Source organism: Rhinatrema bivittatum, chromosome 5 (assembly GCF_901001135.1).
Source record: "Rhinatrema bivittatum chromosome 5, aRhiBiv1.1, whole genome shotgun sequence".
In the NCBI taxonomy this organism is placed as follows: domain Eukaryota; kingdom Metazoa; phylum Chordata; class Amphibia; order Gymnophiona; family Rhinatrematidae; genus Rhinatrema; species Rhinatrema bivittatum.
Window position 1 is genome coordinate 54,903,605 of NC_042619.1, and position 236,059 is coordinate 55,139,663.

The window sequence follows — 236,059 nt, forward strand, 5'->3', positions numbered from 1 at the left end:
CAAAAAAACAGTTGCTTACCTGTAACTGGTATTTTCTATGGGCAGCAGAATTAACAGTCATATCTATGAGCAATGTCACCGTACAGCAACCAATATGGAGAATGATTAACTATTGGCTGGAATAGCCTAGAATGTTTAAGAACATAAGAAATTGCCAAACTGGGTCAGACCCAGTATCCTGTTTCCAACAGTGGCCAATCCAGGTTACAAGTACCTGGCAAGTCCCCAAACACTAAATAGATCCCATGCTACTGATGCCAGTAATAGCAGTGGTTATTCTCTAAGACAACTTGATTAATAGCAGTTAATGAGTTCTCCTCCATGAACTTATTCAAACCTTTTTTTTTTTTAAACCCAGCTACACTAACCACATCCTCTGGCAACAAATTCCAGAGAAGGGCTACCAAAATGATAAGGGGAATGGAACAGCTCCCCTATGAGGAAAGACTAAAGAGGTTAGGCCTTTTCAGCTTGGAGAAGAGACGGCTGAGGGGGGATATGATAGAGATGTTTAAAATCATGAGAGGTCTAGAACGGGTAGATGTGAATCGGTTATTTATTCTTTCGGATAGTAGAAAGACTAGGGGGCACTCCATGAAGTTAGCATGGGGCACATTTAAAACTAATCGGAGAAAGTTCTTTTTTACTAAACGCACAATTAAACTCTGGAATTTGTTGCCAGAGGATGTGGTTAGTGCAGTTAGTATAGCTGTGTTTAAAAAAGGATTGGATAAGTTCTTGGAGGAGAAGTCCATTACCTGCTATTAAGTTCACTTAGAGAATAGCCACTGCCATTAGCAATGGTAACATGGACTAGACTTAGTTTTTGGGTATTTCCAGGTTCTTATGGCCTGGATTGGCCACTGTTGGAAACAGGATGCTTGGCTTGATGGACCCTTGGTCTGACCCAGTATGGCTTTTCTTATGTTCTTATGTGTTGTCCTGTGCGTATGTGTAGCAACCATTCATGCAGTTGTAATTGATTTAAGCTGTATACTATCTGAAAATTGTTTCCTAGAAGACAGACAACTAGAATAAAAATTCCTTTAGAAATTGCCCATTTCCAAATTTTGGAAACTTCAATGCAAAACTTATAAGAACCTGTTTCTCCTTGTTTACTGATATAAAACATTGTCACTTGTCTGGATCAACACTACCTTATTCTTCAATCATGGAACAAATACTTCCATAGCATTGAAGATTGCTGTCATTTCTAGGTGGTTGCTATGAATGAACTATTAGTACCCATGTTCTTTGAGAGAAGGAATTCCTCAGATAAAGCTCCCCAATCTTGATTGGAAGCATCTATCACCAGCATTCCTTGAAAGAGGTTGGTGAAAGATTTGACCTTTTAAAAGATTTGCATGATAACCACTAGGTTAGAGCACTGGATGATCACCACCACTGGATATTCTCATTTGTCCAACAATGGTTGATGTTGGTTCAAATGAAGCTTTAGTTCCCACTAAGCCTGTCATGTGAAAACAAGCTAAAGGGGTGACATGGACTGTTGCCACAATGTGACATCTTCATAAAAAGGAGAGCAAAAAACATGCCCTTGATCCCTGATCCATTTTGATAATTTGTCTACCCTCTGTTGAGGCACAACTGCTTTTCCTTGGCCTATATTCAGATCCTTGGGTATTAATATTGCTTTCTATAGAATTTGAGGCTGAGCCTTTCTGAAGGTGGAGGGCTGCTCCACTGTAGCTGATGAAAGGTTAATGTGGGTAGCACAGTGATCCTTAATTACACTGACTTTCCTTAACTCTCTCTCCAAAAAGATTATCTTAAACTATCTACAAACTTTTTGGCTCCAGTGATTACTGCTTAAGTTCTAGAAGAGGTATTCTAGACATCATAGGCTGATCTTATGTTTGCCACAATTTTCTGCCTCCTGAATGGCAGGAATAAAGCAGTTCTTTCTATCTGAAGTTCTTCTGCAAAAAAAAAGAATGGAATCTTTGCAGACAAGAGTGCATATTCTAAGCTTATGCAGTTGATGAGCTGCTATTCTGGAGCTTAGGATGGCTCCTTGAAAGACCTTCTTTGCTTTGTTGTCCAACATCCTGAAGACTGAATACATTTTGGAGCATGTTACTTTTCTTAAGGCTGATTCTACTACTACAGACTGACAGGGAATTTGAACTTTATCATGTCCCGGAGATGGCTTGAGATCTAATGTCCTTGATACAGGTAGGAGAAACTGGTTCTTATCTGATCATTTCCTTTCATTGAGTCCAGCCAGACCAGTCCTGACATATGGGTTATGCCTCCCAACGAGCAGATGGAGACAGCAACTAATAGGTTTACTGACATCACCCCTTGTAGGCTCCCATGTTGACCTCAGTCTGCCAGTATTCTAGGTAACAAGCTAATATAAACATTTTTAATAGACTAAACTTTTCCTCACCCCTCAAGCAAAAATCTAAGGGATTCCAAGGAAGAAACAAGAAATGAAACAGATAAGGTAATAAACCTTATCAAGGAATGCAAGTTAACAGACTACTGCATATAAGCAGTATTCTGCATATAATACTGCAGAATACTGTATTCTGCATATATACTGTATTCTGCATTTCAGTATTCTGAAAATGAATCAGGAGAATAATACATTTGGCAGAACAAGAAGGATCCTGTATAGGTCTGGCTGGGTTCAAAGAAAGGAAATAATCAGATAACTAATTTCTCCTTCCTCTTCATTCAGCCAGACGTGAAATGTAACCAAGCTATACCTCTCCTAGGAGGAACATTGCTACCTGCACCTTAGGAAGTTAGGAGTCAAACCATATCCAATCCCCATGCAGGAATTGTAAGATAACCAGCTCCAAAGCTCCTCTAGCTGAGATCTTCCTAATCAAGCACCAAGCCTCAAACTTCCAAACTCTCACATATGCCAAGGATGTGAAAACTTTCTTGGATTACAAAATGGTATTTACAACCTTCTGAGAGTATCCCTCTCTAACAGATAATCCCTCTCAAATGCCAAGCTGAAAGACAAATCAAGATGGGTCTGAGGCAACAATAGCTGATCCTGTTCAGCACTCATTAGAATCACATATTAAAGGATGCTTTGGCGAATTGTGAGCTATCAATATTGTAAGTTAGTATAGCTAAAGGCCAGCATCTTCTGCAAGACACTACCCACTAGAGGCCAAAGAGGGAACCTTGAACCAGAATGTATTGAATCAGGGCATCCAAACTGGATGAACTTCTTACTGTTCTGCTGAAAAATCTTCACACCTATGCGTTTGATGATCACCAGCAAGTCCATCAACACATGTTCCCCTCCTAAGAGAATCATATATGCTACTACCGTAGGATTGGCTGACAAGATCCTGACCACCTGACCCTGAAGAATGGAAGCAAACTAAAAGGAGTACTTTCCTTATCGTCTGGTTTCCAATTGGCTGATGGACCACTTGGCTTCTCCTGGAATCCAAATGCCTTGAGCCACTATACAGTGAGCACCCCTGCCCCAGAGACTGATATAGGTCACCATTATCCAAATGAGAGATTCAAGATTCACTCCCACTGACAGGTTCTTATGTACTAGCTACAAAAAAAAATCTGACATACATCAGAGGGAATATCTTGAAATACCCTAGGACTTAGGACACCACTTTGAGAACATGTCCCTCTGCAAAGGTTTCATGGGCGCTCTTGCCCAAAATGCTAAATCCAAGGTAGTCGCCATGGAACCCAATATCTGAAGATAAATCCACATCGTAGATCCCTGAATCCTCAAATCATGCAGTTGATTCTGTAACTTCTGTAACTTTGTGTCTGTCAACAGGACCCTGGCCTTCCCTGGTGTTGAAATGAATCCCCAAATACCTCAAGAATCAAGAGGGAAGCAATATACTCTGGTTGAAAATGTAAACCCAGCACAGATGCTGGAATTATCACTCTGGCCATTGCCAATTTGCTTTCCTGGGCTAACTTTGGTCAGTTCCACAAATCTTCCAGACACTGATGCGCCAAAATATCTTCTGTGTAGGACTGCAACCACAACCATCACCTTGGAAAAATATCTTGCAGCACAGCTAACCCAAAAGGAAGAGCCCGAAAGCAGAGGTGCCCCCACCCCCATCACTGCAAGGTAAAGATATTTCTGATTTCTCTCTCTTATCAGGATATGCAGATACACTCCTCAAATCTAGTGACATTAAGAATTCTCATCACATTGCTACTATAACCAACTTCAGAATCTCCATTTTGAAGTGGAACATCTTCATTGCCTTGTTGAACTGCTTCAGGTCCAGAATAAGGCAAAAAGTACTCCCCCCTCCCTCTTTTTTTTTTTTTAGTAAACTGGGCATCAACCCTGACTCCACAGAGTATGGGATTGGAACCATATCCCAATATGCAGCAGCCACAAAAATGTCATCCGTACGGCTTCTTATGAACAGATTGACAAGGGGAGACCATAGGCTGATAAAAGGATGGGGAAAACTCTAGAGCGTAGCCATCCTGGAAGTGGGTCCACATTACTTCAGACCCACTGATCTGAAGTAATGTGGACTCAATTCCAGTAAAAGGCCAACAACTGCCCACCTAGCCTCTGTATTGGAGTGGCCTCCTACACCTTTCACTGGAAGGTCTAAGAACTTCTGAACCTTCCTGAAACTCCATCCTTACCTCTCATCTTGGAGGTTCAAAAGGACTGGAATCTACTAAAGGGACTAGACTGCTGGCAACGCGCCAACCTCCCCAGCCTTGTGCACTTGGAATCCCTAAAGTAGCTCCAAGCAAGTGTTGGTCACAATGTCCTTCTAGGCTTGTCTTTTGGCAGGACTTGATTATCCCATGCTTTCACCATCTTTTCTAAATCTTCTCCAAAAAGATATATGTAGAAGAAACATTAATTGAAACTGACTAGTTACATAGCCAAAGCAAACGACAGACAATCATACTCTTAGCCAAAGCCCGGATCCATTCATATGGGGCATCTGCCAAAAAGATTGCCCCCAGTGCCATCTGAGCTGCATTTTCCAGGATCATCACTCCACATTCTAAGGAGCATTCCTGTATGTGCTGAGACAAACGCAATCCTGCCTTAGCAACAATACCACTGCACACAGTAGCCTACAGCACCAAGCTCACAACCTCAAAAGCCCACTTAAGTACAGCCTCTTATCTTCCTACCCGAGCATCCTTCATGGCATAGCCCCCCCCCCCCCCCCCTTCCTCAAAACACACACAGGAATAGTAATCCTCCTGGTGAAAGCATAAATGAGTGCATCCACCTGAGGAAATTCCAGCTTTTCCCTTTCCTGAGGCAAGAGGGGATACAGACAGTCTTATGCCTTTTAAAATTTCCCTGGGCATCTTTATCTATGTCACAAACACACATTGGTTTCCTTAAAACTCAACATTATATAGAGTCTTCTGAATTAACAGACTTTTTTTTTAATTTTCACTTTGCCAAGAATTCTTAGGGACTGTGAAACTATAAGAACATAAGATATGCCATACTGGATGAGACCAAGGGTCCATCAAGCCCAGCATCCGGTTTCCAACAGTGGTCAATCTAGGTTACAAGTACCTGGCAAGCACCCAAACATTAGATAGATCACAAGCTTCTATTGATTATTAATTACAGTCATAGCAGTTTATAGATATTTCATCTAGGAACTTATCCAAACCTTTTTTTAAACCAGTTACACTAACTGCTGTACCCACATCCTCTGGCAATGAATTCCCTATGTGCTGAGTGAAAAATATTTTCTTCAGTTTGTTTTAAATGAGCTACGTGATATCTTCATGGAGTACCCCCTAGTCCTCCTCTTATCTGAGAGTAAATAACTGATTTACATTGTTCAAGTCCTTTCATGATTTTGTAGACTTTATCATATCCCCCCCTCAGTCGTCTTCTCCAAACTAAACAGCCCTAACCTTCTTTAGCCTTTCTTCATAGGGTGGCCGTTCCAGGCCCCTTATTTTAGTCACATTTCTCTGCACTTTCTCCGGTGCAGCTATATCCTTCTTGAGATGCAGTGACCAGAACTGCACACAGTATTCAAGGTGCGGTCTCACCATGAAGCGATACAGAGGCATTATGACATCCTCCGTTTTATTTTTCATTCCCTTAATTCTTAATCTGTTTGCTTTTTTGATCACCACAGCACATTGGGTCAACTATTTCAATGTATTATCCACTATGACGCCTAGATCTCTTTTCCTGGGTGGTAACGCCTAAGATAGAATTTGATCACATCACTCGTTGTACCCCTTTCCAGATCATTTATAAATATATTAAAAAGCTCCGTTCCAAGTACAGATCCATGAGGCACTCCACTGTTTACCTTTTTCCACTATGAAAACTGACCATTTAATCTTACTCTGTTTCTTGTCTTTTAACCAACTTGCAATCTACAAAAGGACATCACCTCCTATCCCATGATTTTTTAGTTTTCTTAGAAGCCTTTGTGGAACAGAATTATAGCTGAATAGTCCTCTTCCCAGGGGAACTCCTTCTCTCCCTCACTGCTTCTTTTCCTTAAAACCTTAAGATCCACAAGTGACAGATTCAAAACTGCAGGATTTTCTCCCCTCCTCTAATTTTTTCATTCTTTTGCTTTGGATTTCCTGGAGGCATTCTGGGAGAAGGGGGTCCTGCAGGAGAGAAACCCAAAGCTGTAGTCTGCTGTATAAAAAAAGGGCCTGATGCAAGCATGTAACAAACTTCATGGGAACAGAGGCCCAGGAAAAGGAAAGAATCACATCTCCACTTGAAGAAATAAGAGCTGTTACAATTTCAAAAAGAGAAGCTGTGGATCAGACTGTTGGAATCAGCATAGGATGTCCTGTTTTGAGCTATTCCCTTCTCGTAGTTCCAATATGGCCACTGTTCACTATGACAAGCAAGCAAGAACGCTGGCAGGAATGCTTGCAGATGACCCCACTGATTTTTCCTTCCTGGGGCAAATGATTTTGTGTGCTTCCCTTTCTCCCTCTCCTCCCCACAAAAAATTCAGAGGCTTCCTTCTTCCAGTGCCTAACAGCACACTCCACATGCACTACAAACTATTAAGCACTTCCTGCGCTCCTGAAGACATGTCACTGCTCCCAGCCTCAGCCTGCAATCCCTCGGATGGCAAACTGTTCTGCTTTTGCTTTTTTTTTTTTAAGACACCTTTAACAAAATTAGTCTAGTTCTCAACCAGGCCACTCTATTTCCCCTTTTTCATTCCTCAGCCTCTGCCACCCTTTCCTCCTCTTTTGAAAACATGACTGAAAATGCCCATCTTCTCTCCTCCTATAAACTCACTACTTGTTTCTCAATTCCCACCCAGTTCCTTGGCATTTTTCTTGCAGTCATTCCTTCCATCTGTCATACTCAGTCTATCAATCACTTTCTACTACAACTGTTCCCACTGCTTACAAAGCATACTGTGAATACACCACTCTCCACAAAAAAATCTCATTGGATCCTACCTGCCCTGCTATCAACCCATTCCCACCTTTGCATCCAAACTACTTGAACATGCTATTCATCTTTGCAATTCTCAGTCCACTTGTATCTGGTTGTCAACCCCTACATTCCACAGAAACAGCCCTTGACGACAAAGTCACAAATGACCTGTTTATGGCTAAAACCAAAGGCCTTTGCTCACTCTTTATCCCCCTTGACCTATATATTGCTTTTGACACTGTTGATCACTGCCTACAAACTGATACTTGGATTTCAGGAATCCATCCTGTCTTGGTTCTCTTACCTCTCCCATCACACTGAATGTGTCCTCTGGTGGATCCTTCTCTATCACCATTCCATTTTCTAGTGGCATGTCTCAGGATCTGTTCTGGGTTTTCTTTTCTTTCTCTATACTATTTCCTTTGGTACTCTGATCTCCTCCCATAGCTTTCAATACCATCTTTATGCTGATTCCCAGATTTACCTCTATATACCAGAAGTTTCATCAAGGATACAATTCCAAATCAGTCGGCTTGTCTGATAGTGCGACCTGGATGTCCCACCACCATCCTAAACTCAACATGGTGAAGACAGAACTCATTCCCCCACCCCCAACTCACTTCAGCTCTTCCCCCTTTCTCTATTTCTATGAATGTCTTATCCTACCAGTCCTCTCAGCCTGTAACCTTGGGTCATCTTTAACTTCTCCTCCTCTACACATATCCAAAACACTGCAAAAATCTTGTTCTTTCTTCATCACTACCAAAATCTATTTTTTAAACTACCAGAGGAACCCTTATCCACTCTCTTATCTCCTGCTTAGACTACTGCAAGCTGTTCCTTACGGATCACCCAACCATCTCTCCTTTACAATCTATGCGAAATTCAGCTGTGAAACATCTGTGCTAAAGTTGCTACACCCCCATAAAACCCCACTTCAAGTCACTATATTGGTTCTCCATCCATTTCCAAATACAGTTCAAGCTTCTCTCACCTATAAAAGATTTCATCCTGCAGCTCCTCACCACCTTTCCTTTCTTACTTTGCCTACATCTCACCTTGTGAACTCTGCTCATTAGGTAAGTTACTTCTATATAGCACATCTCTACTGCCAACTCTTGACACTTTTCCACCTTGTTGCATTGCATGCTTGAATAGTCTTCCTGAGTTGGTGCAACATGCTCCCTCTTTTGCCTTATTGAAACCCAATATAAAAACCCACCTTTTTGAGGTTTTTAAATCTTAAACCCTGATCATCTCATTTATAAGCTTTTTTTTTTTTAATCATCTTGTAAATAAATGAAATCCCCAAAGTCTTTTGCCTTATATATTTCTCTTGATTGGATTATAAACTGAGAAGAGAGCCTCTTATATGTTTTTGAACAGTGCTACATATGTGGAATAGCACTATAGATGGGCTGCGTCCCAGAGCCGGAGGTAAGTAGGCCTGGTTGCGGGCCATTTGTGGCTCTCTTTGAGAGCCACAAATGGGCCAGAGTTTTCAGGATATCCACAATGAATATACAAGAGATATTTGCATACAATGGGAGGCAGTGCCTGAAAACCTCTCATATGCATATTCATTGTAGATATGCTGAAAACCAGACTTGTTTGTGGCACTTGAGGTCCAGCGTTGACTACCCCCAATCTAGGACATCTTTTAATGCCCTATTTCGATTTAGACATCTTAAAAATCACTGATGTGATATTGAACTCAGTTTGAGGAAAGAAATGTTGGTAATAGCTAAAGAAAGAAAAATGGTTTTTTGTTTTTTTTTTTAGGAGACTCACTAGAATAAAAAAGAAAAGGAAAAAAACCAACAAGTGACTGGAAAACCCATGAATTCATGCATTTGAAAAAGTGGAAAGAAAGACTGAGGAGACTTCCATGATGGGAGGTTGCAAGGAAGCTCTGTGCATGCTCAAAGACCTAGGTTTTTCTAAGCTTTGAAAATGCTTTCCTTCTTGGTGCCGTCTGATGACATCATCACACTTGTGTGGCCTATGATATCCTGCTTGTCCACGAGGAAAGTTAAGTGTGCAAACAAAAGCATGATGAGCATTTTCGTTGATTTAGCTACAACATGTATTAATTAGTGGGTCAGAAAAAGGACTAGGATATGAAAAAATATAATTACCACTTGAATATGACAAAATATATTGGTAAAGATGAAGCCAATATTAGAACTGCACAATGGAAAAGCAAACATCTACGTTTGGCATAAAATACCCAAGTTACTTTTGGAAAATACTCTGCTGAAATCATGGATGTTACTGGAGAACATATGGGGAAAAGGACTTTGAGACTATTTGGATTAAGAATGTAAATATCACTTAAAAAGTAAACTATTCAAATAATAAAATAAACTCTTTAAACTAGTGTTTCCCCACTGTTTTAAAGACCAAGGCTCATCTACATTTACAAAAATATTGTGTAGCCAACAGCCTTCACGGTCCATGCTACACAGACAAGGAGATAATTATATGGTCAAAGGAAGAGCTAGGGAAGCACTCAGTTCCACCACTCTTCCAAATTTTAGAAAAAAGGGAAACCAAGAAAAACTTGTTCCAATCTGTCGCAGACCTGACAATGGGGTGAAACTTCATTTTTCAGCAGGACCATCTTAAACACAAAAAAGCAGCAACAATGGCTTGGCTCAGCAAGAAGAAAGTGAATGTCCTCGAGTGGCCCAGTCAGATTAAAGTCTGAAATTTAATAGAAAATCTGTGGCAAAACTTGATATCTGAAGTCTACAGATGATCTCCAGCCAACTTTAAAGAGCTTAAGCTTTTCTAACAAGAAGAATGGGAAAGCACTGCACCATCATGCAGTGCAAAGTTGGTACACACTTATCCTATGTTGCGTGTCCCATCTGCAGCAGGCCTGCAACCAGGCCTACTTACCTCCGGCTCCGGGACGCAGCCCATCCTCACTGGCTGCAGTAGACAGCTGTCTGCGCTCCCGCACCCCCGTTACCTCCTCAGGTCGTTCCTGGCTCCTCTGCGGACCTCCCCGGCTCATCTCCCCACGTGTGCCACGGGGAGACGCTGCCGTCCAGCATCCTGCCTCTCTCCTAGGCACGTGCGTGCCTTGCCAGCATTTAAAGGGGCTTCTTCGGGAAAGTAACCCGCGGCCCCGGATGATGACATCGGGCCCTGCTTCTTAAGGCAGGGCCCGCCACTCATTCCTTGCCTTAGCAACAGGTTTCCACGCTTGTCGTGTGCTCATTGCTCGTCCTAGTTCCTGACTTTGTTCCTGGTTCCTGATTACTCCCTAGCCTTGCTTGGACTGATTACTGGCTTTGACCCTCGCTTCATTGAAACTGCGCTCTGGACTGATCCCTGTCCTTGGCTAGCTCTGCTGCCTGCCCCGACTCTAGCCTGTTCCAGACTATGCTTTCGGTATCTCCCTGGGACTTGGCTCTCTCAGGCTCCAGCCTTCTACTACCCGGGTGTCACCCGTTCTTGTTCCTGGCCCGTCCTTAGCGCCCGGGTCTCTGGATCCCTGCTTCAGTCCCTCCAATACCTCTGCTGGTCCCTGGCTAACTACTACAACATCCACTGGGAGTCTGACGTAGGCCCAACACACACCATCCGGCCCCAGCACCAAAGGGCTCAACCTGTGGGGAATATGGGCTGGTATTGGCAAAGCTCCAGTCGGCCTCTGTCTCCTAGTCAGCTCCGCCTTCCGATGGTTGGGACCCGTGGGACGTGCCCTACGGGTAGCGTCAACCCCACCTTGGGCCAAGGGTCCACACCAGCGCAACATCCTAAACAACTCATAGCTATTATTTCTGCAAAAGGAATCAAAACAAATCAATTTTTTAATCAATTACTTTTGAAAGATTTCTATAATTGTTTTCATATGTAAGTGTAGACTACATTATATAGATCAGTGAAAAACTCCTACTTGAATGCATTTTGATTCATATTTTTTAGAGCAGAAATGTGAAAAATATACAAGGGTGTGAAGACTTTTACAAAACAGAAAATACATTTTTTGCTTGGTATTTATAGATGGGTTAGGCAGTGGATCTAAGATGGGACAGCATTGATAAATGTGTTAGTTATAAACCAAATTACAGTGGAGTTGGTACTTAAAGTACTTCTGAAAATGAGTAGATAAAGGCCTTTGGATACAATGGTAAGTATCCAAGATACTAAATGAGCTCAGGAAGGTGCTGACAGAGACCCTTGCACTCTATTCTATTTGCCCTTGAAGATGGGGAATTTCTAAAGGATGAGAAGAGGGCAGATGTGGTCTTGTTACAGAAAAGTAAGGGATGGGGAGGTGGACAATACAGACCCATTAGTCTAACATCAGTAGTGGGCAAAACAATAGAAACTACTAAAGAAAAAGATATTTATTTATTATTTTATTTATTTATTTATTTAATAGTTTTTATATACCGACCTTCATAGTAAATAACCATATCGGATCGGTTTACAATTAACAAGAAAATAACTGGGGTAACAATTCAAGTACAGCAAAAAACAGTAGGTAGGAATGAGTCAAAAAGTTACAATCAACAGGGTAAGAGAACTTGGAAGCTTGCAACAAGCTGGAAAGAAGATAAGGCAGGAAATAAATATGAGGTGATACCATAGGGCGTACGGGTTAAAGCATAATGGTGCTTTAACCTGGAGGTGTCAGAGTCCATTAGTGAGTGTAATCACCATAATGGGTAAGAGTGAAGGACAACTAGTGATTGTCTGGTGGGTCGGCGAAGGCTTGGTGAAATAGCCAGGTTTTAAGTCTTTTTCTAAAAGTTAACAGGCAAGGTTCCACTCTAAGACTTGAAGGGATGCTATTCCAGATGGATGGGCCAGCTATCGAAAACGCTCTGTCTTTGGTCGTCGAGAGGCGTGAGGCTTTAGTAGGGGGAAATTTCAGGGTGCCTTTGAGAATATCTCTAGTTGGTCTGTTAGAGGAGTGGAGTTTGAATGGGATTTCCAGGTCGAGTTGAAGATGATGATAGATAGTTTTATGTATTACGGTGATTGATTTATATAGAATTCTGAAGTTAACTGGTAACCAGTGTAGGTTTCTGAGGATGGGAGAGATGTGTTCGCCGCGACTGGTACTTGTCAGCAATCTCGCAGCCGCATTTTGTAACATCTGCAGTGGTTTGACAGTGGATTTGGGGAGGCCTAGGTAGAGGGCACTGCAGTAGTCTATTTTGGCGAACAGTAGCGCTTGGAGGATTGTCCAACATCAGTAGTGGGCAAAACAATAGAAACTACTAAAGAAAAAGATATTGCAGCATCTTGAAACTAGTAAGTTATAAGATCCCAAACACAACTGATTTGACAGAAAAACCTGTGTCCCCAGAGCCATTTATGGACATTAGAATACTGTCGGCATAACAGTGCATGGCAGCAAACAGGCAGCTGGGAATTCAGAAGCAGTATACTCTTCTTCCCAGCTCCCTCCCAATCCCTTCTTTACCTGACAAGTTATCCCGTCTCCCTACCTCTAATGCTACAAAACTCTTGCCCTCCCTACCAAGAACTGACTTCCAGCCACAATCCTTCATCTTTACTAGTCCTGCTCTTTCATTCCTTTCCGTGCCACCTATCCCCCTCTCCCATTCCTAAGAAATCTCTCACAACCCCCCACTGACACCAATGGCCTCTCCCTCTATCCTTTCAGCCCTGCCACGATCCCTTTTATTTATCCCATGGCACTTCCCAGCCCTGCTTCTCCTCCCTTGACATAACTCTTCACCCCTCTCCTCTCCCTCCTCCATGCTTCCAATTTTTCACCCTACCCCCCCCCCCCCCTCCTTTCCCTGCGATACTCCCACCCTCCTGCTGGTTTTCTCCCTCCTCCACTGTGCTGACAACTCACTTCAGATCAAGTACGTGCATTCTCACTTTCACAAAAGATTAGACTGCAACACCAGCTGCGAACCTCAACTGCAGTACTGCTACACAGCTCAATTCCAAAATATTAGGATGAAGTAATTCATAGTATACCAAAAAAGAGATCTTGCTACATTCCCTGTTACTGAAATCCTGGATCCTAACATGGGGATGAGTTGAAGCGCAGATTTCAACCCTGACATACTAATAGCTATATATTGGTAGTATATTGGAAAGGAGTAGTCTTTATGTTTGATATCAGACTAAGCAGGTCAAGAGAACAGATTTGTTGGATTGGTCTCAGACTGAAAGAGAAAGGATATAACTCAGCTATGGGGGGCAGGAGGGTACATATAATCTTTCAGTATCAATGCACTTCTATGCATTTCATTTGCAAGCTTTATCTTGCAGTTTACTCTATCAAAACATTATGCAGTACAGGTCAAAATATAATTAATAAAAAAAGTAAAATTACTCTGGCTCAATCCCTCTACTTTCACCCTACAAAGTTTGCCAATATGGCACACTAATATTTCTAGGATATGAATATATGGTCCTAGTAAAACACTACCAATATACCAACTCTTACTTTGTATTTTTTTAAATCCATTTTACCCAAATACACCATATGCAAGGGAATATAAAAGGTTATTGTATCCAACAATAAGGGACTTGATACATTCTGCACAGCCCTAAACTATGCCATAAAAATCATTAACAAATCAATTTAAGTTATCATAAATGTGTCAACTGGTAGCCTCTGTACAAGATGATTGGCAATAACTAACTTTTACAATCATATTGGGTCATAAGGACTGTTTTTCAGTGCAATTAAAAATGGTCACCATTGGGTCCTGCCTGGTGGTTCAGTGGTAAGGGCTGTGTACTGCCATACAGAAGACATGTATGCAAAGGCAGCATTCAGAGGCCCTGGGGGCAAGAGGAATGTCCACCACTGCACAACAGCTACACCTAATGGCCTGAGTCAGGGTGACTGTATACCAGCTTCCAAAAGGAGCCATGATCTGGGCCCTAGCAGAGGATGGTCATTGCAATAGCTGGATGGAAGGGAAATATAAAACTGGGGAAAAATCTGCAGTTGCGAATGAAGGCTAATGATGCTGTAGCCCAGTTAAGATGAATTCCAATTGTATTGTAAAGCTGAAAGGATTGGGGTAAACTTCCAGCAATATAAAGGAAGGTCAACATTATTTTAAAAGAATGATGTATTGGGCTGGGAGAGAGAGAGGGGGGGGCGCATGGAGGTCTGAACTCCCAACCAGGAGTGAACTGAAACTGGCTCTGACGGAGCCCCAGCCGTGGACAGCCTGAAACCTGCCCTTGATGTCATCAGTTGGGACCACAGAGGGGCCTTAAGTGGCCCTGTAGCAGCACGCAGCCGCCACTGGCGCGCGGCTTTGTTCAAACTGGAATAGGATTAACATCTGGTACCTGACATCTAATTGCTATGGAAGTGGACTCAGTACCGCCTTAAATAAGTCCTCTCGATCTCGTTGGGGGAAGAAGTTGTAATGGCGCGTGTCTGCTCTGCTCCAGGTAAGTCTTTAATCTAACTTGTGATTTTAGATATGCCCCTGAAAAGGAAAGGGAAAGTTAGAGTGTATCCCTCAACACTTAATATCACAGCGGGGCAGCGTACTATACCGCAATACACAGCATCCTACCCAGTTATGGAAGTGGCGAATATCCCCGCTGGTGAGATAGGAGAAGGAGCCTCAGTCTCATCTGGGGAGGTCTCTCTTAGCACCCCCCCCCCCCCCCCCGTCCTGTGGAAATTGTCGACTCTCTCACAGTTTCCCAGAGACGGTGTTTGCACCTAGTGAGCCGGTGAGCTCAGTCATAGTTGCAGAGGGAACACCCGTGGAACCTGTGAGCCAAACAGCAGCAACGATTTGTTCTCCTAAAGTCCCCACAGTTCAAGTAGGTTTGCCCCAATTGTTGAGAATTTCTATCCCAAACAGACTGTTGTGACTTTAGACTCCATATGGGAACTTGTGGCACAGCTAGGGTCTGCAAATCAAAATTGCTGCAAGCACACTAAAAGTGGATACCTTCTCACAAGAATGCAATTCCCAACTAGAGGTTCACAAAAATCGGATCCAAGGGCTGGAATATGGTGCTAAAAAAAGGGCTGGAAGTTCAATCCAATATAATACAAGAACAATTATCTTTGAACATGAAAATTAAAGTTCATGGAAAGTCATCAGACGATTAAATCTCAGACTACTGAACTTCCCCAAAGTTATTGGTGAGCAGCCTAGGATTCACTTATGAAATATGACTGAGGTCTTGAAAATTTCATCAGATAACCATCCATCTTTTACTAGGGTATATTTTTTGCCCTACCGACGCTCTGGAGGAAGAATGGAACATCATTAACTGGACTTAACAGAATTCCTAGAGGCCTCTGCAACTGAGATAGTGGAAAAAGCTACCCTATTAATTTCCTTTGTCTATGAGCAGGACCTCAGCATAGTCATGCGCAGCTATTTCCAGAACTTAAGGGTTAATTTTTAAGGTCATTTTGTACAAATATTCCCAAACCTAGCTAAGGCCACCCAGGAGAGGAGGAAAAGCTTCTTGGCTTTACATCAAGAAACCCAGTCATTAGGAGCTACTTTTTGATTAAAGTTTCCTTGCAAATTTATATTGAAATTAAATAAAGTTTGTGTATTTTTTTTCCTGAATAAAATATGTTCATAGATTTCCGTAAAAGGGTGTTCCTAGCCTCCTCTCCACTAGTAAGCCCTATAACCCACGAATAAAGAAAATGGGTAGATATCATTTTAGAGAAAAAGCATAACATGCTATGTTTTTCTTCTTTATTTGGCTCCTTTTTTGCTCTTTTCCTCCCCCCTTGACTCTCAGCATTTGTGGTCTAGGATAATGAATGATTTTTGAAATGGAATTTATTTTATTTAAAATGTTAAGATGTATTATGGCTTTGTAAGTATTGAGAAAAGTTATAAATAATAAATAAAAAAAAATAAAAAAGGATGTACTGTGTTATTTAGAGTAGCTACCTAGTAGTTAGAGCAGCAGGCTGAGAATCAGGGAAGCCAGGGTTCAAAGCCTGATTCGCCCACAGATATTCCTTGTAACTTTGGGCAAAATCACTTCTCTCTCCATTGCCTCAGGTACAATTTATATCATAAGTCTTCTTGGGCAGTACTTGAATTGAATACAGTACCTAATATAATACCAATATAGGTGCCCAGTGTGATTTTCCAAACATATGAACACACCAAAAATTGAACATTATTGTACATATATAAACTGTGAAAGATGTTTAATGATAGTGTTTTGAATTGATAACAATTAGTGTTTGGCTTTGTTGCTGATCTGGGATCAGATCCCTACTGCACAATGTACATAATATCCATAAAGAGACATTAATGCACAATGTAAATAATCTACCTCTGTAAAGATTATATAATTCTTGTCTATTCCTGTCTCCTTCCTCCCCCAGTTTCAACAACCTTGTTATATTGTAACTTTTTTACTTCTTCGGCACTGGTTAAAAGAACAGTTATTGCACCCCCTGTTATTTGTAAACATGAATGATATGATTGTATCATGAATGCCGGTATAGAAAAGCTTTAAATAAATAAATAAGTTCCATTTCATATATAACATAGTAGGGGTCAGCAGAGAAGGACTGTTTGACCCACCCAGTTGCCCCTACCTATGCTGTCTGGTCAACGGAATATGGCCAAGCTGTCCTATTGCACGTGCTGCGTAACCTGCCACCTCCCTCCTCCCAGTTATACCTAAGAGTATACATAAGCCTACCACTTCTCTGTGCTGATAGACTTGCTACCTCTCCCAAAGTTTAAGTTGTAAAAAGTCAGCTTTACTATCCTCCTTCCCCACAATTGGCCCTTTGCAATTCTTGGTAAATCGGCATGTGTGTTTATATACCTAAACCCAACCTTGCCACCTTCCCTTTGTTACTATGTTTTAGCATTACCATTTTGGTTGGTACCTTCTCTACTCATAGGTGGTTCTACCCATCCACTGTCTGCTTATTTCCTCAAGCTCCCTTCTTGAATACTGTGTACAATTCTGGGTGTCGCATCTCAAAAAGGATGTAGTTGCGATGGAGAGGGTGCAGAGAGGGGCAACCAAAGTGATGGGGGGGATGGAACAGCTCCCCTATGAGGAAAGGCTGAAGAGGTTAGGGCTGTTCAGCTTGGAGAGGAGACGGCTGAGGGGGGATATGATGGAGGTCTTTAAGATCATGAGAGCTCTTGAACGAGTAGATGTGACACTTATTTACACTTTCGAATAATGGAAGGACTAGGGGGCATTCCATAAGGTTAGCAAGTGGCACATTTGGAACTAATCTGAGAAAGCTCTTTTTCACTCAGCACACAGTGAAGCTCTGGAATTTGTTGCCAGAGGATGTGGTTAGTGCAGTTGGTGTAGCTGGGTTCAAAAGGGGTTTGGATGGGTTCTTGGAGGCGAAGTCCATTAACTGCTATTAATCAAGTTTACTTAGGGAATAGCCACTGCTATTAATTGCATCAGTAGCATGGGATCTTCTTAGTGTTTGGGTAATTGCCAGGTTCTTGTGGCCTGGTTTGGCCTCTGTTGGAAACAGGATGCTGGGCTTGATGGACCCTTGGTCTGACCCAGCATGGCAATTTCTTATGTTCTTAATACATATTACAATCCTTACGTTTAAGTGACTCCAGCAGTTACAGTTTAAAGTTAATGAAAGATATCATCTGGATGTGACCAACATGGCTCTCAGCTCCAACAGTACACTCCTTCTAGGGAGCATTTCACACTCACTCCTGGAGTGACAAGAATTCTGGCCTCCAAGGACTGCAAGTTAGGGAGAAGAGAGCCCGCTACCATATTAACTCCTTTCATGTTGTATTCGTTCCGCACTAAGATCTTCCTCTACTCGTAGAGTGCCAGTCTATGAACAGACGAGAGGGTTAGGACCTTTTCATTTACAGCACTAGTACTGTGGAAAATACTGCCAAACGAAATTAGAGAACAGGATTTAAATGTTTTGAGGAAGAATATTAAGACTATTTTTTTTTTTTAGAAAGGTCAATGAGTAATTACTTTTGTGTGTATTTTGTCAATTTTAATGTTGTGATTTGTTTTAATGTGGCATGTACTGATTTTATGCTGTTAAATTGTAATCCGCACTGAATGAATTTTGGAAGATTGCGGAATATAAGATTTTGAATAAAGAAATCCATCTCTGAACTTCCAACAAGCCCTAGCAGAGGGGCATAACTGGATCTGGAGTTTGATTAATTTGGTATTTCTAAAAAGTATTTTCAAAAAGCACAATACTAAACATATTATGGCTATATGTTAAACATTATCAGGCAAATTAAAAAAAATATAAAAAATTCCCATATGCTCAAAGTTCTGAATAACAGTCTTCATTTTTATATAGCACTACAAACCAGACATAGATCAGTCTCTCAAAACCTGTACTAGTGATCCCTTAGCCCTGGGGTGGGCAATTCCAGTCCTCGAGGGCTGCAAACCAGTTGGGTTTTCAGGATATCCTTAATGAATATGCATGAGAGAGACCTGCATACACACTGCCTCAGTTGTATGCAAATCTATTTCATGCATATTCATTAGGGGTATCCTGAAAACCCGACTGGTTTGCAGCCCTCAAGGACCGGACTTGCCCACCCCTGCCTTAGCCAATCAAGTTTTCAGAGAATCCACAATAAATATGTAGGAGATAAATTTGTATAAACTGCATCTCCAATTAATGCAAATTTATTGTGGATATCCTGAAAACCTAGCTGGTCAGCATTCAAATGAAAAGATGCTCATTTGAATTCTGACCTGAAGAGTATTAGCTCTCAAAAGCTAGTCAAGAAATGTATTTAGTCTACACCAATGAAAAGATTATCACCTTATACTTTGTTTGTTTTTGTTGACTTTGCCCAGAAATAAAGGTTATGTTGTAATGATTAATACAAGTCATAAGGAGTAATAGCTTATCAAGGAAAACTCCAGTATCTTACATTTCATTGCAAACTGATGCAAAGGGAATTATGTACTGTAGTATATTGCTATGATTGCCATGATCTGTTTTAAAAGTTTGTAAATAAGAAAAATTGCAACTAAAACTGCATCTATGTTCCTTTTTTTTTTTTTTTTTTTTTACTCAATGCTCCAGTGAGATAAGATGAACTCTGTCCAGGGCATTAACATCAGTCTATCACGTCTCCTCCCTAACCTATGTGTGTTATTTTCATTCATGAAAACTTTCTGGTTTAAGCAAATTGGAATTTTTTTAAATAAATACTGGTTGTAATGGAAACCCACAGCATAGGAAAAACAATACAGGAAATTGGACACTAGGTTATCAAGTTTGCTACACAGAGAAAATTCAATTCAGAGTGTAAGTAAGAAGTGAAACAGAGTAAGGGCCCCTTTAGTATGTAATTGTTTCCTTACAGACATTAAGTGAAACAAAGCCCTTAGGGGTCAATTCAACATAAATAACTTTATTTAAAAGCTTTTACTATACCGACATTCGTAGGACATCACCCCGGTTTACAAATAACTGAAGCAGGCAGAAATTACAATAAACACGGTAGGGGTAAGGGGAGCAGGCGAGAAAAGGGGAGGGGGCAAGAACAGCTGGAAGGATAAAAGGGCAGGCAAGCGAGAAGTGACAGGAATAAACAATAAATGAACAGTAAGAGAAATATATCTGTAACTGTTTTCTTAAATGACAAAGTAAGAGGCGAAATACTTATTTACATTATTTGCTTGGGACGTCTCCATGGCGGACGGAGTGAATTGGGTGGGAAGCGGTGCGAGAAATTGGAAGGAAGGGTAACATCTCAAAGGCAGACGGGGTGAGAAGAGAGTGGGTGAGATAGGAGCGAGTAGGAAGGAGGACGGCCGCAGATGTAGAGGGGGATGAGGGCTATGTTTGATTAATATCTGGATAGGCTTGCCTGAAGAGCCATGTCTTAATGCCTTTTTTGAAGGTATGTAAGGAGGGCTCAAATCGTAGATAGGGAGGCAGTGAATTCCAGAAGGTGGGGCCGGCTATGGTGAAAGCGTGCGGTTTGAGGGGTGGGGTGTGCAGGGTGCCTGCGAGGAAAAGTTCTAGTGGGGCGATTAGAGGTACGTAAGCATGGCATTTCCTTGAGCCATGCAGAGTTATTTTTATGCAGGGCATTGTGCAGGATGGTGAGGGTTTTGTATTGAATACAGAAAGGGATTGGTAGCCAGTGCAGGTCCTTTAGTATAGGGGTTATGTGTTCAGTCTTACTGGTATTAGTTGTAATTCTTGCCATAGCATTCTGTAAGATTTGTAGGGGGTTTGATGGTGGAATAAGGGAGGCCTAACAGAAGGGAGTTGCAATAGCCCAGTTTGGAAAGGATGGTCGTCTGCAGGACTAATCGGAAATCTTGGGCATGGAGGAGTGGCTTCAGTTTTGTTTTTTTTTTTAAGTATGTGGAGTTTGTAGAAGCCTCCTTTTAGTAGGGACTTAATGTGTGGTTTAAAGTTGAGGTGTTGGTCTAGTAGGACTCCAAGGTCTTTTACAGAGGGTAAAGGTGAGTGGGTTAGAGTGGGGACGGAATCAGTGGGGAGAGTTGTGTACTCAGGTTGATTGGAGATGAGGATTTCAGTTTTTGCTGCATTAAGTGCAAGGTGGAGGTTGGCTAATAGAGAGTTAATGGTGGAAAAGCAGGATTCCCAATATTGCAGGGAAGCCTTGAGTGTTGTTTGAATGGGGATGAGGATTTGCACGTCATCAGCATACAGGAAAAAATTCAGGCCTAGCTCAGATAGGAGATGGCAGAGGGGGAGAAGATAGATATTGAAAAGCGTGGAGGATAGGTAAGATCCTTGGGGGACACCTTGTGTCAGTGAGATGTGTGAGGATTTACACTTATCAATTTGTACAAAGTATTCTCTGTGGGTGAGATAAGAGGAGAACCAGGATAGTGCAGTGTCAGAGATGCCTATTTCTGCCAGCCGGGAAAGAACAATTTGGTGGTTGATGGTGTCAAAGGCTTCAGAGATATGGCAAGGAGGTATGATTTACCTTGGTCCATGCCTATGAGGATTGTGTCAGAGATTGCTAGGAGGAGATTTTCGGTATTACGACCTTTACGGAAGCCAAATTGCGAGGGGTGGAGGATATTGTGGTCCTCGAGAAAGTCAGTGAGTTGGATGTTGACTACCTTCTCAAGGAACTTGGAGATGAAAGGCAGGTTGGAGATGGGCCTGTAGTTTGCTGGGTTGGTGGGGTCGACAAAAACAAGTCCTACCATACAACATGTATATCAGTACATAAGTTGCTATATTAGGTTAGCCCTGTGATTTAAAATTAAAGGATTGCCATGGTTTGGTTTTGATTTGAATAATGAATTTTGTTATACATTTTGAATCTGATATTTTGTCGTACATGGATATTTTATTCTGCTTATACTATGCTAAGATTTTTTTAAATTTTTTTTTTTTTTATAGTCTATGCATTATAAATAACTACCCATAAAGTAAACAAAGTATTTACTATGTATTCTCCCTACATGCCTTTCCTATTGCAAGTACTTGGGGAAAAAAGGATTTTCTCACCAGAGCAAACACCAGCTATTCCTTATCAATGTCAGATTTGTAAGTTCTCATACTTTCTCCAAAGAACACAGGCTAAAGTCTTCATTTGGACTGCTGTCACCCAAACATAAGAAAATAAAAGTTGCACAGCAGCTGTTATGGTTGCTTGCTTTAAAAGTTCAAGGTTAAGATTGTAAGTATTCAAGGGCTGGGCTGAGATCACTCTGCAATATTTGCTAGCCTGTAGAAATGTCAAACTCCCATCAGGAAGTCATGAGTTATGGGCAAGGACAACACGCCATTCCTCTTCCAAACTAGCAAGGACAACACTCCATTCCTCTTCCAAACTTCTGAAATTTAATGATTGAAATAAAGGACAGTTGATGGGGAGGCTATTGCTCCAGAATATGAACTTTATTTCTAGAATCAACTACAGGGAAAGTATATCCCATCTATTACTAAAAATATCCAAGTAGATATAAATCTGTGCAGCTCCAAAAGTTGACCTGAACACCAAAGACCTAACCCACTAGTGACATGCAACTAACTTTCAAAACATGAATGGTAAACATTTTCCAGAAATCAACCATATTTGTATTCTACATATGAATCATGATTAAAGTATCAGCCAACTGCTTTCCTTCCTTTGTTCATTTGATACTTTAATTAGATTCCATTGTCAACTTTTAATGCTTATATAATATACAAGCATCTTTAACACTTTTATAAAACACAGCACATTTAACACACACGCAAACTCCTATCCAAGGATGACCAACAGCAATCAGTTTCAGATTTTGATAAGATTTTATTGTGAAATATTGGTTTTAGAAAAAAATGTACAAAAATGTCAGATGTGCAAGTACAGTATTTCAATAGTCTATACATGTGAAAAGCTGAATAGCTTTCATTGCAGAATGCATATTTAGACAAATACACACTATTGAGGAAAAGGACGGCAATATTCACAAGCTTAAAATACACAAGCAAGCTGAAATGGCTCTCACTGGTCAATGCTAATTAACAGTTGAAAACGGTCTACAAAGCACAATACAGTACAACTGTCCTTGCAGATCCACATTAAGGAATATCTGTTCATTATGTCATTACACTACAGCTCCAGCACACCATATCAGCAATTCAGTTTACAACCGTAAAAATGTATGTTAAAAAATGGGTTATGGAATAAAGAGAAATTTAATCAAGACTTAATACTGTGAAGCCCCTAAAAGATTTTTACTTTTGGGATTAATCAGCCAAAATATTTAAATATTAAATTTCTTAAAACTACTTACGCAGCTCAAGGAAAAACAGGTAATTAAATGGGGCACTCTGTTCAAAGCCATGAATACCAAACTCAACAGTAAAATTGAATGACAGGTGATCAGTGAATTAAAAAAAATGCTAATCCAACTATAAAATTCTCATTTTAAACCTCAAATAAAAAGGATTTCCCTCCAGAAGATTTTATGACTAAATAAAATCTATAAATTCAGCTGCAATAGCAAATTATAGGAGATTCAAATAGATAATTTATAAAATTCAGGATGGATAAATTTGTTACTTTTGGCTGCATCAAAACTTCAATTAAACCAAACAAACCCCCCCACTATTCTCCCCTCTAAAATCCTCTGCTTCAAAGAAATAGTTTCTACTCAGTATGGTATGATCACTAAATTCAGGCATAGCTACAAGTAAATTCTTAATGGCTTCACACTTTACTTCACCTTCAAGTTTTTTATGCACACACAAATCAATTTTTTTTTTTTTTTAAAGAATTTGTGAGTGCAAGATGCCCTTGCTGTTATAATCAACATTTACAACTCTAGCCTGGAAGATCTTTAAGAAATTATTTGCCAGGCATAGAAGTCTGCTTCCACTATAGAATCTAGTAATTAAAGGTATTTTTCTTCACTGTGCTGCTCAATCTTTCTAGTATGCTATAGCTGTACTGTTATCTGATTCCTGATTTTTAAGAAATGTGTACACAATGCTTCCTTCCATCCTGAGAAATTTGTCTATATTATTTTGGATACCCTGGCATGTTACAGCATTATTAAAAATAGCTATATAAATTCAAATCAATCTTGTCCTGATCTAATAAGGTATATGAACTACTCACTAGCAAAAATTCCCTTTTTGAGCTATATTTAAACAGTTAAAATTACCGATGCTTGGAGAAAAATGTTGGAGCACAATATGACATGCTTCTCTCTCCCTCCCACATTACTGATTACGTACAAGAAAACAAGTGGGCATGTGTGTGATTTCATCTGCTTCTGACCTGGCATAACTTCCTTCTTGTACTATATATTAATTCTAGCTATCATGAAGACTGCACAATTTTGCTCAAATCTGTAAACTCCAAGATTGAAGAGATTGCTCTATATTTGTGAACACACAAAGAAGATGTGACATTCCATCGGTCCAAACCTCCAAACACACAATAGCATTAAGTAGTACATATACTTGATTTAGTCTTTAGGACTAAAACATGACAGGATACTTATACAAACAAGAGGAATGCTACTGAGCAATTTAGACAATGAAAGACCTACAATAGATTGCCATTTCCCTTCAGACATGTCCCAAAATGGGTTGCATGTTTTGCAGTGTCTTGCTGTCATGTGCATACGCTGCAAGTGTAAGAATGATCTTAAACACAAGAGGTTTGGTCTTCCATTGCACAAATGCACACAGCAGATCTGCAGAACATGTGAGCTGATTGATCTTCCATAATACAGTAATGGTTATAAAAAAGGCAAGGAGCAGCAGAAACGGTTCATGTAGGTCATGGACTAATTTGCATGCAAACGTTATCTGCTCGTAAGGACAAGATGAATGCAGATAAGTACAGTTTACTATTATCTAATATAATTCCTAAGTATAGCTGAAGTGCCAGTAAATCCTTCAAGGATAAAACTAAAGGACTGAAATATGACCAACATTACACGACAGCCATTTTTAGAAGGTAATTATCCACAGGTTAACACTCAGAGGACAAAACTGGTAAATCACACCCTAAGACTTGGTCCTCTGAACGTTAATAGCATGCTTTCAACTACTAAACCAGTGCAGAATATACCCATTTGGAAAATAAAAAGTACTATGTATCTGCCAAATTGAAATAGTTCAAACTGGTAAAATTTAATATAGACAAGAATCTCATTTACTCAAAGTGTTTGGCATAATAAGCAGTAGACAGGGCAGAGTCATCTACACAGACCACGGAGACTGTCTAAACCTTATAGTCTGGACACAAATATAGATCAGTGTAAGGTACTAGGCGCATGAAAACCCATCTGATTTTGGATTATACTGTTACACTCCACCCTGGGGCATATGTGCTTCCAGATCAGAAGTTAATATCCATTCAGCACAGCTAATTTTAAATCTAGCCTGGACCATTAGCAGCTTAAATCTGTTTTGACGTCTGTACATATATGTTAATATATACATAACCAGGTAATCAATTGTTTTAAAAACATGTAAAAAAAGTTTATATACAAAAGACCAAAATTTCCATAAATAAATGTTACATGGATATAAAGGCACTTGCAAGTAAAAAATGTACAGTCACTTTTACAAAAACAAAAACTCCTTAACCTTTGGGCACTGTACAATATATATTCCTACAGAAAAATCTCAGTAAATATGAGAACATATACCAATAGTCACTATCACTGAATGATGCAATGGGTCAAAATGTAACATTTATTCTGCACTTTTCTGAATTGATGAGTAAAAAGCACCATGATTTTCCTCCTGACTTTACCATATACCAAGAAAACCAGTTTCCAAAAACTTTGCTCATCTAAAAAAAAAAAAAAAAAAGGTCCTAAAATTCTTACAAAAACAGCCTCTGAAAACTAACTTAAGTGTGTAAGACTGGAGTTATTGGCTGCTTAGAGCTCCATAAAAAGTATACCTACTTTATTGCATCTTGTGTGAAACAAAAACACTGTTGTAGTGTTTCTTCTTTGCAATAGTTTAACTATTATTGAGGCCAAAAAAAAAAAACCAAACACAAAAATATATACAAACCTAAACATCTTCAATCCAGTTGAAGTTTTGTATTCTGTGACTCTTTAGACAATAATTGAAAGCTGCATATTATAAAAAAGGTATATGAAATATGCTTACCAAATCTGGTGTGGAATGGGAGATTTCCCCCACTGCACAGAGTTTAAGGGCTTCACAGAATTACCCACATTTAAACGAAGTACAAACACTAAAGCCAGCAAACATTTCTTCAAGGAGATGTTAGTATACTGCCACTTCTATCAAACTTTTTACCCTTTGACAGTGCTGCAACCTGTTTAAGTAGCTCTCTGTTTTTAGCCTGTGATGGGAAAAGAAAGAAAGGTTTCAGAAAACACACATACAACTTTCTAGTGCTTTACGTCATATTGCATTGCTTAATTGTTCCACCACCACATATCAAAATGCTTCCATGAATTTTAAAAGTCAGCAATCCCTAAGGGCTCTCCATACATTGTAATGAAGCAATGTATAGTAAGCTACCCTATGCATATGTAAATCCTAAATAGACCAGTCCAATTTGTCGCTCTAAAAAAATAGTTTACTTCTAGATGAGTAGGGATCTCCATTTTTAGTTATTTTATTTTTCCCAGGAATGTATCAGTATTTAGAACAAAATTTATATTAATCTGGAAAATGAGTTATTTTTGTCCATTGATTTCTCCCATTTTTTCTTCTTGTTGTACTAAACACTGAAATATCCTGGAAAAATATAAAAAACCTGAAAATAAAGGTCCCTCTAGATGTGTTAGCACAGATTCTATGTTACAAAGTTGAGAGAAGAAAGTCAAGTTGCTTATCTGGTGTTCTCTGAAGATGGTAACTTAGTTACATGAAACAGCACATGGTGATGTGTAATTTTTTCAGTGTATATATGGGACTTCACAATGTTCTCAGTTCCTATTTAGTCAAGCATATAGAATGGCGAGGAGGGATGATGTGTGTCACATGTGAACTACTATCTTCAGAGAACACCTGCTACAGGAGCAATTTCACTTTCTTTGAAGACAACCATTTTCATCAGTCACATGAGTAGGGCTCCATAGCTAAAGGTAATTTTCAACAAAAAAAAAAACGAAAACAAAACAATTGCCAACGGATGAAAAACATTTGAAGGAAAGTCCCTTAAAAAAAATCCACAATGCACAAGACAACCCAAAGTAATGTCTAAACTATGTAGCCCCTCTGGGGCTGTATATGGTTTATTGGGATCAAACCAAACAAAGAAAATGGGTGGACTTCTGCACCAGATAGAAGCTGGAAGCTCTTTTGCAATTTGAAGTATGCTTCATCTTTGTGGGTATGCGGCCTAGGGAAAAATGGTTTGTAGGATTACTGATTAAGATGAAAATTATGTTGCTACTTTAGGAAGGAACTGGAGATGCAAGTAACTATTGTCCTATTATGATAAACTCTTAGCATAAAGTGGATAAGTCACCAGGGCTTAGAGCTCACTGACTTTGCTGGCTGGTGACTATGTGCTACACTAGGTTAGACAAAAGGTCTAACAAGCTCAGCATCCTGTCTGACAACAGCCAGGTGGTCACTTGCAAGTACCCAGCAGATCATAATAGGAAAGTCCATTTTCCCATAGATAAGCAGCATGAATTAGCCATGCTGTCTGGGTATGCCCTCCGTGCCACTAGGTGGCGGAGCTCTAAGATCACCAAAGTCTTTTTAGTGAGGTGTTCCTTCTTGTATCTTCCCGCGTTTCCCTGAGTCTTCAGTCCTTTTTTCCCCCTGCGTGACTGACTGCATGCGGAGCTCATCTCCTGCAAGAAGAAAACTGTTTTGTGAGAAAAAAGGTGACAAAAATCAGCAGCGCACCACAGAGAAAGTTAGAATAACTTAATATGCCTCGTCCACCAGGCTTTAAATTTTGTTCCTGTGGTAAGATAATGTCTGTCACAGACTGACATCAAGTCTGTTACATCTGCCTTGGTCCCAATCATGACCAGGCAAATTGTAGGGACCTCGGACGCATGTCCCCATGGGCACAGCACCAGAGAGCTGCCTGAATAGCTCAACTCAGAAGAACCATCCGGCTCTTATGCCCCCTCCTCTGAAGTTTCAGCCAGGTCATCACTGGGACCACATAGAAAGCCAAAGGCCCCATCTCATCGAAGGGCCACTTCTGCGGACCCTCTAGGTCCAAAGCACCCAACGCTGAAGCAGACACAACCATGAAGCATTGACGCACCCAGCGAGCATCGATGCTCCGAAGACACTGCGTCACAATCGGGTGCCACCGGCGCACTACTGACTCCTTCAAGGCCTCCTTCGATGCAACCCGACGCAGAGCCTCTCCCACCGATGCTGCCTACAACTAAACAGCCCAAAAAACATTCAACTAGGCACAAAAGACCAAAGGATCCTTCCCCACTATTAACTGTGGATTTGGATGACAGACCATCCCCTCCAAGGCTCTCCAGAAGCTCCTCAGAAGTCTTTTCAGGGCTCTCTGCAGTCTCACACTGCCGCATGGGATCCGGGCTTCAGGATCCTCTTTACAAGAAGGTTACCCGCCCACTGATTGACATTGGTCATTCAAGAGGGCCGGACAGCGATATTCTCCTCGCGGCAGTACCCTCCATCAGGATTCCCGGCGCAACCAAGGCTGCCCCCTACATCAGGCTTGACCTCCCAAGCCATATCCCAAATTTCAATGATCTTGTCTCAATTCCTCACGTCAGTGGTGCAGCAACACCAGCCACCACCTGACAAGCCCTCTGAGACTCCATTATCACCCAAAGGTTCCCCTACTCCGGGTCCTGCGCTGAGGGATCAAGCTCAGAGGCCTTCACCTCCGGCAGAAGACTCTCCCAATTAGTCTTCCTCACCAAGTTACCCATCGGACCCAGCCTCCCCGGAGGATCTCACTTAATCGCAATTTTTAGAAAAAGTGGGCCACTGACGATGTGGAGACCAGGAAGATACTGGATCCTAGGCAGGAAATGCTGGGAATCCTTAAAATATTTGATAGCCCAGCTGAACCCACAGCACTCCTGTCACACTCAGTACTAGACTCCATGATGGAAAAAGCATAGAAATCTCCTTTTTCCACAATGCCAACCTCAAGGAAAACAGACCTAAAATATCGGATGCAAGATTCGCCTTTTTATGCAACCGTCCAGCTTCCACATGAGTCAGTGGTTGTCGAATCAGCATTGCAGAAGGCGAAGAAATCCAGGCTGCATTCGAACACCCCCCAAGACGAGATAACAAGTACCTCGATTTTGCAAAGAAGGCATTCCAATCAGACATGTTAAATGCAAAAATTCAAAACTATCAAAGATATTCTGGTCTCCTCCAGAAAGCCATCAACTAGACTAAGTTACCAACGAAAATGGTCACGTTATGAAAAAACTGCCATGCTGTGGGATATCAACACGGTGTTGGCACAACTCCTCATGTTACCACCTTTCGAACCATTGGGCACTTGTCATCCTAGGTACCTTTCTTGGAAAGTGCTCTTAGTCGCCCTCACCTTTGCAAGGCGCATCAGTGAACTACAAGCCTTAGTTCACTACCCACCTTACCTTGAATTTTACCACGACAAAGCTACATTGCGTGCGCATCCTAACTTCTTACCCAAGGTGGTTTTGGCTTTCCACATCAACCAAACCATCACCTTACCCACTTTCTACCCAAAACCCCACGCAAATGAGAATGAACGAAGACTACATTCAGACAGTAAATGAGCACTAACCTATTATAAAAACCATACTCATTCTGCTAACAGAGCCACACAGCTCTTCCTCTCCTTCAACCCTAATGCACCAGGACTTCCCGTATCCAAGAGAACATTATCGTCCTGGATTTCCAACTGCATACAGCTCTGCTACCAAAAATGTTCAGAGACCCTAACCGCCGCACCCAAGGTGCATCAGGTCCGTGCGATGGCTGCTTCAATTGCTCACCTACACGATGTGCCTCTCCTGGACATTTGTAAGGCAGCCATATGGTCATCACTGCACACGTTCACATCCCACTACTGTTTGGATAAACAAGCTGCAGATGACACACATGGGGCAGACTATTCTCGAAAAGAGCACCTCTACAGCAATTCACACAGGCTCATAAGAACTGTCCGCCTCTACTCCGTTATTGAGCGCTTACCTCAGTAAGTCATGGACACATCATTTAAGAAATGCGTTCAATATTTCAGCTGGGGACTCTCAGACAGCATGGCTAATTCATGCAGCTTATCTACGGGAAAAGAGCAAGTCTGCTTACCGTAAACTGTGTTCTCCGTAGATAGCAGATGAATTAGCCATGCTGACCCACCCATCTCCCCAGACAGTTCTGGCATTGCATATGGTCTTGCTTTGACATGGATTGAAGAGACTCAGGGAAATGCGGGAAGATACAAGAAGGAACGCCTCACTAAAAGACTTTGGTGATCTTAGCGAGCTCCGCCACCTAGTGGCACGGAGGACTTACCCAGACAGCATGGCTAATTCATCTATCTACGGAAAACACAGTTTATGGTAAGCAAACTTGCTCTTCCATGTTGCTCTCTCAGAATAAAGTGATGGAGATACCCATGTCTATCTGGCTAATAATTAACATGGCTGTCCTCCAGAAACTTGTCTAAATTTTTTTTTTTAAACTCAGCTACTCTATTAGCCTTGCCCACATTTTCTGGCAACAGATTCCATATTAATTGTGCGCTGACTGAAAAAAATAATCTTAAATTAGTTTTAAATGTGTTATTAGTTAATTTCATGAAGTGTCTCTTAATCCCATTTGACAGAGTAAAGAACTGCTCCCTAAACTTGTTCTATAACACACAATTTTATAAACTATCTTGACTTCTCTCATTTATTTCTTTTCTGAGCTGAAAAGCCCCAACTTTAGCTTTTCTTTATAAGAAAGCTCTTCTATAGCCTATATCTGCTGCCTTTCTCTGCATTTTTTACTGCCTCTTTTTTGGTACACAGCCACTAACTGCACACAGTGCTCAAATTGTGGTCACACAATGCATCCATACAGAGGACGTTAAACTATTGCAGTAGCATATAACTTTAAAATGGAAGACTATGATAGAATGAGGAAATTAAGTTAGAAGTCCAGATAAAGTATTCCATGGATTAAAAAAGGTCAAAGGAAGACCAAACAACCACCATCATTGGTTTAATGGGCGAGGTAAAGGAGGCAGTTAAAGCTAAGGAGAAATAGTGTCTTACCTGTTAATTTCCTTTACTTCTGCTAAACCAGTCCAGAACCTATGGGTATATCCTCTCATCCAGCACACAGAGGCAGAGTTCTATTTTTTTTTTTTAAATGACATCAGATTATATGTAATGTCTAGAACTAATTCAGCCAGTTTATTACTGTCAAAGCTAAAAAACAATATCAGAAAAAATAAAATAGCCAAACCAAAAACTCATTTGCAAATCTGTATCTTGCAGTGTCACAGTCTATCAAGCTAAAATTAATAACACAAACTTTTATAAAAATCTTTCTTGAAGAAAGCCAAGCCCATATGCAACACCTAGTAAATATGAAAATAGCTAAATCTGAAACTTTGTCTAACTTCTTATCCTATTTATATATAATGGGAGAGGTTCTGGACTGGTGTAGCAGCAGTAAAGAAAATTAACGGGTAAGACAATTTCTCCTTACTCTACCTTCTGCTCCACCAGTCCTGAATCTATGGGAAATACCAAAGCCAATCTAAGAGTGGGTAGATGACAATCCTGCCTTTAAGACTGAAGATCCAAAAAATGTATAGCGAGAATGTCCAACCTATAATGCCTTGCAAATGTCCCCAAAGTAGTCCATGTAGCTGCTTTACAAATCTCCACTGGGCTTACTGCGCATCTTTTGGCCCATGATGAAGCTTGTGCTCATGTTGAATGGCCTTAATCATTTTAGGTACTATTCTACCCTGCAGTAAATAAGCCAACGAAATGGCATTTAACCATCTAGCAATCAAAGTCTTTGACGCAGATTCTCCCTTTCATGGTCCACAATAATGAACCTCCCTCTCAGACTTTTGAAAATCCTTAGTCTTCTCAAGGTAAAACTTTAAGCATCTCTTAACATCCAGCACTTTTAATAGGAAAATCTTCCTTACACTTCCTCTTGTTAAAAGTAGGCAGAATAAGACTGATTAATATGAAAAGATGACACTACCTTAAGTAGAAAAGGAGCCAGCCTTAAAATAATTTTCTGTAAATCTCAAAAAAAGGAGATTGACATGACAAGATCTGTAATTCAGAAATTCACGTTGAAGTAGTAATTGCTACCAAAAAGTGTTTTAAAAGTTAAATCCTTTATTGTCTCTCGATTTAAAGGCTCAAATGGAGGTTTAGTTAACGCTTGCAAATCTAAATTTAAACTCCAATGAGGAAAAACAGATCTGATTGGAGGACGTATGTGTTTCACCCCACTTAGAACGGGAAATATCCCTATGGGAAGAAAATCAAACTACCATTAATTTGCCCCTGAAAGCAAGAAATGGCAGCTATTTGAACCTTCAAAGAGTTTAATACTAAACCTTTATCCAAAACACACTGCTAAAAGAAGAGAATTTAAAATTTAAAATTATTTGCACGCCTATACAATGGGAGTTAGATCTAAGCAGAATATTCCCTATTTGTACAACCCATGGAGATAAATTCTTATTCCTACAAAAGTCCTCAAATATGCACCAAACTCTTATATAAGGCAGAGAAGTCGAATCTTTTCTAGAGTGCAACATTGTACTAATCACAGAGGGCTAAAGAGGCTTAAGCCTAGCCATAAGCAAGAATGGAGTTGGATCCTCCATCTCTATAGGTCCCTGATGTAGAAGACCCTTGACTTGTGGCAGGAGTAGATCTGCATACCATGGCCTTCTTGGCCAGTCAGGAGCTTCTAGCACCACTAACACTTTTCTCTCTCTATTTTCAACACTCAACCTATTACAGGCCATGGGGGAAAAAGATACAGAAGCCTGTATCCCTTCCAACTTTGTTGAAAAGCATCTATCACTTTGCTGATTACTTATCTGCTGCAACTGAAAACCCTTACCTTCTTGTTTTGATTGGAAGCCATCAGATCTAACTGATGTGGCCCCCATTTCTGCACTATCTGCAAAATAAGCTTCCTGACATAATTCCCATTCTCCAGGATCAATTAATTTCTGACTTAGATAATCTGCCTGCTATGTGTTGAACTGTCAACTGAAGCAGCTGTTTCTCGGCCCAAGCAAACAAGTCTGTCTTTTCCAAATACCTCAATTGCGTGTTCCTCCCTGCTTGTTTATATATGCAACTGCTGCTGCATTGTCACATTAAACTCACTGCCTCCTCCTAAAGATGATTCTGAAAATGCAGAGCCAGTCTGATAGATGTGGTCTCTAGGTGATTTATCGACCATTGTACCTCATTCTGACACCAGAGACTCTGAGCTTAATTGTCTTTGTAATAAGCTTCCCAGCCTAACAGACTCGCATCCATTGTCAAAAGCTCCCAATCTGGGCTCTCTAAGGGCATACCTTTCTGTGAATTTAGAGGATGTGTACACCATTTTAGAGACGCTCGAATCTCGTTGGATAATAGTAAACACACCTTGTAACTGTGAATCTGTGCATTCCATCTAGAAAGTAGTAACATTTACTACTTTCTAGATGGAATGGAGGGTACTTTCTAGATGCCAATGGAGGGTAAAGTGACTAGAAAGTAGTCACTTTACCCTCCATTACCTCAGGTACAAACTTAGATTGTAAGCCCTCTGGGGATAGGGAAATACCTCCAGTACCTGAATGTAATCTGCTTTGAAGCACTGAAAAAAAAGTGCAAAAAGCGGAATATAAAAATAAATAAAACATCTGCAGAGGTCTCACATGAGCCCAAGGTACTAATTCCAGAGTCAAAGCCATTGAACCTAAAAAGCTGCAGGTAATGCCAAGTACTTGGAGTGCGCTGATCGGAAAAGCTTTTCACCTGGGCACAAAGTTTTGGAATTCTTTTCTGCGGAAGGTATACCATACCAACTGTGGAATCAAATACTGCCTCTAGGTGTTCCATAGTCTGGGAAGGTTGCATATGACTCTGTAAAATTGTTCACCCAACCTAATTGGAGTAATGGGACTACCGTTTCCGTCGATATTACCCCTTCGGAATATGACTTAGCCCTTATTAACCAATCTTCCAAATAAGGATGAATTAAAATTCCTTTCCTTTTTAAAAAGGCGGCTACTACAACCATAACCTTTGTAAAAGATCTTGGCGCCACTGCCAGTCCAAATGGTAGGACAACAAACTGATAATGTTGGCTGATTATATAAAACCAGAGAAATCTTTAGAATTCTTGCTTCATTGGGATATGAAAATAAGTCTCCTAAATCGAGGCATGATAAAAACTCGCCTTTGTGTACAGAGGCTATCACCATGCTAAGAGATTCCATATGGAATAGAGGGATATATATTCTGTTTTACATCCAGAATAAGTCTAAATGAACAGACCTTTTTTGGAATTACAAAATAAATTGAATATCATCCCTTTTGTCGCTCCCTTATCAGAATTGGGTGAATTACTTGCAATTGTCACAGGGGCGCCATAGTAAGGGCAAAGGCTATCTGCCCTGTGACATAGTAAGGGCAAAGGCTATCTGCGCCATTTTGAATACTGGCAGCCGACGGCCCGAGTGCAGGACCACCAGGGAGTTTTGGCAAGTCTTGGGGGGGTGTGTTTATTCGTTAATGATACGTTGCATTTGTGGGGGTTCGCCATATGTTTCGGAACCCCACGAATGCAATGAATAGGGATCTATACGTTGCGGATTGTGCATTCATTCAAAACGAATGCAGATCCCTATTGTGTACTTTGTGAACCATCAATGGAGCAGGTGGTCTCCTTGCATGACAAAAGGACAGAGATCTACCTTTACCTCTAGAAGACTGAGGAATTGTTTGCTTGCCTGATCTATATTTTTAGCTTGAAGTGACTATGACCACTATAAGGACGAATACCTGAAGATAAGGTCAAACCAAATTCTCAACCTTCGGCTCACCCAAATTCCTCATTAAATGATCCAGTTCCTCACCAAAAAAGTATTTACCTTTTAAGAGTAAACAATGTCTAGACTTTGTCAAAGTCCCTAGACCAATTTCTTAACCAAAGATGACGTCTAGCTCTCACAAAAGGGCTAAAGACCTAGCCGAGATTCTAATTATGTCATATAAAGCATCAGATAAATAAGCCGCAGCAGACTTGCTTTGCAGAGCTTGCTACCTCAGACAACTGATGAATCCAACGGAGCAGAGACTTAGCAACAGAACTAGCACACACTGCTCCCTGAAGGACAAACCTGCAGAATAAAGATTTTTTAAGTACTGTCTCTAGCTTCCTATCCTGAGCATCTCAAAGGGAAGAACTTCCTTCCATAGGAATAGTAGTCCTTCTGGCTACTGCTGTAACCATCATATCAACTTTTGGTTGTTGAAAAAGACGATCCACTACCTTTGGCAGAATCGGATACAGGCTATTAAAGATTCTTAGGCACCTATAGCCTGCTTCAGGAGATTCCCACTCGGCCATAATCATAGCATCAATCTCTGGGTACAGAGGAAAATTAGTAGCTGTCTTAAGTGTGCCTCAGGATTGGATACCAACCTGAAGCCTCTTCATATTTTTCATCCTCAAGGCATAAAGCACAAGAGACCTGCAAAATTAATGCAGACATCTCCTCCTTATGGAATAACCTGATCTGTTCCTCATCTTCTCCTGAATGACTTTCATCTTCTTCCAAAAATTCCATACCACTTCCACCTCTCTCATCCTCCATTCTTAAATATGCAGGACAATCCAAATCTAGAGTTTCAGCTTCATCTGCATCCAACCTCTTGAGGTTTTAAAATATCTGCAGCTGAAGAATCACCCTGTACATGTACTGCAATGTCCTCTCAATCTCCTTGTGAGACATGAAATGCCTGCTAAAGGACTTGAAAAAAAAAATCAGGCAAAAAAAAAAAACCAACAGAAAAAAAAACCAGTGTTGGTACTAGGAACTTCCTGTTTAGCCTCAAAGAAAATCTGACGATAGTACTAATTTGGGAGGGTCCTGACAAATTGGGACCTGCTCTTGACGTTCTGGGAGAATCAACCAAGAATGCTACTGCATCTGAGTCAGCCATTAGAATGGCTGCCGCTAATGGCTCTCCGGTGGCTGAGGTTGCTCTTGAAGGAGGCTTTTGCTTACCTGAAAGCGTCAACAGAAGGGTTTTGGTTTTGTTTTTTTTAAGCAGTGGCTTTAACTAGATATGGAGAATTAGAATTACTGCAGGAAACAGAATAGAGAACGTAGGCTCCCTTCAGTTGAAATGCGCTTTGTACCACATCTGCTGCAGTAGCAACTTTTTTCAGATATCAAGAGACTTTAAAGTAGTTCCCGGCTGTGACAGAGCAAGGTGCTTCCAAAGTGCAGGAAAATTGTTCTAATCCACACCAAAAACAAATGGTAGAATTAGAGAACAGGACTCCACCTCGCCAACAAAATGGTAAGGAAGTATGAAAAAAAAACAAAAAAAAACCAGACCGTCACCAAGGCTTGCTCCATTGCAGGAGCATGGCACAAATCTATAGCCAATTCAACAATAGTAAGAAGGATGAATCTACAGGATAAATGTTTTGTGCTATAAGAGCTGAAGTGTAAACTCGCATCCAACGGCTGGAGGGAGAGCATGCTGGCTGAATTAGTTCTAGACATTACATATAATCTGGTGATTTCATTTAAAAAAAATAAATAAATCTGCCTCCATGTGCGCTGGATGAGAGGATATATGCATAGGTTCGGGACTGGTGGAACAGAAGGTAGAAGAAAAGGGCATTGTTCAAAAAATGGAAAGCAGACCCAAATGATGAGAACAGGCAGACTGGATGGACTGTTCTTTTTCTGCCATCACTACTATGTTACATTGATCCCAGTATAGATCTCTAGGGCACTCCACTATTCACCTCTCTCCAGTGGGAAAATGAACCATTTAGTTCTACCATTTCCTATCTTTTAATCAGTTTGCAATCCACAACAAGCTTTCACCTCCTCCTCTCATGATTTTTAAATTTCCTGAGGAGACTAAGGAATGCTGTCCAATACCTTCTGAAAATCCAGATAAACTATATTGATGATCAGCTTTGCCTTTTATTCATGTTTATATTTTCAAAAAAATTCTAATAATTTTTTGCTAAATCCATATGTCTAATAATTCTATTCTTGACAATAGTTTCTGCATTTCTGCCTGGCCAAAATCAAAAAAGCAACCTTGCATATCAGTTACTTGAGCTCACAAGAGTTCAGAGGATAAAAAAAAGGGACTTTCATCAGCAAGGATAGAACTATGCTGTGTTCTATGACATAATTGGAGGCTTTCAACTGAAAATAATCCTTCAGTAACTATGATAGATGTTAACAGAAATGGAGGATCTCCACTACATGTTCATGGTCAGTGCCAACTGAATGGAGGTGAACTTAATAAAGTTGGTTTTGTAGCTGGATTCCAAGAGGTATTAAACATTTTAGTTTTTGTGGGACAGATGAAATCTAATGTTTTGCCTTCATACTCCGTGGTAAATTTCTATTTAAAGCCTTCTAGTGGCAGCCAAAAGCATTCAAGACACCTTATGAAAAATACTAGGACCTCATACAACCCCCTCAACATGAAGACTAGAGACTAGAAGCTGGGGTGCAGCAATGATCCTGAATTTTGTGAGATCAAGGTTGAGGAAAGATCCTAACCTGAAAGTCTCTTGCAGGATAACAAATTTAAAAACCAAATATTTTTTTTGGGGGGAGGGGGGAAAAAGCATCACTTTTCCCTTGTCCTTCCTACAAAGGAGTCAGCTGGACCATGAGATCTGGGGTAAAAGATGTGATCAGAGAAAGTTAATTCCATAGTAGAAAAACTAAATGATTTGATCTTCAGTGAATAGAATATTGAGGAAATACCCACAAGGGAACCATACTTTATAGGTGATGATTCAGAACAGCTGAAGCAAATCACTGTGAATCTGGGTTCCAGAGAAAACCCAGAAATTAAACAGTAGCAAATCACCAGCTCCTGATGATATTCATGCCAGATTTATGTAGAACAGATACATAAAACTACACAACTGCTTCTGATAAAATGTAACTTATAATTACAATCTACCATGTATCATTAAACTGAACAACGCCATAATGAAAATAGCCAGCTGGCAAAATCAGACTAAACCAAGCCTCAACTTAAAAAAGAAAGACGCTATACACCAGGAAAAAAAAAAATCTAGCCTTCTCTTCTCAAAAGCAACCCTCTATGGAACAACTATATCCCTCAAATCTCAAGTAAGGAGTCTAGGCTTTATATAAGACTCAACTTACCGTCAAAGTCTAGAGTCAAGCAGTGTCCAAAACAGCTTTTTTTCTTCTCTAGCACTTCTGACCCCTCCTGGACAAAAATGCCTTTACATCAGGGGTTCAGACTCTGGTAATCTCTTCTGGACTACTGTCACGCCCTCTGTGCTGGAATCCCCAATATCTTAAACACCCACATGCAACTTATACAAGACACTGCAGCTTGCATAATGAAGAAAAGTTTGATCATATAATCCCTAAACACACCATATTGGCACTCTACTGCAAACAATGTAAACTCTTAATCCTGGTTTGTAAATACACAAATGCCTGGACATGACCTACCTCTGGAAATCTCACTTTCTACACACTTGATCGCACTCTGGGCTAATTTTGGAATATTTGGAGGTGCCATCATCAAAAAAATGAGTTCCTCCAAAACCAGGTAGAAAATTGCTGCAGAATTAGTCCGGACACTGCGGAGCTCTCTACAGTCTCACATTAGATTTGCTCCAGATTTCATCTTCTTCAAGAAACTGGTGAAAATCTGGCTCTTTGAAGCAGTGTTCTGTACCAACCAATGATCTAAATCCTATTAAGGACCTTACGTATAACCCCTTAGCAGTATTTTATTTCTATACAGGTACAAACTTAGATCGTAAGCCCTCTGGGGATAAAGAAATACCTACAGTACCTGAAATGTAATCCACTTTGAAGCACTGAAAAAAGTGTGAAAAGTGGAATATAAAAAAATTAAATATGAAACATAAGGGCTCTGCACATTGCTAAAGTTAACCATATGGCATCGTATGTATTTGCTTTATTCAATTTACCTTATGCTGCAATGTTATTGAATTGCTGTTAACTCTGTTCTGTAACTTAACCAGTACTATAATTACTATCAGACCGATGCTATATCGTGCGCTGAACCAAGCGCACAGGCTAATGAGCTCTTGGACGCGCTAGGTTAACACCAGAAACAATAAGGGTATTAGCACCTCTAAAACGTGTCCAAACCAGCGTTTAGTTAATAGTGCTCATCACATGTAGATGATGCTATTAGCTATTACCCCCAATGCAAAAAAATCACTGTGCATCTGATGCACATGTTTTAACATGGAAAAGTTAACACCAGCTGGGTTGGTTTGTCCGGTGTTAGATGTCGCTTTGAAACAAGTTGAGAATGTTTTGAGAAAGGTGAGGGATCGGATGTGTGCAAATCATTTATTGAATGTGACGAAGACAGATATTCTCTTTACTTCGAGGGGTCCTGTGAAAAGTGTCCTGTTGCAGCTGTATTTTGGTGATGATTCCCATTTTGTCCTCAGTTAGGAATGTTGATACGTTTTCTCGTTTAGGGATCAGCTGCTTGCGGTTGTACAGGCTGGATTTTAAGCTTCGTAAATTACGGCGCTTGAAATATATTCTAGATAGGAAGATTTTAGATTGGTAATCCAAGCATTTGCTTTTTCAGCCTTCGATTATTGTAATGTCCTATATATAGGTTTACTTAAGTGTCAGGGAAGGGCACTGCAAATGGTGTTAAATGCTGCAGCTCATTTGCTGACAGGGACTCATTTGAGAGACTACATTACTTCGGTACTGAGGTCCCTGCATTGGCTCCCTTTCAGTCAAAGAATTAAATTTAAGATTTTATCCAACTCACCAGGCAACTCAGGGGAGGGGCAGGATTATTTAAAGGCACAAGTGACTTGGTCTTCTCCATTGTAATCATTGCGTTCTGAGGGGGCTTCCTTAGTCAAGGAATAGAACTTTCTTCTGGGCTGCCCCTTTTTTGTGGAATGGGCTTCCTTTGGAAATCCGTCAGTTACAGGATTATAAGACCTTTCGGAAATAGGTGAAGGCTCATCTGTTCCAGGAAGCCTTGGGGGGAAGCATAGGGTTTTTTTTGTTTTGTTTTTTTTAATCATATGTTCCTTTCCAATTTGTCTATGTGAAACTGTAAGCCGCCCAGAACAGATGTCTGGCAATTGGGTAGGTAAAAAATTGCTGTACATAAAATATGCTTACATGTCCTTGCTGCCAATATATCTTGTTACTGCTCTGTGAATATGCATATACAAGATGTGCCCCCCATCTACAACTAATTTATAAAGCACTAAAAAATATATGCAGCATTGTACAGATATATAAGAGACCATCCCTGACCTATGGAGCTTACAACCTAGTCATGACAAACGAGAGTATACTGGAAATGTATTTATTATAGAGAAGTGGTAAGATATATTCTTAGGTTGGATTTGAATAGGGCCAGAAAGGAAGCATAAAGTAGCACGTCAGGAAGCCTATTCCAATACAGCGCAGCAAGGTGATAAGTGTGGAGCTGGCAGTGGAGAAGGGAAGAGACAAGCTCAATCTGCCAGATGGGCGATCATGAGCAGGGGTATAGAGAGAGAAAAAAGTTAGGTAACAACTTGCTGCAGAAGGAATTAATTTGTAGGTGAAGTAGCTCCAGCTGTATGTGGAGCCAATATAGTGATTTTAGAAGAGGGATCACATGGTGATAGTGCTGTTGAATGAAGATGAGCTGTACAGCCAAATTTAAGACACTGCAACACAGAGATAGTTTGGTGGGAGACCTACAAAGATCAAGTTACAGTAACCTAATCAGGAAGTGAGGACAGCAGAACATTTTGGTAGCATGCTCAGAAAGGAGGGACTGGATTTCAGCAATAGAGAGGAAGAAACACACAATAGCAAGATTTTAGATGTATGTAGAAAAAGAGGGGCATCAAAGATGACCTCAAGGTTATAGGCACAAGAAATTCCATCTTATTCCTGTTAAGTTTAAGGTGGCAGCAGGACAGCCAAACAGCAACAACATACACAAGAACATAAGAAATGCCATACTGGGACAGACCAAGGGTCCATAAAGCTCAGTATCTTGTTTCCAACGGTGGCCAATCCAAGTCACAAGTACCTGGCAAATACCCAAGAACTAGATAAATCACAAGCTACCATTGCTTATTAATTACCATAATAGTTTATGGATTTAAACTCTAGGAACTTAACCAAACCTTTTTTAAACCCAGTAACACTAACTGCTGAAACCACATCCCCTGACAATGAATTCCAGAGTTTAACTATGCACTAAGTGAAAAAGAATTTTCTTCTATTTGTTTTAAATGAGCTACTTATGGTTTATTTAGGTTTTTTAAACCATCACAGTAAAAACCATCACAACGGTGTACAAAATTAAAATAGGAGAAATATATTCTCTTATTGCTATATATTGTAACAGCTAAAATTACAAAGTGGATATAATTAAGATATAGCTGTTAAATTAGTCTAAGAAAATCATAAAAATAATAAAATAAAATGGGAACAGTAATAACACATGCAGTGCCCCCTAGTCCTATTATCTGAGAGAGTAAATAACTGATTTACATTAACTTGTTCAAGTCCTTTCATGATTTTGTAGACTTCTATCATATCCCCCCTCAGTCGTCTCTTCTCCAAACTGAACAGCACTAACTTCTTTAGCCTTTCCTCATAGGGGAGCTGTTCTATCCCCTTTATCATTTTGGTTGCCCTTCTAGGTACCTTCTCCAGTGCAACTATATCCTTTTTGAGATGCAGTGACCAGAACTGCACAGTATTCAAGGTGCGGTCTCACCATGGAGCAATACAGAGGCATTATGACATCCTCCATTTTATTTTCCATTCCATTCCTAATAATTCCTAACATTGTTTGCTTTTTTGATCACCACAGCACACTGGGTGACCATTTTAATGTATCATCCACTATGATGCCTAGATCTCTTTCCTGGGTGGTAACTCCTAAGACAGAACCTAACATTGTGTAACTACAGCAAAGGTTATTTTTCCCTATATGCATCACTTTGCATTTGTCCACGTTAAACTTCATCTGCGATTTGGAAGCCCAGTCCTTCAAGTCTCACAAGGTCCTCCCTGCATTTCATCACAATCTTGAGATTCAACTACTCTGGATAATTTTGTGTCTGCAAATTTGAGCACCGCACTCGTCATACCCCTTTCCAAATCATTTATAAATATATTAAAAAGCACCGGTCCAAGTACAGATCCCTGAGGCACTCCACTGTTTACCATGTTCCACTGTGAAAACTGACCATTGAATCCTACTCTGATCCCTGTCTTTTAACCAACTTGCAATCTACAAAAGGAACATCACCTATCACATGACTTTTTAGTTTTCTTAGAAGCCTCTCATGCTGGACTTTGTTGAATACCTTCTGGAAATCCAAATATACCACATCTACCGGATCACTTTGGTCCACATGTTTATTCACCCCCTTCAAAAAAGTGTAGGAGATTTGTGAGGCAAGACTTCTTCCTTTGGGCAAATCCATGTTGGCTGTGTCCCATCAAACCATGTGTATCTAAATATTTTGTGATTTTATTCTTTAACAGTTTCCATGATTTTTCCCTGTACTGAAGTCAGGCTCACCGGTCTACAGTTTCCTGGATCACCCCTAGATCCCTTTTTAAACATAGGGGTTACCATGGACCATCTTCCAATTTTCAGGTACATCTGATTTTAACGCCAGCAGCCTGGTTCCATGCTGGTTAAGGTGGAGCCCATCCCTTTGGAAAATACTCCCCCTTCCCCAAAAGGTTCCCCAGTTCCTTACAAAACTGAATCCCTCTTCCTTGTACCATTGTCTCATCCATGCATTGAGACTCCAGAGCTCTGTCTGCCTTTGGGGACCTGAATGTGGAACAGGGAGCATGTCAGAGAATGCTACCCTGGAGGTTCTGGATTTAAGCTTTCTACCTAAGAACCTAAATTTGGCTTCCAGAACCTCCCTCCCACATTTTCCTATGTCGTTGGTGCCCACATATACCACGACAGGCGGCTCCTCCCCAGCACTGTCTAATATCCTATCTAGGTGAAACGTGAGGTCCGCCACCTTCACACCAGGTAGGCATACCAGGTGATCCTCACACCCAGTCACCCAGCTATCTACATCCCTAATAATCGAATCACCAACTATGGCGGCCGACCTGACCCTTCCCCTCCTTAGCAGAAGCCTTGGGAGAGACATCCTCGGTGCGAGAAAACAATGCACCACCTGGAGAGCAGGTCCTTGCTACAGGATCATTTCTTGCTGCACCAGGTTGATGCTCTCCAATCATGAGACCTTCCTTCTCCAAGGCAGCAACAAGGATGCCAGACTGGAGTTGGGACTTGGCTACTATGTCCATTAAGATCTCATCTATATACCTCTCTGTCTGCCTCAGCTTCTCCAGATCTGTCACTCTAGTCTCCAGTGATCAGACTCAATCTCAGAGACAGGAGCTCTTTGCATCGCATGCACACATACAACTTCTCACCAGCGGGTTAATTCATACATATGACACTCAATTAGACTGGGAGTCCCCCTTCTTGCTGCTGGACTGCTGCCTTCATCTTAAATTTGTTCAGTTCCTAGTTAAGTTTTAGGTTGCTATGGGTGTAGGATTGCGTACAATTAAGGTTCTTTAAATGTATTAGTGCATTTACTATATCTGGTAGTAACCTACAAGAGAATGATCAAACTTTGATACGGTATGGAGAATTTCTGAGTTTAAGTTAAAAGGCAGATGCATTGAGAAATCGAAGGATGGGGAACAAACACCTGTCGTGGCCAGTAGGGGGCTAATAGAATCATTAGGCCCTTGTCTCTGCGTGGCTTCACGAGAGTCCTGCTGATGAGAGGAAGTGGTGGGTAGGCATAGAGGAGGCCTGTCACCCAGGAAAGGGCAAAAGCATCCCATGGTGGAGTTTTGTGACTGCGATGTAGGGAGCAGATGTTCTCCACCTTACAATTGTGAACCGATGTAAAGAGGTCGATGCTCAGATACCCCCACGTCTGAAATATCCAATCCGCCACCGCAGGGTTAAGAGATCACTCGTAGGGCTGAAATGTACAACTGAGTTTGTCCGCTAGAATATTGTCCATGCCCGCCAGGTAGGTCGCTCTCAGCAGCATGGCATGAGCATTAACGCTAAGGCCCAAATTTGTGCTACTTCCTGACATAGGAGGTAGGAACCAGTCCATCCCTGCTTGTTGATGTACCTCATTGCTATCTGATTGTCCGTTTGGATTAGGATTGTTTTGTTGTATAAGCAATCCTTGAAGGCGCAAAGGGCAAATCTGATTACTCTGAGCTCCAGAAAGTTTATTTGATGTTGTGACTCTGCTGCAGTCCAGGTTCCCTGAATCTGCAGGTGGTTGACATGTGCGCTCCCCAACCTAAAATGGAAGCATCGGTTGTTAGGATTATCTGAGGTTCTGGAGCTTAAAACGGCAGCCCTTTGAGCAGGTGGGACTCTTGGATCCACCACACCAGTGAGAGACGAAGCTGCCTGGTGACATGGACAATGTTGGACATTGATTGATGTGCCTGTGACCACTGGGATTTTAATGTCCACTGCGTTACTCGCATGGCAAGACGAGCCATTGGGGTAACATGGACTGAGGACACCATATGTCCCAGCAAGACGAGGACATGACAAGCGGTCGTGGTTCGGTGAGAATGTACAGTGCGCGCCAGCACTGCCAATGTATGAGCTCGATCCCTGGGAAGAAAAGCTTTCGCTTGGATAGTGTCGAGATCCGCTCCGATAAAGGAGAGGAATTGAGACTGAATCAGATGGGACTTCTGTTAATTGATTAGAAATCCCAAGGACAGTAGGAGCCGCACCGTAAGATGGAGGGAGTGAAGAACTGCCTCCGGAGATCGAGCACTCAGTAACCAGTCATCTAGATAAGGATAGACGTGAGAGCCTAGTCTCCTTAAGTATGTGGCTACTACTGCCAGGCATTTCGTGAAGACACGAGGGGCCGATGCCAGGCCGAATGGAAGTACTTTATACTGGAAGTGTTGGCTTCCGACGAGGAATCGGAGGTACTTTCTGTGAAATGGAGTAATTGCTATATGCATGTACGCATCTGAGATCTAGAGAGCAAAGCCAATCCCCCTGTTGGAGCAGCAGTAGTAAGGAGCCTAAGGTTACCATCCGGAACTTCTCTTTCCGAAGATGTTTGTTTAGGGCACGAAGGTCTACTATGGGGCGAATGCCTCCTGTCTTTTTTGGTATTAAGAAGTATCGGGAGTAGAAGCCCTGTCCCCCCCCTTTGCAAAGGAGGAACTGGCTCTATGGCATTGGCTTGCAGGAGGGAAGCTATGTCCCCTTGCAGGAGATGAAAGTGGTCTGAAGAAGTCCAGCCGAGGTGGAGAGTCAGATAGTATGGAGAGAAAGTTTAGATGGTAACCTTGAGCTACGACCGACTGGACCCAGCGGTCTGTGGTGATGTCTAACCACCTGGTGGTAAAGTGGCAGAGTCGGCCACCGACCAGCAGAGATGGCAGAGGGGGAAGGGGACAGTTGCTCTCTAGCGGGGAGTCAAAACCCCGAGGCAGGACCAGGTTGCGCAGGTGGCTGATGCTTCTGAGACCTGGGTTGTCGTGGTGGAGGCTTCTGGAAAGGTCTGGATGGATGAGACCGGGCAGGTGGAGGATAGTATCTTCAGGCCTTGTAAGCCAGTCTCTTCGCCTCCCTCCTAAAACGGAATAGCGCCCCGTATTTTGTTGGGGCGAGGAAACGAATTATTGCCTTCAGACTGAGTAGTCTTGTTAGAGTAGATTCTACTGCCAGTCTCTTGGAGTGGGAGTGGCAGGGTGATATCATAAATTTGTCTCGAGGGTGCCGCGGAACTCCAGAGAGTAACCTTCTCAAATGTTTAAAACCCATTTGTCAGACGTTATCTCGACCCATCTTTGGTAGAAGAGGGCAAATTGACCCCCCCCCCTGTATCCTCTTCCTGTGGATGGGTCGGCCCATTCTCATTGTGGAGCACAGCTGGAGCCTGCTCCCCTCTTGGTCTGTCTGTCCGAAAGGGCTAGGACCTTCTGGAGGGATGAGGTGCCTGGAACCGCGAGTTCCTGTAGGGTTTAAAGGGCTGCGATCTTCTGCCCTTTGTTCTTCTGGGGGAGGGACGCTGAGATCTTTTACTCCTATCTTCCGGTAGCTGAGGCACTAGGGATTCACCCCATTTGCTGGCTAACTTCTCCAATTCACTTCCGAACAAGAGAGATCCTTTAAAAGGCATTCTTGTGAGATTTGCTTTAGATGTCACGTCCGCAGACCAATTCCGTAGCCATGGTTGTCTTCTGGTTGCCACTACAAAGGCAACGCACCTGGCTGAGGTGCGCACCAGGTCTGAGCTTGCGTCTATGAGGAAGGCTGCTGCAGGTTCCATAGTCTCACCAGTATACGTTCCGGAGTTATTTGCCTCTCTCAAGAGGAGGAAGCAGAACATGCCACCATTGCGCAGCAGGAAGCAATCTGCAGTGTCATTGCTGTTGCGAAGGCCTGCTTAAAGATGGATTCCAATCATCTGTCCTGAGTGCCCTTCAATGCACCCCTCCCTCAACGGGAATCGTTGTTTGCTTTGAGATGGCACAGACCAGAGAGTCCACTTTTGGGAAACGCAGGTGTTCCTTGGTCACTGGATCTAGAGGGAATAGGGCTTCCAAGGCCCGACCCCCCTTTGAAGCTGGCCTCCGGAGCATCCCATTCCAGGTCAATCAGTTCCTGGATGGCTTCCATCACTGGAAAATAGCATGAGGCCTTACGAAGGGACACCAAGATGGGGTTCCTCTTTAGTTCCACCATAGGGTCTGTGCCCAGAATACCCAGCGTCTTCAGAGTCTGGGAAACTAGGGTTGGTAATTCGCCCTTGTGGAAGAAGTGAAGCATGGTTCCATTCCTGGAGGGATTTCTCCTTCTTCCAGGGAGTCACCCATCTGAGGTGTCTGGGTCCCTGTTAAGGAAGTTCTTGGTTAGGCGAGGCATGTCTCGAGGCATCAGAGCCAGGCTGGGAGGATCTTGTGCTTCCTGCAGGGGTTGAGCCTGGGGCGCAGCTGGGGTTGATTGCGCCTGTACGAAGGCTTGCAGCCCTTGGAAAAATTCCAGCCAGGAGAAGGTCCCTGGGTCCATGTTAATCACAGGGTGAGTCTGAGTAGGGGCCCCAGAGGTGCCCTCCAGTGGGGAAGCCATCTCGGAGCATAGGTCCGGGGAGCTATCTTCAGTAGTTCCAGAACCATCTCCTGACAGTAAGGGACCAGGCTTTGGTTCCCCCCTGGGCTTCTTCGCAATGTTGACACATGTAGGAATCCAATTCAGGCTGCGCAGCTCTTACGTGGCAGGCTGTGCAAAGAGAGGGCCTTCTGGCCTTCTTGGGTGCCAGTGCCATTGTCTATGTGTGCAGTTGTAAACGTGGCGGTGTGCACGCCACTGTGCGCATGTCTGTATTGGATGCACGCAAGTTAGGTGCATCAGCTGCCCGTACTGCCGGCTGAGAAGGGAAGATGGCGCTGGCGACCCCCGAGGGTCTCCACGAGAGTGGACCCTTGCACCGGATCGGGGCCTAGCCCAACCAAAGGCTGCTCAACCCGATCGGTGCTCCCTTTAACCTTGCCGAGGACAGATTCGGTATGGCAGTCCGAGCTCTGGAGACCAGAGACCTGAATTTAAAGATTTTTTTTCTTACCTGGTCTCTGCGCTTACCGATCATGTGCCGAAGGTCTCCAGCTGCAGGAGGAGAGGGAATTACCTTCACCGCCGCGCTCTTTTCTGCACCTACTGCCTTTCAGCCACACTGGGGGCTAAGTCCACGCCGGGAACCAGCTATCTGACCAAGGCACACCTCTGAGGGATATCTGAGATCACCTCAGGAATTCTCGACTGGGGGTGGGACCCTTAGGTATCACCGCAGGAGAGCAGGGCTCGATCTTCCTTAAGGTAAAATTTGTTTCTTCTTTGCTGTAATTCTTAACACTATTCTAGTGTGTGGGATAGTGTCCGCATCTACTAGGAGACGGAGAGATACTGAAGAGCTGAGATTACTGCAGGGGTATTATCTAGAGTGGCATCAGCTTTGAAATCTGACTCAGTCTCCCATCTGCTAGCAGAAGAGCACAATACCCATTGGTTCTGAGTCCATCTGGCTACACACTAGGAAATGCAAGCTACTGATTTGAAGATACTATAAAAAGTGATATTTTGGTCAAGTATGTATGATACTGCTGTGTGCGCATAGTGTATAGGAGGTAACTTCTGCAGGGTTTAATGTCATGCTCATTTTATAGATTATTACTGGTGAGATACAATCAGCAATTGTTGAAGTCCTTTTCCCTTGATGAAGGTTTAGATCTAACGAGGGCTCCTTGTTGGGAGAGGATTTAATAGAAGATGGAATTTTGAAAAGAACACTGGTTGAAGCACTGAATACCAGGGTGCAGGAGAAGACTAATATTGATCTATGCTTGAAACATTAACAATTTTCTTTGGGAGTTTTTAATTTTATACATGCTTGTGTATGTGTGGATTTGAAAGGGGATAAAGCATATGTGAGATTGCTTTAGTGCTGTGGATTAGATATATATTAGTATGAGTGGATGGTATGATAGATACAAGGGTTTCATTTGTTCAAAACAGATGTTTATAATATGCACATGGAATTAATATATTGAAATGTACATTATATTTTGTGAAATATGACATAATTTAGCTTGTAGGCATTATCTGCCCATATTTTTGATAAGAATATATGATTTGAAAATTGTGAAGATAATGATTTTTCTGATGTAATGTGAATTGTGATAAAACACATTTAGGGTTCTTGGGTCTATAAATAGTTTATGGTATGTGGATCCAATACTATCTTTACCTTCTCAGGCAGGACTCCTTTTTGTTTCATTACCATCAGTAATCTGGTTGACTACCAGAACACTTACTTATCAGGCACCTTCATCACTTTGGAATTTTCTTCCATTTGACATCCATTCTGTTTCAAATTATCTAAACTTTAGGAAGGCTGTCAAGACCTGTTTTTTTGGTAAAGCATTCAAGAATACTTAAGCAGTCGGCATAGAGGTATTAGTTTGTAGAAACAGCTAGTTAGATTACCATAATCGTGATTTTGTTAAATTTCATATTATGTATGGGCATGTTATATATTTTAATTGTTTTAAAATTTTAGGTTTTGTTTAGGCTGCATATTGTTTAAATTAAGTTTTACTTGTTTTATTAAAATTAATTTTATATATGTATTTTTGAATTGTACCACCGCTTGGATAATATGCTTAAGCAGAATGTTCAGAATAAAATGAAGTGAAATACTTAACATCTTCACAAGAACCTGAAGTTTGCAACCTTGTGTCAGCTAGCACAGTGATCCCCAAACTTCTCCTGGGGGTCCCCCAGCCAGATGGCTTTTTAGAAAATCTGCACTGAATATGTAAGAGATAAATGTGCATATATATTGATGTCATCCTGAAAACCCAACTGAGGGTCCCAGAGCTAATGAAGTTCTTGATGCAGACAAACACATAAATCATCCAAACAATACAAAATCTAAATAAAAATGTATTTTCACATCCCTTGCTTTTATCTGTAAGGGTATGAAATCTGTTTTGCCTCAAGCTAGGTTGTGATCAGTATTTGTACTATATTTTTCTTTCTGAAAGAGATATATCTGCCTGGGGCAGCATAATAGAAAAAAAATACAGGACACCTGGGCTAGGGAGCAGGGATATTGCAGTATGGGAAGTCATGCACATATGCATTAAAGACTATCAAAACACACTGAATTCTGCCCAGTGCCATGTATAGTCACATGACCTACTCATGTGTCTGATGAAACAGCTTGCTTCTCATTTTGAAAAAAGTTCAGAAACAAACATGTATGTGAGTAGAGATCTAAAACTTAAGCTATGCCACCAAACCTTTGCTTTTAGTGTAGATAGTAATGGAGGACGCCTTCAAATACTTTTTTTTTTTTTTTTAAGATTACTATAATTGAACATTTATTACTTGCCATGTTATAATTTCAGAAGCTCCAGCTTTTAACAATTGGTGCAGGGCTTAGTGGCAAGAACAGTGAACTGCTATACAGAGAACCTAGATGCAATTCCCAGACTAAGATGCTGGCTGGATAGGGCATGCTGCAAAGGCAGCATTCACATCCCTTCGAAGAAGGAAGCCCCGTCATCATTCAAAAGCAACACCTAGCAATTAAATTTTGAGGCCACAGATACAGGACACTGGATGGAGCCCTGGTGCTTGACTCCTGTTAAGTCCTCTTGACTTCACTGCTAAGTAAAGTGGGAGGGAGATATAAAATAGGCGGGTGGAAAACCATGCACGTGTAAATGACTCAAATGCCAGAGTCCAAGAGACGCCTTTTTTTTTTTTTTTTTTTTTTTAATGTTATGTTGGGGTTGCAGCTCAAGCAGAAACAAGACTGGGATCTGGCACCATTTACCTTTCATTCACAACTACCTGAGGATTTCTCCAATATATTTTACACTAGTAGTAAAAGCCCATCCAAGGTCAGGGAAATTTAAGTGTAGGAAATGTGTAATTGAGATGTGTTAGTAGAATCACACCCTCATCCTCTCATTCCCCCCTTCCAATGCTCCTTTGATCCCTTCACTCTCCCATTTTCACTTCCTCCCTTACCCTGGTTCCCCCACAAACCCTTCACTTGGCCTGGTTTACTCCCACCCTCCCAAACCTCTCACTCACCTGGATCACTACACCCCCTTCCCACATTCACCCTTGTTCTTTCCCTCCATCTACTCCCAAACTCCTCACTTACCCCAGTTCATTTCCCTGATCCCCAATTTGTTCCCTTTTCCTGGCTCACTCCCTCCCCCCGTCCCATGAACCCCTTTCACTTGCCCCAGTTCACTTATTCACCACCCCCCTCCCAAAATCTCCCCTCGTTCATTGACTCCTATTGGTCAAAGGAGGAGGAGGAAGAGGAGGAAGATGAGCACATGGCCTTGTAGTTTGTCTGACGCATCCTCCCTCCTTCCCTGCTGGGGCCTGAACATCGTGTTTTGAACAATGCTGTTCAAAGTGCGACATTCAGGCCCCAAGCAAAGAGGGGGGGGGGGGGCACGTCACACCAGAGCAGCCTTGCATTGGCTATCTTCCTCCTCCTATATAGCTGATAGGAACCTGCGAGAGGAAGGTTGGGGAGCTGGGGGCAGAAAGTAGATTGTGCCATCTACTGCCACCAATGTGTCTCTTCCAGGCTAGCGAGCAAGGGTAAATATGCCATCCATTGCCACCAATGTTTCTCTTCTGGGATGGGCTCAGTTTCCATACAAAGAAAGAGCCAGAGCTCAAGTTGCTACTTTCCTCTATTACAGTTAGATAGCTCTCATACAACATAGCTACTCTGGTCATTGCAGCGACAGTCATTTGGACAGGGGCCACACACCAGGGATCTTTCTGGAACTCTGTAATCATGGACACTGAATGCAGCCAGTAGGTGTTACCCTACAGTGATAACTGTAAGTCCTTCCCCACCCCAGGAGCGTGTGAGCACTACATCTTTAGCATCCCCAGCCAGCCTAGAGTGGAAAACCTGACTCAGATCAAACAGAGAACCCTTTTGCATTCAAAGCGTTGTCACTGACACACGGTCTGTCCTGTAATTCATTAAATATAATTTATAAATGGATCCAAAATAATGATATCACTAGGAAATTTAACATAAGATTATAATGGAGCAATAGCTGTCTTCATACCTGCTCCTTGCAAATGCAGATTAATTTTTCCCTTAAAAGACCAAAAATGCCTGTATTCAAAGCCATTAAAACTCTACACTTTTAAAATGATTCACCAATTGTATTAGCTTCATGAGATTTTTTTTTTTTACCTGCAGTTGCTCAACAGCTTCCTTGTGACCCCTTTCCATCCCATTCATCTTTGTCCTCAAATTAGACTCCTGATACTGGAAATCTGCCTTCAACTCTGTCAACTACAAAAACACAAGTACAGATTAAGTACCATGTCTAAAAGTAATATTGACCATTTAGAATGGTTTTACTCATTATGCAATATTCAAAGACAAATGACAAGTCAGATGGTGGAGGAGAGGACTTCCTGACTAATGCAACCAACTAGCAAACGTAAGACACGGCTCAAAAGGAAATTTACTAAAATTTGTTCAAAACTTGTTATTCTAACACTGATCTGGAATTAATCATCCTATTGAAACTGAAATTTTTCATTCCCCCCTCCCCCCCCCCACACACACTTGTTGAGAAACTAAAGACAACCACCTCCATCTAAACAGCAGCAAAGTCAGACTTTTTACAGTTTTTGAAAAAGTGGACAGACAAACAAAATGCCAATTACTGTCTGGTTTTAAAATGTCCTCACGCTAAAAAAAAAATACATTTGAAAATGAGACGGTCAGGCAGGGTGGATGTTGTAGAATGACCCCACAAAATAATAGATTCTATTTTATGATATTTGGGCTGGATGATAAAATTGTTTTTAATCTTTGAGGTTATTATATTTACCTTATTATAGTCATGTTTTGTTTAAAGTTATATTTGTTTTTTTAATGGTTAAGCTTATTACTTGATATACATAATGTTCACATTTCTGTGTATTTAAATATTTTATGCTATTTAATGCCACAATGAGCTACTCAAAATTATGACTTAAGAAATAATAAATATTGAAATGTTTAAATAAATGTAAACCGATAAGGCCTATTTGCCCCATCTAATCTGCTAGGTTGCTTCTGCCTACACTGATCTAGATAACTATCTCCTAGCTATCTTCTATACAAGCTTGACCACCTGCAGATGACCTCCCCTTTTTGAATCTGTTTTGGGTAGGAAATAAAAGAGACCGCTTACTATACCTAGTCTTACCACTTCACCTCATCTGTGTTGTCAATAAATTACTTCCTCATATTTTCTCAGAGTCTGAAGGAAGGAGAAGCAGAGGGTTCTTCCTGGAACACCATCATGACAACCTGCGTGGCTGCACGGTCTCAAGGCCAACCCTGCATTTTCCAATAGCTACCAAAAATAAAGCTTGTTTTTCTATCTTTGTCAGAGGGCTTTTTCCATCACAGGGTTTCGGAATCTTTCCCCATCTGCCTTCTAAATCCTTTCAAGTTTTTTCCCCCATTTTACCTTCCCCTGACAAACCAGACATCTGGTCATCATAGTGATCACAAAATTAGGGATGGTACCTATGGCACTGGCAGGAGAAAGGAAGTCTGCTTCAGCAGCCTGCAGAAATGGCAATGTCACCAGCCCGCAAAAGCCAAAAAGGAGCAGGCAGGGCTAGCTGATGGGAGAGGCCAAGTGGGGAAGAGAGGTTATCACCGGCAAAGCCAAAATATAGGTTAATCATTGGGCAGAAGAGAACAGTAGCGTAAGATTGCTTAGGGGTAAAGAGGAAGGGGGAAATCAGATTGAAGAGGGAGACTGGTAGGGATCAGGGCTGCAGTGACAGATGAAGTAAAGAGGTAATTGCCTCAGGGGTAGATGTAACACTGCTCTTGCTGGTACCATGCAATGTTATTAAAGGAACTACAGCAGACTTCTACTTTAGTGGGATGGTGAGTTCTCAGCTGCTGGTTCCTAGATCTAACAAAAATTTATCAAGGCCTGCCTTAGATTTCTCTGTTCTTCATCTCTGCTTATTCTTCCACCTCTTGCTAACATTCTGTTCTCAATTCCCATTTTTTTCTTCTCCACCTCTCCACCTCTTCACTTCTCATTTCACCTTTTCTTCCAAATCTGCACCCTTTCACCACCTTTCAATCTTTAACCTTCATCTTCCCTGTCTTCTATCATCTCTTCCTCTTTGCTTGCTTTTCCATCTTCTAGCTCTCAGCTTCATCTAAGCCTTCTCTTTCTTACCCTTTCAGTTACTATACTCCCCTCCTTCCCTTTTATTTCCCTCAGTGACATCTAGATTGGTCACATCCACTTTCCTTCCTAGTCTACTACTTTAATTATCTCTAGTTCAACCAGATCTCCTTATGAAACCATCTTGTACTCTACTTGTTTCAAGATAATGCACTCTAAAAATGTTTTAATAATTTTGCTCACTTCCTAAATTACACAGTTTGGTCCATAGTTACATTACTCCTTCTCTACACTTGCATGGAGTGGGACATTCACTCTCTTCCACTCTTGAACTTCCCATATCTCTAAAGACAAGTGCTATATCAGGGTACAAATTATATTGCAATGATAGGGAGGATCAACTTGGTGGGGGTGTGGCACTTTATGTCCGGGAGGGTATAGAGTCCAATAGGATAAAGATCATACAAGAGACTAAATGCTCAGTAGAATCTATATGGAAAGAAATCCCATGTGTGTTGGGTAAGAGTATAGTGATAGGAGTATGCTACAGTCTACATGGTCAAAATGGTCAGACAGATGATGAAATGCTAAGAGAAATCAGGGAAGCTAACTAATTTGGCAGTGCAATAATAATGGGAGATTTCAATTACCCCATTGACTGGGTAAATGTAACATCAGGACTTGCTAGAGAAAGTTCCTGGATGTAATAAATGACTGCTTCATGGAGCAATTGGTTCAGGAACCAACAAGAGAGGGAGCTATTTTAGATTTAATTCTTAGTGGAACGCAGGATTTGGTGAGAGAGGTAATGGTGGTGGGGCCACTTGGCAATAGCGAACATAACCATCAAATTTAAACTAATAACTGGAAGGGGGAAAATAAGTAAATCTACAGCTCTAACACTAAATTTTCAAAAGGGAAATTTTGATAAAATGAGGAAAATAGAAAAAAAACTGAAAGGTGCAGTTGCAAAGGTTAAAAGTGTTCAATAGGCATGGACATTGTTTAAAAATACAATCCTAGAGGCACAGTCCAGATATATTCCATGCATTAAGAAAGGTGGAAGGAAGGGAAAATTATTACCGGCATGGTTAAAAGGTGAGGTAAAAGAGGCTATTTTAGCCAAAAAACATCCTTCAAAAATTGGAAGAAGGATTCATCTGAAGAAAATAGGATAAAGCCATAAGCATTGTCAAGTTAAGTGTAAAACATTGATAAGACAGGCGAAGAGAGAATTTGAAATGAAGTTGGCCGTAGAGGCAAAAACTAATAATAAAAACTTTAAATATATCCAAAACAAGAAACCTGTGAGGGAGTCTGTTGGATATAGTTGCAATGGAGAAGGTACAGAGAAGGGCAAACAGTCCTATGCTTTATCCCTAATGTCTGTATCAGTACCCATGGACCATAAGAGTCAGGAATAGAACTGGCTGTGAATTCTATATTCACTATCTTCTCTGTGAAGAAATATTTCCCATGTTGGTTCTGAGTCATCCCCTCTGAAGTTTCTTATCGTGATCATGGTTGAAGATCATGCATCATTAAAACCTTTCAGGTATATAAAGGTCTATCATGTCTCTCCTGCACATCCTCTCTTCCAGGATATACATATGAGGAGAGGCTGAAAGTTCTATATAAAAGTCTTCTGATACAGACCCCACACCATTTTGGTTGCCCTTCTCTGGACCACCTCCATCCTATCCTTTTTGAGATACGGCCTCCAGAACTGAATATAAATCTCCAGATGAGGCCTCACCAAGGACCTGTAACAAGGGCATCACTTTGTTCTGAATTTTCTTCTGTCTATGCAGCCTAGCATTCTTCTGGCTTTAGCTATCACCTTGTCATATTGCATCACCACCTTCAGATCGCTAGACACCATCACCCCAAGGTTGCTCTCTCAGTCTGTGCACATTAGTCTTTCACCCCCCCAACTCAAACAGCTCTTTTAGATTACCACACCCCAGATGCACAACTCCACACTTCTTGGCACTAATTCCCAGTTGCCAATTCTTCAAACACTCTCCAAGCCTTAAGTCACTTTTCATTCTCCTATTCCTTCAGGCATGTCCACTGTCACACATCTTGGTATCATCTGGAAATAGACAAACTTTACTTTCTATTCCTTTTGCAAAATTGCTCAAAGATATTGAATAGAACCAGTCCCAAAACAGATCCTTATGGCACTCCACTTAACACCATTCTTTCTTCAGAGTAGGGTCCGCATACCAATACACGGCGACACCTGTCAGTCAACCAGTCTACACCACCACCCTGGCAATGAGTCCAAGCTTCTCATTTTGTTCACAAGCCTCCTCCTATGCAAAACCGTATTAAAAGCTTTATTGAAATCCAAGTAAATTACATCAAGCACTCTTCCTTGATCCAAATCTCTAGTCACCCAATTAAAAAAGTCAATTAGATGTGTGTGACAGTGACCCTGTTTTCCTACTTGTGTGTACTGGACCAGACTAGATGCCTGATCCACCTTAAATCCTGCAGAGATAGGAGAGCTCTGTGGGCAGGATCCTTTGGGGCAGGGGAGAATCCAGAGGGAAGTGTCAGCTAGCCTTTCCTGGACCTCCGGATGGAGGTCCGAGGCTCTGAGTCATGCCATCCTCTGGGCGCAGATACCCAACTGCAGCCACACAGGCCGCTGTTTCAAAGACATCATAGGTGGACCACACCTCATGCTTGCCAGCTTCTAGACCCAGTAGAATAATGGCAGAGTGTGCATCCTGCTGCTGTTGAGGCAGGCCCTCTGCAAAGTCCTGGACTCATTTCCAGAGGTTGCAATTGCACTGGGTAATGTCAAGCTGATAGGTGGTGTTCTGTCCCCAGTAAAGGGTACATGTTTGTGTCTGTATAAATTGCATTCCACCTGTGTTTTCCACAGCCCCTCCCTTCCTAGTACTTGTGACACTTTCTGTAACCCAGGATAAAAGTCTGAGAGCCCTGCCTTTAAAGGGAGTTTGCCTTTAACAGAAGCCCCCTCCCTTCTGTTCCTCCCATTGGGAAAGGATCTGTATGCCTTAACCTAACCTAGGTCCTTTCAGGTACCTTATTGGCTGAATGGACTGCTCTTCATGTTCCCTCCTGTCACTTGGGTCCTGGGCTCGCTACCATTGGCTCTCGCCCCTTACCTCAGCCTGAGGAGATTTCTCCTGTATTCACTTTCCAAGACGGTGGGTCAGTCTCAGCTAGGCCAGTAGAAGACTCACGTGCCTGTAACCTCTGTTACATGAACAGCTTTACATTCCTCCTACCGCTTTTATCATAAAGACTAATCAGCTTCAAACCCTAGTTCTCTTACCCTGCGTCCCAAGAAACTTCACCTCCCTTCCCCTGCCTTCCTCCAGCCACAAGGATCTCTGCCCAAAGCATAGACGTTTGAAAGCAACGTAAGTAATAAGAAATTATCTTTACAATAAATGACTTCAAACAAAGATCTTTGTTTTGGAGACTGATTGGGAGGAAGGTTAGCTATTTTGGATGAGGAAACTTGGGAAGCTTTTGTTGAGACAAAATAGGTGGCGATGTGGGCCACCAGCATAGCACTTTGGAAGATCTTTCTGCCCAAGGCACCATGTTCCCTGTGCTCTCACCCCAGAGGGGCAGAGGCATGGGTGCAGGTGCACCTGGCCTTCTTCAGGGCGAACTCCATAACCACCGACTGATGGGGGAGGTGCTGCTTCTCTAACCCCACGGCCTGCTGCACCAACCACCTCTCTGTTGAGTGTGGAAATAGAAATGGGGTGCTCCCACATATGGAGGAGGTCGTCCTTGAAGATATCATGAATGAGAATCGCCACAATCTCCTTCGGGGCATCTACAAACTGGAGTACTTCCAACATTTTGTGTTGCTCATACTCCTCGGTGAGCAACTGAATGGGGATGGCTTCAGCTATGGCTCTCACAAACGCCACAAAGGACAGATCAGCAGAGGGTGACAGATGCCGTTCTTCCTGCAGGGAGGGCTCAGAGGGGGGTCATCTGAATACTCAGAGGACGGCTCCATAGAATCATCTCCAAGGGTCATAAGGCCCTTCCCTCCTCACTAGGGCCAACAGTGTGGATGAGGCCCCTGAGGGGTATCAGTTCTGGGTTCAGATGGCCTCAGAGGCCTCAAAAAAGTACCGCGGGAATCGACGGTTCCCCCTGGCATCGAGGGGTCTGGAAGGGCCTGACAGGGGCTCAGGGAACTGTGGTCTCTAAACCCGGCATCGCCCATCTCTTCCTCCTTGGAAGACCAGAGGATCGGTATTGCTTCCGATGAAGGTCATCAGTGGCTGTCGAGGAATTGGAGGGACCCTCTGGCACCGGCTGCGTTGGTAGGATGCGTAAAAGGACATCCAGATGCTTCAGCAAGGGTGCTAAAACTGATGGCAGGGGCTCGGACACCGGTTTGGGGGCTAGTCGCACCAGCAGCTCAATGCTCTGAAGCATCTTCAGCACTGTGTACTTCACCCTGTAGTACAACTTCTCCTGAAAGTGTGATGTAGCCAGGACCGAAGGAGGGGGATGAGGCATCAATGGCTGTTTTTCAGGTCTCTGAGGAGGCACAGTGCCTGGCACCAATATCAGTGCAGAACACCTAGGACTACTTGGGGCATCAGAGGATGAGGCCTCCAATTACTGGTATCGTTTCGGTGGCGGCCCAGTGACAATGCTTACGTGATCTCCCTCTGTGCTCGGACTGGTCTTTCCCCAGTGCCTAGGAAGCAGAGGATCCCAAAGTCCAGGAGAGTGGTGAGATCATCAAGGCTCTCTCACCATCCCCATAATCCTTCGAAGGACCGGCGAGAGGAAGAGAGAGAGGGAAGCGTGTCGAGAGGCTCCCCGCGACCTCTCAAAATAGAGGGATCCAAGCAGAGGGAGATTGAGCAGATTTGGGCACCCCAAAAAGTTTTTCCATCTTATCAAGATGGCCTTTGGGGGTCATCTGATCACACAGACGACATCCACGGATGTCGTGCGAGGCCCCCAGGCAAAGGATACAGACCTCATGCGGATCAGTGATTGACATGGTCCATGGGCACTGACGAAAACTGGTTGACTCCATGAGAAACACCCAGCATGCGGTCGATGACCAGCAGTCACTGTGCAGCGAGGTGTTGGGGGATCAACCACAAGCTAGAGGAAAATGTTAAGAACCACCTAGCGACCGAGGGGGCACCAACCGCAAAGAGAGACCTGACAAGGAAGTCAAGAAAAAACCCGAACTTTGAGAGAAAAGAAAAGAAACAGAGCTGGGACTTCACGTGGACATGCAGATAGCAGCATGCTGGCCATGCTCAGTGTTGTCAAAGCTTCTAGAAACTTTGACTAAAGTTTTCTGTGCCAGGCTCAATCGGATGATGTCACCCAATATGAGGACTACCATCCTTCTTGTTCTAGGAGAAACCACCTCGAGACTCAAGATCTACATGCCAAGGACATCTTGGCCAATCCAGAGCCATTAGAATGACATGCAAAAGCATTCACAATCCAGGAAGGAAACACACACAAACAGCTGTCCCTCCAAAGAGCTGGACCAGAATATCTATCCTTTTGGTTCATACTTCCAGTGATAATTAAAGAACCAGAGGGCCTTGGCATTCTTGCAAATTGATGTCAGGATCATCTGTGGAGGTTCTTTGATCCACTATCTTCTAAAAAGTCTCCTGGCTGAACTCCTGGCTGAACTCCCACACTTTGGAAACCAACACTTCTCTGAAAAGACACACTATTTCCCAGTCCCACAAGATGATTCATGGAACTTGCAGAAGATTCTGCTCTACCCATTAAAAATAGAAGGTTCATTTCCTTGGAGACCCCTCAACTTCAGGTGTCTGTGTTCACTTGTCACTACAATGGTGTTGTCAGAAAGAACTTACGCTGCCATTTTCTTCACAAAGGAAAGGAAAAGCAAAAAAGAGGAAATGCAGCAATTTGAAGGCCCTTATAAGGCTGCTAAGGATACAAGGATGCAAAATACCGGCATCAGCGTACATAAAGAAAAAAAAAATTGTTCTCTGTCAAGTTTTGAATACCATAAAGGCCTTCCTGGTGGGACCTGAACCTGTCAAGCAAATGCCAAGGTTTGGAAGAACCATAATCCATTCCTTTCAAAGAAAGTTGCCAACTTGCTTGGAGCCGTGGAGAACACAAAAATGGGAATGCCCTGAACTTAGAGCGTTTTTTTCAGGCTGCAAAAGCGTGGAGGAACTTATAACGATCTTCCCAGATGGGAATATGGAAATAAGTCTCTGAAAGATTCTAAGAGAAAACTTGCCCTGCTGCACAGTCACTAACATGGATTTTAGGGTTTTCATACTGAAATGGGAAATGTTAAGACTATTTACTCCTTTCAAATTGAAGATGGGTCTGTAGGAGCCCTGCTTCTTTAGGACCTCAAAATAAATGGAGTACTTCACATGGAACTGAAACCACTGCTTGCACAGTGCAGAAACTACTTGAGAATAGTAATAACAGCCAATCTCCCGGTGGGCAAATCATATGGAGAGACCATATAGGCATTCATCTAAAATGGCAAGAACTAGGGTGCAACCGTGAAGATATCTGGGATCAGTCTTGGTAAGCTTCTGAAAGCAAACACCTACATGCACCCCTAAAGAGGAGAGCCACAGACCTTCATTAGGTGGAAAAGCTGGACATTGCAGTCTTATGGCTGCTTGCAAGGACAGATTTCTTTTCCTGAAATTAAACGATTGGGAAACTGACTGCTTCCCTGAGGTTTTGCTTTCCCTACGTCTTTTAAAGGCTTGTGTAAGCTCTTACAAAAGAAACAGTTTCTCACTTAAAAATATGCTTTCTTAGATGGGCTTTGGATGACGCATCTACTGTCCAGTGCTGTAGCTACAATAGCCTTCATATTGCAGCCAAGGCTACAGAACTAGAAGAGATCCCAATATCATCTTATAATGTGTCCTCCAGTAAAGCAAATCTGGATTTCAGCTGATCCACCTCTTGCCTTTCAGGGAGCTGCTGTACCCAGAAAGGTCGCTGCATCTCAAAAAAGATATAATTGCGATGGAGAAGGTACAGAGAAGGGCTACCAAAATGATAAGGGGAATGAAACAACTCCCCTATGAGGAAAGACTAAAGAGGTTAGGACTTTTCAGCTTGGAGAAGAGACGATTGAGTGGGGATATGATAGAGGTGTTTAAAATCATGAGAGGCCTAGAACGGATAGATGTGAATCGGTTATTTACTCTTTCGGACTGGATAAGTTCTTGGAGGAGAACTCCATTACCTGCTATTAAGTTCACTTAGAGAATAGCCACTGCCATTAGCAATGGTAACATGGAATAGACTTAGTTTTTGGGTACTTGCCAGGTTCTTATGGCCTGGATTGGCCACTGTTGGAAACAGGATGCTGGGCTTGATGGACCCTTGGTCTGACCCAGTATGGCATTTTCTTATGTTCTTATGCGTCCAAATTGGACAGTATCGTAGATAGTGATCTGTACCAGTAAAGACAGATGAAAAGGCATGTTTCAATAGAACCTAAATCTTTCTATCCTATTGATCTTTGAAGACTGTGCCCCATAGTTGTTTTGCAGGCATCCACCAAAACCAGGGCACCCCCCACAGCTTCTGAAAAAAAGGCAGTGTGGCATCCGATGGCAAGAGTACATAGCTTGGTGAAGCTTCAACACTTTTAAACTGGCCTCAGTGGATTCCCTGCATACCCTGCACTTCTGAATGAAGAGGTAAGCTTTTAGATGACCTACAGATTTTTTGCAATATAAGTTCCCATACTGGAATTTCCACAACCTGAAAAACTGACATATTAAGGGACATAACCACCTGAGAAATGAGAGAATTTTTTTTTATAAATAGGCAGAAGACAGATTCAGTCTTGCTCGCTGACACCTGTCCTTCCTCTGTGGGCTGACTAAATCCATGTGATCCTTCAGGACAGAAAAAGAGATGGAGATACTCTCCTACAGAGTCCCCTTACAGATAATTAGGCTTTTATTGCCATCCCACATCCAGTGGCTGAAATGACCTGGGCAAAGCCCTGACCAATGGAAGCTTCAGATCCACCCTTTACCAGGTTTCTAAACAAAGAAGGCCTGCTATAAAATGCCAAAGGAAAACAAATGAGAAAAAGTCCCCTTAAGAGAAAGGACAGGGGCCTGGCAAGCTTCAGAACAGGTTTCCCCCCCACAGAGGAGAACACTACAATTCACCTCCACCAAGGATGCAAGGCCTCAGCTCAGGAAGAGAAACAGGTGAGAATGACCCACAGGATACATAAAATGGCAGCTGCTCCTGCCAAAATAGCAGCCTCTGAGGAGAAAATAAAAATGGACACCAATGTCAATTCAGCTGCTGCTGTACCTAGATCAGAAGGCCTGACTACAAGCATTAATGAACTTTTGCTACTAGATTCAGGCCCTTCGCAGGCTCCTCTGAAGAACCAGTGCTGCCAATGCAAAGACGACATTAAAAGCTGGCATTACAGAAGCACCAGCACACAAAAACTCCAACGCTGACTGGACCCTATTACAACAAAAGAAATACTGCAAGCCCAAAGACGATAAGACTGATCAATGATTCCCCTCCCCCAGTTGCTTGCTTCAGCAGAAGCTTTTGATCTCACCTCTCCATTTTTTTCTTGAAAAAAAAAAAGCTTTAATAAGCCAGAGGGAGAAGAGTGTGTGGTGATGGAGAGGAGGGAAGACAACTTTAAACAGAGGTTCCTTCTGGGCCACAAACACACTTCCACCCTCTAAGCGAGTTAAGCGAGCCTTACACAGGGCTCGCTTAACCGAAAAGCAGCAGAAGCCGGGCCCACAGTTTGCTGTCAAAAAAGCAGAAGAGACTGAAAAATGCAGAACTGCCTAAACATTCTCCACTAGTATGGGCAAAGGCTGAAGCTTGGGAGTCAATTTCTTGCTGCATCAGACAAGAATGTCCTGCCATCTACTGGAGACAGAAAATACTGGTTTTTGCTGGAGCTCCACTGTGGTAACTATCAGTGATATCAAGGAGAAAGGTATCTCTATCTGCTAGTAGGGGGAGAAAACCCACACATCTGGACTGGTGTACCAAGTTAATTAATATACAATTAGAACAACGGAATTCAGTATAGGAAACCCATCTGTGAAAAGTTTAATGGTACCAGGCAGCCAGTGGCTCAAAGCCCCTGCTTTGTTGCTCTTCAAACTGTAAGGGAATAAGTTCATACAAACACACATAGGCACAAAGAAGCAGACACCCTACACCCAGACAAATACAAAAACATAAAAAAAAAAAGAAGATCTCATACTCAGATACTCCACCCACACTCAGACCAACAGAGAAAGACACTAAAAAGACAGAAAACCCAGAGACCTAGACACCTTATACCCAGATAGAAACACATGGGGACACATTCCACAATGGTAAGAGCTAGAAAATAAAAACAACCTTAGGGGCCAGTCAAAAGTTTAGGAGCTGAGAAACTCCATCCCACCCTGCCCAACTTTTTTTTTTTTCTCTTCACACTTTTTTTTTTTTTTTTTTATATTTCTCACTATTTCTGTACTATTCTTAGTTTATCATATTTTCTTATGTTTTGATTTGCTCATTTAACTTTATTTATACTTTTTGTCTTTGCTATCCTGTCCCACCTCATTCTCTGACCCCTTTACCCATTCACCTCCCCTACCCTCACTACTTTTTCTCCTGGACAGGCAACAGCTATGATTTCTCCCCCTGGGTAGGGACCCTGCGGCAGCAGAACTCGCCCCAAGCTGAGGGTGGCAGCTCCTCCTGGGTTGTGAACAGAGTAGTGGCTCCTCCCATGTCCAGTTCTGCTACAGATTTCCCCACCTGGCCCATCAAAAGACACACAGCTAAGCAGTGGCAATGCTTACACTGATAATTACATTCTGGCTTTCCCTCCTGAGCTTACAATGCATCCATGGCATGGAGACTCAACAGCATAGTCATTTTTTATTCTTCTATTGGGCAGTTAGTATGCCCTCCCTTCAGGATTGTTCATACCCCCTGGTTTGCTCACCCCTGATCTAAACAATAGTAAACTGAATTCCAGGTAAACAAGGCCTTCTCTATGCTCCTTTAAGTTCAAACATTTTTATTGAGCAAGATCATAAACAAAACTTAAGTTACATGGATTTCTTTTTTCACTCTAATGAACTTTGGCATGGCACAATAATACTTGTACAGTTTATAGAACTGTTTACTTGCTCCAGTATTGGAAACTTTATCCAAAAGCCCCCAAGTTTCCCTCCCAACCACATACTTTAAACACCAAACATACAATATCCAGTAATCCATGTCTTGTTCCTCGACACCAGAAAGTTCCAGAATATCATCCAGGAAGTTAGGCATTAAAATTAACCTCCCCATACCCTACCCCTACCCCCATCCCAATAACTTAGAGAATAGCCACTGCCATTAGCAATAGTAACATGGAATAGACTTAGTGTTTGGGTACTTGCCAGGTTCTTATGGCCTGGACTGGCCACTGCTGGAAACAGGATGCTGGGCTTGATAGACCCTTGGTCTGACCCAGTATGGCATGTTCTTATGTTCTTACTACTCAGGCAAAGGAGAACAGGTTGCCGCAACTCAGCCAAAGTTCCATGTTAACCCTAACAATTATCACACTTCTAGCTCAAGTCGATAAACTCTGTAAACACAGTTCCCAAATGTAAAGAAAGTGTGTTACCAGCAATGCTTATCTTAGATGCCAGGCTTTCCATTAATGCCATGTCATGTAGTGAATTCCTCCATTGCCAGTAAGAGGGGGGCAGATTCATCCCTTCAATGTAGTAAAATGGATTTCTTACCCAAAATAATAACTTTCCATGCAAATAGCGCCTCCCCTTTAGAATGAAAACAATTTTTAGAAAAGGATTCAAATAAGATAAGTTCTGGTGTATGTGGGAATATGTAGCCAGAAATTTTCTCCAGGTAGTATATTACTCTTGACCAAAATATTTGTATATTGGGACATGACCAAAAACATTTAAAAACCCTACTGCTAAATGGTATTTCAGACACTGATCTGTATGCTTAGCTTTACACGCTAAGGATGGAGTGACATAAGCTCTTCTCAATAACTTATATTGCATTTCCCTCAGATACAGTCAATATCTCTTTGAAGCATCTAAAACAAGTCAAAACTTTTTGAATTGGAAATGGGCCCCTCTTTCATCCAATTAAGCACAAGAGACTCCACAAAATCTGTCTTGTCCATTTTTACCAATGCCCCTTATGCAATTTGGAGGGATAACTTTGGTATACCATCAATGCCAAAAAAAAATCATCTCTATATCATAGACGAGCTTTTCAATAGATTATCCCTCGATAATGTTAAATAATATTTCAATTTTAAATAAAAAAACCAGTCCGTCACCCTCAAAGCATATTGATTAGCCAAATCAGGAAGAGAGAATATCACCCCATCCTCATCTAAGACAAGCTGCAACTGATATAACCTCCTTTGTTCCCAAAAACGGAAGTTAACTCCTTAGGAACCTGGGATAAAACTGACATGCTCCCTAATGGGTAAGTAACAAGACATCTCATGCAAAAAGCTCCACACCTTGCTAGCTTTTTCCATGCCCATCTAAATCGGTGAAATTAACATATCACCAGCTAAGTCCATTAGTAATAAGGAAGCTGGTGCATGCAACAAATATTGAATATCCAGTGGAGCCGCTAGGTCCTTTTCTCCTTCTTGTATCACATAAGTAGACTCACCATATAACCAATCTCTAACTATTCTTAAAAGACCAGCTAAATTATCTCTCTCCAAGTCCGGAAGATACACACCACCCAAGGCCCACTCTTTTCAGCCAACGCATAGCAATTTTATGTTCCTTTAAAAGGAAGACAGTGGAGAAATTACTTACCTGATAATTTTGTTTTCCTTATTGTAGACAGATGGACTCAGGACCAATGGGTTACGCTCCCCTGCCAGCAAATGGAGACCGAGTCAGATTTCAAAGCTGACATCACCCTATATACACCCCTGCAGTGACCTCAGCTCTTCAGTATTCTCTTCAAAAGCGACTGTGGCCATACTAGTGAAAAAATAATTAAAAATAGATAACTCGCTATACTGAACCAAATCATAAAAATTGAACTCCAGTAAGAATATAGATGCCTTGATATAGGGACTAGATGTCAGCTTACACACAATCTCTTGGAAATCTATATCCACTCCACGGGCAAATCCTTGCCACCATTCTTGGGCAGCTCTGGGCGGAATGCTGAGTCCATCTGTCCACATTAAGGAAAACAAAATTATCAGGCAAGTAATTTCTCCATTTCCTAGCACATAGCCAGATGGACACAGGACCAAGGAGATGTACAAACGTTACTCCCAATCAGGGTGGGAGGCTGCCTATGGTCAGGTTAACACCACCCTTGAAAAGACTGTGTCCTCTCAGGCCTGCACATACACACGTGGAGGTGTGAAAGGAGGACCACATTGCTGCTTGGCAGATAATCGACGGGAGACAGCAGTCTAGCTTCTGCCCATGAGACTGCTTGAGCCCTAGTGGAATGAGCTTTAACCTAAGAAGGTAATGGCTTGCCTGCCTTCACATAGGCTTCCATGACCACCTCCTTAATCCAGCGAGCTTTGGTAGCCTGTGAAGCTGGTTGAGCCTACTTCCTTCCACCATGAAGGACACAGGTAGTCAGTCTTGCGGACTGGTTGAGATACCACACCAAAAGTCTACTGACATTCAAATGACGGAGGCGGCAGTATCCTTCCACACCCTTGTGCTTATCTAGGGATGGCAATGAAACGGACTGATTCACATGAAACCCAAGAGACTACCTTGGGCAAGAAGGATGGAATGGTACGAAGCTGTAACGTTCCTAGAGTCATCCGGAGGAACGTTTCCTGACAATGCCTGCAGTTCAGAGATGTGATGCGCTGAGCATATAGCCACCAGGAACACCATTTTTAAGGTTAATAAATGCAAGGAAAAACCATGCAGTGGCTGAAAGGAGGGACCTGCCAAAAATTCCAATATTAAATTAAGATTCCACAAGGGAACCTGCCATCGTAGGGATGGCCAAAGGTGTTTCACCCCTTTCAGAAAAAAACAGGCCACATCCGGATGATGCTAGGAGTCACAATTTGAAACTCCAGGAAGTAAGACTTAGAACCAATGTCAGGAAGTATTTCTTCACGGAGAAGGTGGTAGATGCCTCGAAGGCCCTTCTGGAGGAAGTGGTGAAGACCAAAACTGTGAAGGATTTCAAAGGGGCATGGGATAAACACTGTGGATCGATAAAGGCTAGAAGATGGGAATGAAGAGAAGAGCCATGGGGTTGGCTTGCTGGAATGGAGGCTACTACTTGGTGTTTACTACCCTTGCTCAATAAGCTTTCACACAGTTAATGCAACTCCAACATTGCTCTCTGCTTCAAGGGAAAGGGGAAATTGGAAAAGAGGATTTGCATTCAGACAACAACCAATAAGGACTGAACTACACAGTCAGGGTAAACAAATAAGCGTGGGTTAGCTTGCTTATTGCGGCGGTTACTACCCTAAACCAACTAAGCCTGATACTTCACTTTGAATGCATATACAGCGGTGCTTTCTGCTTCAACAGCAGGGAAAAATGTGGAAAAAAACGAGGATTTACATTCAGGTAACATCCAACAAGGCATGGATCTGTGCAATCTGGGTAAACAAGCATCGGGGTAACTTGCTTAGTGCGGCGGTTACTACCCATAACCATTGAGCCTTATGTTCACCTTTTTCCACTGTAAAAATTGACCATGTAACCCTATGTTTCTGTCTTTTAACCAGTTTGCAATCCACAAAAAGATATCTCCTATCCCATGACTTTTTAGTTTACTTAGAAGCTTCTCATGAGGGATTTGTCAAACACCTTCTGAAAATCCAAATACACCACATCTACCTAGTCATCTTTATTCACAAGCTTATTCACCCCTTCAAAACGATGTAGATTTGTGAGGCAAAACTTTCCTTGGTAAATCCATGCTGGCTATGTCCCATTAAATCATGTCTATCTATATGTTCTGTGATTTTATTCTTTATGATAGTTTCCACGATTTTTCCCGGCACTGAAGTCAGGCTCGTTGGTCTATAGTTTCCCATATCACCTCTGGTATCTTTGTTTTAAAGAACAGTGTTACATTGGCCACCTTCCAGTCTTCAGGTACAATGGATGATTTTAATGATAGGCCTGAAATTTCATTTGAGTTTTTAGAACCCTGGGATATGTACCATCCAGTCCATCTGATTTGCTACTCTTCCGTTTGTCACTCTGACCTACTATATCTTCCAGGGTCACTGTGATTTGGGTCAGTTCATCTGAAACATCACTCTTGAAATCCATTTCAGGAATGGGTATCTCCCCAACATCCTCTTCAGTAAACACAGAAGCAAAGAATTAGTCTTTCCACAATGGCTTTATTTTTCTAAGTGACCCTTTAACCCCTCGATCATTCAGTTTGGCATGAATGCTTGTATATTAAATTCTGTTTCAGAAGAATCAGCATTTAGAATGAAGAGAATGTGTTATCTTCCAATGCCTGGAAAGCTATCTAGCTAAAGTACATAGAATAAGGATTTTGTCCCAAGGGCTTAAAGGTCTTATTTTCTCAGTCTCTGAATTTAGAGAAAAGTAAGGAAATTTCAGGAATCTCTGGACATTTTAGTAGGAAATCTAAAATACTCAAGGTTTTTGCCAGTTCTTCTAGCAACAGAAGGAAAAGGGCACAGCAAAATGGAAGACAGTTGCTCATAAGTTAATTACAAGGATCTATACACTTCCCAAATGTAATACACTCTTGTATGGGAAAATCATCCTCACCATTCAAGATTAGCCAACAGGTCAGATGCTCCCTGCACTTTGCAGATGCTTGAATTTCTGAATTATGTTAAGGATACCTGGAGGAATCAATCTTGGACTATGGGGTAATGGGATGAAGCTGTTATGAAAAAATAAAAATCTAAAGGGATGGAGCAAAAAAGCTGGTCTCTGATAAATGCATCCTTACAATAAGAAAAGCAAATGTTGCTTACCTGTAACAGGTGTTCTCACAGGATAGCAGGCTGTTAGTCCTCACATATGGGTGACATCACAGGATGGAGTCCATTCACTGAACACTTTTGTCAAAGTTTCTAGAACTTTGACTGGCACCTACTGGACATGCCCAGCACGGCACTAACCCTGCAGAACAGCAGGGGTCCCCCTTCAGTCTTGTTTAAAAGCTACAGGAAGTGCAAAAAATAAAATAAACGTAACGAACCCAACACCGCGGTGTGGTGGGCGGGTTTCGTGAGGACTAACATCCTGCTGTCCTGTAAGAACACTTGTTATAGGTAAGCAACATTTGCTTTCTCACAGGGCAAGCAGAATGGTAGTCCTCACATATGGGTGAGTACCGAGCTGAGGATGTCCGAGTATGCACCAAATGTACTCAGTTGTGCAAAGGCACTAGGACTGGGGAGGAATTTGGTGGAGGGCATCCTGAACCCTAACGGGCAGGCGGAAGGGTGTTGGTACGTCAAGCTGTAAATAGGTTGCGCAAAACAGACTGGCCGAAGATGGAATCTTGTCTTCTGGCCATGTCTAAGCAATAATGGGCTATAAAGGTATGGAGAGAACTCAGGTGGCAGTCCTACTGAAGTCACCATGGCCCTCACAGAGTGTGCTTTAACATGGTCTTGAAGTGGAATGCCTCCTTGCTGATAGCAAAAGGATATGCAGTCTGCTAACCAGGAGGAGAGAGTCTGCTTACCCACAGGCTGCCCCAATTTGATGGAATGGAAAGAGACAAACAATCGAGTGCTTTTCCTGTGGGCAGCTGTACGATCTAAGTAGAATGCTAGAGCCCGTTTACAGTCAAGGGTATGCAGAGCCTGTTCTCCTGGATTGGAATGGGGCCTGGGAAAAAAGGTAGGTAGTATAGTGGATTGATTGAGATGAAACTCCGATACTACCTTAGGCAAGAACTTAGGGTGAGTGCAGAGTATTGCCCGGTCCTGCAGAAGTTTAGTGTAAGACGGGTAGGTGACTAGAGCCTGTAACTCACTAACTCTGCGAGCCGAAGTGATTGCCAAAAGGAAAATCACTTTCCATGTGAGATAGTGAAGATCACAGGATTGGAGAGGCTCGAATGGTGATTTCATGAGCTGACCCAAAACCAGATTGAGGTCCCAAGAAGGGGCCGGAGGGCGCAATGGAGGCTTGAGGTGGAGCAAGCCCTTCAGAAAACGTGTTACAAGGGGTTGTACTGATATGGGTACATCCCTCACACCTTTATGGAAGGCAGCTACCGCACTGACATGCATTCTGATGGAGGAAGTTTTAAGACCGGATTCTGACAAGTGCCAGAGATAGTCTAGAAACTTCGTGGTGGGACAGGTAAAGGGATCAAGGGATTGGGAAGAGCACCATGACTTAAATCTGTTCCATTTGTAAAGGTAGGATTTTCTTGTGGAAGGCTTCCGTGAAGCAATCAGGACACGGGAAACTGGTTCTGAAAGGTTAAGTGGCTGAAGAATTAACCTTTCAACATCCAGGCCATCAGGGACAAGGCTTGAAGATTGGGGTGGCTTAAGGCACCCGTTTTGAGTGATCAGAAGCAGGTACTTTCCCAAGGGAATGTGCCTGTGAATGGAGAGATCCTGAAGTATTGGAAACCACATTTGGCGTGGCCAGTGAGGTGCTATCAAAATCATGGTTCCCTTGTCCTGACGTAACTTCACGAGAGTCTTTAATAGAAGTGGAAGTGGAGGGAATGCATATAAGAGACCGGTCGCCCAAGAGAGGGAGAACGCATCTCTTGGTTGAGAGTGTTGGCTGCAAGTGAGAGAGCAAAAGTTCTCTACTTTGTGGATTTGAAGTGACGCAAAGATTTATATGAGGTAACACCACTGTTGGAAGATCGGGTCCGCCACTGAGGGGTTGAGAGACCACTCGTGTGGCTGAAAGGTGCGACTCAGCTTGTCTGCCAACACATTGTCCACTCCTGGCAAATAGGTGGCCCTGAGGTACATCAAGTGGGAGAGGGCCTCCGCCCATATCTGGGCAGCTTCCTGACAGAAGGTAGGAGCACGTACCTCCCTGTTTATGTACCACATGGCCACCTGGTTGTCCGCCTGAAACAGGATGACTTGATTGGACAGGTGATCCTGAAATACCCTGAGAGCATATCTGATTATTCGCAGCTCCAGGAAATTGATTTGGTGTTAGGTTTCTTCTGAAGACCAAGATCCTTGTGTCTGCAGTTCAGCCACATGGGCTCCCCAGGCGAGGTTGGAAGCATTGGTGGTGAGAATGATTTGAGGGTCTGGAGCCTGGAAGGGCAAGCCTTGGAGGAGATTGATCTGATTTTTCCACTAGGCTAGAGACTGACAGAGTGAGTCGGTGACGTGGACAATGGTCGACAGGGGCTGAATGGATTGAGTCCACTGCATGACTCATGGCCAAGTGGGCCATTGGGGTAACCTGAACTGAGGATGCCATGTGTCCCAGCAGGATGAAGAAGTGGCGTGCAGTGCTGAGACTAGCTGGTGTGCGAGAGAGACGAGAGAGTGAGAGCTCACTGTCGAGGCAAAAAAGCTTTTGCCTGCAAGGTGACCAAGTCTGCCCCTATGAATGATAATGTTTGAGATGGGACTAAGAAGGATTTGTCGTAATTGACGAGAAATCCTAACGAAATCAGAGTGTATAAGGTAAGATGTAGGGACGACAGAGCAGTCTGCTGAGTGGGGGCCCTGATCAACCAATCGTCTAGATAGGGGTAGACATGAACACCTTGAGTCCTAAGGAAGGCTGCAACTACTACAAGGCATTTTGTGAAGACTCGTGGTGCAGACGAGAGGCCGAATGGAAGCACTTGGTACTGATAGTGCTTGGGGCCTACCAGAAATCTCAGGAATTTGCGATGAGATGAAGTTATCGCAATATGTGTGTATGCGTCCTGGAGGTCTAGAGAGCAGAGCCAGTCTCCTCTTTGCAGAAGAGGAAGAAGAGAACCCAAGGTTACCATTTTGAACTTTTCTCGATGGAGGTACTTGTTGAGGGCATGTAGGTCCAGATTGGGCGAATGCCTCCCGATTTTTTGGGGATTAGAAAGTACCGGGAATAGAACCCTAGGCCGTGTTGAGAGTAGGGCACTGGTTCTATTGCTCTGGTCTGGAGGAGGAGGGAGACCTCCTGTTCCAGGAAGATGGAGTGGTCGGATGTTCTCCACGTCGGTAGAGGTGGGGAGTTCGGTGGGATGGCGAGAAAGTTCAGATGATAACCTTGAGCGATTATCGCCAGGACCCACTGGTCTGAGGTGATGGAGTGCCACCTGTTGAAATGACAATTGACCTCCCACTGGTATCTGAGGCAGTGGAAGCTGGCTGCTGCTCTCTATGCAGAAGTCAGAAACAGGAAGCAGGGCCCGGCTGAGGCGCTGCTTGAGGCTTTTGTTATCGTAGTTGACGAGACTGGGTTTTTTGGAAAGGTCTCATAGAATGAGTTTCTAGACTGTGGCAGGTAGGATTTCTTTGGACAGAAGAATGACTTCTTAGTGTCCTTTCGGAGAGGCAGTTTTGAGGAATAATCAGAAGGCATCAGAGAGAGCTGTCTCAGGGTCTCATGATGGGTCCCTTGAGTTCTGCCGCCGTCCGTTGAATCTGTCCAAAGAGATTGTTTCCTACACAGGGCAGGTCGGACAATCTGTCCTGTACTTCAGGGCGAAGGTCCGAAGACTTGAGCCAAGCCCATCTTCTTGCCAAAATAGCAGCTGCAGATACCCTGGTAGCAGTGTCAAAGATAGCAGTGTCAAAGATATCGTAAGATGATCTTATCTCATGCTTGCCTGCCTCAAAGCCCTTGTTCACTAGGGTTTGAAGTTGTTCTTGGAATTGTTGAGGCAGGGAGTCTTAATTCTTGTATCTGCTTAAATAAGACTCTGTTGTATTGGGTCATATAGAGCTGATTGGAGGCGATTCGGGAGAAGAGCATTGAGCCCTGGAAGACACGGCGACCAATGGCATCTAGGAATTTCTGCTCCTTGCCTGGGGGAAAGGAAGAGTGGGGTTTTGATCTCCTTGCCCTCTTTTGGGCCAATTCTACAACCACAGATTGGTGATCCAACTGAGGTTTTTGAAAACCTAGGGCTGACTGTACTAAATAAGTGGTGTCAGCCTTCCTGTTGACTGGAGCAACAGAGCCAGGGTGTTCCAGTTCTTTTTGAGGAGATCCAGAAGAACCTGGTGAATAGGGATGGAGGTTATTTCCTTGGGAGCATCCAGGAATTGCAACAGCTCCATCATTTGATGCCTTTCATCTTGTTTGGTCTATAATTGGAAGGGAACACATTCAGACATCTCCTTCACAAACTTTATGAAGGAAAGGTCCTCTGGAGGAGAATGCTTCCTGCTTTCAGTAGGAGAAGGTGGTGAAGGCAAGTCATCTGTGTCTGGTGAAGAATCATCAGTCCAGGTATCATAGGGATCAGCACCTGCCCCTCTAGGAACCAGAGGGGGACAAGGCGGTGGAATTCCTAAAGGTCCAGGTTCTGAAGGAATCAAAGGAAGAACTGGAGGCACCGGTGCAGGCTTCAATGGATGGATCGGTGGCGCCGGATGCATCGGCATCAATGGCTGAGGCATCGGTAGGACTCCCAATGGAGGGATTCGGAACGGTGTTTCTCTTCCCGATGACAAAGTAAGCAGAGAGGGCACCAGAGCTATCGGTGACCCGGGATCCATCGTTGGAAAAGCAGCAATAAGCGCTTCCATCCTCGAGAGCAGCGGTGCCAACGCTGCCGGAATCGGGTCGGTGATCGGCTCCATGATCGGTACCGGTGTCGGAGGAACTTGGAGTCGATGCATTGCCTTGTCGATGGCCTCCTGGAGCAATCAGCCCCAGCTCCGGAAGGGGAGAAGGAGGCAGAGGCATAGCCAGAGGGACCACCGTTAAAGGCAGAGTCGCGGTTCCCGATACCCATCCGAGTGAGGGTGGCCTCTGTGACCCAGTTGCAGAAAAGGTCGGTGTCTTTTGTGGAAGGAGTTTTTTTTGACAGCGGCTCGGACGATGATTTAGCTCCCTCGATGGTCCGAGACTTCCGATGTCGCTGCCAATGTTTCTCTCTACGATCCCCTCGGTCCTGAGGGGAAGTAGAGGTAGTTGAAGAACGAAAAGTAGTCTATGCCAGACTGTCATCGGCCGGTGGTTGATACTAGCGCCAAGTGGACGGTGCCGGTTCTGATGACGTCTATGCAATAGACTGCGTTGAGGTTTGAGCATGGAAGAGAAGTTCCATCTTCTCCATGCTGGCCTTGCGACCTTTTGATGTCATTAGGGCACATTTGGTGCAGGTCAGGACATCGTGCTCACATCCGAGACAAATTACACAGACTTTATGAGGGTTTGTTATGGACATGGTGCGGTTACAGTCCGGGCACCGATGGAACCCTGATGCCATGGCCTTGAAAAATTTGAGCCGTGGTACGGTCAACAGCCAGTAGGCCAGGAGGGCCAAACTAGACGGAATCGACCGAAAATGGGTAAAAAAACACTTACCGGAGTACCGCGGCTTAAAAAAGTTGAAGGAGAGACCCCTGTGGGGTAAGAAAGTTTTCAGTAATTCCATGAGGAAAATTCCTGTCAGGAATCTCTGTGTAGCTCCTTATCCGTGTGGCTACTGCTGCGTGGAAAAAGAAGACTGAAGGGGGACCCCTGCTGGCTGCAGGGTTAATGCCAGGCTGGGCATGCCCAGTAGGTGCCAGTCAAAGTTTTAGAAACTTTGACAAGTGTTCCGTGATTGGGCTCCAACCTGTGATGTCACCCATATGTAATGACTACCATCCCTGCTTGTCCTGTGAGAAACACAGATCATTGTACAACAAAAAGACCACAAGTTGCTAGCCTACATAGTAAAGATATTTATTGTGAGGATTAGGGAAATCTTGCAGTCTAGTTCAGCAGAAGAAACAGCATTCTTTAACTTACCTTTTCATCAGACTGCTGTCCATGGATCTGAGGGCTTCTCTAGAATCATTAACTCTGGTTTTTAACTGGAAGAATGTATTACCCACAAATCTCAGGAAAAGAAAACCAATCTGCTCTGGTTGTAATCGGTCCTTGAGAGCCACACACAGGCCTGGTTTTCAGGATATTCACAATGACTACCCATGAGATACATTTGCATAAAATAGAGGCAGTGCATGTAAACTTGGCCTGTTTGTGGCTCTTAAGGACAGAGTTGGCCACCCATGCACGAGAGGGAGAAAAACTGGGGGCAGAATACAATCCAGCATTTGATGCCTCAAAAATACTGTGTTCCCAGCTGGAAACCAAGCTAAGAAATTTGAGAACACTCAATTTCTTCAAATGGCATCATTATCTAGTACATCTAGTGGCATGAAGAGGAAAACCTGATAGTCTAGAATGGCATATGGAGAAAAACCTGGAGACTAAAATTGTATTAATACCAAAATAAAGACTGCTATGCATCAAACAAAAATCACAATTGTGTTTTGTGTACAAGGTAAAGCATGCATTAATAAATTTAATGGGAAGACTGTGTCTGATGGGCCTTAAAGTGGCACTATCCACATGAAGATCTGCTGCCAGTCCAGGAATAGCAGAGACACATGGAATTACACTCACAGGTCCATCCATCTGTGTGCAAGTCTGCTGACAGAGTTCAGGAACCACCCAGAGAGCAGAGTGCTGTGCATGTGTGGTTCTGTTCAAAGAAAAAAAAAACACTTTCAGAACTTTTGGGTACTTGTTCTACACTACTATATGCATTCCCTTGCATTTTAAAATGCCTTTTCTATTACTAAGTATGCGTTATACTCTGACATTTGGGCCTTTAATTATAGGGAATTCTTGTCCAAAATACAGCATCTGTAATATTTTTAAGAAGGGCTACCTAATTTTTTTTTATTTTTTTTTGCAGTGTTAATACTGGGACTTCTGGTTTAATCAATGTGCCATCTGATGTATTTGTATTGAAAGTCTGAAGAAAATAGATACTGTTTCAGCAACCCCCTTGGCTGCAGCAAATAAGACAGACAATCCACACATTTTAAGAAGGATTTTTTGTGAAACAGCGTCAGCCAGATTATTACCTTTTTGTCTTTTTCCAAGATAGTTTGATCTCTTTGTTGCAAGAGACGTTTGAGAGACATAACTTCTTCTTTCAATTGGCTTATGAGGACAAAATTATCAGTCCACAGTATCTGCTGACTGATTCATTGAGCTACTAAATTAAACACACAAAAATCTATAATTACACAATTTGTATATACGTTAAACACACATATTCTGCAAACAGTCTCACTAATGAGATTTTAATAGCCAATTTAGTAAAAACAGCTAATCCATTGTCCTTCCACATAATTTTCTACCAAAACTTGTTAAGCAAGATAACTCAATCATTTAGTTTATAGGAGATTGAGCTGAGTAATGGTGGCTACAGAACACCACTTTTGGGTTGGGTCACTGCAAGCTGACTTGTTCTGTGGGCCAGCAGTCCATTCTTCAAGCTTTGCACTCTCTAAGTTGTCAGTTAAATTAGGCATGTGCATGTCTCATTTGGTTCATTATTTATATGTACAATGCGCAGACCTTATAGTACATGCATAAAAACGGATATTGCGCAAATAACTCACGTTAATAGTAAGCGCATACTACCCTTTACACGTGATCTATACAATCCATGGGTTATGCACATAAACCAAATGAAACGAGTTCATATGCCTTTAACATATGTTAACAAGCCCTTACCAACAAGCAGGGAAAAATTGACAGTCTCTCTGCCTGCCACTGGAAGTACACTAATACAATTCAACAGATTCCCAGAACAGAATACACGAGAACAGAGAGATGAAGAGATGGGGACATGTCTTCATCATGAAGAGGGGCAGCAACCTCCCCTTCCTTTCAGAAACCCACAAGGGATCCAATGCTAGGCCAGCAGAAAGGGGTGGAATTTTATTTTCTTGAAGCTTAATAATGTCTTTGCTTTGCCAATAAGTTGCCGCCTCACTGACCTGATGAACAGGTAATTTAAACCTCAATCCAAACCTTCCTCTCCAGGATATAATATCCATTAGAGAAGAATTTGAACTTGCTACTTTAAATCAATCTGTGTGGGTCTCAAATTTGATAGGACTCAGCAGAATTTTATTGGAAAAGTTAAAATATTTATGGATCATAAAACTAAAACCAATGGCAGAAGTACAAGCTCACTAATAGCTCTGAAAAAGTAAAGCAAACTTTGCAATTGGATTTGGTTAAGAGCATCCATTTATTTCCAGGGAAAGATTTAGCAAGGCATAAAGAATACTGAAATCCAACCCAAAACACACTGGCCCTAAAATTGAAAAAAAATACTTCAATGAAAGTGGCTTGGCTGAAATGCTCCCTACAACTGTACAATGTGGTTTATGACATTCCATAAGCAGATTCCCCCCCCCCCCCCCCCCCCCCCAAATAAGTCATGTTTCTGGCCAGCCCAATGGCTGCACTAGGTAGAATGTCCCTGATTTGGATTCCTGGATCAGGTCTTCCGCTCTGCAGGACTGTCTCTCCAGTATGCCCAACTATGTTCACAGCTTCTTGGCACTGGGCGGGTAAAGAAAACACCCCACACCACACTCCTAGTTAAGGGTGACACCTGGTGGCCAGAATTAAGAGCCCATAATACAGGGCTCTGGAAGAAGGGCTGATGCAAAGCTCCTGGCCTCAGGATCATTGCTGTAATGATCAGACCAGGAACAGTGGGAGAGTTGGTCTATTAAAACAGTTCAAAAATCTTTAGGTAGTTGTGAATCAAGGCTCATGGCACCAGGATCTCAGTACTGATTTTAACTGAGCTGGAAGGCAAAAGGAGAAACTAATGGGCCAAAAAGAGAAAAGTTATTTTCTTTATAAAATTCAAGGACTTTATTCTGGATGTTGAGCGGGAACAGTTGTCCTGGGGGGGGGGGGGGGGGGGGAAGCGAGTTTGTTTACTGTAAACTGTGTTTCCATAGATAGCAGGATGAATTAGCCATGTTGTCATGGGAGTCCCAAGCTCCCTTGTCACGCTAAGAAAGTGATGTACCTTTTTTTTTTTTTGTGTGTGTGACCTGTCCTGAGTGGACAGCTGATATGGAGTTCTTAAATCAAATTGTCCAAATCAAATCCACTCGTCCCAGCTTAGCATCTTGAGACGTCTGCTGGTCTAAGCAGTAATGAGATGTAAAGGTATGCAGAGATGACTAGGTCGCTGCCTTACAAATGTCAATAGGTGAAACTTGACTTAGGTGGGCTAAGGACATGGAGATTGCTCGAAGTTGATGAGCATTCGGTTTCACAGGTAGTGTCACCTGCTGAATACATTGAGCTATCCAACTAGAAATTGTTCGTTTTAAAACTGGCAGGCCAGGTGTATTCGGATTAAAGGAAAGGAACAGCTGAGATGGCCTTGAGTTCATGCGTGTCCTAGTCTTATAGTAGGCTAGCGCTCTTTTGCAGTCTAGGGTGTGGAGTAATTTCTCTCAGTCATTACGATGTGGCTTTGGAACAAAAGTAGGGAATTCAATAGACTGGTTGATGTGAAACACTGAAACCACCTTCGGGAGGAAAGAAGGGTGAGTTTGTAGAACTGCCTTGTGGTGGAAGAACTAAAGGTAAGGTTCATAGTGTACCAGCACTTGAAGTTCACTTACTCGTCGTCCGGCAGTCACTGCAACCAGGAATACTACCTTCCATGTGAGGTATTTTATATGTGCCGAATCTAGAGGCTCAAACGGGGAAAGCATTAGCTGCTCAAGAACTAGGTTAAGGTTCCAGGCTACTGGTGGCTTAGAAAATCGGGGGGTTGAAGGTGGTAGAGACCTCTGATGAATGTAGAAACCACTGGGTGTTGTGAGATTGGTTGTCCCTGAGCAGCCTATGATAGGCTGCAATGGCACTAAGATGTACCCTGACCGAAGCAGTCGCTAATCCTGACGAATAAGGAAAACAGGTAATCCAGTAGATTTGTAGGAGCACAATGAAAGGGATCATGGTGAATGAACACCATGATTCATAATGCTTCCATTTATAGTGGTATGCTCTCCTGGTAAAAGGTTTTCTGGCTGCTAAGACAATTTTCTGGCTATCCTCCGATATTCCCTGTTCCCTGAATAGTGACTGTTCAATCTCCGTGCTGTCAAGTGGAGGGAGTCTTGCATTGGGTGGAGGAGAGCTCCCTGGTCCTGGGACAGGAGTCAGTCCTTGTTGCCCAAGGGAATGGAGGTGTCGATCGAGAGAAGAAGGTAAGAGTACCATGCTTGTCTCTGCCACGCCGGGGCAATGAAGTCTGCCGCCGCGGCTATGCATTTTTGTAGCATGAGAGTTATCAGTGGAATTGGAGGGAAGGCATACATTAGACTTCCCGTCCACGGACGTAAGAAGGCGTCTTGAGCTATCCTGAGATGACTGGAAAACAGGGAGCAGAAATGAGGTACCTTCCTGTTGCTTTCCGTGGCAAAGAGGTCCATAGATGGTGTTCCCCAGTGTGCAAAAAAATGTGGTCGGCTACCCGTTGGTCTAGAAACCATTCGTGAGGGTGAAAAACTTGACTCAACCTGTCCGCCCTCGTGTTGGCTATGCTGGGAAGATAGGTTGCTTGCAAATGGATTGAGTGACAAGATACCCAATCCCATACGAGAAGGGATTCTCTGCAGAGTATCCTCCTTGTTTGTTTATGAAAAACATGGCCACTTAATTGTCCGTATATATCATTACTCTTTTCCTTTGTAGTTGTATCCGAAAGGTTCTGAGGACATAACGGATTGCTCTGAGCTTGAGGAGGTTGATCTAATAAGACGTTTCGCAAGGAGTCCACAGTCCTTGTGTTTCTAGGTGATTGAGGTGTGCTCCCTATCCCCTATGGAAAGCATCCATTGTGAGTACGATGTTGTGAGGTGGTGTTGTAAATAGTGCACTTCTCTGGAGTATCTGTGGCCGTAACCACCAATCTAATTCCTTGTTCATTGCAGAAGTCAAGATGATTCTGCGAGTCATCGGTTGTGAGTGCTGTTTCCACTGGCGTTTTAGCCCCCATTGAAGATGACGAATATGGAGACGAGTATTTGGGACCATATGAATGGCTGCCGCCATATGACCCAACACCATATCTGTCTGGCTGTTGGTCTGGTTGTAAAACGCAGATCTTTGGGCAGTGTTTGTAACAATAACCTCCTGTCTGTTGGCAAATAAGCTCTTGCTTTTGCAGTGTCCAATAATGCTCCTATGAATTGCAGTGTTCGGAAGATGTTAAACTATAAGAAATCCAACCTAAGTTCAAACCTAGACTTTGAAGACAAGAGATGGTCTGTTGCAAGTGATCTATCAGGGACTTCTGATCCAATGTTACTAGGAGCCAATTGTCCAGATAGGGAAAAACATGGATTCCTAGCTGACGAAGGTGGGCCGCCACCACTGCCATGCATTTTAAGAACATAAGAAATTGCCATGCTGGGTCAGACCAAGGGTCCATCAAGCCCAGCATCCTGTTTCCAACAGAGGCCAAACCAGGCCACAAGAACCTGGCAATTACCCAAACACTAAGAAGATCCCATGCTGCTGATGCAATTAATAGCAGTGGCTATTCCCTAAGTAAACTTGATTAATAGCCGATAATGGACTTCTCTTCCAAGAACTTATCCAAACCTTTTTTGAACCCAGCTACACTAACTGCACTAATCACATTCTCTGGCACAAATTCCAGAGCTTAATTGTGCACTGAGTGAAAAAGAATTTTCTCCGATTAGTCTTAAATGTGCTACTTGCTAACTTCATGGAATGCCCCCTAGTCCTATTATTTGAAAGTGTAAATAACCGATTCACATCTACTCCTTCAAAACCTCTCATGATCTTAAAGACCACTATCATATCTCCCCTTCAGCCGTCTCTTCTCCAGGCTGAACAGCCCTAACCTCTTCAGTGTTTCCTCATAGGGGAGCTGTTCCATCTCCTTTATCATTTTGGTTGCCCTTCTCTGTACCTTCTCCATCACAACTATATCTTTTTTGAGATGTGGCAACCAGAAATGTACACAGTATTCAAGGTGCGGTCTCACCATGGAGCGATACAGAGGCATGACATTTTCCGATTTATTAACCATTCCTTTCCTAATAATTCCTAACATTGTTTGCTTTTTTTGACTGCTGCAGCACACTGAGCCGATTTTAAAAGTATTATCCACTATGATGCCTAGATCTTTTTCCTGGGTGGTAGCTCCTAATATGGAACCTAACATTGTGTAAATACAGCAAGAGTTATTTTTCTCTATATGCAACACTTTGCACTTGTCCACATTAAATTTAATCTGCCATTTGGATGCCCAATCTTCCAGTCTTGCGAGGTCATCGTGTAATGTATCACAATCCGCTTGTGATTTAACTACTCTGAATACTCACGGGGCTGCTGAGAAACAGAGGTATTTCCATGAAGAGGGGTGCATAGGAATATGTGTGTAGGTGTCCTTTAGGTCCAGTGAGCACAATCGTTGGGTTGAAGGAGTGGCAGAATTGATTTGAGTAAGACCATCTTGAACTTCTCCTTGACTAAATGTTTGTTTAGGTTGTGTAAGTCCAAAATCGGTCTTAGACCCCCTGATTTCTTGGGAAGAAATATGGGGAATAGAACCCCATATTGCAGAGGTAGGATGGCAAATTTCTTATTGCTCGTTGGTTTTTGAGTTGTGATATTTCTGCTGCCAAATGAAGGTGATTGGAGTAATTGCTCATGTTGGCAGTTAGATGTGGAAGGGTAAGTTTGGATTTGAAATGTAATTAATAGCCCAGAGAGACACTCGCTCTAGCACCCAGCGGTCTGATCTGATTGTATTCCAGACCTCCTTGAATGCTGTGATCCTGTCTCCCACAGCCGTGGGGAATGGCGGCCCTGTGAACAATAAGAGGTTGGTGGTTTTGCAGTGACTGAAGGTTTTTGCCCTTGCTGTCGCTGTGTCCACGGACGACCTCTGCATTGATTATTTGGAGGGGGTTGGTGAGGTGGTTGTGAATAAGGTTGCGGTCTGTACGATGGATAAGACCTGAATGGGCGTCTATGATATGGTGCGCTTCTAGTTTGTGCAAAGTAAATGCGAGAAAAAGAACCATATGTCATAGAAGTTGTCAATGCCTGAACAGCCACATTCTGCTCCTTTAATTGAGCGACTGTTTCTTGGAGTCTATCTCCAAACAAACTATCTCCACAGCAGGGCAGGTTTGCTAATTTATCATGTACGTCTTCACGTATTGCACTAGCCTTTAGCCACACTAAACATCTGGCAGGTATGGCCGACGCTGAAGCTCTGGAAGATGTTTCAAAGCCCTCATATACGGTTCTTAAGAGGTGTCTGATCCCTTCCCTCCATGTCTTGTACCAGTTGTAATGGCTGAGACGTTGGTTCTGTGTCCAGTAGGATCCCCTTGAGTTATTGTAAGGATTCAAATAAGTACTGGACTCTATAGAATTGATGTTGGTGTATTCTTGCACTTAAACATGGCTGATTGGAATATCCTTTTACCAAAATCATCCAGACACTTATTATCCTTTCATGGTGGCGTATTCGAGTGAAGTCTGGACTTCTTGGCCCGTTGCATGGCTGACTCAACCACAATTGATGTGTGAGGTAATTGAGTGGAAGAGTAAAAGCTTGACTGCTGCATTCTGTATTTTATGTCCGTTTTTCTGGAGACTGGGGTTATGGAATATGGTGTCTGCCATGATTTCTCAAGTACCGAATCGAGAACTTTGTGAGATGGCAGAGCTGAGGGATCTGATGGAAAGTCGAAGATCTTTAATAGTCTTAATGTCTCCGATCTGGGATCAGGTTGTTTGTGTACCTCCATATTTAGTGATAGGCCTACCTTATCTATAAACTTTGGGTATGTCAAGTCTTTAGGCAGAGAGTATGGTTCCTGAGGGCCCTCAGGAGGGTCTGAAAGATACCCAGTAGATGATGGACCCGAGTCAGGTTATTTGGCATTGGAGGTGAGTCAGCTGGTCTAGATGTTGCAGGCTGAGGTGATAACTTACCACCGATGGGTCCTTATGTGGTCTTGGTTCCAGAATAATTGGAGATATATCAGGCGGTAAGATTGGAATTTTCTCCCCTGGAGTTGTGGGCGTGTGCGTAGGGATTCCAAATCCTGTTTGGAAGGAGGATAGGAAGTCCGAAAAAGCCAATGGTAACTGAGTTATCGCCCTTTGTGTGCCCTCTGTGACCTGAGGCTGTGGAGGTAATGGAGAAGGTTGATTGGCTGGAATTGCAGCCAGCAAAATATCAGAGTCCTCTGTATGTCGCTGATGTTTTTGTAGTAAGAGAGGTTGATGAGTTTGGAGCATTTCTGTAATGGTTCTTGCAATTGAGGTAAATAATTTTTTCTTTTTGACACCGAAGACAGGTCCGAAAAGACGTTCTCTGAAGACGATGAGGATGGGGAGTAAGATAATACGCTAATCAACTCGCTCGAGTCAATAGGTGACTCCGTTTGGTGAATGTCTTGTCCCTGAAGAGAGGAAGCAGAAGGTGGAATGTTCTCTTCTGGGTTTGGAGGACTTAGGTTCTCTCTTGAAGTAGAAGGCCTAGGGATATTTTCCAAGGTCCTCGGTCGATGAGAAGGAGGATGAGTCGGTGCCCCGTGAGATAACAGTTCAAGGGCATAACTAGAGTGCTTTGACTGATGTAACTTCAGTTGTTTAACTGGATGCTTCGACTGCGATGGCTTCGGCTGTAGTATTGAAATATGTGTTGATGGCTATGGTCCTTTTGCTTCAATGCATGCACCGGAGTAGGCATCGAGGCCTGCATCGGGCTCTGCGACCAGTGCTCCGGCGCTTGCTTCAATCCCTGTGTTGGCAAATGAGTCAAGTGATCTTCCGCTAGGTGAGTCGATCCACGCTTCTGAGTTTTGGACGAGTGCTTCGGGTGAATCGACGCATGTTTCCAAGCGTGCTTAGAGGATTTCAACTGAGTGCCAGACGCTTGCAGTCGATAATGTTACTTTCAACACAGAGGAGGACTTGGCTGAGTCTCCCTTATGATGCTGATGATTTTGATGTTTCTCGTTTTGGGTGGATATTCTCTCTGTGAAGTGCCCGGCTCCAGCGACGTGGCCCGAAATGTCAGTGCATGCTTCGACCTTGGACCCGGGGAGGAGTGGGCAGCAAAGAATCCAGAGAGGGAGATATTTTTTAATTTCTCAATTTTAGCCGGTCTCTGGCGTTGTGCCCGCGGCGGCATCCGACCACAGTTTTCACAGACTGGCCGTGATTTGGGCCTAGACAGAGGTAGCAGGCCTCGCTGTCCATCCGTTATGGACATTATTTTTCCACAAGCGCATGGCTTGAATCCGGATAGTCGCGGCATACTTGATACCTATTGTCTTTGCCTGTAGGATCAATTCAAAGAATTTCTCTCTATTTGTTCTCTATTTTTAAACCAAAGCGGAGGAGAGTCGTGGCTCCATGTGCGTTCCTGCTCGCGGAAGAGACAGACTGAGGAGAAGCTGTTTTCTGCGCGGGAACACTCGTGCAGCCGCACAGAGCAAAGCTCTATCAGCTTTGTGAAGCTCCGCCTTAAGACTGACAGTCCCATGACAGCATGGCTAATTCAGCCCTATGGATGGGACATAAAAGTTTGCTTATAAACAGCGTTTTCCATAGATAGCAGAATGAATTAGCCATGTGATCTGGAGCACCCCCTGGTGGCCCAATGCAGAAACTTCTTAAAATGTACAGAGCTTTGCTCCTGCACCTGCGCAGTGCCTTCCCATGTGACCGCTTGCATCACTGCAGTTGGTTAGAAAGCACAGGAAAGGTAGGAAAAATAGCAGGCAGAAGGATGGAGACTATCCAGGGAGGTAGGCGGGGATGCATGGTTAATTCATCCTGCTATGTACGGAAAACACAGTTTAAGGTAAGCAAACTTGCTTCTCCCCCCCCGCAGATAAGCAAGCTGAATTAGCCATGCTGTCTGGGAGTCCCCAGCCACAGTAGTATGTCCAACCAGAAGTATTCTCTATGTGTGGATATGTGCAGTATACATTGTGCATCGTGTTCCTGTGAGTTGTGGACAGTCTTAAAAATTAGTAGCATAACATAGTATCTCCTGCCCCATGGACGCATCAGAACTGTTGGACGCGGTAATGAGATGCGAAGGTATGCAAAGATGACCACGTAGCAGCTTTGCATATGTCCTGAATTGGCACTCAAAGATGGGCAATCAAAGCAGCCATAGCTCTCAGCTGATGAGCCTTGACTTTTGATTCTAAATGTTCTGACTTAACAGAATAACAGAAGTGAATGCATTGAGTCAACCAGTTTGCTAGTGGCAATCCTGGAGCAATTCGGGTTGAAGGAGAGAAAGAGCCGGCAATGCCTGTTTGGCATGCTAGTTCCTTGTTTATAGTAGACCAACACCCTTTTTGCAGTCCAACGTGTGCAGTAGAGCTTCCTGGCTGGATGCATGTCACTTAAGAAGGAAAGTTGGCAACGTTATTGTCCAATTTAGATGAAAAGCCGAGAGCACCTTTGGAAGGAAGGAAGGATGGGTCCTTAGGGTGACCTTGTTATGGGTAGAACTGCAGTTCTCCTACTCGTCTTACAGACATTATTGCTACCAGAAATAAAACCTTCCATGTGAGAAATTTTAACGAAGAGGTTTGCATTGGCTCAAACGGCAGAAGCATTAGCTTCTCCAGAACGATATTCAAGTCCCGAGGTACAGCCGGTCGAGAGATTGGAGGGTGAACTCTCAAGGACCATTTCATGAAATGAGAAATGAGGGGATATGGAGGTTCCTTGAATAGAAGGGTGGTATGCCAATATAATGCTGAGGTGTACCCTGATGGATGAAACTGCCAGCACAGAGGTGTATAGCATATGTAGAAATCTAAGTAATTGTTATGGCGAGGAGCAAAAGGGTTTGAGCGACACAGACATACACCAATTGAGGTATCTATACCATTTGGCTGCATAATTCTTCCTCATAAATTTTCTTCTTGAAGAGATCAGAATGTCCTGGATTTCCATCAGGATAGGAAGATGGCTCAGTACTTCTCTTTCAATCTCCACACTGTCAAATCAAGGGAGTCTTGCATGGGATGAAGCAGTATCCCTCCCTCCCGAGTTAGAAGGCCCGATCTGCTTGGAAGAAGGAGGCCCGATCTGCTTGGAAGAAGGATTGGTCGCTGTATGGAGAGATGCAGGAGGTAGGTATACCAGGGTTGTCTGGGCCATGCTGGTGCGATAAGGATGAGATCTGACTCGTCTGCAATGCATTTCTGCATCACCCAAGCGATTTAGTGGAATTGGAGGGAATGCATACAACAGAGTTCCCGTCCACTTGAGCAGAAAAGCATTCTGAGCCAATAGCCAATTGCTTAGGGACAGAGACCAAAACTCCTGTAGCTTCATGCTGTACTCTGTGGCAAAGAGATCTATGCTGGGTGTTCCCCATCTGTGGAACAGGGAGGATGCCATATTCTGATGCAGTTCCCATTCGTGAAGGTGAAAGATTCTGCTGAGCTGGTTGGCTTTTTCTTTTTTTTTTTTTTAAATTCCTGGCAGGTAGGTCGCCTATAGCCATATCAAGAGAGCTAGCGCCCATTCCAATGCCAGTACCGCCTCTTTGCACAGTATCTTGGAATCGGACCCACCTTCCTTGTTTATGTAGAACATGGTCACTTGACTGTACGTGTATACCATGACTGTCTTGTGTTGAAGGCAGCGAAAGAAGGCGCGGATGGCATATTGTATGGCACATAGTTCCAGTAGGTTGATCTGAAACCTTTTCATGCTGGGGGACCAAAGGTCTTGTGTTTTGAAATGTAAGACATGTGTACCCCACCCCTTTGTGGAGGCATCTGTCGTTAGTACTATCTGATGAGTTAGGTTTCAGAAAGGTGCATCTGACTGCAAAACACTGGGCCTCAGAAACCAATTCATGTCCGGTAACATTGGTTGAGTCAAGGTCAGCGGCATTGACAAAGGGTGAAAGTGTTGAGACCACTGGGATTTCAGACCCCACTGCACATGGCGCATGTGAAGGCATGTGCGAGGGGCCATATACATTGCTGCCACCATGTGACCCAAGACTGAGAATTTGCTGAGCTGTGGAAGGCACTTTAGTACTGAGGCCAGATTCCGAAAGCTGCAAATCCTGTCCTCCAGAAGAAAAGCTTTGCAAAGACTAGTGTTATGATCGCACCTATAAACTGCAGGGTCTAGATAAGACTTTTTGTATTTTATAATGAAGCCTAGGCTCTCCAAGCAAGTTATTGTTCAAATTTGGTGGGCAACGATCAGTTCTGAATTTGGTGCAACAAGCAGCCAATCATCCAGGAAGGGGAAGAGCTTTATTCCCGAAGAGAGGCTGAATAGTAGGACCTGGTTGTGCTGAGTACATTGGCATGTGAGCATAAGCATACTTTAGGTCTAAAGAGCACAACCAGTTAGGTTGTAAGAAAGGCAAAATGGTTTTCAGAGAAGTCATCTTGAATTTCTCCCACCAAATGAAGTAATTCAGGACCCTGAAGTTTAGAACTGGCCTCAACCCTCCGGCTCTTCTTGGGAATGAGGAAGTATTGGGAATAAAATCCTTGCAGTTGCCGATGAACTCACTGATGAACAAGCAACTGGACTTCCTGGCGGAGGAGGGGGAAGTCTTTCTTCCCCTTTGAAGGCGGAGCAAGGTGTGAATGCTGGGAAGGTTCGAAAATTTAGGAGGTAACCATTTTGTATGATGTTGACTACCCAACGATCCTATGTGATCTGACCCCCATGCCTGAACAAAGAAAGCGAGGCAGTTGCCCATTGTTCCCTGTAGCTGTGGCCAGGTTAGTTTCAAAAAGACTGTTAGGATTTTTGACCAGCACCCTGCATTGGCTTCGATATATGTTGGAGTAGTCCCAGACGACGAGACTGGGCTTGAGGCCTATATGATAAAAGAGGCCTGTAGGAGCCTCTTGGATAGAAGGGCTTCCGATAGGTCAGGTAGTATCTCTTTGCAGCGGTTTGTTCTATTGGAAACGTGAGGGATGACACCACTATACTCTGCTCCTTTAGCTGTGATACTGTTTTGCAGAGCTTGTCTCTAAACAAGTTGTTTCCCCTACATGGAAGGTTGGCAAGTTTTTCCATTTACGTCTTCCCGAATTGCACTCACTCCAAGCCAGGCTATCCTTCTGGCTGCAACAGCTGCCGCTGAGGTACAAGCTGACATGTCAAAGCCTTCGTAGATCGTGCGAAGTTGATTTCGCAAACCCTCTTCCATACCAGCAATTCCCTGCCTTTGTGGCTTAACTGCGGCCTCTGCATCAGACTTTAGGGATTAAAGTCATTCGTATAGGTATTACATTGTATAGAACTGGTGGTGTTGAATCTTGCGTTGAGATTGATCCTTGAAACACCTTCTTACCAAAGTTTCCAAATATCAGCCACCCTTACCCAGAGGGGTGTTGGAATAGAGCCTGGTCTTCCTGGTTCTCTTCATTGCAGATTCCAGCACAACCGACACATGGGTAACTGGACTGGGCCGAAGTGGGCAGACTTCCGCATCCTGAACTTAAAGTCTGTTTTCTGGGAGATGGGTGCAGAGAACTGTGTCTCCCAAGTCTTATCCATATCTCCTAAGGCCGAGTGGGAAGGTAGAACCATCGGTTCCATTGTGATATCAAAAATCTTCACTAGTCCATGGACTTCTGTCCTAGGACTTGGCAGCTTCTTGGTTTCCAGGTTTAAGACAGTGCCCACTTTTTCCATAATCACCTCTGGAGGTGATTATGGCTCTGGTGGGTCCTCCGTGTGGTCTGAGGGTACGGCTGTCGAAGACCCTGGAGAGGGTGAAGAGGAATACACTGGCTCTTGGCTCGGTGCCTCAGCCGGTGAATTTAATTCCACCACCGGTTCTTCCCCCTCAGACTGTACCCGGTGTAGAGAAGATGCTGTGGAGTGTTCCAACTTCACTGCTGACGGGCTGGAGGGAGACTCTGGATGTTGAGAGGACACTAATGGGTCAAAAAGTCTGTAGAATTCCCTTTATCTGGGACATCGTTTGTGAGGCTGTGCCCTGCAATGCCCAGGAGGCAGCAGAGATGTTCTCCTTTTCTTAGCTGGTGGAGGACTTTCCTGTTCTAACATGGGGGAGTCAGATCTTCCGGTCTGTTCTATGGGGAAGTTTTGATGACCCATGTCTCTGTTGTCTGGTGACTCTCAGGTCAGCATCCTCTTCTGCTCTGGCACAGTTAGAAATCTGTCTGAAGCTAAAGAAGAACGTGCCGAAATGTGTAGCATGTCTCCATCAGAAGCCCCCGACCCTTCCATATCAGAGAGGAGAAAGGCTATTGGCACATTACTTGAATGGTGATAAAGTTCCACAGGAAGTTCCTACAATGCATGACATTTGTGCATCGAATGCATCGATGCGCCATGATGTGACTTGCCTTTAGCCTTAGTATGCATTGATGCATACATTGGTGTCTGTTGCAATGGCATAACTGGAGTGAGGCTCTGTGCAGGTCGCGTCACAATTACAGCCATCTGCCTTGGATATGTGGAGCGACGCTGTGTGTCATGCGCCCTGTGTCGACCGTTCCTTTGCTCAGTGTTGAGCACTTCGGGTCTGTGACGGCCATCTATCTAGCATCGCAGTAGACACACGACACCAGGAGACCTATCATTTTTTCACCCCATCAGAGGTTGCTTGGGTTCGTCAGGATTTTTCACCCTCAGTCCTACCTCAAGGTTGTTTCGGAGGCCTCGATCCCTTGGCCTTAACTCGATGACGGCTCCAGGGAGGATGCTCACTTTTTGCTGTCTGGTCTCTTTGATTCCTGGCCTGGAGAGGACTGCGTGGAGCATTGGGTAGGGGCATAAGAGCCTGATGGGACCCCCCTCTGACTCCCGACTCTGGCTATTTTTGTGGCCCGCTGCTGCTGTGCTCTTGGAGATCCTGCCACAATCCCAACAGGATGACTGCTCATGATCCAGCCCTAGACAAACAACAGTAATTATGTCCATCTGTGACTAAATTTTCCCACATTGGCAAGATTTAAATAGAGGGAGCACTGAAGAGTACTGTTTGGTGTTCACTGAAGTGAAGGTAGATGAGGAGAGAAAAAACAGAAGTGAGAGAGAGAGAACCACCCGTGACCATTGCTGCGTGGGAAAACAAAAAAAATGAGGCGATACAGGCAGTTGTGCAGGAAGGCACCATGCAGGTGTGCAAAAGCAAAACTCTGTACGTTCTAAGAAGTTCCCACATCGGACTGCAAGGGGGAGCTCCCAGATAACATGGCTAATTCAGTCTGCTTATCTGTGGGAAAATGTCTAACACCCCATCTCTTTTATCCCTTCCTAACTAATTTCTTCACTTCCAGGAAAAAAAAAAGTACCCCATAGCATTAGAGGGTGAGATGCTATAGGAGTCAGTGAGATTACTGGCCCCATAAGGCTGACTTTCTTCCATCATATTACGGCCACCAGGATGCAAAGTTAATCAAAAGGATATAAAAATAAAATTGCTCTGAAATTGAGGAAAAATACCAGAAGTCTGAATATTATGAGTTGCCCATTGCATAGCAGTTTTGAAACAGTGCAGTTAAATTAGATGTACCGTTCCCAAAACGTATAAGGGGAACAACCTTAATATTTACCACATACAAGCTGAACTCTACCTGAATTGCCATTTGAAAACAAAAACTGATCTAATCCTCATTAGGGAACAGACACATTGGTAAGAAACACAATGTCCCTGGTAGCATGCGGCACTAGGAACATGTCTCTCTAGAACAACTCCCAAGGTAGAAACAGCGTTCAGACTAATCTTAAAATCTTGATCACAAAGTCGTTCAGTAATCATACAATTATCTTACAAATCACCTTCTCTCAAAAACTTGAAATAAGCAGAGTGCCAATTCACGACTGCCAAAAACAGTAACAAGTTTCCCCAGCAGCATCATGGTTTTGAATCAAACTGCTGAGGTTCTACAGAATTTGCAATCTCTAAGCACTGCAATGACCGATCATCATACTGCTCTGATAAAGTTACACAGCACAGTTGATGAGAGAATGTTTTACCTATCTCCATTTGATGGCTTGGATTCCAGTTTGGGCTTTTTCTTTGGAGTTTCATTCTGAATGGCTGCAGTGGATTTATGGCTAAAGAAACAAAGCATCCAAATTAAGACTTTAATTTAGCTGCACACATTGACTAAATATGATCTTTATACTCCAGTGTGAAATTAATTCACAACAGGTGAATCATTCCAGTGTGTGTTAGCTTTGGATCTCGCTCACTCACACAGCTCTCTCAAAAATCACGCTCTCTCTTATGGATTTAATGTGCAGCGAAAAAACTAGTCAGTAACATATTTCACAAATCCCAGACAGAACATTAAAGATCATGGGCTGAACTGAAGGCTTAATAGCAGCAATGAATACTGTCATGTCAGACACTCAGTTTCCATTCCCAAGCCCAAATTCTAGTCCTTGGACTTGCAAGAGCTGGAGAGACTGCATTTAGACCATGGGGTGGGGGAGAGACTGCTAGCCAGTGAGAAACAAATACCTGCTGGCTGGTTAACAGTTCATTTCTTCTATCAATTTCACTGCTATTCTCATAGCACACTTCTCCTCAATAACTTGCACCTATCAATTCGATTGCCAATTGAAGATCTTTTTTCTTTTTTTTTGCTTAAAAGATTATCCTTGGTCTAATCTTCACTCTACACTCCCCCTCTTGATATCTCTGCTCAAACTCTTCTCAGTGGGCATTGCATCAGTCAGGGTCATTCCCTGTATTTGGCCTTCTCTCTCCTTGTACATTATCTATATAATCAGCTCCTTTATGACATCTAAGAGTTCCCTATGTTGATTATATTTAAATCTAGTTGGAGTCTCATTTTTTTAGTTTACTTTTGGTTAATTCACTAACTTTGTATTTGTAGTAACAGAGCCAGTGACAAATACTATAGACCTGAATACCCTGTAAAATTGTAAAATACCCCGTTTATTGTAACTTTCACTTCTATTATTTATGGTTTTTATCCTGGTTTGATGTAAACTAGTACGATAAGACATGGTCTTGAGCATCGGTATATTAAAAGAATTTAAATAATAAATAATATGCCCAGATTAAGGCATCCAAGAAATGGAGACATAAATAAAAGTATGCTTGTGCTGGACTGTTGAGGAAAGATCAATGCATCTCAACCAGAAAATTACTGCTGTGAACACTACACTAAATGGGAGGGAGTTAAAATTGGGATAAAAACCCTGGTTAGCTGCAGGCATAAGAGGCAAATTAAGCTGAAGCCCAAAAGTAGCAGGATGACACTGCTAGACACGAATAAGTTTAAAAAAAAAATTGACATGGAGGTAATGCCATAATATTTACCTCTGTTTCCATAGTCCCTGCTCTTCTTCTGGACTCAAGCTGCTCATTCTGAAAAACAAGCAAAAATGTGAGATATCAATGAACAGGCACCTCCCCATAACATCTAGTGAGGCAATTAATTCATAGTATCACTTATATTGTTTAATACCACATTAGTGGTATTCTACTCTACTGTAAAAATATTTGTTAGTCTAACAAATGTATCATTTCTACCAAAACGCAAACAACTATAACTTCCTCTTGGGATATATTTTATTTCTAGTAGTCTGGCAGTACTTCCCATCCACTTTTATTCCCCAGTGTGAAAGCAGTTAAAGGCCTAAGGGATTTTTAAAATGCTTAGGCAACTGAATATTTTAGGGGGTGTCTCCAAATAACCCACATACCCAGAGGTGATATTGGTGAAACTAAGAAATTAGGACCAGCATGACAGCGAGGGACACAAAATCCCAGTAGTAAATCATGCACGTGTTATCCTTCACTGGGCATGCTCAATGCTCTAATCATTTGTGTGGATATACAAGACTCCACAATAAAATGAATGTCAACAGGGAGCCTAAAGTTGTCACACTAAAAATCAGGTGGAAGGCTCAGTAGCACTGAAAACAAAGGCAAAAAAAAACCAGGACGACATAAAAGCAATTAAAAAAAAAAAAAAAAAAAAAAAAAAGTACTTACACAATTTAAAAGCTTTGCTTATATTGATTAGCCACCATAGACTGAATGAGCCAGGATAGTTACAAGGGCAGTACTACTAGGACTGTAAATATTAAAACTGTGTGCATGGTATTTAAGAGTGTTAGCTTCTAGAGATGTGAATCAGAACCGGAATTGATTCTGATTCATATCGTTAATTTTTTTTCATGCGGCCCGTTCGCGGTTTTGTTTAATGGATGCGCCGAATTTTTAAAGATGGCATCGGCCGTCCATTACTGCTACCATGTGACAAGGGCCGGCCAATGACACTGATACCCTGTCACATGGTAAGGGCAAAGGGCCATCGGCGCCATTTTGATTAGTGGCAGCAGACGGCCCGTGAGCTGGAGATCGCTTCCGGAACTCCCACTGGACCACCAGGTACTTGTAAAAAGTTTTAGGGGGTTTGGGAGGGTGGGGGAAGCTAAGGGATCCGTTTTAAAGGGTCGGGGTGGGTTTAGGGATTGTTTTGGTGTGCCGTTTTTCCCACCCTCCCCCAAAATGATAAGAGAACCCCACGAACAATTTCATGGGGTTTTCCCATCAGTTTCGGGGAGCCCCCGATTTCTGACGACTTTGAAAATATCGTACGATATTTTCAATCATCAGAAGCACGATTCACATCCCTATTAGCTTCAGCAGGCTTTCAGATAAAAGCTAACTGCTCAATTCTTGTGCTAAAGGTGCAGGCAAGACAAATTCTCAGTTCAGCCATGCCTCTTGGATCTCCATCTAATTAACTGCTGGGAGTTAGGCATATGAAAATTAATCTCATATCTTTGTTTAAGCATTTCTATACTTAGTTTACACATTCCTATTGAACTAGAGTCCCCACATATATCACACGGTTCAGCCAATAAGAAAAGTGAAAGTGCACATTGGACAAAAAAATGGTATCTATCCTCCTCAGGAAGCACAGAAATCCAAGAAATATTGGGGCTATAAACACGCTAAAGCCCATCCAGACTGCCAGTGGAAGCAGGACCAGATTTCTGCACAGGCAATGTATGCGGTTGTCTATGACACCACTGGGTCCGGCTGCTGAAGCAGAGCTCAAAGCACTCTTGCTGGGATACAGGTAGCACAGTGCCCATGACAGAAAGAAAATCAGCACAGGACTTGTGAGCTAACATCTGCATAGCCCCTGTGGCATCTTGCCTTTCGCACAGGTTAACAGGAAATCCATGTAGGACGAACAGGCCACCAGACCCAGGCAGAGGCCACTGCAGAAGGGGTAAGGCCCAGATAGGGGCACCCCAAAGTGCTAAATCCCACCCATATTGCAAGCAAGAAAATAACTATTCAAAAGCCCTTCCACCATGATAATTTCTAACTATGTTGTGGTAGCCTGGAGGACTGGATGAAAAGCCTAAATTAGAGAAAAAAAGCTAGATTTCCTGTGTACGCTCTTGTCATAAGTAGTATTCAGCTCATGCTGGCATGTGTTCTCTTTTCAACTTAAGGAATGAAGTAGCTAATTTAGTCAAGTCTCAGTTTACAGCTATGATATACACTTGTACTTATAATTCTATTACTCTAGGGAGCACGGGAAAATAAAAGATGAACTGCAAATTCTAATCTAATCTTGAGCTTATATACCATTTCTTGTTCATCAATGGACCACCTAATGCAGTTTACAGCAATTCACAATACAGTCAAATAAATCTTAAAATTATAATGAAGGGAAACTACATCTAGACTACCTCAATTCTGAATGGTGGCAAAAAGCGTTACATTTATCTGCAAACTCATACTATATATTTACTAGAATTGACCATACTTGTTGGGATTTCCCCCACCTTCCCCTCCCTCCAACTCAAAGATCAGTATTCAGGCAATTAGTCTTTTTTTTAGCAGAGACACAGAAAGCCTCTTCCAAGAATGGACTCAAAGTGCTTTTCTTCTGTCAGCACTGCAGTCGCTCACTTTGCACCTGGGGTATGAGCACATTACCTCTGCAGCAGGCCCAAAACCTACCAACCTAATAGACAGGAAAATGCAACACACAAGGCTCCAATGCCATAGAGTTTGGAGGACCTTTATAAATCGGACAGATTTACCAGTTAAAATTGTGAAATGTAAGAGTAATTTCCCAGAAATTGCCTGCAGAGGTAGCAGGGAATTCTCGAAGTAAAGATAAGTATAGTGGGGCATTTAAAAAAAAAAAAACCACACCTAATTTTTAAAATAGATTTTTAGAAATGGTAATGAGCCCTAAACTAAACTCACTAGCAGAGTCTGCATCTCTGAGAACTGTGGAAGGTTTATTAGGAGGCAAAGCAAACATTTTCCAACATGTCATTTTTTAACCGCATTGTGTGTTTAGCACCCACAACAGCTTACCTTATTGTGGTTTGCAATCTGGTTTAATTTTCTGTACCAAGAGACAGATTACAGCGAGTATCCCATGAAGAGATTTCTATGGATTCTAACCATAGAAAGTATACCAAATGAGTCAAGAAATAAGCCCTTACTTATGATGACTGCTGCTGTGGCGGTGATGGTGGTGGTGGTGGTGGTGATGGTGCTTAGAATGATGCTGGTCTTTCTCAGTCAGTGACGAGGAGGAAGAATTAGAATGGGAAGAGCCCAGACTTTTCCTGTGTTCTTTTGTCTTCTGCAATACTCGTTTGTAGGACAATGTGCACAGCCAGCACAACAATTTTCCATCAACCTTTACGAGGGGGGGGGAAAAAAAAAAAAAAAAAAAAAAAAAAGAGGACACAATGCTTATTAAGGACTTAAAGGTATGGCAAAAGGTTATGTTCAAAAGTTCACAAAAAAGTCAGCTAGAAATGTCAGCCAATCAGCTGGTTTGAGTGATAAAAGTCTCACATTTTGTATAAATTGCTAAAATAGGCAGCCAGAGCATCTGTATCTTAACAAGCACCTTCCTTCCCCTGTTGTGACTGAAATTATGCTAGGCTGCCCAAAATCGGCAACCTGCGCGCGCCGAGCCGCGCAGCCTGCCTCCGTTCCCTCAGAGGCCGCTCCGAAATCGGAGCAGCCTCAGAGGGAACTTTCCTTCGCCCTCCCCTCACCTTCCCCTACCTAACCCCCCCCCCCCGATCTAAACCCCCCCCCCACCTCTATCCCGAAAGTTACGCCTACTGGAAGCAGGTGTAACTTTACGCGTGCCGGGCCGGCTGCTGCGCTCCATGTTCCGGTCCGGGGGCTGGTCCAGGGGCCGCTGTCATGCCCCCAGGCCGGAACCACACCCCCGGACACACCCCCCCAAAACACCGCGTCACTCCCGACACACCCCTCCATGCAAGCCCCGGGACTTGTGTGCGTCTCGGGGCTTGCGCGTGCCGCCGAGCCTATGCAAAATAGGCTCGGCACGCGCGGGGGGGGGGGGGGTTTGGGGTAGGTTTTCGGGGGGTACGCGCGTATCTTACGCACATACCCCTTTGAAAGTCTACCCCTAAGTGAACTTAACAGGTAATGGACTTCTCCTCTAAGAACTTATCCAATCCTTTTTTAAACACAGCTATACTAACTGCACTAACCACATCCTCTGGCAACAAATTCCAGAGTTTAATTGTGTGTTGAATAAAAAATAACTTTCTCAGATTAGTTTTAAATGTGCCACATGCTAACTTCACGGAGTGCCCCCTGGTCTTTCTACTATCCGAAAGAGTAAATAACCGATTCACATCTACCCGTTCTAGACCTCTCATGATTTTAAACATCTCTATCATATCCCCCTCAGTAGTCTCTTCTCCAAGCTGAAAAGTCCTAACCTCTTTAGTCTTTCCTCATAGGGGAGCTGTTCCATTCCCCTTATAATCTTGGTAGTCCTTCTCTGTACCTTCTCCATCGCAATTATATCTTTTTTGAGATGCGGCAACCAGAATTGTACACAGTATTCAAGGTGTGGTCTCACCATGGGTCAATGAAGAATTATATATACAGTGACATAAGCGTGCTCCGTCTCCATCTCCTGGCACTGGAGCATAAACCCACTGGTACTGAGTCCATCTGTCTACAAACTAGGAAATTTAGTATTGCATTGGGCGCCCAGGGGATATGGCTATGCACACATTAGGACAACAGGCACCGTATTGCATCGGCCCCTATGTTTGGAGAGGAGTCAGCAAGGCCTATGAAGAGAAGCACACCATCCCAACCGTGAAGCATGGAGGTGGATCTCTGCTGTTTTGGGCGGGGGAATTTAGTCAAAATGATCAATGGAGGAGAATATACATTCAGCCAAGAAGCTGTGCATGTGGCGTATTTGAACTTTCTAACATGACAAGGATCTGAAACATAAGGCCAAGTCGACCCTTCAGTGGCTGCAGCAGGAAAAAAGTGAATGTTCGGGAGTGGCCATCACAGTCTCTTGACCTCAACCATCATTGAGCCACTGGGGAGAACTCAAGTATGCAGTGCATGCTAGACAGCCAAAGAATTTACAGGATCTGGAGGCTTTTTGCCAAGAGGAATAGGCAGCTTTACACATGAGAAAATTAAGGGCTTCATTCTCAACTATCATAAAAGACTGCAAGCAGACACTGATGCAAAACGAGGCAAAACCAATATTAAGAACTAAGGATATGCAAACTTTTGAACAGAGCCATTTTATTGCTGTGATTTAATGATTGTGCTATTTTGTGATGCATAATCGTTTAATTTGAAACATTAAAAATAAAAGATGTCTGATCACTCATTCTTAAAATGCTACACATCTTACAAATTATGTCAGGGGTATGTCAACATATGAGCACAACCCTATTTTAATCAACCCAATGTAATATGGACAGTGTAAACAGAAGACTAGTTTTCAACTAGAAACAGACAATGAGATGCTGATTTTGAGGTTCATATTCAGCATCATTTGTCTGGCTAAATTCAGACTCAGAAAAACAAAAAATGATAACTAGTTTATACTGAAAAGGTTTTGCAATCCACCATAACGAATTTTTTTTTAATACATAAACAATCAAATAATATTGTCAAAAAAGAGGTGTCAGCAAGTCAGTCTGTGTGCCCAGAAAAGCACAGGCCACCCAGTCTTATTCACCTCAAAATATTAGTTAAAAAAAAAAAAAAGAAAATGTTTGTAAGCTGTGGTTTTGCAAAAAGATGCTTCTTCGGGGGCTGTGTACATTTCAGAACCCAAAGTCTTGCTAACACCTACATAAGAACATAAGAAAATGCCATACTGGGTCAGACCAAGGGTCCATCAAGGGTCCATCAAGCCCAGCATCCTGTCCATCCAGCCCAGCATCCTGTTTCCAACAGTGGCCAATCTTTGGAATATTTTTTGAATTCATGTTATAGTGGTTTGCAAAACCTTTTCAATAAGAAATTTAGTTCTCATTTTTTGGTTTTCTGATTGTTCTTCTGGGACTTTGAGAGGCTCTTTTTTTTGTTGTAAATTCAGACTGAGCCAGATTAAATGTTTTTTCGAAGCTTCGTAAATTACAGCAATTGAAATATATTCTAGATAAGGAAGATTTTAGAGAGGTGATCCAAGCATTTGTTTTTTCAACCTTGGGTTATTGTAATGCCCTATAAATAAGTTTGCCTAAGTGTCAGGGAAGGGCACTGCAATTGGTTTTGAATGCTGAGGCTCATTTGCTGACTGGGACTCTTAAGGGATCACATTACTTCAGTACTGAGGTCCCTGCATTAGCTTCCCTGTCTAAGAGTTAAATTTAAGTTTTTATCCCTGGCTCACAGGGAAATTCATAGAGGGCCAGGATTATTTAAAGGCACAAGTGTCTTAGTATTCTCTATCATTACGTTCTAAGGGGGCTTATTTATTAGCAGTTAACAGAGACACCAAAATTAGGTTGCAGGAGACCAGGAAAAGGGTTTTCTTCTGGGTTGCCCCTTCTTTGTGGAATGGGTTTCCTTTGGAAATCCATCATTTATAGAGTTTATAAGACCTTTTGTAAGCAAGTGAAGGCTCATCTGTTCCCGGGAGGCCTTCTGGGGGAGTATAGGGTTTGTTTGTTTTTTTTATTTTGTATGTGAAATTATAAGCCACCCAGAACAGATGTCTAGTAATTGGGCAGGGAAGAAACTGATGTAAATAAATTCAATAAAATTCTGCCTCATGGATTGACCTAGAGATAACCGGATAACTGTTTATCCAGCTAGTTTGGGGATGGGGCAGAACCTGCTGTTTGTTAAGTTAGCAAGATAAACACAGATTTTCAGTGTTACCTTGCTAGCTTTAGGGAAACTTAAAGAGCAGTCCCAAAGTTAGCCAGATAAGTTTAACTGGCTAACTTTAAGATAGCCTGATATATTCAGTGATGCACTTATACCACTGAATATCCCTGCAAAGTTAACTGTATAAGTTTATCTGGCTAGGTGGCCAGTGGCTGAATATGGACATCTTTGTATCTTTAGGTACCAATCTGCAAATTAAGGGGGCAGTTTTTAAATTGTCCACATTAAGAGACCATGCATACTTTAACTTTCAGACTTTGTACTAATTCTCAAAGCAAAAGTACACAAACTCTCTTTGAAAACTGCAGTGGGTACAAAGTACATGAGATCAATGCACCAGATGTTTTGTGCACAAAAAATTGCTTCAAAAAGTATATACATGGGATTTGAAAATGCAATGTGCACTCTCTCTCAACCTAAACATACGCCCAAGAACTTTTACACATATTGAGGGAGGACAGTATTCAGACACTTTATGCAGGTAAAATGCTTTCACCCATAAAATGTTCACCCCAATAGTTGAGACAGGGACTCTGGTATTCTCATAGCGACTTTGAAAAGGAGAGGTTGGAATGTTCCTTCTGTCTCCTTGGTCAGACAGGTAAAGAAACTTCACCAAATCTACAATTTGGTCGCGTGACTGTCTTCTGGCCTGATGCAGGTGGTACGACATCCTCTTCTGAGACCAGGATGGGCTCCTGCATGATAATGGGCGATTTGTTAGAAGTAAGCAGTACTATACAGGAAACTGGTTTTGCAGTCTCCAGACAAAGTCCTTCTGCCACTAGTCTAGGTGGAAGCAAGGGCCCTGGTTATTGGAGGCGGCAGGGGCAACCTGACAGTTTCTCCTACAGATCTAGGAGTTGTGTAGAGCTGTGCTGGCAAAGCAACCTGATAAAATCGAAGCCTGAGGTGAATGTGTCAGTGGCTTCGACAATGCGAAGAATCCAGAGCAAGTTAGCCAATGATATTGCGTCGGGGCTGCATCATGTGTCATGAAATTGTATGGCATAGGATCCTGAGAACCATGTGACTGGAGAGTAGAGGTGATGTACATAGAGGCCACACACTTCAATGGCACTGTTGCTCCACGCAAGCACCTTGGTGAAAGATGCTTGAAGCAAGTTGATGCATCATGCATTGGAAATACAGATACCGGTTGTGCCAACAGTGCCAATGTGCTCCACTTAGAGCTTGTGCTTTTTTTGACATGGGCTGCAATAGTTCCAGTTACTGATGCCACTTAGTCTTTTATGCAGGGGAGCTCATGGAATTCAACCCTGCGGCTTCAGCCTAAGTAGGTTCCTGCTCTTTCCCTGACAAGGCAGATGAGGCTGCACTGAAGGACAAGGACCTACTGTGACTTCAGAGAGATTCAGGCAGTTCCTAGATGTGAAGTGCCCTAGAATGCAGTGAGCGCAGGGACATCCATCCACAGGCATGTTCCAGACTGATAGGGCATTATTTTTCCACAGATACAATTTTTAAAGCCACTCATTGTTGACTTTTTCTGGCTGGACATGGTGGAAAAGGTGGCCATGTGTTTGGGGGGGTTTTTTTTGTTGTTTTTTTAAACAGTACTGAAAAGTGCCGTTGTGAGGCTGCAGAGACAGTAAGGCAATTTAAAAAGAGGAGATAAGAAAAATACAGTAATCAAATCTATAATATTTTAAAGATTTTAGAGAAAAAAAAATCAGGAGAGAGTTCACATCCGTGCTGTGTTCAGAAGACAAATGACTGAAGAGACTTGCAAGGCAACAACCATGCAGAGAGCTCAAGGAGAAGAGTCAGTTTGATACAGACAGATGTCACGCCACAGGTAATGGTCAATTCAGCTTGCTCATTAAGGGAAAAACTGTTAAATTTTAAGAAATGCCTTATACGATCATAATTATGTACAAAAACATCTCTGTACCCGCTTTGCGTCTGTTCAATAAAAAGGGATCATAACCTGTAGAGACATTACTAAACAAAATAGTGAAAAACATGGGACTACTCAACCTACAATTTGTGGTACTGAAAACTTTTAAAAAAATGAACTTAAAAAAACATTTTGAAGAAAGTTGTGGAGGAATCCAAGATGGTTTCATCCCATGTTACCTGCTATGCTGCAGTCCATTTCCTTTCCTGAAGCTCAGTAAGAAGAAAAGGCAACAATGGTCAGGGTATGCCCTGCAACATCCTTTCTTGTAAAAACTGGCTTCATGGAGTTGAGTAGCCGACTAGTTGTTAAAGGAGCATGCTGTGAACCAGGGAAACCAAGATTCAAATTCTTCTCTGCTTCTCCTTGTGACCTTAGGCAAGTCACTTCGCCCTCCACTGCCTCGGGGACATATTTATAATGTAAGCCTTCTGGGGATAAGGAAATACCTACAGCACTTGAATATAATCTGCTCTGAAGTGCCTGAAAAGCAGAATATAAATAAATATTTGTAAATCTTTGTAGTAAAACCAAGACATCCTTTGGTGATACAGTTGGAAGCTTGCTGGTTGAGAAATGCTACACGAGTTGAGAAGTTATTCATACCGTCTTAGTATGAGCTCCCCTTTCTTTACCCTTGATATTGGCTTTGAAGAGGCAATGGCTTCTGAAAATGTGCAGCCGCTTCTGTTAACAGAGAGGCCACAGTTGGTAAACGTCAACTTGCAGAGACCAGACCAGCTGATTAAATTGTTGGAGTAGCTCTGCAGGACTGTGCTGCTCATACTGCTAGTATTGGTACCACTGAGCCAGCAGAGATCCCAGGACTGACCTCAGGAGATGTGGTTATACAAAGCTCTGCTGGAGCTTAGCTAGTTGGGACTGCTCAGTGGGGTGAACCTGAAAGAAAATTACATCCTAGCACAGGGGTGGGCAAACATTTTGGTCCAAGGGCCATATTAGACTACGAAGCTGCTTCCAGAGGCCAGGAGAGGTGTCCTTCTCAAAGGCAAGTAGAAGAAAGTTGGAACCAACACTTACAGGTATGCTGTACATAAGCATCCTTCCTGATCTATTTAAAAACAGCCTCCTTTCTGCCTTCAAATTGGGTGAATAGAGGTGTAAGCAGAGCAGCTGCTGTCACTCTGCCATTCATGCAGTTTTTCACAGACACACAGTCTCACACAAACATTATTTCACCAGGGAAAGGAGAGAAGTTGGTCTTGCAGTTGACCATATCAGTGGAGGGGAAGGGGAAAATTAGTCATGCTAATAGTGGCGGTAGCTCTTAATGCTACTTTGACTTATTGACAGTGTGGGCAAGTAATTCCAGCTAATCTTGTGCATGGCTAAGGAGGAGGCAGCATCAGCAATGGCCACATAACTCCTTTCTGGATGAGAGGTACTGGGAACGCGCTGGGAGAGAATAGATCATACACGTTACCTGCTCTGGGTTCCTGTGGGGCCAAGGAAACATCAAATATATCCTCCGTGAAAAGGACTCCATCAACCTGATGCATTGCTTGGGTCTTAATGAGATTATTTTCATGCTGGAGCCAGATGTGAAGAACTGCATGCGAGCAAACTATAAGGGTCATGTGGACTGTATGCAGCTGCCAGGCCATAGTTTGCCCACCTCTGTACTAGTCTGCTGCCTATACCGCATGTTTTAATCCTAGAAGTTATATGGATGGCTATTATCCACAACCGAAGAAGTTTTTGACTGAATAAATGGAAGAGTTAGAAACTTTCACAAGCAGCAGAATCTTACTTTCCTTAACAGGAAGAAATGAACAAGGACAATGTAAAAACTTGTAGGTCTCTTAAGGACCAGGCTGGCTCTCAAGTTTAAAAAAAAAAAAAAAAAAAAAAAAAGTGTACCTTATTAGAAAGAAAGATTGTCATAGCAACTAGAATTGAAAAATCAGCACACACCAACAGGAGAAACAACCTATGCCAGATAAGTTTTCCCAAAAATCCAAAATTTATCCGTGCATGTTTAGAAGATACCTGCAAGAAACCTTAGGCTGTTCAGAAGAAATGATACCTCCAATTACAGTAGAGGTTCTCAACCCAGTCCTTGGGACACACCTTGACTGGTTTTCAGGCTATCCACAATGAATACACGAGAGCTTTATATACAGTAGAGACAGTGCATGGATTAGCACTTACTAATTCATGCACTGTAGCTAAACAGTCTAGTTAGTAATATTCAACAAGCAGCAGAAAGACAATTGTTGGTGGACAGTTTGCAACTGAATTTCTGAACCAACACAGGGTAATCAAGGCAACCCAATTGGCAAGACTTTCTTTAGAGCCAAATAAGGAAGAAGATTATTTAAAAAAAAAAAAAAAAAAAGTCTCCAGCATTAACAGATTTTTTGAGCTGTAATGTTTTAAAATGTTCCTGAATTTCACTCTGGTGCCACAATATATTTTTTAGCCCTGTATCAGGTGGTGACATTGCTTGGAGGGGAATTAAAAAAAAAAATTCTTATTTATTTATTTTATTAATATCTTTTATATACCGACGAACGTTGGGAACATCTCATCGGTTTACAGAGAACAGAACTTAGCAACAGGCTTTACCATTTGTCACATGATTATAATAGGAATAGTAGAAATAACAATAATAACAAAAAAAAACAAAACAATAACATACGAATAATATGGAAGTTATACAAGTAATAATTAACTAAGTGGGATACATGATAGTGGTTAGTCAGAAGAGGGGCAGGGAGATTCTGCTAGATATGATTGATATCAACATTTGTAGGAGGTATAAATTTGTATATACAATGGTTGGTCGGGGAATATATACTCTTGCAAATGCTTTATTAGATAGCCATGTAAGAGATATGTACTTGTGGATCCTGCACAGCTAGGTCTTCCTGAAGGGTAGAGCTACTCCGGTTTGCTGAGTTTTATTAGGTTACTCTGTGTAACTGACAGAGTTATAGATGGAGATGATTGTTCTGTTAGGACATAGCTTATATTTAAATATTTATGTCAAGGTCGTGGAATATGTTAACATCTTAGTAGTGTTTATTGCTTTTGTTTGCTTGCAATTTCCTCTCCTTGAGGACTTGAGAAATTGTTAAATGGCACTTTATGAACAAAAAGGGTAATTTGCAAAGGCATTTTTTGTGGGAAAACAGTGTTTTAAATCATGGAAATAGGAAATTCAGTTCTTACCATGCTAATTTCGTTCCTGTAGTAACACAGATCAGTCCAAACTCCTTGGGTTTTGCCTCACTTCCAGCAGATGGAGACAGAGAAAATTTTCACGGACACCGCCACTTAATCCGCTGTGCTACCTGCAGCTCCTCAGTATTACCAAGTACCCAAGCATAAAAAGTAAAAAAGGCTTCCAATACTCAACACTATCAGATTCCCTGGAACAAGCAGCGGAAAGATTAAAAACAATACAATTCAAAAACTCTATTGAAAGGATAACGAGAAACCTGTGCCATTCTTCAGAGTTATTTAAGAACAAAAACACAGATTGAGCGGACTCTCAAACTCCTCTCCATCACTGGGCGTGATTCTGGAATGATCTGCTGCATTCTACAGGAATGAAAGTTAGCAGGTAATAACCGATTTCCTTTCCTTGTACGTATCCAGATCAGTCCAGACTCCCGGGATGTAAACAAAGCTTCCCTAACTGGGGTGGGAGTCCCGCTCAAAGAACCCTTTCACCAAAGCTGTCAACGTCCGGAGCCCGGACAGCCAATCGGTAGGGCCTGTCAAGCATATGTAAAGACTTCCAAGTAACCACCCTGCAAATCTCTTGCAGAGACACCAGTTGGCATTCTGCCCAGGAGACCACCTGGGAATGGGAGGGGCCTCCTAGGAGACCCTCCGGGACTAGGACGACCACAACAGATATGTGGACCCAGTAGCCTCCTTCAACCACCATGCAATCATGGTCTTTGACGCTTTCTGACACTTTTTCACCACCACTCCATAGCACAAAAAGGTGATCCAACAATCTGAAACTGTAGTGACCTCCAGATACTGCAACAAGGCCCTTCTGACATCCAACCTCCAAATTTGGAGGTTAGTGTTGCATAAGACACACCACCTCCAAATTTGTAAAGGCCGGAAGCTCCACTGACTGACTAAGTGGAACGCTGTGAAACTACCTTCGGCAGAAGAGACTGAACCATCCTCAGAGAGACCCTGGAATCCGAAATCTGCAGAAAGAATTCTTTACACAACAGAGCTCAAAGCGCAGACACTTTTCTGGCTGAACAAATTGCCACAAAAAAAAAAAACGACACACCTTCAAAGTCAGATCTTTTACGGTGGCCCTCTTTAGAGGCTCAAATGGCACCTCAGCCATGCCCTTGAACAAATTAAGGCTCCAAGACAGGCACACCTGGCAAACAGGGGGAGGGACAGATGCTACACCCTTCAGAGGAAACTTACCACATCCAGAGGCACAGCTAGGGCTGTTCCATGAACCTTGCCTCACAAGCAGCCCAGGGCTGAACACCAGCACTCTCAGGGAACTAAAGGACAAACCTTTTGACAGGCTTCGCTGCAAAAAGGCCTGAATCTGCACCACCAAAGCTCAGAGAATCAACTCCCTGGCTCCATACACCAAGACTCAAAAAAAAAAAAAACAAGCTCTCCATACCCTGACATATGCCAAGGAAGCAGAAGTCTTACGAGCATGCAACAGAGTAGAATAACATCCTCAGGACATCCTTTCCTTCTTAATTGCGGCTTGGCTTTTGAAAAGGAAGCTAGACAAAAGTAATCTGCTTGATCTGAAAATATAGGGCCCTGTCCTAGAAGCTTTGGCAGATGGCCCAGTCTAAAGGGGCTGTCCACTGCTAGATTGCCTCCTCAGAGAGCTCCCATTCTTCTGGATTCAAAACATTGCCAGCTAAGAAAAATCAGCTTCCACCTTATTGGATCCCACTATGTGCAAGGCCAATATCAAGGCCAGATGTTGCTCCGCCCAGGACATCAGCATCTCTGCTTCCAGAGCAACTGCCCGGCGATTGATGTAGGCCACCATAATCACATCAGACAGGACTAACTGCACAGCTGCGCAAGAGGAAGAAACTCCTGCAGGGCCGACCGTACCGCTCTCATCTCTAGGACCAGGCCGCTTCCTCCACCGATCATTGGCCTTGCACCGACTGAGACCGACACACAGCTCCCCAACCAGAGAGACTGGTGTAGGTAGTCACTACCATCCACTGTGGCACCTCGAGATCCACCCCTCAGCACAAATGGTTCCAGCCAAGCCACCACGAAAGACTGGGTCTGGCAGACTCTGTAAGCAGTAGTGGAAGACAAAACTGCTCCAAAATCAGATACCACTGGAATAGCAACACTTTCCATAGAGGCCTCATATGGGCAAACGCCCATGGGTCCAACCCCAAGGTTGAGGCTTTGGAGCAAAAACCTGCAAGTAATCCTAGACCCTGGGTACGTGGGCCTCCAACAGGTTCCGAACTTGAGTCACAGCTTGACAATCCACTCCTCTGTAAGAAAAGCCTTCCCCACTCGGGTATCGAAGCGCACGCCCATGAACTCCAAAACCCACGAAGGAGAAAGGTGACTCTTGGACAGATTCACTATCCATCCCAACAAACTCGGGCATTGTACCACCATGTCCACCGCTCATCTGCAAAGGTCTTCAGACGTCACCCGATGAGTCAATCATCCCGATACGGGTGGACCAGCACGACCTCCTTTCTGAGGGCTGCTGCCACCATCACCTTGGTGAAGGACCTCGGGACTGTCGCTAGGCTGAAGGGGGGGGGGGGGGGGGGGGGGGGGGAACGCAAAATTGAAAATGCCTCCCCAGGATCAGAAACAGGAGGTACTTCTGATGGTCAGGGTGAATCCCTATGTGCAGATAGACTCAGTCAGATCCAAGGAAGCCAAGAACTCTCTGCTTCTCACCTCTGCTATGAAGGACCTCAAGAGTCTCCATCCGGAAACAGGAAACTTAGAGCTCATTTATCTTCTTTAAATCCAGAATTGGACAAAAATGTTCCTTCCATTTTTGTCACCACAAAATTAATAAAATAACACCCCCTGCTCATTCTGGGGAATGGGAATAATGGCCCCCAACATTTTCAGCTGCTGTATGATCTGCTGAACAATCGACTTCTCCATCAAGGCATAGGGAGACACCATAAATAGGTTTCTGAGTGGCTGAGCAAATTCTAAAGCGTAGCCTTGTCCTATCACACTTAAAAGCCATTTGTCCGACATGATCTTGACCCACTCCTCGTAAAAATGAGTCAGAAGACCCCCGATGAGTGGAACAGAGAGTGATCTGACCTCACCTCATTGCGCCGGCTTGGCTCTGCCACTATCCTGGTCTGAGCAGTCTTGGCCTGCTCTGCAGCCCCGAAATGGCAGACTCCAGGACTCCCTGAGGTCTGCCTTTGACCAGTAGCCGGAGCTCTGCTCTGACGGAAACGCCTTTGCCCCCAAAACCGAGAGTGCACTGGGAGAAATCCTTTGGACCCTTTTGGCTTGTCCTCTGGTAGCTTGTGCATATCTCCCAGATGTTTGATCAGCTGCTCCAAGTCTTCCCCAAACAGTTTTCCCTTTAACAGCAACACTCCCACCAGAGCCTTTGATAAGTCCGCTGACCAGTTTAACCAAAGAAGTCTCCTAGGGGAAACTGCGGACATCATGGCCCTGGAAGAAGTGTGAATGAGGTCATACAAAGCATCTGCACCATAAGTCACTGCAGCCTCCAAGCGCTCCATCTGTTTGGACTCCTAAAGTGACATCTCTGGCACTCTGGAACTGCTGTACCCATTTCAAACTAGCCTGGAGCATGAAGCTGCTACACACAGCTGGACAGAGCTGACACCTCAAAGATCTTCTTGAGATGTACCTCGTGCTTCCTTTCCTGCAAATCCTTAAGAGATGTCGCGCCAGCTACCAGAATAGTGGAACTTTTTATAACAGCAGAGACCGAAGCATCCACCTTCAACACTCTCAAGAGCTCCAAAGTGTCTTTGGGCAAGGATAAAGCTTATCCATAGTCTTGCTAACCTTAAGGCCAGTCTCAGCAGTATCCCATTCCCTGACCATCAATCTTTAACACACTTGTGAAAAGGAAAAAAAATATATTTTTTTTTCAGGTATAGAACTGCAGGTTTTGCACCTCCTCCATCTGCTGGAGACAGAAAAATACCAAGGAGCTGCAGGTGGCACACCGGGATAAGAAGTGGTGTCTGTGAAACTCTCTGTCTCCATCTGCTGGAAGGGAGGCAAAACCCAGGAGTCTGGAGTGATCTGGGTACATACAGGGAAGGCCTGTTAACAAAAAATTGCTCACCTGTTTTACAGTTAAACTTGTGTGCGTATAGCTTATATGCATGAGAAGTCACATTGATATAGCCTATATGCACGCAGGGTTGAGCAGAGTTATTCCTGTTGGGCAGGATTGGAGAGTTTGCACGTGCATCCACGCTTTTGCATTTTCAAAGTGTGCGTATAATTTCCTTGTAAAAATTCTGTGCACAAATTAGCAAGTGCTCATGTGTGTGTGGGTAGCATTCTTTTTGGAAGTAGTGCAACATGTATTTGATTTAAATTTTGAGACAGTTACAAAGTTATCCCCATATGGACTTTTCTGCATTTTGGCATATTGTTTTTTTCTTTATAGAAAAAAAAAAAAGTGTGCCAAAATGGTTTAAAACAAGTATATACAAAAAGTGTTAGTGACTTTTGCCCAGTATTCTATATGCCAATTAAAACATAAGAACATAAGAAATTGCCATGCTGGGTCAGACCAAGGATCCATCAAGCCCAGCATCCCGTTTCCAACAGAGGCCAAAACCAGGCAATTACCCAACACTAAGAAGAACCCATGCTATTGATGCAATTATAGCAGTGGCTATTCTCTAAGTATAATTGATTAATAGCCATTAATGGACTTTCTCCTCCAAGAACTTATCCAAACCTTTTTGAACCCAGCTACACTAACTGCACTAACCACCTCCTCTGGCAACAAATTCCCAGAGCTTTATTGTGCGTTGAGTGAAAAAGAATTTCTTCTCCGATTAGTCTTAAATGTGCTACTAGTCCTTCTATTATTCGAAAGTGTAAATAACAGAGTCACATCTACTCGTTCAAGACCTCTCATGATCTTAAAGACCTATATCATATCCCCCCTCAGCTGTCTCTTCTCCAAGCTGAACAGCCCTAACCTCTTCAGCCTTTCCTCATAGGGAAGCTGTTCCATCCCCTTTATCATTTTGGCTGCCCTTCTCTGTACCTTTGTCATTGCAGATCTGAGTTATTTTCCATCGTTCACGTTTATCACAGAGTGTGTCAATATTTTCTAATTCTTCATGGGGATGTACAAAAAAAACCCAAAAAACCCCCAAAACTTACCTTTCTTCTCCCCTCCTCCTTGCGGTCAAATGCACATTGCTGCTTGCACTGTTCACATGTTTGAGGAGGTCCATATTTCTTTTCAGAGTTTGTACAGCGTTGACACTTAGTGCCAATAAATGCTGCAATGATGTTGCAGTACTGACAAGGTTTGGGCTGTAAAACAAATTAAATTAAAACATTTTAAAAAGTGTTCTAGTAATTAAACACTATAGTAGTGTAGTAAATGCTTGAAAAAGATTAAGAGGGGGGGGTTATTTTTTAAAGAATAGATTCTAATGAAATGGACCCTCTTATTATGATCAGGACACAAGTCCCACAAACCATTTCACATAAATCAAATCAAGATTGCTGGCTCACTGCTTAGAAAAAAAAAAAAAAGTTATTAGTGTTATACCACCTAACCATGCACTTATTTTTAAATAATTGACAATTACAAAATAAAAAGTATTCATATCCTTCCATTAAGATTTTTTTGATGTTCTGCAAAGAAACCAAACCAATGAGTCCCCCTTTGTAAATGAAACTTTAAACCTCATGTATTAACACACAAAAGGGGGCAGTTTCTATTAACATTTTAGTCTATTTTCCAGCCCTGCAACCTTCATATTAAGACAACCTGACTCATTGCAAAGCTTTTCTTTCAAAATTATCTATTACATAAAAACTTAGGAAAATGTCAGCTTACCGTGCCAAATTGTTTAACATTTTGTGCACATTTCTTGCATATTGTATGTGTTTTGCTAAAAGACAAAATATTTACAAAAATTAAACTATGGAGTAAACATTTATGAAGGAGTAGATACTCAGTTCAGATAATCTTATAGAGAAACTGTTCTTATAGGAAACTAAGTGGAAAAAAAAAAAAACAGGATTGAACCCCACAAATATTACTGCAATGGTAGATAAGAAAAGGAGTTGATTTAGCACAAGACTGACACTTGTCAGCAGTGGCTCCACCTGTCAAGGCTTAATTCATGGCTACTGTCCATTTGTACATCTTTCAGCTAAGTGATATTTAAATTTCCTAATGAAATTCCTTAACAGAACATCCAGCCCTTTCTAATCTAAGCATCTGCTACATGACTACAAGATGAATTCTCACTTTAGATTAATATATTTTAAATAATTGAATCATGAAAGTATATGAAAGATACAGAACTTGACAATAGTTAATGTTGAAGTTTTGATCCTTGTTAGTAGTAGTATCAATATTTTAACTTATACTATATTCAACCCCCTTTCTGTGTCAGTTACATGCATATATTTTACAATATTAAGTACTGGTAAAAAAAATTAATTTTACAGGTTAAAAAATATAGAAGCAAAAAGTACCATCTAATTGCATCTATTTTATTTATTGAAGTGTTTTTTATATACTGCGGCACGTTTGAACATCACCTTGGTTTACAAAAGAAACATAATGCAGCAATCATAGAAACTACGAAAACGAGAGGTTATATTATACATTATGACAGGGGTTAAACATAATATTAGGTTTAAACTTAAACTTCATATAATAACTTCATCAATAAAATAATGCATGTAAATGGGCATATCTACAGTGTATCGGTACAGTACAGTTAAATGTTCATAGCGAGGAGTGGGGTTGCTAGGGAATAAGAGTAGCGAAGGAAGCTGTTTTGGGGGGGGGGGGGTAAGAGTCAGAATGCTGGTCGTCAATGGATTTAATCAGAGAGTGGGAAAGAGAATAAATCATGAATATGTTTGTTTGAATAGCCAGGTTGTGAGGTTTTGCTTGAACTTCTTGGGGCATGGTTCCTGGCATAGGTTAGTTGGCATGTTGTTCCATAGGGTAGTTCCTGCAATGATGAATGAGCGTTCCCTGGTGGAAATATGTTTAGTTAGTTTGGGTGATGGTGTAAGTAGTTTCGCCTGCTGTTGTGTTCTAGTAGGTCTGTTTGGCTTACAGAAGATGAGTTGGTCAGAGAACCATTGCATATTTTGGTTGTGTATGGACTTGTGTATGAGTGTGAGGGATTTGTATAGTATCCTGGATGCTACCGTAGCCAGTTGTAGGGAAATGAAGGACAGGTGTAATGTGATCGTGACGGTGTGTGTTGGGGGAGTATGCGGGCAGCAGCGTTTTGCAGCATCTGCAATGGTTGTATTGTTTTTGGTAGGCATTGGAGGATGGTGTCTCTCCCCCTCCCCAGATTTCATCAGTCCCCCCTCAAATGTATTTATGCGAGAATGCACCACTGCAACGTTTGGGGTTAAACCTGCTGCCTGAGAGTTCTTAGGTTCAACAAGTCACCACAAATGCTACTGCTGTATTATTTTCTTGACAGAGGTTGGTGATGATTAGGGAACGGAAATGTCATTGCATACCAGCCTCTAATTAAAAGCAAAATACTAACTGGTTAGTCTTGGTAAAAGACTGAGAAATTCAATACAAAGTTATGCCACCTGTGTATACAGTTAAACTCAAAAGCCCACCAGTAATGATATTTATTCCTTATACTGTGCTACTAGAAGTGATCCAAGACTTACCTCTCTTGCTGAAACTCTGATCTGCAGTAGGTACATTTACCATGGGGTGTGCTATCCGACATTCCTATTAAAAAAAAAAAAAAAGTGTTATGAGTAAGAGTGATCACAGTATTTTTTCTAATGGTGGTTGATTTACAAATCAACCACCATTAACTCCTCCGAGAGTTTGTGTTGCCTTTGATCAATCTAAAGTGATTTAATGCTACACTTAAAGTTGGTTTACTGCTTCAAAGAACCAGTTATATATGGCTAAAAACATGTGTCAAATTTTGTAGCAAACCTCACAAAATAGTTACTTTGTTTTCCTTTAAGACATTTACAGAAACAGATTAGCAATTTCCCCAAAAGTAGTGATACTGAGGGTTAAGGCCAAATCGTATCTACATTTGTTCAAGCAGCAGTAAAAAATAACATAAGAAAGCGCTCGTTTATTGTGCACGTCAGAATGAATGTCTACCTTTCCATAGAACTGAACAAGGACGCTCAGACGGCTAAATAAAAAGAATGATTTTTAAATTCAATGATAAAAACTATTCATCTCCCCTCTGGGTATACAACAGGCTTGTGCCTAAAAAAGAATGTTAAAACCCCACTGCAGAGCTGCGCTACTGTGAACATGTGATGGAGAAATAAAAACGCATAAACAGAGAGCCTATCTGGGATGAGCTGGAGTGATCTGGTAATCTTACTCAAAAACGGTGACAATTGAAGGACTAAAGGCAAAACAGGGCGGCCAACGTAGAGGATGCGGTCCACGAATTACTCCATCGCCACCTGACTCACAAGCCCTGCCGGAAAACCCTTTGCCGAGGCCGGCATCATCCGTACAACCAAAGCAATGGAAAGACATTCCAACTCCCACGTGTGACTGTCTGGCATGGGCGAGCTACAGGCACAGATGACTCCATGACACAAACGGGCCCAGGGATGGTTATGCGCCAGAGAAGCTCGGCTGTGGGGCAGCGCATGGCACTGAGTTACTCGAGCTCGGCCACTGGCTCCACGAATCACCTCTCCCCGGCCAGGCGGAGAACACGAGTGTGGCGGAAAAAAATAACTCCCCGCTATCATCCCCGTGAGGATAAAAGGGGGGGGGGGGGGGGGGACGGACGGGACAGCCACAAGGACACATACAGGAAGGGAGTGCGGCCCTACCAGGCCAGACACGGACCTTGCAAAGCTGCTGCCCCTGGGAGAGCTCCTCGAAAGGATAACGCTGATTACACTTGGTACATGCGTACAGAGCCGTGGCCATCCTCCGCCGAGAAAATACCCGTCACACGCAGAAACAGGGGGAAAGACGAAGCCGGCGAGAGGGAGCACGACAGCCCGCAGATTCCAGGCACTACGAAACTAAGACAGGGCCGTACGGCGGCTTCCGCCCGGGGAGGTCAAAGCCGGTCCTTTCTGTCTCACTTTTCCTTTTCTTTCTTTCTTAATTTTTTTTTTTTTTTTGGTTCCGCGGTGTCACTTTCGTCACTCCTCGTCGTCGTCTCTTCCCCGGATACTGACACACACCACAAAGGAAGGGCGGGGGAGCCACCAATCGGCCATCGAGCGCGACAGGCGGGAAACCGTCGTTTTGAATCAGTCTGACCAACGGAAGTTCGAGAAGGGAGTCTTTATCCAATGGAAACGCACGGCTCTTGCTCGCCCGCTAAGTCGCGTGATGTCATTGGTTCGCCCCTCTCAAGCTAAAGTTTTCTTGCCCACACTTGTCTTTATTTGTAATTGGTGGTTGGCTGAACCTAGAGGTTCGTGATTGAATACTGACCGTCCCGTTTTTGGGTTTTTTTTTTACGGGACCTGTGCTTTCTCTGCCATTGGCAGTTATATAGCAGCACGCGCAAAATCAGCTCTATTTCATTTGGTGGGTTGAGTAGAAATAGAGAAAACCATCATACAAATGTTATTAAAGGCGACGAAAGAGATTTTCCCGTGTACGATTCGGCCAACCATGCAGCACCATTTCTTAAACGTCCTTGACCCTCAAACATCCTCCTACTTTTAAACCATTTGTTAAAAAGGCACTCGCTCGCATCCTGATTGGCCACTGATGTTGTCAATCAGTGCCAAACTTGGTGACAAAGCTATTCTGCCTCCTGATTGGTCGCCCGTGCTGTCTGTCAGCAGCAGGTTGGGTTGGCTGATAGCAGCGCTGCGCAGTACTGGCTCGGGCTGGTCTCTGTGGTAGGAACAGGGTAGAGTCAGCAGGCTGGATGGGAGCCCCTGGGGTCTAAGTGCGACCCGCCTCTTGCGGCACGGAGAGCGGTGGTTCCCCCCGTAGCGGGGTGGAGACGGTGGATGGCAACAGCGGCCGCGTCTTCTTTCACGTCGGTAAGGGGAGTGGGCTGTTTGCGTTTAAAGGGTGCAGGGGCAGAGAAATGTTTCCATCTGGAGAACCGGAGCCATTAGCTTCCTCGAGGGAGGCGCACGCTACACATTGCCTGAGAGATAAGACAACGCTGCACCCTGCCTCTTCCGGAACACACTACACAGTGCTGCGCACTCTTGCTACTCTAAAGACCCGTTGCTCACGCCTAGCTCTCAGGAAGCGCCAGTTACCGAGCTATCCATCTCTCTGTTGGAGAAACACTACCGATGCAGCCTCGGAGCCACCCAACGCTACACACTCTGTCCTTCACATATTGCTGCCTTTCAGAGGCCCACGTTACCCACACTTCCTTGCACCTCTTAGAGATAAATGCCCTGTAGCTGTTCTATCATACACCCCTGCCCCTAACACTGCGCATCCTGCTCCCCAGAGGGAGAGACACATGCACAGGATCCTACACGCCCGACGGCAATGTAGAACCGATAGCTGTCAATTAGAGGCTGTATTTCAACTTAACATCCAAAAGGATTGCTTCAAGCGATGGAAGCCATATTATTTTTCGTTTTGTTGTATTTATCTTTCTCGGGGGGGATATCGATCACAGTCTGAGAGCCACATGCATGCACGCCACGCTCTGCTGCATGCACAATTTGTCCCTTACAGAGAACCACGTTTCATTTGATACACGATGCACAAATAGCTTGAACTATAAGAGATTGCACTATAAGAGATCCCCTTAGAAACAGGTGCACATACGCAACCTGCATTTCATACCGGCCCATATCTTGAACATAGATCCTTGGGAAATGAGTCAAATGCTACCTAATGAAATATACTTTTGCCTGTGCTTGATTAATTATTTTGATCTGATATTGTGGTAAAATAATTTCTTGTGTACCACCTTTGTTTAGTTTCAGGACCCTCTAAGAAATATTCATGATTCGACCATGTCAGAAGGGGTATCTGCACATTCTTACTTCTCATACCCTAAAGGAAAGCCTTTCCTTAATTGTGATTTAAGATGTACTCCTGGGAAGCCAATAATTCCGTATCCAGAAAGCAACAGCAGGGGTAATGCTTCTAGCTAACATAAAGCGTCTGAGTAATTTATATGCATATATTTAATATTTTATTGTTTTCTTGTGCTGTCTTCTCTGTTTTCTATATGCATTGCTGCACACTTATGAGAGCTAAATAAAAATATAGCAGTATCATTAAGAAGCTGTAGTACTTACCCACAGAATTTCCCATGGGTTAGTGTCCTTGTTTGTATACAAGGTATTTACCCATACAAATGAACCAGGTAGGAAACTTGTGCACAAATTTGCTATCCCACAACTGCAGAAAAGATAACTACACATTATTGAGGTATAATTATCTTTTGGGGGAAAACTGGCAAGTCAAGACACTTTTTGCACACCGCTTTTCAAAAAATTCATAAATGAACTACATTGCATGTTTTTGCACCTTTGCAGATCTTTGTTTATGAATTCAAATACACTTTTTTTTTTTTTTTTTTGCATAGCACCTTACATTTGAAAGAGACTGACTCAAAGTTGCAATTTTTTTTTTTTTTTTAGAAGAGTTATTCATGTAATAAAGGCTCAAAACATTGAAATTTTGGCATATTTGTGTGTTGGGTCTTTGTGTTTTTTTGTACAAATACCCCTTGCAGAAAAGATTTTGTAGTTTAGTACATCAGCCTCTAAGGGATAGTGCACTTGTAAAGTGTTGAGATGTTATGCACTTTCTTAGCATTATTTGATTGTTTGGAGGAAGTTATTCCTCTTCTGTACTCCCTTAAACTCTTGTCTTTGTACAATGTTTTGTCTCTGTATATTGGATTTTCTCTCTGCTCTTCTGTCTTTTTCTACCTTGAACAATTACAATCCTTTATAAGTCAGTTTTGAGAAAATGAACATAATCTTCAAATAGGTCAATTACTGTGTATCATTTGCATAGTAATAATGGTATTTGGTATGGAGTTGAAGTAGGTAATTTCTAAGGATAATATGCATGGTATATCTTTAGGGATGGAAATATTTTTTTAAAACTTAGGAACTAGTTGTGATGGTACTACTAAATGACGGTATAGAAAAGCTGTCAAAGTTTTAGGCGCTGGGGTGAATTTTTTTGTTATTTTATTTTGCTCATTTTCTTTATTTCTGTTTGCTAAATGTTGCTGTCTCCATTCCATATAACCTTTTTTTCCTCCTCCTGCCACTCATCTTTTGTGGCATCAGTAATGGATCCTCCAGCCGGCCCCAACTCCCATCTCCAGCAGCGGTACCTCTGCCTGACCTGGACCCCAACTCCAGTGGCTGTTTTTTCACTCAAGCTTTGTGACAGGACACTGGTCCCATGTTTTAGGAAACCCGATGCTGTTTTTCCAACCCAGTACATCACATGCTATAAATAGTAAAATTTGACACATTTGTAGAAAAGTATTTTTAACATACATTATAAAAGTGTACTAAATTTTCATGACCTCTTGGTAGCTTAGGAACCAGGTCCTCACTGGATTTTGAGTAGGATTTAATGGACTGCCTTGACACAGGGATTTTCGCAAGTGTCCTGGTTGCGGGGCGGGGGGGGGAGGGGCTGGTGAGGCAGCATGATTGTTGAAGGTCTGCTTCTTGTGTGTGGGGGGGGGGGGGGTCATCAGAGGTTTTGAGGTTTTTTTATGGGAAAGAACTGCTTTTGGATTGGGGGCTTCTGAATGTTGGGAAAGAGAGGCTGAGCACATGGTCTTCCCCTTTAATGAATTGGTAGCATGCTAAGTTAAATGCAGCCTTTGTTCAGGTGTCCTAAGTAAACAGTGTACTAATCACTACAAAGATCATTAGCATGCTATATATACCTGTTTTATCATATGTGGGCATGTTAGCATTTAAAACACTTGCAGATGTGCTAAATAGTGCCCATTTTATTGTGTGTCAGAGCCTTTATACACCGTGAGTTAATAAATGCACGCATTAGCAGCAAGCCTGTGCATTAATTTCCTGCATTTTTAGTACATATAGGGCCGGATTTTAAAAACCCTACGCGCGTAAATCCAGAGGATTTACGCACGCCGGGCTTATTTTAAAAAGGCCTGGGACGCGTGTAAGTCCCGGGGCTTGCAAAAAGGGATGGGGGGCGGGGCTAGAGGTCTCCAACACAGCGGCCATTGCCGTTGTGTCGGAGGATACGTGCCAGCAGCTGCCGGCACGCGCAACCTGTGTCTGCCTCCAGGCAGGCGCTAAAGGTTAGATACAAATTTGGGGGGGGGGGGGTGTTAGAGTAGGGCTAGGGGGGAAGGAGTGGGAAGGTTAGGTTAGGTGGACGGGAACGGGGGAAGCCCGTGGGTGTCGGAGTGCACAAGGTGAACTAGTGTGCATCCCCTTGTGCACTAGCCAACCCCCGATTTTATAACTTGTGCGCACTTGCACGCGCGAGTTACAAAATCGGGCGTACATGTGTGCGCGCGCCGGGTAGCCTGCACACCTTTTAAAATCTACCCCATATCCTTTAGACTGTTGCACTTTATTTTCTGTGAAAGTGGTTATGTGCTTTGGATTATTTAATTTCAAGCATATAAACATGAGCCTATCCAAGATTATAAAAAGCCAAATTGGATGCTTGTTTTGCTTCTGCTTCTTCTAGAATGGGTATTACTAGAATACATCAAAACCACTAACAATTTAGAATCCAGATATGAGCTATTAATTGAAATGTATGTTTATATTCTCGCCCTCATCATGTATTATACACATTTCCAACCAATGAGCTCAAAGCAAATTACAGCAAGTTCAGATTTACTACAGCATTTGTCAACATTTCTGATAAACAAGTATAAATATATATTTACACATGTGTAGACACATACATAGTTATAAATGGCCAAATAGTTCTATGTATGCAATATGTTACAATACCAGTTTTGCTCAGTTCCTTAAGTTTTATACTTATTGAGCATGATTCTTAACAAAACTTATTGTAATCTTAATTATAGAATTAACTTGTTCTACTTTTTTAATAGATATTTTAATATTGGACCCTCTGCAAATGTAAGCTTACAATTTAATATCCATTATGATTATCTGTTAGATATAATACCTTGTTGTTAATATGCTTTACTAAGAAATTAAAATACAAATTATAGCTTAGTCAGTATAATCTTATATGTCACGCTTAATCTAGCTAATTACAAAAAAACCCTCTTAAATTCCACATAATATACGTTCTTAAATAATTACATCAATAACATCATCTTAAATTTTATTCGTGTCCTAAAATTTCATACAAATATATGCACTGTTTTTTAGCCATCTATGTGGTATAAAACCTTAACATATGCTAAGAGTTAGTATAAAGAAATCAGCAAAGGAAGGGAAAGCAGAGAACATTTGTTTTATGATAATAATCTGATGGATTTCTTGTCTCTTTAAGAAGAGCTAAAGAGAACTTGTGCTCTTTTCTCAAGATAGGTGACTCTCTCTTTTTAAATGCCCCATGTCCTTACAGTTATACAGTAGAAATTTTTATCACCTATCATTAGTCTCACCAAAATGAATACACTAATGCATAGCTGGATCATATCATTATGTCATGTGCATTAGTTTTCATACTTTGTATGGTTTGGTGATTCAGTTTTCTGAGTCAGGTAAATAAGGGAGATTACTAGGCAACCTGAGTACAAAATTTAGTGCATTCAGTTGTTTTAATAACTATCTTCATTGTATTCTGGGGTCATATTTACCACAATTAATGCACTAATAATGCCCATTATTGCACTTCTCCCATATGAAAGCTTTATTGTGCAGTAACCTCCTGTGGACTTGAATAATATGAGCTCATTTAAGAGTTACTTCCAAAGCTGCTTTATATTTGACTACTTGGTTTTGCTGTCGGAGCAAGGGCTGCAAGTATTGGTTCAGCTGCACACTCCTGTCCAGGAGCAGGATCCTGGAAGAGGTACGAATTTGTGCATCCTCATTATAGACAATGCAGCACTTTCCCACAGGCTCTTGCAAGCACTGTTTAAATGGTAGCATGTACTAAGGTATGTAAGCTGGGTGCATCTGTAGCGCTATAGAAATGGTAGGCTGCAGTTGTCAGTTCGCTTCCATTTCAGAGCTGTTCTAGATGTATAATTTAGTAGAGCTGGTGTCTGAAGTATTGTAAATATTTAAAAACAGGTGCAAAATACAAGTCATGTTTGTTAATAATAGATGAGGAAATAGTTCTCACCACAGAGTCTTACGTGGGAGAATAGCACACTGAAGACTATTCAGCCATGTATGCATGATATTTAGAGTGGAGTAAGCTACTGGTTAGAGCAGTGGGCTACAAATCGGAGAAGCCAGGGTTCAAATACTACTGCTGCTTCTTATGACCTTGGGCAAATCACTTCACCCTCCATTGCCTTAGACTGTAAGCCCTCAGGATATAGGGAAATCCTTATAGTAACTGCATGTAGTCTGCTTTGACGGGCCTAACAGGTAGAATATAAATCAAATGCATACATTTTCCTTGTTAGAACTAAAAGAGCCCTAGACTATAGCTAGGGAATTCAGATGGTATGATGGCAACGGGTGTTTCTTGAGAAGTGTGGACTGAGTTGTCAAAGCTGGTAGGTATGCCATGTGGTAATAGGTATGGCAGTTAAAAAAAACCAAACCTGTCTGTTCATAGAATGTGATGCTTTAGGTAATAACTATAAGGCCCATATTGTTTTCCCAGGTTCTTTCTTGTTACAGTGCTGTAGACCAGCGATTCTTAACCAATTTGTTTGGGACACAGCAGTGTGTTGCCAAGCATCGGCAGGTGTATTGCTGCTTCCCAGTGTTTCACTGCCCCGGTTGTGCTTTCCTCCCTCTCTTTCATCACAGTGAGATGCACATGTGCTTCTACTAACACTGCTGCCGTTCCAGATGGCAACATCAGCAGCATGGTCCTTTCTTCTTCCCGCCCCCCACTGCCCAGAACAGGAAGTGATATACAATGGGGCGCACGGGAAGGAAAGACCACGTTGCATAAAGTACTGGCAGAAGCGCGGACCCAGACCAAAATGAAGTGCATTCAGCGATGAGAGAACAGAGTTAGCCCCCATAGCTGATGGGGATTCTCTCTGGAGAAGGAGGCTACTGCAGCTGCCATTTGTGTTGGTGAGGAGGGGGATTATAAGTGAGAGGGAGAGAGCATGTGTGTGTGATTGAGAGCTTGTATGTAAGTAAGAGCGTATTTGTGCAAGCATGATAACCAGAGAGAGAGCGTTCTCGGTGGCGGGACCCATACTTTGGAACTCAATTCCAAATACATTAAGATTAATTACTGATCACAATGAATTTAAGAAGGTATTGAAAACCTACCTATTTAAAATGGCCTTTGCAGGAATTGAGGAAACAAATTTTCCCGTCGATAGCAGGGCTGAATTAGCCATGCTGTCATGGGATCTGTCAATCAGGCCCGGGAGGCGGAGCTTGTCAAAGCAGAGAACAGAGCTTTGCTCTCTGCGGCTGCGCATCTGTTCCCGCGCAGGAAAGTAACGGAATCTCCTCAGTCTGTTTTTTCCACGAGCGGGATCGCACGCGGAGCTGATCTCTCCTCAGTTTTAAAAACAGAAGTAAAAATGTCAAAACCGGGGTTCAAACCCTGTCAATGTGGAAAAATAATGTCGGTCGCGGACGGAAACGACCGCTATAATAAATGTCTCGGACCAACTCATAATCGAGACAATTGTGAGTTTTGTTCAAAAATGTCACCTAGGGCATTAAAACAAAGGGCCTACAGGCTTCAGGAACTTTTCGCCTCACGAGATCCGTCTGAGGCTCATTCATCGCCTGGCCCGCTCACTTCATCGGCTCCACCGAAAAGGAAAAATTTTACAGCTGGATCCTAAGTCCTCCACTTTAGGAGGTAAGGAAAAGCCAAAAAGACAGAGGCCAGTGGGTTCTCTAAAATCCCCAGTGCCTACAGAGCCGCAACATACCTCATCGGAGGTGGAATCCTCGGCGCCGAAGACTTCTGCGCAGGCCAACGGATCGGCGCAGAGAATGGAGTCTGCGTACACCTTACAGCTTCTGGCGCGCATGGCGCAGGGAAAACCGCCGCGCCGAAAACATGTGCGCACGGCGCCAGACAGCCCTGTGCGAACGGCGCCGGAGTCTACTACGGCGCAGAAGAAAACTACGCGTACGGCGCCGACTTCAAAGAAACCTATGCGCACGGCACTGAAAACATCTGCGCCGATAACACATGTGCGCGCCGCATCAGAAAGACATGCGCATACAACTACAACTGCGCATGAATCAACTTCCGCGCACAGATATACAAGTGCGCATAAGTCTACAGTAGCGCATATCTGCGCATAACTCTACATCTGCGCATAAGCATACATCCGCTCACAAATCCAAATCAGCGCATAGATCAAAATCTGCGCATGGAAATCATAATTATTCAAATGAATTAAAGACGAGCTTGAAGCGAAAACGATACCCTTCAAACAGCTCTTCTCCAGAGACTGGAACCACGGATTCTGATACATCATCTGATGACTATCACAATTATTCAAGTCACTCCCACAGTAATAAATTACCAAAGAGGAGTGCTACATGGGAGATAAGTCCTTCGACTTCTATATCACCTCGTAAACCTCATACCTGCTCAAAGAAAGAAATAGTACAGATATTTTCCTCGAACACTTCTTCAGATTCAGAGGAATCAAGGGATAATTCAGTCAATAGACTACAGGAAAATAAGAAAATTCCTACAACTTCACCTCAAATAAATATCGCTCAAAAACCAGACAGTCGTATGGTAATGCCCTCTCATACAAGAGAAGCATTTTTCCAACTGTCTCAATCTTTAGCAGGCTTTTATGAGACACTACAATCATCATTTCAAATGACAAATACTGATGATGATAATGCTACACAATATAAAGCACAAATGACTGAACAACAGTTGGCAAAACCACCAACATCTCCCAATTTCAGCCAACCAGCATCAACAACTCATATCCAGGAGACATCTTTAGATTCTCCTTCAATACAAACATCCCCATCATCATCGGTGGGATGTCTCTCAGACCTGCAGGACCAAATACAAGAACCATATTCACCTCCTGAAGACCTTACATACCCAAAATTCTTACAAAAAATGGGTACCATTCTACATCTAGAGGTCCAGAAGGAGACAGACCCTAGGGCAGAAACCCTCGGTCTACTAAAGATTTTCGATACTCAGGTGGAACCAACATCTCTTCCACCACAAGATATCCTACATTCAGTCTTACAAAAATCCTGGGAGTCTCCTTACACAATAGCAGCCATTTCCAGGAAAACAGACATAAAATTCTGTATGAAGAAAAAGTCACTATACACTCTACCACAATTGCCTCATGCATCACTTGTAGTAGAGTCGGCGATGCAAAGATTTAAGAAAACAAAGTTGCATACCAACTTTCCACCGATGAAAGACAACAAATATTTAGATGAGTTTGGAAGGAAAATATTCCATAACTCCATGTTAACTGCAAGAATTATGCAACATCAGTTCTACATGGTGCAGTACCTCTATGAATGCATGCAAGCTATGAAAGGTACTCATTCCTCAATAGCGGAACAGATACCTCAGCCTCTTCATGACATGGAGGAATGCTCTCGACACCTCTTGAGGTCAATCTTCGAAGCTCATGAAACATCTTCCAGGGCATCTGCAACAGCCATTGCAGCCCGCAAACTAGCATGGTTACGTTCAAGTTCGATATGAGAAGACTTACATGAGTAGCTGACAAACCTTCCATGTACAGGGGATAATTTGTTCAGAGAAAAATTCCAAGAAACAGTAAGTAAATTAAAGGACGAAGCTCTAGCAGTACAATCGCTAGCATCGCATCCTATTTATTCGACTACACGTCGCTATGTCGGGTCTACCCGTAGGCAATCATATGCCAGAAGACCCTATAGATCTTATCAATCTTTTCGTACGCAACCATACCCTGCCTACCAGCGTCCTACTCCACAAACCAATACCTCAAATCAACGAAGAGGTAAACCACGTAACCAGAGACAACAGGCACAACAGCCTGCTACTGCAACAAAAACAACGCCATCTTTTTAGTTACTCAGCCGCCACCACAACATCAAGCACCTCCAGGCAGAATTCGTACTTGCCTGAAAGTCTGGGAAAGAATAACATCAGATCAATGGGTTCTGGAGATAGTACGTCAAGGTTACCAACTCCAATTTATCACAAAACCCATATTGCCTCATCTTTCCACACTCAAGATTCACAATTCCCATCCACAATTGGGGGAGGAAATTGCTTCACTTTGCAAGCAACAAGCAATTCGACAAATCCACCCACATCCCAATTTAGCAGCATTTTATTCCCCGTACTTCCTCATACCAAAGAAGTCTGGGGGCCTTCGCCCAATACTAGACCTAAGGGAGTTGAACAAATTTCTCACCAAGGAGAAATTCAAAATGGTATCGTTGAAGTCAATTCTTCCTCTCATTCAAACCAACGACTGGATGTGCTCCATCGATCTGAAGGATGCTTACATGCACATTCCAATCCATCCATCCTCGTGGCGTTACCTGTGCTTTCGCTACAGACATCAACACTACCAGTACAAAGTTCTTCCCTTTGGACTATCGGCTGCACCCAGAGTTTTCACCAAATGCATGATAGTGGTGGTGGCTCATCTCAGGAAACAAGGTATAACCATCTTTCCATATCTGGACGATTGGCTCATAATTGCCTTAACTCTGAACATCTTACTGGATCACCTCAATCAAGTGACTGTTTGCAAGAACTAGGATTAGTGATCAACTTTCAGAAATCACACCTACAACTAACACAACAATTACAATTCATAGGCGCATGCCTGGACACTACATGCAACAGAGCATACCTTCCAAGCGACAGAATATCACATTTCCGCCAACTTCTACACACCTTGAAACATACTCAGAGGCCGACAGCAAGACAAATCTTGGTGATTCTAGGCCACATGGCATCGGCGAACTACATGGTTCCCAACACCAGGTTACACATGAGACGCCTTCAATGGGGTCTAAAACGCCAATGGAAACAGCATTCACAACCATTGACGCAGAAGGTATCGCTGACCGCAGAAATGAAAAAAGATATAACATGGTGGCTCCTGGATTCCACCCTTTCCAAAGGAGCGTTGTTCAGCCCCCCATCTCACAATGCAGTCCTAACCACAGATGCATCTCGCAAGGGATGGGGTGCACACCTCGAGACTTACGAAACCCAAGGGTTATGGACACTCTCAGAACAGAATCTACAAATAAATCTATTGGAACTCAGAGCAATTCGCAATGCCTTGAAAGTCTTCCAAGATCACCTGAAAGGACGCAGGGTCATGATCTACACAGACAACCAAGTAGCAATGTTTTACATCAACAAACAAGGAGGGTCAGGTTCATGGTCCCTCTGCAAGGAAACCCTGACAATCTTCGAACACGCTCACAAGAATTGCATTCATCTCCAAGCAACTTACCTACCGGGAGTTGCAAACACAAGAGCGGACAGACTAAGCCGTATCTTTCATCCACACGAATGGACGCTCAATGCAGAGATAGTACAGGACATATTTCTGCAGTGGGGAACACCTTCGATAGATCTCTTTGCAACAGAGATCAATGCTCAGGTTCCCAATTTCTGCTCGATACGACCAAGCCAATTCAGGATCGCCCAAGATGCCTTCCTCATTCCGTGGACGACAGGCCTTCTGTATGCCTTTCCTCCCATACCTCTCATAACAAGGGCATTTCAGAAGTGCATAGCGGACAAAGCTCAGCTGATACTCATAGCCCCGGCTTGGCCGAGGCAGCCATGGTACAGTTTCCTGCTTCGACTATCCATCAAAGATCCAATTCTATTACCGAATCGTCAAGATCTTCTCAGCCAAGATCAAGGGACACTTATACACCCGCTACACTCATCTCTACACTTGACAGCTTGGAGATTGAGAGGCTCCTTCTGACAGAACAAGGAGTTTCCACTTCAGCACAATTCATTTTGTTACAGTCAAGGAAACTCTCAACCAGGAAAAATTATAGCTACAAATGGAAACGCTACTCTGCCTGGTGCACTTCCAACGATGTACCACCATTGGACTGCTCCCCAGAATTGCTCATTGATTATCTTCATACTCTATATGTAGCTGGTCTAGCAACATCATCCATCAGAGTTCACCTCAGCGCCATAGGCACTTATCATAGACCAATCAATGACATTCCTATATCCAATCACCCATTGCTGACTCGTTTCATGAAGGGCTTAACACACATTCGTCCTCCGGTATCCAAACCTCCAGTTCCATGGAACCTCAACATAGTTCTAGAACAGCTCATGCTTTATCCCTTTGAACCCATGGACTCGGCACACATTAAATACCTCACCTGGAAGGTGGTATTCCTGGTTGCAGTAACATCAGCACGAAGAGTTAGTGAGTTACAAGCTTTGGTCCACTATCCTCCATACTTACAATTTCATCAACAGAAGGTAGTTCTAAGAACTCACCCATCCTTCCTACCGAAAGTAGTTACCCCATTCCATCTCAATCAGACAATGGAATTACCAACTTTTTTCCCTAAACCTCATTCGAATGATAGGGAAAAACTACTGCACACACTGGACTGTAAAAGAGCTTTAACACATTACAAAGAAAGAACGAACTCGGACTCCCGTGTTTCTCAACTCTTTGTCTCCTTTGACCCAAAGGCACCTGGATTACCAGTGGCTAAACGCACCATCTCCAGTTGGATAGCGCAGTGCATCAAATTCTGCTACGACAAACAGAATTTACATTTACAGTCTACTCCTAAGGCTCATCAAGTTAGAGCAGTAGCAACATCCTTAGCACACTTGAAGGATGTGCAACCCATAGACATTTGCAAGGCAGCTACGTGGTCATCACTGCATACCTTCACATCCCATTACTGCCTTGACCAACAAGCAGCCACGGATGCGAAGATAGGGCAAGCAATACTGCAATCTCTATCCTCCTGTCCTCGGTGACTGCCACACTGTCAAAGATCACGTCCAACCATATATGTCACAAATGACGTGATCGGGAGCTTTGGACTCCCATGACAGCATGGCTAATTCAGCCCTGCTATCGACGGGAAAAAGCAAGTTTGCTTACCATAAACGATGTTTCCGTAGATAGCAGGATGAATTGGCCATGCTGACCCACCCTCCTCCCTGGCAGTCACCAAGTCTTCGACTACACTACAGCTTAATCACAGACTGAGGAGATTCCGTTACTTTCCTGCGCAGGAACACACACGCAGCCGCAGAGAGCAAAGCTCTGTTCTTTGCTTTGACAAGCTCCGCCTCCCGGGCCTGATTGACAGATCCCATGACAGCACGGCTAATTCATCCTGCTATCTACGGAAACATCGTTTACGGTAAGCAAACTTGCTTATATTTCCTCAAAGACCGTTATAATATTAGTGGATGTATATTATACATAGAGCTAATAGTTTGTTTTTTATTAACCATGTGATAACACTGGTCTCTGGTTTCTTATATTTTTTCTGACTTTTCTTGTTTTAGTTATAAACTTAGTATAGGTATGTTAAAGAATTAGGGATTATAATTATACATTGTACTTTTTTCTATCTATTACTTTACTTATTTTATTTATATTTATTGATTTTGTTTTTGTTATGCAGTTTTTTTATTTAGTTATCTCTTTTAGTTTTTTTATATTTTGAAGTTGTGAACCGTCTTGGTCAGACTTTGTCTGTGAAAGTCGGTATATAAAATGTTTTAAATAAATAAAATAAATGATAGTATGTGTCTGAGTGAGAGAGCATGTGTGTGTGATTTGAGACAGAGACTGGTCAGGGAGGTGACTGGTGTGTAAGAGAGAGAGGCTGATCATGGGGGTCTAATTTGGGTGGGTGTGTGTGTGTATGAGAGACTGGTTGTGGGCCCTAAGAAAGAGGACCGTGAGGACAGAGCTTCAGCAGCCACTGCTGCTTCTGGCGCATGTATTTTAGCCTGCAAGGGAAAGGAGTAGGAGAGTTGCTGGGGGGTAAGTAAAGATGGCTTTTTAAGTTTATTTTTCTTGATTGACTGCCATTTTAATTATTGGATATTATGTGATATCTGCTGTTTTGAAATATTCTATTAGTATTTGGAAAATTTTAATAATTTTTATGAGTTTTTAATTGTTGGATGTTCTGTTCATCAGCTGTTTTGAAACATTTATTAGTATAATTTTACAATTTATTTCTTTGTGGGGATCTATATAGCAGCTTGGCTTGTTCTGTTTTCCTAATAAAAGGTGTATTAATGCTTAGGGCCTGGTTTAATATTTGTAGAGTTGCCTTTTCATAGATAGGGTTCTAACTGTTTGTGTGTGTTCCATCATACGAGTGTAACTTTGTGCGGATTAGTTTGTGTACATTATTGTAGATCCTGGGATTATGTTAGATGCCATATTTCTCTTTCCATTTCTCCAGGTTTGCACTGCATGCAGAGTGGCTATTTTGGTTTTCCATTCCAGCTTGTCCATATTTATAATTTGTGGTCTTTCTGTACTTGGTGAAGATCGGTTGTATGTATGTGACCGAAGTGAGGTATTTTACTAGCATGTGGGCATTTGATTCAGTCTTTGTTGTATTTTCTCAATAGGACATGCGTTGATGGTATATTATTGTCTCTTCATAAGGAGGGCTATTGTGCCTGATAGTAAAGGGGGTTTGTTTTGCTTTTTCTGGGATGTCATCAGAACCAGAATATTTTTTTTTTGTATGGCGAGTTGTACAGGGTAATGCCTTAGTTCTGCTCTGCACTCATTGCTGGGGGTCGAAGGGGTTCCTGTGGATGCAGAGTGTATAGAACAGCATATTCAATAAAATCTTTACAAATGCTTCTTGTTTAGTAAACTTCCAGGTATTTTATTTGGTGAACTTTGATTGCACTTCTGCTTGTATTCATTTGCAGTTATAGAATGTTCCGCCATGCCAGTCATAAGTAAGTTAAACAAGATGCCATAGACAGTTTCATCATTAATTAGTGCTCCAAAGAGACAGCAAGAGAGCCGATTAAAATTTGTTACAAAAAGTTGGCTCTAACAAATGTGCTGCATTTTGAGAGTACTTTTCAGTACGGTGTGTAACTCAGCACATACACACCTGCATTTTATAAGCTGTGCAACAGGAGCTGTGCAGTTTATAAATAGGGCTTCTGATGCCAAACTATCAAAAGTTTATTAGATAAAACACTATTTTATTTATTTAAATTCTGCTTTTCAGGCGCTTCGAAGCATATTACATACATCTCCAGTGGACTCGTATGTTTGGAGGGTGAAGCAACTTTGCTCAAGAAGCAGTGGGATTTGAACCCTGGTTCGCAGCCCACAGTTTTGGCCACTAGGTTACGTCTCCACACCAGAAAAAACACCAGTTCCCCATGTACTCTTTCACCCCCCTCCTTTGCTTACCCTGGATCTTCCGCTTTGTTTTTGTGCATTTTCCTTGCTTACGATTCCTCAGCTGCCCAAATGTACATATTTGATTCAACTGGAAAAGATACCCAACAATAGTGCATGCGCCACAGAAACACTGAACACCGATTTTTGGTACCCCAAAGTACCTTAATTAGCTGAAAAATAGGATGGGCCTTTGGCTTCACCAATTAATCCACCTTCTCTGATCTCCAGCTCCAATAATCAATACCTCGGGAAGACTTCTACGCCCTTTTGCAAATTAGACACTTTATGCAGCAACACACTACACGCTGGCAAGACACTCAAAGAACTAGATCACTTACGGACCTCTTTGCCGGGACTATTAAGAAACAACCCCCCCCCCCCCCCCCCAACTGTTTCCACATATTATGTTGGGTTGAGGACCACAGGTTGCGACCATAAACCGTTGTTGGCCCTCTTTACGAAATGGAACCTCTGGTCAGCATTCACCTTGCCGTATCATCAGGATTTTTTAAAGGCTTTCTCTAAAATACCGTTACTGACGGTCAACGAAGACTTACGAGAAACCCAATTTAAATTCTTATGGCAGGGGGACATTACACCTGAACAAGCTTTCCGCTTTGGTCTCACCGAATCCCCAGACTGTAGAAAGTGTGGACAAATGCCAGGCTCTTATTACCATGTGTTCTGGGATTGCCCCAATATACAAAAGTTCTGGCGGGACGTGCTGCAGTTTTGTGCCTCTCTTTGGCACTGTGTCATTCCCTTGGATCCCCACCTATGGTTGTTCGGGTCCCCTTTACCAAATGCCAAAAAAAGGCTAGCTTAGCGAGGTTTCTTGATAAGGCAGCTATTCTCACCAAATGGCTAGACACGGCAGCGCCTAATATAGACCAATGGTTTCAGCAAATGTTGACTCTTTGCGCATACGAGATGTACTTTATACAGCACCAAAGCACCACTTCAGGGATAAGGGAAGATCCGATTTGGGCTCCGTACTTGGCATATCTTCAACCCGTAACCCACACTCTGTGAAAAAGGGGACGTTCTCATATGATTCAATTTGTGCCCTTCAATGCTCACCTGCTCACACTTCTGGTTACGCTCATAATTACGGATCTATTATGTTTGTGTTCCTAGACATGGTTATAAACTATTGCTGTTCATTCATACAATTCACTGTCGGATAGCCGGTTACTATGCACAAGCCTGGGGGGGGAAAGGGGAGGGGGGTTGTCAGGGACCATACAACATATATAATGTAAGTTCTGAATCCTGTTGGTTTATCTCCTGGATGATGCTATTAGTTACAATTGTGTTTTACACTGTTCATTCTAGGCCTACAACCTCGTTGACTCCAGTTACCCTTTTCTATTCATGTAAAATTGCTGTTACCATAGGAGTTAGAGTGCAATGAAAAATTGTTTGATGTTGCTATATTTTGTATGTTTCTGGAAAAATTCAATAAAAATAATATAAAAAAAACCCAATTAGCTGAAAAATAAACATCTAAAGTTATAAACACCTAAAATCAGAAGCCTATTTATAAAACAAGGTAAGTCTCCAACATGCTGATGCTATGAAACATTGCTGGAAGAACATCGAGGTCTGTTACAAAGATAATTGTATGGGAGATCCCACTGGGACAGCATCAAACACTCTGGATTGGGGGGAGCTCGCAGGGAGCTGTCAAATCCAAATGCTTCAAAACAGTATAAACACAGTTCATGGGAAGCACAAAGTTAAACACAACATCTTTTTTGTAATTCTTAATGCAAAATTACTATTTATTTCTTGATGAACTGATTTGAAAGAAATAAAACAGTGAATGTGGTATGTGCAGAAGTTTGGACCCCCTTCAGTTGATTCATTACTACTTTACAATTTTTTTTAATCAAGGTCCAAAAAGTTGATTGACTCATTAGGCCTTCAGTTAGTCAGATAAAGTCTGTTCCACAGTTGAACAGATATTTTGACCTCTCAGGTTGTGATTATCTACTTTCAACAATCAGGGGCTCCTTTAAGCAACAACTGTCTGAGCATTTGAAAATTAAGATAATTCACTCTTACAAAGCAGGATAAATGCTTCTGACTAGTAATTTAAATTCTCGTAACTGTTGAAATCAAGGCAAGATCTGGAAAACCAAGAAAAATCTTTGATAAAACTGCTCATTTACTAGTCAGATCTGCAAATTGGAGCCCACAGATTACTGCAAACGATTTACTTCAAAGTTTATCTGACACTGAAGTACTTGTCCCAAGTACAGAGTTGCTTACACAACATTGATCTGTATGGGACAGTTGTCAAAAGGAAACATTCTACAAGTCATCACAAGTCATTATCTAAAGTATGCAAAACAAAATCTGATATTTTAATTGATGAATTTTGTAGTGAAGTGTAGCTTCTGTTCACATAGAAATTAATTGAAACATGTAGTTTGACCAGGGGTGCCTAAAATTTTGCATACAACTGTATGTTTTAAATATCCAATTGCATCCCTGTTCAGAGATCCTCCCTTTAGCAAACAAACAGGCCGATAACAACAGTAAAAATCGCGGGAGAGCGGGCGAGCGCGCACACAAGCCACTCTCCTGTGTGCGCGATTCAGAAAAAAAAATTATTCAAATTAGGGCCCATGGTAAGAAGAGGCGCTAGGGACACTAGTGCGTCCCTAGCTCCTCTTTTTTGACAGGAGTGGCGGCTGTCAGGGAGTTTGACAGCTGACACTCAATTTTGCCGGCGTCTGTTCTCAAACCCGCTGACAGCCAAGGGTTCGGAAACTGGACGCCGGCAAAATTGAGCGTCCGGTTTTCAAGCCGCGGTCTGATTTTAAATTTTTTTTTTTTTTTTAATGATTTGTAACTTTTGGGACCTCTGACTTAATATCGCCATGATATTAAGTCGGAGGGTGCACAGAAAAGCAGTTTTTATTGCTTTACTGTGCACTTTCCTGATGCCCAAAGAAATTAGCGCCTACCATTAAGGTAGGCGCTAATTTCTGAAAGTAAAATGTACGGCTTGGCTGCACATTTTACTTAGTGAATCGTGCGGGAATAACTAATAGGGCCATAAACATGCATTTGCATGTTGCGAGCGCTATTAGTTTTGGGGGGGGTTCGACGCGCGTTTTCCCTTACTGAATAAGGGGTAAAGCTAGCTCGTTCAAACGCGGGTTAACAGTGCGCTCCGCTGGAGCGCACTATACTGTATCGGCTTGAAAATGTCTGTTCAGAGAGGCAATGGATGCTGTGGAATCAAGTGAGACACAGCCTCACTAGAATGGAGATGCATTTGCAATAGATGGTGGTGGTGCTGGGTGCCCAGCTGAGAAAGTACAACGGGCCAATATTAAAATATTTCCAGCTATGTAAGTTAACTGAATAAGACTTGTCGTAGGATGACTTGCACGGGATATTCAGAGGCATTAGTAGTGCTGCTGAATATACCTGGATAAATATTAAAATTACCAGATAAGCTTATCCGGCTAACTTTAGACTTGCTATGAGCCATTGATAACTTAATCAGGTAATGCTGAATATTGATACCTATCCGGCTAAGTTAGCCGGATAGGTAGCTCCACCCAGTTATAGGCTGTTTAGTCTGATAAATGACTTATCCAGCCAAGTAGTATAGCCAGATATTCAGCGGCAGCTACTTAGCCAGACAAATCAGATTTATCCAGCTAAATAGTTGGAGTTGGAGAGAGGCACTTCTGTCAAAATGAATAAAAAATGATTTTGGCTGTAAAATAATCAGTATCCTCACTTTTGTTCTGATTTGTATTCAGTTCAGGAAGTCATGTATTTAAAGTCAGAGGCAGTCTTTTGCTTGCATGGAGTTTGGGGTGGATGAGAATTATAGAGCCCTTTATTTTAAAAGGCAGTGTCCCATAGACTTGGAATCTAGGAAGGCCATTATTATTCTTGTGCAGGGCCTTTTGAAACATGGGTGCTAGGTAAGTGCTGTGACCTAAGCTGCCCCTCTTTTACAGTGCTTTTTTATTTTTTTTTTTAAACTACTAAATCTCCCCTGAGTAATTTGAGTTGCTGTTGTGCTGGGACCTCCTCAGAACCTTATGTTGGTGTTGCACTGATCCATAAAATGAGTATAGCATGTTAAAGTGAGTATGTGCTATTGTAAAAGGACAAGGTTGTGTTTCCTTATGGGACTAAAGGAGCCCATCTTACAGAATATACTGTTTCGTGAGCATTGCCAATTTACTCAACGTTTTAAATTTGCCTTAGATTTTTATACTGTTAAACATGGCTCGTGTATGCTTACCCCTCCCCTCACTCATCCCCTACGTTTGCTGGTAATTTTCCTTCATGCGCCTCTCAAACATCACACATTCTGCTTACTCGGTACTTCCTTTGTTTCTTGTAACTTTCTTGGCACCTTTCTTATCAGGAATTCACTCTGCACTCACTTGCCATTCTCAGCCTTGGGCTGATAATTACATTTTTCCCTCTTCAGGCCTTTTTATTCCCGTTACTAGTCAACATAAGGCAGTTTTCTTAAAGCAATAATTTAACCTAATTCTTCATTTCCCTCTTGATGATTGGGGACAATCATCACCATCAACATTACCATCAGGGCCATGTGACTGTCTTAGATTGTCAGAGGGCATACTCTGATCTTACCCGTCATTGTCAAAATGACTCATCCTGAGGAGGTCCCTTTTCAGGGAAGCCGCTGTATCGCGGGAAGCATAGAGGTTCTGTGTCATACCTGACCTCTAAATGTTAACTGCACTCAAGGTGATAGGAGACGCTGTCCAGGCCCATAAACAATAAACAGGAAGGCAAACACATACACACTGCTATCACACCTATAAGAAGAACCAGAGCAAACCACAAGAAACCCCTGCAATTTCTCCTAGGGATGTGAGCCAGTTTACCAGTTGTTACCACCAAGTAGACCAAATCCATTACTAATTCAGAATTATCAACGGAAACACAACCTTGTCCTTTTACAATAGCACATACATCAACTACTAAAAAGTACACATGGATGTAGAAATGGGGATGGGACCACAAAATTGCACACGTCTTATGAAAATGTTTACGAATATAAAGTAAAATGATAGTGGCATCTTAGAAATAAGATCCACAGAGAAAGAAAGTTAACAAAAAAAAAAGAATATTTTTAGGGATTGGACTAGTACTGGTGCTTTTTATAGTTTGTCTCTTTTTTGTTTTTTAACAAATGGTGATTCTCATAGTATTTGACGTTTTGTAGAATCGTTCACAGCTTGTGCAGGAAAAACATTTTAATTAGAAATAATTGGCGCACTGTCTTCCTGGCTCTGAGCCACATAGCCATGATTATCAAAGGCACATCCAGTATAAAATGTAAGTAATGGATCGTTTTTAGTCTCAAGTGTAAAAGGATAAAACTGAGGATCCTTAAGAACCACTTTGTGGTTACAATAGATAGAATCGAATTGTTTGTGAGATGGTGCCTGCTGATGCTGTTTTAATAGAAAAGATTGAATGTTTTGTCATCTGGCAGCAATATTTTCAGCTCTGAAGAATCTACAAGAAAAGATCCGTAAGTTAGAACTGGAGCGAACTGAGGCAGAGGCAAACTTGAAAAGCTTGTCCAAGGAGACATCTGAATACAAAAAAGTGATTGAAAATCAAGTGAAGAACAGAGAGGGTTCAACAGTTGAGGCCGCAAAACTCAACAAAGGTATATTTCTGTGTGTGCATGTGTTACTGTAAGATAGAAACAGATGATCACTTTTGGGTAATTAGTGACTTGGCTGTATATCCAAATTCAGATGTGCACTTTATTTCAAATAATGCACCAGCTGAGTCTTCAGCATTGATGCACCGTGCTAAGTGTCTGAAAGAGTGATTTTTTTTTTCCTTTTAAAAGTAGCATTGCATAGATGGAAGCAAATGTCATTGTAAGTTTATCACAGTCAGAATCTCACACAGTTCCTTAATCTACTAAGTTGTAAAGACCTTTTTTTTTTGTACCATTTTCAGAATTAGCCTCCCAGCTGGCAACTGCTGAGTCTCGCTGCAGTCTTTTAGAAAAGCAGCTAGAGTGCATGCGGAAAATGGTACAGAATGCTGAAAATGAGAGAACATCGGTGCTAGAGAAACAGGTACATTTTAGTTAAATCCAGTTTTCAACTGACACACGAAGAGTTTGACATTCACTTTCCATGTTCTTTATCTTTACAAGGCTCATATATATGAGAAGTAACCTTTCTCCGAAGATGAGCATTTCTCATAGACTCAATGATGGGTCACCTGATCTGTCGTGTACAGAATAAGAGGCGCTTTTTCACATGTGGTGTACTTTTTCTTAGAGCTGCTTTCCGATTTAAGAGGAGCTTCTCCAGACCTTCATCTTCAGCAGTTCTTTTGGGAAGAAAAATTTTATTTTTCCTTAAGTCTAAGTACTTTTATTATATTAAAATTCTTTTTCACCTGAGCTGCTGCTTTGTGTGTTGACAGTGCCACATATCTGTTCAGCCTAACTTCATTGAAATACACTATATTCCTTTTTATGGGTTGGTTGGTTGGTTTTTTGTTTTTGTTTTTTACTTAAAATGTCTTTCCTGCCATCTATTTTTACAGATGACTTAGTATGAGAGCAAGCCAGCAATTTTAAAGAACTGTTCTTGATGTGGTCACAAAATATACCTCATGAACTCTCAGTCTCTGCTATTATTGCATGGAAGCAGGCCATAACAGATATGAGGCCTGCTTGAGCATGTTATCAATACCAATCTTTTTTATTGGTGGAGCTTAGGGATCCTGTTTCATTACCAGCAGAATGCTTTCAGACAATAAACCAACAAGTACAATAACCATTGTGCATATATTTATTCTATCTACCCATAAACACTAGACCCAAATAGCTTTCAGAACCCAAAAAGGAAAAATTATCCTTTCCTCATCGACTCCTTAACTCGTACGACAGCAGAAGCAATGTAGATGGCCAGTCTGATGCTGCTGCTCTTCTAGTCCTGATTCCCAGTTGTTGGCAGATTTTATTTATTTATTTATTTTGATGTCCCCTTTCACCTATTTGTCTTCCCTTGCATTCTGTTCTCAGGAGCCATGTTTTATTCATTTTGACATCACAATCACACCCTGTTACGTTTGGCTATATTCTGATTGATTCTTTCTGAACCTTTCTTTGCTGTATATAATGTTGCTTAAGGTTTACTTGCTGTTAAATGTTAGTCCTGTGGACCCTTTTGTTGGGGTGAGGTTGATGCAATCTACAGGGAGGTGTAGATTGTGTCACCTCATTCCAGCTGGCGGAACAGACCAGTGTAAAGACTGCTCTGGAGTGTCACCTATACCAGCCTCTTTTCCCTCGGGTTGAGCCCTTGGGTTCCAGGGGTCAGCAGGCTTAGGTGGCAGTCTCTGGGTCGTAGGTAGAACTGAAGATCCATGAGCAGGCTATGTTCTGAGGCAGGTGATAGACTGGAGGAACGAGAGTCCAGGCTAAGATCGGTACCAAGGTCAATCCGACTGGGCAGACGAGGACGAGGCAGGAAAGCAGCAACTCACACTACCAGCGCTAGGTAGACAACCTGTTGCTGAGGCAGCATCTGAGGAGCTGAAAGGCCCTTATAAGGGCTGAAGTGGATGGCATCATCCAAGGGCACCATGGCCTGGTTCCCGCTGAGGACCCTTTAAGTTTGGCCAATGGGTGTGTGCCTAGGGAAAGGAGGGGGCCAGGAGCCAGATGGCAGCATTTGCACCATGAAGAGGTGGAGGCCTGTGTTGGTGGCTCTTGGCGGTAGAGGAAGGCCTGGGCTACACTGGAAGTGAGGGCCCCGTGAGTCGCAAAAACATAACATTTACATTTTTATTATAAACCTTTTCTAGTTGAAGATAATTTAGCCAAGCTAGTTACCTACAATGCAGCTGTATTTATACTTTAGTCTTGCCTGAAATTACCAAAAGGCCTCATATTTTTGACCAAACCAAGCCTAATTCTATCTGATGTGTAACTACAAATACTTCTAAGATACATAATAGCCACTCTTCTGATAAGAATGCTTGTTAGATTTCATCAGCTACTAGTTCTGGATTTATTTTTTGTTTGTGATGGTTCAAAGATTGCAGGCCTTGGATAGGGGCCTGTTTATCAACTTGTGGTGATGCTTTTGTTGTGTTGAGCAAATGTGAGAAATCCCAATTGGGCATTGCCTCATGAGCCCCTTCTCATTTTTTTCATCTGAGCAACAGCATTGACATGAATCTTGCTCGCTCATATTTTTTCTATCTAAAAAGTTACCTTGCTGATTTAGCATCCCCCAAATAGCTCCTTTCATGCTACCTAGAAAAAAAAATCAGAGGAAAAGATTTTTTTTTTCCTCACAATGTCAGGAAAGAAGGTGGCCACAGTAATTGGTTGTAAGGACTATATTTATAGCAGAAGAATGGCAATTACAGATTGACTTGAGCCTTGTTACCTTTGCCTGGGTCCTGACTATGACCAGGCTAATTGTTATAACTGTGGCCAGATGTCCCTACGTACACAGAAGACAAGAGCCAACAAAACGAAGGAACTGCAAAAGGTTCAGAGAAGTCATGGTCTATCCTTCCGAAGCACAATTTCATCTGCCTGACCAGGAAGGGAACTGAGCAGGAGCTTCTCCAAATTATCTCCCCCATTGGAGTAACAGGTCGAATCCTTAGTATCGAGTAGATGCAGCCGGCATGCATCAAAAAAGAAGAGATGTAGTTCTGAATATTCTGCACTTGAAGCACTCTGCATCAAAAAAGCATAGATGATCAAGTGCATCAACACCATTGACCCTTTGTTAAGGCACAGAGCTACATTAGCACCGTTGTCACATGGAGTGCCATTGAATCCATTGGCACCCAGCATAATCAACGCATGTCATCCACCCATCGTTTCTCAATGCCCTTATGACCAGAAGTATCAACTTACTGGGCTGCAACTCTCTCTACCTACTTGTATGGGGCTCAAACAAGTCAGTTTATTGGATCTCTCTTCTACCACCAGTCACCAGAATAGTCATAAGAACATAAGAAATTGCCATGCTGGGTCAGACCAAGGGTCCATCAAGCCCAGCATCCTGTTTCCAGCAGAGGCCAAACCAAGCTACAAGAACCTGGCAATTACCCAAGCACCAAGAAGATCCCATGCTACTGATGCAATTAATAGCAGTGGCTATTCCCTAAATAAACTTGATTAATAGCCGTTAATGGACTTCTCCTCCAAGAACTTATCCAAACCTTTTTTGAACCCAGCTACGCTGACTGCACTAACCACATCCTCTGCCAACAAATCCCAGAGCTTTATTGTGCGTTGAGTGAAAGAATATTCTCCGATTAATCTTAAATGTGCTACTTGCTAACTTCATGGAATGCCCCCTAGTCCTTCTATTATTCGAAAGTGTAAATAACCGATTCACATCTACTCATTCAAGACCTCTCATGATCTTAAAGACCTCTATCATATCCCCCCTCAGCCGTCTCTTCTCCAAGCTGGACAGCCCTAACCTCTTCAGCCTTTCCTCATAGGGGAGCTGTTCCATCCCCTTTATCATTTTGGTTGCCCTTCTCTGTGCCTTCTCCATCGCAACTATATATATATATATATTTTTTTTTTTTGAGATGCAGTGACCAGAATTGTACACAGTATTCAAGGTGCAATACAGAGGCATTATGACATTTTCAGTTTTATTAACCATTCCCTTCCTTAATAATTCCTAACATTCTGTTTGCTTTTTTGACTGCTGCCGCACACTGAGCCGACAATTTTAAAGTATTATCCACTATGATGCCTAGATCTTTTTCCTGGGTGGTAGGTTCCATATTAGGAATTAACATCGTGAATCTACAGCAAGGGTTATCAAATTTGCAGACGATACAAAATTATTCAGAGTAGTTAAATCACAAGTGGATTGTGATAAATTACAGGAGGACCTTGCAAGACTGGAAGACTGGGCATCCAAATGGCAGATGAAATTTAATGTGGACAAGTGCAAGGTGTTGCACATAGGGAAAAATAACCCTTGCTGTAGATACTTTATATGGAACCTAATATCGTGTATTATCCACTATGATGCCTAGATCTTTTTCCTGGGTGGTAGTTCCTAATATGGAACCTAACATCGTGTATGTACAGCAAGGGTTATTTTTCCCTATATTGAAAAGCACCAGTCCAAGTACAGATCCCTGGGGCACTCCACTGTTTACCCTTTTCCACTGAAAAAATTGACCATTTAATCCTACGCTTTGTTTCCTGTCTTGTAATCCACGAAAGGACATCTCCTCCTATTCCATGACTTTTTTTAGTTTTCTTAGAAGCCTCTCATGATGGACTTTGTCAAACGCCTTCTGAAAATCCAAATACACTACATCTACCGGTTCACCTTTATCCACATGTTTATTAACCCCTTCAAAAAAATGAAGCAGATTTGTTAGGCAAGACTTCCCTTGGGTAAATCCATGTTGACTGTGTTCCATTAAACCATGTCTTTCTATATGCTCTACAATTTTGATCTTTAGAATAGTTTCCACTATTTTTCCCGGCACTGAAGTCAGGCTCACTGGTTTATAATTACCCGGATCACCCCTGGAGCCTTTTTTAAATATTGGGGTTACATCGGCCACCCTCCAGTCTTCAGGTACAATGGATGATTTTAATGATAGGTTACAAATTTTGACTAATAGATCAGAAATTTCATTTTTGCTTTCCTTCAGTACCCTAGGATGCATACCATCCGGTCCAGATGATTTGCTACTCTTTAGTTTGTCAATCTGGCCTACTACATCTTCCAGGTTCACAGTGATTTCATTCAGTTCGTCTGACCCATCACCCCTGAAAACCATCTCCAGAACTGGTATCTCCCCAACATCCTCATTAGTAAACACGGAAGAAAAGAATTCATTTAGTCTTTCTGCAATGGCCTTATCTTCCCTAAGAGCACCTTTAACCCCTTTGTCATCTAATGGTCCAACCGACTCCCTCACAGGTTTCTTGCTTCGGATATATTTTAAAAAGTTTTTATTATGCAAGGTCTGTGTCTAGAAACAGATCTCATTGGTGGTCCAGTGCCTCTAATTTCCAACCAACCTTTATCTCAAATTTTTACAGAACCCAGAAGGTGTTACCTTTAGTTTCAGAGGAGGATGTTCCACCACCCACGCCAAGTCAGAGAGCATGTCTGTCAGTTGACCAATTAATGGAGTTAGTGATGGATTTCTTTATCTCTTTGGTGACTAAGGGAAAAGAATACCATCCAACTTCTCTCCAGGATTTCAATTGTACTCTTATGAGAGGGAGACCTGCTATCTCTAGTTCAGTTATGCACCATCAGAATATCCCCACATGGAAATTCTAGTCTGCAACCTTCTCTTGCAGCAGACTCTAGGCACTCAGATGTGATGCCCTAGTCCCCTCTGAGATGACTAAGAACCCTGCCTGTTGTCACCTTCATCACTAGAATCTTGAATTAGCATTCCCTCACCTCTAGGTTTTAAACCCCACCCCGCGCCCCCACACTCCAGAGCTTCCAGAAGACTCATCTCTCCTGGAAGGCCCTTCCTAATCAATTTTTGGACAAGTTGGGAAAAGCCCTAGCAATAAATGTTTGTAAGGCTAAAGATCCTCGCACAAATATTATGGGTCTCTTCTAAATTCTGGAAACATCAGCAGAGCCAGCAGCTCTTCGATCTATTAAATCCTTTGTTCTCATTACAAATGAGAATGTGGGAAAATCAATCATAGATGAGAAACAGTGGTGCAAATTAAGGAACAATATGTAGTGGCCAGTCCTTCTCCACTGGATCATAACAAACCTGCATGGTATCCTTGTTACACTTATAAAAAGCTATGCTTCCAGAGATGCTTCTGCCAGTAATTACCTCATTATCAGGTGATCCAGCAACATCCGTCTCGTCAGACAATGTGAACGCTATCAGCAAAATTCCACTCGAGTCCAGCCCAAAACTGGCCAAAGTGTGTTTTTTCAGTCACCCTTCAAATTCAGCATTTTATTTATATATGTATTTGATTTATATTCTGCTTTATAGATACTTTAAAGCAGATTACATTCAGGTACTATAGATATTTCTCTGTGTCCAGAGGGCTCACAATCTAAATTTTGTACCTGAGGCAATGGAGGGTGAAGTGACTTGCCCAAGGTCGCAAGAAGCGACAGCCATATGCAAATTATTTTCATGCATATTCATTAGGGATATCCTGAAAACCCAACTTGTTTGTGGCTTTTGAGGACCAGAATTGCCCACTCCTGGGCTAGATACCGCGTCACTCCTCCCGGCTTCTCATACTCCCTCGTCATTCAGACTTCAATCCAGATCCATCTCACTTGACGCAACTCCTCCTGGAGGTGCAGTCATTCCTTGATCAACAGGTGATAGAATCAATTCCTTCCAATCCTATATGGCCAAGGGTTATACCCCCGCTATTTCCTCTTCCCCAAGAAATCTGGTGGACTGAGACCCATTCTGGATTTAAGAAGCCTGAACAAGCACATACTCCAGGTCAAGTTCAAAATGAATTCCCTCTGGGGACTTCCAGTGATGGAAGCAAACGAACTTGGAGAGAGTGAGCTCTGTGGAACTCCTTTAAGCTACCTTGTCTGATGATTTATTATACTCTCAAAAGCGAAGATTTATTTTGCGGTACTGTAGCCTGATAAACTCGGAATAAAGCATGAAGTCCAGACCTTATTTCTGTCAAGAAATGAACAAATTCAGAATTTCAAGCAGAAACTATTATAATCGCTACTGGAATGGAACACTATACAATTGAAGAGACTCGTTAACACTCAGTGGCCCTGAGAAAAAAGAGTGTTTTATCAGTTCTGCCACAGGTCCTGAACAGTGGCGTGCGATGGGGGCCTTCAAGGGATTGTGTCACTACGAAGTGGTAAGTGCCACTCAATGTAATAAATCACATTGGGCAGGGATACATCAAACCCCTGTCCAGTCTGATCAGTGGCATCGCACATACCCTGACCTTCACCGATGCCTGCCTGACAACGCTGCAGTCTGCTGCGGAGCCTGACCCGTGGTGGCTGACAAAAGAGAGGATGCGGTAGACTTCATCCCACTGGCAGCAGAAGGGAGAAGAAGGATCTAGTACCACTAGACCCCATCCTGTTGGGCAGCTAAAGAAGAGGCCTAGGCCCTATGGGTGAGCTCCTGTGTGTGTGTGGTTGGGTGAGATGCTGTGCGTGGGGTTGGGGGTGTATGTGTGACTGCCTCTGTATGGGTGTGGGTGAGTGAGAGCCTGGGTGTGTGTTTGTGGGTGGGTGAGATTCTATGTATGTGTGGGTGAGAGGGTGTGTGTGTATGAGAGGCTGTAGGGGTGGGGTTTGAGAGCCTATATGTGTGTGTGTGTGGGGAGATGAGCACCTGAGTGTGTGTGTGTGGCTGGATGAGAGCCTGTGGGGGGGGGGGGGGGGGGATGACTATCTATGTGTATCTGTGGGTGGGTGCGGGGAATGAGAGCCAGTGTGAGTTGGTGGGGGAGAGCTGGTGTGAGAAAATAAAGTTTGTACAGTTACCCCTCCCCCAATCCACAACAATCTCAGAGCAGCTGGAAATCTAAACTTCCCCATTATGAAGAGCTGGAGATTTTTAAAATCCTTATTAGTTTTATTATTGGATGATATTTGATGTTTGCTGTTTTTAAATCTTATATTGGTATTCTGGAAAATTTTATTTTTATTTTTTTTTAATTTTATTTCTTTATTGAATTTTCATTTAAAAATTTTTCAAACTAAAATATCAGAAAGTAATACAGACATAGTTATTTAACAAAATAATAATTACCATAATCATCTACCTCTCCATTACATAACCTATAAAATGGGGGAACTACATCTTTATAATGATCAAATAAAATTAAACCTTTTGAAAGGAGAGAGAGACAATGGAATTCTATTGATCATCAATACTACCTCTTACTACTTCTTTATCCAACATGAATGTCTCTAACTATATTTATTACCTTGATAGGTTACTAAACACAAACACGGATACTTTAAAAAGAAGCTTGCTCCTAGAGCAAGCAGTTTAACCTTCAAGGAGAGGAAATGTCTCCTTTTTGCCTGAGTGGCTCGTGAGATATCGGGAAAATTTTAAGATTCTCTGACCACAGAAATTTAGGTCTTTGTGTTTAAGAAAATCCCTAAACACTCTATCCTTGTCAGCTTCCAACTGGAAAGAAACAAATAAAGTGGCTCGCCTATGAATGATATCTATGGACTCTTCTAGGAAGGTCGAGTCTCCCACACTTGAAGTCACAGAATTTTCCTCTTCCTTTTCTTTCATTTGTTTTGAAAAATAAAAAATTTTTGAGACTACTGGTATCTCTCTCTCTTCATATTGCATAATCTCCCTTAAATATTTTCTAAACATTTCAATTGGTGATAAAAGTCTAGTTTGTGGGAAATTAATCATTCGCAAATTTTTATATCTCATTATATTCTCTATTTTCTCTAACTCTCTATGAATGAACAAGCTATCTCGAATATGAGCAGATTCAGTATTTTCTAGCAGTTTAATCTTAGATGTAATTTTTCCCATTTCTTCTTTCAGAATAGCTACTTCCTTTATTTGCTCTTCTTCTACCTGTATTTTATTAGTATTTACCACAGCTGACAATGAATCATTCAGTTGCATGACATTATTATTATTAACATTTGACATCAATTTCCATATATCTTGCAAAGTTATATTTTCAGGGGGATTGATAGGCCATTGTTCAGGCCTTTTCATTTCCCTTTCAATATATCCTTTATCCAATACTAATAATTGGTTACTTATCTTTGTGTTTCCTGAGGCTGATGAATCAGCTTCCAGATGCAAAAATCCATCTGAAATTGATGCTAAAGGCTGTGGAGGGAGTGATGGTCCTTCACCAGGACTTAGAGACGCTGAAAAATTCTCCCCTACCTTGTCCTCACTCGGTGATGATTTGATCCGTTTAAACACGTGATCGTCCATATGTATTTTGGGAAATTTTATAAACATTTTTTGAGATTTTAATTATCGGATGCTCTACTAATCAGTTTTTAAATATTTATTCTTTTTATTAGTAAGGTTTTACTTTTATATTTCTTTTTGTTTGGTTTCTTATTTTTCCCTTGATAAGTATCTGTCTGTTCTGTATGTGTGATTGAGGTAAGTGATTTTTCTTTGTGTAGTTTCTGTATAGGGTCTATGGCAGTCTGTTTTTATTCCGTTTTCAATAGGAGGTGTATTGGTCTTCTAAGACCTGATGTAATGTTTGCAGTGCTGCTCTTTCCTGTGTAGGGTTGTAGGGTTATTGCTGTTTCAGTCCTGGGAGTTAATGGTGTTTTGATATGGCAGATTGTCACGTCGAGTAACTGTACTTTTGGCAGGCTGTGAAAGCTTTTATTGGACCTATGTAAGTATTATCCAAAAATATTGTGCATGAGTTAAGACAATATCGGACTCATCTTTAGATGTGAATGTCTCTGATATGACATCTGAAGAAGGGACCTATGTAGTTTTAAAAGCTTTTGTACAATACTTTTATCTATAATTAATTTTTTTTTTATTTTACAGGTATTTTAGGCAGCCTGGCTTGTCCTGTTTTCTAAATAGAAGGTATATTGATGATTTAGAGCCCAAAGTAATATTTGCAGTGTTGCCTTTTCATTGGTAGGGTTGTAGTTTGTGCTGGCAGTTAGTGGTGTTCTTGATATGGGAGGTTTACTATATTGTAATTGTTTATTCATGGCTTTCTAAGAGACAAGCCAACAGCCATTATGTGCTACAACAAGTCTAATGCCATTATGGGTTCCATTTGTGTCTAGGGGAGAGGAGGTTGAGGGAGCGAGACTGCTGTAGACCTGGGAGGGAAGGAGGGTGGGCAGGCGGCAGCGGCACTTGTGGGAAGGGAAAGGGGACTGAATCCCCTGCTATAATTGGAAATATTTCATCTGTGAGCTGAGATCGTGGTGTGTATTACAACAAAGATGGTCAATATGGCTTACATGTTTTGTATATAAAGGCCTTCTGTGGCACAGCAGAAAGACATAAGAATCTCTGCTGGGTGCATAGGGAAGTTTGCACATCTGAATTTTTAAATGTGCTCCGTGGAGTTTCTCCATGTAAAGACCTACGCTGGTGAAAGGCTGTGAATTAGCGGGAATACTTGTTTTTGCGATTTAACATGACCATCTGCCTGTTCTATGATGTACTGAAAGCCCTAAAATATCACAAAAAAAAGGTTTATAAAAGAGAGATAGGTGATAGGCCATACTTTATTACAAATCATGTTATGGGGCTAGCTGGACGACAGGTCTGGGTTTTTTTCATAGAAGTTTGTGATTCAATATAGAACTCTTACTTAGAATTCAAGTTCTGCTATACAAGTTTTATATCAGGGTATGTCTTCATAACTTCTTTGATAAGAAATATTTAAGAGGAACAATTGAAATCCTTTATATTTGCGGGGATGATCTACAATGGGTCCACCCTCTGGCTGGAGGAGAGTAGGAGCACTGAGAGGAGAGGATTCACCTTGCTGGTGGCTGAAAGGAATCAGTAAGTTGGGGTTTTTTTTGGTTGGGAAATTTTATTTTATTTTTTTTTTTTTTTTTTTTTTTTTTAATTGGGGAGAAGTAAACTATTGGGGTATATTATTTAGTGTGTTTGTGCTTTTAATAGTCAGTAAGGCAGCTAATAAACAGAAGTTAGTGTGTTTATATTTCCCAATCCTCCCATCCCTAGCTCATTCTTTAATTTATAGGCAGGTGCCACTTTCACACTTAAAAAAAAAAAAAATTAGTCTCTTAACTTCACTTCACGAATTCCCCACACCTTATTGAGAGTTTGATCATTCTCCTGTAGGCCACTACCAGAGATATAATGAATTCACTATTAGATTTAAAGGATGCTAATTAGACACATTCCTACTCCCATAGCAACCTAAACCTTAACTAGGAACTGAACTCTATAAATGACAGTTTTATAGAGCAATTGGCTCAGGAACTGCCGAAAGAGGGCGCAAACACTCTACCTTCTGTTTATTCACTGCCTTACTGCCTTACTGACTATTAAAAGCACAAACACACTAAATAATATACCCCAATAGTTTACTTTGCCCCAATACTTAAAAAAAAAATAAAAAATTTCCCAAGCAAAAGTTAATGATTCCTTTCAGCCACCAGCAAGGTGAATCCTCTAATCCTAGTGCTCTCACTGGATTGTTATTTCTCTGTGCTTTTTTTTTATGCAGGTGTCATTAGAAGGGGACCAGTGTTTTGACAAATCAAAGCTAAAGTCCAAACTGGAAAAATTGGATCTGCTGGAAAAAGAATACCAAAACCTTACTGCAATGCAAGTCTTAGCAGAGGTCAGTAATCCTCTTAAAATGTTTCTACTTATTTGAGATTGATGTCATGTTCTTATGTTAAAGTAGAAATTCACTGTATTCAGAAACATTTGGAATATCTTAAACACTTCTGTGCAATAGTGTTTAAGATGGCATATAGCTTAAATTAAAAAAAAAAAAACTTTCAAAGTTTTAATTTTGTGTCAAAACTGCAGTCTTCCCTTCCCTAGAACTAACTACAATGCAAACCCAAGCAACCTCCCTTCATAAACTGCTTTTAGATTGGATTTGGCACCAGTGAGCAAAGAGGGTACAATTTTTGTATTAAATATAAAGATTTATCATTGTTCAGTCTGATCCAGAGGGATCAGATTGGCCTAGAGCTTTATTGCACATTGCTTTGGGTGCTTATTTTATGGGCAGGTGAGAGGTATAGTATAAGGAGAATTGGGTCAGAACTCACGCACTCCCCATGGCCTCCCTGTACCAAGCAATCCTCCTAGTTAGAGAATTATCAAACTGTTTTGTCTGAGAGCAGTGCTTTTATTCCTGAGTTACCTAGTGATTAGGAACAACGCTTCTTATCAGGAAAACAAACATTTGTTACCAAACATGCTTATTATCTGGTCTTGTCAGATTACAGCCTTAATTCTAGCATCATATCAACTTAGCATAGACTTGTATGCAACCGCTAAAGAGCCTAACTTTATAACCCCCTGATAGTGGCCAGGATTGGAATCCCCTGTTTCTCACCAATGCAGCAGACATCCGGTGAAGTCTGCTTTCTTGGAAATTGTTTCCAGACCCTCGCTGTGGCAGGATTGGCTCCCCGCTGGCATGATCATCTGGAGCTGAGAAGGGCATTACCTTATCACTGGCCTGCAACTACTTGTGAATACCTAGGACATGGTCAGTCTCTCTTTCAGCCCAGGTGCAGGGAAGTGTGGGCAGCAATCCGATGGGTCATTGAGCGATCCCCTTTGCTTGTTCCCTGCTGCCTTTCTAAGGGCTCACCATAGTTGGGTAAATATACAATTAAGGTTTTGAGAGAGCTCTTTTGCCAGTTCACATCTGATAGTGAACTGATAAGTCTCAATAATCACCCACAATAATATAGCCTTCAGTCCCTGTAGACTATTTGTTTTCCCTCCCATATTTACAACATGGAATCTTCATACTTCATACCTACTGATACCCCCTTCCCTCTCTCTAGTCCCAAAACATTTCTATCCCTGAACCCAATAGCATGATCTGCCTACACCCATTCACAGATCCAGTTTGCCACCGGGAGATGTGACTCTCAGTCTGATAGGACCCTTACCCCTCCCCACTCCAAAGCATATGTGAGCAACATGTAACTTCTATGTTAAAATAACATAAAATTCCTAGTGTTAAAATAATCACTTTCAGGCCGCTCTCCCGGCACGTGCACAGGCCAGTGTCCTGTGCGCGCAATACAGTAAAACAAAATATTTAAATTAGGGCCCACGGTAAAAAGAGGCGCTGGAGACACTAGCGCGTCCCTAGCGCCTCTTTTTGGACAGGAGCGGTGGCTGTCAGCGGGTTTCACAGCCAACACTCAATTTTGCCGGCGTCTGTTCTCGAGCCCGCTGACAGCCACGGGTTCGGAAACCGGACATCGGCAAAATTGAGCGTCCAGTTTTTGAGCCGTGGGCTGATTTAAAACTTTTTTTTTATTATTATTATTTTTAACTTTTTTTTTTTTTTTTTTTTACTTTTGGAACCTCCAACTTAATCTCGCCATGATATTAAGTCAGAGGGTGCACAGAAAAGCAGTTTTTACTGCTTTTCTGTGCACTTCCCCGGCGCCGGCAGAAATTAATGCCTACCTTTGGGTAGGCGCTAATTTCTTAAAGTAAAATGTGCGGCTTGGCTGTACATTTTACTTACTGTATCGCGCGGGAATGACTAATAGGGCCATCAACGTGCATTTGCATGTTGCGGGCGCTATTAGTCTCGGGGGAGTTGGACGCGTATTTTCGACGCGCTATTACCCCTTACTGAATAAGGGTTAAAGCTAGCGTGTCCAAATGCCGGTTAACAGTGCGCTCCACCGAGTGCACTGTACTGTATCGGCCTGTTACAGAATAGGCTAGTAACTAAGTTATGCAATTCAATGAATAATATAACCAAAGACTGAAAAACCATCAAAGGTTCTCTGCTGTCAAAGAAGCCTCATCTTGAAGTTGTTTATATCAAGGCTGCTTCTCTCAATTATCAGCATAAAGACTTCAGCTTGGAACTGCTTTGATAGGAGCCTTTCCCAATTGTCAACAGTTTTTTGCCTCCTTTGCCAACATATTGCCAACATGAAAATACATCTTTATGTGGAGTTGTGCTGTAGGCTACTGAGACTTAAAACTGACCGTTAATCCTGATGCTCATAATATTTGCTCTGCCTCCATAATGGAGCGAACTCTAGATGATGATCTCTTTATAGTGAAAAGGAGTCCAAAGGGAAAAGTCAGTTGATATCTGTTTTCCTTTCTCAGGACTGTGGTTACATCTCTAAATTCTTGACACTTGCACAGTGTTGTTAGGGCAAGGTCAGCATAGACATTAATGTGACCGCCATCCCAAATCCACTCAGCATTTTTTCTGTGTCAATTCGGAAATCTGGTCTTTAACAGCAAAGCTGCGAAAGCAGGTTGTAATGCCTGTTGGAGAAGTGGACCCCTAGTGCTGAGGGGTGGGTGACACTGCCTAGTGAACAAGCCCACTAAGCCCACCCTGACAAATGGTGGAAAACCCCTGTGATGGGACCGACTGGAGCTTCACCTATACCAGCCCCGTACACCTCCAGGTTGAGCCCTTGGGTTCCAGGGGTCAGCAGGACTTTTAGGTGGGTCCCCAGTGTAATCCAAGATAAGAAGCAAGGTAATCGTGGTTTGCAGCAGACAGCAGAACAGGTAGGAAGCCAGAGATTTGGGCAGACAGCAGAAGGACGGAGGCCAGGCCCAGGGTCAGGATCCAGGAAGTCAATCCAAAACAAACAGAACAGATAAGACAGACAGGATCAACAGGACAACCAAGGAAAAGAACAAGCAAGAACTATAGAACAAGAGCAGACGGAAAAGGAACTGGACAACAAACAAAGCACAGAAGAGCAAGGGACCATAACAAGGAACACAGAACAAAGTACAAGGCACGAACTGGACAAGGATAGCAACATACACTGGACCACAATGGCACCAAGAGACCTGTCGCTGAGGTGCTGGCTAGTTGCAAGAGACTTCCTTATATACTCCTAGATGATGTGACATCAGCCAGCACCACAGGAAGTCCAGCTCGGGGACCTATAAAAGCATTCCAGAGCTGGAGGAAATTCTATCCCGGGTCTTTGGAACAACATGCTGATGGAGGCTATGCCAGAGTCGCTTTGGATCAAAGGTGAGAGACGTAACACAGGCTGTGATATCATATGGACTATTTCCAGACCGAGCTCCAAAAGATCTACGTACCCGCTCCAAAACTATTTCAGACTTTGTCATCTCATGCAATTCCTCTTGAAGATAAAATGTCCTTACAAATTGCAGTCACCACTAACCTACATTTCTTGTAGGTAGGGGTCTCTAGTACCCACCGAAATCAGAAATTGAAGCGACATGACCTATTTTCAAGGTCTTCGACCTTATCAGATAGAGCAGACACTTTTGTCACCCATTCACTATGTTGTCCCTTGAGCTGGTCTGTAGTCTCCAAATGGTCGTCAGTCCGAGTATTGAGCTCATTGATGTGGCGGCCCAGCTCTGTGAACTCTTCACGTAGATCCAACATCCATTTGTAGAATTTCCTGCTTATGAGACTTAATATCTTGTCTGATCTCATACAACCATTCTCAGAATTCAACTCTGGTAGGTAGATTGCTAGCATGAACTACAGAAGTTTGCTCAGTGCCGACCACATCTATTTCCACTGGTGTGTGGCCTGCCACTTCGGATCCAGCCGTTTCCTTGACCAACTCATTAGCATGTTTACTGAAGGAAAATTTGTTTTAAATCCATCTATTTCTTTTTGGACATCATCTCTAAGCTATTGGACAGCAATATTGCTCCAAAAATCTGTTCCTGAACAGAGGATGTTTGACTTACAAGGTAGATTGTATGCAAAGGGGTTGAGAGCTCAAAGCTATACGTCCATTCAGGCCAATGACATCACTTCCTCCTCTTTTTATCATATCTTTATAGCACATACCAGAAGTATGAAGCACTATAAAGAAACACATAATGGATAGTCTGACACCTTGGAGCTTATAGTCTAGTCAAGATTGACAGACAAGACATTAAACAAAGAGGCTTTGAGTTAAGGCAACAAAAGCTTTAGTGAGAAGAATAAAGTACATCATTATAGATGGAAATTAAATTGTGGATCAAATATTGAAACATAATGGTAGAAAAGATCATAGCCCATCTTATCTGCCCATCCATACAACTGTTTAGTTTTACAGTCCCTGACCCTCCCTTTGAGATCACCAGTGCTTGACACATGCTTTCTTGAATTCAGATACTGGCCTTGTCTCCAGCACCTTCAGTAGGAGGCTGTTCTAAGCTTTCACCACCCTTTCTAGAAAGAAATACTTCCTTAGATTACTCATCAGTCTACCCCCTTTCGCCCTTATCCCCTCATTCCAGAGTCTCCTGAAAGAGAACTACCATCTGTGCATTGATACTTAACAGGAATTTAATTGTCTGTATCGTATCTCCCCTCTATGGAATACATGTTTAGATATTTGTCTGTCCCTATATGCTTTATAACGAAGCCTGTTGATCATTCTAGTAGCCACCCATTATTGGATCAACTCCATCAGATTTATATCCTTGTCAAGGTGCGATCTCCAAAATCGTATACACTATTCCAAATGAGGTCTCACCATGGACTTATACAGGAACAATATTGTCATTTTTCATAAATCTTTAACCATGTCTTCTGCCTGGGACTATACATATTTAAATAAGAGCTTGGGTTATATATGGTTCTGATCTGCCTAGTATTAGTATAAAAAGGCAGCACTGTCTGAATAAGTTGAGAAATATACTTTCTAGCCCAGATTGACAGTTTTTTTTTTGTATAAGCAGGAAACTTTAAAATGTGTTTGAGCAGGATTTCAACACGGGCAGCTTCAACCAGATGATTATAGAGGGGAGAACTCCATTTTAAATAGAAATAGTTATAAAGTGCTCCTGATACAGACTAGTGTCAAAACACACAAGTTTTTTGCACAGCCGACTACTATTTTGAAGGCATCATGAATGCTCCAGGCCTACTTTTTAAAATTTTAAGATGAAAGCATTATTTTGTCTCAGCTTCACAATAGGTAAAACATTTCTGCAATAGCATATCAGCTTTGTAGGGAAAAAGGTCTACATGGGGAGATCAAGTGCTGAGAAAAAACAGATAACTTATTTCTTTTTTTGTCCCTCCAGACTAGTACAGACATGGTTTATGCTCCCTTAACAGCAGATGGCAACAGAACAATTAGTTTTGCTAACATCACCCTATATAGGGTCCTGTGATGACATCAGCCTGCTAATATTTTCTGTCTCGAGCAGATGGTAGGATAGCATCTCTCATGCAGGTCTAGAATAAAGTTTAAGCCGGGGTGACGAAGAAATCAATAGAGAGTGAGCTTGTTCCTGAGGTGATGAACCTGGGGTCTGCTTGTGCAGGGAGATTCCAGGGGAACATGGAGCTGGTGCCCTCAGGCTGAGGGCTTTTATATTCTCCTGCACCTCTTCTCCCTCTCCTCCTCTGGCTGCCTTATGTTGGCCTAAGCTGCATCTGAGTAAAATTGCGTTTTAAAAAAAAAAGCAGTCCTGAGGTGTTGAGAATCCAACCTGGAGCAGGAACCGCTCTGAGATGTGTCAGGACCTGAGATTTGTAGTGAATCTACTATAGACTATGCAGTGAGAACCCATAGTGTTTGGGGACAAGTATGTCATGGCCTTGGGAGCAGGGAAAGTTCAGGAGCCTCCGCAACCTGTGGCACAGTTGGAGGCAGCAGCCATTGCCGCTCTTGTTTGGTGGGGGAGCTGCAGCACAAGCTACTGTTACGTTGGACTTGCAGGCTGGAACTGCCTTGAAAGAGAAGGCTTCTCCTGCCGACACATCTGTGACTGGAGAAGTGGCCATTTTGGAGCTGCAGTGGTCAGCACAGTTTATAGAGATGGAGTGTTCAGCTTTATTACCTTTTCTGCAGGTGAAGTGCAAATGTCAGGGCCAGTTTTTGCATGGGGTTCTCCTTGGGGAGTTCCTGATTCATCTGCTGTTTTCCCTCTACCTCCACCTCCCCATTTTTGCCAGAATTTTGCTTGTACTCTGTGCCTTCTGCTTAAAGCAGGATGCAGGTATGAGTGTCATTCAGCCTCTTCCTCTGTTCACTGGGAATAAGGCCTTGGGATTGGAGAGCAAGCATTTTTGATGGGAGATGGAATGGGACCTGGAAGACCAGAATTCCTTCTAGTTGGGTACCTCCGTGGCTCCCATTAGAGAGTTTCTGGAGGAGGAGGAGTTTTGGTCATACACCCGTTCTGCAAAGAAGCATTGCCCTCTCTCATTGTTACTGTCCCAGGGTCTTTGGGCATATCAGATGATCAGACCAAAGAGAAGAAGGTTGCAGGAGACCTGTTTTATGTCAGGCTTGAGAGAGCCTGCAAGAGCCTTCTGTTTACATCAGGTGATCAGGGAATTGGTTTTGAGAAGTAGCCTAATGGTTAAAGCAGTGGACTGGAACCAGAGTTCAAATCCCACTGCTGCTCCTTGTGACTTTGAGCAAGTCACTTTATCCTCCATTGCTTCAGGTACAAACATAGATTGTAATCCCTCTGAGGATAGGGAAATATCTACATTCACTGTATGTACCCGGATCAGTCCAGACTCCTGGGTTTGCCTCCCCTCCAGCAGATGGAGACAGAAGTTTTAATGGACTCCGTCCTATACCCTGAGGTGCCACCTAGAGTCTGCATGATTTCTCTGTCTCCAGCAATGGTGGAGGTGCAGCCCTTTAGTCTGGTAGATAGTGTTAGGACTTCGTTTTGGATTTTGGAGTTTCTGAAATTTCCTAGTTAAAAAGAAAGGGGGATAGATTTGACTTGGACAGATACCTTTTCAGCCTCCCAGGGGGTTGCCAGGTCCTGGTGGGACCATCCCCCCTGGTAGTAAAGGCTCCGGAGCAGAGGGTTGATTTTTTATTGCTGCTACACAAGGCCTTTAAGGCCTGCAAGGCTGCAAAAGGTCAGGGTACAAAGGTATCTCATAAGGCAACTGTTTTGTTGGGGGCGGGGAAAGGGTCCTCCTCGGGCCAAGCCGCCTCAGGACATAGGAGCCCCTAAGGACAAACGCCCTCTTAGGTCCTTTTCCTGTCCGGTGGACAGCTCATCTTCGGACCAGACGGATGAGGGGGGGTTTCCTCCGCAGGCTCCTGATCAGGGGCCGGATGCGGATCCAGATAATCAGTTCCAACCTGACAAGCACGTGGGCACACCTCCGGTGGAAGGTGATGACCCCAAGGTGGTCAGTTTGTTCAGGAAGCACGAATTAGGGCCACTTATCCTGGCTATCCTGGAGGAGCTATGGATAGAGATCCCTCAGGAGGATTCATGCTTTGGCGCCATGGATCCGGTGATGGTGGGGCTCCGAGGTTCAGCTTGGTCATTTCCTTTTCATATGTCCGTTACTGTCCTCTTGCTTAGGAAGTTGGACGCTCCCGACCTGGGGCTGAAGGTAAGTCGAGCTATGGACAAATTGTACCCTCTCCCAGAGGACGCACTTGACCTCAAGGTATCCAAGGTGGATGCTGCCGTGTCTGCGGTGACAAAGAAGACCACCATTCTGGTGACGGGGGCCACAGTCTTGAAGGACTTGCAGGATCGCAAGTTGGAGTTGCAACTTAAGAAGATTTTTTTTAATTTCAGCTCTAGGAGTACCGGCCGCCATGTGTAGCAGTTTCGCGCTGCGGGCCAGTTTCCACTGAGTGCAAGATTTACAGGCAGCTTTATCCCTTTCGGGCACTCAGGCACAGCAAGCGGGTCGGTTGGAGGCCGTGGTGGCTTACAGTGTGGACACCCTTTATGATCTTTTATGGACTTCTGGCAGGACTATGGTTTCGGCGGTTTCAACTTGCCGGCTACTATGGCTTCGGAACTGGGTTCCTTCCCCTTTAAGGGGAGGCTGCTTTTTGGACAACAATTGGAGGACATAATAAAATCTCTGGGGGAGAACAAAGTCCAAAAGCTACCGGAAGACAGGCCCAGGACAAGAGGATCCTTTCCTCAGCGGGCAAGATTTCAGGGAAATCGCCGTTTTTGCTCCTCACATTCCTCCGGATCATCTTTTCGGCAGGGGCCCAGCCACCAAAATTCGTGGAACCAGTCCTTTCGAGGCCGGCAGCCTTCCAGAGACGGAGCACCTCAGACTCGTGGGGGAACCAAGTCCACGCAATAAAACGAGGCCAGTTCACTCCTCAATTCCAAGAATAGGGGGAAGGCTGTCCCTTTTTCTAGAGGAGTGGACCACCTTGACATCAGATCAATGGGTCCTAAATATAATAGAACACGGCTACACTTTAGATTTTGCTCGTCCGGTCCTCGAGCACTACATGATTTCCCCGTGCTCTTACCACCAAAAATGTCGGGCAGTGCTAGGTACTCAGCAGGGTTCCGGTTCCCGCAGGAGAACTCAGGCAAGGGTGTTACTCCATCTCTTCGTGATGCCCAAAAAGGAAGGCACCTTTCACCCCATCCTCGACTTAGAGGGTCAGTCGGACTCTAAAGGTGCCTCGTTTTCGGTTGGAAATGCTGCGCTCAGTAATAGCGTCCGTGCACAAGGGAGAATTTCTGGCATCATTGGACCTCACAGAAGCTTACTTGCACATACCCATTCGCCCGGATCATCAGACGTATCTGCGGTTCACAATCCTCGGACAGCATTTTCAGTTTTGCACCCTGCCTTTCAGTCTGGTGATGGCACCCAGGGTGTTCACCAAGGTGATGGTGGTTGTGGCAGCTGCCCTGCGAGAAAGGAGGGGATACTGGTGCATCCCTACCTAGATGATTGACTGATTCGAGTGAAATCGGAAGCCCTTTGCAGAGAAGCGGTTCAGAGAGTGCTACAGAGGTTGACCTAGTTAGGTTCGGTGGCCAATCCCGACAAGAGTCATCTGGTTCCTTCCCAGTCCTTGGAGTTTCTGGGGGCTCGGTTTGACATGATCCTGGGAAAGGTTTTTCTTACCAAAGAGAGACTGTCCAAGCTTCTCACTCAGGTGGAGTCCTTGCGATCCATGCCTCTTCCCAGGGTCTGGGATTATTTACAGGTCCTGGGTTCGATGGCTTCCATTCTCGAGCTGGTCCCATGGGCCTTTGCGCAGTCAGCCTTGCTCTCCCGGTGGAATCCACTTTCCGAGCAGTTTCATCTTCGCCTACCACTGACGGACTCAGCGCGTTCCAGTCTTCTTTGGTGGCTTTGTCCAGACAATTTGCGGCAGGGGGGGGGGTGGATTTGGAGATCCCCTCCTGGATAGTGGTGACCACTGATGCCTGCCTCTCCGGGTGGGGAGCAGTTTGTCAAGGCCAGTGGACACGAACAGAATCCTCCTGGTCGATCAATCGGTTGGAGACCAGGGTGGTTCGGTTGGCGCTACAAGCTCTCCTGTCAGTGAAGATACTCTCCGACAATGCAACGACGGTGGCTTACATCAGTCATCAGGGAGGAACCAGGAGTTGTCCAGTGGCGGCGGAAGCGCAGCTGTTAATCAGTTGGGCAGAGCAACACCTCTGCAAGATTGCGGCCTCTCGCATTGCCGGGGTGGACAATGTGCAAGCCAATTTTCTAAGCCATCACCAGTTGGATCCGGAGAAGTGGAAACTCTCTGAAGCTTTTCATCTTCTATGCAAGCGCTGGACCATGCCCTCCATAGACCACATGGCGACGTATCGCAATGCCAAGGCTCTTTGATTCTTCAGTCAGCGACGAGAGCCAGGAGTGGAAGGAGTAGATGCTCTGGTCCTTCCCTGGCCAAGGGACAACCTGTTGTATGTCTTTCCGCTGTGGCCGTTGGTCAGAAAAGTGCTGTGTCGAATCGAAGTTCATCTAGACAAGGTGATTCTTGTAGCTCTGGAGTGGCCGCGGTGTCTGTGGTTTGCAGATCTCCTGAATCTAGCAGTCGACGGTCTGCTGAGATTTCGACCGTCTCCGAATCTTCTTCGGCAGGGCCCCGTTTGTTTCAGAGAGGTAGATCGCTTTTGTCTAGCGGCATGGCTTTTGAAAGGCAGAGGTTGAGGAGTAAGAATTACTCGAATGTGGTCATTGCCACACTCTTGCATTCCCATAAGACTTCTACCTCCAGGGCATACGTTTGAGTTTGGGGAGTGTTTGAGTCCTGGTCTCTGGACCATGAAGTGCAGCCGTCCAGGGCTTCAATTCCAGATGTTCTGGATTTTTTTTTTTACAGGCAGGGTTGTCCAAGGGTTTGGCTTTTAATTCCTTACGGGTCCAGTTCGCGCATTTTCCTGTTTTCGGGGTAAGGTACAGGGAGTTGCACTGGCCTCTCATCCGGACGTGGCTCATTTTTTGAGAGAGGCTAAACTTGCGTCCTGAAACCCCTGTCCCTCGTGGAAGCTTAATTTGGTTCTCCACGCCCTTTGTACGGCTCCCTTTGAGTCGTTGAAATGGGCGACCCTAAAGGATCTGACATTGAATGTAGTTTTTTCTGGTGGCTTTTTCATCAGCAAGACGTGTTTCTGAGATTCAGGCTTTATCTTGCAGGGAGCCTTTTTTACGGATCTCTGATTCAGGAGTTTCCTTAAGGATGGTTCCCACCTTTCTCCCGAAAGTGGTCTCCTCTTTTCATTTGAATCAGTCAGTGGAGCTTCCTTCCTTCACAGGCCTGGATTCTTCTACTCCAGAGTCTAGGGATTTGAGGAAGTTGGATGTAAAGAGGGTGTTGTTGCGTTACTTGGAGGTTACGAACAGTTTTAGTCTCTCGAACCATCTGTTCGTCCTCTGGAGTGGACCCAGGAGGGGTCATAAAGCTTCAAAGGCTACTATAGCACAGTGGCTAAAGGAGGCTATTGTTTTGGCATACCTTGTGCAGGGACGTCCGATTCTGGTTGGGCTTAAGGCTCATGGCTCATTCTACTTGATCGCAAACAGCCTCGTGGGCAGAATGTCAACAGGTGTTGCCGCAAGAGATTTGTAGGGCGCTACCTGGAAATCTACACATATTTTTGCGAGGCATAATCGTCTTGATGTCCAGGCACCAGAGCCCGGATCTTTCGGAGCCAGTGTTCTCCGAGCGGGACTCTCTCAGTCCCACCCTGGTTTGGGAAACTTTGGTAATCCCAGGAGTCTGGACTGAATATCGGGTACGTACAGGGAAAGGAAAATTGGTTCTTACCTGCTAATTTTCATTCCTGTAGTACCACGGATCAGTACAGAGTCCTGCCTATGGGAAAACAGAGAGTCCGCTCAGCCGGTAGTTAGCAATCTTTCTGAAAATTACCTAATGCTCCCCTTTTCAGGGTAAGAGTTTTTGGGCATGATTTGGTTCATCCAGTTACAAGTTTTTCATTTCCTCTTCTCTTCGGGGGGGGAGGTTGTTTATGTGGAAGTTCTGGTTTACTCGTTCTGCTTGGGTACAGTGTAATACTGACAGACTCTCTAAGTGGCACCTCAGGGGTATAGGACAGAGTCTGTTAAAACTTCTCTGTCTCCATCTGCTGGAGGGGAGGCAAAACCCAGGAGTCTGGACTGATCCGTGGTACTACAGGAACAAAAATTAGCAGGTAAGAACCAATTTTCCTATAGCTGAATGCATATAAATAAACTCCAAATGCAAGCCTGATAGTGGGAAAGGCTATGGGAAGGATCAGTTCTTGCAGATGGAAGATAGGGAGATGCATAAAGCCCTTTGTGTGGATGTGTTAGGGTGCATGATCACCAGACCACTATCCCTGTGGAAGAGGATATGGTGCTCAAGGATATCCAGGATCAGAAGATAGAATCCTTGCTGAAGAAATTCTTTGAGGTCTTGGGGTTTGTTCTACAGGTGGCAGTGTGCACCAGCTATAAGCATGTCTGTGTTTTGGTCTCATCAACTTCACAATAGTCTGCTGGGAGCATCAGGTATTGATTTGGAGGAATTTGCTCAACTTGAAGCGATCGTGACTTGATTAGGGTGCTGACTAGGAGCATAGCTATGGTGGTGACATCTTTCCAACTTCTCCTGCTAAGGTACTGGCAAAGTTACTTTTTAGAGAGGATCTGGATAAAGTAGTTAAGGAATTGGGGGAGTCCAAGTCTCCCAGAGGATAGACTCAAGGCATCTAGGCTTCGCTTCAGGGAATTTCCACAATATCACTCAAGGAACTTGCCCACATCTAAACATAACTACCTTTTTCATAAGTCCCAGCCCAAGAGAAGCAGAAGGGACGGCGACACAAATGGTGCCTGTGGCTCCCAGAATTGTCAATGAAAGTTGGAGGGCCTTCTCTCCTGGGATTCAAATGGGGTCTTGCCTTGTTTTTTCAGAGGAGGCTGAGATTACTTCCGACTGGTTGGTTGCCTGAAAAGACAGATTATTTCAGACTGGACTTCATGAAAGATAAATATGGAATTTTCCCATCCTGTTTCAGAATCCTTTATAGCTGTTCCTATCAAAAGAAGACAGTAGTCTGAATCATTTTGAATTATTTGTGTCAAACAGGGGCAGTGACCCTGGTGCCAGTGTCAAAGTGGGAACAAGGATGATATTCAGTTTGCTCTGTGGCTCCCAAGAAAGATGGCACCTTTCAACCCGTTCTGGATTTGAAGCTGGTCAACAGGGCACTGAGAGTGCTTTGTTTTTAATTAGAGCAGTCATGATGGCAGTGAGACAGGAAGAGTTTTGATGCACTCTGGATCCTCTCTGGATTTTAGAGGGTTATTTTCATATTCCTATCAAAATGGACCATCAGACGTTTCTGCACTTTGAGATCCTCTGAGGCCACTTCTAGTTCTGAACATTGCCGTTCAGCTTGGCTGCAGCACAAAGAACCTTCTCAAAGGTGATGGTGGCACCGCAGAAGGAGGGGATCTTGGTACATCTGTTTCTAGACGATTAGCTGATTCCCTGTACGTACCCGGATCAGTCCAGACAGTGGGTTATGTCCCCCTTCCAGCAGATGGAGTCAGAGCAAAAGCTGATTCAGGTGCAGTCATCGGCAGAGAGCATTGTTGGTGGCCACACTCACATACGTCTCTTGCAGATTCCTCCTTTGAAGTATTCCTACACCTTCCTCTCCCTCTCCCGACTCAGATCTACTGTACAATATACCTGCTGTCAGCAGAGGCCAGGTCCAGCCTAGTTACAACTAATGCCAGCCTCTTAAGTTGGGGGGGGGGGGGTGTCACTGTTACTATCAGGTGGTGCAAGGTATTTGGAGTCTGTTGGAAGGCAGTTGGTCTATTGATTGGAAACGAGCCATAAGGAAGGCCTTTCTGACTGGTTTTACAAGAAGAAGACATTCTAATTCTTTCAGACAATGCGACGGCAATACTGTATGTCAGTCACCAATGCAGGACCAGGATATGTCTGTTTTCATAACATGGGGAGAGAAGTATTTACTAGTGCTTTCAGCATCTTGCATAGCAGATGTGGGTAGCATGCAAGTGGATTTTTTGAGTCTGAACACTGTGTGGTTCTAGCAAAATGAGAGCTTTTTCTGGATGCAGCTTTTTCCCCGATTGTGACCAATTGGAGAGAGACTCTCCCAGAAGAAATGCCAAGGTGAACAGCTTCTTCAGCTACAGGAAAGAGGATTTGGAGAGATGGATGCCTTAACGCAACTATGGCAGTGTCATGGTTTTATATGCACATTTTCTTTGTGAGCTTTTGTGGATTGGGCTGCTCATAAAATAGCTGGACAGAGGAGCCTAGTGATTTTGGTGGCTCTTGCTTGGCCGGGCATGAGGATCGTATCGGGATCAAGGTTGGAGAATCTATATTTTTCCTCAAGGCTGTAGTCTATTAGTACAGGAGCCAGTACTCGGGCTCTCTTTCTTGCTTATTTAAAAAAAAATCACAGTCCTAAAATAGACCAATGATCCAAAATTTCTACAGTGTGCTTGCTCATTTGTGAGTAACAACTCATTTCCATTGGCTTATTTTCTTCAATCATCTGAAGGCTATATTATAAACATCTCCTCACGTTGACTATAAAAAACATCAGCTAAGTCTTGCATTGGATCATTGGTCTATTTTGGGAATGTGATTTTTTTCCCTTAGGAAATCTTCCTTCAGGTTTACAGAAGAGGCTGTGACTCTTCCAATGGTTCAAATTTTTTTTTTTTTTTTTTTTAAACCTAAGGTGGTTTCACATTTCAACCTTTATTCAGATGGCTTTCTTCCCTTCCTTTCAAGAAGGATTCCTCTTCAGAGGTCTTCAGAACTCTTCTCTGGTAAGTTCTGAAGGTGACTAATCCCTTTAGAATGTTGGACCATTTGTTCTTTTCAGCAGACAATAGAAGGGAGAGGAGGTTTCTAAAATTTCTGTAGCCCATTGGGTTAAAGAAGCCATCGGCTCAATATATGGTGCTAGAGGTTTGCCACTTTCAAGAGGCCTTTCAGCTCATTCAACCAGGGCTCAGGCTTCTTTATGTGCAGAGCTCTGGCAAGTGTCACTCATGGAAATTTGCAGCGTTACCATCTGGATGTCTGTGCCAGAGAGAGTGCTGTATTTGTTTCTGATGTGTTAATAGCAGGATTAGCAGTATCCTACCCAATGGATTGGTTTGGCAAGAAAAAAGGAAGGAGAAATTTAGTATATCATCTAATTTCCTTTTCCTCGAATCCTACCAGACATCTAGGATCCTTTCAATCTGCTGCTTGGTCAACTGTATTCTTGGTTGCAGAATCATAGCGTTACCTGTAATACTAGGTGTCTATATAGTTTAACATTTTAATGTTGAAATTGAGTCCTTTGTGGGCATGTTTGATTACTATCTCATGCTTTGAGGGGAATGCTTTTGGTTGATTCCCTTGGAAACCCTGAGTAAAAAGGGGTGCGGGGAGGTGTTGCATAGTGGCCTGTTACAAGAATATGGGCAGATTGAATTCAGCAAGCTAGTTCTGTATCCATCTGCAGATAGCGGAGCATAAACCACTTATCTAGCTTGATCTGTCAGGACTCATGAAAAAGAAACAGGCATTACAAAGCAACATAAAATATGATGACAGGTAAAGACCCTAAGGCCTATTTAGTTCGCTCAGTTTTCTTCTTTCTGCAATGTCGTAGAACAGTGCTTACTAAACTTATATCCAGTGTGACCTATTTTTAACACTTAGCACAGGACTCTAGACAATTATGATAAAATAGCAGACCATCCCTTCCTCACTCAGTTTTTTTTTTCCTGCCCTTACCCACATTCAGTGGTAGCAGCTGTCAGTGCAGGGCCTGAGAGTCAGGACATGCACTCACAAGCCCTGGTTCTCTGCATGGGTTTACAGTCTAACAAGAATCTCGCATAGGAGGAGGCTATGGAACTGGCTGATGGAAAGACTGTCCTTAAAATTCTTCAGATGGTAACTGGACTAGGATAATTATTGATTCCGGTCTGTACTTTTTCTAAAAAGTGTAGTAGTGAAATGATCAATATCCTTAGTAGTAATGATGTCTAAAAATGAAATCTAACTATGGTGATAGTGAATCATACATTTAAAATGTCAGTTCTAATTGTTTAGCCATTCAAACAAATCTTGTAGCTATTCCTCACTCAATGTCCAGATAAAAAATATATCATCTTTGTAGCGACGCCACAATAAGATGTGCTGATACCATATAGAGTTATATAAAAATTTTTCTTCAAAGGCCGCTATGTACAGATTAGCTATGACTGGAGCTACAATGACCCCCCATTGCCACACCTTGAACTTGTAAATAATATGTAGAATCAAATAAAAAATAGTTGTTAAATTAAAAAAAGTTCAGCCAATGTTGTAAGAAATTCGGTGGGTAAACGATGAGGTCTCTGACGTTTATCTAGGACTTCTCCGATCATAGATAAAGCTTCAGTCTGTGGAATATTGGTGTACAGAGCCTCACTATCGAGGGTCACCAGTATACTATCTCTAGAAAATTCAGAGAAATCTTGTAGTAAAGTAAGAATGTGAGATGTATCTTGCACAAATGATCAAGACTGTTACACACAAACGGCTTTAAAAAAAATAGTCCAAAAACTTGGACAAAGGTTCCAAAATAGATCCTCGGCTTGCCACCATAGGGCGCCCTGGAGGATGATCAAGACTTTTGTGAATTTTAGGGACCGTGTAAAACACATGGACAATTGGATTGATAACTTTTAATGCCCGAGCTTCCCTGGATGTAAAAAGCCCATGCACATCCCGGATTCAACCACTTCTCCTAGATGTGTCTGTAAATGGACCATGGGATCTTCATTGAGGGGACGATAATAAGCTACATTTTGCAATTGACGTGCTTCCTGTACATACTGAAATTTACTTTGAAGCACATTTGCCCACTCCCCCCCCCACCCCCCTTGTCTGCTGGTTTTACCACTAGATCTGTATTAGTGGCCAGGGCAGTTAATGCTTGATGTTGGGAGGCTGACCACTCCCGAGAGCTGCCCCTGCGATACTTGCAGACTGTACTCTCCATATGTGAAAGATCTCGCCAACCAACTGCATGAAAGTAGTGAGGTACCCAGTTAGATTTAGGAACAATGATAGACATATCACTGTTTGCTTCATATTTATTAATAAATACACATAATAGCAAAATTCTAAAAAAAAAAATGATACAGATCAATATGACTTTTGAAAGGATTGTGGTGACTCGCTGGAACATATGAGAGGTCTTTATTCAATTCTATAATGGTCTCATTGGAGAGGACAGTGTCAGTAAGATTGATTACTGTAGATATTGTCAAAGTTGCGATCGAGTGATCAGACCCTTCCACTCAGGTGATTGTGGACGATTGCGTCCTCTCCCTGGCCATACTCTGTAACCCTTTCATTGTCATGGTAAAAAAGATTAGGTGTTCTCAAATGGTCTATCCTCACCGCTGCTACTATGCAAATCGTCTGATGAATCCTGGAAGGTGACCTGCAGTTGATTTGATTAGGGTCCTTCTTAAATTTCCAAAAATAAACACGATCAGCCTTATAGTCCTGCTCATCCCTCCAAAACTTTTGTATCTTAAACTGCTTAAATTGATTTTTTAAATCGTGCTATATTAGTTTTCAGTTGTTTATATGAAGCATCAAACATTTAGTACTGGTTTGTAACTGCGATGTAATATCATGAATTTCCTTCTGTAAGGATGCTATGGTGACTCCCATGCGTTCCACCACCAATAGCATCAAACGGAGGGAACATTTATTCAAGATAGCCATCCATTTAGACACAAAATCTGGATCTTCTTGAAAAACACGGTTGTTTTTGCATTCGTAATCCTTGTGGAATCATTTGCTGTTTTATATATTCTTGATGTATCCAGGCTCGAACTAACTTTTTCGACACTATGGTCAGATCGGCCCACAATGCCAGGCCAAATCTCTATACTTCCCCCCCCAAAAAAATCCTCTGAGAGCATTTTGACACTAAAACAGCTAATGGCCCGAGGCCGGCCAGCCTCCCCTGCCCATACCCCATTTCTGCACATTTTGGTAACAATGGACCCCCTCCTGCTCACCCCAACACAAACCCTCCTGGTATCTTTTCAAACTGCAATCCTAGCCACCGCTTTAAGCTTCCCTGGTGCTGTTCAGCGTACTGCAATCTCTGTTGAAGAAAGAAATTTGAAAAGCTACCAGGAGGATTAGGGTTGTGGGAGGGATCTTTGATGCCGAAGTATGCAGAACTGGGAAGGGGGTAGGGAGGCATGCCTTGGTCTCCTACTAATTTTAATGCCAATACGCTCTCAGAGGGGTTTGGGAGGTGGAGTTGCTTGACCCAGCAGGGCCCATAGTTTACAGACTGGGTAGGGATTTTATTTTATTTATTTACTACTGGGGAATGGAGGGGTAGGGTCCTGGTGTGTAGTATTGCAGGGAACTGGTACTCCTGGGGGAATTCTACGCTACTGTGGAATGCAGAATTTGCGCAGAATTCCCCCTTCCCGCAGATTTCCTCCCTCACCTCGCAGATTTGTCGCCTCGTCGATTTCCTCCCTCGCCGGAAGAGGATTCAAAACCGGAAGCGTATGGACAGTGGCCATCGCGAGAGTGGGGGCATTGCAGCAGGGCAGAAAATAGCAGAGGAGACCCGTGTGCTGTGAACGGACTGTGCTCCGCTCAAGGCGAAAATGGAAGGCCCCCGTGTGCCGCGAATAGCGCGCCTGGGCCTTCATCTTCGCCGCGAACGGAGCGCATCCTGCGGCATGCTGGCGAGAGAATGAGGGTAACAGAGAGCATGGTTGGTAAGGGGGGGGTGGGTGGGGGGATGCTTGAGTGTGGGTTTCAGAGAGAGGGAGCCTATATGAGGGGAAGGGGATGCTGGTGAGAGAGAATGTGTGTGAGAGAGGAGAAGGGGTATGGGGGAGGGTGAGACAGTTCGGTTGGTAAGAGGGGGAGTGGGGGGATGCTTGTGGGTTTCAGAGAGGGAGCCTATATAAGGGGAGGGGTGTGGGGGAGGGGAGGTATGACAGAGCAGGAGGGTGAGAGAAAGCATGGGAGGTAAGAGGGGGGCTGGGGGGGATGCTTGAGTGGGCTTCAGAGAGAGGGAGCCTATATGAGGAGGTTGTGAAGGAGTGTGTATGTATGTGAGAGATTGGGAGCTCGTGTGTATGAAAAAGGGATTGTGAATGTGAGGGAGCCTGTATGAGAGTGTGTATATGTGTATTAGAGAGAGGGAGCACATGTGTGAGAGAGGGAGTGACAGAGGGAGCCTGTGTGAGGCGCAGTACTGAGAACAGGGTCAAACGCTGGGACTGGCAATAGAGTGGAAGGGGTTGAGCCTAGAGGTGAAGGGGAGAGATATTGGCAGGTGGAGGAGTTGGGGCCTGAGAGGGCAAACTGGCCAGGGGAGTAGGGAGAGCAAGTGGAAGGGACACTCTTATAGTGAATTTCTAGAAAAATTCTGCTCAAAATATTTAAAATTCTGCAACTTTAAGTAACAACATTTTTCTGTAATAATTTAAAGACTGGTCCAAGAAAACAAAGAGGTAGGCGATCTATGATAGCCGTAAGGATAAACACAAACAATAGATGCCTGATCTTTTTCCAAATGTTTATTAAGCAGAGACGTGTTCAAAAATTTTGAACACGTCTCTGCTTAATAAACATTTGGAAAAAGATCAGGCATCTATTGTTTGTGTTTATAATTTAAAGACTGTCATGTAAATTGTGTTATTTTGAAGTTTGCAGAATTTTCAGTTTTTGTGCGCAGAATTCCCCCAGGAGTAGACTGGTGATCATTTGTATCTCTAGAGATTTATTTAATAGAGCTATAAATGTGTAATGTAGTCAATAATTTAACAGGTTAAAAAGTTTAAATATCTATCTACTTAAGACCGTGAAGCAATTTAATTAAATATATATTATGTCTAAGTTTTTCATTGTATGATGACAGAGTAACCTTTTTTTAATCAGCATGATACATCCTCACAATTAGGTTGGTGTCATTGGATGATGTCATCCCACTTGTGTGGCTGATTATCCTGCTGACTATAGAAAACGCCCATTATTGGAAAGCAACTTAGTTTTATGATAAAACATCTTGACTTGAATTACAAATGTATTTGGTTTAAGAGTAAGTCAAGCTCACTAACTATTTACTCACTTTCAACATTTCCTTGAACAAATCTTCTGAAAACAAATCGAATAATGTATTTAAATATTGGTTGAATTTTACATAATCTCTGAAAAAAAAACTCGGCTTTTTATATTATTAAAGATAATTACTAACACTTTCTTATATCCATACTGTAATTAGAAAAAAATTAAAGAAGTGGAACAAAAGCTTCATAAAGAGGAACATCACAGAAAGCTGATGCAGGAAAAAGCAGCCCAGGTAATTTTGTAAGACTAAACACATTTTAATTTTCAAGTACCCCTGCAAAGTCCACTTTTCTTACAGGAGTGCCTTCCTTCAGCGTGTAGTACATATTTGCCTGGAACAGCATGTATAGCTGTTTGTAACGTTCAGTTTTGTAAGAGATCAGTAGTTTTAAAGCATATCTGTGCTTTTAAAAGAATAGAGACGCAGTCAGGAAATATGAAAGGGCAAGTTCCCTGTACGTACCTGGATCAGTCCAGACCGTGGGTTATGTCCCCATTCCAGCAGATGGAGTCAGCAAAAACCTCGAGGGGGCGTCACCATAAGTACTACTACCCCCTCTGCAGGAGTCCAGTATCTTCTGACTCCAGCAGATGCGAGTAGGGTACTTGGGTTTCTCTCAACTTGGTCTAGGTTTTTGACTTTTACCTCTGCTTCTTTCCCTTGGGCTTCTGCCTATTTCTTTTGAATCAAGTTTTCTTGTTTAAAAAAAAAAAGAAAAAAAAAAAAGTTAATTAATAGGGTTCAATTTTGGGGAGGCGTGGCTTACCCTTTGTCCTGTGTGTCCTTTCCTTTGCTGTGCTTCGGACCGTACGGGGTAAGTGGTATCGTTTTTCTTTTGTGTCTTTTTCTTTCAGCTCCCCAAACTGCTCCTGCCTCGCGGATGCTGGTGGTGCCGGCCTCTCCGCGCGGGCTAGCCTGAAAGCGGCCATTTTGCAGCTCCTCGTGAGCTGCTGGTGCAGGCAGGCAGGCTTTTCTCGGCGGGCCGTGCGGCCGGGAGGGGCCCCCCGCGACTCTTGTCTTCTTCTCCGCCGGCGGGCAGTGCAGGCCATCGGGCCCCCCCCGCGGCGGCGGCGCGCTTGTTCGCGGAACCTCGAGGCTCGATTTTTTTTTTTACTTTCTTTTTCGCGGGTTTTCTCCGCGACACTGATGCCGCGACAGACGCGCTGCGCGGCCTGCGGCGAACCGGGGTCCCGCATCTCCCGGGAGGGCATCTGTGCACGGTGCCTTCCCGGGGGGGAAGGCACCTCACAGCCCGCCGCTGATTTTTCCTTTCTTGTGCCTTTGCCTGGACGCCGTCGGCCGGCCCCTCCCCCATTCCTGGCGGGAACGGCGGCCATTTTGAGCACTCAGCGTCCGGAGGGATTTCAGGAAACGCCGGATGACAGGGATTCGGCAGCGGCTTCGCCCCCGACCTTGCAACCGGAGCAAGGCCCGCAGGGGCAAGCCAGCACGGAGCCACCGCCCGCCGGAGCCCCCCCGGCCAGACCAGGGTTTTCCCCGGAGTTTATACTCCTGATGCACACGGCTTACCTGCAGGGACTGGATGAACCGGTGGGACCCCCCCCCGGCCAAGCTGTGCCGGACCTCGCCCGCGGCTCCGGCCCCCCCCGTCGCGGCGGGAGTGGGGGCCCCCCGTCCTTCCTCCCGCGTCCGGACGGTTCCAGGACCGGTGGGAGCGGTGCCAGACCCAGTGGCCCTTGATCCCGATTTCCCAGACTTGGGCCAAGGGGACTCCACGCCGGAAGGAGACGATCCGCGTACGCTGCGGCTCTTCCAGAGGGAAGAACTGGAGGAGCTCATCCCATGAATCATTCAGGAACTGGATCTGGACCCGCCGCCAGACCCGCCCGCTCCAGTAGCGCCTGCGGTGGTCACATCCTCGAAGAAGGGGGATCCGGTCCTGGTTGCCCTGCGGCCGAGGGCCCGGGCATTTCCCATTCACGAATCGTTCTTGCAGCTTCTCACGAGGGAATGGGATACCCCTGAGGCTTCTCTAAAGGTAGGCCGCGCCATGGAAAGGCTGTATCCACTGCCACAGGATTTCCTGGATCTCATCAAGGTACCGAGAGTTGACTCCGCAGTTTCAGCGGTCACAAAGAGGACGACAATACCGGTGACGGGAGGAGCGGCCTTGCGGGATACGCAAGATCGCAAATTGGAGATTTTCCTGAAGAGAGTCTTCGAGGTCTCCGCCCTGGGGATGCGGGCAGCGATGTGCAGTTCCCTCGCCCAGCGGGCGAGCCTCCTGTGGGTACAGCAACTCCTCACTTCCCAGGATCTGCCTGCTGCGGAGGCCGCCCAGGCGGATAGGTTAGAGGCTGCGGTGGCATACGGGGCGGATGCCTCGTATGACCTGTTCCGAGTCATGGCTAGGTCCATGGTTTCGGTGGTGGCGGCCAGACGTCTGCTTTGGCTCAGCAACTGGGCGGCGGATACGTCCTCCAAGTCAAGTCTGGGCTCCCTGCCTTTCAGGGGTAAGTTCCTTTTTGGAGAAGATCTGGACCAGCTCATCAAGTCCCTGGGGGAAAACACGGTTCACCGCCTTCCGGAGGATAGATATCGTCCTTCTCGTGCGTTTGCTTCTTCCCGGACTAGGGCCAGGGCGCAGCGGCGTTACCGGAGCTACAGGCCGGGGGGTTCCCGGCCTGCCGCGCCCTGGTCGCGTTCCTTTCGCGGACGCAGGCCCACCCGCACCTCTCCAGGGGCAGGTAATCCCTCACCCAAGTCCTCGCAATGATGCCAGACTCGCCCACTCCGCCGTACCCAGGATTGGGGGGCGGCTGACGTTCTTCTACAAGGAGTGGGCGCGGATTACCTCAGACCAGTGGGTTCTGGACACCGTAAAGCACAGCTACGCATTGGAATTTGTCCGCCCACCAAAGGGTCGTTTCATTTTCTCCCCTTGTGGCTCTGCTCTCAAGAGACGAGCGGTGCAGTCAACGCTGGACGGGCTTCAGGAGATAGGCGCTATTGCGCCCGTGCCCTTCGGAGAGGTGGGCTTGGGCCGCTATTCCATCTACTTCGTAGTGCCAAAGAAGGACGGATCGTCTCGGCCCATCCTGGACCTCAAGGAAGTCAACAAGTCCCTCCGAGTGGTTCGCTTTCGCATGGAAACGCTGCGGTCGGTGATTGCGGCGGTACATCCGGGGGAGTTCCTCGCCTCCCTGGACCTCACGGGGGCTTACTTACATATCCCCATCCGTTCGGACCATCATCGTCTTCTCCGGTTCAAGATTCTGGACCAGCACTTCCAGTTCGTCGCTCTCCCGTTTGGGCTGGCGACTGCACCGCGCACCTTCACCAAGTTCATGGTAGTCGTGGCTGCGGCCCTTCGGAAGGAGGGTATTCTGGTCCATCCCTATCTCGACGATTGGCTCATACGGGCGAAGTCCTTCACCCACGGCCAAGCAGCGGTGTCCCGGGTGCTACAGTTCCTGCATTCCCTGGGATGGGTAGTGAATTTTTCCAAGAGCTCCCTCGTGCCCTCTCAGCGCTTGGATTTCTTGGGGGCGACCTTCGATACCTGGCTGGGCAAGGTCTTCCTGCGACAGGACAAGGCGCACTCTTTGCGGGATCACATACGGTGATTCTCTGCGTTGCCAGATCCCACTTCCTGGGACTACCTGCAACTTCTGGGGGTGATGGGATCCACAATCGACATGGTCCCTTGGGCATTTGCGTGCCTCCGGCCCTTACAGTGGGCGCTCCTCTCCCGTTGGAAGCCACTCTCGCAGGACTACCAGGTGGTCCTCCCGCTCCCTCAGAAGGCCAGGGACAGTCTGGGCTGGTGGCTGGAGCCATCCAACCTAGCTCGAGGGGTGTCCCTCGCCGTACCGGATTGGGTGGTGGTCACTACCGATGCCAGTCTGGTGGGCTGGGGCGCGGTCTGCGATCGCAGCGCCACGCAAGGGACGTGGTCCGCGGTGGAGGCGACATGGTCCATCAATCGTCTGGAGACCAGAGCGGTCAGGCTCGCTTTGCGTCATTTTCTCCCGCTTCTTCGGAACCGGGAGGTCAGGATACTTTCGGACAACGCTACCACCGTGGCCTACATCAATCGCCAAGGGGGCACGCGCAGTCCGCAGGTCGCTCTAGAGGCGGCGCTGCTCATGCAATGGGCGGAGCGCCATCTCGTTCGGCTAGCGGCGTCTCACATAGCCGGAGTGGACAATGTGCAGGCGGACTTCCTCAGTCGTCAACTGCTGGACCCCGGAGAGTGGTCTCTGTCCGAAGAGGCGATGCAGCTCCTCGTCCACCGGTGGGGGGCTCCCCACCTAGATCTGATGGCATCCGCGCTCAATGCCAAGGCCCCCCGCTTCTTCAGTCGGCGAAGAGAACGCGGTGCGGAAGGGGTGGACGCGCTGGCGCTCCCATGGCCGACCCATCTTCTGCTCTACGCGTTTCCCCCGTGGCCTCTCGTAGGCAGGATGATCCGCAGAATAGAAGGACATCAGGGGACGGTGATTTTCGTCGCCCCGGAATGGCCACGACGACCTTGGTTTGCGGACCTGCTACAGCTGGTAGTCGACGGACCGGTCCGGCTGGGACACCTCCCCCTCCTCTTGCATCAGGGTCCAGTATTTTTCGAGCAGGCAGAACTCTTCTGTCTTGCGGCCTGGCTTTTGAGAGGCGCCGCCTCCGGCGCCGAGGGTACCCGGAGGCGATAGTGTCCACGTTGCTGCGGGCGCGTAAGACGTCCACGTCGGTGGCCTACGTCCGAGTCTGGAAGGTGTTCGAGCTGTGGTGTACCAGTCAGGACATGAATCCTACTACGGCTTCGATTTCTCAGATTCTACAGTTCTTACAAGCCGGGGTGGTCAAGGGGCTAGCCTATAACTCTCTGAGGGTCCAGGTGTCCGCCCTTGGGTCGCTGTTGCGGGCAGAGGGCTCCCTCCTACAACATCCGGACATTGCTCGTTTCCTCAAGGGTGTCAAGCATCTGCGACCTCCGTTACGGAATCCTTGTCCATCCTGGAGTCTCAACCTGGTGCTTCGCGCCCTGTCGGGGCCTCCGTTCGAGCCACTGCGCAGTTCAACACTTAAGGACCTTACCCTCAAGACGGTATTTTTGGTGGCCATCTGTTCCGCTCGTCGCATTTCGGAGCTGCAGGCTCTGTCGTGCAGGGAACCCCTACCTTCGGTTTTCCGATTCTGGAGTTTCGATCCGCACCGTACCTTCCTTCCTCCCGAAGGTGGTCTCTGCGTTTCATATGAACCAGACGGTGGAGTTGCCGTCCTTCTCCTCCTCCGAGCCGAGGGCTCTCCGACTCTTGGACGTTCAACGCGCGCTGCGCATCTATCTGGAGGCTACAAACGAGTTCCGGACGTCTGACCATCTGTTTGTCCTTTGGTCCGGACCCAAGAAGGGTTCCCAGGCCTCCAAGACTACCATTGCTAGGTGGTTGAAAGCGGGGATTGCCGCTTCCTACGTTGGGGCGGGGCGGACTCCCCCGCCCGGCATTGTAGTGCATTCCACACGCTCTCAGGTGGCTTCCTGGGCGGAGGTTCGTTCGGTCTCTTCTCAAGAGATCTGCAGAGCAGCTACCTGGAAGTCGTTACACACATTCGCGAGGCACTATCGTTTGCATCTCGCCTCTCCCGTCTCGGGACATTTTGGTGAGCAGGTTCTCCGAGCAGGCCTCGCAGGACCCCACCCGATTTAGGGACGCTTGGGTACATCCCACGGTCTGGACTGATCCAGGTACGTACAGGGAAAAGAAAATTATTACTTACCTGCTAATTTTCGTTCCTGTAGTACCATGGATCAGTCCAGACGCCCACCACGTCTGGGTGCTCAGCCTGCTCCGATTTCCGCGACGGGACTGTACTGGTATCTGTCCTTCACCATTGTCACTGTTCACTGTGTTCACAGCTTTACCATTGTCAATGTTCCCTGTGTTCACAGCTCCTCACAAGTTGACTTACTGTTTGGGCAGCCTCCTACACGTTGCTAGGACGCTCCAGTTTTTCGTTGCTATGGTTGACGGCTATTGTTGGCCGGTTTGTATAAACTTGATTCAATACGGGGGTTCTGTTTGTCTACTCGGGCTTTGATATACTCGATACTGAACTCCTGCAGAGGGGGTAGTAGTACTTATGGTGACGCCCCCTCGAGGTTTTTGCTGACTCCATCTGCTGGAATGGGGACATAACCCACGGTCTGGACTGATCCATGGTACTACAGGAATGAAAATTAACAGGTAAGTAATAATTTTCTTATTTTAAAATGCAGTTTCCTGTATGACTAGTTTGTTCACAAACTGCCTGAGAAATGGCCATTGATATTCTATAGCAATTTTCCCATAGATTACTGAAAATCTGTTGTTATGCTAATGATACTTTTTTTTAACAGGATTTTTAGTTGTGTTCATAAATATACATATCCCTGACAGAATTTGTAAGATGTGTAGCATTTTAAGAAAATGAGTGATCAGACAAAACATGTGTGCTATTTTTAATCAAGTAAATTTTAAATGGGCTACACGTGTAAATTTCAGGGTTTACGCGTGTGACTGAGCCTTGCGCGTGCCGCATGCATTTTACAACGGGCCCGGTCATGCGCACATGGACGTGCGCTTGCTGCTTATAAAATCAGCTTCAGTGTTTTTCAACTTTAAACTTTTATGCATCACAGCATAACACAGTCATTAAACAAACCATAATAATAAAGGAAAGAAAACATGATCCTGTCCAAAAGTTTGCATACCTTAACTCTTAATACTGTTATTACCCCTTTTGCATCAAAGATGGCTTGCAGTCTTTTGAGATAGTTGTGAATGAGGCCTTTATTTTCTCATGGGGTAAAGCTGCCCATTCCTCTTGGCAAAAAGCCTCCAAATCCTGTAAATTCTTTGGTTGTCTTGCATGAACTGCATGATTGAGCCACTTCTGGGAAAACTCAATGATGTTGAGGTCAGGAGACAGTGATGGCCACGCCAGAACCTTCACTTTCTTTTGCTGCAGGCACTGAAGGGTCAACTTGGCCCTAAGTTTCGGATCATTGTCATGTTGGGAAGTCCAAGTGTGCCCCATAAACAGCTTCCTGGCTGATGAATGCAAATTCTCCTCCAATATTTTCTGATAAGATGCTGCATCATCCTGCCATTAATTTTGACTAAATTCCCTGTGCTGCTGTAGTTCACACACCCCCAAATCAGCAGAGATCTACCGCCATGCTTCATGGTAGGGATGGTGTGCTTCTCCTTATAGGCCTTGTTGAATTCTCGCCAAACATAGGGGCAGATTTTCAAAAGCCTACGCGCGTAAATCAGTTTACGCGTGCCAGGCCTATTTTAGAAAGACCCGGCGATGCGCGTAAAGAGCCGGGACGCGCGTATGTCCCGGGGCTTCAAAAAAAGGGGAGGGGCAGGGGGGGCCAGAGGCCTCCGGCACAGCGGCCATTTGCTACTGTGTCAGAGGATCGCATGCTGGCCGGGTGCCGGTGCGCGCAGCACGTAAAATAATTTTTTGGGTGGGTTGGTTAAGGGGAAGGGAGTTTAGGGTAGGGGGTTGGGAAGTTCCCTCCCAGGCTGCTCTGATTTAGGAGCGGCCTGGGAGGGAACGGGTGAAGGCCGCGGGCATCTGTGCAAGCAGGGTGCACAATTGTGCACCCCTTTGTGCGCGCCGACCCTGATTTTATAACATGCATGCACCATTGATAGCCATCCATTTCATCGATGCCACATCAATTCCATTCATCCCTTCGTTGATGTTTTCGGTGCTTCCATCGATGCCTTCACCGATGCCCTAGATGCCGCTTTTAATGCCGCCATCGATACAGTTGCTCCTACCGAAGCACCTAATCAATACCCTCGACTAAACAATAAACGCTCCATACTCTGTGTTCTAAACCAGAGCACCATGTACTTCTTGGGCAATAAACAGTACCAGGAGCAGTACTGGCACGGTGACAGTCCGTCACCAATTGCCATCTGACATAGCAAGGGCATCTTTCTCTGCGCTGGGGAATGACCGGGCCGAGCACCATACGTATCATCTTACTCTGTGCTGGCAGGGGAGAAAGTCTAACACTTCTCTTTCAACGCATAGCTCTCTGATACAACGGCAGGGGAATGTAGAAAAGAGGATCTGTATATGGCAACAACCAACAAGGTCCGAATTGCATAGACTGGGTGGACAGAGGCATGGGTGTAGCTTGCTTATTGCGGCGGTTGCTACCCCTAATTAAGCTAGATATTCACTTGGATGCAGTTCCAGCAATGCTTTCTGCATTAATGGTGGGGTGGAAGGGAAATAGAACTAAAAGGTACTAAAAGCCAAGAGTAACAAGTATGTGGAAAGAAAAAAAAAAAAGTACATAGCTTGCTGGGCAGACTGGATGGGCCGTTTGGTCTTCTTCTGCCATCATTTCTATGTTTCTATGTAAACGTTGGCAAGAGAAGGGGGTAATCACTATAGGACAATTTCTATCTCAGGGAGACTTTCTTTCTCTGGAACAAATGTCTCTCAAATATAATTTGGGATCTCATGATTTTCTGGTTTATGCACAGAGTACCCATTTTATACATTCTCTGCAACGGACTGGATCACTCTGCCCTGGCCGATCTCTGGTAGAATCCTGCTTTTTATATAGCGATATACTCAAAGGCACCATATCTAAATTGTACCAGTTGTTTTTTCAACAGGGAATAGAACACTCTATGTTTATCAAACACTGGGAATCAGATTTGCAAACTCAATTGGGGGCACGCATCTGGGGAGACATTCTGAAAACGGCCAGACGATGTTCGATCTCTGTCAAGTTTCAGGAAAATTGTTATAAAATGGTATACAGGTGGTACCTTACCCCTGATAAACTACATACGTCTTATGCTCAAATTGAGGACACCTTTTGGCGCAATTGTGGAGCAATTGGCACGTATCTGCATATCTGGTGGGACTGCCCTAAAATTGCCCCCCCTGTGGAGGGAGATCTTTGATTGGATTGTTAACCTTTTGGCAATTGATATCCTGCCCATGGCCGCTGTGGCGTTGCTGAATGTCTTCCCCGATACCATACCTAAGAAACAGCAGCAATTATGTGCCCAATTATTCATTGCTGTGCGCAGCCTTATAGCTCTCCATTGGAAATCCGAGCACATTCCTTTGCTCTCAGAGATTAGGGAGAAATTACATACCTACTATCGGTTAGCTTCCTTAACAGCCACTAAGCACAATCAACTTCCCTCTTTTACGTTGACCTGGAAACCCTTTATCCCCTATTTAATGCATCTGTAATATATCTTAAAAACAGTCAGTGGCTGGGTTGGTATTACATTGTCTAAGCAATAGAGGGATTTTCAACAGATATGGTTTTTAGTGATATGAGGACTTTGAATTGTTATACCACTTATGGCATATGCTGCTCACAATTGTGAAGAGAACTTGACGATACAACCACCTGATTTTATCCCTTTTTATTACAACTTTACGGCATACTGGACTGCTGGACTTGCTCGGATTAGAAGGAGACTATTATGGGGAGGGGGAGGGGAGGGTGGATATGTGGGATTTTCTTTTTCTTCTTTTTGGGTTTGTTGAAGGGGAATATAAGTACCTCAGTTTTGTTCTATGTTGTATTCATTTAAGCATACCATCAGTGTAAGACAAACAACTTGTTGTAAAAATAAATAAAAAGTGTTAAGACAGGAAACAAAGAATAGGATTAAATGGTCATTTTCACAGTGGGGAAAAAAGTAAACATTGGAGTGTCTCAGGGATCTGTACTTGGACCGGTGCTTTTTAATATATTTATAAATGATCTAGAAAGGGGTACAACGGGTGAGGTGATCAAATTTGCGAATAACACAAAATTATGCAGAGTAGTTAAATCTCAAGCGGATTGCGATGAATTGCAGGAGGATGTTGCGAGGTTGGAAGATTGGGCTCCCAAATGGCAGATGAAATTTAATGTGGACAAGTGCAAAGTGATGCATTTAGGGAAAAATAACCCCGTGCTGTACTTACACAATGTTAGGTTCTATCTTAGGAATTACCACCCAGGAAAGAGATCTAGGCGTCAAAGTGGATAATACTTTGAAATCGTTGGCACAGTGTGCTGTGGCAATCAAAAAAGCAAACAATGTTAGGAATTATTAGGAAGGGAATGGAAAATAAAACAGAGGATGTCATAATGCTTCTGTATCGCTCCATGGTGAGACCGCACCCTGAATACTGAGTGCAGTTCTGGTCACTGCATCTCAAAAAGGATATAGTAGCACTGGAGAAAGTGCAGAGAAGGGCGACCAAAATGATATGGGGCATTGAACGACTGCCTTGAGGAAAGGCTAAAGAAGTTAGGGCTGTTCAGTTTGGAGAAGAGACGACTGAGGAGGGATATGATGGAAGTCTACAAAATCATGAAAGGACTTGAACAAGTTAATGTAAATCGGTTATTTACTTTGTCAGAGAACGATCAGGGGGCACTCCATGAAGTTAGCAAGTAGCTCATTTAAAACAAATTAAAGCAAACTATTTTTCACTCAGCGCATAGTTAAGCTCTGGAATTCATTGCCAGAGGATATAGTTACAGCAGTAAGCGTAACTGGGTTTAAATAAAATTTGGATAAGTTCCTCGAGGATAAATCCATAAATTGCTATTACGGTAATCAATAAGCAATAGTAGCTTGCTAATGTTTGGGTACTTGCCAGGTACTTGTGACTTGGATTGGCCATTGTTGGAAACAGGATACTGGATTTGATGGACCCTTGGTCTGACCCAGTATGGCATTTCTCATGTTCTTATGAGTGTCTTGGACATTTCTGCAAAGAACTCTAGAACTAGTTGGGATTTCCGGCTATATAAAGGATGACATACAATTATTATATGTAAACCCCATGGCAAGTATTTTAGTGAATGGAGGTTCTGTGCCATTTCTCTCTCTCTAGGTGGACCAGGCAAGGCTGTCCACTCTCTCCTTTATTATTTCTGAAAATAAGTCTGAAATAAGCTACCGCTTTCTCTCATATCCAGTATTTTTGTTTTTCTCTGTGCTTTTTTGTTGTGTAGTTATCCAAAAACTTATCATCCTAAGAACAGTTTGTGTCATCCTATTGTAGTCTTAATCTCTACTTAACAAAACTTTCATCAGATCTTAAGTCTTCTCTCCATTTGCCTTTTTGTGACCAGAAATTGTATCCATTACGGTAGTTGTTTTGGATGAGACAGTTTAGTTGCTGTCATCACTTTATTTTATTTTTCTACATTATAACCTTGATGTTTTGTGCTTACAGCTACAGTCTGGATTAGAAACCAACCAAATTTTGCTTTGGTCTATGTCTCCATCATGTGCCCCAAAACTGTATAAAGCAAAGAAAAGCAAAACAAAGCAGCAAGACAAGGTAATGTGCTCACAATGAAATGACATAGTTGTATGGCTTCCATACATTTTGTAAGGAGCTTTGGTTAGGGTGGCATATCAGAACAGAAATGTTTCAGATTTTAAGAACATATTTTATCAGTTTATTTCTTGGAGGGTTACAGTTTGAGCTAATTTTTATTTATTTATATTTTTGCCTTATTTAGAAGCTATGCTATTTAAGGAATTCACCTGTACAGCCCCACTACAGATTAAGTCTGGGTGATGTGCCATTTGTAGCAGGAATGGTGAGTGGAAATTATTAGATATGATCTAGTTATAGCAGTAAATTATTATCACATACATGCCTAAATTCTGATGCATGGTATTTTATAAACTGACAGCTGCATGAAATGATGAAACTTGTGAAATGGAGTAACTGTTGGCTGTGTGCTGAATATCTAAGATCTATGGAGGTATGCTAGTGTAAACATTTAGTAGTGTATAGGACTAACTACTTTCACAGCATGTAAAAATAAAATTACTATCTCCATTTTATAATTTGTATTTCTGTTGTGGAAAATTCTGCCTTCAGGTATTAACCAGAGAGATTCTCTGGCAGTTCCCATCTTTCGCTAACTGGGAAGATCTTGTTTAAGGTTGAACTCTTTTGCTGGCGTTCAAACTGTTGCCTAGCAGTTGATTACATCAAAGCTCCACAAGAGCCTGGCAAGCAGAAATGTAGACATGGCAATAGAAGAGGATCAGCAGGGGGGAGCATTGTAGACGACACGGGCAAGTAGAGAAAGAAAGGGCAGTTTTGGACTGCATTGGCCAAAGAGGAGAAAGTGGAGGCAGAGGAGTGGGATGGAGGAGGTGATGCCATCTGCACACTTGTGAAGAGGGTGTTGGCAGTCCTGCGTAAGATGAGGGAGGTGGTGGTGGTGATCGTGTTGGCTGAAGAAGAAGAGCTGTCTGCATCCTTTGGCTGAAGGTAGCACTGTCAGGCCGGAAGCAGAGGAGAGGTACTGCTTCTCCCAGGACAAGCAGGATGGTAGTCCTCACAGATGGGTGACATCATCAAATGGAGCCCAGCACGGAATACTTTTGTCAAAGTTTCTAGAAAATTTGGCTGGCATTCTGAGCATGCCCAGCATGCCACTATCCCGCAGCCACGCGGGGTCCCCCTTCAGTCTCCTTTTTTCCACGGTGCAGTTGTCTCATGGGTTTTTGAAGCTCTTCAGCTACTTTCCTAAAACAAAAGAAATTATTTTTTCTCCTGTACTTTCCTGCTCCAGGGTCCCCCTTCGTGAGTCGGTTCATCCGGTGTTCAGAAAGTAAAATTTTCAAGTTGTTGCGGTCTGTTTCCGAGCGTCTGCCCCCGGTGACCACCGGCCACTAACCGCGCTTTGTCTTTTTTGATAGCAACCGGCTTCGAGAAGTGCCCCCGGAGTCCGCAGACTATGTCCATTACATACCCACATGACGTTTGCATCCTCTGCCTGGGGCCTTCCCACATTGTTCGTCAGTGCCCCAGTTACGCTCAGATGACACCCAAAGGACGGCATGCTCGCCTGGATAAGATGGAGCACTTGTTCGGTTTCCGACAGTTGGCTCCATCGACTCCAGTCCCACGGATGTTGAGCCAGGGTGTTCGTTCTGACCCAGTGCCGTCGCCCTCTGTGTCCCGCCACGATGAAAAAGGTGCAGGGGATCGCCCCTCGCCCACATCGGGCCAATCCAAGACCTCGGGATAGTCTTCCTTGGTGCTGGAGAAGGACCGAGGGAAGCACCAACACTGGCACTTCAGTCATCACCGCACGGTGCTGGCACAGATACCGGAGGGGCACCAGCCTCGGCCGAACCCCCTTTGAAGCGACCTTGAGACGAGAAGGTCCTGTCCTCCTTCAGGCCCGGGAGCCCAGGGCGTTCCCCATTGATTTTGGTGTTGGGTACTAAACCTCCGTGGACCCCCGTGGAAGCCCTGGTTTTGCCCCATCTGCCTTCTCCTCCCTCATCGGCATTCACTACACCTGAATTTTGAGAGGAGTTGGACAGCGTGGTCCATCAGGCGGTGCTCCGTGCCCTTCGGGCCTCAAGAACCACCAGCGCTGGCCCCCATACCGATGCCAGAGTCAGCACCCTCGATGTTGGCGCCCCTCCTGGAGCGGCTGGATGTGCTTCTCGGTGCCTTGCCGACGCAGCCAGTGCCTGGAGGTCCTTTGGTGCCCCGTCTGCCACCAGTTCCCCCCCCCCCCCCTTCCGATACCATCCCGATCTGGGATCCTCAGAGGAGGATGCGCCTGCCGCCAAGGGCAGTTCCATCAGTGCCCGGTCTCGGGCTGTCCGGTGCTCCGGAGCCTCTAGTCCACAGAGACCCTATATGGCCCTGAGGCCCTTTGATAGGCCATCAATGCCAGTACCCCGGGACACAGGTTTTGGCCTCCCTCCTCGACCCAAGGGGGTCGTTGGTGAGGAGGAGGCCCCTTACAATCCATGGGGTGATGATTCCTCCGAGTTTTCCTTGGATGATCTCCCATCTGAGCCTTCGCCTTGATGAGAGGTGCCGCTCGCCCCCGAAGGACTTCTCCTTCACCGGTTTCATTCGGGCGATGGCGGAGGCCGTGCCTTTTCAGCTGCTTACTGTAGAGGACACCCACCATAAAATGTTGGAAGTCCTTCAATTCTTCGATGTCCCGAAGGAGGTGGTGGCTGTCCCAGTGCATGAGGTCCTCCTTGAGCTCCTCTACCGGTTATGGGAGCACCCAGTTTCCATTACGCCTGTCAACCGGAAGACGGACACCATTTATTTAGTGCAACAGGCCTGGGATTCCAGAAAAGCCAGCTCCTGTACCAGTCCATGGTAGTGGAGTCGGCTCTGAAGAAGGCCAAAAGGGCCTGTACTTACTCTTCTGCTCCTCCGGGCAAGGATCAAAGGGCCTTGGAATGCCATAGGCCGCAAAGTATTCCAGTGGGCAATGCTCATTGCCTGGATAGCAGCATATCAATTGTACATGAATCAGTACAACCATAATCTCTGGAAGCAAGTCCAGGAGCTTGCTGAAGGTCTCCCGCAGCAGTTCCAAGAAGGCTTGGAATCCATAGCGTAGAAGAAGTGCGAGCGGCCTATGGCGTCTTTGAGATGGCGGCAAGGGTATCGGCGGCCAGTATTAGTGCCCGGTGCTGGGCCTGGCTTAAGGCCTCCAACCTCCGCCCTGAAGTCAAGGAGAAGCTGGCCAACCTCCCGTGTACAGGTGAAAACCTGTTCAGAGACAAGGTCCAGGACGCGGTGGCCCTACTAAAGGACCATGACGAAACCCTGTGCCAACTGTCTGCCAGCACCTCGGATACCTCCTCGACGACCTATCAGGCGCCGCGTCGAAACTCCAGGAAACCTTTCTATAGACACCAGAGATACTATCCTCCGGCTTCTCAAGCTCACACGGTTCAGGCTGCCCCTAAAGGCCATCCATGCCAGCAATGAGTGCCTCTGGCCCAGCCCGCGCCTCTACCCAGCCCTGTGGTGGGATTTTGACTGGCACAAAGAGCAGCAGCCTAACCCCAGTGCCCACAGGTCCCAACCCACTGGTTGGGGGCCAGCTATGCCAGTTTGCAAATTGCTGGACCCCCATCACAACCCACCGATGAGTGTTAACTATCATGAAATGGGGCTACTGCCTGAATCTTCTCAGCATTCCACCAGACTCCCACCCCCTCACTGGGGTGGGGCCTCGTGGAGCAATCAACAAGCCATGTTCGCAACTGCTTCTACTTACATGCGCTGCTCTCCAATTAGAAATTGTTAATCTTTCCTTTTACTTTTCTTCAAAAAGCCTTGTTATACATTCCCTGTTGTAATGTAACTTTCGCTTTCAGTGTTTTACTGGTTTAAATGGTTTACCCCCTAGTTTATTGTAAACCGGTACGATAAGACCTGGTCTTGAGCATCGGTATATTAAAAGAATATAAATAAATAAATAAATAAATAAATAAGCCTTGAGTTGGATCTCTCGGCCCTGTTTCAGGCAAAAACTGTCAAATTGGTTCCCCGTGCCCAGCAGGGCTGGGGGTTCTACTCCAGGTACTTTCTCATTCCAAAGAGAACAGGCGGCCTCCATCCCATCCTCGACCTCCGAGCCTTAAACAAGCTCATGAGGTGAGAATGATTCAAGATGGTCTCATTGGGCACATTAATTCCTCTTCTTCAGGGGGACTGCCTCTGTTCTCTCGATTTGCAGGACGCCTACACGCACATCGCCATATTTCCGCCTCATTGGAAATTCCTGCACTTCGTGGTAGGCCAGCAGCATTTTCAATACAGGGTTCTACCCTTTAGCGTTGCCTTCGCACCCCGAGTCTTCACCAAGTGCTTGGTGGTGGTGGGAGCACATCTGCGCCGCAAGGGAGTGCATGTGTTCCCATATTTGGACATCTGGCTCATCAGGAGTTCCACGAGGGAAGGAGCCCTTTGGGCCTTGCACTCGACAATTGGAGTGCTCCAGTTGCTGGGGTTTCTCATTAATGATCCAAAATCCCAGCCGACGCCGTCTCAGCAGCTCATCTCTATTGGAGCAGACCTGGGCACCACAGTGGCCAGGGCATTCGTTCCCAGAGATCATGAGAAGGGAGAATAAAAACCCAGGGACAGGCAAAGCACGATCAATATAACATCCACACACACTGCTGTATTCACTGAGTGTGTAGTCTCTAAAGGACAAGTCACAATTTTAAAGTTAATTCTGTAATAAAAACCGAGATAGAGACATGGACATGATTAATTACATTTAACATTCTTGATCACTAACTATGTTACCGAACCTTATGGCACTCTTGTAAATGTGCAAATTACAGTATCATTAATTTTATGTGCCTTGATGTAAACCGTTGTGACGGTCTCCTCCAAACGACGGTATAGAAAAGATTTAAAAATAAATAAATAAAATGTGGCAACCCTGGCGGGGCTGGCCCAGTCCATTCACCACCCTCGGGCGGCCTCTGCCCACCTGCTTTTGCGGCTGCTCGGCCACATAATGGCGTCAGTGCATGACGGCTCTCCTGGCCATGAGAATGACGCAGTGGACCTTGTGTTACCAGTGGTGCCAAGCATCTCAGGAACTCTCCACGCTGGTCCGGATAACCGAGCCACTGCAGGACTCCCTTGCCTGGTGGGCACAAGAAGCCAACCTGAGCAAGGGACTTCTGTTTCAGTCCCCTCCTGCTCAGGTGATCCTTACCACCAATGCCTCCAACATCGGCTGGGGTGCACATGTAGATGGCCTCTACACTCAGGGTGTGTGATCAAGGTGAGATGCCAGATAAATTTCCTGGAACTCCGGGCGCTGCGGTATGCATTCCAAGATTGTATCAAGACAACCTTGTGGGACAGGCAGACAGACAACCCAGTGGCCATGTGGTATATGAACAAACAGGGGGGCAGAGGCTGCTATCTGCTCTGACAGGAAGCAGCGCAAATCTGGGCCTGGGCCCTGTCTCGGGCCATGCTCCTGAGAGCAATATACCTGGCAGGGACAGAGAATGTGGTGGCAGACTGCCTCAGTCAGACATTCTACTCCACGAGTGGTCCCTCAACCCCTTCGTGACAGACAAGGTTTTCCGCAGGTGGGGTTGGCCAGAGGTGGATCTTTTCACATCCCCACAGAACCACAAAGTGAATCATTTCTACTCCCTGTACAGGGAGGAAAGAGAACCAGCCGTGGATGCCTTCGCCCAGTCCTGGAGTGCGGGGCTCCTGTACACATATCCTCCGATTCTGCTCATAGGCAAGACCCTCGTGAAGCTCCAACAGGACAGAGGCTCCATGATCATGATAGCCCGGCATTGGCCGCGCAACAGGTCAGGTTTCCAATCCTGGGAGGACCTGTCTGTCCAGGAGCCCATACACCTGGGCACCTCTCCCAACCTCATAACACAGGATCAGGGCAGGCTACGCCACCCAAACCTCCGGTCGTTGGCTCTTACGGCCTGGATGTTGAAAGGCTAGTGTTACAGTCCCTCAACCTTTCAGACATCTCACAAGTCCTGGTAGCTTCTCTTACATCTTCCACACGGAAGTCCTACCAGTTGAAGTGGAAGAGGTTCTCGGTCTGGTGTATGGAGCAGGGTCTCGACCCTTTCACCTGTCCCACGCCTCAGCTCCTGGACTATCTGTGGCATCTCTCAGAGTCTGGGTTGCAGATTACTTCGATCCGAGTCCACCTGAGTGCCATCAGCGCCTACCACCGAGGGGTGGGTGACACTTCGATCTCAATGCAACCGTTAGTGGGGCACTTCATGACAGGTTTGCTTCAATTATATCCTCCACTGCGTCGTCCTGTTGTGGCCTGGGACCTCAATGTAGTGTTAGCATGGCTTGTGCTATCTCCGTTTGAGCCTATGCGCTTCTGCAAGTTTAAACACCTCACCTGGAAGGTTGTCTTCCTGGTGGCAATTACTTCTGCTCACAGGGTCAGTGAGCTGCAGGCCCTGGTGACCTATCCTCCTCATACGAGGTTCTTCCATGACAGGGTGGTGTTAATGTACTCGCCCTGTTCCTGCCTAAGGTGGTGACGGACTTCCATCTGAATCAGTCTATTGTACTGCCCACCTTCTTTCTGAGGCCACACTCCCACCAAGGTGAGCAGGCTCTGCACACCTTGGACTGCAAAAGTGCTCTCGCATTTTACCTGGAGTGCATTGCAACCCACAGGCAGTCCACCCAACTTTTCGTCTCCTTTGACAAAAATAGACTTGGGGTTGCGGTGGGCAAGCAGACCCTGTCCAATTGGTTGGCGGATTGCATTGCTTTCTGCTATGAGCAAGCGGGCCTTCCGCTCAGAGGCCAAGTAACAGCACACTCAGTGAGGGTCATGGCAGCATCGGTGGCCCACTTCCATGCGATCCTTATTACTGAAATCTGCAAGGTCACAACGTGGAGCTCCCTCCACACGTTCACAGCCCATTACTGTCTGGACAAGGATGGTCGACAGGACAGCGTCTTCGGCCAGTTTGTCCTTCGTAACCTGTTCCAAGTTTGAGAACCCAGCTCTCCCTGCCTAGGGCCCAATATGTGGTTCAGACTGCCTCCCATTGCTAACAAGCACCCCTGGTCGTTGTTCCTATTATTGGGTGTCTGTTGGCCCTGTATGTTCCGGGGGCAGCCTGCAGCTTGGTATTAACCCATGTGTTACTACTTACCAACCTGCTTGTGCTGGGAGAAAGCAGAGTTGCTTACCTGTAACAGGTGTTCTCCCAGGACAGCAGGATGTTAGTCCTCAGGAAACCCACCTGCCACCCCGCGGAGTTGGGTTCATCTGCGTTATGTTGTTTTATTTTTCGCTAGTCTTTTATGCTTTGATATGAGACTGCGGGAATAGTGACATGCCGGGCTTCATCTGATGATGTCACCCATCTGTGAGGACTAACATCCTGCTGTCCTGGGAGAACACCTGTTACAGGTAAACAATTCTGCTTTATTGGCACACAGACTAAGTACAGAAGGCAGGGGAGAGATTTGAGAAGGGGACGTTTTGGTGCTGTTGTTAATTGCATCAGTAGCATGGGATCTTCTTAGTGTCTGGGTAATTGCCAGGTTCTTGTGGCCTGGTTTTGGCCTCTGTTGGAAACAGGATGCTGGGCTTGATGGTCCCTTGGTCTGACCCAGCATGGCAATTTCTTATGTTCTTATGCCCAACTTGGAAATATTTTTTAAACATTTTCTGATTTTTGCGTTTAAAAATACTTTAGAATAAAAATTGCCATAGACACTTATCTCGAAAGATTTGCATTGAAGATTCCTTTTTATTATATTATGAGCCCGACATGACTCGGGTTTCAAAAGTCTTAGGGTCACAAGGTCCAAGCTCTTCTTATGCTTGCTTAAGATTTAAGTCGGCAACTTCGGCACCCTGCTTTACTTTAAAGCCCATTTACTTGATAGGAAGGTCTCATAAATGATGGCATTTCTGTGAGTCTTGGAACGTGTGGCTCTTTGTTTATTATTCCCAAGACAGAACCAGGTTTTAAAAAGAACTGCCTAAAATATCCAACAGAATGAAGCCAGGGATTATTTTCTATTAGAACCAAATATGTGACCTATAAATGAGAGGTTTTTGCTTATTTGACTTGTGAAATTGTCTGTGAATTTCCAAGAGAAAATTGCATTTCTAAAACTTTTTTTTTTTTGCAGAGCTTAAGCTTTAAAATATAACTTGGTGTTCATGGGCTTACTGTATTCTCATAGAATGAATTTATACCCAGTAACACAGAGATACAAACATTTATTTTCATCTCTCTCTCCCTAAAGATGGTGGCAGCTTTTGTGTGAAATTATGCGATAAAATATTGTAACCTAACGTTGGAAATGTCACTATAATGTGAATAATTGGAGGAGATTTTAAGCAACTGAAGATACTTATTCCTGTATCTCTGCTTTTTGTAGTCCACAAGTCCTAGCCATTCTGTTCGAGCCAATGTCCAGCATGTCTTACATCTAATGAAGCAGCATAATAAAACATTATGTAATGATCGTGTGGTCAGTGAAACACCATTGGCTGGAAAATACAACTTTGCCAGAAAAGCATCTGTGTCATCTGCATCTTCCTCATCCTGTCAAGGAGAACTGTCGGAACTTTTATTGGCTCTGCAGGATGAATTTGGACAAATGAGTTTGTAAGTTGTTTTGGGTTTTGTTTTTTTGTTTTTTTTGTGGGGGGGGGGTTGTTTTTGTTTTTTTAAGGTTAGAAAACTCATTTTATCAAAGCAAAATCTTGATAGTTTCCATAAATTTGTTTTCTGCATGTTAAGTAAAAGTAGACAAATTTATATGATGGAACTGTAGAATCACGTGGGGCTTTTTTGGCCTCCTTTCTCCTCTTTCTGACTCGGAACCAGTGCTGAGGTTCTGGCACCATGAGCCTTCGTTCATAATGACCTGGGGATTTTAATAGACCCACCCTTTCACTGTTCTTAGTCTAGTCCTCGCAGCAAAGGTCTGGGAGTTGTTCATCAGGGCTCCTTCTGGAGCCCTGTATCATGAATTCTAAATTTGCCTACCAAATGTTACTCACACTGTTAATCATGACTTACTGCCAACCCCATCATGGGCCCCAAATGTTGCCTCTGCAGCATCTCCCATGACTTGAATCAAACCTGTTGCACTCCACTTTTGATGGCTTTGTAAGGGAAGCAGTATAAAACCAGATTAAATAAATCTGCGATCTTCTGCATGGTTATGCACAGGACTACTGGTGCACCAGCCTACTGCAGAATCTACTCCTGTGCTGCTGCAGGAAAACAGTTGCTTCCAGTCCAGATTTCTCCGATCCTGCTATTGCAGAAGTTTTGGTCACAGAGCTGCATGCATACTGCTGCAGAATCTACTCCCAAACTGCCCAGGAGACTTGGGGCTGTGCTTCTGCCAAGAGATGCTGTTTTTCTGCAGCAACTCGAGGATAGATTGTGCTCCAAGAGTTTGAAGATTCTGGGGATATTCTGTGGCATATTTGCACAAATTAGCATATATTTTGTGTTACTCGAAAAGCTCACAAAAAATCTATACGAGTTTGCAATTTTTACTATAGTCTGCCTTTTTCCTTCAATACCTCCCCATTTACTTAACATAGACAAAGAAGGTACCACGCTGTACACATTGCCTGTAATTGATCTCATCCCACTACCACTTGCCTTTTGTAAACAACTTGTCTGTCAATGAAAGATTGCAAGAGCAATTTAAAAAGTGGCCACTTCAAATGTTCCCAAGGCCATTTTTATATTTCCTTTTTTTCCCCCCAAGAGTAATACAGTTCATTCACTCTACAGTCATATGTTTTATAAAAAGCACTCTGTATGTGGTTTTGTTTTGGTTTTTTTTGGGGGGGGGGGTGTCTTTCGCCAATGTTTCTCCTTCAGTGGTATCTGCCACCCACTCTCTCTGGATGAGCAGACTACTCAGGAAACCCTCACTGGTCTGAAGGTTGGAGAGGCACCTCTGCTAAGGCACATAGTACAGCTCACTGGCTGGCAGGAACCAGTGCAACAACCTAAGCTATGGAGTTGGCCTCTAATTTTTCCTTTTAGTTATATTTGGTGACATTGCTATACAATTCAACTAACAGAAATTTTGTTTACTAGTAGTGATATCTGTGACATACTAAGGGTCCTATGCATGACTTTGTGTGCACAAGCTAAATATTTTTCTCACAGGACAAGCAGGATGGTAGTCCTCACATATGGGTGACATCATCAGGATGGAGCCCAATCACGGAAAACTTCTGTCAAGGTTTCCAGAACTTTGGCCCCTACTGGGCATGCCCAGCATGGCACCAACCCTGCAGCCAGCAGGGGTCCCCCTTCAGTCTTCTTTTTTCCGTGCAGCAGTAGCCTCATGGTTTAGGAACTCTGAAGAGATTCCTGACAGGAATTTTCCTCACGGAGTTAATTAAACTTAAATTGCCCCACAAGGGTCCCTCCTCTAACTTTTCTCAGGCCGTGGTACTCCGGTAAGTTTTTTTGACAGTCTTTCGTCGATTACCGTCGAGTTTGGCCCTCGCGGCCTACTGGCCATCGACCGTAACACGGCTCGATTTTTTTCTATGACCATGGCATCGGGGTTTCGTCAGTGCCCGGACTGTACTCGTACCATGTCTATCACAGACCCTCATGGAGTCTGTGTAATGTGTTTAGGCCGTGAGCATGATGTCCTGACTTGCACCAAATGTGCCCTCATGACACCAAAAGGTCGCAAAGCCAGAATGGAGAAGATGGGACTCCTCTTCCGTGCTCACACCCCGATGCCGTCCATCGCATCGACGTCATCGGAACCGGCACCGTCGAAGTCGCACCAGCATCAACCACAGTCTGGTGAGCGTCCGCCATCGACGTCTTCACGGCCATCGACTCCCATTACTCCCCCTCAAGATCGAGGGGATCGTAGGGAGAAACATTGCCATCGGCATCGTAAGTCTCGGACCGTCAAGGGAGTGAAATCATCAACCTCGCCATCGTCCGAGCCACCATTGAAAAAGCCCCGTCCAGGAATGGCATCGACCATTCCTGCGACCGGGACATCGAGGCCACCCTCACCCGATCGGGGTTTGTGAGTCGTGATTCCGCCTATAAAGGTGGTCCCTCTGACTGTGCCTCCGCCTCCCTCTTCCGTCACGGAGCCAGGGCTGCTTGCTCCAGGTCTCCGGGAAAAACTGGACCGGCTGGTCCAGGAGGCCATCGACAAGGCGATGCAACGGCTCCAGGTTCCTCCGACTCTGGCACCGAGAGTGGAACCAGTCACCGACCCGATTGCAGCAGCGCTGGCACCGCTGCTATCCCGGATGGAGGCGCTCTTGACTGCCCTTCCACCGGTGATTCCCGGGTCTCTGATGGCTCCGGTGCGCTCCCAGTTGACAGCTTCATCGGGAGGAGAAACACCGTTCCGCATTCCTTCTTCGGGAGTATTGCCTCAGCCATCGATGCCAATTCGTCCCTCGCCACAGATTCATTCATCGGGGGCAATATGCACATCGGCGCCATCGATTCCTTCAATATTGGCACCGATGCCTTCCAGGCCGTCCATGGTGCCCCCGGCGATTCCTTCGATTTTCTCAGAGCCTCAGCCGGGGCCTTCGGGTATCCAACCCCCTTCTTGTCCTACAGGTCAGTCTGCTGAGCCTTATGACACCTGGGGTGATGATACTTCCACAGACACCGATGACATACCTTCACCTCCCTCTCCTACTGAAAGTAGAAAGCATTCTCCTCCAGAGGAGGAGAACTGGGAAAACCCTGGATCCATTGCCCCAGTCCATAGAAAAGCTGACACTACCTAATTAGTACAGTCAGCCCTCGGCTTTCAAAAATCTCAGCTCGACCAACACTCAGTTGTGGTAGAATCAGCTCAAAAGAAAGCAAAAAGGACGAAGCCTCACTCATCTACCCCTCCTGTTAAGGAACACAAGTTCCTAGACAATATTGGTCGACGAATGTTCCAAGGGGCCATGCTCATCTCCAGAACTGCTGCTTACCAGCTGTATATGACCCAATACAATAGGGTCATTTTCAAGCAGATACAGGACTTCTCTGAAACCCCGCCTGACCAATTCCAAGAACAGCTTCAAATCCTTGTCAACAAGGGGTTTGAGGCAGGAAAGCATGAGGTAAGAACAGCTTACGATACCTCCGACACCTCTACTAGAGTCTCTGCAGCTGCCATTTCGGCAAGACAATGGGCCTGGCTCAAATCTTCTGACTTTCGCCCAGAAGTACAAGACAGGCTATCTGACCTACCATGTGTAGGAGACAATCTGTTCGGTGAACAGATCTAACAATAGTGGCTGAATTAAAGGACCATCATGAGACCCTTAAACAGCTCTCATTGACACCTTCTGACTTCCCCTCAAGACAGCCCTTTAGGAAGGACTCTTAAGAAGTCATTCTTCCGTCCAAGGAAGTATTATCCTCCACCAGCAAGGTCCCAAACTACGAGGCCTTTTCAAAAACCTCCGCCTCGCCAGGCCCAAAAGCAAAAGCCACAAGCAGCTCCCCAGCCGGGGCCTGCTTCAGGTTTTTGACTTTCACTTGGAGAGCAGCAGCCTGATTCCTCTGCCAAGCATACCAGTGGGAGGCAGATTGTGCCACTTTCACAGCATGTGGCAATCCATCACAACCGACCAATGGGTGCTAGCAATCATTGCTCAGGGTTACCACCTAAACTTTCTTGCTCTTCCACCGGACTCACCACCTCTGCAAGCGTGGAGAGTATCCGACCATTCTGTCCTTCTGGAGCAGGAGGTTTCCCTTCTTCTCCAGTTAAGAGCAATAGAACCCATCCCACTCTCGCAGCAAGGCCTAGGGTTCTATTCCTGGTACTTTTTGATCCCCAAAATATCCGGGGGGGTTCGTCCAATTCTGGACCTACGTTATCTCAACAAGTACCTTCAGTGAGAAAAGTTCAAGATGGTAACCTTGGGCTCGCTTCTACCTCTTCTGCAAAGAGGAGACTGGCTCTGCTCTCTGGACCTTCAGGATGCATACACACACATTGCGATAACTCCAACTCATTGCAAGTACCTCAGGTTTTTAGTAGGCCCAAAGCACTATCAATACCATGTGCTTCCGTTCGGCCTAGCATCGGCACCACGAGTCTTTACCAAATGTCTCGTAGTTGTCGCAGCTTTTCTCAGGAAAGAAGGTGTTCACGTCTACCCCTATCTGGACGACTGGTTAATCAGGACTCCAACCCAGCAAGCCGCTCGGTCGTCCCTCGATTTGACCCAACACACTCTAATTTCTCTAGGATTTCTCGTCAATTATGAAAAATCCTATTTAGTCCCATCTCAGACCTTATCGTTCATTGGGGCAGACTTGGACACCTTGCAGGCAAAAGCCTTTCTACCTCAACAACGAGTGCTAACCCTTGTCTCTCTCGCTCACCAGTTGCAGTCTCAGCATACAGCAACAGCTCGCCAATTCCTCGTCCTTTTAGGACACATGGCATCCTCTGTCCATGTCACACCAATGGCCCGCCTGGCCATGAGGCTCATGCATTGGACTCTGAGGTCACAATGGATTCAAGAAGTTCAACCTCTGTCTACCATTGTCCACATCACCAACTCACTCTGGCTGTCTCTCGCCTGGTGGAAAGATCACAACAATCTCCTCCAGGGACTGCCCTTTCAAGTGCCAGATCCTAAACTCATTCTCACCACCGACGCTTCCAACCTCGGGTGGGGAGCCCACATGGACAATCTACAGACACAAGGGTCTTGGTCTCCATGGGAAGCCAAACATCAAATAAACTTCCTAGAACTTCAAGCAATGCAAGATGCTCTCAGGGCTTTTCAGGAACGCCTGTCAAATCACGTCATCCTGATTCAGACGGACAACCAGGTGGCCATGTGGTACATCAACAAGCAGGGAGGCACAGGTTCCTTCCTTCTGTGTCAGGAAGCTGCGCAGATTTGGGCGGAAGCGCTCTCCCACTCGATGTACCTCAGGGCCACCTACTTGCCGGGAGTGGACAATGTCTTGGCAGACAAACTGAGTCATGTCTTCCAACCGCACGAGTGGTCTCTCAACCCCTCGGTAGCGAACTTCATCTTTTTTATTTATTTATTTAACGTTTTTGTATACCGACATTCGTTAGGAGATACTTCACATCGGTTTCCATGGAACAAAAAATAGCCAACGGGGCTTTACATTGAACTGATAAGAGAACTGGGTAGGGGAGAGGGGGGTAGGGGAGAGGGGGGTATCCCCAAACAGACCTCTTTGCATCCCCTCAGAACCACAAAGTCGACAATTTCTGCTCCCTCATTCGGAGCGAGCGCTCTCAGCCCAGAGATGCATTCTCCCTCTCATGGGCAACCGGTCTGCTCTATGCATTCCCTCCACTTCCTCTTCTCTCGAAGACTCTCGTGAAGTTACATCAAGACAAGGGAACCAACGGCAGGGGAAAAGACAAGGGAATCAACGGCAGGGGAAAAGAAAAACAACCAATAAGGGCTAATAACATAGTCTGGGTAAAACAAATAAGCATGGGTGCAGCTTGCTTATTGCGGCGGCTACTACCCCTAACGAATCAAGCTAGATATTTCACTTGGATGCAGCTCCATCACTGCTCTCTACATTAAAGGTGGGGGTGGAAGGGAAATAGAACCAAGAGCTAAGAGAAACAGATAAGTATGAGAGAAAATATGTGTGAAGCTTGCTGGGCAGACTAGATGGGCCATTTGGTCTTCTTCTGCCGTCATTTCTATGTTTCTATGTTTCTATGATCCTGATAGCACCTCACTGGCCACGCCAAGTGTGGTTTCTAATACTTCAGGTTCTCTCCATCTGCAGGCACATTCCCTTGGGAACAGACCCGCATCTGATCACTCAAAACAGCGGATGCCTACGCCATCCCAATCTTCAGGCCTTGTCTCTGACGGCATGGATGTTGAAAGGTTAATCCTTCAACCTCTTAACCTTTCAGATTCGGTTTCTCGTGTCCTGATTTCTTCACGGAAGCCTTCCACAAGAAAATCTTATTTCTATAAATGGAAAAGGTACACATCATGGTGCACCTCGCAGTCCCCTGATCCCTTTTCCTGTCCAATCCCAAGGTTTTTGGACTATCTCTGGCATTTGTCGGAATCAGGTCTCAAGACATCTTCCATCAGAATGCATGTCAGTGTGGTAGCCGCATTCCATAAAGGTGTCGGGGATGTTCCTATATCGGTACGACCCCTCGTAATACGCTTTTTAAAGGGCTTGCTCCATATCAAGCCACCTTTACGTTCTCCGGCCCCTTCTTGGGACCTTAACCTGGTTCTCGGTCGGCTCATGAAACCAGCATTCGAGCTGCTTCACTCCTGTGACCTAAAATATCTCACATGGAAAGTGATTTTCCTTTTGGCTATCACTTCAGCTCGCAGGGTTAGTGAGTTACAGGCCCTAGTTACCTATCCGCCTTACTCTAAACTCCTGCAGGACCGGGCGGTACTCCGCACTCACCCTAAATTTTTACCTAAGGTAGTTTCAGAGTTTCACATTAATCAATCCATCATACTACCTACCTTCTTTCCCAGGCCCCATTCCAATCCAGGAGAACAGGCTCTGCATACCCTTGACTGTAAACGGGCTCTAGCATTCTACCTAGACCGTACAGTTGCCCACAGGAAGAGCACTCAGTTATTCGTCTCTTTCCATCCCAACAAATTAGGGCAACCTGTGGGTAAGCAGACTCTCTCCTCCTGGTTGGCGGACTGCATATCTTTTTGCTATCAGCAAGCAGGCATTCCTTTTCAAGACCGTGTTAAAGCACACTCTGTGAGGGCCATGGCGACTTCAGTAGCACGCCTACGATCGGTGCCGCTTCTTGACATTTTCAGGGCTGCCACCTGGAGTTCTCTCCACACTTTCGCAGCCCACTATTGCTTGGACAAAGCCGAAAGACAAGATTCCATCTTCGGCCAGTCTGTCCTGCGTAACTTATTTCCAACGTGAAGTACCTACACCCTTCCGCCTGCCCGGTGGGGTTCAGGATGCCCTCTACCAAATTCCACCCAAGTTGTTGTGCCTGTTGCACGCCGTTGGGTACATTTGGTGCATGTTCGGACATCCTCCGCTCGGTACTCACCCATATATGAGGACTACCATCCTGCTTGTCCTGTGAGAAAGCAAATGTTGCTTACCTGTAACAGGTGTTCTCACAGGACAGCAGGATGTTAGTCCTTACGAAACTCGCCCGCCGCCCCGCGGTGTTGGGTTCGTAACGTTTTGTTTTATTTTTGGCACTGCCTGTAGCTTTTAAATAAGACTGCAGGGTTGGTGCCATGCTGGGCATGCCCAGTAGGGGCCAGTCAAAGTTCTGGAAACTTTGACAGAAGTTTTCCGTGATTGGGCTCCATCCTGATGATGTCACCCATATGTGAGGACTAACATCCTGCTGTCCTGTGAGAACACCTGTTACAGGTAAGCAACACTTGCTTTACCATGCATGCTAAAACAGCACTTAGCAGGCAATGCATTGCATTTTTAACAGGTATGCAAAAAGAGCAAGCTCGCTAATCCTAAGAGTGCAGTGGGTGTGTGTGCACTGTATATTGAAATTCCCTGCCTCGGACTAGGCATCACATTTTTAGTATGCATGCTGTCTCAGAATTTCCTGTGCTAACCAGCCTTAAGTGAAAGGTCTATTTAGTACAGGGATTTCATCCCCCATGCCTCTCCACTTCTGGGCAGATTCCAGCCCCACCTGAGGTCCGCCTCAAACACATACCCTGCTTTGATGGTTCAGCAAAAATGAGATAGGAGAGAGCCCCGCTCTGATTATCAAAGCGGTGTCAGTTGATGTCATGTTGTACTATGCCCCACATGAGTGAGTGGGTAGAGTTTTTCTGGTGTGGGTACTTACAAACATCTGCCAGGTTGGGAGGGGAGAGGTACTTGTTGGGGAGAGTGCTGTGCTGGTGGTGTCACAGGTGAGGGTTGAAATCACCTGTGCTAGCCAGCCCTTTCACTTTGGGCTGGTTAGCCCAGGGAATTTTGACATGCAACATACATGTTAAAAATGTAGTTCTTAGTCTGAGGCAGATGTTAAAACTTAGGCCTTAGTGGGCACATATAACATTGTGTGTGTGATGGACACCATACCTTGCTATTTTGCACATCTGCTAGTCTTATTTGCATGTGTGTAATAATTTTGCATGCCAGTAAATGCTAATTTTAGCATATACTATTTTTGTGCATGCTAAGCAGCCATTGTGTGGCGACCAAATTGATAAGGGGAATGAAACAGCTTCTTATGAGGAAAGACTAAAAAGGTTAGGACTTTTCAGCTTGGAGAAGAGACGGCTGAGGGGGGATATGATAGAGGTGTTTAAAATCATGAGAGGTCTAGAACGGGTAGATGTGAAGCGGTTATTTACTCTTTCATATAATAGAAAGACTAAGGGGCACTCCATGAAGTTAGCGTGGGGCACATTTAAAACTAATCGGAGAAAGTTCTTCTTCACTCAACGCACAATTAAACTCTGGAATTTGTTGCCAGAGGATGTGGTTAGTTCAGTTAGTTTAGCTGGGTTTAAAAAAGGTTTGGATAAGTTCTTGGAGGAGAAATCTGTTACCTGCTATTAATTAAGTTGACTTAGAAAATAGCCACTGCTATTACTAGCAACAGTAACATGAAATAGACTTAGTCTTTGGGTACTTGCCAGGTTTCTTGTGGCCTGGATTGGCCATTATTGAAAACAGATGCTGGGCTTGATGGACCCTTGGTCTGACCCAGTTTGGCATGTTCTTATGTTCTTAAGCTTTAGTGGATAGGCTCAGTAATATCTCATTGAAAAATTATCCATCTAAATGACAAAACAGTAATATTAAACGCCGTATGCGGCTAAATTCTAGCCACATAATAAGTTATGCTTAAGCCGCATAATTCAGGAGCGTTCTGGAGATGGCCAGGAGGCGTTTCAGGGAGGAGCGAAATTAGCTGCATAAGTTAGCCACTTAATTTATACAGCTAACTCTGGATGTGCCGCTGTTCTAAATCTAGCCACATAAAGTTAGCCAGGTATATTCAGTGGCGCAACTGTGCCCCTAAATGTACCCTGCTAGTTAGCTGGATAGGTTTATGCAGCTTCTGTTTGCCTCTGCATGGCAGCACTGTCAGGCTGGGAGATTCTGACAGCATAAGAATGTACACAAACTAGCTCTTGCTTACAACTGTCTTTGTTCTAGTACTTTTATGTATGGGGAAAAAAAGCTAGAGAAGTGATTTCATAGGCCAAGCAGACAAAGCAATTTGACCTGTTTACTTGTAGTGGAAGTTCTGTCAATCTTTCTTTCTTTCTTATTTTCCCCTAAAACCCTCCCTGCTTCAATCAGTGAACATCAAGAACTTGTGAAGGAAATCCATAAAGCACCTACAGACAAAATGAGGTTGGACCTGGAAAGAGAACTTGAAGACCTAGTGAAAAGAATGGAAGTAAAGGGGAACCAAATATATAAAGTTAGAAGATACCATGCACGGGTAAATAATTTGTAAATTTACCTTTTCAGAACACTAGCACTCAATGCTGTTTTTGCATACAACAAAAGTATTAATTACAAAATAGGTTATACAGGCATCTCTGGTCCCTGAAATATGGTCACTGGTCAGGGTTTCATATGTAATGCAAAAACTGTTCCATCATTTGGTTTACTGACCCTCATGAGCCTTCATTTTGGATATTGTGAAAACTGTACTTCCTGCAGGAAAGACAAGCATGTTCTTGTGCTGTTTCCTCCACTCTTCCGTGTTGCTCACCCCTTTCTCAACATCAGCCACCCTCCTCCCTCAATAATGAAATGTGTGGAAAGAAAAAATATTGCCTCACCATTTCAGCAGTTAGGCCTTCTCCTTGCCTTGCTACACATTTACTTTCTAAGCAGAAAGTGCTCGCCATACAGTTGTAGAGACCAAGCCTTTGCACATGCCGGCCTGGCTCGAACAGGTATGCATACCGTGCATTTGCATGGGGCGGCACACCTGGGGAGGGGAGGGCGGTGGGCCATTTCTGATGTGTTTGCGGGGCTGCCAACCCTGTACTCAGCTGGGAAAGGCTGAGATCAGGTAAGGCCAAAAAAAAAAAAAAAAAAGACAGAGTAGAAGGATCGTTTGTTTGTAAGGCCTTCCCCCTTCCTCCAGTCTCTGTGCTCGGCACGCCATTCCAAAATTCATTCCCGCTTCCAAGGGAGGTTAAGGGAAGTGGGCAGCCTGGTTGGTTGAGCAGCCCATGTGGGCTAGGCCCCGCTGTTAGGCTTTTCTCTGTGTGTTGCATGGTAGGCTGCGGCAGCGTTTTCTCGCGCCTTTTCCTGTGCATTAGGCTGCCTTCTTCAGGACCATCAGTGCGTGCAAGTGCGTCTGGCTGTACTTCCAAGTTGTGCGCCCGGTTTTTGGATGCTCGGTCGCTTGCTTGGGCATCCAGGTGATAGCGCTTCCGTGTTAGGCGCACGCTTGCCTGTGCGCACAATTTGGGCTGCATTAGTTGTGCACTTAAGTTTGGAAGGGCGGAAGTACCCCTAGTTTTGCGATGCCTAAAGTTTGGGCACCTAAACTTTGGATGCATATATTTTACAGCATGAATTCAGCTGGGAACACACATTCAGTCGCCTGTTAAGCGTACTGAAAGACTGATGGCGCCTGTGGCTAAGAAATCTAAGCTGCAAATACTACAGAACTTGGCTGCCAGAATACTTACTGGTAAAGGCAGAAGAGATCATATCACCCAGACACTTGCAGATGTACACTGGCTCCCAATAGAACAGAGAGTACAATTTAAAACACTATGCACAGTGCATAAACTAATAAATGACGAACATGCTGACTGACTAAACACCGCACTACGATTACATGTCCCTCAAAGAAATCTCAGATCAGCCAATAGAGCTCTACTAACCATACCCTCAGTCAAAACAGCAAAGTTGACCCAAGTCAGAGAGAGAGCACTATCATTGGCAGGACCTTTATTATGGAACTCATTACCCCTGGAATTAAGACTAATGAAAGAATTAAAGCTCTTCAAAAAAGGCTTAAAAACATGGCTCTTCAAAAAAGCATTTCACAGTGAGGTAGCTGAATAACAACACAAAAACAGCTGAAAGTCACCAGTAAAAATGCAGAGTTGCTTATTTTTTTATTATTTTTCTCATATTTAAGTATTATATTAGAAAGACAGTATAAACATATGATTACGCTAACAATCATAGATGGTAACCACACCCATTCCACATTTAGAGTATATTATTGATCTATGTAACTGTACAATACTGGCACCTTTTGGATAATTTAGAAACCAAACATATTTGTGCCTAACTGTAAACTGTTGTGATGGTGCACCACTAAACGATGGTATAGAAAAGTTTTTAAATAAATAAATAAAAAAGCGCCTTTCTCTCTGTGCTGCTTGTCTTATTCAGGCATCTCAGATTGGCGTGCCCCCTAACTTGTGCTGGCGCTGCTTAGAGGCTCAGGGAGAATTATCTACCTAGGCTGTCATCAGGCTGGGAAGAACCATGCTTAGTAAAATCAAAGGAAAAGACATATTAGGAGGGGCGCTTGACCTTGGAACTCCCTTAACTGGTTCATCAGCGGGGGAAAGTAGCTCAGTGGGCACAGCACAGGTGCCTTCTGGTTTTGGCATGGATCCTTCTGCCTTTTCTTGGGTAGAATTTTTTCAAGGATTGCAATCCTTTCTTAAGGCTCAGTCCCATCCAAACCTGTCAGGTCAGAGTCGCAGTTGGTGACTTCACTTGCCTGGTTACTATTGTTAAGCGCCGAAGTACACCTAGATCGGCAGCAGATCCTCCTGACAGGAATCCAGATGGCATGGATGATGAGGCCGATCTTGACTCTGTGGAGGATGGGGAAATTCCTTCAGGACTAGAATCGTATAGAATTATGTTGCAGTTCTTTCATAGAGATGAGCTACCAGCTCTGATTTCCCAGACACTAAAGATGCTGGGAGTACCTGGGGCAGATTCCATGTCTGAGCCAAGGAAAAATCCCATTTTGGTTTCTTTGCATAAAGCCTCTTGTTTTTATCCTGTTATGGAGGCCATACAAACATTGATTGATCTTGACTGGGGCACCCCTGAGGCTAATTTCAAAGGGGGTTGGGTTTTGGAAGGCTTGTATTCCCTGGATCCAGTGGCGAGAGTGCGTTTGTGTTTTCTGAAAGTGGATGCGCTTGTCTGTGCCGTCTCTAAGCGGACAATTATCCACGTGGAGAGAGGAGCGGCATTGAAGGATGTGCACAACAGGATTTAGGCCATCCTTAAGCAAGCATTTGAAGCAGTGGCAGTGATATTGCGGATAGCTTCTTGTTCCCTAGTGGTTCACTCTTGTTTACTTCTCTCTCAGGAGGTCAGTGAATCTGGTGTGAATTCCAAAGCAGTTACGGAGCCAGCAGCCATCTTTTATGGCAGATGCGTCTGCGATTTCATCTGCACCAGCCAGAGGGGTGGCTTCAGTAATAGCGGCCAGGCGTCAGTTATGGTTAAGAAATTGGTCGGCCGATGCAACCTCCAAGGCTAACCTTATGAAATTGCCCTTTAAAGGCTCGCTCTTGTTTGGGAGTGAGTTGGAGAAACTGGCCAGTAAGTGAGGTGAATCTCCGGTTCCTCGGTTGCCGGAGGATAAGAATCGGACTACACACGCCTTTGGCATGAGGTTGTGCCAGGGGATCCAAGTGTGCTTGATTCTACAGTGACTTTTCAGAGGATTCAACCTTTAGGTAGGTCTCAGTCATTTCATCCCAGACAGCCCAGACCGGGGCATGGGCTTGGGTAATGGGATCTCCCGAGCCTCCCAATGAAGATTTGCTGACCCACCTGAACCTCTTTTATCAGAGGTGGGTCGAAATCACATCAGACCAGTGGGTCTTGGAGGTGATATGAGAGGGATATGTGCTGGGGTTTTGCAGTGTTCCTCGGGAAATGTTCATGGTGTCTCCCTGCCACTCCCCGCAGAAGAAGCAGGCAGTAGAGTGTACATTATCAAGACTCCTAAGTCTGAGAGCTGTGGTTCCAGTGCCCATGACTCAAGAAAATACGGGTCGATATTCCATTTATTTCGTTGTGCCCAAGAAGGAGGGCTCCTTTCGTCTCATCCTGAATCTCAAAGGGGTCAACTGTCATTTGCGAGTGACTCATTTTCACATAGAAAAATTGCGCTCAATGATAATGACCGTGCAGTTGGGGAATTTCTGACCTCCTTGGACCTGTCCGAGGTGTAACTTCATATTCCCATCTGACCAGAACACAAACATTTTTTGTGATTTGCAGTGTTGGGACGCCATTATTGGTTTCGGGCGCTACCTTTTGGTCTGGCCACCACATGCAGAACATTTTTGCAAGGTTATGGCAGTGGTGGCAGCAGAGTTGAGAGAGGATGGGATCCTGGTACACCTGTATTTGGACAACTGGCTGATTCAGACCAAGTCTCTGGAAGAGAGCTGCCTAGTGACCCGCAAGGTGATCTCCCTGTTGCAGGAGCTTGATTGGGTGGTGAACCTGGCCAGGAGCAATCTTCAGCCATCTCAGTCACTAGAGTATCTCTATGTTCGGTTCAACATGAAACGGGGCAAGGTTTCCCTGCCAGAAGCTTGTATTCAGAAGCTGATGGTGCAGATGCGTCTGTTGATGAACACTATACGGCCATCAATGTGGTCCTATCTGCAGGTGCTCGGTTTGATGGCGGTAACTCTGGAAGTAGTGCCTTGGGCAAGGATTTGTATGCGTCCTTTTCTGCGCTCCCTGCTGTCTCGTTGGAGCCCACAGTCTCAGGATTATTCGATTCAGCTCCACCTGCCAATGGAGGTATGCTTTCAACTACAGTGATGGTTATAAGCGGATCATCTAAGAAAGGGAGTTTCCCTAAAATCACCGGACTGGGCACCCGATTTAATATTTAAATCGGCTGCTGTGGGGGGCGGATCCAAGATGGCTACCGGATGAGTGTGTGTGTGCTGAGCGTCCTCGTGTATTTCTAATAGAAACATTTTCCTGCGATCTTATTTCTCTAAAATGGGGAGGAAGCGTAAACCAAGGGCTTCTTACCCCGCAGAGCCATTGGTGAGCGCTCCGACCGGCCCGATGGACGCCCATGTCACACGCAGTGCCAGAGAACCGGGAGACCTGCCGTTGCAGAGTGGGGGAGGGGAAGTCGAGCTCCCCTCTCTGCCAGGCTCACTTTCACCTTTGAGTCCCGGTGAGAGGATTCCACCGATTAATCCAGCTGCCGGGAGAGAGGCATTCTACCCTGGGGAAGGAATTTCCAACCTAAGTGTGCAGGGAATTTCTCCAGCGAGGCCGGGAGAAGCCCCGACGGCAGCTTCCAGCCCCATAGAAGTGCAGGGGCAAGTCGGTGAGGAAAATGACGCCAGGAGAGGAGAAGTTACAGCTGCGACTGCTACTATTCCCGCAATAGAGATACCATCTTTGGTAAGACCGCATGTGTTTTCTTTTGAGACTTTGTGGGAAGCCATAAATGAGATGAGAACAAATGTTTTACAACAACTTGTGCCGGTAACAGAACAGATAAAAGGGCATGAAAAGAAACTGGAAGTGCTTGAAAAGGCAAATGTGGAGTGGGACCAGCAAACTGCAACTATTCGAACTGAGATAAAAATAATTCAACAAACACAATCAATGTTGATGAGAGACAATAAGATTATTGTTTCAAAGATAGAAAATTTGGAAAACTATGCAAAGAGCCGGAATTTAAGATACATAAACTTTCCTCAATTACCTATGAGATCACCTAAGGAAGTTCTAAATAAATATATGATGAAATACTGAAAATTCCAGAGGACCAAGTACCATCGGTTATAAAGATATTTTATTTGCTAAAAAAAGATGCAGCAATTCCAGAAGGAGAAGTTGAAAATATGGCACCTATTGTCGATCAACCTTTGAATATAACTGCACTCCTAGAAACATCAGATATGGAGATGGCTGTTCCTGCAACCTTAATTGTGACTTTTTCCTCAGAGATAGACAGGGAAAAGATTCTGAAATTAAGTATTAAACATAGAAATGTAAGATTTTTGGGGCTCATGGTCAGAGCCTTCCCTGATCTTTCTCGTGAAACACAAAGGAGAAGAAAGGCTTTTCTACTCCTGAGACCGCAGGTTTTGTTAATTGGGGCAAGATATTTCCTAAAATACCCTTGCAAGTGCGTGGTAAAACACTCACAAAATACATATGTTTTCTTTGATCTACCCCAGTTAACCCAATTCCTAGTTGGAAAGTCCCTGGTAACAGCTGAAACACCTCATGAAGAGGCTCTAAGTCCTCCTTAAAATGTACTAGCACTGTATTATCTGGTAATACTTACTTAGTTAATTATATTTACCTTGAGTTTGGATGATCCTCCCCCTCCATTTTGTGGATCTCAAGAGGAACCATAAAAAGAATTTTTGTGGGATATGGTTTAGTTATGAAAAAATTGTATTTTGATACAGTTTGTATAATTGTACGGTTATCCTTTTTTCTGTACAAAATTTAAGTTCTTGAATTATTGTAAAAATTGCATAAATATAAAATAAAAAAAAAAAAATCACCGGACTGGTTAGTACTCACGATTGATGCGAGCCTCCAGGGTTGGAGAGCTCACTGTCAAGAAATGACAGCAGAAGGGCACTGGAGTGCAGAAGAATCTCTCTGGAACATCAATCGGCTGGAAGCCCGGGCAGTCCGGTTGGCATGCTTGCGATTCAGTGGCAGGTTGCAGGGTCGAGTGGTCCATATTATGTCGGACCATGCAATGACAGTGGCTTACATCAATTGGCAGGGAGAAACAAAGAGCCAGCAAGTGTCGCAGGAGATAGAACAACTTATGGAACGGGCAGAAGTGCATCTTCAGGAGATCTCAGCCTTGCCCATTGCAAGAAAAGTCAATGTGAGAGCAGACTTTCTCAGCAGGGAGAGTCTGGACCCAGGAGAATGGGTATTGTCAGGTGAGACATTTAAGCTGATAGCTGTGGCCTTCTGCTTCTAGACCTGCTGGCAACTTCTCGCAATGTGAAGGTTCCTCGATTCTTCAGTCGCAGGAGTGATCCGAATTCCTTGGGTATCAATGCTCTTGTGCAGGAATGGCTGGAGGACAAGCTGCTGTGTGCCTTTCCCCCATGGCCCTTGTTGGACAGAATGATTGGAGGGTCGAATCACAGAGGGATGGTGCTACTGGTGGTACCCGATTGGCTCAGGAGACCATGGTATACGGATCTGCGAAGGCTCCTGGTAGACTCACCCTTTGGTTTCCAGCACACAAGAATCTGTTGTGGCAGGGACCTGTTCTTCACAAATATCTGACTCTATTTTGTCTTACTATATGGCCCTTGAGAGGGCTCGCTTGCTGAAGCATGGATATTCTACTGTAGCAATTGCCACCTTGCTACGAGCGAGAAAGTTCTCCACTTCCTTAGCCTATGTGTGGGTTTGGCGAGTGTTTGAGGCTTGGTGTAAAGATCAAGGTGTTCTTACTTATTTGGTTAAGATCCCGCTCATTTTGGAATTTTTGCAGGATGGATTGACCAAAGGGTTGGCACTTAGTTCCTTAAAGGTGCAAGTAGTAGCTCTTGCCTGTTTCAGGGGTCAGGTGAATGGTGGTCCCTTGTCAGCTCATCCAGATGTGGCCTATTTCTTGAAAGGAGTGAAACATCTTTGTCCTCCCTTGCAATTACCTGTGCCCTTGTGGAGTCTTAAGCTAGTTTTGAATTTCTTAGCAGGCCCTACGTTTAAACTGATGTGTAACCTTTCTTTGTGGTTACTGACCTTGAAAACTGTGTTTCTTGTGGTGATTTATAGAAACATAGAAACATAGAAATGACGGCAGAAGAAGACCAAATGGCCCATCTAGTCTGCCCAGCAAGCTTCACACATATTTTCTCTCATACTTATCTGTTTCTCTTAGCTCTTGGTTCTATTTCCCTTCCATCCCCACCTTTAATGTAGAGAGCAGTGATGGAGCTGCATCCAAGTGAAATATCTAGCTTGATTAGTTTGGGGTAGTAGCCGCCGCAATAAGCAAGCTGCACCCATGCTTATTTGTTTTACCCAGACTATGTTATTAGCCCTTATTGGTTGTTTTTCTTTTCCCCTGCCATTGAAGCAGGGAGCTATGCTGGATATGCGTGACGTATAAGTCTTCTCCCATGCCGTTGAAGCAGAGAGCCATGCTGGATGTGCATCAAAAGTGAAGTATCAGGCCCATTTGGTTTGGGGTAGTAACCGCCGTAACAAGCCAGCTACTCCCCGCTTTGTGAGTGCGAACCCTCTTTTCTTCTCCCCTGCCGTTGAATCAGAGAACTATGCTGTATATGCATTGAAAGTGAAGTATCAGGCTTATTTGATTTGGGGTAGTAACCGCCGTAACAAGCCAGCTACTCCCCTCTTTGTGAGTGTGAATCCTTTTTTCCACATTTCCTCTTGCTGTTGAAGCTTAGAGCGATGTTGGAGTCACGCCTGTGTATGTTTATTTAATAAGGGTATTGACTCCAGGCAGTAGCCATCATTCTGGCGAGTCACCCACTCTTCATTGGCAGCCTCTTGACTTTATGGATCCACAGTGTTTATCCCACGCCCCTTTGAAGTCCTTCACAGTTCTGGTCTTCACCACATCCTCCGGAAGGGCATTCCAGGCATCCACCACCCTCTCCGTGAAGAAATACTTCCTGACATTGGTTCTGAATCTTCCTCCCTGGAGCTTCAAATCGTGACCCCTGGTTCTGCTGATTTTTTTCCTTAGGAAAAGGTTTGTCGTTGTCTTTTGATCATTAACACCTTTCAAGTATCTGAAAGTCTGTATCATATCACCTCTGCTCCTCCTTTCCTCCAGGGTGTACATATTTAGATTCTTCAATCTCTCCTCGTACGTCATCCGATGAAGATCCTCCACCTTCCTGGTCGCCCTTCTCTGTACCGCCTCCATCTTGTCTTTGTCTTTTTGAAGGTACGGTCTCCAGAACTGAACACAGTACTCCAGGTGAGGCCTCACCAAGGACCTGTACAAGGGAATAATCACTTCCCTTTTCTTACTCGATATTCCTCTCTCTATGCAGCCCAGCATTCTTCTGGCTTTAGCTATCGCCTTGTCGCATTGTTTCGCCGACTTCAGATCATTAGACACCATCACCCCAAGGTCCCTCTCCTGCTCCGTGCACATCAGCCTTTCCCCCCCCATTGAATACAGTTCATTTGGATTTCCACTCCTTGTTCTGTGTGTAGAATTTCCACTCCTTGTTCTGTGTGTAGAATTTCCACTCCTTGTTCTGTGTGTAGAATTTCTGAGCTGTAGGTCTTGTCCTACTGGGAGCCATTCTTCTGAATGACTCCAGGGGCGATACATCTGCATACCGATCCTTCCTTTTTGCCAAATGTGGTCTCAGATTTTCATTTGAATCTGTCTATTTTCCTGCTGTCACTGGGTAGGGAAAGAGATGTGGAGGAATATAGCCTGTTGCGACCCTTTGTCAGGAGACATATAGTAAGGTATCTGGAGGTTTCTAAACTTTTCTGGAAGTCGAATCTCCTGTTTGTCCTCCATGGTGGTAGTAAACAGGGTGAGTTGGCTTTGCAGGCTACAATAGCTCACTGGATTAAGGAGGTAGTCACATCCACGTACATGGATGCTGAATAGCCATTGCCTAGTCAGGTTAGGGCTCATTCCACTAAGGCTCAGGCAGTGTCATGGACAGAAGTTAGATTGTTGTCACCTTCAACATTTGCCGAGCTGCAGCATGGTCCACCTTATACACCTTTTCCAGGTATTATCGTCTGGATGTGCAAGGCTGAGATGACACAGCCTTTGCACATGTGGTTTTGACTGGACTGTGGGCAGCCTCCCACCATATTTGGGAGTAGCTTGGGTACATCCCATTGATTCTGGAAGGCAAAGAGAGAATTTGAAAAGAAGCTTGCCGTGGAAGCAAAAACTCATAATAAAAACATTTTCAGGTACATTCAAGGTAAAAAGCCTGCAAGGGATTCAGTTGGACCATTAGATGATCAAGGGGTAAAAAGAGCACATAGGGATGAGAAAGTCATAGCAGAGAGACTAAATGAATTCTTTGCTTCAATATTTACTGAGGAAGATATGAGAGATATATCCGTGCCAGAAATGATATTCAAAGGTGAAGTTCCAGTTTCTCTGAATTAATCTCAGTGAATCTGGAAGATGTATGAGGGAAAATTGACAAAATAAAGAGTAACAAATCACCTGGACCAGATGGTATACATCCCAGAGAAAGAACTGAGAAATGAAATTGTGGACCTACTATTGGAAATTTGGAAACTATCAATAATATCATCTATGGTACCTGAAGACTGGAAGGTTGCCAATGTAACACCAATTTTTAAAAAGAGATCAAGGGGTGATCCAGGAAATTACAGACCAGTGAGTCTGTCTGTGCTAGGCAAAATGATAGAAACTATCAAAGAACAAAATTGCTGAACATGTAGATAAGCATAGTTTAATGTGACAAAGCCAACATGGATTTAGCCAAGGGAAGTCTTGCCTCAAAAATCTGCTACATTTTTTAAAGGCATAAATAAATGTGGATAAAGGTGAGCCAGTTTATATAGTGTACCTGGATTTCCAGAAAGCATTTGACAAAGTCCCTCATGAGAGACTCTTAGGAAATTAGGAAGTCATGGGATAGGTGGCAGTGTCCTGTTGTGGATTGCCGACTGGTTAAAAGAAAACAGAGCAGGGCTAAATGGTATATTTTTGCAATGGGAAAAGGTGAATAGTGGAGTACCCCAGGGATCTGTTCTGGGAACGATGCTTTTTAATTATTTATAAATGACCTGGGAAGGGGAACAACAGCTGATGTAATTAAATTTGCCGATGACACAAAATTATTCAAAGTAGTCATATCATAAGAGGATTGTGAGAAATTGCAAAAGAACACTGCAAAACTGGGAGACTGGGCATGAAAATGGCAAAAGAAATTTAATGTAGACAAGTGCAAAGTTATGCACTTAAGGAAAAGAAACCCAAATTATAGCTACAAAATGCAAGGTTCTATTTTAGGAATCACCACTCAGGAAAAGGACCTAGGTTTCATCATTGAAATCTTCTGCACAGTGTGCAGCAGCAGCTAAGAAAGCAAATAGAATGCTGGGTATTAGGAAAGGAATGGAGAAAAAAAAACAGAGAATATCATAATGCTTCTGTATTGCTCTATGGTGCGACCTTATCTTGAGTATTGTGTGCAGTTCTGGTGCCCACATCTCAAGAAAGATATAGCAGAATTAGAAAAGGTACAGAGAAGGGTGACCAAGATGACAAAGGGGATGGAACAATTCCCCCTATGAAGAAAGGCTAAAGAGATTAGGACTCTTCAGCTTGGAGGTGACGGCTGAGGGGAGCCATAATAGAGATCTATAAAATAACGAGTGGAATGGAACAAGTAAACGTTAATCAGTTGTTTACTCTTTCAAAAAGTACAAAGACCAGGGGACATACAATGAAGTTACTGAGTAATACATTTAAAACTAATAAGAGAAAATATTTTTTTACTCAACAAATAATTAAGCTCTGGAATTCGTTACAGAGGATGTGGTGAAAGTTGTTAGTGTAGCTGCATTTAGACAAGTTTCTGGTGGAAAAGTCCATTAATAATTATTAAGGGAGAGTTGCAGAAATCCACTGCTTATTCTTGGGATAAGCAGCTTGGAATCTATCTACCACCTTGGGATCCTGCCAGGTACTGGTGACCTGGATTGGCCACTGTTGGGCTTGATGGACCTTTGGTCTGACCCAGTATGGCAAGCTTTATGTTCTTATGTAAAAAAACACACAAGCTGTAAATCGATAGACAGCTTTTCTAAGCTCAAGCTGACCGACATTTAAGTATTACAGCTTTAGTTATGCAATTTCCTTAAGAGTAATGCCAAAATATTCCAAATAGTTGTACAGCCTGGCCTCCTGCTCAAAGCTGCCAAACAAAAACAAAACATTGGAAAGCCATGCCATTTTTAAACATAGAGCAGCTGATGGACAGTCATTAAGGGGGCATGGCTACCATCAAAAAACCTTGACAAAGGTTCATTGATTATGATAGAATAAGCAGCTATAAAAAGATAATATTGTAATCGCTACAACAAAAACACCATGGCTATTATTTTGACACTTTACAGTTATGGTCATCACCGCAGGCCGCTATAGGGAAAGGAGCACGACCCAAAAGGTGGTGGGGGAGGGAAGAAAGGAAAAGAGGTGGGGGGAGGGGGTTCAATTTACATTATTGTGGTTGTTTGACCTCTCTTTCCTGTTTGTTTAAAAACTAACTCTGTCAGAGTGCATTTGAGTGCTATTGCTGCAGACCACCACCTCTAGGAAGGTCTTTCACTTTCTCACCATCAGAAGGCTTTTAATCATCTTCATCCACTTGTTCGAGTTCCTTCAACTCAATGGGACCTCAAAATAGATCTTTCTAGATTGTCTTCCCCGTTCAAACCTTGAGTGGATCTCAAATTTCTATCTTAGAAAGTGTTTTTAATAGTAGTGACATCTGCATGTAGAGTGAGTGAGTTTCAGGCTCTAGTAATCCATACTCCTTACACACAGATTTTTAAAAATAGAGTAGTTTTGAGAGCCCTAAGTATTTTTTTTAACCAAAGATGGTTTCTCAGTTCTATTTGAATCAATCCATTGTTCTTCCACCGTTTTTTCCAAAGCCTCTCTCCAGCAAAGCTGAACACTCTCTTTACACATTGAATTATGGAAAAGCTTTTTTGTTCTACTTAGAAAAGTCCAAGATTTTCAGAAATCTCAACTGTTTCTCTCTCATGATAAAACTAAGCAGGCTTTACTAGTAAAGAAGCAAATCTTATGTGCATAACTCTGACTCCATTTCCTATTGTTACATAGAATTTGGAAAGCATCTTCCTGCCAAGGTTAAAGCCCATCAGGTGAGGGTGATGGCACCTTCAGTAGCTCATCTCGAAGAAGACTTTCATAATGATAGCCATTTTGGCCAAACAGTGTTAAGAAATCTATTTAACTAGCAGCTTCAGCTCTCCCTCCTTCCTCTTCTTTTTAATAAGTTGCAAATCCTCTGTATCCAGCAAAGGTTCAAATATTTCCTTACAACGTGTTGTGTAGCTGGATTTGTCCTGCTTGCCCAAAAGGAAAGCTGCTTATCTATAATAGGTGTTATCTGTAGACAATAGGAAAAACTAGCCATACAATCCCATCTCCTCTCCTGGTATCGAACTTTAGCTAGGGAAGGTATGGAGGCAGCTGTGCAGGAGTGCTCATGCATGCTCGGACTTCTAGGTCTTTCTGAGCTCTGAGAGAGCAAGTTCCATGCATTGATTGCCCACTTATATGTACTGTTCACGGAGAAAACCTGTTATAGGTAAGCAACTTTACTATCTAGATTTGAGTATGTGAAAGCACCTTCTAACCAGTCAGGGAATGGATGCTTTTAACTTCAGATAGTGTAAATCAGTTTAAAAGTAAACAGGATTTGTGAAAATTGAATGGTGGATGCCGTTGCACTTTTAAAAATCAAGTTCTTAAAAATTGGAGGAAATTAATAGCTGCATTATATTACAGTAATGGCTACAGCTCAGAAAAGATCAAACTTGAATTATTATTAGGGGTTGTTTGTTTTTTTTTAACCAGTATGTAAATTTAAGTTGTAACATGCAAACTGAGTTTCTTTCAGATGTGTTTTTCATTTATTTCTGTAGAAAGTATAAGTCTGTCTTTGTAGCTTGTGCTCAGGGCTGGCTTTAGAAATGTGCTGCACAGGGATGCTGCAGCAGCTTTAATGGGTGCCACCTCAGCTCTGGCTACAGAGAATATGGAGCTGCTGCTGAGCAGAATGTAAAGGGGGCAGTATCACATCACTCAGGAAGGGTATGGGGAGATGGTGGCAGCCGCAGTAAGGCCAGCCCTGATTGTGATATTAAAGAATCAAGAAAAAGATATAGTATATGAGCCTTTGAGAGCCACACAGAACCTTTCACGGCTGACAACGTGACCTCTCAGGCTCACATACTACAACATTTTTTTGTTTGTCAATTAATCACAAACTTGCAAAGACTCATTTTCTCTAGGACTTGTAGAGCTTCTAGAATGCAGACCGTAAGACTGAGATTAATTTTTATTTATATTGCCTGTTTCTTTGAATGCTCCTATAAAGATTGAGAAGTTGAAAAAGGAGTCCAATCATAAGACAAGTTCAGATGTCCAAATTCGAGACTGCAGAACTTTGAAAGGAGGGCATGAAGTGAAAATAACCACAATTGTGACCGCAAGAGGGAAGGAATCTGCTATCGCCAAAGTGAAACCTGGAGAAAACAGCAGGAAGAGCCTTCAGCTTTTAAAGGATATGCAAACGCTGCAAACTTCACTTCGAAAAGATGACATATCCTGGGATTATTGATTACAACTGATCTGTTTGCTGTGCATGGTTTTAGAATGCTGTGTTTCCATTTTTTTGTCCGACTGAATTTAACTATCAGGTTCTAATCTTTTCACATCCTTTATTTGTACTATGTACAAATAGCACTTTCTAAACAAAGGGACTGACTATTTGATACAGACGTAAGAGTGCAAATTGTTTTGGGTACCAGGTACTTTTTACTGGATTCAGTTGTGACAGCCTAATTAGACAATCTGTGGCATTAAAGCCAAACTGTCGGTGTTTACATACATATCATGGTAGTGGCCTAGCTCCTCTGTTTCTTTAATTCCTTCTTTTGAAAGTGAAGGTATTTTAAGACTAATTCTGCTCCATATCTTATATTTTTCATCATATTCTTAGATCTTTTTTTTTTTTTTGTCCAAACGTATTTACAATATTAAATTTGGTTCTGGAGAATTAAAGGTGGCAGCCGTCATTGGAGAATGTTTTTAAAAATACTGAACAATACAAAAGTTGTAAAATATATATTTTACCCATTTTCCTGTACTGGTGTTGAGATCAGTTTTTATACTGCCTGGGAAGACCTGCAAGGTAACTTTCCCCACAGTGTTTCCCTTTGAAACACTGGCAAACACCACAGGCCCAAAAGCACCTTATAGCTTTGCACCGCTTTTACTGCAGGGGCAAAGTACATGCAGGGAAAGTACTCTTGTGTAGTTTGTTTTCCTTCCCCCACCATTATCTCACTCCTGGGCTTGCCCCTTTCACCTTTGGCTAAAAGTATCTCTTCTGAGGAAGCACACGTGCACTCTTACCCATTTCTTACCTATGGGGGATGAACCTGGGTAACTCCTTCTATTAATCATACACGTGTGCCCATGTGCTATGTGCATTATGAGGGCAATTTTTAAAGGGATTTGCCTGTGTTAGATTATTGTTAGCAATTGCAAAGATTTTGTACGATAAACAATGCAACAGCATATAACGGCTAATATATATTCTTCAGTTGCGAAACCTGTTAGTCATATTTAAAGTGTATAAAAAGCAGTCATTGTATTCAGTTAATACATTTCTTATTCATAATGAAAAAGTATTTCATAAAAACCTAAGAAGTGCCATGCTGGGTCAGAACAAGATGCAGCAAGCCCAGCATCCTGACAGTGGCCCGTCCAAGTCACAAGTACCTGGCAGGTCCCAAAAAAGATCCTAGTTCTTATTATTCCTAGGGCTTTCTTTAGTTTACCTGGCTAATAAGGTTTTATGCATTTGTCCAAACTTATATAAACCCTTCTATTCTAGTTGCCTTGACCATGTCCTCTGGTAGCCGATTCCACAGGTGATTGTATGTTGAAATACCTTTTACGATTTGTTTTAAATCTGCTGTGGTCACTTTCCTGGAGTGTCTCCTTGTTTTAGTATTGTTTGAAAGGATAAATAGCTGCTGTTTATTCACCCGTTTCACCCCACTCATGATTTTATAAATTTCTATAATGTCCCGTCTGTCATTTCTTGCCCAAGCCAAGGAGCCCTAACCTCTGTAGCCTCTTATCATTGCAAAGCCATTGCATCCCCTTTTGCATTTTTGTTGTCCTTAGCATCTTTTCTAGTTGCCCCTTGTCTTTATTTTTCTTTTTGAAATGGGGCTGCACACGATATTCAAGGTGTGGTTGCACCATGTATTAATACAATGTATTAATGTAATAATGTACAATGTATTAATAATGTTTTATTCTGCATTCATTTTTGAATTTATTCTTTACATTTTATTTGCCTTTTTTACCATTACTGCACCCTGAGGTGAGAATTTCAAGGTATTGTCCACAAAGAATCTAAGGTCCTTTTCCTGGATGGTGACTCCTAATAGGGAAATCATCGGCAGCATCTGGAGTTTTTCCTCTCTGCATCACTTTGCACTTTTCCACATTAAATTTCCTCTGCCATTCAGGCACCCAGTCTCCTAATCTCACAAGGTCCTTCTGCAGTTCCTCACAATCTTCTGCTGTTTTAGCAACTTTGAATAATTTCACGTCATCTGCAAATTTGATCACCTCATTCTTTGTTCCCTTTTCCAGATCATTTGTGAACATGTTAACAGTACAGATCCTAGTACAGATTTCTGTGGTTCTCCACTAATAGCTTTTCTCCATTTGGAAAACTATTTAGTCCTAACCTCTGTTTACATAGTAACAGGCTGATGGGGGATAAATAAAAACATCCTTCCTGTCTTACTGCCTCCTATTCTATGACATTTTAAATTTCTTGATGGGTCTCTCATGGGGAACTTTTGAATTTTCATAACGCATTTCACAATATACTGTATCAACCAGCTCACCTTTATCTTCATGTTTATTTACACACTCAAAAATTGAATAAATTTCTAAAGGCAAGACTTCCCTTTACTAAAGCTTTCCTCATTAGACTACATTTACTTGTATAACCAGTAACTTTTTTTTTTTCCTAGCATGTAGCAGATGGACTCATTACAAATGGGTATAGTGTGCTCATGCTAGCAGTTGGAGACGGATCTGACGTCAGCACGTGGTACATATACCCCTTTCAGGAAGTGTAGGCGCTCAGTAATTTCCGTCTCCAAAGCAGTTTGGAGCTACCTCACGCTCGCTGAGCGTTTTTCCAAATTCTAACGACTAAATTCATAGAAGTCCTACCTGAAGACGAGCCCCGCACTCCTGCGGTGATACCATCGGGTCCCTCCCCCAGTTGAGTTTCCCGAGGTGATTTCCGTGGTCCCTCAGAGATACGAGCCTCGGTCCGGTGGCTGATTCGCGGCAGGGATCTAGCCCCCGAGTGAAAAGGGCTCGGGCGCGGCATAGAGGCAGCCTCGGTCCCGATCCGTTCGCGGTGAGGACTTGGCCCCCGAGTGAGACTAGTTCGGGCGCAGCCTAGAGGCAGCGGGTGCACTTCCTCGAGCGCGGCGGTGACGGTAATCACCTTCTCCCCCCGCAGCCGGAGACCGCCCGGGTCGCAGCCGGGAAGCGCCGAAGACCAGGTAAGGCATACATCTTTACTTTACTGGTCTCCGAGGAAGCGAGGATTAGCGGGGTCTGCCTGCATAGCAGCCCGCCTAGGAGGTCGCCATTTTGCCTGCCTGCTCACCGTCACCATCTGCCCTGGTTCGCTGCCTCGCCCTAGCGCTCAGACTCAGCGCACAGGCGACGGGCGCTAAGTTAGGCGCCCAAAAATAATGGGGCGCACATTGTTGATAGGTGCACGTTGCTAAGCGCACGTTGCTAAGCGCATGTTGACAGGCGCCCGTTGATAAGCGCACATCTTCGCGCATATTACAAAGCGCATAGAGATAACAGACGCGATGGAGCGTATGAGAGCCCATGCGTCCACAGAGCCGGCGCCTCCAGAATCAGGCATAAGAGCTCTAGGCCTCTGCTCAGCATGCCAACTCAGAGCCACACAGAGCGAGGAAGCAGACTCCCTATGTGCCCAATGTGAGGAGGCCCTGGGAGTTCCAGGCCAGGGCCGGTCCCAGCGCAGTGTAATTGCTAGTTCTTCAGGGAACACCCCGGACCTAGCAGGCCGCGCTGAGCAGCCAGGGAACCCTAGAGTCCTGGTGCCCCTAAGGCTAGAACCTGCTTCGCTCTCATGGGTGGAATTATTCAAGGGGATCCATGCCTTTGTCCAGATGCAGTCTGACCCTCAAGACCTAGGCACAGCCACCCGGAAGCCCCTCTTATGGGGATTCAGATTGCTCTGTGGAAGAAGAAGAGCTCCCCGAGGAGGGAGAACTTCCCTCCAGGATAGAGCCGTATCGAACCATGAGACACTTCTTTCTTAAGGAGGATCTCCCAGACCTGGTCTCTCAATGCCTGTCGGAGCTGGCTATCCCGGGCCACGGCACCCCAGGGGAACCTACGATGAACCCCCTGCTGGAAGGCCTTCATCAAACGGCCCACCACCATTTTCCCCTCCTACAAGCAGCACAGCAGCTAATCGATCTCGAGTGGAATGCGCCGGAGGCCTCATTCAAAGGGGGTCGGGCCTTGTCTGGCATGTACCCCCTGGACCCGGCAACCAAGGAGCTGCTGGCGTGCCCTAAGGTAGGCACCATAGTTTGCGCAATTGTGAAGCGCACCACCATTCCGGTGGAGGGAGGGGCAGCCCTCAAGGATGCACATGACCGGCGCATGGACACCATTCTGAAACAAGCCTTTGAGGTGGCAGCCATGTCCCTACGAATTGCGACCTGCTGCACTGTGGTGATGCGTTCCTGTTTATCACAAGCCAGGAACAACACCCCGGGAGAAGAAATGGAATCAGCACTCTCGTTCCTCACTGATGCTGCCTCCGATCTAGTCCGTAAGGCAGCCAAGGGAGTGTCATCCTCAGTGGCAGCCAGGAGACAGCTCTGGCTGCGAAATTGGTCAACCGACTCCTCCTCCAAGACGCGCCTTACCAGAATGCCCTTTAAGGGATCCCTCCTGTTCGGCAGTGACCTCGAGAAACTGGCTAACAAATGGGGCGCCTCTCCATTGCCCCGTCTACCAGAAGACAAGTCAAGGAGGAACCAGCGCCCTTTTCCTAGGCCATCCAGAGGTAGAAGCTCTCAATGCTTCAACCCTTTCAGGACTCGCTACCAAGCACCTCGTTCTCAGACCAGGAACCAGTCCTTTCGGACCAGGCACAGCAAGTGGGGAACCGGCTCGGGTTTGGGTCCCGGCCGCACCCCACAATGAGAATCAGCCGACCCATCTGGGGGACGAAGCCATAGGGGGCAGGCTAACCCTATTCTACCGCAGGTGGGTCGAGATTACTTCGGACCAGTGGGTCCTCGACATTGTCCGGGAAGGGTATTACCTGGACTTCCTTCGCCTTCCTGCGGACAAATTTGTGCAATCTCCTTGTCCGCCCCTCAAGAGGGCGGCGCTGGAAGCTACCCTGGGAAGGCTCCTGTCCCTAAAAGCCATAATCCCAGTGCCTGCATGGGAAATAAATTCTGGGCATTACTCCATTTATTTCATCGTACCCAAGAAGGGGGGCACCTTCAGACCCGTCCTGGACCTCAAGTCGGTCAACCGGCACTTAAGGGTCCCAGGATTTAGCATGGAAACTCTGCGGTCAGTCCGAAGTGCCATACAGCTAGGGGAGTATCTCACATCCCTGGATCTGTCAGAAGCTTACTTGCATATCCCAATCCATCAGGATCATCAGCGCTACTTACGCTTCAAAGTCCTGGGACAACACTTTCAGTTCCGGGCTCTACCCTTCGGGTTAGCCACCGCGCCACGGACCTTTACCAAGGTAATAGTAGTGGTGGCGGCATCACTCAGGAAGGAAGGAATTCTCGTCCATCCCTACCTAGACGATTGGCTGATCAGGGCAAAGTCACCGGAGGAGAGCCACCGGGCAACCAACAGAGTTATATCTCTTCTGGAAAGCTTAGGATGGGTAGTCAAAACAAACAAGAGTTCCCTACAGCCTTCGCAGTCGCTGGAATACCTCTGAGTCCGATTCGACACCCAGGGAGACAAAGTCAGCCTGACCTCCAAGAGGAAATTAAAACTCTGGAATCGTTTGCAGACTTTGCTGAGCGCCACCCGGCCCACAGCTTGGGACTGCCTACAGGTCCTCGGCCTAATGGCCTCCACTCTGGAAGTGGTACCATGGGCGCGGGCTCATATGAGACCGTTACAACGCGCCCTTCTATTTCGGTGGAGCCCACGATTACAGAACTACACCGTGCGTCTACCTCTACCGGCCGGAGTACGGCATCAGTTACGGTGGTGGCTGCAGCCCGGCCACATGAGCCGGGGTTCAAAAATGTCCTCTCCAATCTGGACTCTGCTCACTACAGATGCCAGCCTGAGCGGCTGGGGAGCACACTGCGAAGAACTAACCGCCCAAGGGCGGTGGAACAGAGAAGAGTCGGGGTGGAACATCAACCGACTAGAGGCACGGGCAGTCAGGATAGCATGCCTGCGATTTGCCCACAGACTTCGCAACAGAGCAGTCAGAGTGATGTCAGACAATGCCACCACGGTGGCATACATCAACCGACAGGGCGGAACCAGAAGCCAACAGGTATCCTTAGAAATAGCCCCCCTGATGGCGTGGGCGGAAGCAAATCTCCAGGACATCTCCGCCATCCACATCGCCGGGAAGGACAATGCCACGGCAGACTTCCTCAGCAGAGAAAGCCTAAACCCAGGGGAATGGCAACTGTCGTCCACGGCCTTCCAGATGATCACGGATCAGTGGGGGACGCTGGGCATTGTCCTACTAGCGGACAGGTCCAACGCTCAAGTACCCAGATATTTCAGTCGCAGGCGAGATCCTCTATCCCAGGGGATCGACGCCCTGGTACAGCCATGGCCTCCGGAGATCCTGCTATATGCCTTTCCCCCATGGCCCCTGCTGGGTGCCATTATACACAAGATTCAGCGGCACAGAGGCCTAGTTCTTCTGGTGGCCCCGGACTGGCCAAGAAGACCCTGGTACGCAGACATGAGAAACTAGCAGCACCAATCCACATGCCGCTAAAATCCCCATCATTTTGGATTTCCTGCAAAATGGGCTCCAGAAGGGTCTGTCCCTCAATTTCAATCAAGGTTCAGGTGGCTGCGCTATCCTGCTACGGCCCCAGGAGTGACGGCAACAGCATTGCCACACACCCAGACGTTTCACGTTTCCTGAAAGGAGTCAAACACATTCGCCCGCCACTGAAGTGGCCGGTGCGGGAACCTCAATCTAGTTTTGGAATTCCTAGCAGGACCTGCCTTCAGACCCCTCCGAGGCCTGTCCCTCCGTCTGTTAACCTTGAAGATAGTGTTCTTGCTGGCCGTGTGTTCAGCACGCCGCATCTCAGAGCTACAAGCACTGTCCTGCCGCAATCCGTTTCTCAGGATCACTCCAGGGGCTATCCATCTTCGCACAGTTCCTTCCTTCTTACCCAAGGTAGTCTCGCACTTCCACCTCAACCAAACCATATCCTTGCCAACCACGGAAGGTTTGAAGAAGTCGGAAGAAGGTCGAATACTGCGCCATCTCGACATCGGCAGGCTGTTGTCCAGATACCTGGAAATGTCGGAAGCAGTACGAAAGACGGACCACCTGTTCGTCCTTCACAGCGGGAAGAGGCAAGGAGAAGCGGCCTCACGGGCGACAATTGCTCGCTGGATCAAAGAAGTTATCAAGGCAGCCTACATAGAAGCGGGAAAACCACCACCTCTACGGGTCAAGGCTCACTCTACCAGAGCGCAAGCGGCCTCCTGGGCAGAAAATAGGATGCTGTCACCTGCAAAGATATGCAGAGCAGCAACGTGGTCCTCCCTCCATACTTTCTCCAGATTTTACCGTCTGGACGTCCAGGCCAGGGAGGACACAGCATTTGCAAGGGCAATCCTAAACGGACCTCAGGCAGCCTCCCACCCAGTCCGGGAATAGCTTTTGTACATCCCATTTGTAATGAGTCCATCTGCTACACGCTAGGAAATAGAGAGATTACTTACCTGTTAATCTCGTTTTCCTTAGTGTAGGCAGATGGACTCAGCATCCCGCCCGGCTGCCGATATACATGGGAATTCACCGTTTCAAGGTAAGCCATGTTTTCTGACATTGGGCATCCACCCTGCCGGGTGTCGACGCCTTCCGCTTGAGAACACTGGCGGTCTCCAGCTACTGTCAATCGGTCAGGTTAATCATGTTCAGTCAATTGATCGGTCAGTCACACATATATCCATAAAGCTTTTGCAAGGAAGATTACTGAGCGCCTGCACTTCCTGCAGGGGTATATGTACCACGTGCTGACGTCAGATCCGTCTCCAACTGCTAGCACGAGCACACTATACCCATTTGTAATGAGTCCATCTGCCTACACTAAGGAAAACGAGATTAACAGGTAAGTAATCTCTCCATTTTTTTTTTAGATAACTTCTATGGTTTTGCCTGGCACCAATATCTGGCTCACTGGTCTATAATTTCCTTGATCACCCCTGGTTCCCTTTTTAAAAATTGATGTTAATTTAGCCACCACCCAGTTTTCAGGTATTGCAGCCATTTTAAAGGACTTATAATTTTATGTTAGAGATCTGTGCCTGGTGATTTGTTACTCTACTTTGATTTATTCTATCTTCCTTTATCATAGAAATGTTTACTTTCTCAGAATCATTGCTATTGAAGAATGTTTCTGGTGTGGGTAGCTTCCTCAGTAATGACCAAAGCAAGAGTTCATTCAGTTTTTCTGTTTCCCTGTCCTCCCTTTTGTCTCTCAGTTATCTGATGACCTGACTGACTCCCTCTGTCTCTTTGCTTCAGATGTACTTGGAAAACGTTTTTGTTTATTGTCTCTGTGTCTTTTCACATTCTCTCTTGGCCAGTACATCTAACTTGCCAGTACTTATACTCTTGCTTATTTTCTTCATTTGGATTTGCTTTCCATTTTTTTGAAAGATGCCTTTTTGGCTTTAACTTCCTCTTTCTCCTTACCATTAAATAATGCTGGCTTTCATGTGATCTTCCTTTGACCTTTTTTAATGCTTGGACTACATTTTAACTGGGCTTCTAAGATAGTATTTTTAAACTTTAAATATTTGCAGCTACTTTTTTGAGTTTTTTCCCTAACTTATTTCTTCATTTTAGTATAGTCTCCTTTTTAAAGTTATTTGCTACTGTAGTCGTTGTACTTACTGACCTCCCTCCAGTGATTATGTAAAATTTGATTGCATTATGATTGCCATTGCTAAGCAGTCTCAGCACCATAATCTCTTGCACAAGGTTGTGTGTTCTATAGGGGTGTGCATTCGGATTGACCGCATTAGTAAAACGCAACTCATATTTTTTTTTTACTTAAAAAATTGATTCGACATAAACGATCGGATTTCCCACATATCGAACATAGATATGTTCGATATGTGGGAAATCGCGATTGTTGAGCCAAAATAAAAATATAAACCCCCTCCCCCTCCTTAATCCCCCCCCCCCCGACTTACCACAACTCCCTGGTGATGGAGCGAGGAGTGAGGACGCCATTTTCTGCAATCCTTGGCGAGAAGCATGTGACGTCGGCGGCACGTCGAGTGACGCCGGCGTCACGTGATTCCCGGCTCGTTCGCGCCGGACGGCTCGTTCGGCCCAAAAAGAACTTTTGGCCAGCTTGGGGGGGCCTCCTGACCCCCCCAAGCTGGCCAAAAGTTCTTTTTGGGCCGAACGAGCCGTCCGGCGCGAACTTGCCGGGAATCACGTGACGTCGCGTCTGAGTGACGCGGCGCCACGTGATTCCCGGCTCGTTCGCGCCGGACGGCTCGTTCGGCCCTAAAAGAACTTTTGGCCAGCTTGGGGGGGGTCATGCCGCCGACGTCACATGCTTCTCGCCAAGGATTGCAGAAATGACGTCCTCACTCCTCGCTCGATCACCAGGGAGTTGTGGTAAGTCTGGGGGGGGGATTAAGGAGGGTGAGGGGGTTTAATTTTTTTTTTTGCACATATGTACATATACCCAACTCATTGGATTTTTTTTATGTCCATATTGGCCGCAAGTGGGACCCCCTTTCGGACATAAAAAATATGAACATAAAATTTTGCTCTGCACATCCCTAGTGTTCTATGGTTCTAGGAACAAGCTGGTCAATGAAACGGTCATTTATGACATCTAGAAACGTACCTCTCTAGTGTGTCCTGATGAGACATTGACCCAATCGATACTAGTTTCCTCCCTAGCACACTCTAATAGCCTGTCTAGTGGTGCATGAGCTCCACTACCTTTGCACCAGACAGGCATGTTACCAAGCTGACCTCATGAACACCAGCCACCTAGTATCTATATTCCTAATGATCAATTTATCAAATACAATTGTAGTCCTAACCCTTCCCTTCTGGGCACATATCCTCCATGTAAGAGGATAAGGCATCACCTCTAGGGAAGTCCTTAGCTACAGGATGACTTCTTGCCATACCAAGGTGATGGTGGTCTTCTGGTGACCTCAGTATACACTTTGTCTGCCTCACTTCCTCCATGTGCATAAGTCTGGCCTCAGTTATCACTTCCTTTAAAGCTGAGCTCTCGTGCTGTCATAGTAGAACAAACTCATGTAACTGTTCACATCATAGTTTTGGTTTTGTTTTGGAGACAGAGTTAGAGGGTGAAGTTTGCAGAGAATTGTATATATCCATATAGCAGTCCATTGCTGGTGGTGACTTTGATTATTTTCAAAATTAAAATATGAGTTTATAAATGTCTGAGGAGATAAGTAGCTAAAAATTCTTTAAGAAACCAGGATGTAAATCTCTTAAAAATTGGAATCTACAATAGTAGCTCAAATCTAACTTTTATAATACTCCAAACTAACTTTTTCTATTTTCTTGCTTTGCTTTAGCGGTCAAGTTCATCTCCTAAGGGTCTGCAAACGCTTGTTATAAGCAGCTGCAGCGTATTTTCATTGTTGACACGTATGTGATGTTGCATAGAGATGATGCTGTCTGTCTTATGAAACACCTCAGAGTCTGAAATAGTTCAAGCCTTTCTCCTGGCTGCATATCTCTGACTTGGGATGGAAATATGGAAGCTTTACTTTACAGTAAATGTTTTCCTGTGTATATCTCCTTACTCATGGGATAGGTAGGTCAAGAAAAAGTTTGAAATGGGCCATTGTTTTTAATCATATCTGCCATAGACTAAATATTATCTGGTCAGTAACTTCGCAAAAAAAAGAGACAGCTTTTTTTTTTTTTAATAAACTTTTTCTCCTTTCATCATTAATTCCTGTTCCCATCCCCACTGACATCCATACCCTGGCAGCTTTGACATACCTCACCAGTCCCAGGCTTCAGGGACACCTCCTCCAAGGCACACTTGTTGGCTGGTGGGGGCTACCACTCTCTCCAGAGCTGAATGTAACTACTTTTTGATGTGCCCTGACAGCTTGGGTTTTTTTAACGTGATATGCTCAACTGTTTGGATGATTGCTTGTGTAGTGTATATAAATGTAAAATGTATATATAAGTAAAATGCTAATTTATTATGTAAACCTGGATAAATATTTTTCATATTTTTGGAATATATAACAAATAAAGTTTACAGAATTGAAGCTATTTATTACTGACAAGCAAGACTTCTTTTATGCCTTAGTGTTCTGCCAAGAGATGGGTATTAAAATCTACCAAAGAAAGAAATATCTTCTATTGCCAGAAGAGGCTGGAATGCAGTAATGTGTGTGAAATAATATCTATGTATTAATGTCACAAAATGGTCATAAAGCAGTAATTGCATACTCCTTTAGTAAGAGGTATTGAAAGGCTGAGTTGCTGAGGGAGGTTTGCCTGGGCACATTAACTGGCTCAAAATATCCTTTGTTATTAGTGGCTATTATGTATGTTTCATAACTTACAAGGATTATTGCATTAAGAATATTAACGTTTGTGTAAATTATATAGAAATTGTTTTGGGATATTTATTTTAAGATTTATAATCTGCCCTCCTAGAAATCATGTTCAAAGTGAATCCTAAAAATACATTTAATATCACAAAAGAGACAACTATTTCTCATGTAATTGGTAGAGCCTTGCTCTGTTTCACTTAAGAAATTTAACTTTGAAAAAACTGTATATAAAAGTAAGTTGGGGGTTTTTTTTAGTTTAGTTTTGTGTTTTTTTTAAGGATTTTTAAAATGTTTTGAAGCAGGTTAATATCCAAAGTTGCTCAGGCAAAGAGTTCCATGTTTGAAGACTGACAACAGAAAAAGCTCTCTCCCTAGTACTATCAAGATGTGCTAGTTTGGGGGATGGGATTGTTACAGGATGCCTGAGAGAGAGAGAGATATAAGCCCCGGGACGCGCATAAGTCCCGGGGCTTGCATGGAGGGGTGTGCTGCGAGTGACGTGGCGTTTTGGGGGTGGTCTGCGAGTGATGTGGTGTTTCGGGGGTGGGCCCGGGGGCGTGGTGCTGGCCCGGGGGCGTAGTCGAGGCCCCCGGACCAGCCCCTGGGTCAGGTGATGGCGCGCCAGCAGCCTGCTGGCGCACGCAGATTTACGCCTGCTTTCAGCAGGCGTAAATCTGCCAACAAAGGTAGGGGGGGTTTAGATAGGGCCAGGGGGGGTGGGTTAGTGAGGGGAAGGTGCAGGGGGGGGGGGGTGTGGAAAGAAAGTTCCCTCCGAGGTCGCAGGCGCGCACCGACCCCGGATTTTATAAGATACGCGCAGCTACGCACATATCTTATAAAATCCAGTGTACTTTTGTTCGCGCCTGGTGCACAAACAAAAGTACGCCCGTGCGTACATTTATAAAATCTACCCCATAGAGTAGGAAGATGCAATGGACTGCCTTCCAACAATCTAACAAAGATCTGCATACTAAGGGCATCTTGGTTAGGCCAGAGCTAGCAGTTTTGCAAAACCCAGATGCTGTGCAATTCATTGGCCAGTCCACCCTATTAACCACAAAGAAGGAAATATCACTTTGGATGGCCACTGCTGAATTAATCAAATTGGAACGCAATGTCCCATCTCCGCTATGTTATACAAATATTTATTTTGAACCAATTTCAACTTTTTTTTTCCATGCCAGAAGACTCTCTGGTCCTGATATTCTCTAAAATTTTAAGAATTTTTATACTGGAAAAAATTTTTTTAGAAGGGGCTGTAAGTTTCATATAATTATTAGTGCCCCTGGCAGTGTAATAGTTTGTAATATAATCATCAACTTCCAACCACCTCCATATGTTTCTTAAATTGCTAAAGTCCCAAATTCTTTCAATCACTTGGCATTCATTTTTTAATATATATTTGCTTTTAAACTATTTTTTTTTTATATTATGATACACACTTTAACATAAAATATGAATGAACCCTGCTTAAAGTCCCAAATAGATGTAAGCAATCCCAATGAGACCACGTTTCAGACAAACTGTCCTTCCTCAGGGGGTGTTGATCTGTGTACATCTTTTAGCGGGTCCTCTCCATAAACCTTGTTTCTTCAAAGCGTCCTCTCTTGCTGCGCCATGATATTCAGAAAAAAAAAGGCCATTTGAAATCACTGCTGAATTAAGGCATCTGAAATTAGAAACGCTGGGGAACATATTGGCCTACTTTAAATCCAGAATGAGAAAAAGGATCCTTCCTTCTTGGCAATCACACAAATTTAATATCATCCAAGACCCCGTTGCTGTCTTGGAACTGGCACCCACTGCCTCCAAGGAGAGGAGCCTCACTAGCATCATTTTTACCACTTCTTGCTGCCAGACATGTGAAAAGGGAAAAACCACAAAGGCATGGGAAACAGGACGAGAAACCTCCAAAGTATAACTGCCAAATTATTTCTAAAACCCATTGATCCAAAGTAATGTGGACCCATCTCTAATAAAATCTCGACAGGCAGCGGCCAGTTTCTGCAATCAGAGACTGGGTCTCCAAGGTCTCACTGGGAGTTATACACGGCACTGGCATTCCCTGAGGAAGCCTCTTTAGGTTCTCTCTTGGCTGAACAAAAAGATAAACCTGACAAAGAGATGAGCCCTCTGCCCACCAGAAGTATGTCTGTTAATTCCCCTATTGTCCCAAAACCTATTGCGAACCTGGGACTGACCACAAAGAACCTTAGGCCCCTCTTCTGGAAGTCTCAGTCCTCTGGACTCAGCCCAAATCTTGGCCATTTTTTTCCAATATCATCACCAAATAAAAGATTGCCTTTAAAGGGAAGCTTCATCAAATTAGATACTGAATTATCAGCCAACCAGTTGTGCAACCAATTTTCTAGCCACCACTGTGGATGCCCTACTTCTTCACCAAGTCTGCAACAAATCAAAGGAGGCATCTAAACAGGACTCCTCCTCAGCAACCTTTAAAACCAGATCTCCCCCATTTCCTCTTGGAAACAGTGCGACAAACAAAAAAAAAAACCTGATCTTGCCCCTATACAGTTGCACGCAGTTATCTGCAGTACCATGGTGAAGGCTTCAAAGGCTTGCTTTAAAACAGAATCTATCTTCCTATCCTGTGAACCATTAAGGAGCACACTTTCCTGCCAATGGGAGAGTAGTCTGTTTGGTCACAGAACAAAACCAAAGCATCTAGCTTGGGAAATCTCAGTCTTTCCCTTTCCTGAGCTACCAAGGAACACAATTTGGCCAGTGAGTGACCTCCCTTAAAATTTGACTCAGGGGAAGCCCACTCTAGCTCAATCAAATCTTTCACTGCTTTATGCAAAGGAAATGACTTAGAGCAGTGGTCCCCAACCTTTTTTGCACCAGGGACCGGATTCAAGCAAGACCATTTTTCCATGGCCTGGCAGGGTGGGGTGGGGTGGGGTGGGGGTGGGACTTTGGTCATAAGGGGGTGGAGTTATAGAGGGGGTTGGATTTTAGTGCATACTTATTTAATTATTTTTTATTTATTTATTTATTTAAGTTTTTTTATATACCAACATTCAAGACGGTAGTCCCATCATGCTGGTTCACAAGAAACAGGGGTGCAATTATAATAAACTTTACAATTTGAACGTGAATGTGACTCAGCTCACCAAGAGTGGGAGCACCGGGCTTGTTTCCCTGGATCAGTGGGAGCACTGGACTTGTTTGCCTGCAACAAGACGTTCCCATCTAGGGGTGATGGGAGACAGTGACACCCGAAGTGTGTTCCTTAGGTCCAGTCTACTCCGTAATCTCATATCTGAGCGAGAGTTGGCCCTTTCTTTCATGCGTATATGTAAGGTGGAGGGAGCTCTCACCCACCCATGAAATGCATGGCGGCTCTCTGCCTTTTGTTAATTCTGGTTTTGTGGCTCTGAACGTGTGAAAGGACATTACCCTGTACAACTTGCCATACAAAAAAGATATTCTGGTTCTGATGACATCTCAGTAAAAGCAAAAAAACTTCTTTTACTACCAGGCACAATAGCCTTCCTTATGAAAAGACAGTAATTTACCACTAATGCATATCCTATTGAGAAAACACAACAAATAAGATTGATACAAATGCCTACAAGCTAGTAAAATACCTCACCTCGGTCACACACCCAGAACTGACCACCAAGTACAGAAAAACCCAAATTATAAATATGGAGGCAGAAACTGGAATGGAAAACCAAAAAAGCCACGCTGCATGCAGTGTGAACCTGGAGAAATGGAAAGAGAAATATAGCACCTAACAGACTCTCAGGATTTGCAATAATGCACACAAACCAGCCCGCCCAAAGTTACACCTGTATTATAGAACACACTCAACAGTAACAACCCTATCTAAGAAATACAACTATTAAACCAGGCCCTAAACACTAATACATTTCCTATTGGGAAAACAGAATATGCCAAGCTGCTATAGAGCCCCACACAGAAATAATTGTAAAGCTATACTAATAAATGTTACAAAAAAGCTGCTGAACAGAATAATATCCAACAATTAAAAACTCATAAAAATTATTAAAACATGTCCAAATATCAATAAATATTTCAAAACAGCAGACATCGCATAATACCCAATAATTAAAATGGCAGTCAATCAAGCCACCTTTATTTACCCTCTCCAGCAACTCCTCCTACTCCTTTCTCTTCCAGGCCAATAGCACTCACCAGAAGCAGCAAGGGCTGCTGAAGCTCTGTCCTCACAGTCCTCTTCCTTAGCGCCCACAACCAGTCACACACCCCCCCCCCCCCCCCCCCAAATTAGACCCCATGACCAGTCTCGGTCTCTCTCTCACACACAGAAACACATCACCACCCTGACCAGACTTTCTCTCAGTCACACTCCTGGTCTCGTATATACAAGCTCTCAATCACACACAAATGCTCTCGCACCCATTCACACCAGCACTTACCCAGGCTTCCATTCACACGCACAGACACAAGCTTTCACTCATTCACACACAGACCACAGCACCAGCACTCAGCCAGGCACTCATTCACACACAGACGCACCAGCTCTCACCAAAAACGTCTTCCTTAACTGCAGGGATGGGCTCCAGTTCCGCCGCGGCTTTACTCCGGCGGGCCTTCTTTTTTCGCCACCATGGGAATGGGCTCCCGTGGTGGCCTCAGTCGGGGTCTGGTTTCCTCTTCACCGCCACAGGCTGTGGCGGCCTTGCTTGGTCGGGGTCGGGTTTCCTCTTCGCCGCCATGGGAATGGGCTCCCATGGCAGCTTTGCTTCAGCGGGGATCGGGTTTCCTCTTCACTGCGTGGCCTTGCTTCATCAGAGTTCAAAAACTTCTATTCCTCCCACCCCACTCTCGGGCATTCAGATGCCTGCCTCACCGGCCAATCAAAGGCTTCCTCCCTTCTTCCTACTCCCACTGGTAGGGAGAAGGCTTCCGATTGGCCTGCGCGGGGGCAGGCAGAATGAAGGAGGCTTCCCATTGGGCAATGGGGGTAGGAAGAAAGGAGGATTCCAATTGGCCCGCGGGGGCTGGAAAAAGGCAAAAGGAAAGAAGAACGAGGTAGTAGGACACTGGGAGACATGACACACCAGTTGAGAAGCGCTGTCCTACAGGGTTGTGCACAGCGACTCTGCAGGCATGGGGCCACTGTGAACAACCACGTGATCGGGCTGACCGGCCCACTGGAGCATGCCTGAAGCCCCGATAAGACAGGCTAAGAGAGAATTTGAAAAGAAGTTGGCTGTAGAGGCAAAAACTCACAGTAAAAACTTTTTTAAATATATCCGAAGCAGAAAGCCTGAGAGGGAGTCAGTTGGACCGTTAGATGATCGAGGGGTTAAAGGGGCACTTAGAGAAGATAAGGCCATCGCGGAAAGATTAAATGATTTCTTTGCTTCGGTGTTTACTGAAGAGGATGTTGGGGAGGTACCCGTAATGGAGAAGGTTTTCATGGGTAATGATTCAGATGGACTGAATCAAATCACGGTGAACCTAGAAGATGTGGTAGGCCTGATTGACAAACTGAAGAGTAGTAAATCACCTGGACCGGATGGTATGCACCCCAGAGTTCTGAAGGAACGAAAATGAAATTTCAGACCTATTAGTAAAAATTTGTAACTTATCATTAAAATCATCCATTGTACCTGAAGACTGGAGGATAGCAAATGTAACCCCAATATTTAAAAAGGGCTCCAGGGGTGATCCAGGAAACTACAGACTGGTTAGCCTGACTTCAGTGCCAGGAAAAATAGTGGAAAGTGTTCTAAACATCAAAATCACAGAACATATAGAAAGACATGGTTTAATGGAACAAAGTCAGCATGGCTTTACCCAGGGCAAGTCTTGCCTCACAAATCTGCTTCACTTTTTTGAAGGAGTTAATAAACATGTGGATAAAGGTGACCCGGTAGATATAGTATACTTGGATTTTCAGAAGGTGTTTGACAAAGTTCCTCATGAGAGGCTTCTAGGAAAAGTAAAAAGTCATGGGATAGGTGGCAATGTCCTTTCGTGGATTGCAAACTGGCTAAAAGACAGGAAACAGAGAGTAGGATTAAATGGGCAATTTTCTCAGTGGAAGGGAGTGGACAGTGGAGTGCCTCAGGGATCTGTATTGGGACCCTTACTTTTCAATATATTTATAAATGATCTGGAAAGAAATACGACGAGTGAGATAATCAAATTTGCAGATGACACAAAATTGTTCAGAGTAGTTAAATCACAAGCAGATTGTGATAAATTGCAGGAAGACCTTGTGAGACTGGAAAATTGGGCATCCAAATGGCAGATGAAATTAATGTGGATAAGTGCAATGTGATGCATATAGGGAAAAATAACCCATGCTATAATTACACAATGTTGGGTTCCATATTAGGTGCTACAACCCAAGAAAGAGATCTAGGTGTCATAGTGGATAACACATTGAAATCGTCGGTACAGTGTGCTGCGGCAGTCAAAAAAGCAAACAGAATGTTGGGAATTATTAGAAAGGGAATGGTGAATAAAACGGAAAATGTCATAATGCCTCTGTATCACTCCATGGTGAGACCGCACCTTGAATACTGTGTACAATTCTGGTCGCCGCATCTCAAAAAGATATAATTGCGATGGAGAAGGTACAGAGAAGGGCTACCAAAATGATAAGGGGAATGGAACAACTCTCCTATGAAGAAAGACTAAAGAGGTTAGGACTTTTCAGCTTGGAGAAGAGACGACTGAGGGGGGATATGATAGAGGTGTTTAAAATCATGAGAGGTCTAGAACGGGTAGATGTGAATCGGTTATTTACTCTTTCGGATAGTAGAAAGACTAGGGGGCACTCCATGAAGTTAGCATGGGGCACATTTAAAACTAATCGCACAATTAGACTCTGGAATTTGTTGCCGGAGGATGTGGTTAGTGCAGTTAATATAGCTGTGTTTAAAAAAGGATTGGATAAGTTCTTGGAGGAGAAGTCCATTACCTGCTATTAAGTTCACTTAGAGAATAGCCACTGCCATTAGCAATGGTTACATGGAATAGACTTAGTTTTTGGGTACTTGCCAGGTTCTTATGGCCTGGATTGGCCACTGTTGGAAACAGGATGCTGGGCTTGATGGACCCTTGGTCTGACCCAGTATGGCATTTTCTTATGTTCTTATAGGCCAATCCGCCCCTGGTCTGCGGCGGCGCCACGGACCAGCAAAAAACCCCCAATGGCCCGGTCCTGGTCCACGGACCGGTGGTTGGGGACCCCTAACTTAGAGCAGTGATAGCAAACTCCAGTCCTCGAGGGCCACAAACAGGCCAGGTTTTCAGGATATCCACAATGATTATGCATGAGAAAGATTTGCATGCACTGCCTCCATTGTATGCAAATCTGTCTCATACATATTCATTGTGGATATCCTGAAAACGTGGCCCTCGAGGACTGGAGTTCGCCATCACTGACTTAGAGGGTCTTCTAATACTGACTCTAATAGGGTTCTCATCAGAGCTGGAAACCCTCCTCCTTCTTATCCTTTTTCTGCTGGAACCACCTACAGATCCAGAAGGGAGCAGGAAGAATTAGAGTGGAACCTGGGACCGAGCTCTGTTCCATTTAATAAGCCTGCTACAAGTGCTTAATAAATTCAGCAGAAATCACGGTCCAGGTCATAGATGAAGGTGCCAAGGCAGAGGAAAGAGGAACTGCTCCTTTAAGGGCAGCTCCAATGGGATAACCAATTCAGATCCTCTTTGAGCCTCTCTTTCCTCCGAACAGATTTTTACAAACCTTATTAGCTCCCCTAGACTACAACTTCCTCATGTCACACACAATGCAAAGCACGGGCATCCTACCAAAGCAGCCATGTCTCTTCTGCAGCATAGCCAAGCTGTAGCCATACAGCCCTGGTCAAATAAAGAAAATGTGCTCATGCTGCTAAATGACTCACCCAGCCATCCTCTCCACCAGCCCTGCTTCTGTAGGCCCTTGCCAGCAAGTTGCAGGAATCCTTTTTTTTTTTTTATGTATAACTGTACTGGAGAACTTGCTCTCTTAAAGAAATTGGATCTGTATGCAGAAAAAGACAAGAAGAGCTGAGGAAGAGAGGAGAGAGGAGGGGGGAAGAGAGGCTAAGAGAGCTCCAAAACCCCAACCAGATCTATGAAAAGATGGGAAGCCCCTGGACACTGCTCAACTGAGTGAGGGAGTTCAAGACTTTCTCCTCAAGAGCTGCCTAATAGCAGAATTCCCTGAACCCAGAGCTAAGCTCAACTCAGGGAAGGAGAACAGTCTTTCATCTCAGGAGCTTCCCCCCAACCAGTTTCCTCTTATTTAGCTTAACCAGGTCTCAGACTACAGCACAGGATGCACACTCTAACAGCTGCTGGAGAAAGAGAGTACTGACAGGCTGATGTCAGCAGGGATGCTTATAAAGGGTGACATCAGAGAACCTGTTATTCTCTGTCTCCATCTGCTGGTCGGTGGGCAAATCTCTACTCTTCTGGACTGATCTAACTGGATGACAAGGAAAGCTCCAACTTCCCCAATAGTCAGTAGTGGTGGAATCGTTGTTGATGAAAGCAAACACAGTAACTTTTAAACCAGTGCGCAAGTGCACGTTTGTCAGCCCGTGCCCAGGGACGCAGCCATTTTATAACATACACAAATGTTATAAAATAGGCTAACCGTGTGCACATATGCACACAATTTTAAGTAGATGAATACATATGTGCACAAATGCTACTCCTATTGTGTAAGTGGGAGAGTTTAAATAGACAAGCACGCCAACTCCATTACCAGATTTCCCAGTTCACCCAGAGAAGGGATAGGACTTCCAAACTCACCAGGTTTAATAGCCTCCCTTCTCCCCTGTTAGCCCTGACCTTTAAAATCCCACTGATCTAGCTAGATTTTTTTGTTTTACAGCGTACCTGTCATCCATAGCAGAAGTAAAGTTACGTGGCAAGAGACCCCTGCGCGCATTTGCACGTAAATATTTACATGATAATTTCAATGTGAAATCCAGGAACGCCCATCCCCTGCCCAGACCATGCCCCGCCCCCTTTTTGAAACATTTTATTTGTGTGCGTAGCGGCAAGTACGCACGTACGCAGCTTTTAAAAATCTGTTCAGCGTGCGTTGGCCCATCTTGTGCGTGTATCTCCCAGTTTTGGCATGCGTCAGGCTTTTTAAATTCACCTTTAAGAGTTCAAAGACACATGTCCATGCCCCTGCTTGCAAAGATTCCTCAGAGACCTGGTGAAAGAATGATAACCTTTGGGTAGGCGCTAATTAGGTTCAGCGGGTTGGACGCGTGTTTTCCGCCCCTTACTGAATAAGGGGTAAGGGAAAACGTGCGTCCAATAGCAGGCTAACAGTGCGCTCCGTCGGAGCGCACTGTACTGTATCGGCCCGTTTAAGATTCACTAAAACATACAACTTGAATAGAAGTACCTAAACCTTTGCTTGCCATTGTATTATCCAGAATCATTTAACAGCAAATTCAAGGTAGGACAACAGAGCATCACAAAGATACTTGGAATTTCTTTGTTGTTTATTGTAGGTCTAAGATGTATTACAAATACACAGACTATTTTATGTTGGCTAGTCAATTTTAATATAAATACCTTTTAAAAAAAAGAACATTCATTTGCTCTAAATTACCTAATTTGTTTACACAAACCCAACTATAAAGTAATACTGACAGCAAGAAAATGAGCAGTGTGTACATTTTTACAATACAGTGTCATTTCTTTAATAGGCAACTGCATTATCACTATAAAATTGGGTTATCACTGCAATACAATGATGAGTTTTACACTGTTAGTTTTGCTAAAACACTAGCTTTAGTGCTCACTAGCTGGCAGAATTATGGTAGCCATATCTATTTCAGAGTAAATAAAACAAACTTATGCATATCAATAAGTGAAAAAGTCATTAAAATTCCCTATAGATCACTAAAATGATTTTTTTTTTTCCAGCACAACCTTTTAGAAAAGGTTATAGTGGTATGGAGCATCATGAGGGCTGACCTGTCAGCATTTTTTCTGATGCTAGTTTTAATATTTACTACTTTTTAATGCTACTGGATTTTTTATCCCCTTTTCTTAAGCTGTTTTTCCTTCTCCAAGTTCCTCTGATACTCTTGAATTTTAAAAGCCTGACATGTGCTAAAACCGAGAGATACGTGCCCAAGTTGAGCCAGCATGCACCACGTGGATTTTAAAAGGCGCCTGCATATGTGTGTATCTCCCACTACGTGCACAAAAACAATCTTATCAAAAAAGGGGTGGGGAATAGGCGTGGCCTGGGATGGGGTGTGGGCATTCCTAGATTTCTGAATGAAACTAAAGCATAAATACTTATGCACACAAGCGCGCGCCGGGATCCCCTGCCTCGTAACTTTACTTCTGCCATGGATGGCGTGTAAGTCAGAAAACAAAAAAAGTAAAGAGGTAAGCGGGGTTTGCAAAGTCAGGACAACAGGGTAAAAGAGAGGCTATTTTAAATAGGGGAGTTAGGAAGTCCTATCCCTTGCTTGGGTAAACTGGAAATGAACTGGAAAAACTGGTAATTGTGCTGGCGCGCGTCTACTAAAATCCCCCCACTTCCGCAAAGGTGGCATTTAGGCACCCAGGCCTGAACCTACTTAAAATTGTATGCACTTGTGCACACGTTCAGCCTATTTTATACCATGCGCACACATACACATGTATGATATAAAACGGCCACGCCCCTGGGTGCGAGCCGGCAAACGTGCGCCCATGCGCCTGTTGAAAAGTTACTGTCCCTAGCTTTCATTTCCAAAACCAAATAAGGCTGTTGAATGCAGCAGTTTGGTGTCTCTTATATCTTTATGATTTTATCTGCATTTTGTTTCTAGTTGGTTATTTTCCCCGACACAACCTTTCCAATAACTATGGTAAGAATATAAGCAACAATTCTTTAAACTTGTAATTATGGCCTTGATAGAACATTGCAATGAGCAAAAGGTGTTGCATTTGTAAGCAATTCTAGTCAATCCACTTTTACAACGGCTGAAATTAACCTTCCTTCAAATATTTATCCGTTAAAGTTTTTGGGCATGCAATATTTTTTTTTTTCAACCATCTTCAAACAAATAAACTTTTTATGACATCTTTCACAGTAAAGTGCTTACTTTGGGTAAAATAATACAACCTAGCTACCTGCACTGCAGATGAATTAACACAGCCCTGGATTAACCATTAAGCAAAATAAGCACATGCAGAGGGCACCAAGGGAAGGGGACATCACAGAGGGTTGAAATTTTGCATTTTTTTGTTGCCCCCTAGTAATAAGTAAATGATTTGCTTATTTAGTGTTAAATAAATACAATTAAAAACATGTTTATATTTAATATAGTTCTGGGGTCTGGCCTGGAAGAAAATTGAATTTTGGTTTTCTTTTTTCACCTTCGGCACTTATTGAGTCTTAATGTTTTGTCAGTTAAGCAATGGAACGGCCAAAGGGGTGCCATTTTGGGGCTGTGCTTAAGGGCATCAGTTGGCCTTAATCCAGCTCTGAATTATCAGCAGCAGCATGGCAGCAATTAGGGAGGAGACTTCATGGCACTGCAGGGGAAGAGAGGAGTGCTTCTGCTTTTCTGATGTGCCCTTCTTAAAGGGGAAATGCACATACATCTGAAACGGGAATGGAATAAAACCACAGCAGCTCCCCCCCCCCCCCCCAACTATCATCATCATCCAGTGCCTGACCCCTTTGAAAGATCATAGCAAGAGGCCATGCAGTCATCACTGCTCCTGTGCCAACTGCTGCAGAAAGTGAGTTGCTGCATGCCTGATCTGAGACCCTCCTACCTCACTCCAAAGTGCTTCTACACTGCCAAATTCCAAGCCAGGCTGCCTCCACTCCACTCCCCAGCTAACTTAATCTCACACATGATTCTGTAAAGGGTCATGACATAGGTGGGCCCAACATCAAAGGGCTTAACGTCTGTGCTATTCTCATGTGCAATCTTCACGAACCACTAGAAACCCACCACCAGGAATTCCATCACCGCAGCTTGGCAGGGGTTAAGACTCGCACCTCTTACTGCCATCATCTTGAACCTCCACTCATCATGTGCAATGACCTAATTTGGAACAAACACAGAGGTCATAAACTACCATAGTAACCCATCTCATTTTGGATTGGCTTCTGCTTTTGGATTGGTAGGGCCTGGAGCACCGAAATATTTTTCCCTATTGGATAATGTGTATAGAGAGTTAGATAATGTTCACATGTGGCATCGGTTCTACTAGATTTCATAGTCACCTTTGACACAATTGATCATCATGTTCTTGACCCAACTGCAGGCAGTGGGAATAGCTGGAATGGTACTGTGCTGGCTCACTTCTTCAGAGTCACTCGCAGTAGGTGTCCATGGACAAGACCCAATCTTCACCCTGGGGTTTGGCTCTGTCCCCTTCCCATAATTGTCTCCATTGTTTTCAATACGGAGGTCAGTGAGACTGAAATTTTTTTTGCTGAAATTCAGATTTTGTGCCCACTGACTAAGGATACATTTATTGATTTGGAGAGGTTGAATAAAGGGTTGGAGGTAGTTGCTTGTTGGCTAAGAGATCATAAATTAAAGTTGAACTTATTCCAAGTGATAGACAAGGGTCAAGTTTTGCCCTTCTTCCATTCAGTCCAGAATCTTGAGGCATGGCTAGATTCTGGTTTATCTTTCCACTTACATATTTCTGGCCTTACCAAAGGATTATTTGGGTACCTACAGACAATTCTCCACTTTAGAAAATTCTAGAACCTAAAAATTTAGCCATGCTTTAATTATATCTTATCTGGATTATTGTAATGCCATTTTGGGGACTGCCTCAATTAGCCCTCAAAAAGCTTCAATTAATCCAGAACATATCAACCAAGATTTTGGGAGGTTTAGATTTTGCAGATCATGATAGCCCTTTGTTAAGTTACATTTGCTTCTAACAGAGTAGCAGGTTAAGTTTAAAATCCTGGCCTGGACTTATAAAATACTGAATGGCTATTATCCCAAATACCTACAATTAATGTTAACGCTTATGTCCTAATTGGAGAATTTTGTTCCTTCCAAGAAGTTATTAAATATTCAATCAGCAAAGCAGACTCATTTACAAAGAAAAAAATGTAAGGCCTTTTCTGTTTGGCTTTTACACTTTTGCACCCTCTTCCTAGAGAATGTCATTTTGTTCTCTGCAAAGCAGTCAAAACATGGCTATTCAAATAACATTTTGATATTATATTATATGGCTGTTGATTATCCAATGGCTGCTATTTCTGTTCCATCATATTTTTTTTTTTTTTTTTAAATATTATGGTTATTTTATATATAATTATTTTATGGTTATTTTATGTTTAAGTGTGAGGGGCGGTGGACTGGTTGGTTATTTTAACTATTTATTGTATTTCATTTTATCTTTGTATTTTTTATTTGTTGATGTAGTGGTGTGTATTATCATCCTGCTGATTGGCTATTTGATGTTGTAAATCACTTAGAATGGTTTTCATATTAGTGAGTAATAAGTTTAACATCCATTTTTTTTTAAATTTCTGCAACATGACCACAATTGTATCCCCAACAAATTCCAAGGTCTTCTTGCATACCTATTCCCCCTCTACACTCACCACCCCAACATGTGCTTCACTCCATATTAAATTCCCACTCCCTACCCATCATCAAGAAAAACAAATCAAGAAAGACATATATGAAGGCCAGATAAATTACCCCTTATAGAATGATACACCTGAAACTATCTGCAACAAACTGGAGCAACTACATGACCTACTCATATAGAGCAGCCTGCAGACAAAGAATGGGGATTATCTCCAGTTTTTCCAAATCTGCCCAATGACTTTACCTACTCTCATGCCCCTTGCCTAAACCAACAAGGAGGAGGGATAGCAATATCCTTCAGAGAAGCACTAGGTCTGACCTGCTCCCTCACATGAGAGATTAATGAAATTGAATTGTCGGTTCAGTGTGCTGCGGCAGTCAAAAAAGCAAACAGAATGTTGGGAATTATTAGAAAGGGAATGGTGAATAAAACAGAAAATGTCATAATGCCTCTGTATCGCTCCATGGTGAGACCACACCTTGAATACTGTGTACAATTCTGGTCACCGCATCTCAAAAAAGATATAGTTGCGATGAAGAAGGTACAGAGAAGGGCGACCAAAATGATAAAGGGGATGGAACAGCTCCCCTATGAGGAAAGACTAAATAGGACTGTTTAGCTTGGAGAAGAGATGGCTGAGGGGGGGATAGGATAGAGGTGTTTAAAATCATGAGAGGTCTAGGACTGGTAAATGTGAATCGGTTATTTACTCTTTCGGATTATAGAAAGACTAGGGGGGGCACTCCATGAAGTTAGCATGTGACACATTTAAAACTAATCGGAGAAAGTTCTTTTTCACTCAACGCACAATTAAACTTTGGAATTTGTTGCCAGAGGATGTGGTTAGTGTAGTTAGTGTAGCTGTGTTTAAAAAAAGGATTGAATAAGTTCTTGGAGGAGAAGTCCATTACCATTATCTGCTATTAAGTTGACTTAGAAAATAGCCACTGCTATTACTAGCAACAGTAACATGGAATAGACTTAGTTTTTGGTACTTGCCAGGTTCTTATGGCCTGGATTTGGCCACTATTGGAAACAAAGATGCTGGGCTTGAGAAGGACCCCTTGGTCTGACCCAGTATGGCATGTTCTTATGTATGCTGACACCCACGCACTTGTTACAGGTTCACTCTGGGGTAGATTTTCAAAGGGGTACGCGCATAAGATACGCGTGTACCCCCCGAAAACCTACCCCAAACCCCCCCCCTGTGCGCCGAGCCTATTTTGCATAGGCTCGGCGGCGCACGCAAGCCCCGGGACGCGCGTAAGTCCCGGGGCTTGCAAAAAGGGGCGGTCGGGGGCATGGCCAGGGGGCGCAGTTAGGGATCGGGGGCGTGTGGGCGGTCCGGGGGAATGGCCGAGTGCCCCGACACAGCGGCCTGTGTTGGGGCCTGCTGCGCCGGCGCGCGTAAGTTACTACTGCCCGGAGGCAGTAGTAACTTACTGAATTATTTTACAGTAACGTGATATTGGGTTGG

The 236,059-nt window shown here is 43.9% G+C and overlaps 2 protein-coding genes across 2 annotated transcripts; one reads left to right on the plus strand and one right to left on the minus strand.

Annotated features, from left to right (window-relative positions):
• Positions 1 to 21,698: 21,698 nt before the first annotated feature.
• On the minus strand, positions 21,699 to 113,761 carry FAM76B (family with sequence similarity 76 member B). The gene is given in 12 exon segments (XM_029602376.1): positions 21,699 to 26,214; positions 51,957 to 52,058; positions 76,013 to 76,118; positions 76,120 to 76,146; positions 91,008 to 91,088; positions 92,326 to 92,373; positions 95,496 to 95,695; positions 109,511 to 109,666; positions 110,199 to 110,253; positions 112,025 to 112,064; positions 112,067 to 112,088; positions 113,196 to 113,761. Coding segments are annotated over 12 exon segments (1,011 nt in total). The 5' UTR covers positions 113,280 to 113,761; the 3' UTR covers positions 21,699 to 26,124.
• A 388-nt stretch (positions 113,762 to 114,149) lies between these two features.
• On the plus strand, positions 114,150 to 211,392 carry CEP57 (centrosomal protein 57). Its single transcript, XM_029602375.1, has 11 exons — positions 114,150 to 114,361; positions 115,271 to 115,430; positions 134,336 to 134,515; positions 134,818 to 134,939; positions 146,075 to 146,191; positions 166,114 to 166,191; positions 177,193 to 177,300; positions 177,485 to 177,565; positions 185,695 to 185,924; positions 195,618 to 195,762; positions 209,432 to 211,392. The coding sequence occupies exons 1-11, from the start codon at positions 114,329 to 114,331 to the stop codon at positions 209,672 to 209,674; spliced, it is 1,497 nt and encodes a 498-aa protein (XP_029458235.1). The 5' UTR covers positions 114,150 to 114,328; the 3' UTR covers positions 209,675 to 211,392.
• The last annotated feature ends 24,667 nt before the right edge of the window (positions 211,393 to 236,059 follow it).

Excerpts from the sequence above, each read along its gene's own strand:
- CEP57 (XM_029602375.1), top strand. The coding sequence starts at position 114,329 with ATGGCAACAGCGGCCGCGTCTTCTTTCACGTCG. Across the intron at positions 114,362-115,270 it reads CCGCGTCTTCTTTCACGTCG|TTTCAGGACCCTCTAAGAAA; the intron begins GTAAGGGGAGTG and ends ACCTTTGTTTAG. Across the intron at positions 166,192-177,192 it reads TGCAGGAAAAAGCAGCCCAG|CTACAGTCTGGATTAGAAAC; the intron begins GTAATTTTGTAA and ends TTGTGCTTACAG.